The following is a 219,211-nucleotide window of genomic DNA, read 5'->3' as shown; positions in this document are numbered from 1 at the left end:
GCTCAGTGACATGTAGTCTCTATTATTAACAAAGCAGCTATAAAAGTGGAATTGACGTAAGCTTTTTTATCTGAAAGAGGAGACATTTATTTTATGGTTTTTGCGTAGGAAAGTTGCACAATTTGAGGAGAATTTTTTTCATTATTCCAAACTCTCTTTGCCCAAAACTAAGTATTGATTTCCATTATTAATTCCAGTATTTATTAGTTATCATTTGAGCACTAAACAGTGTTGTCATAATATAATGAAAGTTAAAAACAACAAAAAATCAGTGCAAAAGTGCATTACTTTGTGCTGCTTTTATCTGTCCTGGTGAATAAACCCCAAAAGCAAATCTATGAATTTACTTAACTGTCTGTGTTTATGCTTTTATTTGCATGTGCAGCAGATGAGGAGCTATCATTAGTTGGGTGTTATTTTACTTTACTGTCTTTGTTTTCTTTTTTATAGCATGCAAATCCTTTACACTAGGGTGTCAAAGTAATCGGATGGTTAAGAAAAACTAACATTTACATCAGAAATAAGTGGATTTATCCCATTTACCTGATTACCTATTTCAAAAATTGGAACAGGTCACCAAACTGTTATACATTGAAACATCATATTTTTCAGGATTTTTAAAACAATCAACCATGCACTTATGGTTTCTTGTGGCATGAAACTTCTAGAAAGTAGGATATTTAATTCTACCATAGATGGCAAAAAATGCATAATTTTGTAAGAAAATGGAGGGACTTATTAAAGGCCATGTTATGCAGTATCACTTTGAAGTTACCCTTCTGTGCTGCTCATTACACAGTGCCTCTGTCTCCAGGCTGCAAGGCGATAGACCAGAAACCTGCTCTTATGTTGCAGCCCTTTTTCATTCTCGGGAGCTCACAGTTGCAACAGTAACAACTACTGTTCTTCTGATTGTATAAAAAACGTCTTGCTCCATGAGATTATCCAGGACAATCAGAAACTTATTTTGTTTGTGTGTGTGTATACCTGACTAGGCCTCAGAGTGGGGACTATTTTTCCAATTTCACCATCAAATTGAGGACCAGTTGTTGTTAAGTGAGAACATTTTGCCAGTCCTCACATGCTATTTTGCTAATGGTTAGGTTTAGGGCTAAGGTGCCAATTTGGGTTAGAGTTAGGGTGAGGTATGCATTGGTAATGGTTAGGTTTAGGGTTAGTTTCAGGGTTAGGGCATAGAAAGGGGTGAAAATGACTGAAAATCAATTGAAGTCAATGGGAGTAAACACATGGTCCTCACTACGACAGAACGAGTGTGTGGGTGTGTGTGTGTGTGTGTGTGTGTGTGTGTGTGTGTGTGTGTGTGGAAAAAACCCCAAACAAAACCTTTATAATTAATAAAATCCTGGAGCTATTAGAGATACAGCGTCCTGTGATTTATTTCAATTAATTCTACAAGTATGAACTTAAATTTAATTCAGTGGGAATAAAAAAATCACATGGTTTAAAATGATTTCAAAGATAAAAACTGAAAAATGTGGCATGCATTTTTTTCAGAACCAGACTTTACCTTATCCCTGCTCCTGCATCTTCCTATATCTCGACGACACAGCATGATGCTGCCACCACTATTTTTCATCCTGGTGATTGTGTGTTCATAGCCGTGTGCAGTGTTTGCAGTCTACTAAAACCAGTGCTTTTTTTATGTATAGCAGAAGTTCAATTGTGATGTCAGATAACTAGAACAACTGCTTTTACATATTTTCAATGTGGTATACTATGAAATGTTTGTTGTTTCTTCTTGTCAGTGTTTTCAAAAGGCTAAATTTGACGTGGGAATAACAAATATTTGCCTTGATGGTTAACAGTTTTTCCTACCTCATTCGGACCCCGGAAGCCTCTCCTGAGGTGAATGACCCCTTGGTGGGTTTGAAGTAGTGCCTTGTGCTTTGAAAATTTCCAGATGATAGTCTTAGCAGTCTGTGAAATCATCGGCGCAGGACCATTGTTTAATAACCTAACCATGCTTTAAACTTCACCGCTACAGTGTTTCTGACCTGCCTGGAGTGTTTCTTTAGTCTCCATGATGTTGCATTCTCTTTCAAACGACCGAGGTCAAATAACAGCAGGAATTATTCTGAGATTTTGCTTAAAAAAAGTAATTGGTGAGCAGTTAGTAGAAGCAGATTTTATTTGGCTATTTGTGTAGAGATTAAACACACTTTTCTTATATTTCATTTAGAGAACGCTTGTGAAACCCTGCATTCTTATTCCCTTGACTTCATTTGAGACCCAATTTAAATACATTGCAGTTTATTGTTGGAATTCGACTGTTAATTTGACCAACAGATTAAATCTCTGTGTTATAATTAAACATTTGTTTAAATCTGTGTGCATGTAGGACACACCATCCAATGATCATGTCATAGTTTGTAGCTACTAAACACTGTGTTTCTGTTTAATCTTAACAGTGAACCTGTCTATTAAAACAGACAGTTCTGACATTAAGATAGCATTAGTTGGAGAACGTGAATATCTTTCTGGTTTTGTGTGTTTTCCACTGAAGGGAGAAAGTGGCATCTTCGGCATTGCATTTTCTGGTGGTGATAAGCTGTGTCTGGTTCATAAAAGGTCACTGATCCCTTTTTTTCTTTTGTCTTCCACCTGGATTCAAACTAGATTATCTGATATGAGCTGTACTTTGCTTTGTCTTTAAAACGCGTTTATTTCTTATGATTAGAGATTATACCTTTCAAGGATTGTTCTTTATATGCATTCATTTCTAGATTTTAGCAATGCAAGACTGCTTGCATTTTATTATTCCCATACTAGAATGCATAAATGCTTCTGCACCTCTTTTCATTGGTTTGAGTGGTTACAATTAGATATCTCAATTTTTAACAAATGCCAAATTCAGTGTAACTGAAACTAAGAGAATAATCAGATAATGTTATGTTTCTTAATACCTTTTCCTTTACCCGCAGGATCTTGGGGGTTTCTAATGTATTCTAAATCCCTGGATTATCAAATTCTGAAAAAAAGTAACAAGTTTCCCTCTTTTTGATAAGAAAAGCATAAAATGTGCAGTTATTTCTGTTTTATTTTTAATTTTTTTGTTATAACCCTGACAGACATTGATTACTATAGGTTTTAAATGATACACACTTTATCAGTGACATGACTATAATGTCTGATCTCAGTATCTCATTTGTCACAGCTGATCATCTATTACTGACTGTTATCATTAGTACTATTAGTTCAGATCTTGCTGACAGACTGGGTATAATTCAAAATTTGCTGAAAATAAATTTAAGTAAAAAAGTTTTCATTTGGAATTCCTCAAGGCTTACTTTTCAGGCCATGAAAAAATTCAATTCAATTGCTTAAAATTTTTAATATACTTCCTCTGACTCTGAAGTAGATAAATTATACAAAGCACATACAACCTAGTGGTATCTACTACTACTATGTAAAAAAAAAATCTTTAGAATAAAGTGTCTACTTAAAAAGGGATTTTTCTGATTTTTGAGAAGCTGCAGCTTATCCAAGATACTGCTCCCCTAATCCTGCCTGATATTAAAAAATATATATCATATAAGGTGCATCTAATTAAGTTATAATATTATTCAACCCTTTATTTTCACTAAAAGGGTGAAAATATTCAATAATTTAAATACCCATAATATTTCCAGGCAAATGTTTCCATCATTATGACGATTTTCTAGATTAACCTACCGGTAATCACATTTTTTTTTCTTAGATGATTAGAATTCTACATCTGATCAATAAAACACATTTTCAGTGCAGATGCGGTCTTAACGAAATGTATGTTTAAGATCTGCTTAAATATTGTTATTTTTAAAAGATACCTTTAATCTGACAAATAAGCTAAAATGAAAGATATCTATTCAGGATATATTTTTATAACTCTCTGCACCAGCTGCCCATATGTTAAACATTTAATTAAAAATGTTTAACATATGGGCAGAAGTTTTGGTCCATTCCTTATTCATGTATTTCTTATCTTTAATGGGGGTTTTTTAACCATTGTTCCCCTACAAATAAAATAAATTAATCAAAAGTACACTTGCCTTTATTATATGCAATCATTTTTTATTCAACATCACTTAATGTTGTAACACAGCTCCTTATTACATCCTTCTTTATACTCAAACTAAGACACATTTACATGATATTGTTCAACAATGAATGCCAGCATGAAGGGAACAGTTCTGCCATAGGTTGATGATGCACTTTACTTTCACATTTAACATTTTAACATTATATCAGAACATCAAACAGCAAAACACATCAAAGCCTTAATGTAGACATGCACAAAATGTTGTTTTTTTGTTGCTTCAGTAATCTTTATTTATCAGCCATGCATGAGTCCATTCCTGATGGCTGTGTGTTATAAACGGGACCCTTAGAAAGCTCCTACTTTTAATGTTTCAAAGGAAGCAGGCATATTACTGAATACACATTTGATGATTCTCAATTAAGATCTGTTCAGTTTGCATGGGTGGTTCTAGACAGGGACCAACGGGGGCCAGTGCTCCTGTAGCTCATGTCCTGGCCCCTGTACTAAAGACATAATTCTCAAAGAAATTCTAATGATGCTATGCGCTGGAACATACATGGTTACTGATAGCTTCTTTGGATCTACTTCATTCTATTTCTTTACAAATTCTGTTTTACTTATTATTTAAAAACAATAAGCTGATAGCTTGAGTGGGATTGAGATAGGATCCCAGTTTTCATCTCCTAAATGTTTTTTTCAAAACTAATAGCTCTAATTTTTACGCCTAAATGTATCTGTTTTTCTTGAGTTCTAATTCAGATTTTATAGAAAATGGTCATTTTACTAAATTTAAGTCAAAAATATATAAAATTCCTCAATTCCAAATGTATGTTGACCTAAAAAGACACAGGATTTTAATTAAACTTAATTAAGTAGAAATTTCACTTCATGCAGCTATCTTAATATATTTGAATCCCTTTCCCTGTTCTTTTTATTTCATGCTTTTCTGTACCCCCAAGAAAACACTCTGGCCCCCTGGTATATTTGGTCTAGAACCGCCACTGTCAGTTTGGAAATATTTAACTCAGAGTTGACATTTCTAGATGTTTTAAATGCTTAAGTAGACCCTATCAAATACAGTCCAAATACCTTCAGAAGCAGTAACTGTTGATGTAATGTCACAGAGCTGTTCTGACTATGTGCTGTTTTGCGGCAGGTCGCGTCGGTCGTTGTAGATCACAGCCCCCGGAGGAAAGAAGACCACCTCGGCCACGCCTGGCCCATTGCCAGGAACCAACGGCTGCCCTTGTTCGTTCATCTCTGGCTTTGTGGTGGCTGTGATCGGTCTGATGGTGGTCATAGTCGGAGAGGTCATGCGCCAGAAGAGGTTTTTGAGCGCTTTCCTGAACTCTCTACGCATCAAACAGTACAGGATGGGGTTCAGGCAGCTGTTGGAGTGCGCCAGGCACACTGACACAGGGAAAACGTACACCTGCATGGTGTAGTACTCATAAGTAAAGTGAACAACGTTGAGTTTTATTAGGATGCCCCAGGCTGTGATCGCCTGGTTGGGCAGCCAGCAGAGGAAAAATGACAGAACTACGATGGTGACTGATCTTGTAACCTTTGCGCGTCGTTTGGCGCTGGAGGTGTTGATGTTTTTAGAGGTGATAAAGCGCAAAAGTAGAAGGTAGCAAGCTGTGATGATTCCAAGGGGCACCAAAAAGCCCAGCAGCACTTTCTGAGATTGATAGAGTCCCAGCCAAAACTGCGCTGAACCGTTCGTCTCCGGGAATTTCACTAGACACAAATCCTCGTTGGACACGGTGGCGGTTGTTGAGAAAACCGCGTGGGGAAGAGCGGCGGAGACCGCGGCGAACCAGATGAAGACCGAGACGCAGCGGGCTGGGCAGCAGCGTGTGCGCCGCCGTCTGCCTTTCAGCGCAGAGGCGAGGGAACAGTACCTTGCTACGCTCATGGCCGTCAGGAAAAACACGCTGGCGTACATGTTCATGGCCGTGACATAGGATACTATCTTACACATGGCTTTTCCGAAGGGCCAGGTGAAGTCCAGCGCGTTCTCCACAGCCCAGAAGGGCAAAGTCAGGACGAACTGGAAGTCAGTCACGGCCAAACTAGTAACAAACAGGTTGATGGAGGATTTCTTCCACACTTGTTTGGACTTCATTAGGTACAAAACCAATAAGTTTCCGACCAAACCCAGCGCACAAACCAGAGAGTATATCACAGAGATGATAATCCTAACAAAAGCGGCACCGTCTCCGATGAAATCGGTTTTGGTAAAGTCCGACATTTGAAATTCAGCCTGTGAGCAGTTGGAAGTATTGGAAACACAGGTAAAGTTAGGAGACAAAGAGTGGACAGTCCCGACAGAGCCTTCATTATTGTTGTCGGTTAATTCTCCAGACATTTTACTTTGTATTTCCGTGGATCTTCAAAAAAGTCATTCCCTGATGCAAATTATCTGTGACTTGGAAAAAAATTAAGTCCTCCGCCTGAGCTTCATGCGTCACTCCATACTGGCTACATATCTACACTTAAAAAATCATAAAGAGACGGACTGATAACTAAATAGAGATAAAAGTTTTCCCATCAGACCGCTGAGCTCATCGTCAGGATCAGGCTGAGCTGTTGCTCTAAGCTCTCCAAAAGGAAAAGGGACCCTGACGCAGCGCTCCGGTAAAATCAGGTGCTGTCCTTGATGCTGATTAGAGTCCACAAGGGAAAGACTCTTCTGCCTTAAATCTCATAATATACTCATAAGTATGTAATAAAATACAGCGATATAATAGCAAGGTATTTCCAGATAGCTCATGAGCTACTGTTGGAATCAAAATCACCCCCCACCCTCACCTGTCTCTCTCTCTTTTCTCTGATGGACAGGGGAACAGAGGCGGAAAGAAGCATACTCAGTTATATTATGTAAGAAACAGGTGTATTCCTGTAGTAACTTTTATGGCATATCTGAACTGCTGTAAATTGACACCAAATTTGATCAAATAGATCATTGTTGCTTGGTAGTTATTACAAATAATCAACTGCACTTAAAGAGGATAGGCTATATTATTGCTTAAAATATTTAACATTTGTGGAGAAATTCATAAGCACTCAAATCATAAATCTGACGTGCTGTTACATCCCTTTTTAGTGTTCCAGGGTCTGCAGCAAACTACTGCTGCTCCACTTACATTTGGATGCATCTGTTGTCTGGAGAGGTTGATGCCTCCATCCTCAAGACAGCTTAATATTTAACACACCCTTTCAGGTGCTTTTCGTGCTTGTTTTTCTTTTCTTTTCTTTTTTAGAGTGGGAGGATGTTGGGCATGGCTTTAAGACAAAGATGCACCTTTTTTGCTAAGAGGTACAGCGGTAATGCCACATAAGAAATTAACTGTATAACAATATCTGCATAAATATGTGTGTATACATTGTGGGGGATTGCAGGTACTTGTGGGGACAAGTTGGCTCTGTAGATTGCATGTTGTTTAAGGCGTGGAAAGTTTATGATTTTTATTTTATTTTATCTGACCAAAAGTTGTGTTGGGATTTATTGATTTTGCACAGACAGCTTAGTGGTATTGAGTCCCATCAAGAAATTAGTAGTTTATTTCTGTCTTTATAATAAAATAAATAATAATTTTCTTTGAAACTGCTGTGGCAAAACCCAAGTTTCACTGTGTTTCATTAACCAGTGTTAGATCTCCGATGTAGCACACAAAGAGCTGGAGTGACTGGAATGGTCTGACCCTATAGCTGATGAATGCATGAATCTTCTTTAGAAAGTGGTTATTATTCATAAGGCAGAAAAGGAACTGTGGAGATGAAAGTGCAATACATACACTACATATGCTAATATCTGAAGCTACAGCTGCCTGACAGCTGTAGATAAAATCTATTTAAATTTTCTTTTTTAAACCAACCCTAAAAGAGGCTAGTGGACACTGGGCAGATGTTATTCCATAAGCATGAGCAGAAGTTGCTGCTAACTAAAAACTGAAGTATGATATTTTTCTCCCAAGCTTTGAATGGTTGAGTCAAACCATTCAAAAGAGAATGGTTGAACTCAACATTCTGCTTCTTTGACAGAACACGCTCTGCTTCTTTGACATTTTTTTTATCATTTAAAATCACATGAAGCATGTAGGTCCTCATTGTGTTTATCTTAAAAAAGTAGTTTAGATGGCATGGTAAAGACTAGTTGAACCCTTCTAAAAAATACAGCCACAAGCACATGTTGCCATCGTACATTCACTGAGTTACTGTTATTTAAGTGACTTTTAATTATATTATATATATATATATATATATATATATATATATATATATATATATATATATATATATATATATATATATATATATATATATATATATATATATATATATATATATCATGAATGAGTCTGTGGTCAATTCTAACGCTGACTAATGAATCGACAAATTGTAAGCAGCATTTCCCTAGCTTTAAGTTCATGAAACTGTCTGGAAATATAATTTGGTCTTATTTCTATGAAAGAAGAAAGCACAATGCACTTCATCAATCATTCATATTTCAACCATCTTAAATGTTGCTGTGTGGGAGAGTTGCAGAGGCAGTCTGCTCTTAATCTTTCTCTTGCACAGGCTCTGATAACCCCGGCTTAAGGCATCATGGTGTCTGCTGAAGTCAGTGGTACAGACTGAAAGCTCAGTGGCACTACTCTTTAACACACATAATTTGGGAGTGAAAGTCCCTCATCTCAAAAAAATTTTTAAATATTTTTTTTTTTTTTTGTTTGGTAGTTTTTTTGTTAATTTTTTTGCTATTTCAAGCAGACCTAAAAGTTTTGGAATACAACAAGATCCCAAAAGGCCAATTTTTCTGTTTCCACAGAGGTTATGATCTTTTGTGCAGCATATCTTTTTTTTTCCGGAAGCAGCAAAAAAGAAGATTTTTAAAGTGATTCTTGTCTTTTTTTTTCTCCCTTGTCTCCTTTTATCTCCATATTTCAGGGCTTGGCTCATTTATTTCTGTGTTGCAGCTTTGAAGGAAAAGTTTCCTGTCGAAGGTCAGGGTGGGTAGAGCACCCAAATGTTTTACTTAAAATACAGGTAGTAGTGCTTTATCAGATTTGAACTCAAGTAAAAGTAAAAAGTAGTCTTTGAAGAAATTACTCATGTAAGAGTAAAAAAGGATCTGGTAAAAAGGCTACCTAAGTAACTTATCTAGATACTTCCCATGGTCTTTCAATTCAATTCAATCAATCCCAAAAGGAAAATTAATTAAGCAACCAATTTAATATTTTATAAAATTATGTAATATTCACATTCCGGTGTTTCAAAGAATAAGATAAAAATAAACATATAACATACAGTAATTACATATACAATACAAATAGTTGTAATGAACACTCTTCAAAAAAATGTTTAGAGTTATAAAACTTGTAAATACTTACTATATTACAATATTTTTACTAAACTTCCAAATGACATGGTAGACTCAGCAGATGGAAAATAACATTTAAACAATAAGAACAAAACACAAATAACAAAACATAAATGTGTCTCTTGATGGTGCATTTTTGTTTAAAACAAGCTTGTTTTTAGTAATCTAAAGTACTCATAATGGATACCAAAAATTTTACTCAAGTAAGAGTAGTGATATTTTATAATAGTTTTACTCAAGTGAAATTAATAAGGGCAATGCCATAGAACTAATCTTAAAAGTATCTTATTAAGTTACCTATGTGTAACTGAGTAAATGTAACTAGTTACCACTCACCTCTGGTGAAGGTATGTCTATTCAATTACACAAATCTGTCGGGATGGTCTCATCTCATCAGAGCAACACGTTTGCTTTGTCCCCTATATACTTGTGATGAAGTTTGACTTTTTTTTTTATCTCTTTCTTTTGGCATGTCTTTGTCAGTTTGCATTTGTGCAATACTCCTGCAACTTTTGGATGATGAATGTAAGTGGTCCATGACAGGTTACGCACTCTGTATTTAATGAAATAAACCTCATCCAGCTTCAAACTTCTCATACATTATTCTTGGTATGATTGGTCTCTTTCTCCTAAGTTCCCAAAGCTTTAAGACCAACACAAAACGGCTATAATAATACTGATATAAAAGGACTCTATATGATAGACTGACCTCTGAATGCAATTGAATATAAAAGTTGAGAATACCCATTCATTCATTTCACTTTTTTGATAAAAATAATATAAAAACCACAAATCATTTCCTTCCCCTTTATACTAGCTTTTGTTGATCTGTCACATATATATTGAACCTATGGTTACAATGTGAAAAAGGTGAATGTGTTAAAGCTGTTATATGTTTTTCTAGTACTCTAAGGCTGGGCATCATCTACATTAAGCAAAATGGAAATTATAAATGTATCTTTTTATTATGCTGAATATTGAAATCATTTTCCTAGTTTTCAGACATAAAAAAACAACTTTTGTTGATTGGATCAAGGCTGCTTGCATAAAGACTATGTTCTAATTTTACAATAGCTGTCCCTCATTCTGAATAGTGTTCTGTAGTTATGCATCCTAGGTTATGAATCATCTTACTGTTTTTCTCAAGAAGTCACCATCCTGTTCTTTAGCATAAGTGTACATAATACTGTTTCCGGCTTCATAAAAATGTAGCAAGCTTACATAAAAGATAAACCTGTTAGAATAAAATGTGAAATTCTTTTACAGAAGCTAACACATCTAACTTGTAGGAAGTAATACTGTCATGCTTGCAGCTCCGGTAGCTGATCTGATTACTCACTTTATTCACCTGCCGTTCCCTCTCCATTCTCTAATTATCATTAATCATGTTCACCTGCTCTGCTATATATACGGTTCAGGCCAACTATTGGGGCATGATCATTATTTGTGTATTTGTTGTGTATTTGTCTATTCATGTATTCTTAGTTTGTTCATGTTGTGTTGTTGTGTTAGTTATTCATGTTTGTTTCATGAGAGTTAAGTTCCTGGTGCATGTCCTGACTCTTGGAGGCCAGTGGATTGAGAGGATTTTGTGTTTGTCTCCTGTCTCCTGATCGTGTCCTAGCTCTTCTCCGCTGAGCCCTCAGGGTTTTGATTCGGTGTGCAGGGGGAATGTGGGTTCTGATCCTTCTCCGTGGAGCCCTTAGGGCCTTGGCTCGTAACACGGGGGATGTCAGTTTTAATTCCCATAAACCTGGCTCCAAGGTGGAGACCAGTTTAAAGTTTGGCATTTATCCTGGTACCATGTCTTGTCTATGTTCCCTTCTACCACTGAGCCTGCCTGTCTCCATCTGAGCATGTATGTTGGAGCATTCTGCTGGACTCATAGAACTCTGAAACCATCTTCACGCTCTGAGGATTCCTGGAACCCTGGATCTGTTTGTTCCGTTTGGATCAGAACCCCTTGTCAGACTAGAGACTCCTGGATCTCGGAACTGTCTGATTCTGAGCTGTTTCTCTGACCTGGATTGGATTCCTGCCTGCTCACTGGGGTTGCTGCATCGGAGACACTTTGGATGGCTCTGAGCTGCAGTTCGTTTGGTCTCGCCTTTCTCAGAGGATTGGACTGAACTGTTACACCAGGTAAGTGACTCACTCGGATAATCATCTCCTGTCAGATGATAGTGGTCACTTACCTGTGTTTCTTCCACAACCTGAAAGCCACTGATGGGTTGCGCCCCACCCCCTTCAGTCGCTGCAGTCCGCTTGGGGTCCACCTGACTCCAGTTTGTCTCAGTAGCTGAATTGAGTTGGCGAATGCTCACATTTGCTGCTGTCTGGCCCATTGTAGAGGTTTTCTCCTCACGGATAAATCTTTTTTACACTGTTCAGGGCAGATGGTTGATAGCCTGTGTGCCGTCGTTTGGGTGAGTGGTCTTCATTGTCATTGTTGTGGATCAAGTGGCCCATGGTGGCCGTGGGTTTATCGTATGGGCATGCATTTTTTAAATATGTTATTATTATTTTATTTTATTGATGGAATTTTTAAAGGTCAGAGATACCGTGATGAGATCCTGAGGCCCATTGTTGTGCCTTACATCCAAGAACATCACCTTGTTTTGCAGCAGGATAATGTAAGTTGCTAGCATCTGTACACAATTGTTGGAAGCAGAAAACACGTTGAAACTCCCTCCAAAAAAGAAACCCAAAAAACAAAAACAAAACTGCACTTTTCAGAGTGGCCTTTTATTGTGGGCAATCTAAGGCACCCCTGTGCACTAATCATGGTGTCTAATCAGCATCATGATATGGCTCACCTGTGAGGTGGAATGGATTATCTCAGAAAAGGAGGGCTCACTTTGACAGGTTTAGACTGGCTTGTGAACAATATTTGAGCGAAATGGTGATATTTTGCATGTGGAAAAAGTTTTTGATCTTTGAGTTCATCTCATAAAAAGTGGGAGCAAAACCAAAAGTGTTGTATTTTTGGTTTTGTTGAATGTGCAAAGCACACATCTTTGTGTGCTTTGCACATTCAACAAACAAGTTTTCCAGCATTAACCAAAATCTTCTACTCTTCCTCCTTGGTGTTTTTTCTAACACTTTTTGTATGGGTAGTAAGAAACTACAAGCTCAAGTAACATCCCCATAAATTATAATTTTATCACTGCCTTAGACGATAATTCATCCTCACAGCGTAAGGCGAATTCACAATATTCATTAGTAAAGGCCGGATGATGAAAGTCCTAAAGCTTTTATTCAGTTCAACTTGCCTTAACAACAAAAGCGTGGCAGCCCCTAAAGCAACTGACTCATGCTCCTGAAATTAACTGCAAACACGGTGAGGCTTATAATGACATTTCAGTTCAAGTGAAAGGGAAGGTTCAGGTAACATTCTCATCTGAGTCTAAAGAAAAGCAGCATTTATCATAACAGACTAAGAGTTAAGTTTGAGGTCTTACAGGTCACAGCAGCTTGGACAACTTGAGGAAATATGACTTTCTTGGAAATGCTCTGTGATTGTAAGAGTACATCAGAACCTGAGATTCTCAGTCAATATTTGCTTTTTTGTCATTATTTCGAATGGGCGACAGATTTTTAATTTCGGGTTAATATTGGGGCCATTGGGTAGCCTGTCTGTTTGGGACCATTGTAATTTAGCCATCTTGCTCTTCATGGAGACTTTTATTGGTTTCAGCAGTTTACAGCAGACTTACCGGTACGCTTTGTCAGTTCTGGTCTTCTTTTTAAACATCCTGATCAGTTTTCTTTTAACAGGATAAAACATTTCGAGTCCGATAGTTGAACATATTTTTAATGTAACAGCTGCTCAATGATCCCAAGTACTAGGTAAGGCAGGTATCTGTCCCCAAAACCTGGCTCTCAATTCAATTACTATTTCTTCTGAAATATAGTTTCAGCAAGGGGACTCCACAACTTCACTGTATTATAAGCTCAACAACATAAAGTAGATTACCTCTACTGCATTCTACTGCAAATGCATTATCAAATGTTACCTTGTTCAGAGGATAGTGAATAATGTTTTTAACTTATTTGCATTTGTTTATTTCGTTCTGGTAAACTGATGGAATTTCCAGTGACCCTGTCATTAAACTCATACTGCTAAAAGAAGAGTTAGTATGTTGTGTGCCTTTGTTTTGTCAGTAAATAAGTTTGTTTTTTTTCTTTTATCATTGTATGATTAAACCTGATTAGAAATCATGATAAAGTAAAAAAAAAAAAGCAGTTCCTATGTGGGAAGTAGTAATAAAACTGGAGGGTTGTTTATGTATATTAATTATCAGAGATGCAATCAAAGAAGAAAATCTTTTTTTATGGAAATTATGTTTTATAAGTTCTTAGACAATGTTAATAAAGGAGGTTTTCTGCATTACAAATACAGTATGAGATAAAGATTGAAAAGAAACAGGGGCATTAAAGCCTTTGCATCACAAGTAAAATCCAGAAGGCAAAATCTTTCTATTTTCTGGGGATCAAAGTAGAAGAAATGAAAATCAGAGTCAACAGGTTATTGTTCCTTAACCACACATTTGCCCTTTTCTTCTTTTCTTGAGAGCACTCTCCAGGAATTACCATGGCAGACTCTCTGCCATGCTGAAGAGGAAAGCTGGGAAAAAGCTCTGTGACAGGAAATACCTCTGCAATATCACTGCCATCGGTTCCAGCCACAGATACCTGCTCACAAGGTAATTGTTTTCTGATCCTTCTACTTTCTTCGGTTTTCTTCAAAGGGTGGAGGGATCAGTTTGAAGAGGAAGACTAATAGTTGCTGCATCTTTATAGAATACAGATCAGATTTATAAAAAAAAAAAGGAAGGATTTAGGTTGCACATTTCCCATGGCGATTTCTGGTAAAAATAACACTAGAACTGTCACAATTGCCCTGGATATACAAACATTTAAAATAGAGAGGCAATGACTCATAATATCAAAAGTGATATTAAGCTTATATAAAGTTAATGCCCCCAAAGCGCTTGTTTGATACTTAGTTTTGGAAAGAGTTAACAGAAGCATATAAGTCCTGAACCAATTATTCTGCTGTGAAATTATTTTACTTCATATTTTCTAATGAATTTATATGACATATTCAGATTAATATGAAACTACAGGCATCGAGAGGCAGCTTGATGTTGCAGTGGCTGATTTTGCTACTTGACTGTGAGAAAGTCCTGAGGGGAAATTTCTATCATGAATTTCCTGGTTAATATTTGCATTTTTTACAATTTCATTAGTTCTGGCTTTTTTCCCAAGCACTCAATAAACAAATTAGATTTATCTGAGATTATTTATGCCTCCTTTAGGTATCAGTGTGGCTGCAAATGGTTGCATATGTCTATGGTGGACTAGTGACCTATACCTGGGGTTTTATAGACCCTTTATTGACACATGAAAGAAGTATCTATGTTCATGTTCAGCATAACTATGCACAGCAAATGGAAAGATTGATCCAGCAGAAAAATCCAGCTTTAACAACACATATCTGAATAGAATTTTCTTTTTATAATGCTAAAAAAAGAGGCTATTTAATATATTTCAATGCATATTATATGCAGTGAAATTTTTAATAAAAACACTTTTCAGTTCAAGCACAAGCAGCCCGATCTTCTATGCTCCTTTGCTCTTGTTTTTTTAACCAAGACACATCCCTTAACATGTTATTTTGTCCATTCCATAAAACTTGGGAAAGTGAATAAGTGAAGAACCAAAAGAAGTCGTCATTAACATAATTAAACCAGTTTATTTCATGTTTATATATAAATTATTCAACTAAGTGGGAAAAATGTACGACAGAAATTCAACACACCGCAACCTGCTGACCGACAAGTTTCAAAAGAAAATTTCAGGCCAACACTTCAGGAATAACCTCCTATACTTTTTATTGTACAAGAACCTATGTAATACATTAACATTGAATATTTTGGGATTGAAATTACATAGTTTTTTTTTTTTTTTCAGATTTAGCTGGATGAGTAACAGTATTCATTTTACTGTTGTATGAAATGGTGCATACCCAGCATCATGTCATATGTCTATGTCAAATCAAGATGACAGTACTGACATTTGGATGTCTCAATAAAAGGATTAGGATGTACTGGAATGTAGTGATAGATGTGCTCAGGATGCAGAGGAAGCTGAGCAAACGCCAAACAATGGAGCTCAAGGAGAGAAACTAAATGAAAGTATCAGATACCCAGAGGCTAAAAAGCAAGTAATCTCACTGTGGGAGCCTTCCTGTGTTTCTTATGACTGATTTGTGACTGATTTTTGTTTATCAATGAGTTCCCTGATGCCTGTCTTTCCTTGTTGTCTAGCAGCATTAATCTCTTTTATGTTTTTTTGTTTGAGTTTAGAGAAAAGCAGATCTCAATGAAGGAGGGATGATACAGTTTAACAATCTCCATGCAGCAAGGAAGCACATCAGTGGGTATTTCTACATCCAACTATTTGTTACATACTTATGTTATGGCTTAAACATGTGTTGGAAAATGTGTTTTGACCTAGATGTTGAGGTTTTATTTTAAGAACTAGCATAATCTTTTATACCTGTAGATAACTGAAAAATAGGACTGTGATAGTTTATACCTCAAATTAGTATTAGACTTGTAAAAGAAAGAAAAATGAACATTTTGTCTTGGGGCCAGGTTCTGTTACGGGTCAAAATATCCAATTATGCAATTAAACATTTGCTAATCTGTTTAAAAGGTTCACATTGCATCATGCCTTGAGAAAGGCATCCAAATTAAAGTGAAAGTCAAACAGCAGCTAACATCCAAAGAAAAACAACAAAAAGCTCTTTAGAAAGCCAGAAGAACTGTTCATCATTGTGGCTTAAATAAGATGAATCCTGAAAAACCAAGAATATAAAAAAATTGTGATTACTAAAGACATTGGTAAATAACAGTGTTTGTTAAAAAAAAAAAGATTTATGTTTCTTTTGTTCCTTATATATAAGCAATACCTAAGACAATTTAATCTTACATTTATAAAAAGGTATAGAATATATAAAAAAACAGCTGGTAATATGTCTAGGTAACATACTTGTTTTGGTTTAAATGTGAAACTGATGAAAGCAAAGCAAGTATAGTTTAATCTGGTTAAACTCATACTTCAGAGGTGAGCTTTTGCAGCGCTATTATTGCTGAGAACTTTAAATGGCTGTGGTGTACTGCTGACCTCCAGTGGCCTTTACATAAACTACACAAAACAAACTAAAAGCTTAAAATACTTCCTTTATGACTCACTTACTATTTTGGTTTACAGTGTCCACCTGTGATTTGGAGCCTTCTCTGTGCTGACATATCACTCAACTATTTGTTAATCTCTGCACAGTTGTCAGAGCAAAGCTCAGCCTGCACACATGTCAGGAGGGAACAGGTGAAGCTGTTTCCATCCAGTGTCAAACCTGGCTTCGGTTGATTCAAATGTCACATTTGTAGGCATGCTATTTCAAAACATGCATGGAGAATATTAGAAAAACTTTGTGATTGAATCCAACTTGAACCTGCTTGGTCCTGTCAAATGTAACCAGGGGACTCTGGTCTAACTCAGCAGTCACATGATTAAGGGCGGGATACATCCAGTGGATAGGCCGTAAGCCCATCACAGCTCTGGATCAAACATCTACAACAATTTAGCCGTTATCTATCCTCTTATCAGTTTTGTTTTCCTCTGACCCGCCCTTCACATAGAAACTACAGCATACCACGGATGTCTTTGAAAACAGTTTCACTGATATCACAGGGAAACATTCAAAGTTAATAATAAACATTATTGCAGACTTTTTTAAAGTCTCCATTGGTATTGTTCACTTCTAATATTCAGAAATAAAAAAAAAATCATTGCATACTATGGAGTTTTGCAAAACACTAAAAAAAGGACTATTTCTCAAAACTTTCTAACTGTTAAATCAGATTTGATCTGATCCCAGATGAACTTGGGGGGCGGCTTCTTTTAAATTCACAAGAAGTGAATTAAGACAGTTATGACCGAGGACAATTAGGACTTACTGTACAGTCACAGGTGTACCGTGCAGAGTCTAGCCGGTGTTACTGCACCATGGCAACACAACACTGTAAAACTATGAGGATTGATCGTCTTAATCACAGTATGTGTTGTTTGTTTCATTACAAACAAAGTTAGCATTAGGTGAATATAAACCAGCCTATACGATATAAAGCATTTTGTTATCTAGTGATACGTGGTCTAATGATCTGGGAAGGAGAAAGAAGAATGTAAATCATTTGCCTTTTTAATGACTGGGGTTCAGTTGTTATCAGCAGACAGTATAGCAGAAAAAACCATCAGAGCTTTCTTGAACTGGAAGAATAATTATTATTTTCCTGTTTCACTTGTTATTTAGCACCAGTCTCTCTTTCGATTTCTAGTTACATTTAATTTAGTAGTATGTGTTTCTCATGAATTATCACAGGCAATTGATCACTTTTAATGCAGCTTTAAAAAGACTTCAAATTTAGTTTTCATTTTAAGTATAGATCAGCATCTGCATGAATCTTTATTTCCAATTCTAATAAAATGGCAGTTTCTTTTATCGACTTTTGTCAATTTCCTTTTGTTTCTATACTTTTGTTTTATATTCTATGTTAAGTTCAATTTATTCCCTTTATTATGTTTTAAGCTCTTACTGTAACCCTTTCCCCCAGTGAATATCAGTCAAATCTTAAAAGGCTTCGGTACACAGTAAACAGTACTCTTAAAGCTAAGACTAATTCCTGCACAAAGAAACACTAAATAAACCTGGTACAAATTCAGCAGTCATATTCCCTAACTGCAAACCTCCTTTAGTATTTCTAACTCCTGGATCCCATTTCATTTTAGTTCTCTCTCTGAATTCTGTTAATAACATATTGTTTGTTTTGGTATGAGTTAGAGTGACTAGAAATTACCCTACTTAAAGATTTAACTTGGCTCAAAGGCTAAAGCTCCAACCTGGGAATTACTGTAGTTTACAGTCAAGTGGAGCACTTAGTTACATAGCTGAAAACCTGTGGGATCTGCCATTGCTTAAGTTGCTGAATACTGGTAGCACTACAACTTGAAGATGTGTTTCTCTAGGGTTTATGTATTTAAATACTAAGGAAACATGTTTAGAAATAGTCCAGTGGTCTAAGTGTCGTATGTCGGAATGTATTCTCATGATATACAAACTGTATACCTATAAATGAGACATTTAAGTTTGTTTTTTTCCAGCAACTTTCATACAAGTAGCAGCCTTGGATTTACATCTTAACGTCAAACTTAAACTTCACCAGGCGTTCAGTTTAATTTTTAGCATGAAGTTGAGAAATTCCAACATGGCTGTGTTAATTAAAGTCAGGCTGATAAGAGTTAGATAACAAAAAGTCTGTTAACCACGTTACCTTTAGTTCCTCACAATATCAACCACTTTAGCTGGATAAAAGATCATAAGGTTAGAGATACTCCAATCCAATCCTTTGGACTCCGAACAAAAGAATCAGATTAGGGTTTCCAATTAAGTTTGTTTCTAATGACCAGAGTAAAAGTTTATGTCCAAGATCCTCTCCTAATATCTGCTGTTTCTAATTTTATGTCAGTGAAACCAAACACTTTATTTTAGCCGGAGAACAATGTCAATTTTATTTACTTAAAAATCCTCTTTTTCTTTTTTTTTTTCTTTTTTTGCAGGGATTTCAGAATTGTAAAGTAGGCATTAAACACAACTTTTACTGGACTAATGATTTTGCTTTTCCTGAACAGTCCTGATGTACTTCACCCAACAGAGAGACAGTAATGGCTGCTGCATCTTTTGTGTCATGAAGCAAAACACATCTGATCTGCTTACATTAGCCTAGCACTTCAACAACAAACTGAGAGATATGAGTCTATAATCACTCTCCAAAATAGGTTGTTTGTACTGCCTCTTCTCAGGAACTTCTTGTAGAAATAAACTTTTTTTTTTTTAGAGACAAACTGTGAAGTAAACATATTCTTCGTTTATATGTAAAAAATATTTTAAAAAGTACAACTACACCACAGCATGTTTATTGATGGCTAATTTAAATGGCTGAGGCAGATTTACTTGACTCTGATACATGTTGAAACCCCAGTGAAAGTTTGGCAGCTCTAAAACTGTCTTCAACAGGGGAGCCCTGTCAGGTCGAGCACACAGACTCAGCTGTTCTGTAGCCTACAGGCTGCTCACCTCCAAATACAGATTTTTTTTTTAAACCCTCCAGCATAATATCTACTTATCCTCTGCAGGCCTTTCAGTTAATGTAGCTCCTTCCTTACTGTCTCTTTTCTTGCACTGATGTTGGACATCAGTAACAACACTGTTTACAAGCTTAATGAACACACGGATCTGTAGTGATGCATTTAAAGTCATAGCTAAACATTATGTGGTGCAGATAATGAAACAGTGACATTACACAAAAGCCAAAGAAGCAGCAAACAAACCTGGGGCTGTAGTTGTAAGATATGGTGTTACACTCTGTTTAAAGGCTAATGTATGTTGCTCAGACTCCCTAAAAGGACAGTCGTTTTCCTCTCCTCTGACGGTATACGGTATAAATTTGTCTTCCACACTTGACAGTTCCAGAACAACCTTACTGGCTGTTATCATTGGCTGCCAGTTGGTCTCACAGCTTTTTCCAACATAGCAACAATTTATTTAGTGCTGTGTGACCAGCAACACTCGGTGACAGGCCGCAGCTTTTAAAACAAAAGCCTTCCTCTCCAGCACTAAGGCAGCTGAACACTCCCCCATCATATATTTATCATCAATCCAGGAGGGCATCTCCCTCTTCTTCCACAAGCCTGTTTAATGTTTGAAACAAAGCTGATCTCTAAAAGGAGAAAGGGAGCTCCTTAGGTTCTATCCCAGGATGACACATTTCCTTGTGAATTGGTATTCCTCATGGTCCTCGGTGCTGTTCAGAGAGCATATGAAGCGACCTGTTTTCACAGCAACGCTGCATTCAGCAGCTCTCCCACGTGTATACATGTAATGCCTACAGGCTTGCAATTGGCTCTGAGGGAGTCCTCATACTGAGTTGGTATGTATCTCTGGGTCTGCTGTTATTGATGCACTCGTATCCAACATGGTGTCCTTCTCTGTCAAGTTCTTTGGCTCTCCAGGCTGTCTTCTTCTCTGTCCACACAATCTGAACCTGCGACTGAAAAGAAGATAAACAAGGTACATAATGGAGGGCAATAACTCAAACGACTGCAAAAACAGCTTTTTTTTTCAAAGATACAGCTGGTGCAAAGTTTTTTTTTTTCCATCAAAAAATGGTGCCTCTTCAATCCGGAGGCTTAGGAAATGGCTATGTAACATCTTTGTGTAATCATCACCTTTTTTTATGATGTAATTGTTTATAAATCTAAAAATAATTTGTTTTTAGAGAAGTTTCTTAAGCATAGGGGGAGAAATCTGAGCACCCTTTAAACCAAACGGCAACTTTATCTGGGGCTCTGGCTCCTGGTTGGGTCTTCTATGGCAATATGGCCTCAGAGGATGGGGTCGCACTAAAACCGATTCTGTGATAATGATGAAAAGCAAATTATATAGGGAGGGGGGGTTATTTAAAATGGATTTAAGGACTGAGATACATGTTTCGGACCACATGCACATAAATTCAACACAGTTTGGGACGAATGTTGGGTTTTGGTCCCAGATAAGCTAGGTGGCAGGTGAAAGAGTGGGCTAAATCCAGATGTTACAGCCTGATTTTTGGGATATGAAATGTCACCAGGCTGGCAGGTAAGGAGCTCCAGCTGGTAATCCAGCAAGTTACATTAGGACTAACATTGCAGCTGGGTCTTAGGGGCCCAGCTATGGGCGAGGACGTGAACTGTATTCCTAGCAGAGATACTGCGGGAAAGAGGAGTTGGGATACTGACAAGCCCTCAGCTAATGGGTATGAGCATCCTTCCAGATGAGAGAAAGGATTCCTTCTTTCCAACCTCAGGATGCAGGAATTACATTTCTGACTGGTGTGGAGTTTGTGCATAGAACTGCAGTTTTTTGAGGATCTGCTTTATGTACAGGTGGAATTTTATGGTTTCCCTTTGGGGACCTCAGAGCCCAAATGGACTATGATATTGTTACCTAGAGGGGATTAGTAAAAAAAAAAAAAACAAACAAAAAAAAAAAAACATTTAATTGTGAAGGCCCGTACTTTTTTTTTTTGTTATTGGATATTTGTGCTATAGGCATGGGCTGTCCAGAACAAATACCTTATTTGAAACAAGAGTGATAATTGGTATACTTGGTACCAGGCCACCTTGAGTCAACGGCTGATGAAAGATTTTAAATTCATATCATGAGATCTGCTTGGTGACATTCTGACCACACAGGTAAAGAAAGGCAGAAATTACTATATTATCTTAGACTTTTATGACTGCTCGTGGATATTTGAATACTTATAGATCACCAAGTCAGAAGGAATACTCACAACTTAATGCTTGGTCTGAGGAGGCAAAACTATCTTTAAGGAAAAGTATATATAGTGTAAGAAAAGAATTAGTCTTACTGTGAACAGATGCAGATGGAAAGGACGAGGATCATCAGGATCAGAAGAACGGTAATGGAGCATCCAATAATGATATTTCTGTTCTTTTTCCACGGTTCTGAAATGTTCACATATTCACACCTGGCACCCATGTAATCACTCTGGCACCTGACAAAAATTTTTAAATTTAAATTATTATATTTTTTTTTTTTTTTTCATAAAAAAAGAAAATTAATTTTCTATGCATCTAAAAACTATTTTTTCATCAAATACTTTATGACAAAACCTCCCAATTATCCTCTTTCTATAAGTCTATTCATTCACATTTTTCTCAAACTATTACTCACTTGCAGGATGGGGTTTCCTGGTCCTTAATGTAACGGCACTCTCCGTGGATACAATAATGTTTTAGCTCCTCTGGACATTTCGAGAAGTGGCCATTCCACTCTTCTATATCATTTTCTGCTGGCGAAATTAAATAGTAAACAAAAGTTTAAATTTGGATCAAATTTAAAACATTTATCTAATTTGTGACCTTATGCTGCATTATCAAGCAAACTTGCAAAGCCAATAAAGGTGCCCAGCTTCAAGCTCCTTTTTCTTATAAGGCTAAAAGACTAATTTCATTCATAAAATAATGACAGGACAGCATCCTTTGCATCAGATAGCTTCTGCATGTGACGTGCATAAACATTTGAAATGTGTGGGCTACTTCAGTTTGTCCTACAGATCTCTACGTTATTTCTAAATCATTAGATCCCACTTTGATCAAAAGCACAAAAAAAATGTTTTCCTGTAAAATCTATCTCTGTGACTTTACCACATACTGTCAGCTTGCAACTATGACGTACATTCTGACTCTCTGACCTAATTTATTAATAGACTGGCTGCAATATGATCCAGTGAAGGCCTAGAGTCATCAAGGACTCATTTTCCATGTGGCTCAATTAGCATGATCTTTGTTAATTGAAACATGAAAGTTGGAATCTCCATTCCCTTAATAAACAGGTGTTTATTTTAGCTTGCTAACTTCACACCCTCAAACAGCTGTTGAACTTCTGACCACCACTTTTCACGTAGCACTTCTTGAAAAGCTGCCGCTATCTTTACAATCCGGTTCAGTGAAATTACCACACACAAAAAATGAGCTTGTAAAAGCATAGTGCCCTCCAGGTGACATCAATGAATGTGCTCCGTTTGTTAGCTGAAACATGAGAAATGGATTGGAACCATGGACCTCAGAGCTGAAAGGAAACCTCTAGAGTATGCAGTCAGGCAGTACCTGTAGATGGTTAGAAAAGATGACGAGAACAGTGTTTTTTGGTGACAGGTAAGCTAGAAGAGCAAATAGCAACATCTTTTTAAGAGCTGGGTTAATATTAAAAGTGGTTTTTACATTAGAAAGCAAATCTAACAACTTGTAAAATAATTATTTTGTTTAGCTTAGAGGTCAAAGCCAAATGTCTAAAAGCAGGCAATTAAAAAAGGGAATCTTTCAATGTATTAATATTGTATTATTTTTATGAAAATGACTAATTATCTAACTAACTAACTGTTGAACTATTAGATTTCAATGAGATGTTAAAAATGTTTTTGTCTTCTGTCCTGTCTTTAGTCAGTTTGTTAGTTTTGCCCACACGAGAGCAAGAAGGAGACATTTTCAGTTAATAGAGATGACACCTTGATTTATTACATTTTCTTAAAAAAAATAAAATAAATAAAGAACAGTACAAACTGTCATAACAGCCAAATTGAATTCCTCACAATTAAATAAGAGGCAAGCAGATATTTCTCAAAATCTCTTAAAACACTTTAAGGAGTCTTTGTCAGTAGGGTGCTAAATATTTTTAGAGAAACTGAGAGAAAGTCCGTCTGCCTCTGAGTGAAGTGTGTTTTGTGGTTGCCATGACCATGATGACTGAGATTGGATCAGGTAAAAGGACTGAGATCTCACCAGTTATTGGTTTTGTTTGTAAGGTTTTTATGTTTTGGTAGGTTTAATAATGTATATTTATAATAAATATACGAAATATATAATAAATATACTAAATATACGATCACAAACATTATTAAACCTACCAAAATGACACTTAGTGTAACACTTGCACATAAACAGACAGACAGACAGACAGACAGACAGACAGATGATAGATTTATTTTACTATTAAAAAATCATAAGCAAAACAAATATAATCGAAAATCTTAGTAGCATCTAAACTGAACTAGAGACCTGTTTAACTTTGTCTTGTGGGATCTCCAAAATAAGCAAATCTCTCTTTCTTTTTTTTTATTAAACACCTTATGATTACATGTTCTCCATTATAAATCTAAGTTTGTGTGTTCTAGACAAATCGAAGGCAGCAAGTTTCTTTTTTTCTTCTTTTGGGATGCAACATTTCATCATCCATTTTCATGCAAATAATCCTGCCAAAGATGAATAGAAGGAGGTGGAACGTCAACAAGCCACAAAAGCCATAATCCAGTCACAGATTACCGGGACTATTTACCTAGACTGCTTTGACCAGTTTAGTGTCTGCTTTGATGACCTCAAAGCTTTCAGCCATTGATGACATCAATAAGGGATTGTACCGTATTCACCTGTGCAATTGTCCATCTTGCCATGAAGATGGCAGGTGGATGATCCATCGGTTGTGTTCCATTCTGCCAGGCAATGTTTCCACAAGGCTAGAGCTTCAGATAGAAAACCAATTTAAAAAAAATAGTCACACACAGACACACATTTAAATATATTCATTGGGAAAGTGTGCAAACACATTGTCCAATTTTTGCCTACATTTGACACTGCAGAAGGAGTTCCTCTCCCATCCTAGCTTTACTTACTTTCTAGTGAATCGCAGAATGTTTCAAACTATAGCCAGGATTATTTCAAATGTCATGATTAGTGTAGAGTTAGATAATATATTGTTGATTTATAGGATCTCCACTGAAATATTAACCAACTCTGAAGCTTCTTTAAAGATATTAGTAGGAAAATGCTCTTAGACTTCACAACTAAACAAAAATATTGAAAAACAGCCTTCCAATAAAATATTCATCTACAATTTTTACTGTGTTATACAAATCTTATCAAGTTTTGAAACCTTCATGTAATAAAGCAGTAAATAAAGTTGACCCCTCATTCTAACATAAGCAATAGGAAAGTGATTCTTACCTGTTAGTAGCGCAACATAGAGTCTGTTCATCTTTGCCATCTCCTTACTTGACAGAGATTGTCATTAGTCTTCTGAGAATTCACACATATAAGCAAAAAGAATTCCAAGAGGTTAAAATCCTTTCCAGGGGTCAGTGGTGTTAGAAAGAGGTGTGGACAGTTTGTGGAAATTTCCAAACGCTGTGTCCTATCAGGGCTCTTCATTGATGGTAACTATATTCATATAAGCCAGAAAGAGAGCAAAACAAAATATGGGGCTTTAAGAGGCTTTAAGAAGGGGACGGAGGCACTAAGATCAGAGCAGCTCTGAGGACTGTAGCTCCACCAAGCTGAGTCTGGAGTGGGAAGGCTCAGTGAAACCTGACTCTGTCTTTTTACTCTCCGCCCACACCTTTAAAGGAAGGACAATCCACTAGACGCATTCAGGTTGTTTCCTTTCTAAAGTCCTGTCTCTTTACCTTACAAGAATTAAATGATAGGTGGAGTAGTTATTGTCAGTCAAGGGAAACCTGTTTACCAGACTAACATTTGATTCTATTTATAATGTGTGTTGCATTGTGCTTTAGGGCTGTGCATGGTAACTAAACTAACAGTGTAAAAAGGAGGGCAGAATGACATATTAACTGACTGTTACATTTTGTTGTTCAGGAGAAACTCTGCCAAAGAAGAAGTTAATAAAAGTTTCAATGTCAAAGGCTATCAGTTAAATTGTATGTTTTTCTTTATTTGTTTAAGGATCAACGTGTTTACAACAGATGATTTTGCGATGAATCATTTTGCGATTGATCATACTAATTATTTCAATAATCCCTTTTCATATACTACTAATGACAGAAAATATTTTTCCGCTACTTTCAGCTGTAAATGACAGCATTTCACCATAATTTGTTCACTTGAACACCAGATGGCATAGTTTGACAGAGCTTCATAGCTGAGCAATTGCTAGAAATATAAAGAACATTTTAAAAAGATGCTCCATTATAGACAATATTTTTCATTTTCTTAATGAAAAAGTTTCACAACCAGGGTGTAGGAGGAAAAGCTGATAGCATCCTAACCTGATAACTGGTTTTGCAACTTAACTGCCATCAGAAAGTTGCAACAAATTGGGGCAAATCATTTTGGAGGAATGCTTCAGCAGCAATAAAAGGGTATCTGAGCATAAATGATCTGTTTAAGGTCAAGCCACAACTGATAACCTATGTTTTGCTTTTATTTAGGATATTTAGTAATGTAATTGTCGCCTTACTTTAGATTACTGCTGTGCAGCAAAACCCATTGATGCATTAGCCTAAGGTCAGAAGCTTTGACATTCAGGATTTTCTGATGTATAGGTAAATTTTTATGCTTCATTGCCTGAGCCATGTCATTCAGATTTGGAAGCAAAAAGGCAGCTTCATATAATTATGCAACCACCGCCATTTTTTTCTTTTTTTAGACAGTGTCCTGTCTGGCAATGTGGCAATAAGAATAATTGTCTTGATGCCAAAAAAGGGCCCAACAGATTTTGCTTTCACAAGTGGAGCAGTACTGGTATCGCCATAGTGTTCCGCTTGATTTATGCATATAAAAAGCTTTATTAAAATTATGCAGGGAGTGTTACAGATTGTATGGACACTGCAATGTAAATAAAACAGGAAAATGGAGAACAGATGAAAGAAAGAGGAATTAAAAGAGAGACAACAATAAAACGTCTTCAGTCTGCTTCATCACCTGCAAGGAGATGTATAAAGAACAGCGCAACCAACAGATATAGTATAAGGATACACTAAAGTGGCACCTTGATACTATCGCTGAAGTATAAGTTGAATTATTTAATCTGACATGTATACTGTGGTAGCTGAAGGTCAGAATATGTGCTTCTGTATGGGAGTGAATCTCTAAGTACCTGAAGCCAAGCACCTGTAGTTGTTTGTGAGAGTGCACCTGTGCATGTAAAGTTTATCCAAAGGGAAAATGCTCAACAGTGGTTGTGGAGACCCAAAGACCAATCCGCCCAGAGCACCGAGGCAAGTGCTGGGGGACCCCAAAACCCCAGATGCCCAAAGGCATCCCCGCCACCCACCATCACCACCACTGAGGGAAGAGGAGAGACCCCAGGAAATTCCTCATCCACCGCAATGCCAGAGCCTCCAGGAGCCAAGGGGACGAGTCCAGGGGCTCCTCCGGCAGCCAGCCACCCCAAAGTGGAACCGGCCATGGGCCCCCCCCCCGGCTAGAGCCCTAACCGCACCACCATGTTTTACTTTATGTTTTTGTTTTGTTTTTTATGTTACAATTGTTTGCCTTTCAAAGAAAATTTAATAATCACATTTTTGTTTTGCTATTCTGCAGAGATTCTGATATGAGGATGAGTCTTCTGGTGAAAAAAGAAGATGAGTGTTTTGGCTATGGAGTTCTATCAAAATGCTCAGACTTTTTCTTATTGACGGGGCATTAGAAACAACACTGAGCATTCCGGTAAGCAGTTTCAGTTAAACATGGCCTTAACTGAGACAAGCGAGGCATACATTGGTCAGTTGTTGGCTTCCTTTGTCTGGATGGGCTTTCAGAGCACTCTTGAAACCAAAATGGCCTCTTACCCTAGTTCACTGGAATCCCACAGCTTTAAGAATGTCTTTGCAGTCATGAAAAGCTCTTTGAACCTAGATCATGTAGTTAAACAGGTTCTACGAAAGGGAATCCAGTAATCTCGGTAATCAGACCTGGGTGTGACCAGTGAAACCAAAAATTGGGTTAATTCTGTTAAATTGATGGTAAAGTTAGGGCACCATGCTTTACATGACCCAGGTGGATTTGGATATCTCTTCCAACTATGAAAGAAATATTCCTTTTAAAACATCTTTTTTGTATTCTATTTTTGGTTGATATCTTTGTCCAATATAGAAATTTGTTTGATGAGCTGTTTAAGTGTGGCAAGAAAGCTAAAACTGAGGGCTCAGAACAGGAGGATCCAGTATTGGAGGCAGAAAGACAGATTTCCCAGAAAGGTGTTTATTAAGAGATAGTGGTTTTGCAGTAACAGCAAGGACGTCTAAGGCAGGAACCTCTGGAGCAGGAAAACTCAGATTAGTGACCATGTTAATCTGGCGGAGGATGATTACGAACGTGTGAGTCAATAACCTGGTTTTATAGTTCAGTCCGTGCCTAGAGAATGAGGTTGATTCCAGCCAGTCAACTGACAACAACATGCAGCGGGCACCACTCTTAGAGTCCCAGATGCTGTAGTACCAAAGGATGGAGAACAAGCAGGAGATCAGATCCGAGCAGAGGAAGGAAGGCAGGATAATCCAGAGGGCGAAGCCAAAGCCAGTGTCGAGGACATGCTCAGGATTCAGAATCAGGAGATCAGAAGTCCAAAGAGATTCCGACAGCAAATCCAGGTCGGTGACAGGAAACAGCTCCAAGTTCATCAAACAGGAAGAATCCAGCAGGAGTCCAATGATAGGTAAGGCAAGCAGATCAGATGGGAACAGGAAGGCTCACTGGTTGACAGGCAGAAACAGGTCAGGATCATGTAATCAAAAACATTAAGGTAATGCTAAAACACTCACACTGGCTCAAGAGATAATCTAGGCTGATGACAGGAAGCAGGCAGGTTAAGACAGATCAGACGGCAACAGGCAGGCTCAGTGGTTGAGGCAGAACAGGTAATCAGAAATATTAAGGTAACGCTGACATAATCTCATCAGTGGCTTGTGAATAATGAGCGTTGATGACTGGTAGCAGGCAGGTTAAATAGAAGCTAGAGCAGATGATCAGATGAGCAGTAATGAGAAACTGCTTAGAGTTAGACAGGTGAATGAAATGATTAATTAAGCCAATCATCAGCGCCAAGATCATGAAAAAAAAAAACAGAAAAACCTTAGAGGAAGAGCTAAATACTGGGAGAAAATACTTTATATTCACCTATAAGTGAATATTACATCTGTCTGTAATGAAATTGCAAAAATTACAATTTTACACACTTGTCTATATCTACAATAAAAAGAACAACTTAAGCAGAGGTGGACTGGATTGGGATCCACATTTGGCTTGCCAACCAGAACAGAGTATGGTAAAGGAGTAAAAACCAATAAAGAATCCTGGATAGGTGTCAAAATGTCCTTAAAAGAAGTGAGCAAAAATCCAGTTGTCTTAAATTTGAGCCTGTTTGGTGGATGCCAAGACCTGGAAGACTAAGGATTTGAACAGGCATACTCAAGTAAAGACTTTTTTCCTCATTAGATTATGTGAAATATGAACTTAATTCATTACTTATGTTTGTATTCAGTTTTTCTTATGTAACATTAGGGCTGCATGGTGGGGCAGCTGTTAACCATGTTGCCTTGCAGCTAGCGGGTGTGTGTGTGCATGCATTGTTGGTTGTTACTCTCTTTTTAAGAGGAACAAGAGAGCTAATCAGATTTGATATACGGTAAAAGACAGGTAGCACAAAATAACCAAAGAAAAGGATAGGAACCTTTCAGATGTCATAAAAGGCTTGAGAATGGGTCATTATTTAGTTACCAGCAGGACAATGACCCCATACACACAGCCAGAGCACAAATTAAGAGTTTATAACAAATAATATTCATTTGTTAGAATTGGTAAGTCAAATTCTTATTGAGAAAATAAGTTTAAGCTATTTTGTAATGAGTCTTGGGCAAACATTCAGCTTTTTAATGTGAAAAGTTGGTAGAGACATTTCAAAAAGACTTACAGGTGTAACTAAAGCAAAATGTCTGGTTCTACAAGTATAGATTATATATTAATAGAAAAACAATACAATTTTCTTAGATAGTTCAAGTGTACATGTCAATAACATCTCCAATAATTCACAGAGCAAGAAGCTATATTCACAGTAAATCATAAAAAATAATTTTGTTTATTTAGTTTGCTTGTTTCAACTCTAATAACACTTAATTTCAAAAATGCTAAATCTTAAATGGTGTCCCTTTGTAGATTCTTTAATTGAAACAATGAATATCTGGCTCCTAAAATATAACAGTTGAAGAAAAACTATAATTTTATTTTTTTTAAATCATCTGATTTCTGTAATACCTGCAATATGTGCTCTGATTTGATTGATTTTCTTATACCTTAGACAGATTAGAGCTCAACCAGAGAGAGCACTCAGAAGCTTTAGGTCAGTTTTGTTACTTTTAGGCCCCTCAGATCATTAAGTGTTGATTCATCTGAAGCTTTTGTGAATCTAGTAAGATATAAAAAACTCATTACAAAAAAATTTGTTGATGAAAAGCAGTTCTGTGAAACACCCCAGGCTTTGATGTTTTTTTATACAAGGAAAAAGCGTATCAGTTTGTTTGCCCTGAAACAAAACGGTAAACTCGACAGAAACTAACAAGCTCAGGCTTATCACTAACTGACACTGTTACTGGAGCTGTTCCACGGTAACATCACCCCTTTCTATAGATTAAAAGTAAATCCATGCAGTATGATATAAAATAAGCCCATTCTGGGTGGTGCATTTCTTGATATAGGATGAACAGCAGAGGCCTACAATTAAAAAACATTCTTCATTTAGATTTTTATGTAAAGATTATTAACAATTCTTGTTAAAGAAAAAAGAAAAGAAAAAAACTTTTCAGGAGCCAGAATAATAATCCAGGATTAGTCATCACTCATACAACTGATTTTCCACAGCATCAGAGTTGAACCACAGCCAAATAAAGAAACATACGTATTGTCTGGATTTACCCTGAACCTTTAGGTGAATCTTTGCTCACTTTTTTCCGCATTTTGTGACTTGTGGAACTGTCTATGTCTTTCAGTTAAGCCAGTTTTAACTCCTACATAATCGTGGTCTTTCGGACATCAGCGACAGTTGCAAGAAATGAGATAAACAAGTGTAACTTAGGAAAAATATACACATTTTTAATGTGTGCTGAATAGCAATGTGTTCTATTATTTCCATTTGCAATGTTTCAAGTCAATGTATCAAAGTCCCTTTGCTGGTAGTCGGTAGGAAATAAGTAAAACAAATTGTGAAATAGTGTAGATCGTATTAAGGTTTTAAACTACTAATGTTCGAATATTAAACAGAATATATGACCAGAGGCACAAATGGATTGCTTTTGTGTAAGAAAAAAGAGAGGTTCCCTGTTTGCGGTAAACTTTTTGAGCATCTCATTTAGTGTTACATACAGTATTTGATCTGAGTTTGAAAGGATTTTAGGTTTGTTTCACTGTTGAACCACTGTGTTAAAAAGTCAGAGGTAGTTGCTGTAGGAATTTAGGCTTCAATATGGTCTCATTTAATCACCCTCTGTCATAATTTCATGTGACTGTTGAAGTTTGCACTGCTGGAATACTTTTTAAAAACTGTTTCAGCTACAATTTGGAATGGAGTTTGGAATCATATAGAATTATATTCTAAATTATTTACTGTAAAAGATGAATCGGTAAAAGTTTAAAGGTAAATAAATTATATATGTGCTTTTGTTTATACATAGTGCAAATTTCTGTGAAATACATGGATGGATGGATGGATGGATGGATGGATGGATGGATGGATGGATGGATGGATGGATGGATGGATGGATGGATGGATGGATGGATGGATGGATGGATGGATGGATGGACGGACGGATGGATGGATGGATGGGTGGATGGACTCATAGATTAAAGAGATACAGTGAAGGAAAACCAAGACAGCTTAAGCTGCTTTTACTGCTTTGCATATATTTTAGACTCTTCTTCATTGCAACATAATATCAAACATTCAGCAAAGCTAAAAGGTCAGCTGTGCATTTCTATTTCAGACACAGAAATTCATGAAAAATGTTTTAGACCAATTGAAGGACAGATCAGTGGTAATGGTAGCACTATAGGGAAAACACTACAGACTTTTCCTTAAAGAGTGCCCGAAAAGGAAAAGGAGGTGATAAAAAGTTGTTGTCTCATGACCGGCTAGACATTATAGGTGCTGAACTTGACAGTTTTTGTAATAAACTTTATATAACTAAACCAAAGGGTCAGTTTGATACACGTACTAAAACTGTTTACAATCAAATATACAGGAATAGGTTTTGTTTAAATGAAATCACCTTCTTATAAAAGACAGGATTTTTCATTTTAAGTATATGAACTTTATTATTTATGCAAACACTGTTGTGTGATTTTCTCATAGCATGGCGTGATTTTACAAGCAAGTCAAGGAAAGCGACCAGCTTTCGGTTTATCTTTCATTGTGTCTTTGCAGTTTGGAACAGGAAGACTGGGTTTCCTCTCTCTGGCTGTGTTCCTAACTTAGACTGAGCATCAGGAAGTTCCAGCGCCATTAGATTCCAAAGTGTCATTTAAAGAACAGCTTTAATAGTCCTTTTTGTATAATTTGCAGAAAGCCACAACATCACTCTGCTTTTGTATATCACAGAGATCGATCTTAAAGAGAGAAAAAAGTCTGCCATTGAGTAAAACATTGCATTGTGCCAAAAAACATACAAGTAAATCAAAAAATAGTAAAAGACGTATATATAACAAAAGAACTTTTATTATGATCCATTTTCATATTTTTCATATTCATAAAAAAGTTCACAGTTTAGAAAAAAAAAAACATCTGGATAACAGCCAAAATGTTAAAATGTCCTTTTCTTTACAGGAGATGTGGCAGTTGGGTCCATCATGTCTTTGTACTCTGTAAAACGTGCAAAATCTCTTATTCTTTTTTTTTTTTAACTCAGCTGACATAATAGATATTCACTGATAAGCAGAGAACTTTGCAGAGTCTGACCTTCACACCACAGCGCAGGAGCGCGGCTCTCTGAAGGGGTTGCTCCCTGTAGGGACTCCGACCAGCAGGGCATCTTTTCCTGCATTCTGCAGACAGTATTGCTGCAGCTCTGCAGCTGCCTGGGACACCTTGAAAAAACAAACAATTAACATGAAAAGATTGAATCACCTTTTTGGCAAAAACATTATGTACTGTATCTTACTAACTGCAATTTTACCTATCAATTTTTTTACGCAAAAAAAAAAAAGTTTTTGCAACAAACCTGAACTGGTAAACTACTCAGATTCTTTTTATAATACACTTCAGTTATGTTAAATATTGCAATGCTAACATATTTTTGCCTGAGTAAAAAAAAAAAACATGTTTAAAGCTTTTTGCAAATAATCATCATAACAAATCTGTTATAAAAATTTACAATTCTATTAAAGTATTTAATCATTTAACTTGAAAAGGACTAATTTTACGGATGATCTTTTAGCTAAATTATGACACTGGAACAGTAAAAGTAGCCTAATATTTTGTAGAAAGCCATAATATTGACATACAACAGTGTGTTGTCAATGCTGACAAGTGGGAAAGCCAAAACAAACAAGATGAGCAGGCTTTAACAGTAACACCTAGGTTCCTACCTTAATTCTTTCCACGCTGGCCTCAAGTTTTAGTTGTTCCACCAGCCGTCGCATGTTGGATAAATTGGAATTAGAGGTCATGTTGTTAAAAGAGGGAAAATAATGTATGAAAACACAAAGTAAAAATCTCTTCTTGCTCTTTAGACACAGACTGCTTGAATCTGCTGATGGGAGGCAAATGCTGGACAAGAAAAGAATGGCTGGCTTTCTTTCAAAATGACCTCTGCTCTCTGCTGAGGAGGCAGGGAAACTGTAACACACTGACCTCTATGTGCATTTTACCAACATTACATGGAAGACTTTTTAAGGCTGAAAAGATAAGTAAAAGCATTTATTTTATCTGGATTTAGTTTAACAATAAATAAATGTGATAGTCCTCCAAGAAATAGACGTAAACTGAAAAAATGAATAAAAAGATGTAAATAACCATAAAACAAATAACAAACATGAAGTATTGAATGATTCAAGCCTACAACAGTGGGGATGTGTGTTTGTGCATTAGAAATAGCATTAAATTTAAAGAAAATATGCAATACACCCCCCCCCCAAACTTATATGAATTTGTTATATCATTTGTTTCTACTAATCCTTCCGTTGTCTATACTCAATTATTCGTGGAGGGTTGCTGAGGAGCTGGTGTCCATCTCCAGCAGTTATTGGGCAAGAGGCACGGTACATTCCTTGACAGGTCACTATTAAAACCCTATAGTCTTGACTAATTTATGAGGAAATCAAACAAACAAAACATAATGAAATAGTAAAGATAGAAATTTGATCTGCCAATATGGTTCTTTGCATTTCAATGTTTGGATGCAATGCTTGCTGTTGTTTTAAGATAAAAAAAAAAAAATCAGATTGACATTTTTCTAAATCCATCCAATCTCCTGCTTATTCTGTCAGGGTTGGGGTGTGGCCGGTGCTTATCTCCGGGGGCCTCAATGGGCGAGAGGCTAGGTACAGCTTGGACAGGTCACCAGTTTATTGCAGGGCAACACAGAGTCACACAAAGACATACAACCATGCTCACACACACACATACTCACACCTAAGGAAGATTTAGAGAAGCCAACTAACATAACAGTCATGTTTTTGGACTGTGGGATGGAGTCCGAGTACCCGGAGAGAACCCACACATGCACAGGGAAAACATACAAACTCTATCCAGAAAGACCCCGAGCCGGGAATCAAACCCAGAACCTTCTTGCTGAAAGGCAACAGTGCTACAAATTGAACCACCATGCATCCAATTACATACAAATTACTTTTAAAAAGTGTTCAGCTAATGCTCATAAAGCAGTCCTGGTTTTGTCATGTGACTCTGGGAAGATAAATAATTGCCCATCCCATAAGTATAATTAGCTTTGTGTATTGTTTTCTGTAATATTTTAGGTGTTTTATTTTTTTTTATGTCTTTTTTCGTATACCTACGGTGGCCCAGGGGTGTCAACACTAATACAAAAGCCACAACACAAATACAAAAGCCACAACACAAATAAAAAAGACGCAACACAAATACAAAGTTTTTTTGTGTTGCGGCTTTTGTATTTTGTTGTGGCTTTTATATTTTGTTGTGGCTTTTGTATTTGTTTTGCAGCTTTTGCATTTGTGTTTCGGCTTTTATATTTTTGTTGTGGCTTTTGTATTTTTGTTGCAGCTTTTGTATTTGCGTTGCAGCTTTTGTATTTATATTGCAGCTTTTGTATTTGCATTGCAGCTTTTGTATTAGTGTTGGCCCCTCTGGGCCACCGTATTAACCTGTATTAAGCAATATTTAGTCCATAATAAAATGTGATTTAATTACCAAACTTCAAGTCTGACATCAAAAATGCCGCAAACAGCTGTAAAAAGCCGTGCAGGCTATGCCACTTTGTATCATAGCAACCACATGCCGTTGCAAAGTGACCGTAAACGCGTCACAGCTTTCTCACCATCTGATTGGTCGAAAGGTGATTTATGGGGATTGGCTGTAAGGAGCTTTTGCGGAAAAGAAGTTAAACATATAACAAATAGACAGTTAAACAGAACAACTATGAGCTAAAGCGGGTCTACACCGTAAAGGTCTCGGACTCGGTGTGTTTAGGTGTATGAGAGTTTGGCAGACATGGTGGAGGTATTTTCTGGTCGGACTCTCCTGAATAAAGACGGGGAGTTCGTGGACCCGGAGGAAGCTCTGCGGAACAAGGTGGTGGGGATCTACTTCTCAGGTGCATGGTGCCCACCGTGTCGGGACTTCACGCCCATTCTGTGTGATTTTTACACAGAGCTGGTGGAAGAGAGCGAGCCTCCTGCTCAGTTTGAGATCGTTTTTATCTCCTCTGACAAGTCTCCTGATGACATGGTCGAATATTATCATGACATGCACGGAAACTGGCTGGCTTTACCCTGGAATGATGATTACAAGCAGTAAGTCGCTGCTGACTGTGAACAAGTGCTTAAACTAGTGAATTTTTATTTAACTAGATAAAATATTACAGTCTATACCGCTCTTTTGAGCTGTAGCTTATGTAAACTACTTAGAGGGTCACCCTGCCGAGGATTAGGTTTAAATGCAGGGCAGACTGATTGTGTCCTGACCTTTATAATGGGTGTTTATAACTATAATCATTTTATTAGAAAGAAATGTATGAACAGACTTTATATCTATATGTATTTCCCTAATTATAAGTGTGTAAAAATTATACATTTATTTAGTGCTTTCTATGTAGACAACTGTACCACATTGTGCTTTATAGCAGATAAAGCAAAGAGTTTATAAGCCCAAGTAAACCTCTGTAATAATAAGTGATTAAAAGAAAAAGCTGTTGTAGTTGAAAAGGGAACTGGGGAAACACCTATAGATATAAATATGCATAAATTCTAGAAACTTAAAATGAAAAATACATAGATAAGGTTATTTATGAGAACCTCCAAAATAATTGCAAATATATCCGTAAATAGATATTAGTAGGGTCGAAACAGTTAATCCGATTAATCATGAGTAATTGATTATTGAAATAATCGTCAAGTAATTTAGTAATCGATTATTCTTTAAACAGAATATAGAGACGGTAAAAAACGCCTTTAGCTGACAGAACAATCCAATTAGAGCAGTATTTATATCAAAATTGTAAAATATATATACATATAAATATTAAAAAAAAAATTTTTGAAGGTTGAAAATAAATTGTCTGTCACTATGTTCTATCCCGAACTCCTCAAGTGAAAAAGTTTGAGTCTATCTGGTTTATTTTCATAAAAATGTATTCTTTAAGGGTCCTTTGGCTATCCAATTATTAAATGATTAATCGAAAAAATAGTTGACAGATTAATTGATTTGCAAAATAATCATTAGTTTTAGCCCTAGTTATTAGTATTAACTGTAACACAGACTGAAAAGATGAAGAACATGCTATTTGTAAAACAAGAGTTTGGGTTAAATAAACTTGCAACAGATTCTGTTCCTCTTATTGTTCTTAATTTAACTCTTGTTAAATATGAATGAGAAAATATTAGCCAGAATCAGTTTTTTTAAACAGATAATAAGAAAAAAAGGAGAACAAAACGAATTAAACCCTTGCTTTGAGCTTTGATGATAGTATACACGTTATTACTGAGTTAGTAACTTGTTTTTGTTTGTTTGTTCTTGTTTCTTCTAGTGAGTTAAAGCAGCGCTACAAGATCACAGCCGTCCCCAAACTGGTGATCGTGAAGGAGAACGGAGATGTGATCACCGATAAAGGAAGGAAGCAAATCCGAGAACGAGGCCTGGACTGCTTCAGGTCCTGGTTGGATGCTGCTGAGATCTTTCAGAACTTCAAGGGTTAAGGAGAAGCATAAACCAAAAGTCAATTACGAAAATATTCAGCAGAATAAATTAAAAAAGTGACAATGAAAAAAAACAAAAGGAAACAAAAAAACATTTACCCAAAAAATCTCTCACTTGTTACTGATGGTATTTTTCAACCTTATAACACTGTGATTGAGCTTCTTTGATAACAGCTTTGCAAACATGCAGTGAAATACTGCTCTAGTACAGACCTTCCTATGCATTTAAGATTCATCTCAGGCTCAGCTGTAAGGGAAACTGTATGATTCACAGCTGCTGTAGATCTCAGGTTACATTAAATCATCCTTCTGCAACAGTTAGGATTTCTACTACATCTTCCTCCTAATAAGGAGACTTTTAATACATTACTTTGGCTATATATTTTTAAGCAGCTCATAATTTTGTTCATTTTATGTTTTTTATATGTAATTGGTAATAAAATGTACATCTTATGATCTCTAATGCTGTTTTCAGTTCCCTACCACTCAGCTTGTTTAAAAAAGAAAAACAAACTTGATTCCCTTTTGCCTCATTAAATGTCAGAAATCCCAGAGGGTCTGTTTCCAGCATGCTTGCACCTTTGCCACCAAGAAACCTAATTGCATGTTTCCTCTGTGTGTGCTGATTCAGTAGCTATCAATTTGTGAAAATACATCCAATAGCATGACGTCACGATTCTCAGAGCGCAGGCTGATCCCTGTAGGTTCATTTTCTTTGAAACTCCTTCAAAGTGTTCACGGTATCTAATTATCTGCACTGTCAAGAAGTTAACTGCTCCCTTCCTGAATCACGGCATTGTTTTTTTTTTCTTTATGTCTTAATAACAGTAATATCTTGAGAGGGCGGCAAACTTTTCATTTTTTACAAGTAAAAATTATGCAACCTGATCTGAAATGAAACGACAGAGACAATTTGGTGTGATGGAAGGAAGGCCATCAAAGCTGCAGTCCTCTGCACCACATCAAAGTGGATGGTGGTGTCATGACATCTAGAAATGTATTGATCTTGTTTGCATCATTTATTTTTTTTCCCATTAGAGGTTAGGATTTTTCAAGCCGCCACAAGATGTCATTGTTGCCTCTATAAAAATGGTAACTTAACCTCTGCTGCACCCACTGAGATATATACAATTCATAGAATATACCACAAGATTACAGTGTAATAGAAGCATCTGCAGGGTGTATTCTTTGCATGCATTGTTCCTATGTATGACCATTATTTAACATTTATCTGTTGTCAGAGTATCTACCTATTTCAAGAAAATTATAGATTCTAGGTGGTTTCAAAATGAAGCCTAAATTAGCACTTTACCGTGGATTTCTATTGTGGTCTGTTAACTACTGTGGGAAAGGAGACACAAGATCCAGAACTTTCAAGGATTTTATTAAATATAGATTCATCATTAATTGTGTTTGTATAACTAATCAACTAATTGAGTGCATAAACATGCAGTTTTGGTCAGATGTTTAAATTGTACTTTTATTAGCATGAATTTCATACTAACTGGGGCCTTTTAATCATTTTATTTCTTTATTAATTCAGTTTAAGTTTATTTATATCTCAATAATTCACAACACATGTTATCTCAAGGCAATTTACAGACAATTCAACCAGATCATAGGGAATAGGATAGGTAAAAGTGACTAATTTACTCGAGAGCAATCGCTCACACCAAGCATGCATGTAGCGACAGTGGAGAGAAAAACTTCCTTTTAACAGGAAGAAACCTCCAGCAGAACCAGGCTCAGTGTGAGCGGCCATCTGCCAAGGCCGACTGGGGTTCAAGGAAACAGAAGCAGAATATTGTTATTAGAATATTGTTAAACCACCCACGGTTTGAATATACGTACAAACATGCGCAGTTCCACTACATTTCTTTTAGTAGCCACACATTTTGTATCCATCAACAAGATCTTTAAAAAAAATCTACTAATATTAGTCAGCTCTTTATAGTAGAGCTTAATTGGTTGGTTTTGCAGCAAGAAATCCAACTTTTCAGCCAAGTCTACACATTTTCAAAAATTCTGAGAAATTATAAATTTAGGAAGCTTTACAGTGTGTTTTATTTATTACAAAACAAGTTTGTAAGTGAGCGGGAGGTTATCAGTCCAGTAGACGATTTGAGTCTGTATTTATTCCATCTAGTGATCTTTTTGAAATGAGAATGTGGAATCCATCATACATACTTTTTTCCCCCTATAAGTAACAGAGGTAACACTTGCAAAACAAACCCTAAAAATGATTGTCACCACAACAATCCATGAGAGTAAAGTGTTCTTAGTAGAAATAAAATCTTAAATTGTCTTCTCTTAACTTATTGTCATTAAAGTCAAATAGTTTACTCTTTGTTTAGCCTTGAATACAGAACTGTGGGCAGCTGTGAACCCTAATCAAGACAAAAGATTGATTCTTGGAGCAGTTTACTCTTTCTAGGTTTTCAGCAAGATAAAAATCCCCAAACTAGTTATAGAAAAAATGGCCTCCACAAAGACCTAACCTTAAACCTTTTATAAGGCGGTGCCCTATATGGTTAGAACTGGCTTTAGGCAAAAAAGCAATTATTAGCAATTATTTTTTTAGTTCTACAATATCCGATATATAGAGAGTCAAACTTCCAGCCAGAATAACATGAGAGGCTTAGAGATTATTCAAAACACAATAATTTCCTACGAGCAAGCATACAATTTTATTTCTATCAAGAAAATAGAAAATAAACAAAAATAAACATATCCAGAAAATTTTTTCTTTTTTAAAGCAGTTCAGTGGAAAGTGACACAATCATTCCAGCCCAGAAATCCTTATATGCCTAATATTAAAAAGATATTCACTGTTATGACAGCAGTCTGAAGTTAGAAATGTGCCAGATGGAAGGATAAAAACAGTAATGTTTTCCAGGTTTTGCACATTATCGCTTTAAAATTTAGGCAGAAATGTGAGGTATTTTCTGATATTTATAAGTCACAAAGGTAGGGGGACAAATGTGCTTTGCATCAACATGAAAAAACTCCACAAAATGAAACTTTTCTCTTCAAAAGTCAAATTTTAATATATCATTGTATAAATTATAATATACTATGGGCTCATGGGGTTAAAAAAAAAAAGATTTTTCCAAGCCTGGCCTCTTTTTGGAAAAAATTACTGAATAAATAAATCACGCAGCAAATTTCTACTCTTTTGAGCCCCAGGTGATACCAGCAGATATGAGAAAGTGGCACAGTTCTAATACAATGCCTGATTGAGAGCCCCCTCCTCACCATCTACTCAGTAACTTAGGATGTGGACTTCACATTTAGACTTGATGTTGGCTTTTAGAAGTGAATGGCAGCAGTGTTTCCTTCTGCTGGAAGCAGATCTTGGCTAAGGCACCAACAAGGCTGGCTTTATGCGGGAACAGGGAGGGAAGGAGGGGGCGGAGAGCTGCGTGGACTGAGGGACCAGCAATGGATATGAATATCACTTGATTAAGGAAAGGGAACTACCGGTGGATAGTTTCAAAATAAGAGTGGAAATTATTAAATATTTCACCAAAAAATAAAAATTAAAACTGGTAAAAAGAGTGAAAAAAATATGCCTTGCGAAGGCAGTTATACCTTTTCGCCAAATTACAACCAAGAATTCCATTGTTATTTGTAATCTTTTATTGGGCCAATATTTTATTTTAAAAGTACAAATGTCTAATTTTCACAAATATTAAGCTGAAATGGTGGTATTGGTATCGGTATCGACAGCCAAAGTTTTATTTAACTTTTGCTACCCATTCCAGGTAAGCAATAAAAAGTTCTACTGGATTCACTTTGTATTAGTCTTTTTCTTGCTTCACAGGGGTAGGCAGCAGCTTGACAAAGCCATGATGGCAATTATTTTACATCCAAGTAGTATGCAGTTCTTCATATATAAACACACACATCGATTTCAAACGGATGGTATCGATATTAGCCGATACTGTACAGCCATGTATCGGGTATCGGGGCCAAAAAATGGCATCGGCACAATGCTAGTGAAGATATTCTTTCTGATAAAACAGCATCATTCAGTTTAAGGAAAACACCAGAGAGGTCAATGTTGTGTAAACTTTGGGATAGTGCTGTTACCACTCTAAAAATATGGCTTTCATGTGGGAGTTGCACCAAAAAGAAAAGCTGAAATAAAGCATTAAGAGGTTCTGTTTGTGGAAGATTATGATCTGGTCAGTTTTGGTTAGACCAGAACTGAACTTTTTATGCGAACACGCAAGCAGAAGTAGGACAATAAAAAACATGCTGAACAACATCAACCCCAATATGACACATGGTCAGATTTTTCTCTGTTAAAAAAATACGGACTGCTATGTACCACTTCCCATATGTCAGGAAATTTGTTTTGATTTATCACAGAAAGTACTAAATGCGGTCAAGCAGGAGCTTCTATTCCTCTAAAAACATTTGTGCTCCCTCTGACTACAGCTGTGTACTGTGGAAATTCTGGCCTGCACGCACAGATAAAAGTGTATTGTCAATTTGCTGAGCAACATTTCACAGACAACAAAAATCCTTATAAAAATAGACTAAAAACAAAAAACATTGACCCAATAACGCAGCAAACTATATGCCGGTGTTTTTGTGCAAAACATTTTACACAACTTTGAACCCACAAAGATTTACAGTTATCTAAACAAAAGTCTGGCTAGTATGGTCATAAAAAAATCATGCATACTTATGATAAATAAATAACAAATAAATAAGAAAATCTAACAAGATTTTTTTTTTTTAATTATTGAACTTAATCCTTTTGATGTCTTCACTGTTAAATTTTGGAGACTACTGGTTTATCACATCAAATATAAATAAAAATAATATTTATTTAATTTTATTTATTTATATAGCACCAATTCACAACACGTCATCTCAAGGCACTTTACAATTCAACAAGATCATACAGTCAATTTGATTCAAAGTTTTCTATTTAAGGAAAACCAGTTGATTGCATTGACTCATTGATTCAAAGGCAATTCCTCACACTAAGCATGCTTGTAGCGACAGTAGATAGGAAAAGCTCCCTTTTAACAGGAAGAAACCTCCAGCAGAAGCGGTGTGAGGGGGTATCAGCGGAGGCCGACTGGGGTTCAAGGAGACAGAAGCTGAGATACAGAAAAATGCAAAGATGCAAAACGCAACTGTCCACAGGCGGCTCCATCCATGAGTCATGCAGCCAGGCAGACGAGCTCCGAGCCAGCTCCCATGTCAGAGGAAGAAGAGAGCACATCCAGCCAGTCACAGTCAGAGAAACAGGACTACACTAAAAAAACAGGCCAATCTCAAACAACTATAAACCAAGGTGTTGATGGCAGCAGCACAGCTGATGTTTATTTTCAGGATGGTGTCACAGCCAAACAGCAACAGACCAGATGAAGCTACTGTGAGAAAAAGCAGAGAGAGCATAAAGTTGGAGACAAATTCTGCAGAGTGGGAGAATAGAGATAGAATGAGGCTTCATACACTGGGATTTGAGGTTTGAGGTGAAAATAAGCCATGATACTATTAAGTATATGTAAATTTAGTTTGTTCATTAGAAATTATATTTATTCAGCTAACAAGAAGTAAAATATTTTCAGCTAGTTAGAAACCTGAGAACAAGATCATTTTAAGTCAAAGTTTTATTCCTTTATTTTATTGGGCTCGCCTAGCGACGTGGTTGTTTGTTTCCAGAATTTGGCTTTATTTTGAAGGGCGGAGCTGTCAACTTCCGGTGTTTCTGCGGCTTCACCAGTCACCGCGGTAGAAACGCTCGCGCTGTAGTTCTACCGCTGGATTATTGCTGCTGAAGGCTGCAGGACGGATCAGCCGCAACGGGACGATACAGTCAGGACGGTCCTCAACGCAACTGGAGCTAAAGGTGAGTCAGGTGCTGAAGCCTTTCAATGCTGACACTTTACCGTTTATAGCAATAGGAATTGTTTAAGGTGCAATATATTTTCTACTTTTTGCAAGTAAACTCCTTCTGCAACTCTAATTTGCTAGGGGGGCATAAAAGGTAAAATTATTTCACCTTTTTAATTCCTTTTTCACCTTTATTATAAATGTCAAACGCTTAAAAATCTTCTTTTTGTTTGATTTTCTACTCTCAGATCAGATAGTGTAATTAAAATACTACACTCATCAGTTTCTCCAGAGCCTGCTATTAAAATTATATATATTCTGTTTATATTAATGCTTCTGTTTAGCTGTTATTTGGCAAACCAAAGGGGTGTATATACAGGAGATATCTACATACAGCATTATGAGAATGCCATTCTGTTTTTGGTTTTATTTATGCTGTATTTTCTTTTAGTCCCCTCTCTAACAGGCACCTAAAGGAGCCTGAAATATTTAGTGTGCAGTGTGGCAGAGTTTCTCTGTTGCTGGAAAAAAACAGAGCTGGAGATTATCCAGCTTCTGTCTCCTTGAACCCCATTCGGCCTCGGCTGATGGTCGCTCACACTGAGCCTGGTTCTGCTGGAGGTTTCTTCCTGTTAAAAGGGAGTTTTTCCTCTCCACTATCGCTACAAGCATGCTTAGTGTGAGGGATTGCATCCGAGTCAATGAGTTGATGCAATCAACTGGTTTTCCTTAAATAGAAAACTTTGAAACAGTTTGGCTGTACGATCTGGTGAACTGTAAAGTGCCTTGAGATGCAATGTGTTGTGAATTGGCGCAATATAAATAAACTGAATTGAAACTGAATTGACGGTGGTGTATCAGATAGGGATCTAAAAAGCTGCAGCTGAATTGTTAAATCAAGTAGCTGTACGTGTAAAAAATAAAGGCTGATGTAATATGTTATGACATGTGTGTTTTTCTGTGCCCTAAATATTTAGGTTACCATCTTCTTTGTTTTGTGTTTGTTTGTTTGTTTTTTTTTTGGCCTGGGAATAACCGTCATCTCGCTTTCACTTGCCTTGCAGACTGCCTGCATTCTGGTGTGTCATATCAGATTAAACTGAAGTGCAAAGCTTTCATTCTGTGACATTCTACAGGTACTTCAATGACATTCCTGCATAAAAAAAAAAAACTTTAATGTTTTACTTGCATGTTCAGATAAAGATAGTTTATTGAAATTTGTGAATTAAACAGAGAAATGTGTCAATTGTAAACCTGACACTTGGTGTTGTGTGACGATTGCACTTTTATTATATGCCTAACCAAAGAAAATTCTCGGTTCTGCAGAAAATACCAAAGTTCAAGTGAGGCTGAAATGTATGTGCCTGTGTGTGCAAACCTGCTAGGTTAAGGAAATGCTAAATATGAACTAAACAAATAAAGACAATTGTTAAAGTGAATAATTCATCTGCATGTTTGCACTGTTAGGAGTCAGAATAGTCATTGGTTACAGGCTTAAATGCATCAGCAGATTATTTGACGTAGGTTAATTTATTTGTTTTGCTTTTCTCTTCATTGTTTGCTCCCTTGCCATGTCTATTGTCAGTTATTCCTAGCATTTGATTTGACCCGCAACTGTAAAGCAGATGACATACAGGGAGTGTTGCTAAGTACAAACTAAGATTTATCACATAACTATTCAGAGATTTAACAGCTGTGGTTTTCATTGTGTTCTTATTTGTTCTGTTTATTTCTTCATTGTGCGATGTGTATTTTTACAGCATGTTGTAGATCAAGGTGATGTTGTGTTTTCATTATTGATCTGTGGAACCAGATCGACGTTCGGGCGGGGGCCATGAATAGATGCTTTAACCCTCGAGGCTCTGGAATCAATGTTTGTGTTCACGTTTGAAACAAAAAGATGAAAGTGGCTTATTTAGGTTTTATTACAAACCCTGTTTTATGTCCAAAACTGAGCAGAAAATTAATGAAGTAGATGCTAGTAAGTGACTGTAGGACAGGTGCCACTGGACATGAAGCGAAACAAGAAACAGTTTTAGAGAAAAGAAGACAGGCTTCACTCGGATCAGGCATTACATTAAGACCCCATGGGTCGACAGAGGGAATAAACAATTTGTCTTCCTGTTAGTTGGTGGAAAATGATGCAATAACTTAACATTTTCTCTCTGGAGGCTTAAGCGAGCTGGACATTATTTAAACTCTAATACCCAAACTGAGTCAGAACATCTTCAACTGTCTTTTTTTCTGAATTCTTCTAGCATTCTATACGATTTATAAATCTAGGGACTGTAATCTGTGTTAGGTGTGGGCTTCTGCTGCATTAAGACTCTAACCAATAGGCTGAATGTAGCAAGGACATGCCAAGAGTAAACTCACGACACTGGGAATACATTAGAGATACACCAATCCAGTTTTTTCCGATCCATTCTGATACCGGTACCTGGCCATACCGGTACCTGGCCTGAGAGTATCTGCTGATATCCAATACTGATCCGATTCATGTAAGTAAAGACTTCAGTCTTGACATAAACATTGTTAAAAAAAGGGAACTAATTAGCACATAGATAAATGTACTTTATATTATTTCTTAACAAATAAGTAGCAAAAAAAGAGATAACAGTACCATTCAAAGTACACTGTATGGATAACTTATATTCAATATTAAATCCCCAATATCTGATCCGGCTAATTAGTCAATATTGGAGCTAATATCAGATCCAGGTATTGGATTGGTGTATCTCTACATACATTACACATTTTCTATTCAATAATTGCAATATTAATTTTGCACACAGATACTGCCAAGATGCTGTAGCTTCAATCAGTTTTTGCAGCTATTGAGAGAAGCTGTTAATATGGATCGAAGGATGGAATAATAAGGAACCCTTAACAGGATTATGAGGAACCAAGTCTCCATGGAGGGAAGTTAAAGCAGAAATTCGCCATAGTACAGTACACAGTTCTTCCGGTTTGTTGTTGTGGATTTGTAGTTGCAGATTAGTCAGATTACCCATGCTGAGCCGTGACCAACACAGGAAGCGGCAACAATCAAAGCTAGACCCAGGTCTGCATTACTGCTGATGTAGGGACCACATACTAGAATGCATTTATGGAATGCTGAGATGATTTATGGGATAGCAATGTTCCATCATCAAGGATAATGTATTTTCCATTACATTATCCTTTAGAACAGTTTCATAAGAAAAACATGCAATTCAAGATGTAATTTTGGTTTTAGTTTAATAAACTGTCTAACTCTCCAGTACATGGAGGTCCTGCTTGGACTGGAATAGCACAATGTCAGGAGTCCAGCTTCAGCAAAGTTCACTGACATGAAATAAAGTCATAGTTCTACTTCTGCAAATCTTTAAATGAAATAAAAAAAACTATTTTTACGAAGGAACCTGGGATATTATACAGACTCTCACATCATGATCATTTTATTGAATAAAAGAAAGGCTTTTGTTCCAATATTCTTTCATCTTCCAGCTACAAACTTCATGTAACAGGGCAAGATGAAGGAGTGAAAATGTGTGAATGGAGTAGCTGTGATTACTAAAAAATCCAGTGCAACAAATTCTTGTGAAAAGCCCCTTACAGTTTTCTTTTTGTTACATTGTTTATAAGGTTCCTTAACAGTTTCCCAGTTAGCGCAACATCACTGAAAATGCCCCCCCCAAAAGAGTTAATTCATTCATTTTCCTCATATTTGTTTACTTTCTACAAACAATGGAATAGCAATTATAAATGTAATGAGCTGCCTGGTGTTCCATATTGATAACCGTTCCTAAATATTAACTCTGTGTCCCTTTTAGACACAGAAGATGCATATTTCCTCATTGCGAGCTTCTTGGAGAATATCTCCCAAAAGCAGAAAGTAGATTTGTTTGTTTTGCAGGACCTTTTGCAGCTCTGTTATTTATAGAGTTGCACAAGTACTACATACTGATATTAGCTGTTTAGCTGGGCTATATGCTCTGGTACAACCTGCAGTCAGCTGTTTCATAGATCTGTCACTTTGCCAGCTGTAGTTTTAGATCAAGGCTGCCTTTTAGAACGGTGATGAGTGGAGCTCATTTAGCTTTAGCACCATGAATGCCCCACTGTACATCTGGGGAAAACTCATATAGTCCCTCCAGCTGTTTCACATACATTCTATGATGGAAAAAGTTTGCAGTTTTTACTTCCTTTAACCTCAGCATAGCTTCTTTCAAGGGAATAAGTAGCCACCAAATGTTATACACCACTAAACTTTCTAATATTTTAAAGAATGCTAAAGTAACTTAACTGTTCCTCCGGGAACATTAAAGTTTCCCCTTTCTACTCTGGCTTTGAAGAGGCTCAAAGCAAGAAGGACTGTCAGTAGAAGGAAGGGTAGAAGTCCTTTCCAGATGTCGCTCTGATGGGGAGGTTCTGGGGAAGCCATCCTATAATGAATGAGAGAGAGAATCACCTGAGGGGACCAGAGACATCAAACAAAACCTTTCTCTCACTTTCTTCTGTACCTTTTACTCACTTAAGACTCACTTCTCTTCACTCCTCATTCCATGGATCTCATCTCCCTCAAGTTATCTGTGGATAAATGGACTTCGTACCAGCCTCCTTTTCCTCCCTTTTTTTTTTTTTTATTTATCTTAATTGATCTCTCTGCTTCCGTCCTGCATGGTGGTTGTTTTTATATTTTACTGAGCTCCAGCCAGAGGGCATGTTCTGAAAAATTCGTCTGTGGAGAGAAACCCTGACATTCACTGACACAAACATGCACATGAACAAATTAACTTCCCTGACCTGAAACAAATACTCAAAACATTGTGGTCAGCAGGGACAAAGCAGGCTCGAACATGAATGATCACTTGTTTTAATCAGCTGCTTGTTTTTTGTTTGTTTTTTCTTGGATGCAAATTGCCCTATTACACAGAGGGAAAGCATATTTTGCATCTTATTGGCCTAAAAGGACTTAAGACCTCTTTTCTGGAATTTCCATCTGCATGTAAATGTGTTAGTCTCAGTTAGAAGCTGCTATGACAGTCAGAATAAAAGGAAAACATTATATATAGTTCAACATCCGATAAAATTCAAACTGTGGAGGAACCACAGTGGTGGTATTATTGGACCGCAGTGCAGCATTTGATATTGTTGATCATTTGATTTTATCAGCATGTTTGGAAAACTGGGTCGGCCTTACTGGTGCCTTGCTGGACTGGTTTAAATCCTACCTAAAGGACTTATGTTACAGTGGGGAACGTTATGGCTAAAATCCTGGTGTTATGATGGGATCAGAAAGGCAAATAAAGGCAGTTACTAAGTCAGACTTTTATCACCTGAGGAACATCTCTAGGATTAAAGGACTAATGTCCAAGTATGGTGTAGAAAAACTTATACATGCATTTTTTTAAGTATTTATTACCTCAACAGTGTCTTCATAGGTTTGCCTAAAAAGTGCATCAGACAGCTGCAGCTGATCAAAAACTCTGCTGGCTGTGTTCTCACTAGCACTAAAAAGGTAGAACACATCAGTCTAGTTCTGAAGTCCTTACACTGGCTCCCTGCAGCTCAGAGAATAGACTTTAAAATCCTTGTGTTAGTCTATAAATCAATAAATGGATCTGCACCTCAATACATAACAGACTTGTTGTCAATGTATCAACCTCCCAGAACCTTCAGGTCTTCTAGTTCCAGCCTGCTCTGAACACCCAGAACTAGAAACAAACATGGAGCATTTAGCTTCTATGCTCCACTTAATTGGAACAAACTCAGCAGACTGTTAAAACACCGATAGCCGGAGTTCTTTAAGACAAAGTTAAAAACCCAATAGTTTAAAGCTGCCTTTGGCTGTTGAAGTTAAACTGTTAACAGTGGTAATATTAGTTTAAAGTTGTGGTCTTATTTGTTTTACTACCTGCTAGGGATGAAAAAATTAATGGGATTAATCGTGATTAACATCGGCGTCGCCAGACCCCATTTACTGGGGCACGTGCCCCAGTATAAATGAGCTGTGCCCCAGTATAAATCTCATGAATATTTGCAACAGTATTACATTTTTTTAATGCATCAATTTAGATAATTCCAACGGAAGGAGACGTATATTTCTACTCAAATGCGCAGCAAGTGTGTTGGTAACTCCAAATTGAGGATGTATTAGCGCCCCCACGTCAGCGCATGTCACTGCATGAACTGCAGGTAAACTAACGCGCTGCTCTCAACTGAGTTGGATGGGACACTGTGCGGCCACAACGCATTTTTAGTTCTGGTAACGTTTCTTACCTGTCAATTTTATTATTTTCCCAGTGAAACCACATGATTTATAGACTACTAACTGAAAATGACTGCATTGGTTTGTAGATGGATATCAGGAAATTCCTCACACGAAGCAGAGACAGGGAAGCAGTAAAACAAGATGAGAGAGAGGGAGGTAAGGTCCCGTAATGAATTAGTGATTTAAGCTAAGCAGTTACATTAGGGACGTTATAATCAATATGATAGATTTTTACATAATTATAAATTTAGGTTTTTTATTGTTTGCTGTGGAGAATGAGAATGCAGGTGCTGGAGTAGGAAAGGGAGGAGGAGGCGAGACTGACAGGCAAGAGGCAGGTGAAGGACAGGAGAGACAGGACCATGAAGGTGATGAGGGAGCAACAACCAGCTTCCACAAACAAGAAGGGGACATTAGTGACTTAGGGGGAAAGCATGATGGTCCTAAACAAGTGAAGTTGTCCCACCATCCCCAGCGCAAATTTGGAGTAAAAAAACGTTCATTTAATTCAAAATGGTTTGAAAGCTTTTCCTGGTTAAAAAAGAAAGCCTTGTCATCAAGGATATGCAGTGTGTTTTCAACTTGCTTGATAACATCATATTCCCAACACTAACGCAGGTCATCCAGATCTCCCTCACCATCCCAGTCTACAGCTGGAGTTGTGAAAGGTCATTCAGTGTGTTGAGAAGGCTCCACACTTGGCTGAGGTGCACAATGGGACAAGACAGGCTCCATCATGATGCTATTTTATCAGTTGAAAAGGAAGAACTTTCTAAGCTGAGTCACAAGTGATTGACCACTTTGCAAAAATGATAAATAGGAGGTACACTTTAATGCTCAAAAAATAAAAGGAAATCTTAGCTCAGGATGAGTTAAAATTTCCCACGAACTAAAACTCTGTAACCTAGGAATTAATGATTACTTCAGAATGTGTATAAGGAAACTTTTTATTTGTCAAAGTTGTTGATGTCTTATTTATTATAGCTGCAATGTTGAAAATGTTCATGTTTGTTAAAACAAATATGCTCTTATACTCATTAATATCTCAACTGGTAATTTTGGTAGGAATGTATCAGGGTGGGGCAGTGTGCTTGTCTGTATTTATGTACGGAAGGAGGGGCATATGCACTAGGGGGGCAGTGCCCCAGTAAAGCTTTGTGCCTAGCAACGCCCCTGGTGATTAATCAATTAGTGAAATAATCATTAACTAATTTAGTAATTGATGAATCTTTAACTGGAGTATAGAGACTCTAAAACATGCCCTTAGTTGACAGAGCAACCCACTTAGAGCAGTAATTATACCAAAGTTGTTTAAAAAAAAAAAATTTAACATTTTGCATTTAAGATTTCATCTGTCCGTATGCTCTATCCAGAAAAAGTTTAATTTCACCTGGTTTAATTTCGGCAAATTCCTTCTTTAAAGAATCTTTTGCTATCCGATTATTAATCAAAAAAAAATAATCAACAGATTAATTTATTTGGAAAATATTTCATTAGTTGCAGCCTTACTACCTGATTTTATCATGTCTTTATTTGCTTTTATTCAGCTTTCATTTTTCTCCCATTTTTTTGTTTAATAAATATAAAGCACTTTAAATTGTCCTAGTTCTGGATTGTGCAATACAGATAAACTTGCCTTTTTAAATATATGATGCAATCTTGATTTAAATCAAACAATTTCATTGCCCTCTGTGTAATTCTTTTCATTTGCTAATCCCAGTCACTCTAAAATTGCTGCTAAGTGCTCAAAGAAGGAACTTATCGAGACCTTAACTATCTTCAGAAATGGTAGTTAAGCCAAATACTAACATGTACCATCTGGTTTTAATAGGGGTAAATAGCTAATCCTCTATAAAGGAAAAAAAGCAACAAAAGTACAGCCCAGAGCTTTCAGGAAGTTTCCACAGATCATTATGTAATTAGGAAATGGCAGTTAACCGCTAAATCCAGAGCTACAGAACAACATGCATGCTAGACAATCACTCATGAACATTTAGGCAAGCTTTACGTATAACGGAAGCAGCTATTTTCACATATGAAGTCAAATTAAAGTAACATTTAAACAAAGAATCAACTTTATTGGCCCAGTTTCACAGAGAAACAAGCTGATTTCAGATTCTGTCACTCACATGGTATTATGATGCCTAAGTCTTTATCCACTTGTTCATATTCACCCCTTAATAGATTGGACTTGTTTGTATGCCAGACAAACTGAAGCTGAAAGCTGAAGCTGAGACAAGCTGAACATGGTCTGGCAACTAGGTCTGGGCAATTAATGCAAAAATGTATTTGCATTGTAATTTCAATTTAACAAATGCAATTTTTCAAATGACAGAGGCATTTCATTTTGGTCATATGACATTTAACAAGAGTAAGACAATACATGTATTTCTGCAGCTCTTTGGATGGAGGTAATAAGATAAAGTGTGTTTGCCACCATACAGGAAGGAAGAGTTAAAGCTGGCATGTAGATGCGTGCATGCAGATATATGTAAGTACTTCTTCATATAAAGGGCTACAGTAAAGTGTAACAATTGACTGTACAAGGAAGCTTTCATGGTCATAAAAAAAATCTGGGAGGAGGACATCTACACACCTGTGGTTAATGCAAAGGAAATCAAAATAGAATCAGGTTTGGTTATAGAAAATAATTGCAATTTGATTTTTGTTAAAATTAATCAGTTCTGCTGGCAACAGCGGTTATAAGGCAAAGTCAGCGTGTGTCAAAGAGCCTTGTGTCTGTTTACTCATTATAGGTAATAGATGAAAAATCAATAGGAAGGCATATAGATACACTAAAACAACTGAGCTATCTGCACCTTCTTTAGCGTGCACTATTCTAACTGAAACGGAGAATAATTATGATATCCATCAATACGCTATGCATGAAGCTGTTGAAGAACTGGAGAGCTCCTTCAGTGACAGACTGCTGCACCCTAAATGCACCAGGGAGCATTATCACAGATCCTTCCTCCCAGCAGCAGTAAGACTCTATAACCACCACTGTTTCCAACAACCCCAATAAGTTGTTACATTCATGCTGATTTTGCAGTTTCTACCTCAGTCAGTTAAATAACAAGCTGCTGTTATTCTGCACACCTCTGATGTTGCTGCTATTTTTAAATATCCATTATTGTAAAAATGTCCATAGCTGTAAATTTGGTTATTTATCTTCCAGGTGCACAGTTTTTATGTTGTAAAAACACTTTACAGTACAGTATTTGATTTGTTTATTTTTAAATCTTCGCCATTATGTTATTCTTATACACTTTTCTACGGTCCACATTTGTATGACCATTTTTCTATTCTATTCTATTCTATTTTAGAAAGATCATTGTATTTCTAAAACATAAACAGATTTCCTCAAAGCAGATGTGCAATATCCCCTCTGCAGTTTCCTCTTGCATTTTTGGAAAATTCCTGCCCTTGATCACACCCCAAGAACATTTTTGTTTTGACTATATACATACAAAAAATAATTTAACTCAATTTATTGAATAACAGCAGAATTCAAAAGCTAGGCTTTTTTAATCTAGTTGTTGGTCCAAGTCAATTCAGAAGGTCAAAGCTTGCTTGTCAGTTGCCTAAAACTTTCAAAGGTAGCTTTGTGCAACAAAGACAGGCATACATATCAAAGATAACCTGTCACCTATGCTGGATTTCTGCTGTGCTGGTGTTACTGTCAAACAGAAGTGGGATAGAGGACTGTCTGTGTTTTCTGCCAGCAGACCCCTATAGCACTTGCCCTTGATTCAGCACTCACCTCCTTCTCTTTATGACAAATTTTCTGAAAGATATGCAAATGTATTTGAATATAAAAAGTTGCTTGGTTAATATATTTTCTGGAAATATATCTGTTTACAAAAATCTGCAGGTACCCTGTTGGTAGGAAGCTCCAGCATAAACCTAAAGCTAAAAACAAAACCCGTCACCAAAATACTAAATTATTCTTATAACGTCCTGTTATTTTTTTTTTATCTGGGAACATCCTCCACAGCAGCCCTGCATCTGTGCTTCTATTTCCTGCATGAAAAATGAAATATATATGATAAGAGGGGAAAAAACACATTCATCACCTGAGCCATTTCATTTGTTATTAAACAAACTCGTGTTGAATAGGATGCAGGTTTATTGGTTTGGGTATACAGTGACGAAAATATCAAATATAGCTCCATTACGTTTATACAGGCTTTTGAAGTAGCACTGAAACATCAGACGTTAATCCGACTCAGAGCAGGCTGCTAGAAGGGGAAGTCACTGCTCTACAAAGAGAGAAAACAGGAAGTGTTGCGTATAAAGCCGAATATTACATTAGTTTAAGGTGAAATAGTGTCTAGATAGTGTTGGGGCACCCAGAGAAGCAGATTTGGGGCTATATACAAGTAAAATTCAATTCTGTGTTATTTATTTCAAATCTCTGTTTTTTTGTTTTTTTTTTTGTCTATGCAATTATACTTGAAAAAACTGTTCAAATCACACAATGAAAATATTTTGCTGGTGGAAAACGCAAAATGATTAGGCAACAGCATCGCTGCATCACAGTATGTAAACACTATGACAACACATAGATATACCATACTAAAAATATTAATTTAAACATCCAAAGATGTTTAGTCCTTTATAAATGTAGTTCTAATTTAAGTCTAAATATTTTAGCACTTCTAATGTTGGTGAAGGTCATAATTCTGTAAGATTGTGATGAACATATGAGCATATGAAGATGAACATAAGAGCGTATTATGATTTAACTGCTGTTACTAGTTAGGATCTTCACATAGTAGTAGTGTAATGAAATAAACTGAACAACAAGAACAACAGTAAGCGGGATTTTAACTGTGTTTGTAGAAATCAACCATCCTTTTTCCTTGTTCTTACGAGTACTTGAATAAGTAAATACTGTTAAATCATTCTGTCTTTGATTGATGTGTTTTTAGGTTTTGTAGTATAGACTTAGTACCAAAAAAACAAAAGAAATATACCTTTTTATAATTGGACTTGTTAAATAATGGTTCCATTCATAACCATGCAGGGTCTAATCAAAGTATTTTGAGATTTTGAGTTAATCCTACTAGTTATATCATGATAACATAACTAATTGCATCTAGAATTTCTTCCTCTTTGAGATTTAAATCAAAAGAAAAGAATATTAGGATCACTAAACATGGAAAATAACATATATCTGAGACTCATAAAAGCTTAGACTTATTTCAGTAGATAAAGCAACAGTATAGCTACACACAAGACAGATTTTACTCTAACAGGAAAAATATTGGCTTTTTACAATAAAAGCATCTTTTCATATTCATTTAAACCTGAGATGTCCTCATGCATCTTCATATGAAGCAAGAACTGGATTCACTCATTTAAGCTGATGCAGCAGTGTGGTACACTTGAAAGACTGGGATTATAAAAAGAGAATGCCTTTAATCTGTAAACATTACTCATTTAGCACTAAATCAATACGATGTGCAATCAAACTGAAACCAAATTTAAAAAGCAAACAGATTCAGCATATCTAACATTGGGGGGAAAAAGACCCTAATTGAATCTTACTGTATTTGACAATGATAAAAACTAATATGGCCTTTAGTGCAATTTAAAAATTTATTATCCAACATGTATAAAAATTAAAGCAATACATAAAAAAAAAAAAAATTATAAACTCAGTTTGCATTGTTAGAGTGCACTAAGTGGGCAGAAGTAGGGGCATGATGGGAGCAAGTCACAAAAGCCTGAGAAAGCACCAATAAAAATCCAGCAATATTATTTAGCAGCCAGCATCTCTATGCCACAGCTATCCTCATTGAGAATCAAATAACCGGAGCTGAATCTGCTTATTTTATTTTTTTTTCTATTTGGCTTAAAGTTGAGTCTCTGCTTATAAATCTCAATCTCAATAGCCTTCCCTCTAGAGAGGAATCTCTTTCTTATAGCTTTACAGAACTGCCTGATTGGAAGACAATTACTCACTGGCTGTAACAAGATTAAATGGTGGGAAAAGCCTTTATGCGCAGAGATAAATCATTTGCTGGGTGCTGTTTCATTGTTAGTTCTAACTTAGCGGAATGTGACCTGGCTTAATCTCGTCAATCTTAAACAAGTGCATCTAATGTCATTCTTAAATTTGGAAATTACAGCAGTAATTAGTAGTTTCAAACCAGATTGCATGTCTCATATCCAGGCTTGACGTCATTGCACATTTAACGATTTATTGCTTTTTAATATCATAAGCTGTTTCCTGTAATTGAGGATGACTGAGTGTCTTAGAAGGCTCTGTCACTCTCCACCGCTGACTCACCCGGTTTTTCCTCATCAACCTCTCCTCAAACATTTTGGAATCAGCAGTGGAGGTCCTATTAGAGAGACACCCCGTGTCTTGTGATCCCTCCATGTCTTGGAGCACAGTTCAGTATTCACCTCCACCACATACTAATCCTTTCATTTGCTTCAGCTTCAGGCAGTTGGGTCAAAGGGCTGACAAAGGGCTGACTGTGTAAGCAGTCTACAGGGACAGAGACTGATACAGAGATGCATTTACTGATGTTTACAGTAGCTCAAATACTGAAACACCTTTTAACAAAAATAAGTTTATGCAAAGTTTATCCACAGCCATATGATGACCTCAAATTCACATAGAAAATCATTTATGGTTACAGCTGGTAGAGATTGCTCATCAAATTTTGAGTTTTTTTAATGTTTTTATGTATTGCTTAAATTTTGATATATCTTCTTTTGATAATGAATCCTAAATCATAGTAAAGACCAGATTTGTTTTTAATGTCACCTGGTACATTCAGATACAACATGTTTAGCTTTTTAAAACTGTTACACACGCTGACTCTGCTTGCTCTTAAAATTTTGTTTCAGTTTGATTACAAATTAAATCTATTTTGAGCTAAATATCCAAAGTCTTTAAAGTGTAGCACTCTGCCGCAGACGCTCATATATTAAGAGATCCAGGTCTTGCTTAATATATCACTTCAGCTCTCAAATGTTATTGTATGAGTATGCTTTCAGAAATAATTATGTGTAAGCAGATGTTCATATTACCCATGGCTTGGTTTGCTAATGCGCATGCCGACCATCCAAATGGCTCTTGAATTTTAACACTGATTGGAAAAAAAAAAACACACTATCCACATTCACTCCCTCCTTTATAATTTCAGATAAGGATGAATTATTTTTCATTTTAATTGTCTATACTCTTTGTCCCATCTTGTAGCACACTGACAATTTCTGACAGAATTCTATTTAAATACCGTATTTTCATGACCATAAGGCGCACTGTACTAAAAGGCGCCGTCTCAGTTATGTGTGCCATTTCTGTATTTAACACACACATAAGGCGCACCGGACTATAGGGCGTGGGTTTTATATACCGGTACATATCCTCTACTACGTTTAAATACCTCTACTGCGTATTTAAAAATAGAGCGGGAGCAAAACTGAGTATGATTGTGCTTTATTCATGTATTTATTACAAAGTATTAATCAAACCTGGGAGCTGGCCGTGAGACAAACACATCGCTGATGACACAGAGCGCTGTGATCACTCCTCTGAAACAGTTTATTGAGGCATAAATTAACTTAAAATGCAGAAATCTGCCGGCAGAATATGTTCGCTTTTATTATCCTGGTGCCTGCAGTTTAGATTATTTAGATGAAAAACACCTACCAGCTGCCGCGGTCAACCGCGAGGAGGAGACCCGGCCAGAGGCTGCTGTTGAATGAGATTCCTACTGACAGCGCACTGCTGGTATCTTGGGATCTGAGCGGCACCGACAGAAATAATATGGGAAGGTGGGATTGTAATCTGGATGAACTGACTGCAATGATTAAGTTTTCAGGTGGACTTTCCCACTTAAAGACATATTAAAGGCACACTATGCAACATTTTTCAGTTAATTAATGTGTTCCATAACGTTTTGGATGATTAAATGAGTCATTTCAGGTTGAACAAAGGTATTCTCGGCCGCCCTGGTGGTCTGTGGGGGAAATACTGCACTTGCAATTGCAGGAGCACCGACCCGCATCCACAGGCTCAGAAGTCTCGTGAGAGTCAGTCTTGCTTTACGGCCGAGAACTGCTACACCCCCCAGTTAAAAGCATTCTCGTTGCTAGCACAGTGGCGATCCTTGTGCAGTTATGCTACGTTCACGCAGCAAAAGCAGCAAAATCGTGTCTGCTGCTTCATTTTTGCTGCTTGAACCAGTTAGTTCTGACGCTCTGGCTGTGCGGTGCAAAAGTGTGTCTGACGCGCGTTGGGCGGAGCTTCACTATCCTTTCTCTGCCTTGCAGCTATATTTGCTGTGATCATTTGGAATAAAGTAGTTTTAATATGTGTTTAAATGAGAAAATACACCTGAAAATGTAATCAGTGCCGTCAGTTCATTCAGATGATTATCCTGCCTTCAATATTTTTTCTGTCGGAGCCGCTCAGACCCCCACATACCAGCGGTGCGCCGACAGAAGGAACCCCTTCATCAGCAGCCTCTGGCCAGGTCACGTCCTCGCGGTTCACCGCGGCAGCTGGTAGGTGTTTTTCATCTAAATAATCCAAACTGCATATTCTGCCGGCAGATTTCTGCATTTTAAGTTAATTTAGGCGTCAATAAACTGTTTAAGAGGAGAGATCATAGCCTCTGATCATCAGCGCTGTGTCTCTCTCCCTGCTTCAGCTGCTCAGACGCGCTGGGCCTGCTGCTCCTTTGCTGCGCCTTGACGCGCGTCAACCATTGACTTTGCATGTAAACTCGCTGCTTCTGTCGCGCCAGCTGCGGTGTGAACGCAGCATTAGTCATTCGTTGCGTTAGCCTGTCTGCTAAGCTCAAAACAACCGCGCCTGGCTTGACGGAGAAACCAGGAGAACAGCTGTGCATATTTACGACAGTGCACTTTTACTTTCGCCCTCTGGGGGGAGTCTCGCTGGAAAATCAACACCGGTTGCATAGTGTACCTTTAAAACTACTTTATTCCCACTGATCACAGCAAATATAGCTGCAAGGCAAAGAAAGGATAGAGTAGCTCTGCCCAACGCGCGTCAGACACACTTTTGCACCGCGCAGCCAGAGCTGCAAAGCTGCTTCAGCTACGCGTCAGAACTAACTGGTACAAGCAGCAAAAATGAAGCAACAGACGCGTGAACGTAGCATTACTTTGAACGGCCGGTTCACACCGATGTCGAGCGGTTGAAGTTCCTTTGTCAGACCTCCCGGAATAACAGCAAGCACAGCGTTCATTTGTTTCACCATGTTTTTCACATCAGCTGTGAGATGGGCACGCATGGAGTCACAGATTAACAGCGATGGTGATGAGTGGAAAAAACCACCTGGTCTCCTTACATTCACCTCCCTCAGCCACTCTTTCATCATCTCCTCAATGATGATGCTATATGCGCCTTATAGTTGTGAAAATTTGATTCTGACAAGTTATTTTTAAACTTATAGGTGACCATCAACTGTGAAGTCTTTAGTTATTGTATAGATTTATTTTCTTAATATAATGTGCTTGGATGTCTAGCCTTATGGCTGATCCGTTATAGTTATTTTTTCGTCAACCTGTAATGACTCAGGACAGAGGGACCCAGTATTCAGGCAAGGCAGACTGTGGGATAACTTAAAAAGCGTTTATTTAAAACGACGGGCTGCGGATCTGCGGTATCAGCAGATAGCGCGTCTAAGGCAGGAACGCTGCTAGAGAGTTCCAGACATGAAGCCTGAAAGGCTGCAAACCTGGCAGGAGGTCAGACCCAGTAGATGAAGGGAAGGCAGGATAATCCCGGTCGAACTCAGGAGGCAGATCCAGGTTCAGTCCACAGGAAGAATCTGGCAGATGTCCGAAGACAGGTCAGGCCAACAGATCAGAACATGGGATAGGCAAGCTCAAAGGCCCGAATACAGAAACGGGTCAGAATCAGGCAATCAGAACACTATTAGTAACACTGGTAAACTCTCAACACCAAAGGCTGAAGAATAATCTGTCACTGATGGCTGGGAACAAGCAGCTTAAATAAAGGCAGGAGCGGGTGGATCAGATGAGCAGTAATGAGAAACCGGGCAGAGTTAGACAGGTGAAAGAAATTCATACTGTAATTAAGCCAGTCATCACTGCCAAGATCGTGACAGATTTTGTGGGATGTAATCAAAAAGAAATAAAAATGTATAATTGTAAATAGTAATAAAAACAGTTTTTTTTTTTTTTTTAGAAAAAATAAAGTATAGATTAAAATTACCCTTTAAATTTTTCTTGAAACGGGATGCATAATAATAATTGTGTCATATATACCATTTACTGAATTAAATAAGTATGTATGTATATGACTACATGTAACAATATGAATATATGTATGCACGTATGTTTGAATGTATGCATCTGTTGAAAATGTATTTTGTGTAGATATAACCAAGAAAAAGATAAATAAATGTATTTGTCACAATCATATATGAGTTATATGAACAGACGGTGGGAGTAAATAAGTTCCTAGTCATCCCACTCTATTTCAAGCTTGATTGTCTCATGCCATTAAGAGCAAACATGAAATGTATATTGTGATTAATATGGGTTGTGCACACTGGAAAAGATTATCTCATTTAACTGTATTTTCTGATGTAAATTATGTGTTTTATCCCCCCAAACACCAGTCGTCATTTGGACATTGGTTTTTAGGATAAATCTGGTCGTTCCATCATAGTCTTGATTTAGTCCAGGGGTCTGGGCCTGGGGTTCGGGGTTCATCAGTAACTACCTGGTCTTAGATGTCACCTCAGGGGGAAGGAGTCTTTGCTTCCAGAATAGGTTGATATTACCTGTTAAAAATAGTTTAGCTCACCTCCATACACAGCCTGAGCTCTGGAACCCAGCTTGTTGAGATAAGCTGCACTCTAGAACGGCTATCCCCACTGTAAACAAAGAATGTTTACAAAGGGGATGGGAAACTGCTGACCTTGACTTGACTGAAGATATTGCTGGATAGTGGAATGAATACTTTAAGGATCTCCTCAACTTGTCTGTCCTGCCCACTCCCCTGGTGGAAGCACAGTCTGAGTTATCTGAGCTGGACTTGTTCATTTCAACCTGTTCACTCGAATAACTTATGTAGATAAGTTAGTCCAATAGGATAGTAAACTTGGTCAGAGAGCCTGGTGGCACCAGTGTACGGCAGCGTCTCTTCTGTCAGTGAGCCCCTGGGCAGCTGTGGCTACAATGTAGCTTGCCACCATCAGTGTGTTAGTGTGTTTCACTGAATGTGAGAATGACCGAATGTTGTGTAAAGCACTTTTGTCAAGTCACTTGAAGTGACAAAGCACTATATAAGTACAGGCTATTTACCATAACCATATCCCTTGTTGCGCCATGGGCAATCTAGGAGTATGGATTCAAGCCTTTTTTATAGGGTAGTTCTGGTGGGTCCCTCCAGTCATGACCTACAGCATGCACTGGGAGTGTTAACAGGAGGGTTAGCATCAGTTCCCCCTAATCAGAGCCCATGGTTCTCTACCATAAGAGGGTGGATCACCATATAAAGGTTTAGGGGAGTTTCTGCCTCAAGTGGATGAGTTAAAATATCCCTGGGTCACAAGTAAGAGCGGGAACAGATTAGGAGATCGACAGATGGAACAGGATGGTTGCCTCTAAAATGCAGATACTGCACTGGTCTGATGTAGTGAGGAAAGAGCTGAGACAAAAGGCAAAGCTCTCGATTTACTGCTCAGTGTACATTCATACCCTCAGATATGGTCATGAAATCCGGGATATGACTAAAAGAATCAGTCATCTGGATCTTGGATAGTAGTTTGGAGTTGAGCTGCTACCCCTCCATATCAAGAAGAGTGACTCAGACATCTGTTTCAGATGCTTTCTGGTCCCACTGGTAGGAGGCCTGGATATGCTGGAGGGCCTGGATAGCCTTGGTTTTTCCCCAGAAAAGCTGAATGAGGTTTCTGGAAGAGAAAAATCTGCTGCGCTTGTGACCTATTCTTGGACAAAGCAGAAGACAGTCAGTACAGCTACAATAATAATATTTTAGAAATCATCTTATTTCTTTACATAAGTTTCAGCAGAACTACAAAATGATCATCTGCTAACTTTAGAGCATACAATGCAGACTGGACGTTTTGTGACTGTGCTTAAAGCTTAAGTCTGTGGACACGATCTTAAAATGATTCCAAACAAGGGGCCCTCATTTGCTTGAAAAGGAAAGACAAAAATAAGAACAAATTGAACATGCATTTAATGTGTCTAATTCTAGAAGACAGAGTTTACAATGATTAAAAGGCAGGACACACTCCATCATGTTTGAATCGGGAAGTGACAATAAAAGAAGGATGAAGTTCTAAGCCATTGAGTTGAATGTAAAAATGACAAGGAATTTAAAAAAAAAATGTTATAAAAGTGATGGTAATGGATGTTATTTATGATGCACTTAGGATAAAACTATTTCAAAGTGGTACAAACAAAAAGTAAAAAAAAAAGATATTATATATTAAAAGATTGAAAAAAATGAAGGTTAAATTTCATTCATAAAACCTAAAAAAGGTTGGTTTGTCACTTACCCCTTTCAAACAAAATTACATAAACCCTTGAGACATTTTCCAAACCTTACCAACATGTATTATTCATTTTGAAAATTGGCAATGATTTGTTTTTTATTCTAGGTTTTGAATTTTGTGATCCCTTATTTTGCACAGTGTTTAGAATGGAAGATCAGCTCGTGTACACCTCTCTCAACCAGCTTAATCCCACTGAATTCCATTATAAGCACTCATTTTTTTATATATAATAAGGCTCATATGGTAGGGTTTTATTTTTCAGGAAAAGCGAATAACATTTCAATCATTGAAATTAAGGGAACATGTTTTAGGTTTGCCTTAAAAAAAGAATTTGGTGTTATCTTGAGTTAAAATATTTCCGAACAACCTAAGACACAAACATCTGTAATGTCCTGTGGCTGTGGTAAGAGAACGCATATCTAGCAATATTCTTTCAACAAACTTGTGGTCATGAAAGAATCCAACGTTAGCATTTTGTAACACCCTGAAACCAATGTGCCAACGTGGCTGAGGAGGATTTTGATTTGTAGCATTTTGAATATATTCTGACTGTTTCTTTGTCCCTTGTGTCCTCTCTCAGGAAACCAAGAAGAAAACTCACTACTGACTGCAGAAAGGATTTACGCTCCCTCAAAACCATTGCATTTTTCTCTCCATGCATCCGCCTGCTTAACCCCAGCTCATGTAGTCGAATCTTGTGTCTTTCCCAGATGCAGACAAGAAAACGAAAATATAGATGGAGTGTGAGGGTCAGATTAAACGGAAACACATGAGTCACATATGAGTGATGGATGACGCGACGATGTCTGGACTGGAGTCCTGCAGACCATGAAGCAAAGTGGACTAGCCAGATGAGAGAGGGCTTTTCTTTCTGTAGAAGTATTGAGTCATTTATTTGTGTTGCCAATGAAAAAATAATTAACAGAAACCGGGGGCAGAGTGACCTCATTTAGAATAAATGACGTCAGGCTGATAAGTCGCCCACCTCCTTACTAAGTGATGGAACATCATGGAAAATGGATTGTTTTGATTGAGGCTGGAGTGTGTGAGGTTACATGAACATTTTAAGAGTGTGGGTTTTTGATGCTACATGCAGTTATGTTGAGGCGGGGACTTCTTACTTGGGTGTCTCGTGTTGGGGGTCTGCTGGTGCTCCTCTGTTGTTCCCTCTCACTCCTCTATCTGATGACCTGCAGCCCTCCACATTCCAACAACCCCCCACTTAGTCATGTATTGCCCCATGCTGGCTCAAACCGTCCAAGCCTTGGAGGTGCAGCGCCCGCAATTGGAGCTGCAGCAGGACCTAGTGACACAAAAGCAGCTGGAGATATTGCCCAAAGTGGGGGTCCACCAGCAGGTCCCTCCTATCAGATGCTGCTCCAAGAGCGTGAGGAGCAGCCCCGCCTCTACATTTCCTCCTTGAAGAAAGAGATTTCTCAGCTGAAGGAGGACTTACAGGAACGCAGTCTGCAGCTGAAAAAAGTGCAGGAGACCTTGAAAACAGCTTCAAATGGACCAGCAGAGAGGCAGGATTGGGGCACCGAAACACAAGGGGAGGGCTTTGGAGAGGTTCAGGGAGCAAAGAGTCAGCAGTCTGACCTACAAGAGTTCCTGAGAACCCAATTGTCAAAGGCTGAGGTAACTACTGGCACCAGGTTGCCCAATGAGTACGCTGTGGTCCCTTTTGAGAGCTTCACCCTGCAACGGGTGTACCAACTGGAAATGGGACTTACGCGTCATCCTGAGGAGAAGCCTGTGAGGAAAGATAAGAGAGATGAGCTTGGAGAGGTGCTCGAGATGGCTCTTCAAAGTCTCAACACACCCTCATCACAACAAGACAACAGAGTCCCACTAGAAAAGGCTCAAACAAGCAAAGTCTATACGCCATCTGACTTTGTAGAAGGTAAGAACAAAGCCACACTCTGCTTCTTGATTTATGTTTATATTCCCATACCAGAGAAAGCCCCCTTGACTTTTATTTACACTCAAATAACAGAAAATCCTGCATTAATTCCTTCACTTTTCTCAGATATGCATAGAAATCATGCATCATATGAATGCATACATGTAAAGTAAGATGAACATAATGCAGGATTTTTAAACTATTCTTCAAATATATTGTGAAAAGTATGGTGTGCATGGGTTAATCCCTCTTACAGGCAGAGCTGGATTAATGCAATTTATAAATGTCAGTTGATTTTGAAAAATGCTTACTGTAAAAATCCTAAACAGGAGCCCCATATTCTAAGCATTTTGTTAAGTTTACATTTCAACAAGCATATGTTTACATCTTTATATCGTCATTTCGTATGATCCAAAGGTCAACAGAGAACTTATTATATCTCCAAAATAGCTTGTGGTCTAGAATTAAATGAGATCTGTTACCTGGTATAAAAATAAAATTGAAGGCAGAACTAAAGGGGGTTTGAAAAAATAATTTGCAGTGTTTCAGAGCTCAGTATTTGCAAACCATATGAACCATTAGCCCACAAATGGCAAACTCTGCTGTTCTCATTTTGAACGAAGCTCTCTGTAAAATGCTGGTAAAATATATTTTCTCATCGTAAACTGCAGAATTATCAGGGTAATATGTCCATTCATTGCATCTTGCAAGGTGCAAACAATGGATAATAACAATGCAAAACATTATTGTTTGTAGTGCTCCTTTTCTCTGGTGCCCACTGTGCAGTGCAGCCACAAATGTAGTGTGAAGCATGCTCATCATGTTCAGCATGCACAGCTAGCCTAGGTTAGTCTTGTGATAACATGGTCAACAGAACCTAGGTTTCTGCTCATAGATAATCCATTAACGATTAGCTTTTTTTTTTTTAGGTTTACATTTTGAATCTCTTGTGCTCAGAGATTATACAGTCTCTCGAAATGTGCTCAGCTCCAAAACACATCATTACACTTAAAAACATAAATGATGCTTTAAGCAGGACGCAATTAATCCTGCAGGGTTTAGCTAAAAACAGCCGAACAAGAAAATTTGCCTTTAGATGTGCACAGACACATCGGCTGTAGGTATGTGAGATTACCATTGTCAATGAGTATTCTGATGAATGGTTCCTTTAGTAGTTTGTTACTAAATAAACCAAGCATATAATATATGTATCATATAATATATGATCCTACATTTTATTTCCCTTTTGGAATAATATATCCAATAATATATTTCATACTAAATGTAATGCTTTTTGGTGACCTAACATGGATCCTTGCTGAATAGGCATTTAGTTGAAGTGTAAACAAATGTAATGTTTCTTATTATACATTTCTGAAATATTTTTAGTCGTATTGTTAAGTCATCTTCATAATTTTTTGGGGTATCATTATGATAGTAATCCCCTCATATGAATTAATAGCCCTCACACATCTGAGAGCTCTGTTGCTGCACTTGCAGCTGCTTTTTTACTGCATGAATTAACATAACAGACAAGCAGGAAGTTTTTTGTCCATCATCTATCCTTTGAGTTTTGATGGTCCTTTTTGTCCAAACAAAAACGTCCTTGTGAAACCCCAGCAGCATGAATGCAGTCAGGTCAGGGGAAGTAGGGGGTCTTTTATCGTGTCCCTGGGTGGATTGGCATTCACTTTGTAAGAACACGGCTCAAGTGCTCCGGGACAAGCTAAGTAGGAACTGAATACATCCTCTGTCCAACCTGAGGGCTCTCACATAGGTACAAAAGGAAAAACTTGCATCTGTTGTTTGATATCAGATCACACGGGATGCATTTTTGTACTATCACTACCCTTTTCCATTTCCCCCCTAAAAAGCACTGTATATTCCTGGAAGGTCATAAATCTGAGTGTGTTTGTGCAGAAACACTGCCAGGATATCCCCTCGGTTTGTTCAGCTCAACTCTGATCAAAACCACAGGAAATGAGCACAGCTGCTCTTCTTTCAAACTGGAAGTGTGTAACTACGTGTGTGTTGGTATGTATGTATGTATGCAAGCAGTTGGTGTTATACCGCTATGGCTTAAAAAGGTAACTAAAAGTAAGCTATATTTACTTGAAATTCAAGTATTTGCACTTCATTCTAGAAGCTAAAATGGTCTGCAAATGGAATTAGATGTAAGCATTTAGAACAAAAACAAATCTCTATTTTATTATTTCAACCGCTGAATATGAAATTATATTTTTTTTGGGAAATTCGATTAATTTTAGAAATGTTTATTTACATTTGCATTCAATACAATTACTTCAAGGCTCATAAAGTATTAGTTATATTACAATTTCATCATATATTGCTTTGATTGACTTTGAAAGGCTTAAAAAAAGTATGATTATAGAACATTTAACCATGGCTAGCCTGAGGACCATTATTCCTATCAGTGCAAATTGAAGTAAATTTTCAGCTAAAATAAATTTACATTTTAGTTCTTTCAATTATAAAGTGCTAGAATGTCAAGAGTGACCCATTCTGTTGCTCAGGGGCTAAACATGCATGCACAGTACCCTGAAAGTCAGAGTCAGTACTAAACAATATCCACTTTCAGTACCATGGTAATGTCATATTAAAAGCGAGACTAATTAACCTGAAGCAGAAGAAGCTCTCCTCTTCTGTCCTCAATATCAATTTTGTATATTCTGTGTTTTTGTTTAAGCCTCACTGTTTTCCCACAATCATCACAGGTCATCTTTTGAATCTTTTAAATAACTGTAGTATCAAAATTTTAATTGAAAAATCCATTTTGGAGCCTGAAGTTCTGGAATCTGAGGTATCTATATGTTAGTATTGATTTGCAGATCACAGTATGTGCATGCATTTGTTTGAAGAGCAAGAATTCAATGAATGAAATTCATGTGTCACTCTGTCAATGACTGAGAGTTTAGATCCCTGATGAGGCAATGATTGGTCATTTTAAATGCATGTTTATGGATTCCTTGTTTCCACTTAATTCTAATTGTTTGCATTAACAGCATTTCACTGTTAATTAAAATTAAACGTATGCACAAACCGTTAATATTTATTGTATTAGCTTTTCTTTTTTTTTGACATTTAATTATTTTCAAAGATATCTCAAAATAACACTGAATTTATGTTTTTTTTATTTTCTGTCTTCTTTTACCATAAAAAAAACAAACAAACAAAAAACAGTCGGCTACCCTAGTAACACCCACCACCTGTCTTACTGTAACCAGTTTCTAGGAGAAACCCTGGATTGCATACTTGTAGGTATATTCAGTCAGTACGTATAAAAGTACAGAATTTATAATCCAAATGCATTTTTATTTTCCTTAAATCCAAATCATTTTTAGCTACTTACATTTTCCTTACTTCTTCTGAGTTGTTTTTTAATCGCCTTAATGATTCTGGTAATTGCTGATTGAAGTTTCCTCAATCATAACTCCCACACTGAAGAGTGTTGCTAGCATGTGCTCACTGACGAGAAAGACACAAAGTCCTTAAATTCTTGTCAACAGCCTATCTGCATCTGTGAGAGAAGAACAACGCAGCCTGCTCCTTATGATTTGTTATTTCTCGGCTATTTTAACTGTCCGCAAAGCCCATTAATTGCATTACAACTTGAACAAGCAGTGATGATCAAAATTCAAGCCAGCCAATATGAAGAGACTGCCAACAGTATTTTCCAGAGATTTAACGCTGCTTTAACAAACCATTGAGGGAAAGCTAAACACAAGCAATTAAGGTCTACCAGATGAGACATCCAGCTACCAAGTACAGGAAGTAAAAGCTTTTAGCCTAAACTTTTCATCAAATGTGCTAAATAAAAGCTCATAATATCCCTCTAGAAATATAGGCCCTCTATCAACGGAAGCGCACCCATTTATCACTATTTAATCCAGGTTGCTATCAACCTGTCAATCTAGCCCATAGACCTCCTACCCCCCCCCCCCCCCCCCCCCCCCCTTTAATTTATAGCTCTTTTTGGTCATCATCCTCAAATAGTGCCCTGTTTGTTACTGGTACCGTTTAATTCTCTAAAGATCTCATATTCTTTTTTGCTCTGTTACACTCTCACTTCCTCTCTGAGTCATTTTAGTCTGGTTCCACTTCTTTTTTCTCTTTATTAGGTTTCTTTTTTTTTTCTCTTTTTATTCAGTGACCTCATTGGGTCTGCTGGCCAGTAAAAAATATTATTAATTGAAAAAAAGAAAAAAAAACCTCTTGGGGAAGCAGCTGACGTAAAGCTTGCAACAAGAATGTTAGTATACATGACAAAAATAGCCTATCTCTGAACGGGCCTGTGTTGTGCATGTTGTTATGGCTTTTGGACTAAATGAGAAGAGGGGATAGAAAATATCTCATATGTCCTTATCAGGCTTCTGTTTTTTGGGGAAAAAAAGAGGTCAATATACCATCATGTCACTAATATTTTTACCCAAAATCCTTTCTTTTTTTGGCCATTATTTTTAGCAATAAAACATACTTTTTCAAAAACCTGTGTGTTTTTCCTTAAATGGTGCCACATTTGTTAGGAAATGCATTTGTGGCTTGAGCAGCACAGTAGTATGTGAATTGCACCCATAAAAAAACTTGCAAATTATTGCTTACATATATTGACATATATGGTCAATATTCCTAAATGCATAGAACTGTCTTGTTCAGACTCTGAAATAAGTAGCAATTCATTAGAACTAGTCTGTGGGACTAAAAAAACTTCATTCCTGATACCAGCATTGAACACTTCTTAAATCTGCTTTGCTCCAACTAGGCTTAGGTCAGTATGAAATTGTGATACGATAACCTTAAAGGTATAGTGGAGGCTGTTCTTTTTCCGGGTGGATCATCAAAATAAGTGGTCTTCCTAATTGTCAATCATTATGGTGATGTTTCTGCAAGGTCGTCCTACATGCTCATCCCAATTTTCACTTACCGGTGGTGAGTCTGACATAGTGGAAAAATTGCAAATCTTCTTTTGGAAAGTAAGCTTGTATGAGCCATGCAAACAGCAACTTTTAAACAGAGCGTGAACGAGGAGAAATGGGCTTGTGCACGCTCTCACACACGTTTAATAGGCATTCCCTCTCAGGAGCGGGCACAGGGTTGTGCATGTGTGTTTTCTTTTTTTAAAGTGGAGAGGGCAGGTCTTTTCAAAATTCACAAAAATCCTCCACTAGACCTTTAAGTAAAAAGATCTGGGTTCACAGTATGACCACATTATGAAAACCACTCTACATTGTGTTATTTTTGATTTTTTTTAAAAATGTAGGAAAAAAAAAGAAAAGTTTGCTGAATTGTGGCTCGATCTTTAGCATAATCTCATAGCTGACTGTTACATTGTTAGTGGAAGCTGTTTTTATATCACTTTTAGAAGCAACATAAATTTCAAGTATGAAGAAATAAATTTACACAAAATCTATAGACAGAATCAGTGCTTTCGCTAATTACTTAAACCTAGATCAAACCTAATCAAATTCACAATCCAACAACTCCAAAGTGCTATGGATGATACCTTATTAGCTCAATCACCAAGCTGTCTGCCTCAGTAACTCAGTGGTAATTTGTTTCACAAACGCTTACGGTAGCTTTTTTATTTCAGTAAGGCATAAACTTTACCTTGAATTTCCAAATAGCATAGTTTAACGTTGACCAGGAGTCCCATTACCCCACGAAATATGATTATTGATTTTGTGTTATGTAACATTAAATTGGAACAAATAGGTGGGTTTTTTGAGTACTTCATTGAAGTTTTGTTTGGACATTTTTGGCAGCAGAAGGACTGGCCATCCTGTCTGGGGAAAGAAAGTTTAAACATTAAGGTCAATTATTTGTCCTTATTTTCTGTTTATGTTCAGTCAAAGTACTTTCCTCTTCCTTGTCTGGCTCCCCAGCAGGGTGTGGCTAAAACGGTAGAAGTGCTTCAGCGCCTGAAATGCACTTGGAGCAAACCAAAATTATCAGGAGGGTAGTTTGGGATGAGTTTTGTTAAGTTTGATGGGTTTTTGTGATTAACTTTAGATTTTTTTAATTGTATTGATTTCTATGTATGCAAATATTACTTTGGGTGCATAGTTTATTGTTTTGGTGTAGGTTTGTATGTATATTAATTTAGCATCTTTTTCTTAATAATCCCTTTTCATGGTTCCTTCCTTCATGTCACCTGAACTGAGTTTGGTATAACATGCTGTTTGTTCTTTTTAGAGTAAGGTGTATATGTGCACAAGCTAGAGTTCAATAAAGCCACCAAAACATCAGTTTTGTCTTGCCTCTCCATTAAATATTGGGCTTCCGCCAGTCAAGCTGACACGTAGACTGATGCTCCGACATACGCACTACCATATTGGCTGTATTGCCTCATCTGTAGTGGTTTTAAATTGCAACTTTTGCATGATGGTATACCGGCAAGCATCCCTCCTATAGCAAAAATGTGTTGCTCATCTGTTGTTCAATCTCTTGAGATCGGTTTTAGCTTCTCATAGTCATATAATTTTGTGATAATTTGTTTCTGAGTTACTTCTCTACCTTAAGAGCAAGAGATAAGTTAAAAAGAGAAAAGACATAAGGAGGTTGAGTGGAGAAAACCATTGAAGCAGGATTTCAGAAGTAAGATTAGGAAAAGAGATATCACAATGGTAAATGGCCTCCTTAGTTTTAACAACAATCTATCTGACTTAACACAAAATGTGGTCTAGCAGTGGGATACTGGCCCACGTTAGTTTGTGCCCAAGTGAGTGAGCAGAATGTGAGGAGCTATGTCTTGTGGTTGTGTATTTTACTTCTACCCTCTATTTTGACCCCTGTTGGGTAGCATTTATAAAAAGTGTACATCTTGTTCATGCAATAGTCAATCATCTATTCTAAATAATCTGTTAATAGTTGCAAATCTTTTTGAGTCATAGAGATAAATGGTCATAGAAATGCAAAAATCTCACATATTCTTAAATTGTGCCACATTCTTCACAGCATTACAGCAAGAAAAGCCTTCTTATGATTGCCTATCAGAGTTTACCATCTTTCTATTTGTAGTTTTATTTATATATATAGCCTGTTTATGCCAGTCTTGCTTTTATCAGTGTGCCCAAGGCAGCTGTGGCTGTAGCTTATCACTATCAGTGTGTGAATGACTGAATTAGTGTGTTTGATGTGACCCAACTCCAAAAAGCTATTTAGCATTGTGCTAAACTAAATATTTTAATAACAGGTAATCAAAATAAGATTCTTTGTTTCAGCCCTAATTGAGGAAAAGAATAGTAATGGTATGGAAATCTTTTTATACCCTGCCTAGATAGTTAAAGTCAGAGGATGTGTAATATTATTGCGTTTATTATTGTTTGGTCATAAGTATCTTTCATTCCATAGGTATCACTCGGACAGAGAGGGACAAAGGGACGCTGTACGAGCTGACCTTCAGAGGTGAGGCAAGTCATGAATTCAGACGTCTAGTCCTCTTCCGACCCTTCGGACCCCTCCTAAAGGTCAAAAATGAAAGGATGGACACGACTAATATTCTGATTAATTTCATCGTCCCACTGTCAAGACGAGCGGATAAGTTCAAACAGTTCATGCACAACTTCAGGTAAGTAAACCGTTTTATTGAGAACTTTGTATCTCAAAGTCAGCTGAAAAATACCATAAATTATTTGCAAGAGATTTCACCTTCTATAGTGAGGAAAATGGGACAAAGAGGATGTACTTGGACACTATAGCCCCATTTACACTACCCTCTTTAAACTGTGCCGAGAATGGTCCAAGCACGGTAAGCAAGATAACCTAAAGGTAAATGGAACGCAATTGAAGCAGATCATGCCAGACACAACCGAACCGCGCTAAATCAAGTACTAGTTCAACAGTAGGGCTCGGCCCAGTTCAGTTGTTGCTCGGCAAAAGTCCCATTTACACTACTCTTTTGAAACCGTGCCGAGATCAGTCCAAGCACGGAAGGCTAGATAACTGTTGACTTTAAATGGCATGCAATACTGAACCGGACTGTGCCTGACACAACCGAGCCCCTAAACTAGTTCTAATGCAACCGTAGGGCTCGGTGCGGTTCAGTTGTGGCTCAGAGATAACAGAGAGCTTATGAGCAGTGTCATCTCCTATTTACAGTCAGCTTCCAGTAGTTGGCGGTAATGCACATCAATAGGTTGCTTGCCAACTGCCACAAAACAGAAAAAGAGGAATTGTAAACAACAATCGAAATCTTCTAAACTGTATACTTTTCAAAATGGATTCAAAAGAGCATCGTGTAACCTGGGATGATGCTGAGACTGAGGCTCTTATCGCAATTTGGGCGGAGGACACTATCTAGGCGATGTTAGACGGAACAAAACAATAAAGTTTTCCTACCAGAGAGCAATAGTACCATAGATTGTCACTAGGAGGCGAAGAACTGTGCTAGCATGATGTATAAACGGTCATAAGGAACCTAGCTAGGCACGGTTAACTGATCCAAGCTCGATCGGAATTTGGCACAGATCAGTTTTCAGACGTTAGTGTAAATGGAGCTATAGAGCGCGTGAGCAAACTGCTTCATCTCCTATTTACTGTCAGCTGTCTCATTACGCAGGTTTTCCGCCGTTTTGGGGTTTGTAATTCACAGAAATCTCTTCAACTGTTCGTAACACGGACTTTCTCTTAGCCTATTAACAATAAATGGCATCAAAAGAGCGTGGTGCTACCTGGTATTATGCTGAGACCGAGGCTCTCATTGAAATTTGGGCGTAGGATGCTATCCAGACCAATAAGCCCCTGAATGTTATAGGTGCCGCCATTTTTGTTTGCGTAATTCCTGCCATGAGAGCTATCGTGGACCGTAGATTGGAGGCGAGGCAACCCTGCTAGCGTGATGTGTAAATGGTCATAAGAACCAAGCTCGGCACAGTTAACTGATCAAAGCTTGGTCTGAACTTGGCACGGGTTGGTTTTAGATAGTTAGTCTAAATGGGGCAAATGACTGCATCCACACAGAAGAGTTTGGGTGGTAAAACTGAACAAAGCCATGAGAGCTGTGATAGGAATTGTTTTATGGAGGTGTGATTAGACTTTAAAAAGAAATCTGGTGTTTTAGTTGGTTAATTATATAAAGCTTACATATATAATATAATTTACAAGACTATTGAGAAAGCTGTTAATACATACATGTTTATTAAAGCTTAGATAAAGAAAGAGCACAGAGCCATTTTAGCGTTTAACATTTTATTTCGCTTAAAGCTAGTATGCATTTAAATGTTTTAAAACTAATCATAAAGAGATCTTGGTGTGTCTGCTTTTAAGAAAAATACATAAATTTGATCAAATGACAAGAAGCACTGCTGACCAAGTAAAACAGCTAAACTTGTTTCTTTTGCACTGCAGCTCAGTAGAGGAAATGTTCCTATTATCTATGATTTATTGTGCTGCTGCTGCTGCTTATCACATCACATTTTACATGGTAAATCCTGCTTAGTAGAATAGTTGCAGCCTATTAAAATGCCCCCCCGGGCAGACCTACAGTGGTTGATATACAGCATGGCAAAAATGTACTTACTTGAAAGGCTTGCTGTAGCTGAGCAAACGTTTTTCCCTCATAAAAGTGCTGTAGGGGAGGCAGCCTGTGTCACAGCATGTGTGCATGTTTGGAAAAATCAAAAAGGTATTTATTGGTATGCTTAGGAGAGGATTGAGGGTGGAGTCATTGCACTGAGAGCCACTACACACAGGCAAGTCTTATACCAGGGCTACAAATGTCACAATATTTTTTTTGCAGTAACACTAGGACCAGAGATAATGGAGGCATCTTTGTGCAAAATGTACAAGTTCAACTCAAATAACTTGAAATATTATGAAAATCCCCCCCTGCACTTTTGGTCTGCAGGTCTGTCCACAAGAGTAAAGCCATCAGATACCTACAAAAAAAAATAAAAAAATAGATACAAATACTCATAAAGATTGAAAAGCATTATAACTCTTTAAACTGGAAATAAAATGTTATCTATGTGAGGTTTATGAGAATTTATTTTCCATATATGCTTCTGGGGAGTTTTTGTGAGCCCACCTGGATGCCTTGTAGGAAAGCTGAATGATCTGCAGCTTGATGTGTTATTTTTAACTTGTATTCATCAGATACCTGCAGGCACCTCCACCAAATCTCTTTTGGCTTATATTTTGTCTTTGTGTATATCAGAGGAAAGCCTGGAACACTGTATAAATTAATATTTTTAAAGTAGTAGGAAATGTTTCATTAGCCTAAAATATACCAAAAAAATTATAATTATCTGATATTTATTAAATGTGAGGGTTCCTAATTTGAGTATTTTAGTTGTGAACCTCTGGCTTTGTATACCATCATTTCTAACAGATTACAGTTTCTCCTTAAGATCCATAATTAACAAATCTCATTTCATATTCATTGATTATTTTTTATTCATAGCAGAAGTGACATCTCATCATGTGAGAAAGTGATTGTGCTAGAACAGGGGTTTGCAGTTAAAAAGAGGCAACATTAATTATTTCCAGCATCTTACAGTATATTGGAATGAGTTCAGATTTCTGAGTGCAACACTTCACTGGTACTGAAAACAGCTCAATTATCCCTACCTTAATGAGAACTTCCACAAAGAATTAGTGGTGCAACCTGTAAGTGACTTACACATTAGGGGTGTGATGAGATCTTGCAAAATTAAACCAAATGAACCCTGTCGGTGCATTAAAAATAATGCAAATGTTTTTGGCATTTAATTAATCATATTTAGTTACTTTAACACAATTAAAAACAATTCTGTTAAAGTAACTAAATATGATTAAGTAAATGTCAAAATTGGTTGCATTATTTTTTTTAGTGTGTGAATTCTGTATTGTGACGTGCTATTCAGTGGTAGCTAAAACTGAAAAGCTGGTTTACAGTTTTTAAGTCAGACAGCATTTAAAACAGTTAGGTTCAAAATCAAAAACATAGATATCCCTTAAACCTTAATTCATTTTCGATCCTTTAAAATTTTAACGTTGGAAACACGCATAAGAATTTAAACATTTGGGCATGTTTGGTTTGACATATTGTAGACCGCTGCACATTATTTGACATCGGTTTGTATTAAAGCTTTGTTTGTAATTGAGTTTTTCCCACACAGATTTATCATCCATCCCTATTTGGTATGGGCTTTTTTAATGGTCTGGAATTTCTTATATGTATATATATAAGAAATATATATATTTCTGAATGAATGAAATTATTTAAGAAAATGATTTCTAAATATAAAAGACACTCCCTGGAAGAGTAACTACCAACCATTTTGAGTTACCACCCATACTTTTTGAAATGGTTGTAATTGTTGTTGGGTTTTTTTCTCATACACCATGCATGCTATCACTTCCAAACCACACTAAAGTCCTGAGCATAAACTAGTCATTCTCCTAATTCTATTACTGCATCTCCTTTTTTCGATTTTTGTTGAGTATTTCTGACAATCTTGCCGATAAACGTTTGTCAATTAGTTCAATCTTAAAAACTCAAATGAAGAGAAAAGACAATTAGGAGAAATTTATTGATACAATTACTTTGTCTTTGGCGCTCAGACCTCGGCAGGAAACATAGTGCTTAATTTTGATAGATTTGCATGAACGGGAGCAAAGAATATAGCTGTTACCCCCCAGGTCTGAAACTGGTAGTGGAGTGTAGATAGATGAAGTTGGTCAGTCTGTAGACTGCTGGTTAGCGAGACGGTATGCTGAGCTTTATGGGGAGATCCAGTGGACTGTGTGAGCTGATACTAGAGCTTCACTCAGGGACCTGGAAGATGGAAGTCAAGTTTGGATAGCACAGGTTGAGAGAACCTGTCCATGATAAGCAAGCATGAAGCAACAGTGGAGAGGAAAAACTCCCCGTTGAGAAGAAACCTCTGGCAGAACCAGGCTCAACATGGCAGTCTTCTGCCGGACCATTTGAAATGAGACAGGGAACGCAGTAAAGGTCCAGGAGGAATGACACTCTGATGAAGCTTTAGCTACGACGTAGGAGGAGGGGCTGGAGGTGGGTTAAAATTGTGTCATCTGAATAAAGTCACACAGTGAATCCACTGCCTGCACACAGGAGCAGACAAGAGCATATCGGGGGCCTTTTAAGATGAACTTTGGATGCCGATTGGCTTTCGTGGAGGTGTGGTTCAAAGCTGATTGGCTGTGTTGCAGGTGGATGTAGGAGACAATGGGTTTCTTTAGTTGAACTTCCACCTAGGCTCCATTTTATAAAGTTAGAAATAAAAAAGTCAGGTGACTTTTTATTAAGATGCATATCATTTTGTAGCTAGCAGGCTCCATAAACAGACAGCATGGTACTATATCATCAATCTCCATTCCTTCATGGCTTTGACCTTAAGTCTAAACAATGTTAACAATTTCTCTATATAGTTTAACTTGCAAAATATATTTGATTGATTTCAAATTTATTTTTTTCATGTATATCAGCTATGAGATTACTGTTTAGGACATTCCTCCATTTTAATCTTGGGAGTGCCATTGTAGATTTATCATTGAAGGCTGTGAGGTCTTCCTTCCCACTTCCTGGAGCCAGTCTGAAACAGATGAGTTGCTTTTTTTACCGTCTGCTTTCTTATTTAGAGGCTTAATGCGCATGAGATGTTAAATGTTGCATCAAACATGCTCAGATGGCAGCGAATTTCCCTCTGCCTGCGTGTTGTGCATTAAATCTGCTGGAGCTAGGATAATGGCTGTGTGCATATCAGTCATCAAATTAACAGTAGAGTTAGGAACTGGCTTGACTTTCTGCACACAGATTCAATGTAATAGTGCAGAGACCTTACATAATGTGTGTGTGTGAACTGGTCATCAAATAAATGTGGGTAGCCTGGTGTTGCATTATAGCATTTTCTGGGAACGCTGGTCTCATCTGGCTTAGTCCAGATATTTTCTCAATGTTTCCTAACAGTCCCTACTGCTAACAGAAACCAAAGCGTTATGAAGTATTAATAGTCCTTTTATTTTATTAATATGCTTAAGCTGCTGTGAGATTCTCCCAGTTTGTAAAACTTCTGTTAAAACAATTTATTTTACTCAGAATATCAAAACAAAACAATTAAATATGATTTTTTTTTTTGCTCTACATGAAACAAAAAAGATGAACAATATTGTTAGTGATACTAAACTACCACAAAATAAATTTGAAAAATACTAAAACGATGTTATAAATTGTGATAAGTACTTTTGAAATAGTTTTTGCACTGATTATTTAAGCCATTTTTGCTCTTCTGCAATAGTTAAAGTAACACAAGAATAACTTCTTAGTTGTGGTTTTCTCTCAGGGAGAGAGAGAAAGTCATTTTAAAGTCGTATCACTGTAGAGAAAGTACTGAATAGGGGTTCTTCTGTATCTGCACATAAATGTCTGTGTTTTTTTTAAGTAAACAGAGATATTTAGTAGTTTTATGAAAGGGGTACCAGCATTTATTTAGTCAAATGACTGGTAGCATGCAGCAGCATCAAGCAGGGGAAGGACAGAGCTGTGTTAGGCTTCAAACAGCCTGAGAATATTCTAGAAATGTGACTTTTTCTCTGGCCTAAATAAAAAAAAACATACACTTGTAGGAGGAATATAGACAGATAACCATGTAAAGTCTTGCTATACCTCAATGCTGAATCCCCTGCCTGACTGCAGCACAGTACAGAGGCTGGTTTAGTACTGTTTTCCTGGCAGCAATAAAAACTTGAGGCTTCGTATAAAAACTGTTGTGCCACCCTGGTTCTCTTCCTTTCTGTCACCCCGTTCCCTTTTTATCCTTAATGTCCCATCCTTTGTGTGCAGGGAAGTCTGTGTGCGTCAGGACGGCCGCGTACATCTGACAGTGGTGTATTTTGGGAAAGAACAGATGAGTGAAGTTCGAAGCACTCTGGAGAACATATCTCGGTGAGTCTTTGAATTACATGAAAGGTTTGAAAAGGTGTTTTTTTTTTTTGTGGCAATTTTCACACATGTAACCAGAATCATCTCCTCTTCACTCTCTGTAATCTTTCTTCCTGTCATGACACACACATTCAAAAACATACACACCCCTCCTGGCTCCGCTCCTGCTACAGCCACTTGTGTATCCAATGAGTAATGGAACAGCGTGCCACCCGTTCAGGAAGGCTGGAGAGATTCCAGCCAGCACTGATAATTTACAACATGCCTGCGATCATCCTTCAATCACTCAGTCCTCTTTGCACTGAATTACACAGACACACACGCACCACCCTAGTAGACAGTTGGTGTTGGCTGATCAGGAGTCAGGTCTACTGTGAGTTGAAGTAACAGTGTTTCTATGGTGATCATGGCGATTTTCACTGCCACTGTTGGTTTGTGGCCTTGAAGCAGTCGGACCATCTCCAGTATTACACAAAGTCTTATTGTTTCCCTGTCTGTGATTTATAAAAGCGGTTAGAGTTGCACATTTTATCATGACCAAAAGAAAACCCTTGCATAAAATGTTGAAGCGCTCTCTGAAAAGTTGTTTTAAATCAAGTACTGAGACCCAAATAGAGGAAGCGTTCTGCTCTGTAGGTGTTTAGGATTCCTTTGGAGTATAATTTGACTCAGGAGGGTGTGAGTCTCGCCATGTAATCAACTCTTTCCTGTTTTCCTTTAACGTGGCTTAACCATTCTAAAATAAATCATAATTATTTCTAGAGGTTTAATCCACTTTTGGTTTTTGTCTTCTGCTAAACAGAAGCGTGGAATACATTCACAGACTGCAAAGGAGTTTCTTAAGAAACAGCATGTGAATCGGTTAACACACAGCTACGACACTTTTTAATCAATTATTGTTTAAAACAGCTGAATTAACTTCAACATTTTGTTCTTTTGTTGCAGGTTGTTGAATTAATTGTTTTTTTCTCTAATGCAAATGTGTGCAAGTGTCCAATTGGAACCTTTTGTAAAGAAAAAATCCACATTTTCTTTAACAAAAAAATCCTATAAGATTCTTTTAAATGCTTATTTTAAATCTAATCGTTTTACTGACTTTACTGATTGTTTCTATTCTTTAGGGTTTTAATTAAAAATCAGCCAAAGCATTATGCAAAATACCCTAAAAAGATATATGGGTTGTGTTCCTAATATTCAAGCTAACCCTGCTTTCAAGTTTCACTGCTAGAAAGTTTTCCAAAAGATGTTTTTATTTTTTTTAAATGATGACAAAAGGTTAAAGGGTAGAAAATGTTGCGCTTTTTTTGGGAAATAAAGCAAAAGAGAAATGAAAATGATATCGTACGAAATTAGCACTTTTGCATTTTTTTCTTTCACATTTAAGCAGAATTTCTTAAAAATCCTTTGAGATGAATAAAACAACTTCAAATATAAATGCATGAACAAAACTTCTTTCCCCAAGATCATTGTATCTGCAGCTTTTTAACATCGTTAGAGATAGAGATCAGTTTCTGCAAAGCTTTTCCATAGTATTCTACTCAGCTTAAACCGCTTTTGGGTTTTCCTTTTTACAAATATCATTGAGCAAGCTGGATTTTTACCCAATAAAAATCACCAGTGTCCTTTGTCTCAATTCAAAAATGCAACTCTAAACATCAAGAAATCTCATGTGAACCTAATATAAGTTTGATTCTCTCTTTCTAACCTTTTGCTGCCAGACACTAGGGATGCGTTTTATAATTAGCCTAGATCTGAAGCTGTATTTTTCAAATAAAACGCTTTGAAATCCACACTTCAAAGACTCAAACCCATTCACTGGGGGTCCTCTGAGTTTATGCACCCTAAGTGGATTAGAATAGAGATATAAAATGGTATAAAAGTAAGGTTGAAAAGGCAATGAGATGGCATGGAAAGGAGTGAGAACTGAGAATGATCTAATCTAACTAGATACGGGTCAATACATATAAATAATTTCAGTGTTTTAGACACAAAGAAGAGCTGACGGGGGGGGGGGGGTGTAAAAGGAGCTTAGATGAGATAAGACTGGAGAGCATAGCTAACATGGATGAAAAAAACATGAATTGCAAAGGATGAAAAATATAAAAATAAGGATTTATTCATAAAAAAAATGTGGGAAGCTTGATGTCATCACATGGTGACTTATTTTATCTGAAAATTTCTATAATTTTGTCCCCTTTAACAATTTGCCCTTTATCAAGTGTGGCATTTCATTCAGTCTCAGATGCATTAAAAAGACCCAAAGAACAAATTAACATGTTAAACCGGATGTACTAACAGGATCCCAATGAAAGCATTTCATTGCATACAAATCAGAGCTGCACAGTTTTTATGCTCCTTCTCAGTTCTTTTGCAGATGCACTGAACAAATTACTTGCCATCTTTACCTAGAGTAGCTTTTTTGCCTAAGGCCTCAGCCAGCTTGCATTTACCCCTCCATTACATGTGTGGACTGCTGATTATCTAGCTTTCAAAAGTGCCAGGTAATTTGGTCTTTTTACATAACTGTTCAGAGGAAGAGCACCTACACAAAAGAGTAGACAAACAATAAAACCTGAATAATTTTATATCCATGGTGATGCAGGGGGAGATGACATCAGTCATCACATGGTGATTAAAGAATTTGCAGACTTTTCTGCACAAACATATCCACAGCTAAGCCTTATGGTTATATGTTGTTAAAAGTTAAAAGTGCAATAAAAAGAGTAACAAAAATTGTAACTTCAATGACATAATCTAGGTAACGTTGGGGAGCGTTATCGCTCTTTTATTAATGAAGAATAATTCACAGAGTCCCCACTTAGAAGGTGAGCAGACAGAAATTATAAATTATTTATGGTTGTATACTTTCAACTAATGAAAAAGGGACATTTGAATATAGAGTGTAGAATATTGCATCAGAAAACAGGCTAAGTTACCAATTATTTTACACATGCCTTAATGTGGTTATTTTTACTCTGAATCTGATAAAGTAGCCTCACCAGAATGCATGTTTTGAATTTTTTTTAGATTTGACAATATGTACAATGGTTTATAAATTTGACCTCCAAATGGTAGGCCTACATAAGGCTCAGCAGATATAAAGTAAAGGATCAGGAACAGGAATCCCGCTTTTTCACAAAGCGTGTGGGTGTGTGTTATGTCTGGTGCAATACTGGTTGAAACATGCTTCTCCTTTATTCCCTTAAATATCCAGAACTGCATAGAGTAGTGAGGAATGTGTGGCTACAAAATATTATATCTAATTAAAAGTAGAAATATGTTGCAGTAAAGCTATTCCTATAAATGTATCCTTTTCAGAAAGTTGCTGGAGTAAACTCACCTCTTTGTTGCTGTCTGTTTTTGTTTTTTTTGTTTTTTTTTTGCATTTCACCTGCTCCGCCACTACATTACTGATAGTGTGAGAGTGCACAGATCCTCCTCTGTGCCGTTAATTCACCCGTCACATAATTATCACTTTCATGACCCCTTTTTTTGTGTATAAAATAATAAGCATTGAAGACTTGAATGGTTGATTTCCTCATTTTGGTCACTAGCTGAATGCTAAAGCATTGATTGTAAAAAGATTTGAGGTATGAAATAAAAAAGATGATGGACTCAATAGTTATTAAACTTTTTTTTTTTTTTTTTACTTTTGCCAAATAGATTCCAACTGAGATTCCAATTTAAAAAGATACCACTATCTATATACGTTACTAGAAATGATGCAGGCTTCTTGGTTTCTAACAGAGGTGAACAGAAACAGAAGCCATAGATTTGGGGATTACATTAGACTGTTGATTCAACAAGCATCGTAGTTAGCAGACAGTATCCTTCTCCGTTCTAAGCACCGCTAACAGGATCAAACCTGCAGCTGACACACATTTGGGTAGGCTTTTAAAAGGCTTCATAAGGACACAGACTCATCTGCATCTAGTTACAGACCATCCTGCTTGCAGTAATTAAAAGGAATATTTTGGACCAAGAAGAGGGGTGTGGTGATGTGTGTGGGTGACAAAAGATCAAACCACTGAAAGCAACCCCCCCAAAAAATAGGATTTTAGAGGCGTATCACTGACTTCCTGTTCACTCAACATTTTTTTATTATATATTCTGCTTAAATATAGCTTCCAACACCTAGTTTATAAATGCAATGGATTTTTCAGTCTTATTCAAAAAGGGAAAGACTATCATTGACTATGAACTGTAAATATGGATAGGAAACTATTATTTTTGCTTGGTGTAAAGCTTGTTAGGGTGGAGTCGTCCAAAGTCCCAAAACTTTTTATCTTTTTAAGCTACTTGATGCATTTTGTGCTTGCTTAGACTGTTTGCAAACTGATTTATGGTGAAAGTATTTATGAAGGAGGTACATCTTTATGATTCAGTGGATTAATTGTCACGTCTGTCCCTCTTGCATCATAACTATATTTATATGCGAACGATAGGTGAAAACCAAAGGGGGAAAAAAGTAAATCAGAGCGTCAGAGCCATTGTTTGAAGAATATTCTTTCTAAAGCACGAATAAACCCCCACACACCTCCGGATGACATTATGCAAATCTCCAAATATGCCGTTCCCAGTGTTGAGACAAAAAGCTGAAGGGAGGCAGTGGTTTGACCTGAATGCTTCTTTATTGTTCTCACCCTTGTAGACGGGTAATGTACACCCACAGCCCTAATGTTATGATCCTAAAATATGAGTAACACATGCACAAGTTCTCCTAATAATAATTAGGAGAATCTTGATGGATTAAGATAAATGGAAGAAAACATGACAGAAGCTTCAGAAGTCTGAGGTAAAGGTTCACCATTCAGTAGCTGAATGATCATATGCACTATTTTGTGTTGTTTAATCAAAAGTTTTTGGTTACTAATTGTGAAAAAGTTCAGGCAATATAAATACTATTACAATGGACCACAATCCTGCCAAATCCTCTAATGTGTTTCTCCTAAATAGTTTACAGGTTTAGTTGATCTCTTAGTTCCTGAAACATTAAACCTGAAACCGAATCAACACTTGAGCGTAGCTGGTGTTCATTAAAGCTGCTTCAAACAAGCAGAGTGGTTGTTCTGCCTCTGCCATCTGTGGACGGTTTAGTGGCAGCTGCCCAGACTTCCTCTCTTTGGACTCTGCAGACACTCAGATTGTTTGGATTCGTGCTCCGCTGACAGACAAGGACGCTGCTCTCTGTGCTTCGACAGCTTTGCCTGACTGCACAAAACCACACACAGACATGTAGTTACATGTGGAGATCACGCGTCTTTAACTTCGAAGTCATGAGATATTTTTGGAATGTGACAAAGGTGTTTTTACCAGCCTTCGTTGAAACTGTTGCTCTGAGTCAAACAAGGTGCTTTTATTTTCAATATGTGGTTCATTTAGACTCAGAGGCATTTTCTATCAGAAGGTTTCACTGGTGTTTTTATGTAAGAGGCTGAACAGATTAGAGTGAGTCAAAGGTGTTTATACATTAGGGTGAGGAAAACAAACGCTAATACGCATCATTCACAGACCTTAAAGCCTGTGCTTATCAGAGGGTTGACACTCAGCAAGTGAGTCAAGTTGCCTGAAGGAAGGAAACTACTTGTCAAACTGAATTCCTCCAAATAATCACAGTAGCTGCTTCTTGCTACTTTTCTTCCATGTGTTTTATTTGCTAGTTGTATCAAAAAATCATGTTTTTTCTGTTTGTTTGAAACAGACATGGAAGCCTCAGTCCCTCTTATGTGAAAACGATTTGTTCCTGAGTGGTCTGCTGTGTGGGCGCACGTTTGAGCAAAGGATTAGTGACTAACAGTGTGAAATGTTATGATCAAAGCAAAGAGCCAAAGCTGTGCACATCTGGATCCAGCTGTTTCTCTTTACATGCAATGAAAACCCACAGAGACAAGAAGTGATGTTTTCCTGTTGTCTGAGTTTGTGACTCCTCTTAAGTTGTCTTGGTCTAAACCTGGGAGATAACTCTCTAGGTTGTTTTTTTTTTTTTTTTTGTTAACTTGTGGAAGATTTTCTTCTTTTTTTACATTTGTTGTATATATACTATCTAAGGTTGTATTTAAATATTTGTTCCATTTGAGTTCTTTTTCTTTTTAGGTTATCATAGATACAGATAAAGAAAGTTTTGTGTTTAGTTGCAGTTTAAATCAAGATCTAGCTCTATGGGAAAATGTGTCCCTCTCTAACGGCCTGCATGCTCTGTGTACATTTAAAGGGAGGTCAATTTCAAGAACTACACACTGCTGCAGCTGGACGAGGAATTTTCCCGGGGACGGGGTTTGGACGTTGGGGCCAGGGCTTGGAAGGGAGGCAACGTGCTGCTTTTTTTCTGCGACGTGGACATCTACTTCACAGCTGACTTCCTCAACACCTGTCGACTCAACGCGCAGCCTGGTGAGACATCGCGCAAACTCTGCAATAGGCTACTTGCACATTGGTGAACTGGCTGCATGTTGATGTATTTGATTACCTAAAAATAACCATTTTTGGACTTTACTTTTTTCTAACTGTAGTTTAAAATAATTCAGTAAAAGGTGGATGTAAAACACTGATGATGTATGAGAAAATAGAAAGACTGTATTACAGCAGAAAACTATAGAAAAAAAAAAAAAAAACAACCTTATACTTGAATGGCCCATTGAATAACAGACATTCTACCTTACTTTATAGAAGGCATAAGGTGCTTTTTACTTTCTAAACCCTTATTTTTTGAAATTTGAAATAAGTAAAATGCAACTACACCTGACTAAACAGCTCAAAGAAGTTATCAGTTTTTTTAGTTAGCTTGGGGAGCATAGAATAGAATTATGTAACTTGGATCTGATCTGGGTTTGGTGTAGGGATTCACTCTGGGCCTGAGGGGGTGTTTTAAAACAGGCTAACCAAGCTGCAGATATCTTAAAAAAAAAAAAAGAAAAAAAAAGTGTTGTAGGGTTTTAAATTAAAGTTCCCAGTATTCCCAGTACTAATAAAGGATCTATTGGCACATAAAGTTGGATTTCCATCGACCAATACAAGTACTTCCTACTTTAACCAAAAACACTGGTAGTTTCTTCCAGTAAAATGATTGCTGAGACTCTAAGTCTTTCAATTATCATTAAGATCACTAAGTGTCAAATACTGCTTTTTCCCTGCAGGTAAAAAGGTCTTCTACCCTGTGCTATTCAGCCAGTACAACCCCACCCTGATTTATGGAAGTCCTGAGCACATCCCTCCTGTGGAGCAGCAATTGGTAAAACTTGGCAACCTGATCCATAGTTTTGCATTTATCTGACAATTTAAAAAACAAAACATTTACCCTCATGTACAGGTGCTGGTCATAAAATTAGAATATCATGAAAAAGTAGATTGATTTCAGTAATTCCATTTAAAAAGTGAAACTTGTATATTATATTCATACATTACATACAAACTCATATATTTCAGATGTTTATTTTGTTTAATTTTGATGATTACAAATGACAACAAATGAAAATCTCAAATTCATCATATCAGAAAATTAGAATATTGTGAAAAGGTTCAAAATTGATGGCCCCTGGTGCCACACTCTAATCAGCTAATTAACTCAAACCACCTGCAAAAGCCTTTAAATGGTCTTTCAGTCTAGTTCTATAGGCTACACAATCATGGGGAAGACTGCTGACTTGACAGTTGTCCAAAAGACGACCATCGACACCTTGCACAAGGAGGGCAAGACACAAAAGGTCATCGCTAAAGAGGCTGGCTGTTCACAGAGCTCAGTGTCCAAGCACATTAATAGAGAGGCGAAGGGAAGGAAAAGATGTGGTCGAAAAAAGTGTACAAGCAAGAGAGATAACCGCACCCTGGAGAGGATTGTGAAACAAAACCCCTTCAAAAATGTGGGGGAGATTCACAAAGAGTGGACTGCAGCTGGAGTGAGTGCTTCAAGAACCACCACACACAGACGTATGAAAGACATGGGTTTCTGCTGTCGCATTCCTTGTGTCAAGCCACTCTTGAACCACAGACAGCGTCAGAAGCGTCTTGCCTGGGCTAAAGAGAAACAGGACTGGACTGCTGGTGAGTGGTCCAAAGTCATGTTCTCTGATGAAAGTAAATTTTGCATTTCCTTTGGAAATCAAGGTCCCAGAGTCTGGAGGAAAAGAAGAGAGGCACTTCATCCACGTTGCTTGAAGTCCAGTGTAAAGTTTCCACAGTCAGTGATGGTTTGGGGTGCCATGTCATCTGCTGGTGTTGGTCCATTGTGTTTTCTGAGGTCCAGGGTCAACGCAGCCATACCAGGAAGTTTTAGAGCACTTCATGCTTCCTGCAGCTGACCAACTTTTTGGAGATGCAGATTTCATTTTCCAACAGGACTTGGCACCTGCACACAGTGCCAAAGCTACCAGTACCTGGTTGAAGGACCATGGTATCCCTGTTCTTAATTGGCCAGCAAACTCTCCTGACCTTAACCCCATAGAAAATCTATGGGGTATTGTGAAGAAGAAGATGCAATACACCAGACCCAACAATTCAGAAGAGCTAAAAGCCACTATTAGAGCAACCTGGGCTATCATAACACCGGAGCAGTGCCACAGACTGATCGACTCCATGCCACGCCGCATTGCTGCAGTAATACAGGCCAAAGGAGGCCCAACTAAATACTGAGTGCTGTACATGCTCATACTTTTCATGTTCATACTTTTCAGTTGGCCAACATTTCTATAAATCCTTTGTTTTTATTGGTCTTCAGTAATATTCTAATTTTCTGATATGATGAATTTGAGATTTTCATTTGTTGTCATTTGTAATCATCAAAATTAAACAAAATAAACATCTGAAATATATGAGTTTGTATGTAATGTATGAATATAATATACAAGTTTCACTTTTTAAATGGAATTACTGAAATCAATCTACTTTTTCATGATATTCTAATTTTATGACCAGCACCTGTAGATAGATCTAAAAATCCGACTATGTGTGTGTGGATATTTCAGTATATTTTTGCTCTTCTTACTGTAGGTGATGAAGAAAGACACAGGCTTCTGGAGGGATTTCGGTTTCGGTATGACCTGTCAATACAGGTCTGACTTCATCAACATCGGTGAGGTTTGCACAAGAGAATTTATACTGAAGTCGTGCCATATTCACAATGACTCCAGGAATTTATAATCAGTTTCTCCTCAGGGTTTGATTTTCTTTGTGGAGGCGTGACATAAAAACGGCCTCATCAGATGCAGAAGTAATATCCTCTCTGGTGTCCTAATGGGGCCGATGCATAACAGACATGGAAAACAGAAGAACTAAGATTGCATTACTATTCACTACAGGGTGAAGGCTTTATTCTATTACCCTGCAAGATATAACTGAGCAGCAATAATCTCTCCATATCCACTAATGTAGCCCTATATGTATATAGATTAGGCCAACAGTAACAGCTCTACTTAATTGTTCATGTGGATCTTCTGAACTTAGAATCAAATTAAAGTCAGTAAAATGAACTCATGTATAGATTGATTAAATAAAGAGTGGACATGTGCTTTCAATGATTTTGGTTTAAATTTAATTAAAACAGCTTTCTTAGGCATAAATAGACACACGAATAAACACAAATAGGCATGCAACACATTCTTTCTTCACACTTTTAGACTGCAAAGCACAGCTCCTTAAATGCCTTCATCAGAGAAAAGTTCCCTGTGAAATACAGGAGGTTCCAACTGAGCCGTTAAGGTAAACTACATTATTCACATTGTTCAGTAATTGTAGAGTAATATCTATACAGATGTTCACTCATCAAGCCATGATAACCTAAAATGCCTTTTGCAGAAAGCAGTCAGGCATCCTTTCATCAAAACTGTTGAAGCTCTGTGAAAACTCTTATTTCTAGCTACAGCAGGCAGAATCCTCTCTTGTTCAGCTGTAAAAAAGGAAAAATATGATATCCTCACCTTGAGCTGAAATCATGACATTTTTATTCATTCACACGTTTAATACTTTATATTAAAGTTTTCAATTTCTCCCTAAAACTCCAAAAGATGTCCAGATCCTGAAAGGTAAACCCTGTCTACTTGATATTTAATTACTATATTTATTCTTCTTCATGTAATTATGTTCTAAGTAATTACTTACTTAGTACATAATTACATGAAGAAGAATTTGAATTATTAACAGTGCTCAAATTTCTAAGGGTTTTTTGTAACAATTTCCTTGTAGTATTTCTTTAATAAAGATGAAGCTAAAATAGAAATTTTAAAACTTGTTTCTGGGGAAACTATATTTGCGTTTGGATCCCAGCCATGTGATTTTGCTTGGAGTTAGCATTTTCTCCCTATGCATTTGTTTTGTGTCTGATAGTATTCCCGTGTCTTACTATAGTCAGGATCACTTTGGGTAATAATTCTAAATGTGTGAATCATCCTGGTTGTTTGCCTTGTGATGGACTGGAAACCTGTTCAGAGGGTACCCTACCTGTTACCACAGGAGATAGGCACAATCACCCCTCAGTTAGCTTCATTTGTAAAGACAATTGATAGACAGACGGACAGATAGATGGACAGAGAGAAGGGCAGATAGAGTTTTATTGAACATGTACCTTCTGACAACCTGGATTGTTTAGCCTTTAGCTGATATGATTAAGGGGGCTCATTGCTGAGGCAGTGACTGGAGGAAACCCAGGTACTACGGCTCTAAAATAAGCCCACATCTTCACCCCTCTAGCACTCTGTTTGACAGTCAGTTTGAGGTGTTGGTGCTGATATACCAAGACTTCTTCAGTCTCATCTCTAAATTGTATTATTTCACAGGTCTTGCAGGATACAAATTGCTGCAAACTCGTTTTTACTAGCAATAGGTTTTGTTCCTAGCATGACTTCAAATAAGCAATACATTACAGGCATGTTTCTACAATTTAATATACAATATGCCTGTTAAGTCTGAGATGTTTTTGGAGTTTTGTTCTTGTTCTCTTTGAGTTGTCTAACATGGAGGTGAATTTAAATATTAACTCTTGGGTTTTTGCTTTTAAATGACCTTCCTCAGTGTAGAATTAAGTAGCTCTGATCACTTAGAAAAAGATTAATAAACAACAAACGCTTCTGTAAAGTCAGTTCTGTTTTCTTTCCACACTGGCATTTTATTTAACACACCTTTATGCTCCAGACCGGGTGGCTACACTTTATAATGAATTATTCATTATCATTTTACAGGCAATGGTATCTATTGTTCCTCTTGAATCTTCTACAAGAACCAATGGTCTATACAGCTTTATGATCATGCTTTTCAATGGGTATCCTTTTTTGCCTTGAAAATGATAATCATATAATTCCGTAAAAATTCAAAAAATATCCACTGGACTTGGTTTTCAAGATTTGAAGACGTTTCGCCACCTCTCCAGGAAGCTTTCTCAATTCAAATGTCTGGATCCGCAGTGAGTTTGAGTCTTATATAGGCAACGCCTTGTGTCGCTTGGAAACATGCAATGGTAACCGATGAATGGGTCGTTAGTTCCATCGTTAGCCTGTAATATCTGAACCTGTCTATGATTCTAGGGGTCGGTCGTTAAAGGGGGGATTGCCATTAAGGGGGGGGGAATTGTCTCCTGTAATACCTGAAACCTGTCTATGATTGTTAAGGGTTGGTCGTTAAGGAGGTATTGTTCACCGGCTGGGGCGGGTAGGTCCCTCGTTCCTCTGTGATGGGGTGGGGGGTTTGGTGATATCTGGAAGGGATCATGTCTATGATGAATTGTATGTTTTTGGAAGCTGGAATCTGAGTCCACCACCTCTGTTTAAAGTTGTTTTTTCTCTAAACATAGATGGCTTCCTTCACGATGGCTTCCTTCACGCCCCTGTCAAACCACCTATTTTCTTTATCCAGAATATAGACATTCTGGTCCTCAAAAGAATGTCCTTTGTCCACAAGGTGTAGGTGTACTGCGGAGTCTTGTCCAGAGGCGGCCGCTCTTCTGTGTTGGGCCATGCGTCTGTGGAGAGGTTGTTTTGTTTCGCCGACATAAAGATCAGAGCATTCCTCGCTGCACTGAACAGCATATACCACTCCGCTCATATTCGGTCTGGGGGTTTTATCTTTAGGATGCACTAGCCTCTGTTTAAGGGTTTGGTTTGGCTTGAAATGTACTGGGATCTTGTGTTTGGAGAAAATCCTCTTGAGCTTTTCAGACACTCCAGCAACATAAGGGATTGTGATGTTTTTGCGTTTAATTTTCCCATCGCTGTCTTCTGTTGCGTGTCTTTTGGATTTCCTTGCTGATTTGATAAAAGCCCAGTTTGGATATCCACAGTTTCGGAGAGCATCTTTGATGTGTTTCTGTTCTTTTTGCTTGCCATCTGTTTTAGTAGGGACATGTTCTGCCCGGTGTTGTAAGGTTCTGATGACTGAGAGTTTGTGTTCCAGTGGGTGGTGTGAGTCAAAAAGAAGATACTGGTCTGTGTGAGTAGGTTTCCTATACACTTCAATGTTTAGGCTTCCATCTCCTTCCATGCTCACCAGACAGTCCAGAAAGGGTAGTTTGTTGTCCTTGGCATCCTCTCTGGTGAATTTGATGTTACGGTCAACAGAGTTGATGTGTTTGGTGAAAGCTTCCACTTCCTCTAGTTGGATTTTGACGAAAGTGTCATCCACGTATCTAAACCAGTGGCTTGGTGGTATTCCATTGAAAGTGTCTAAAGCTCTCTTTTCCATTTCTTCCATGTAAAGATTGGCTACAATTGGTGATACTGGAGATCCCATTGCGCAGCCATGCTTCTGTCTGTAAAAATTACCTCTGAATTTGAAATAGGTTGTGGAAAGACAAAGGCCCAGTAGTGTGCAGATCTGGTCCGGAGTGAAATTAGTCCTGTTGTGTAAATCACTATCTTGTTCAAGACGTGTCCTGACTGTTTCCACTGCCTCTGTTATAGGTATGCATGTGAAAAGTGAAGTAACATCAAACGATACCAGGGTTTCTCCTGGAGCCATCCTTAAATGTTTGGCTTTGTTGGCAAAATCTTTGGAGTTTTCTATGTGATGTGGTGTGTTCCCCACCAAGGGAGCTAAGATATTAGTAAGCTGTTTAGCAATGTTGTATGTTACTGAGTTAATGCTGCTGACGATGGGCCTGAGTGGTGCCCCTTCTTTGTGAATTTTTGGAACTCCATATAAGCATGGAATTTCCTCCCCTGGATATAATCTGAAATAGGCTGTGCTGTTAATTACCTTGTCTTTTTCAAGTTGTTTGAGATAGTCTATTATTTTCTTTTTGTAGCCGCTGGTTGGATCTCTTTTCAAGGATTCATACGTATTAGTGTCCTTCAGGAGAGTGATAATTTTGTCTTGGTAGTCTGAGGTGTTGAGGACTACGGTGCATCTTCCTTTGTCTGCTGGTAATATGGTGATGCTTTGGTCCTGGCTCAGGGATGTTATGACTTTCTTTTCCTGGGGTGTGAGGTTGGAAGGAGGTGGTTTGGCGCTGGACAGGGTGGCTGTTACCTTCATTCTGAGTTGCTCTGCCTCCGTTTCAGCCAAGTTGTTGTTCCTGATGGCCGATTCAGTGGCCGTGATCAGTTCCACAATGGGTACTTCTTGTGGAGCAATGGCAAAATTCAGGCCTTTACTCAGTACATCCATCTCTGGTTTTGTCAGTGGTCTGCTAGATAGGTTTTTTACCCACTTGTCTTCAACCTTGATGTTATCCTCCTGAGTCAAGTTGCTCTCTTGTTTAATTGCTGCTTTCTGTTGTAATCTTTTGAATTTGGCTTTTTGTCTTTCTTTTGTTTTATGATGTTGTGAAAGCTTGGCTTTATTGACCAAAATAGCAACTTCTTCAAACAAGGTTTCGGGGAGAAGTTTGGATAGCTTCTGCCTTATCTGATCTATTTTGTGCGAGATAGCTTCAATTGTGAAGTGAGTCTGTCTAATCCTCTCACTAAGCAGCTTTTTGTGCGCATTCCTAAGAATCTCTTCTGCCCTGTGTCCTTTGATAGTAGACTTCAGTCTTAGACTGTTGGGAATGAGACCTTGCTGTCTACATCTTAAATTGAAACGTAGATGATTCCTATAATCTGCAAGTTTCCTAAGCAATTTCTCGTACTCACGCGTTATTCCGAGGGTGTCTTTCCCAAAATAATCATATAAGATTGATTATTTTATTTACGCTTTTCTGGGGGGGTAGGGTCACATTTAAAATGAAATCTAAATATTGGTAATGATTCTAGATAAAAATATTTGTTTATATATCAAGATATGTAAAAATGTGGCAAGAAAATCAACCCTGTATGGTTCATCAGTCCATCACACATAACACAATTCAATTCAGTTTATGTATATAGCTCCAATTCACAACACATGTCATCTCAATGCACTTTACAGAGGCAATTCAACCAGATGATGCAGTCTGATTGGTTCAAAGCTGATTGCATCGACTCATTGACTCGACAGCAATCCCTCACACCAAGCATGCTTGTAGAGACAACACAGATAAGCAACATGCAATCGTACATTAATATCTCAGGGTGATTTAGAGAGAACACTTAACCAAACAGTCATGTCTTTTGACTGTGTGAGGAAGCTGGAGTACCTGGGGAGAACCCACGCATGGAAGGGGATAACATGTAACATTTTTTGCAAAAAGACCACCAGTCAGAGTTTCAACCAAGAACCTCCTTACATGTTTTAAATTAACTCAACCAAACAGAGTTAAAGGTGTTTATTATGCTGATTTGTACATTTAGACAAATGTTTTCCGCTGTGACCTTAACATCCCGGAAAGGTGCTTGCAATACAACCCTTGGTCTGCTAGGAATATTTATTAGTGATATTTATTTTTCTCTTTGGCTGTAATTTGATCTGTGTTTATTTCAGGACGCTATAGCATCAATGTCAGTGTTTATGGATATTTTTTTAATAGAATTTGAGATTTTCTTCTAATCAAACACTTGAAACATGTTCTCTGTTTTGAGCCCACAACGAGCGAAAACTAGGCAAACAAATAATTCTTCAGATTTGATTTTTCTCTTTTCTTTTTTGTTTATCCCTGAAGCCTGAATTTGAAAAGGTAGATGTAGACAGATATTACAATCAAAACTGAACCAAAGGAGGTTAATGACCATGAAAGCTGCAGGTTTAGACGAGCCTCATCAGTCAGTTCAACATACCCTTCCTGTCAGCCTACATAACAAATCTAACGATAAAGATTTTACCAAACTGCAACATTCTGATTTTTAGGTAGCGAATAAGACACTTAAACTGTGAGCCATGCTACAAAAACTTTAGCATCATGAAAAGACGTGCTGTCTGACAACCGTGTCTGTTTTGTCAGGAGGATTTGACATTGACATCAAAGGCTGGGGTGGGGAAGACGTCCACCTCTACAGAAAGTATCTCCACAGCAGCCTTTTGGTCGTCAGAGCACCGTCGCGCGGCTTGTTCCACCTGTGGCACGAGAAGCACTGTGCTGACGAGCTGCCTCCTGACCAATATCGAATGTGCATGCAGTCCAAGGCCATGAATGAGGCCTCGCATGGCCAGCTGGGGATGCTCTTCTTCAGGCATGAGATCGAAGCTCACCTCCGCAAGCAGAAACAGCAAAACCCTAAGAAGACATGAATTTAAATTACTGACAGGCGAACTCAGCTCATCGTAGCTTTTTATAATCCTAATAGAACCTTGGTAAGGGTGCATAATGGGCTGTCTTTCTGTGAACCGGACACAAGGCTAAGTTTTATCTCTGCAGAAAGTCAAGGTTACAAGGGAGACATTGCAAGACGAAGAATGCAACCAAGTGTTAAGCTAAAATTATTATTATTATTTTTTTTTTTGCAATTCCTTGACTGGGTTTTGGCAAATATAGTTAATTGATGTCAACCCTTTAATCTGAAACACTGCTACAAAAATAAAGTTTATAACGTGTCATTCCAATTTAATATAAGAATATATTTAATAGTCTTGTTTCTTTAGAAGGAAGTAAAAATCTTTTTGAAACATGCATCTATGGGTCCATTTAACATAGCATTCATTCCATTTTTAATTTGAATGTATTTTTAGTTGTGGCCTACTAATACAATCTGCAACTAAAATATCTTTAAAAAAAACACAAATATGTGCAAGTTTGAATTTTTGGGGCATTTTCTCCAATCTATTAATGGTTATAAATAGACATGCAGCTCTTTGGATTATTTTCTGAACGCCTGTTAACAAGTTACACTTCAGGCACACAAGATTTTGTAGCCATTATCGAGCTTCTGGAATAAGTTTGGCTAGTTATCAGAAATTGGTAGATTTTATTTAAATATTTAGTTTTGTTTATGGTGTGGACCCAGCTTTTAATCATCATTGACTTGTGGGAACAGGACTGGTCCTTTATTCTACCCACAATATACACCCGCGGCCTGATAATGTACCACCAACCAATATCCTTGACCGTTTTTTTTTTTTTTTTTTTTTTTTTACACCATGATTATGTCTGAAAACATCATGTCATCATGGCCAAACAACTTTTTTATCCATTCTGACTATAAAACCCTTCCATAGAAGGCATTTGGTGGTCTGTTTTGATGAAACAGTTGAATATTGGAAATAATTAGGTGTCGTTGCAGAGCTGTGATCCCAAAAGCACCTCCAAAACTAGTTTTGAAGCTGGTTTAAAGTAAGCCCCTGGATTGGCCCCAACTTTATAAAAAACAAAAAGGTACCAGAAAAATAACCAATTTAAACAAGCTGAAAAGCTTCTGAAGAAAAGAGATGTTTTATATTCAGTAGAGTTATACCAAAATATTTCTAACGTCTGCAAAAGCATATAGTATCTGCAGATTAGAAATTGACATAATCAAAATGCCAGTAGTATATGTATGTATTCAAGTCCTTAAGCAAATGTTTGATAAGATACAAGTTCACTGTGAACTCAAGCTTTGCACCCAGCTCTAGTTTTAAATCATTAATGCTTTATATTCTGGAAAAGAATCATCAAAGCCCCCAATGAACATGAATGCCCATAATGAGTGTATATAAGCAGCTGTAAACAACTGAATTAGATATTCTCTAGCAGATGTCTGTGTTTGTCTGAGAACCATTTTCAGCTGTTTGAACATTTAAAAAATCTGAAATATGTGCCTTATGTGACTAATGCCTGTTGTTGGTGAACAGTTGAGGGTTAAGCTCCATATGTGTGTGAGCAGAGCCACCTAGTGGAATGAAACTGTATTGCATGCTGTTGAACAATCAGCGACAGACTTTTAAAGTCTTGTCAAAATTCTTGTAAAATTTACAGTGTTTTTTTCAACTACTTTTATTTATTTATGTTCTGTAAATGTAAAGTTTTAGATGTTATTTCTTGTTCATTATTTTTAATCTTATTTGTGGCAAACTTGGAGTGTGTTAAATCTGGGTTTATAATCTAGGCCTTTCAGTTGAATTGAGTTTTATTTTCACCCGTTGGGTGATGTGTAAAAAGCTTATTATTAAAAGATTATGTTATTGGAGCTGTTTAACGGCAATGCATTTATGTAAAACCCTAGCTTTAATGTGAGATATTATTGAGTGGTGGAAAACCAACTTTAAGATCAACCGTTTTTAGAACAACCCCCACCACCATCAGCACATTTCACAATGAAAAACAGCAGTTTTTGTAAAGACATTGATTTTTTGGGGGGGACACCAGTAGGTTTGGCTGTCAGGTATTACATTTAATTCAAGATTAAGACAAATAAATTAAAACTCTCTGTTTGTGACATTAACGTATATGTAAAAACCTTTACAGGGGTGTCTTTAACGACGACTTGATAAGTCAGAACAAGTTCTTTTTAATTTAATTTTGATCAAATGGATTTTCTGTGCAATACTGAGGTAAATTATAATTAAAACTAGTAAGCATTTTTTAAATATGTTTGCCTTGAAATATATTTTTGAGTGGCCGTCTAGCACTTGTTCAATAGAATAAGGGTCGAGGATCAAAATGCTCAGCATTTGTTTACCTTTTTGCAGTGATTCTTTTACTTTTAATTAACCATAAGGTTATTTATCGTGTGATTATCTTGTGATTTTATGTACATTTGTTAAATGAACAGATATATGCATTGTGAAAGCATTTTCTTATGCAATTTACAACTGATTGATATTTTTCCAAGGACAAGTTTGTGTTATTCTGATCTGTAATAACATTAAATAAAGCTGAATTTTCAATTTTTTTCTTCTGATAATATAGTAATTTGTGTTATGTCTGTTTGATTCAAAAATACTTTAAAATACAAAATACTTAAGTGTTAAATAATATTTTAATAAAACATATTATAAGCTATTTATTATGCAGTTAATGTATGAGACCTGTTAGACTAGCAAACAATTAAATAGTACAGCATTATGTTAAACTAATTTGAATCTGACTTATTAAGAGCTTCAGTGTTTCTCCAAAATCAAAGAGGAAATAAAGATATATGTCACCTTTTCGGTGAACGATGGCCTAGTGGTTAGGGCAAAGAGCTTGGAATCCTCAGGTTCTCGGTCCAAGCCCCACTCCCATAGATTGCCACGCTGGGTCCCTGAGCAAGACCCTAAACCCCACACTGTTCCCTGGGCGTCCCACGATGTTCAGCCCACTGCTTCCCAAAGGGATGGATTAAATGCAGAGGTAAATTTCTCCAATGTGAGATCAATAAAGTTCAATTATTATTATTATTTGTGGATGTGATACACTGTGGAAATATTTTGAATTCACACGAGTTATGTATGCCAAAACATAAAAGCTGCAGTCTACTGATTTTTCTCATTATTTTAAAAGGAAGTGTCCCACTATGGAAAGTTTTACTCAAACTCCAACTTATTAAAGATGAGTCACTTGTATTTTTAATCTTAACCAGGTTTTTGGATAAATGCGTAAGCTCAGCCACTCTTGTAGCTTTACTTCTAGGGCTCTAGATGGGGTTATTGAGCTAATGATTATGTTTGGTAGACAACTCCCCTGTCTGTTGAACAATCTGCTGTCACAGACAATTAGATTTAAGTGGATGATAAGATTAATACAATGTTTAAAATGTAATGCTTTACTACATTGTCTTACAAAGGTGTTCTAATGACTTGATTTTTTTTTTAGCTTGACCTTAACAGTCAAACTCAAACTATTAATAATTGTATAAATTCATTTTTAGAACCAAATTTCAATGCAAATGCAGCTGAAAACATGTTAGGATGTGCTTCTTCATGCTTTGCTTTTTTTTTATTTAGCAAAACATTTTAAGCTCAACCAGCGAGTTGACTCTAGCACGTCAATTTCAAGACTTGCTAAAGATTTTCCGTTCAGTTTAGACCCAGACTTTGACTGGGTTATTGTAGCACATGAATATCCTTTTCTCTAAACCTTTTCTTTGTAGTTCTGGCTAAAGGCTTAGGATAAATGTTCTGAAAACTGATTTATGTTTAACCGATTCAGGTTTTTTGAACTTTAGAATAATAAAGTTTCTGGAACACTTAAATTATGGTATGACCAGATTTTTAAAAAGTTTTATTCATGGCACAAAGGTAATTTGTGTCCTCATTTTTCTTTCCTTTACACGCTTTATTGGAAATAGTTTTATTAAGATTTTTTGCAAGTCACCCTGACATACTGGTTATCAACTTAAAGGCCAGATCCAGACATATTTTTGTGTTATTCATGCCTACCCCACAAGTTGATGTCCACTTCATTATCACTGTTGTCTTTTAACATATACTCTACCATGCTGGAGAGATTAGTTTTGTGCATGGATTATTTCAATCCAATGCTCCTGGAGAATATTTGTCCCTACTCTTTATTCCTGTCAGGCGTCTTACATAGAATGGTGAATAAAACCAATCCATTTAATTGAGTACTAAACATTATTCAGTGGCCACACAGAACGTTTTTCTGTTGTTTTTTTTTATATGTCTCTAACTTGAGAGAAAATAACTTTCAACATTCTGTGTACTTCAGGCAGAATTTCAAAGGTTCTTAATGTTCTTCTTTGGACAGAAGTCAACCAGTCTCATGGTTAAAGTACAAGGAATAAAGTCCTCACATTTCCCCAGGGACTCTTCAGAATAAAGCTACATCGGAATGTAAACATATAATTTAGATTGCCTGATATAAATCAGCTCATCTGATGGCTATTATTTGGTATCTCTACAATCTTTGGCTCACATAAAAATGTTTATCATTTTGAATTTGTAAGAGGATACAATTGAGAGAAACATGTTGAAAATGGAAGTTAGTACCAAAATAAATGATAAATTCCCTATCCCTGTAAATAGCAAACCCCGTCCTCTCAACCTTGGGGTCCATTCCCAGCTGTTTCTGCAGAGAACAATCTAATTTACTCACAAAGGTTAATCAATGGCCTAAAGTTAATCACAAGGAAATAAAAAGAATATTGCCAGAAGTTGATATTTGGAGTAGCTACTGTCCCACCCATAAATGCTAATTGCAACGAGGAGCCTTGATGAAAATAAACCTTAAAAATCATTATTTCATTTGATGGTGGAAACATTTAAAAATGGTTTCATACACTACATTTATGTACCTGTTTACAACTCTGACACAATATTAGTGTATATATTTATTTTATTTTTAAAGAAGACATAATGAAAACCATAGACTGTTTTGGGGGTGGGTTACGCCAGCATTTCATATTAGAATCGTGGAGTAACCTGTTTTTATCACAACTCTACCGACGCGTCGTGGACGCATCAGGCGCTCCTTATTTACGACCTAATCCCCGGTACTTGAACGCAGCGCCACGGCCTGCTGCAGTCTCTGACGTATTCGACAGTTTTCGGATCGTATTTCACCTGCAGCAGAAGCCAAACAGGGGACAGGTGTTCTACTAAATGACCGGGTCCTCCATGAGAGCGAGTTGTTTTATTTAAAATCAGTCAGCAGCTGTAAAACCACCATGAGGCTCATGTTCAGCCGTTGGCAGAACAAGAAGAGCGACAGCTGCGGCTGGCGGCTCCAGCGGCAGACGCTTCACATGTAAGCTGCTCTCTCTCCTCCGGAGCTGGTTCGTTTTATTTTTTTACTCCCTTGTTGTGATATTTTAACTGCCGTTTACCGCTGGGTACCTTTTTTTAAATCTTCATGGACTGAGTGTAAAAACAGCAACAGCCGGAGCTTTAACAGAGGAGGAGCGTTCATCTCTACGGTTTATTAAGGCTCAGCAGAGACAGGGACTCTACACCCAGACGGACAGGAGTCAACATGTTTGAGGGCAAAGGAATCCCCTTTGTTGTGCTCGATATAGCCTGTCTGGTTCTAGGTATGTGTGTTTACACCTTTAATTCTCTGCTGTGGACTCTTTGTTCCCTTGGTAACCATATAAGCTGCTTTGTGTTCGGGTTTAATCTTCATTCTGGGCTTTTTAAACAGCTTACCATCACGTGAAGGGAGTGAGACACCTCCAGGACTGTGTGCTTACTATCAAGTAACATGTTTCATGTTCTATATTATAGTTTCAAGATTGTTTGAAGCTTTTATACTGTCTCTCTTTTTTTTTAATGACATAATAATTAGACGCAGAATGACAGCAGCCAATAGCCCGAGGCATGAGTGAACTTTGCGTCCAACAAATTTCGATCAGAGGGCGTTGAGAACATGTTTTTTTTTTCTTGGACAAAATAACCATGTGAATATAGACCTATTATAAACTACAGTAAATAAAAATAGTAATAGCAATTCTGCATCCAGGGTCTGTAACACAAAAACATTAGTAATCACATCAATTATTAATTAGTTCTCAGGTGAATATATGTACTATTTTTTAAATTTCATAATAAAAAAAAAACGTTAATTGGCCTTACGGCAATTTGAAAAGCCACTGTTCTGTCAGACCAGCATACCTATAGTCAGTACGCATTAGGGGTGTAAATCACACCCATCATGGCGATTTGATTATTTTCGATACTCAAGAATACACCACGATACGATTTGATTTGATTAATTGGTTCATTTTTTATTTTTTTTTTACCTTACAGGCTAGACAATGTTTCAAATTTGAAATAAAAAATGAAAGCTGTAATATCGTTATGCATTTATTTTAGAAACAACAGCAAATAACAGAAGTAGAAAAGTTGCAGTCCAGCTAGGCCTATTAAAACCTCATTCACTGAAAAATAATAATGCCCTTGCGCTGTAGATTCTGAAAGGCCTTGCATCAAAAAATACTGCACAAAATCAGTGCAATGCAATACCTCGCCGCCCCCTCCGCAGACGCTCCGCCGCACCTCTCCCAAATTGTAGCTGTCCTGTGCCGCAGGCAGGAGGTCGGCTTGTTTTGTTTTTATGACCGAAATTGTGGAAAACGACTCGTGAGGTTTCACCCGCTAGAAGAGCGAGGTGCGTGAGAACGCTGGGACCCTTTTTCCACCTGGATCCCCGCTCTTTTTGGCCCTCATGTCCCTCCGTTGTCGGACTACTCGCCCCCACTTCCTCACCGCCTCGGCCGTAAGACCCACAGCGTATAGCGCAGACCATGCTTCAATATTGGGCATAAATCAAAAATGTCTGTGTCAAGCTCACTGTGAGACACTGCTGCAGGAGTTTAACCAGGAAGCGAGGTAGGAGGGCAAAATAGGTTTAGCACCACCGCAGCACGGGAGGGAGAATTACGCCCAGGAGCAAATGGATTTAAAAAAGAAAAAAAAAAATACATGAATAGATACTCTTGCAGACGTGTTGATGCATCGGATTGTCGGCTGTTGGATCGATACAAAACGATTATTATTTACACCCCTGCTACGCAAGACGTCAGATTTGCATAAGCGTATGCTAGTCCCGTTTATCCCTCTAATTTTGTACGAAAAATACACTTTAAAATTAGCCTAGTAAACTAGCCCCACCCACCAGCGGCCAAAATAATTTTTGCTTGCGAGTCTAGCCTTAATCAATGCTCCAGGGCCTGGAACTGGCAGTCCCATCACAACGCAGAGATGTGTTTTGAATTTCTGGATGCCAAGTGGGCGGGGTTTGAGGACGTGACGACAAAGCTGCACAACGCTGGAGAAAGCACAACAAGGAAGATGGCAACAACTATTGAACATTTTTCGTTTGACTCAGCTTTGGAATCAGTTTTGGAAGGATTAGACTTGGGGTTTTCGTTAAAACATAAGCAGGAAGAGACTCTACGCTCATTCATTTTTGAGAAGGACGTATTTGCAGTTTTACCAACAGGCTGTTTGTTTACACTCCCCCACCAGCTTTCTGTCGCGCTTACTACGTCACAGTCAGTTGCGCTCATTGCTCAGAGCGTTGGCCAATAGGAACAGACATGATTTGAAAAACAATGGGCTGTTCTCATCAACAATTTTACGATTTCTCATTCATCGGGACCAGACTAAATTACACATTTAACCTCACATTTAGTCTGGAGATCTGACCTTAATTTTTTTTGTATATGACTTAAAGGGATACACCCCTGTTGAGGTAGCTTAAAGTGTATTTTTCATACAAAACCAAAGGGATAAACAGGGATAAAGTAAAACTAAAGGGATTAACAGGTATTGACTATGGGTATGCCGGTCTGACGGGGTATGCTGATGTGACAGAACACCTGCATTCACGAAGGGGTTTTCTTCAATTTGTTTCTAGGAAGGACTTTTTTCTGACTTCATAGTAGTACAATAAGACAAGTCAAAATAATTTCCAAAAATATTCATTAGAAATGTAAAAATTGTGCAATTTATTTTTAATACATTTTTAAAAACCCCGCCTCTCGCCTCTAGGGGGTGCTACAGTGTCCCCACTTCCTGCGGCTATGCAAATATATTTTAACAGATTGATAGCCTTGTATCTTTATTAATTCTGCCAAAACTTTCATCATAATACTGTTTAATATCTTTTCGTTTTAATTGTACACTTAGCATGTGTGCTGTGTGTAGCTCCCTGAGCAGATAGCTGGACTAATTAACCAGCTGTTGAAGTCAAAACCAGTCTCATGCTATGTTTACAGTTGTGATAATATTTGTTCTCATTTTTTGTCTTGGGTAGAAGAAATCAGCTTATATTAAATACTATTTTTGTTTATACTCAAGGTGACTATACCAGCTGATCCTCACCCCAGAATGTGCCTATAACAAAGTCCTACCGGTAATTTAGAGCTAATTGATTGTTTTCTGATTGGTAATCATTGTATGTTCACTGAAAGGGTTTGGAGAACGATCAGGGAGTGTTTTACTTTTTTTCCCTGCCTTTATTTTCTAAACTCAAAACTCAGATTATCTGGGGTTGTCATTTATGGAATTCCAACAACAAAAGTCTAATAGTTATTAGACTTAGTTATTAGGCATTAAATTGTAAAAAAAAAAAAAAAAAAAAAAAGTATTAGTTGACAGTGAGATTGTTCTTCTTATGCTTATATTTTTCTCATAGTAGTCAGAAAAAAAATACCCATACTGGTGTGAGCTGCAGAAAAAAATATCACCTGACCTAGAAATTCCTTTCATTCTTTATTTAGATAAAGGACAATCTATATCCTTTATCTTTTTCTCTATCCACCCTGTATCTGTATCATTTGGCATGTTTAAAAGCAATCATTTCCCAAAGTTTAACAAATGGTGTCTGATGTGTTTGTCAATCTTTTTTTACACTGTTTGCTCACTAGTTACTTGTGAAACATCTAAAGATGTTGGACCTTGGACCAGCTCTTGACTACAACATTGTTTGTTTTATCATTAAGTGTTACCATTTCCTGATGTTTGCACTCACATGAGGAATTTCTGGGTCTCTGTAGAGCATGATCTTACTTTTTTTAAAGCGCTCGTGGGAATTCCCTGACATTAAGAGAACATGAGGCTTAGATTTGCTTCGAATCATTTCACCAACTCGGTTTGCTTTTTTTTTTCCCTCAAACCGAACCACAAAGTCTGTAACATGAAGCAAAACAACCGAAGATAGGTGTGTGCGAATCTAGTTTTAATGTAGATGCTGAAGTGCTGTGTTACATTATCTGCAATGGCTGATATTGAGTCATTATATATACTTAACTGAAGTGCTTAGAGTGCTGATCTGTCTCTATAAAGGGCCGATTCACTGTTAGACTCTGAACTAAGCAATTAACCCCTTTTCTTCTTCTTGATTTGAAACTATTTGCTGGTTCTTAATGTGACCAAAAAGGAGTAGTCAACACAAGACCCTAAAACAGAAAACCAATCTTTTTTGTTGTTGTTTTAAGCTAATAAAATAGTAAAAGATATTTATTAACTATGAGTTTTCTTTTGGTCATTTATTGATGCATGGTGAGTAAGAGGAAAAATTGTGTGCTTACAGTCAGTATGTTTATAATCTGAGTCAGCTATCTTATGACGGGGATTTATCGGTCTTTTCCAAGGTTTAAACTGCTTCACTCACAAACACTGAGCTAGAATTTAAACCTGGCAGCACTAAAGGCTGTCAGAGATCATCAAATGGGCCACAACTCAGAGACGCCTTTTCTAAACTTTCCAAACAGTCCTGAATAGTGCAGTTATGTCTTTTTCAGCCAGCTGAGTGGTCGTGTTCAGCAGCAAGTTAGAGACCAACTCCAGTGCTGCAAATATATAAAACTCTATAATGTGATATTTTATGTGAAAGTATTATTTAAACCTTGTTATTACCAGTTTATGCCTGTGCAGCAGGGGTGTTATAAGTTTTTTGTTTTACTCCAAGCTGATTTTAATGTTAAGAAAGTTTTCCAGCTCAATGAGTGACAAGTGTGTCCCAAACTCACTCTACAAAATAAATCTTATTATTAAAATATAACTGGGGATCTTTGGCAATTTGTCTCCAGGTTTGGGGGTCACGCTTTACTGCATAGATGTGTAATAAACTATTAAAATGAATACATAGGAACAACGGGCCTGCACATTATGCCCCCAAATAGAAATATATAAAAGGGCTTAAAATGTATTCATTCTTCCTAAAACAAGACATTTTATTAGTAAGATTACTCCAATGAATGCTGTTCTTTATTAGTGCAATGAAACAAATATAAGTGGTGGATTTTTATCATTTAGATTTTACTGTTTTATGTTGATTTTTATTTTTTTCTCTTGAATAGATGTTGTAATTTGACTCAGAGGCCTCTTTTCAAAATAGGAATCACAAGAGGAGATGCTGTTCAAGCAAGGCAGATGTTTTTGCACACCCGAGGTGCAAATCATTTTGAGTGCGCTCTAAATGAAATTGGGATGAGGATGATTTTAATAAGTTTGTTTCACAGAGAGCTGAGAAGACAGCACTGGCCCTGTTGAGCTGACATAGCTGAAATAATCAGCTTAATGAAGTTACTGCTGGCTGCCCGGCCACTGACACCACAGTTAAATAAACCAGTGTTTGTGGATGATGAGAAAAACCTGATATGTGGGATTAAAAGACTGATGTTAAACTAGTTGTCTTAGTGTCCCTGTCCCACCTGCTTTATGATGCCCGTCTGCTTGTAGTTCATTAGTAGTTGTTGCAACTCAGCTATTGACTTGGCCTCCGCTTGGATGATGATGAAGTCTCTTTACTGGAGCTCAATGGGTTAAATAGGACAGAGAGATGACAGCAGCTTTGCCAGCAGACTTTGAACTGTCAAATCCAATTAGCTGGATCTTTTATCTTTATGGTATTTTATCTGTAGGGAGTGTTGTGCTATGCAGCTATTTGATTTTGAACAATAGCCTCTCAGTACTTTAATAAAGAAGAATAAAGAAAGCTGGTTTCTGCAGTCCGTACAATACGGTTTGTTTTTTTCCCTTTGACTCATAAAACTGCTGATTGAAGACAATAATGCATACATTTTGTGGTTTCTGACTATAAAAGTATTTATTCTCATTGGTAATAAACTAAGCATCCATTAGTTGATCCTGTAGATTTTGGGTTTCCAAAGCCTGCTCCTCTCTAGAGAACATAATATTCTTATCACACTTTATCACCGAGGGTGTGTGTTTTTGGCATAAAATCATCCCTAAAATCTGTTCCTTAAACCCAGCTGGTGTGTGAATACCAGAAGGCTTTGTGGATTTTAAATGTAGATTTTTTTTTTTTTTTTAACAGTTGGATTCAATTTCAACAAAATGGTGCTAATCCAGTAGCCATACTGCTACTGGATTTAAAAAAAGAAAAGCACGTGGGTTAAGGAAAAAGGATCGTGAATACAAATAATCTGATTAATCGATTGTTTAAATAATCGTCAACTAGAGACTCTAAAACGTGCCTTTCGCTGAAAGAGCGACCCATGTAGAGCAGCAATTATATCAAGATTGTTAAAAAAAAAAGTCAACATTATACATTTAAGAAAATAACTTTTATGTCTGTCATTACGTTTATCTAGAACTCAATTGAAAAAGGTTTTAGTTTCACCTGGTTTAATCTTGTACAAAGTCTTCTTTAAAGGTAAAGTGGAGAATGTTCTTTTTCGAGGTGGATGATCAAAATAAGTGGTCCTCCTAATTGTCAATCATTCTGGTGACATGTTTACATAAGGCCGTCCTACGTGCTCGTCCCCATTTTCACTTAGCGGTGGTGAGTCTGACAGTGGAAAAACTGCAAATCTTTTTTTGGAAATTAAGCTTATATGAGCGATGCAAACAGCAACTTTTAAACAGAGCGTGCTCAAGGAGAAATGGGCTCTTATATGCATTTTATAGGTGTTCCCTCTTGGGAGCAGGTACAGGGTGGTGCATGTGCATTTTCTTTTTTTTTTTTAAATAGAGAGGGTGGGTCTTTTTTGGAAAATGTGCTATAATCTTCTATACCTTCAAGTAAACTTTTGCTATCCAATTATTAATAAAAAATTAATCAACAGATTAATCGATTTGCAAAATAATTGTTAGTTGTGTCCACACTCTTCATTAAAACAGGTCTTTATCACATTTTCACAAAATAACTTAAGGTTTGACAAATTCCAAACAGGTTTTAATATAGACTCCTATGAGCATAGAGCTGGGGTCTCCAACCCTGTTCCCGTTAGTTTTTAGAAGCATCCCTTCTTGAACACAGCTGAATCAAATGAATGGCTCGTTACCAGACCCAAATATGATGGCATTCTGAAAAGGTAATACAGTCTACCTTAACTGGGCCCTTTGAGCTCTGTCAAAAGAAGGAGGCTAGAAGAGTTTTGGCTTTGGATTCAAACGGGTCCAGCCTTCACCGCCCGTACGCTCTGTCGCCTAGCAACTGCAACAGTTGACACACAAAGCAGGCGAAGAATGGATACCATACTACTGTTCTGAGTGCTACTAACATTTTCGAGGAGCTTCAGCAGCGGTACCATCATTGCAAATATCAGACTTACTGTCACCAAACTGCAGAGATATTGGAATCTGTGTTTAAATGTCAGCCAAACCCATTTGCACAGGGACAGATAAAACCTTTCAACAAACCATTACTGACCACATATCTGACTCGCTAACCATTTAAAGGAAATATTTTCATTAATTTCAGAAGAAACTATTCACATACTTGTATTATATTAAACTGCATTTCACATGACAAGGAGTTTTCCAATCTAGACAGAAGGGGTGTGGGGGAAGAAATACATTTCACAATATATCATAATTTTTCAGTAGTCCAATATAGTATCAATCTTTCAGGTTCTTAATATCATTAAAATAAAAACATGTTTACCTAAAACAATGAGGGAAAATAGGCAACAAGCTACTTCTGCACCACTACGGTAGATGGCCCTGTGGAGCTCTTACGCTGTGCGGCGCAGCGCCATAACTGTAGTTGAGGCAGTCACAGTGGACGTGAACTGACTCAAACCCCAAACAACATAGAGACAAAAACACCTAAACGATCAATATGATCTGATGAAAATCTTTTGCCTTTTTTCTATACTTTTAATTTTGATAGCTGGGAAAAATATCGGAATATATAGTGATATTGCAATATGTGATATCGTATTGTCAGCCAAGTATCGTGACACATATCGTATAGCAAGACCAATGTCGATACTCAGCCCTACCGAACAGGCCTCGGCACCAAACTATGACTGAATCGGCCTCCGAATCGGGCCTCCTGAGGACGGAGCCGCTGGACTCAGCAAAAATAATTTAAATTAGCTTTGTTGGAGCAGGGATTCATCTAAAATCTGTAGGATGGTAAATCTTGAGGACCAGGACTGGAGACCCTAGGTTATTCTAGAATAATACAATGCAGGTTGGTGGAGTCTAATTATATTTTGATCTTTTGCTAGAGTGGATTACAGATGACTAAGGTGGTGAAGGAAGTGGTGGAATAGTCCTCTGGACGTTTTCAAATTCAAAAGCTGCATTCAACTTCAGCTTGGTGTGTCTATTCTAGTGGATGATTAGTTAAAACATGCTATCCAATGCTAACACCAGGCTATCTGTGCTAATGAACAGCAGAGGAAGTAGGTAATCGGGTTAGAGGCCAGGCTCTCCAAAGCTCCAGCCTATCAATAATCAGAATAGTAGCTGGCATCAGAATGGATGTAACGTCCTGCTCTGAGGAAATGGGCGCCACTGGGTTCACATTAGTGCTCATTTTGGCACTAATACTGCATCATACATTTCCTGTGCTGCATCACTGTCACATGACCAGCCCCCTCAGAAACACAAACAGCAACAAGATGTAAATAAACATGGTTATTAATATTGACTCAGCTCTTCCCCATCACACTCATACTTGTTCGCTGAAAACCATGAGCCAGTACTTTTGTTGATGCCGATTACTCATTTATCCCTAAATAGCACTGCAGGCTTCTGTTTTGACATAATCTCTATACTCAAATAACATGTTATGTTTGCAGCCTTTATTTTGTAAACCGCTAACTTCATCCTGTGGTAACCCGTCCCGATCTCTCCTCCACAGGGGGTCTACCTCTGGCAATCTTTAACCTGGGTAAGATCCGTCCTTACCAAATGGGCTTTTTCTGTAGCGATGACAGCATCAAGTACCCTTTCCACCACAGCACAATCCCCTCCACTGTGCTCTACACTGTGGGCCTCGGCCTGCCTATTAGCTCTGTAAGTAGTAGTCACTCCTGGCAGCCTGTCTCAGAGTGCGTATGTTGACTTGTCAAACACCAGCGTAACACATGTGCTCCAAGGAGTGCCGAGGCCATTGCCCCAGGTCAAACGTCGCTAATTCGTTTAGTTATTGGCTACACTTAACTTTTTCCTGGTTTGGCAAGTCAAAAGACCTACTTAGAGGCTTTTCTGAGATGATAAAGCTGCACTATAGTGAAAACTTCTCAGATAATAATGCTCTGTATATTCTGATAGCTAAGTGTGGTTTAAAAAAAAAAAGCTGAGAGCGAAGGAGGATGTCCACTTAAAAAAATCAAGGAATGCAATAAATTAAAAAAGGATTTAAAAATCAGTAAAGTCAACTATTTGTTGAAGAAGCAAAGGATGTGTGTCTGGACATGGAGGACACACAGCAGGCTTTATGCTCAACGGCTGCTGTTAATCACAACGACAGACACACAGGCAGCCGTACGCCGGGTTCTGGAGTCTATAACGGAAGTTGGACGGACTGCTGGCTTGTTTTTCTTTGTTTTAGTTTTCTGTAGTCAGCTCCGTTTCCCTAATTTACTTCGGTTTTATCTGTGGGTTCTTACTGGTTTGGTTTTTCAGGAACTGAAGGTGCGTTTCGACTCTGAACCTTTTCCCTCTGCAACTTAATATCACTAAACCTCTTGTTTTACCTGGGCTGTTATAGAGAAAACAAGATATAAAATTAGAGTTGTCAATGCAATATGAAGGTGGGAAATATCACAGTCAGAAAGAACTGCTTGGATTGTAATATTTGCCAAGAAATTATAACTCATGGATAATAATTCTATTTTACTGGATGCAGAGACTAACTGCCTTTATGCCTACCGGTAAGTTATATTTATGGTAATAATGATGCAGTTGGACCATAAGGATCAAAGGTTAATGGTGAACCAATTTATTATATAACACTATAACAACGTTTCTTGATATGGAGTCCTAATTACAATCTTTGCTAAAAGCTTTTAATGAAAGTGGAAAAACAGCTTTTAAAATTTCAGAAAACTGATGACGACCTTAAATATATATTTTTTTGTAAACCAGTTGAACCGGTTGAACTGCATTAGCCGCTCACACATAGACAGTTGCATGGTATGTGTCTTTAAAGTTAAGATTTGCCACTGAAACAGATCTTTCCTGGTTTAAGGTTGTCTAACACGGACATATTTCGATTATTGTTTGCCTGGAAACACTATTTGGGGGAGGGAGACTCAGAAAATGTTCCCTGGTTTCTGGAAAAGTCGAAACGCACCTTTAAGTTGTTGTTTTTATGTGTAAAAGTGCATCTTGCATCTTCTATGATCAGTTCCAAGGGAGAGGAGAGTTCCAAACAAACAAACAAACAGAGTAGAGGTGATTTCAGGTAAACATGGATGGTTTGGTCTGAATCATGTTTGGAAACTCTATCCCTGCTGCTCAGATGGGAAAGTAATCCTCTCTAACCCCATGAGACTTTCCATTAATGTGTTTTTCTCTTTTGACTGTTTGAATTAACCTTCACTCTTTACCAGCATGTGACTCCTAACCATTAACATTGTTGTTGAAAAGCTGGAAAACTACCTGGAGGGGTTGCTTCGTTCCTTTGGACCTTCTCAGCAGGCTGCTGACTTCAGCTTTCCTAAGGGACACACTGCGGCATGATGAGAGGATGTTTGGACTCCTCTTTTAACCCATATATTCTTTCTCTCTCATTGCCTCTCTGTTAGTGGGACTCCCATTTGCAATACTCAATTTGAAGCACAGGCCTTTCCGCCGAGGCTTTTACTGTAATGACGAAACGATCAAGTACCCCTTTAAAGAGGAGACCATATCCTATCAGTTGTTAGGAGCAGTTATGATTCCCACCACAGTTATCATTGTAAGTGCATTTTTTGTCTACTAACAGTTTCCTTTTCTATCTCTTCTAACAGCTGCTTTTGCCACTTGAATCAGTTTTAACCCTTTTCCATTTTTAAACCACTGCAGATTTAACCATTTTGACTAAAAACTGCATCTATTTTTTATATATATACATAAATATGAAACAGCAGGAGAGCAATGTTTTTATTCTAAGATGCATTTTCACTAAATGAATCTGAAGTTACCGGTTTAAATAATGTAGATGGAAAGTCTTCCTTTGCAGTTAAAGGGAGACTTTAGATTCCATTTTAATTTAGATCTAAAACCATTTTTTCAACATGGTATTGAAGCCAAAAATAATGGCATCACATGGTTCAGCTTCGCTTTGTAGTTTTATCAGATCAGTACTTTGCAGAATGGGGCGTTTGGTCTGGGCTATTTATAAGCTTTCTCTGATATAAAACTCAAACATGTATTATACTGCATCCACGCATTATAGGAACTCAACATAAAGGAAAGATTTATCTGATTTCAACATTATTATTATACATTATAATTTATATCATGTGGGAACAACATAAAAAAATAATATAAGCAAAAAGTAAAGATTGAAGCCTTTCATTTATCTATATTGTAGCATATTGTTTGTTATTTTTAAATTAAAGAATCATGTAACGTCTGAATACCAATTCATTATTTCCTGTTTTCCTGCCAGATAACTATGATGTGACGCAGAGGCTCTTCTCTCTTTGGGAGAAAGGCAGGAAAACATGATTCAGTTAAAATAAATGTGGTATAGTAAAAAAGCAATTTAATCAACAACAAAAATGATGATAAAGGAGACAAAAAAAATCTCCAAATGGTAAAGAACTGCTGCAGTTATCACATATGATCAAATTAATGCAAAAAAAAAAAGAGGATATTTTTCTAACACATCTCTGACAGTTATTACATGTATTGTTTGATTAAGATGCAAATTAAGATAAGGAATAAACTTCCTAAAATGTTAAGTGGACATCTTCCTTGGATTAGATTGCTTTTTCTCCTTCTGAAAACTCTGGTTACATTTAGTGTACCTTATCGAACAGACAGGGAAACAAAACAAAAAAACCAGCTGGTTCTGTCCAGAGTTAGGAAGACATGCTTAATTAGTGTTGATTTTAATTTAGAAACTTTATAAATATTTAGATTTGTAGCATGTCATGCTCTGTCTGTTTGCTTGGCTTTTCACAACTGCATTGATGTAAATATTCTGATTTGAAAATAACGATTCTCCAATAATCTAAGTTTAAAGCATATCTATCTGTCATTTGATCAACTATTTGAAATCCTAATAATGTGAAATATTTGTATTAATAAATAAGAAATTATTTTCCTTGATTTCTTAAAATGAGTTATTTTCTGTTTTGCATTTTTCCTAAATGATTTTTATCCCTTCCTTTGCAGATGATCTTAGGCGAGTGCCTTTTAGTTTATCTAAACCGCCTTAAATCCAAGTCTACGTTTGGCAGCTATGTTGCCTGTGTTTACAAAGCTGTTGGTACCTTTCTCTTCGGTGCCGCCATGAGCCAGTCCCTGACAGACATCGCCAAGTATTCAATCGGCCGGCTCAGGCCGCACTTCCTGGATGTGTGCAAACCCAACTGGGATCTCATCAACTGCTCTGCAGGGTTATACATTGAAAACTTCACCTGCACTGGAGACACAAAGATGGTCAACGAGGGCAGGTATGTGCCTCCAGACATGCGCTGTTTTCCTTTGTTGGATGGAGTTTAGTCACAACATCCAGGGTGTAGTTTCTGTTCAGGGAATAATAAATAAAAAAACAAAAAAAACAATAGTGTGTCTCTTAAAAGGGGAATTGTCTTTTGGTTAACTAAAGCCACAGTCCTAATGTTAAACCAGTTTGGACTAGAAAAGAGGAAAATATAATTTCTCTTTATATTGAAAAAGGGAAACTGCATTGTTGGAGAAAGGAAACATTCTCCTTGTGGTTTAACATCCTACACTGAGATAGGAAATAAATGCCGGAGAGTACAAATATGAATAAAACATCTATTAAATATAATTATTCTTCTCTTTTCCTTTGTTAATCTTTCTTGTTCGGGAACAGATTTTGCATTTTTGACAGTTATAGATATTTGATGGGAGTGAAATAAATCCTCCTAAAGTCTTCTGCTCGTATTGGTTTTAGAAGTGCAAAGGTTACACGGTCACTTGCAGATCTTCAGGTTTTCTGCATAACAGGCCAGGCTGCATGTTCTAAACAAGTCTTAACAGATACAGGAGCTAAAGAAATTCTCTATGCTGCTCAGATTAGCAAGATTTTAATCTATAATCCATATATGTTAAGAATGCCCTGATGCAACCTTACTTTCTGATACTTCTGATATTACAGTTTTGAGTAATGACCAGTACTAATAAGGACATCATACATATATAATCATACATACTTTAATACTAATTTTGTAGTTTTTGATTTGAAAAGGTTTGAGTGATATTTCTGAAAAAAACTGAGACAAATTCAACATCAGGCATTAAAAACTGGCCCATTTATTATTAACTAACTGGTTAGATGAACTTTAAACCAAAGCAGATTGAAGCAGAGTGCTTTTGTCAGCTTGCTTATGTCAGAGATTACAAATGCAGAAAGATGTAGTCCAATATTTAGATTTGTTTTTGGGGTTTTTTTTGGCTTAAATTGTAGTTTTCCTACAATTATATCAAATCTGGAAATCTCTACATGTTACACATTATCAGCAAAAACTACATCCCACTTATGGGTTTTGTTTTTATCAAAGATAAAAAAAAATGTAGTTCATTTTTAAAAGCGGATATCATGTAAAGGGGAAACCAGTGTAACCACATATGATGTTAGATAGGCTGAGTAACACCACAGGAATGTAAAAGCTTGTTTTATTAAGTTTTTCCGTGTCTGTTATCAGCTCAGAGCAGCGGGAAGAACGTTGGGAGGAGAGGATTTCCTCTTCTCATTCAGCACAGAGGAGCACTGAGGGTGGAGAGACGAGGCGCATTATGTCCCCCTTTATTACTCGGGCACCTTTGTACTTTTTAGGCTGCCCTTTTGTTTCCTTTACCAGCGCAAAGCTTCAGCCTCTGTGTCCTTTAGCTGCTTTTGTCTGTTCTCCCCCACTGCTCAGTTTTCACTGTTACCCACTGTATATTTACACGGGTGTGGTGCATCTTTGTTGATATTCCCATTCCTTATCTGCTTTCTGCCTTTTTACTAAATGTAGTGTGACCGCAGTCCCAGAGAGGGATCCAGGGATTCCGGCTGTGTTTGGACGCAGATTTCTAGCTGCTTTATTTGGCGTGTTTAGGGTGCTGCAGATCAGAACAAGAGAGTCCAGGTCAGAGTGGCCTGCTCTGCATCAGCTTACAGTAACATGACTCTAGATGCCCAGGAGAGACAAAGCCTCAGGTTAGAGCAGAGTTTGTCTTTCTAGAGTGCAGACAGACATTTGTTTATAAGATGCATATATTAAAGGAACACTAATACATTTGGATCACTGCTCCGTTTACTCATAGTTATTTTGAAGAACCTTCCAGTGACGTTCAGAAAGTGGTACTAAAACCAACATCCCACTGTTGGTGATTAAACTAGGGCCTGAGATGTATTTTCACAAATAGAAAATTGTTAACCCGGGGCGAGAAAAAAAACTAAGCTACATCCCAGTGCCTTCAGATGGCCTTTATTCTGTTTAATCCACCACTAAAGTATATGGAACCATTGCAAATCTGCCAGGAAACAGTCATAAACTGACAGGGTGGGCAAAAATAACTAACTACTCACTTGGGAGGAGCTGTAGACTCTGATAGCTCAGGTGGGAGAATCGTTCAGTGACTCCACAAATATCCCCTTTCCTGTCCTCAGTTAGTCAAACATTACATAGGCGACACGTCGCTATTGAAGATTTTGGAATAAAATCCAAAACTTTGTCTCCAGCACTTTTTATTCACCTAATTAAAGCATTTGTGTTTCAGAAAAATTGCAATGGACAGTTAGGGAGAGCAGAGTTTGACCTAGAACATTAAATAAACTAACAAACCAGTCTGTAGATGAGCCTGTCTTGTCAGCTGTCTGTATTATTAGGAGTGACAGCTGTAGCCTGCTTTTTATTCACCTAATTAAAGCATTTGTGTTTCAGAAAGATTGCAAAGGACAGTTGGGGAGAGCAGACCCTTTCAGCCTCTCCTCTCCTTTGTTTAATCTAAGCCACAACAGGTCTTCGCTGGGCTACTCTATAAAGCTTGAATGCTAATCCAGACATTTTGAATTGAGAAGGCTTCTTGGATGGGAATCGAAACGTCTCCAAACTTGGAAAACAAAGTCCAGTGGTTTTTACTTTTTTGAAAAAATTTTAATGTTCCTGAGCCATGGTTTCTGTCTTTCTGTTGCAGATTGTCTTTTTATTCTGGTCACTCGTCATTCTCCATGTACTGCATGCTGTTCCTCGCTGTAAGTATAAAAAGTGTTGAATTTATTGCAAAAGATACATAAAAGAAACTGAGCATCAACACCGATACGGAAAACTGGTTAGAATAACCAGACCCTGACTGTAGATCATTAAAAGCTTAAATGGAAATATCTTGATTTTCGAGATAACATCCTTTTAGGTTTACGTATTAATAGAACCTAACGAATAATGCGTTGCCGCTGGAAGTCGGACTAATTGTACTCTTCAGTGTGACTTATATTAACTTTGAAAACAGTTAACATGATGAGATCTTTATTATTGAACTAATCATGCTGTTCTTTTGCAACTTCTTTTAGTCAACAGGAAATATCCCTGACATACGGTGAAAGAATTATGAAACATTACTGGAAAAACAGATCTTTTAAAAAATGTTGCTAATCACATATGCTGCTTTAGAGCGTAGTTATTCCTGAAATGATCTGTTTGAATAGCTGTACCTGAACAGTTTTATATGTATTGTCCAAACATTACATGCATCAATAGCTGCTTGGTGTGGTCTGCCTCTGGCTAGGTGGCAAAGTCAAAGTCATGACAGCATTGCTCAATAACTTCCTCTTGATTTCTAAAGTCTGATAAAATGAGCTGTTAGATTAAAGATGCCTCAGTGCATGTAGATCCTCCTATTATAGCACTTGCACAGTAAACTTAACTCAAAATCTGATTTACACGTTCAAACTGTAAATGGTTTAGTTGTTTTATAGTGAATACCGTATTTTCACGACTATTAAGGCGCACTTAAACGTCTTTTTTTCCCCCTCAAAATGTGCGGTGCGCCCTTTGGTGCGGTGCGCCTTATGTGTGTTGTAACTGCGACTTTTGAGACCACCTCATTGAGGAGATGATGAAAGAGTGGCTGAATGTAAGGAGACCAGGTGTTTTTTTTCCACTCATCACCATCGCTGTCAATATGTAACTCCATGCGTGCCCATCTCACAGCTGATGTGAAAAACATGGGGAAACAAATTAACCCTGTGCTTGCTGTTCAACCGCTGGACATCGGTGTGAACCGGACCCAGCAGGTGCAGCAGAAGCAGCGAGTTTACATGCAAAGTCAATGGTTGACGCGCGTATAGGCGCAGCAAAGGGTCCTGCAGCGCGTTTTGAGCTGCAGGTGCAGCGCGTCGGGAGCGCGCCGCCAACGCGCTGCTGCTGCTCGAGATGGAAAAATTGAAGTTTTGCTGCTGGACGCGCCGCATCAACCAATCAGAGAAGCTGATCTGGGAGCTGACAGCGAGACAGACACAGCGCTCTAATGACATATGATATTAACGCAAATGAAACGGGCTGGGGAGATTATGAAAGGCAGGTGTAAGTGAGGAGACCAGGTGCTTTTTTCCACGCATCACCATCGCTGCGTGCCCATCTCACAGCCGATGTGAAAAAAAGGTGAATCAAATGAACGCTGTGCTCGCCGTTATCCCGGGGGGTCTGACAAAGGAACTTCAACCGCTCGACATCGGTGTGAAAGCGGCCGTTCAAAGTAAGGCTGCGAGCGGCGTGGGAGCGATGGATGACAGACGGAGACCACAGTTTCAAGATAAGTGGAAGGCAGCGCCGGGCAAGTTACGCCACCGTTTGCGGATGGATTGTAGATGCTTGGACTAATGTGTCTGCTGGCTCTGTTGTTCAAGCTTTCGCAAAAGCCGGCATTATTTCTGAGGAGCCGCGCTGCACGGAAAGTGACTCTGACAGCGAAGAATGGGAAATTGGCATGTCTGATTTAGCGCAGCTGTTTAATTCAGAAACAGAGGATGATGACTTTGATGGGTTTGATTAATACTTTGTAATAAATACATGAATAAAGCACAAACATACTCAGTTTTGCTCCCGCTCTATTTTTCTCCCTGAAAACTTAATTCAACAGCAGCCTCTGGGCGGGTCTCCTCCTCTTCACCGCGGTGGCTGGCAGGTGTTTTTTCATCTAAATAATCTAAATCTTGCAGCTATATTTGCTGTGATCAGTGGGAATAAAGTAGTTTTAATATGTTTTTAAGTGAGAAAGGCCACCTGAAAACTTAATTGCAGTCAGTTCATCCAGATTATCTATTTCTGTCGGAGGCGCTCAGACCCCACATACCAGCGGTACACCGACAGTAGAAATCCCTTCAACAGCAGCCTCACCGCGGCGGCTGGCAGGTGTTTTTCATCTAAATAATTTACAGTGCAGGCACCAGGATACCGGCAATAAAAGCGAACATATTCCGTCGGCAGGTTTCAGGATTTTAAGTTAATTTAGGAGTAATCACAGCGCTGTGTCATCTGCGATGTGTCTGTCTCATGGCCAGCACGCAGGTTTGATTAATTTGTAATACATGAATAAAGCACAGTCATACTCAGTTTTGGGCCCGCTGTATTTTTAAAATACGCAGTAGAGCTATTTAAAGGTAGTAGAGGACATGTACCTGTATATAAAAAAATGCGCCCTATAGTCCGGTGCGCCTTATGTGTGTGTTAAATACAGAAATGGCACACATAACTGAGACTGCGCCTTTTAGTACGGTGCGCCTTATGGTCGTGAAAATACGGTACATATATATACATATATTTTTAACATGGCAAAGGCCTGCCGTCACTGCCGACCTTCAAACTCAAAGGAATTTTTTTTTCCTAACCTTTATACTGAACAGGGGTGGGTTTTTATTTTTATTGTGACATATTTCTAGTCATGTTAAAAAATTTGATTCTTAATTTAAACAATATATTAGAATTAGTGATGATTAAGAACAAAAATTTTGAAAATAGGTGAATTGTGAATTTTATCTTTCACTCTTTTATTGGAAGCATTGGCAAATTTGAAGACTATTACTATGGGATGTTTAATTATATAAATTACACTTCTTTATATAACTTGTGTCCTGAAAAGCCCATTTTAAATCTTTATATTTTTTTCAGATTAATGTTTGTGATTGTGGGGCTCTGCCTTTGATACGCACACAGCTATACAGTTAGCATTATAATTATCACGATAGTACCACAAAATATGAGATTTTGAGCAATAATTAGTAATTCCCTAAAAAACTCCAGTATAAGAGAGAAACCTTTTAGCTGAGTTTATTGGTATATGGTTAGATGGGAGGATCTTTGCTAATTTGAACCCTTTTTTTTTTCCAAGCTGCAGCTAGATGTTATTTGCCAATGGATTTCATAAATATGTTGGGATCCATTCAGTCTCTGACACACGTTCAGGACAAACAGGATCCATTACTTGGTGTCTGCATTAAACAAGCTTTTTATGACGTGGATAAACATGTCTGCTGTCATTGTTTCCTGCTGGAGTTTCACCCAAATGGGCTCAGTGTTGGATTTAATTTACCGGTAGCTTTAGTTTCACCCTATGGTACCATATGATCAGTACCCGTAGAGCTAAAGTTGTTCAGAGCTGGTTTTACTGCAAAGCCCCTGATCAACTTTATGAGCTGCTGATTCATTCAATGCTTGGATAGAAATAGAGCAGGGGACAAAGTCTCAGCATTTATGCATTAAGCTCCTTTCTTCTGTATCGGGCGGAAGCTCACTTATGGAAAGCAGTTTTTTTTTTTCCTCAGCATTTGCGTCACAAAAGTGCAGCAGGAAGAAAATAAAGGCAGAGCTGGACAAAGGTTAAACTTGTTTGTCCTTGGAACAAAACCATAAATAATAGGACGGCACATAAACGGGATCATCTCAGTAGAACAAGTTTGGCAAACATTCTGCTACAGATGTGAGGCATTTACCACAAAGACTGATGTAAAAATACTAATTTGGCCAGTCACACCTTTTAGCTTTACTGTTGACATGTTTTGATTGTTGATGTATTTAGTTTACGTTAAGAGTCACCTTTAAATTATACTCCTGAAATCTGCTCATTATGGTTCAAGGTGAAAATAACCTGGCCGTGTTCCACAGCTCTACCTGCAGGCTCGGCTTCAGGTCCAGTGGGCGCGGCTGCTCAGACCAACCCTTCAGTTCTTCCTGATCGCTGCCTCGGTGTACACCGGCTTGTCCAGGGTGTCGGATTACAAACATCACTGGAGTGACGTACTGACAGGACTACTGCAGGGGGCCATCATGGCTCTGCTGGTGGTATGTTCTAATCTGTTATCTACCATTTCAATATTTAATCTCCAGTTGCATCTAGGTTGTCATTTAAACGTATTCATACTTCTGAGTTTTTTATTTTTACCACATTAGCCACACACTGAAAATTAACGTTTAGCTGCATACAAAATGCTTTGTAAGCCAAAAAAAAAAAGAATGTACCAACCCACCCTAAATAAATGATGGCAGCATCATGATGGTGGGGTGGTTGTTTGGGGGCAGGGACAGAATGTCTGACTGAATCAAGCAGCAGCCATGTCTGGTTGAAAATCAGACTTGGAACTAAAGCAGAGGTTCAGTATGTAAGATCTACAGTAGAATGGTTCGGATGAATGCATGTTGTACATTTCTGAAGCAGACATTTTTGTCTTTACATGTGTATAGAAACACATGATCTACAATGAATGATCCCTTTAGGATTAATTCAAACGCAGGCTATTTTTACAGGAAATTTGTTTTGTCTTGTTAGAACACATTTTTTTTTTTTTTTTTTTTTTAGGCCCATTACTTTAATAAAAAAATTTGGTCGGTGCAGCAATTATAAAACAATGTATTTTTTTTTCCTGATTCTTTCAGGTCTTCTTCGTGTCCGACTTTTTCAAATCAGCAGAGTCCCGTAAGGAGATAGACATCCCTCATACGACGCTCCAGGAAACTCCAACAAATGGGAACCACTTTGAGAGTCCAAACTAAGCTCAGTGGGAATGGGAGACCTTTCCTTCCATCGCAGCCAGAAATTCCAGCAATGAAGGCTTTAATCCCACTTAAATCCCCCATCCAGTACACTGCATGGAAGTCCAGTTCAAACTACCTGATCCTCTGAACCACATATGGCCTTGTTAAATTTCACATTTTCTACTAATTTATGCTCGTTTATCAACACTTAATATGGACCCTACCCCCCAAAATAACTGATGCAGATTTAAATCAGACGCTGGAGCTGATCTACTGAGGCGAAGGAAAACTTTGCATGCACACACCTAAAGGGTCTGACCACTGCTAAGGAGGGGTGTTGGAAACCTGTGAATGTAATCCTGCTTATTGCTTCTCCTGAACTGCAGTCAGTGTGTTTAAGAGTTTGATTTAGGGTTAGCTTTATGTCTCCAGCACTCAGAATTAAGTAGATGAAAAGTTTTAAAGGCAATCAGTGACTCACTGGAGGATGAGGCTGACTCTAAACCAAAGAACTGAGACCTGCTGCACATCCAGGCTGCTGCTGTCTAACCTCATATTCTAATCAAAGTGTTGACTTGTCGTTTTGGGTCAGCTTGATGCAGAGCAGACTGATTCGTCCTGTGATGCCTTGTACTGGACTGCTGTGGCTGCTTTTACAGCTTCCTGTGTATCTCATGTAAAACAAATACAGAACATTGTGCTTTTGTATGTGAAAGAAAATCAACATACAGACTTTTTATTGAAAAAGTTACAATTATGTACAAATGTTTAAAATAAGGAAAAATAAAGCCATCTTAGTCATGAAGACTGACTCGATGTTATCTGTTTGACGTATGAACCAGTTTGAGCAAAAAGCCCAATATAAGCTAAACTCTTCTGTTTTCTGACTAGTTTGGTGCTTTCAATCCAAAATAAATTTGTAGTGAGGATGTGATGGAGAAAACAAATAAAAAAAATGGGGTAAAATGATTCAGATAACAGGGTGGAAGACGTCATGGGACCTCCTCTCTATAAATAGAGACTGGCAGCAAAGACTATGTCTCTCTTAATCTTCGTTATTCCTGCAAAAATAAAAACAAGAAAGGTTCAGTTTTAAGGAATGTGTACCCGTATAATATTTTGATTATGTTTAATACAGATTCCATCAACATTTAACTGTTTAGATTGCTGATCCTCCCTCACATGGAGCTGCACACTGCTCATCAGCCGGCTGAGAGGGGAAAATGCAGTGTATTCCAACTAAAGTTAAAACTTTTCTGTTTGGAGGTCATTCTGAACTTCAAAGGTGTAGAAACTAAAAACAAACTAACAACAAAATCTAGCAATATTTAAGACTGATATCTTTATGTACTGAAAGGGGGAAATAGCTATGATTTTTTTTAAACTTCAGTTTGCCAGATGTTAGCATTTTTGTTTAGGCCACTATATAAAAATGAAAGTGTTTTTTGTTTTGTAAGATCCTCATTGGCTTTATATTGTGCTTTAATAATAGCTGCAGCTGAAACAATCCCTGTCCATCGGGGATAAATAAGAATTAAAAAAGCAAACTGAACAGTTTCATGGTTAATTTGGTTAAAAGTACTATTTTTATTCCCAGAAAGCTTTTACATTTCATTTTTCAACAAAGGGCCAAATATATCTTCAGTAAAGAGTATGTGGTTTTATGAGCATCAAGAGAAATGTATTCAGTCCCCCCGAAATAACAACCAAAATTTCTAAATCAGAAAATTATTGAATATAAAAGAACAAAAAATTCTGAACCAAACAAGAAGAAACCCTGAGCATCTTACCTTCTGCAAACTTGTTCTCCAATTCAGTGTTACCAATGGCTTTGGCTGCAGAGCACATCTGTCGCAGCACCTCTTCCAGACGCCGCATGCAACGAATTATGCTTCCTACAGAAAAACAATATTTAAAGATAGAATGAGGCACTTGCACAGAAATCTAAGAAAAACACAGCAGAGGTCATTTTAAAGTTAAATTAACACACAGCTGAATAATTGCAGAAATTTCCTAAGTTCGATTTTAGCTGCCAAAAAATACACAAGACCTTATGAAATCCTCCCTGGAGTTTCTCAACACAGATTCATATTTCTTTTATGGTTCCATCCCATGTTTTATCCATGAGATCACTTTTAGCAAATAATGAAACTTCTGGGAAAAATGAGCCACATGATTCATCCTGTTTTACACCCCTAAAAGGCAACATTAAAAAAGGAACAGTGAGAGGAAAAAACAAACCCTCAAAGACGTCAGTCATCTTGCAGATCTGAGCGAATGTGGCCCCGTTGGCCCAAGCAAAGACTACATCCATCAAGTGGGGTTTGAACTGGTTCAGGTAAGTCTCCTCATCAACCTCCAGCTTGGCGTCTGCAGACACTTTGGCGATGCGCTTTGCACACTCCTAAAAGGTATAAGGTAGTGTTCACATCTCCACTTTAGCTAGAAGTCAGTCTGTGCACCTAAAGGTCTCACCTGCATTTGTCTGAGTGGTGCAGCCAGCTGTTCGGTTAGTTTTGGCATCTCACTGGCCTGCAGGGCGAAATAACCTCATCAATGGTCAGAAAACAAAACAAAAAAGCTATTTCCACCTTATATAAGCCTGCCTAAGAAGAAACAGAGAAACGAGGAAGCCTTGAAACCGAGATTATTTAAATAACTATTATCCAAAATTCAATTCAAGCTTTAGGGACTTATTTTGACAAGCTGAAAACCGTTTATGCAGGATAAAAGCCAGAGAAGAGCTCTACTCAATAATCTCACTCTAAACCACCTCGTTGTTTAAACAGGCTTCATTAGACAAGACAAACAAATCAACCTGTAGTTTGCTTTGCTAGCAGAGCAGTGAAATAGGCCAAGAACGCAAACTTGATCTGGACTCTGCCAGAAAGGGATTCTGATTGTGCTAGGAATGTTTGTGCAGAGAATTAGAGGAATTATGGGAGTTTTGTTCATACGTTCTCTTGGAAGACGAAGCAGGACAGCAGGGCAGTGGCTTGCTCCACAGTCAGGTCGTTGAATAGGCCATTAAACACCATCTCTGTCAGCAGGAGCTCATCAGCGCTGCACAAGTCGACACTCAGGATTAGCACTTTGTAAAGCAGGATCACTAATGTGCTTTTCTTGTTTTATTACACAATAGCTGAGAGGAAATGTGTTGAAGGTTAGAGTGAACGCTGGAATTTAAGATAGATCTTACAATTTAAACATTAAGAGTTTCTAAATGATAAACTAAATAAAAATCCAGAACTTTAAGCCAAAGATGACAAACTGAGGTAAAATTACACTGTTAGGAATGGGTAGAAATATTTTTGCCAATAAAAATAACAGTTTCAGAATTTTCCATATAAACAGCACAGCCATCTGCCATGTTCAACATTTTCTAAATGTTTTGGCTTCTGACTGAAATTACTCTTTAAATTACATTACTGTGAAATCAGATCATTTTGATTCCACTTTCATGGCTAGCAGACAAAGTAAACAAATCCATTTTCTGCACCGAACAGAGTTCAACAGTGGAAAATAACCCGAAAATATCCAACCTATTGTATGAATGGCCAGTGGCATGTAAATGCTGCAATAAAAATAACTACAGTTTGGATTACAAGGATGCTTTTAGTTTTCTCCTTACCTGCTGATTTCACAGGCGACTCTGCCTTTCATTTCAATGACGTCAGAGGGGCTGGCGAAGCCTAACCTTCGAAGAACTCTCTTTCGGCACTTCAGCTCGTCCATCTGCAGGACGGTCCGAGCTTTCTTCAGCTCCCGTTTGGCAGTTCGAACCTCAGTCGCAATCTGCAAAACAAAAAAAACAAACAAAAATTGTTATTCTTTTACTATTATTTAATTTTCCTTTGGGATCAAGCAGAACTTTGAGCTGAATTGAATTCTGATTACAATCCATTTTTTAAAGCTTTTATAGAACAAGCAATTAAAAAGGGGTGAAAATATATTTTAAAACTACACATTTTATCAGCAAGAAACAAGACAAGAGCTGTTGCTTCATGTAACTGAACTCACAGATATGCCTGCTGATAAAGAATTGTTAGAGAAGCAGAAAACAAACCGAAAAAAGAATTTCTGGTCCTATTTAGCAATATTTAAAAAACATATTCATTTCAGAAAACCAGGTTGTATCGTTTCAGTGGAAATGGGATTCATATGAAGGACTTCTCTGTTATGATGCAGCTTCCAAGCTGGGACAACTTTACCTGTTTTTCTAAGCAAATTATGTAAACAAATAAGGTGAGCGCTGTAGTTTCAGCTATAATTGGATCACAGGAGGGAAATGAAAGAGCACCTGATGCTCACTTTGCTCAGCACAGGGGGTTACTATCACACAAGATGGTAAATGTGTTGCCGGGAAGATCAAACACTAAAGAAAATTTATACTTCTGAATTTTTTAACACTATAGAGAGATGTAAATAGTGGGGAAACTGAAAAATTGGATTTAGCAGACCAACTCCGACTCAACTTAGGCAACTTGTGATTACAGAGTTTCACCAAAAAGACATTGCTTTTTAATACGTCACTTATTTAAGACAGATTTAACTAATCAATGTTCTCGCTCATGTAAGCACATCGTGCTGCTGATCATGGAGTTTATTGAAAACACCAAGACAAACGTGAATGTGCACAGCAGAAATTTAACTGAAAAATAAAAATAAAAGTACTGTTACCATTAATAAAGTCAGGGAGAGGGAAGGAGGGCATTAATGAGAGATTAAATGTCACATTTTTCATCATATAGAATATCTAGAGAAAATTCCAACTCCACCACTTCCTCGACTCCAGCCAGCTCCTTTCTTTCCTGTCTTTATTCCCGGACAGACTGATTAATCCAGGTGTGTCTGACCTCAGTAACCATGACAACATTGGGCGGACACACCTGGACTAATCAGTCTGTCCAGGAATAAAGACAGGATACAAAGGAAGTAGTGGAGTTGTAAATATGGCCCATTTAATGCAATATTCAACTAGTGTCAATTTTTTTTAAAAACATTAAAATAAGTTTTAATCTTCTTAAAAAGCATAGAAAGATTTTAAATTTAGTCAGGAGGGCGTGCTTGGGTGGTGGCATGTATGGAGGCCTTAGTCTGGGTTCCAATCCAGCCTGTGGTCCTTTCCCGCACGTCTCTCCCCCTCTCTCATATCCCCTTTCCTGTCAGCCTACTGTCCGTAAAAAAGATCCACTAGTGCCGTAAAAGATAAAAAAAATAAAAAGGTCTTAATTGAAACGGTAAGCTCTGATTGACACACTGTTTATTTCAACAAAGAACAAAAGATTCAGGCTCTGAAATCCAGACCAGATTTTCATGTTCAAATAATTGTATTTATATTTTTATATTAATTGAACAAAAGTGTGAAGTGTTGAAGTGAAATTCCTTTGGTGATATTTAGCTTAAAACTGTAACCATTTTTAATGGCACCATCCATTTGGGACAAACAAAGGGCTCAATAGCCTTTCTGTTACTCACTGTGTCCCTTGCTGCTGGATTCAACAAAGACACATACCTTAAACTTAGATTGCTCTAAACCGGGTCCTGACCATGCTAATATTACTCTATTGCCATAGTAACTGAGGCAGACTTACAGCAGGCCAGCTTTATGAAACCCAAAAGCAAAATAAGCCTGATTTGCATACCAATCCATTTGAATAAACACCTCTCTGGTCTCAACGGACTCGTGAAACCCGTCAGATTTGTGTCCATAACAACCAGATCAAAGAGGAGGAGGGCCTAATGTAACACAGTAGAGATGCAAGGTTACCGTTTCATTAAAGTGATACTCTATAACTTTCTCCTTCCAAAGGCTGATAACCAATGAAATACCTGGAGATTAGATCATTTTCCTGATTTTGTAGGTCATCTACTGTTCCATCTGCCCTTTTTAAATCTCCCATCTTTGGCATCCCACCTTGGATTCCACCTTCAACTTTAATCCTTACATAAATCCATCCACCTTCTTCCCTTTTAAGTCACACCAAGAAACTGACTATCCCTCCATGAATGTATGGGAGAAACCCTGATACTCTGACAGACTCCTGCTACTTTTTTAAGTAAGGACATCTTGAAAGACCCCTTTATGCTTTAGCCAAAGCATTTGCATTAAACCTTGGTTCGTCTCGTTATCAGCTGTTAACACGCCAACAGCTTCATATATCCTCATCTACTTCCATCTGATTTTAACCATCTTGATGTCAAATCCTCTGAGTGCCACACAGTCAACATTTTACTAATCTTCATCAGGTAATCCTCACAGTACCACAATACTTTATTTCTTTAACCAAACACTTCTACAAAAAAATTAATAAATAAATAAAAAATCTGCTGGCATCCACACCACACATGGACAGGATTGTTGCTTTTCTGTGGCTCTAATAGGAAATAGTTTCATGTTTGCATTGAAAATGTTTTATACCTATCGGCTTTTATTGTTACTAGTAAAACAGAACTACTACAGTTCAAAATAAAATATCTACAGGATTGAGATGGTATGGTGGTAAAACACTTTGAATTCAGTAGGAACTCTTCTGCTACTATTGATTGGAAATGGAGTATCTTCTAGTTGGCCATCTAAACATTGCCTCCTGGATAAAATAGTGAGTACCATGGAAAATGTAAAACACACTAATAAGCTGCAGAGTATTTACCGTTTATAGATAGCAGCTTAGCCCTTTAAGATCTGCTGAATCCCAATTACATGTTTCAATCTTTCTAGTAGAAGTCCCAGAATCTCTATGTTGGCAGATTGTGAGAACGGTTTGTTATTTAACTACGGGGGAAAACAATGCTTAGGACTTGGAGGTCTGGGCCGACTGTTGTTTTAGTAAAAATAAAACAGATCTGATAAGGTGGCATTCCCGATTAAAAGTGTTCAGTTTGTTTTTAAAATGACCTTTGAAAAGAAAAAAAAAAATGTTGGAATATTGCTGCTTTCTTCCTGCGTCTGTCAAAAACTAAAGACAAAGAAAGATTGTCGGTTGTTTTCAGCTATAGTTACCTTCTCAAAATAAATACTGAATCATTTTATAAGAATAGCAGCTATTACAATCCATTGTTTAACTGTTAACATTTACCCAGGTTTCCTAAGACTTGACATTTAACTTGATAGCACACAAACACATCCCTACCTGTGCTTTCCTCTCACAGAGGGAGTAGACTGATTCTAAGTTCGGGTCACTGTGGAGTGGGTGTGTGTACATCCGGTGTTCAAAGGCCTCCACTTTCTGAATCACTTTCTTCAGGGCCGGGTCTTTGATACCCATGTCATCTATGGGGTCGAGTAAAGGAACGCCATCTGGGAATCGTTTCTGCACCTCCTGGAAACAAAACGAATAAACGGAAGTTTCAATGTTTGGATATCGATTTTTTAATTGGTTTTCCATTATTCAAAGTTGAAAACAGTTTGTACCTGTATGGACTTAAGCATGAGTTGTCTGTTGTCAAAAGGCCTGAGATCTTTGGGGATGTAAAGACGAACCGAGCTGATTGAAGTGAGGAGATGGAGCATCACTGGAACCACCTGGAAATTAAAACAGACTGAAATGTGAGTGCTGTCTATATTATACTGGAAAAAGTTCAGGGCTTTTCTGATAATTTCACCAACCTGCATCTCTCCAGTCTCCCCTGGAGCAGCAGGCTTGGCCGCCTCAGTTGCAGAGTCTTTCACACTTTCCTTACTACAGTGAAGCAAAACCTCCACCACATAAAGCGGCTCAGAGTCTGCGAGGGCCTAAACCAGGAAAAGCACATCAAAATAGAGAGTTACACATTAATCTGCAAGGAAAGTTACACAAAAAAAGTGCATAACTATGGAGGGGAATAAAAAGGGATTCTGGTAGTTTCCGATAAAAAAAAAAAAAAAAAATCTAAAAAAATGATCATTGCAATTAGAGTTTTTTCATTCCATTTGTTTTTTATTTAAGGTCAAAATAAGTCCAAGTGAGTAAAGTTAACCAGTCAGGTAGATTAAGTAGGGTTGGGTTTTAAACTAGTATCACAGACTTTGGACCTTCAGAGGACAGAAGTCCATCTGGCTTTTTGCTTAAAGGAATGCATGGCAAACCTGTGGAAGACGCTGCCCTGGTCACGGGAGCTTTAAACTAAGCTCAACAAGAAAAATGCTACGGTAGAAAACTAACACTACACATATCTCTGAACAGAACCCCCACACAGATAACCATGGTGGCATCATGCTGCATGGTCTATCTTAAAAGAACACTGGTAACATTTGGCAGGGAAAGACTGACAGAGATAAATAGGAGAGAAAAAAAACTTTTAAAGGTTGTAAAATATCTGTGACTTGGGTTAAGAGTCCCTTTAAGTGAACATCTTTAACAAACAGCAAGGTTTTCAATAAAAGGGCTTAATTATTATTATTATTATGCCTTATTTTGTATTGATTATTTTATTTCCAAAAAAACATAAAAGCATCAGTGACGTTAATGTGTGGCTTACCTTTGTATTTGTTTTCTTGCTGAAGTTTACAACCACTCCCCAGCCAAAATCAGCATCCTCGTTTTTCACCTGTGCAATCAGTAGAATAAGAGCAGTTTTCAATGAAACGTGAAAGTCTAGAAATATTCCCAGATGATAAGTGAGAAAAGACGAACCTTCACAAGTCGCCCAGGCTGTAAGAAGGGCAGGCAGTATTTGGGTTTGTGGATGAATTCCTGTATCTCTTTTCCCAGCTTGGCCAGCTGCTGCCTGATCTTAAAGTAAGTCACCACACTCTCCTCATTGGGAATATCAATGGTGTGGTACTGCTCCTCTAACTTCTTAATTTCTGCAAAAAACACAAGCAGCAGTTTAATTTAACCTTTCTACATTTCTACAACTAACATCTGGCAGGGTTACAGTTAAAACGGTCAATGCTCACTCTCAACCACGCCAGGCAAAGCCCTGTAGTGCTGAAACTGGTAGAATGACTTCTCGAGCATATACTCTGGGTTGATCTCCTCTACACGCAGCAGGTTCAGCACCATATTGTAGGTTAGATGGAAGGCACTGTTCAAAGGGTCTGCTGAGCCCTGCAAAGCAAGTCACAACAAAACTGTACAAATTAATAACAGAAAACAGTTGGAATAAACTAAGCCACGCAAAAGCAATCAATGCAATTGCGCTGATGTTGACTCCAACACCTGGCAGATATTTTATCAGAGCCTTTATGAGCAAACATTTACAGATTAGTATCGACTTCAAAAGGCTCACAGCAGTATTTATAACAATAGGCCAATAAATGTGTCAGACTAATGGAAAATGATAAAGATCTCTCTCAAGACAATCAACTTAGTCAGCCATATTGAGATCAAAGATTATTTATAGCATCCAGATTTACGGTACCTTCAGTAGCTGTTTGCCCACAGCTGGACTCATCTTCTCATCCACCATGAAAATAACTATTCCTCTGTCATCCATTCCTCTCCTTCCAGCCCGACCAGACATCTGGATGTACTCACCTGATGTAATCTGGGAAAAGAAATAAATAGGTTGTTAGGCTACAGGAGTAACTACCAGTCTGTATGTCCTAGATAAACATAATCATGTATATAGTTTGAAATATAGTCTTTTTTTCTGGTCCTCAAACAAAGCTGATAAAACTCAATTTGTTTTGCAAACAAAATTAAAGGACTTCAATTTGACCTGATCTCATCCTATCATAACTTTGCATGGATAGGGAAGAAAAGCAAAGTGTTTTTGACGAGAGTGCCTGCGTGGAGCTTTGGCACAATCAGAGGCACCAGATGTTCTTCATGAAGTACTTGGATAGGAGAGATGTTTCCCCCGGTGCTTACGATCCTTAGTGCGTTTCTGTTTCTATGTCTGCAGCTTCACACACGGCCCCCAGCTCTTATAAACAATACGTGGCTGTTTATGTGGCAAAGCAGCCTGCTCTGTTTGAAGACCTTATAAAGACTTCAGAGCAACAGGCTGTGTAAAAACTGAACACTAAACACAGGCCAGAGCTGTTTTAAAGAGGCAGCCATGTTTACAGGATGCCTTCTTTATTTTCACTGACCACTCTCTGAAGAGAAACAGTCAGCTTTCCTTTTGTGTGTTTGACTTTTCCAAGGAAATATTTACATCACCTGCAGTTTCTGCCAACCTCACTGCTTATATAAGGCCACACAAATCAACTTCTGGAGAGGTGACCATTGAAAGGGCCCAAATAAAAGCAATCGCTTTTAGAACAAAATGATTCTTAGAAAGATTCAATAGGGAAAAACAGTTGCATTGAGAGTTCTTACAAAGCGATGACTCTTGCCATCGAACTTGCGAGCGCTGGTGAAGAGCACGGTGCGAGCTGGCATGTTGATGCCCATAGCGAAAGTCTCTGTAGCAAACAAGGCCTGGAAAAAGAAGACAAATCAATAATATTACCGTATTTTCACGACTATAAGGCGCATATAAACGTCTTTTTTCCCCCCTCAAAATGTGCGGCGCACCCTATAGTGCGGTGCGCCCTATGTGTGTTGTTACTGCAGACGTTTGAGACCACCATGAGAACGTTAAAGGGGGAAGTGTGGGCGTGGATTGTGTATAAAAGAACAGGTATGTGCTTTATACAAAACTCATCTCCTCATTGAGGAGATGATGAAATAGTGGCTGAGGGAGGTGTATGTAAGGAGACCAAGTGGTTTTTTCCACTTATCACCATCGCTGTTAATCTGTGACTCCATGCGTGCCCATCTCACAGCCGATGTGAAAAACATGGTGAAACAAATGAACGCTGTGCTTGCTGTTATTGCGGGAGGTCTGACAAAGGAACTTCAAGTAATGCTGCTTTCACATGGGACGCAGCAGGTTCAGCAGAAGCAGCGAGTTTACATGCAAAGTCAATGGTTGACGCACGTCAAGGCACAGCAAAAGGTCCCGCAGCGAGATGGAAAAATTGAAGTTTTGCTGCTTGATGCACCGCATCAACCAATCAGAGAAGCTGATCTGGGAGCTGACAGTGAGACAGACACATCGCTGATGATACAGAGCGCTGTGATCGCTCCTCTGAAACAGTTTATTAACGCCTAAATTAACTTAAAATGCTGATGGATTATTTTGATGAAAAACACCTACCAGCCGCCGTGGTGAACCGCGAGGAGGAGACCCGGCCAGAGGCTGCTGTTGAATTAAGTTTTCAGGTGGATTTTCTCACTTAGAAACATATTAAAACTACTTTTTTCCCACTGATCACAGCAAATATAGCTGCAAGGCAAAGAAAGGATAGAGTAGCTCCGCCCAACGCGCGTCAGACACACTTTTGCACCGTGCAGCGAGAGCAGCAAAGCTGCTTCAGCCGCGCGTCAGAACTAACTGGTACAATCTAAACTGCAGGCACCAGGATAATAAAAGCGAACATATTCTGCCGGCAGACTTCTGCATTTTAAGTTATTTTACGCCTCAATAAACTGTTTCAGAGTAGTGATCACAGCGCTCTGTGTCATCAGCGATGTGTCTGTCTCACGGCCAGCTCCCAGGTTTGATTCATACTTTGTAATAAATACATGAATAAAGCACAAACATACTCAGTTTTGCTCCTGCTCTATTTTTAAATACGCAGTAGAGGTATTAAAACGTAGTAGAGGATAAGTACCGGTATATAAAACCCACGCCCTTTCATCAAAACCACCTAAAAACCTTTTAACAGCACTTCAGCATCTTTTTCCCCCCTCTATCTCTATTTTTCATTTTATTTTCTCCTTTCATTTTGATTATAAAAAGGTCATCTTTGATACCTCCTATACTAAAACAGTGGTCAATTCATGATACTTCCTTATCTCCTAATTTTGATACTTAATAATACAATGTGTTTGTACATGAGACAGAATGTATTTATGGGTTTGATGCTGTGAAATAATATCTTGATATCCAACAAAATTATTTGATTCTTTCAGAATTTTAAAAGTAATGAATTTATATTCAAGCCCCCTTTTTACATTCATTGTCTAAAAAGGCACATGGTACCTAGATTCAATATAAAAAAATAAATAAAAAAAAAAGGGGATATAGTCAGGTGAAAATAAATGTAAAAATCCTACAGCTCTCATTCATACTAAACACAGCATCTCTACTCTTCATACTAATATGATGATCACTGTCTGCAGGACAACCGCCTTAAAAAAAACAGCAGCGAGCTCCACAGAATGGGTTAGATCAAAACATGTTTATCTGTCCTCGCCCAGAGAAAAGGCTTTGTGATCTATTTCAGTCAAAGAGACGAAAGAGACAAAGAGTATTGGGAGATACTTCACCTGAGAGGCAGATGAACAGAAATGGAAAATAGATGTTGATCAGCGCTTATGCAAGCTGTGACACATAGTGTCTATAAAGTCAGATAGCTATACAATTCTCTGATGTGAAAGAGCAATATAAAACATTGAGTAATGCTTCCATATCTATAGCAACAAATAATCACTCATCCTGGGTGGTGCAAGATAAAAGCCGGGTCACACCAGTTGCATGTGACTTTTTGATCTCTGATCCGATTTTTCTCCATGTCACACTGACTGCGCATATAGAGGCTCCAACTAGCAGAGTGAGCAGATCTGTGCAGATTATTTTTACTTATTTCTCTGTGCAACACACATTAGAAGAATTTGCCACATTTTGCTTCGACAGATTATCAAAAATTGTTAAAATGAACAAATAAAAACAAAACAACCAGCGCAGCTATATAGCAAAGCCCCACTTAAGGAGTAGGGATGGGACGATTTATGAAAACCGCCCGAATCGTTCGGTTCGACTGTCTCGGTTCGGTTTGCATGTGTTTCGTTCGGTTCATGCGCTGCTCCTTTTTCTCATAGGCGAAGCGTGTACACTCCAGAGCAGAAGGTGGCGGTACTGCGACTAAAGCCAACCAACAGTAGTAAACAAGAAGGTGTAGCAGGGAAAAAAATCAGTTGTTGTGGAGAATTGTGTCGGAATGGCGAGTGGGAAAGAACAGAAGTTGGAAGACGCGCCAGCAGCACTTTATAGGTCTGCTGTATGGGAGCGCTTTGCATTTAGAGTGACCTACGATGACGGCGGAAAGAAAGTTGTGGATAAAAGTGCAACGGTGTGCAAGCATTGTGCAACATGTTTTTTTTATGCTAACAGCAACATGTAATGCTAACCGCGAAATCCCTCATACTCCGTCAGCAACCCCCGCTGCGCTCCAGACCGGCTGCTCAAAGCAAAGCCTACAGCCTCCACTGTGGCTCCCGTCCGCTCCCCTCCCCCTTGGAGATGATTAAATTCAAAGCAGCCAAACATACGGAAATTATCCAGGGTTTCCGTGAATCATTTAAAATAATTACAATCCATTATTTTTTAGGGGATTTTTTCATTAATTTCATATATTTTTATGGGATTTCGGTGTAACAATCAACATATACCGAATCGAACCGTGACCACGAAACCGTGAATCGAACCGAACCGTGGATTTTGTGAACCGTTCCACCCCTATTAAGGAGTGTGTGCTGCATCTAAAACCACAACAGATAGAGAATTTATCTAGGCCTCTATTAAAAAACATAATGGGAACTTCCTGTTAAGAAAAGGTCTTTGAAGTTTTGTTTTGCTTTCTTTTCATAAAGAGGGGAGAATCATAAGCTTCCTTGCACATTGTTTTTTTTTTTTTGTGTGTGTGTGTGATGCTCAAAGTGGATCATTATGTAACTATATCCGTTTTCTGTCCTCCTAAAGATTTGAGGTGTGATAAGCTGCCTTTTTTGCTGTCCCTCATTTTTGCAAACCTCAAAGAGGATCACTACTTTATCTTTTTCTGTCCTGAACTCCTATCATGGCTATTCTATTTTTTTATGTTTCATAGATCATTTATGCACGAGTCTGTCCTGCCTGATTTACGTAGGCCGCGCGACTCCAGACCTGACCATTTCCCTGCGCGATTAACAGATATTTTGTATTTTCCCCCAATGCGGATGTGTTTGACTATGTGGCCGTGTCTCTTCCTGTCAGACCCATGAAGTTGCCAATGAATTGCTGACTAAAATATCGTCTATCTCAAACGAAGCCACGCAAGCCCTCTTGAAGAAAATTGTGTCAGATGGGATCATTCCCATTGACTTTCAATTATCTCAAAACGCAACGACCTGGTTCGACACAAAGACGGATGGGACACAAAATCAGATTCAGAGTGTTCTGGGCTTAATCTGTTTAAAATCAGCTTTATATTGTCGATCTATCACATAAATCCTAATAAAGATGTTTTTGTGTTGTACTTCTTTAAAGGAAAAAAAATAAAACAGCACTAAAAAGGGTATCCTTTCAGAGATCGACGTACCTTTAACAGACCCTCAGAAAAAAGGATCTCGATGGTCTCTTTCAGGATGGGCAATAGGCCTCCATGATGGATGCCTATTCCTCTCTTTAACAGTGGCAACACATGCTCCACCTGTGGGATACCAGAAAATCCCAATCATTAAATGTAGCGATGAAGAACAAGGATGGAAATGTTGGGCCTGTGTTGGTGTGACATGGCTGTTACTAATGCTGTGCTACAGAAACAAGGCTGGATTTAATAAAGTAGCTTTTTTTCATTAAGCTGGGTAACTGGAGGAAACTGAGGGTTTTGGAAGGTTTTACAAGGTGTCAACATTAAGTTGCAAAACCTGAGATATTAGAGGAAAAAACACATTAGAGGTTGTGTGCCAACTGTATGAAAGAAAATGTGCAACACTCCACCCTTGCTTACCTGAGGCAATTTCTTGTCCTCATCTGAAAGACAGTCCACTGCGTTGTTAAACACTTCTTCAACCAGACGCTTCTCATCATCTGCAACAAACCAAATTTGCGTCACATTTTTTTAGCCACTTGATCTCAAAAACATTAATGGTATCAAATAATATTTTTCACTGTCTTTTGGCGGTTATTCTAAGTGTTTCCCCATTTCCTTCAGGGAAACTTAAGGATTGCGTTATTTTAATCAATGTTTCAACAAAACGTTCAGCCCAGTGACCTTCATTTGACAGTGGCTTTTTTTTTTACTGGTAAGGTTTTTAAACCTGGGCCGGTGGAATGAAGAATACAAAGTCTGTGAGGAGCTTGTTCATTTATCTACTGAATGAGCAAATCTTAAGGACGATAGCTGCTTATTTTCAATTTATCAAGAGTTAAAACTGATCCAACTAGTAGTGCTGGGTATAATAATGAGGATGCAGTTTTGTCTGGAATATATTTGAGAGTTTTATTTAAACTTTTAGAAGTTGATGAATTCATGAAAACTTCTGGGTTATTTGATGCATAAATTAATAAACTGCAGAAAAAAAAATCCACCCTTTGCAAAAAAAGAAAGAGAAGGTACAGGCAGTGAGAAACAGCAGGTTAGAAAAAGGAAAACTAGCAATGGGCTAGTTAACTCGGGCTTACACTGTGCGATTTTTTGCCCCTTTTGGGGCGACTTTCTAGTCGTGCGAGAATTTTCCGATCGGCCTGACTTTCAGCCTGATCATGTGTCGTGTAGTGTCCAGGGGGTAACAAGGGGGGGATCAGCCTCTCACGACCACCTCTTGATCAGGAATTGTGAGGGCGGGAGAAAATAAAAAATGTTTTATTTTCCAATGTGGTTTTTAGACGTACAGTGTGAGCAGGTAGATGACATCAGAGCGTCGTGCTGCATGATGTGAGAACATACATCGTGAGCCGTGAACTCACACTGTACGCCAAAACCCTGCGGTTTTGGCGTACAGTGTGAGCTGTAGCTGTTTGCAACGATTGAAAAAAAAAATAAAACGCACAGTGTACGCCCGGCTTTAGCACAGCCTCTTTATTGTTACCTATCAGACACATAGATTAACATTACTCCTGGGGAATACAAGAGTCTTATATATGGTTTTACCTTTTTGCAAAAACAAATGTCAAACATAAATGAAAAAAATAACAAGTAGCGGAAATTTTAAATGCAGCTGTTCAGCTCCTTCTTAGCTTAACACTTCTAAACTTTAAAAAAAACTTTAGTTTGATTCAATTTCCTCCTTAAAGAAAGCATTTAGTGAGTTCACAAAATAAAAAAATAAAAAACTTTTAGCATAATTTCAAAACACAAATTTCCAGGATATCTGAATTTTCTTTGACAGAGTTTATTAAAGTTTTTTTGTGCTGTGTTGATTAAAAGCTGACAGCGTTAACAGAATAAAAAGCCTCTGGTGCTTTTTATTGGAGGAGTGCAGGATTACACAAACATCATTCATAATACCTTCACAATCCAGGGAAAACTATTCAAGACGAGGATGGAAACTGTTCCACAATATAACTTTAGATGAATGCGTTACTTCATGGCAAAACAAGAGCAGCAGGAGGATGGGAGCCAGAAATCTCTTTAAGCTCCATTTTTTTTTCTATACGATTTGTTTGTTCATGAAGGAAATTCTCATCTTATTCAGCTCCATAACCATAAAATACTTATGGTGACACTGCTGGACTAAAGAAGTTTCAGGCAGCATCACCTGCCAGCAAGTGATTTTTTTTTAAGTTATGAGTCTTAATTTCTGAATTTAATTTATACCCAGGGTTTATTTTTAGAGTTAGTCATTTTTCCCCCCCCATACTTGAAAGGAATCAGTTCACTGAACAGATACAACAGCAAACCTATGGAACTAATTATGCATGGTCATGATATGTGAATGTAATCAGATTATAGATTCCAAGAATAAAGATCAACAAAAGGATTAAAATTGTTTTTTTTTTTTTTTTATGCCATGATGACCAAAAACGCCTGTTTGTGAAACCCAAAACTCCTTGATCTGCTTTAAATCAACCAGCCTAACAGAACAGGTCTTTTTGCAAGATGTACAACATAGCCTGAGCATTCCACCATTTGAACTCCACCGATACACTAAATGCAAGAGGTAGAAAGGTAAATTGTATGCAAAACTTTCCACAATGGCACATACCGTTATTAAAATCCAGCTTTGACACCTGCAGGGCGTAGGCCTCACAGTCTTTCTTACTGAAGCTGAAAATGATCACTGGCTGGAAGTTCCTCTCCATGATCATTTTCACTATCTTAAAAACACTGGATGGTCCTAAACAAAGCATTATTTTATATTAATTGATCATTCAAAGTTATTTTTTGGGTTCGTTAAGACTTCAACCCACATACCCTTAGTGCCTCCCTTTCGTCCTCGATCCCACTTGCCACCTCCACTTCCACCCCCAGAGTCTCCTGCATCTCTAAGAACCTGCATCGCTGTGTTAAAGTTATCTTCCCTGAAGTCGCCCTGAGGAGAGGTATACATGCAAATACAGTATCTGTAAAATATCTTATACCAACTAATCACTCTACTTTGGTAGAGTGATTGGTTACTCTACAGGAGTACTTACGTTCTCATCGACTACCAAGTGGAGTCCATCGCCCCCTGCTGGAAAAATATAATGTTGCAACGGAGTAGGACGGTAGTCGGTATAAACTACATGACAAGGCTGCAGGAAAACAAGAGATACAGACTTTTATTAACAATACAAATGAAAGAAACTATAGAATGAGCATCAAGATTTCTGGTGTAAATAAATTTGTTTTGCTGCTGCTGCCTTGCTGCTAATGTAACATGGCTGTTACATTACTTATTTAACTAGCAGGTTTACTGCATCACAATAGTAAATCACAGAATTCAAAAACTATCAGTGAAGCCTTAGTGATCCTGCTATGGGTTTATTGCAAACAAACAAAACATAGAATCTGTAATTACTGACCCAACTTAACACCAATGTTCCCAGTCTGGAAAGGCTCAGACTCTACTGTAAATTACTGGAGGTGGGAGTTTACACTTCCACCAGAATTACCCATAATGTAACTGAGATTTTCTGTAACCATAAGGTCAAGATTGCAGCAGCAACAGCATAATGTCTTAATTATACTCTTTAAGTACTGAATGAGCTAACTCCAACAACTGGCTTCTGTGAGAGCTTTTCTTTTTGTTTAAACAAAGGTGTTTTTGTAACGCATCATAATTATCTGATTGGTTGTGGCTTCTTTCTGCTGTTCCTGCTTCTTTCTAAATCGAGGCGCCATGTATACGGAGTGTGTCAGTCGGTTTGGCCAGGCTAAGAATTATGTGCATTGGGCCCACCTGCTTGTGTAAATGGCAGATCCATTCAGCAAACTGTTTGGCGTTCGGGATGGTAGCCGACAGGAATACATAATGCACATTATCAGGAAGAAGGATGATGGTTTCTTCCCAAACAACCCCACGCTCTGGAACAAAGCAGAAGCTCTTGTCAATACAAAAACATTATCTGCTGTGAAAACGGAGCAGCCAACAAGCTTTGAACCTCCTTAAGAATCCAAGCCGATAAAGTTAGAATATAACTCTCTAAGCCAGGTCAACTTATAGCCATACAGCAGTGCTGCAAGAATTAAAAAAGCCTAAATTCTTATCACTGTATCACTGACTACAAGTTCTAACTAATTAATTAGTTTACTAATCTGTCTGATATCTTAGTAAAAGGTATAGTGGAGGATTTTTGCAAATTTTTTAAAAAGACCCGCCCTCTCCACCTAAAATAATGCACATGACATAAGCTTAGTTTACAAAACAAGATTTGCAATTTTAGCACTATGTCAGACTCACCACTGGTAAGTGAAAATGGGGGCGAGCATGTAAGACAACCTTACGTAACAATATCACCAGAATGATTGACAATTAGAAGGATCCCTTATTTTGATAATCCACCCGGAAAAAGAACACCCTCCACTATACCTTTAAATAACAAAATCTAAAGCCAGGAAAGCAAAAATAATTGTGTCAAAAAAAATTGTCTCTTTTAACTAGAGCTCCTATTTGTATTAATCCACAGTCGAGAAATATTTACTCATATTAAATCTGTAGTAGAATGGAAATTGAACCACGGTCTGAATTTATATCAGTGACCATTTTCAAAACCATAAAAAGTGGAAGATTTCCATCCTGTCCAATGCTGGTTTTCTGAAACTGATTTGCTATATCAGATGTTAACAATTACCCAACAATAGGTCGAAATAATATCCATCTTTTAAATGGGATATGCTCAATAAAAGAGATTAAAGAACCACCTTTTCATCCTATTCCCCTAAGATTAACACCAAAGGCAGCTTTGAACAGCTGCACCAAAGAAAACAGCATCTTTCTATAAAAAGGGAGGTTTTAATCAGCCTTGTTTGACTTGAGATATAGATCAGCTGTACCTATTTTGTTTTGTTGTTCTTATCCAACTTCTAGTTACAAAAAAGGCGTTATTTTGGACTGTTCTTAAAATTAAAAGTTACTAAAAGCGTTCAAAAAAAGATAGGACAGGGCCTTGTGATAGACATGCAGTATAAAGGTTTGCGTTTGGATGTTTTTTTGTTTTGTTTTTTTTTACAACTTTCTAGCCAACATGAAAAGCATTTAAAGCATAAAATTATAACCTACTGACTTAAGTGACTTATTAACCATAATGTAAAACATGTTTGAATCCCACCAGCCTGAATTCCAATGACACTTGTTTTCTGGACACACCTGCATCTCTCATGTAATGGATCTCATCAAAGATGACCCATGCCACCTCCCTCATGATCTCCGATCCTCGATACAGCATGCTCCTTAGAATCTAGACAAAGAGAAAACATATTCATGTCAAAAGAAAGCCAAAACCTTAGTCTCCACCTATTTTTCAGAAAAGGCGATATGAAGCCCAGTGGCTGTAATGGGGTGATGCGAGATGCTTGTTGCAGACTAGTGTGTATGATTAGAACTCTGAAATTAAGAAGAGGGTCTCACCTCTGTTGTCATGACAAGACAGGAGGCGGTAGGGTTGATGGTAACGTCACCAGTCATCAATCCCACGTCCTGGAACTCTTCATACATCTCTCTGTATTTCTGGTTAGAGAGGGCTTTGATGGGGCTGGTGAAGATGACCCTCTGCTTCTCTCTAAGAGCCAGAGCGATGGCATACCTACAGGAGGGGAAAATAAATTAGACACATCCCACAAAAATTTGATCCCTGATTTTTTCATGCATGGGCACAGATCCAATTTTCTTCCTCTGATTAAAAAAAATAATAAAGGACCCTCATGATGAAATACACTGAATTCACTTTTTCTAATTAGCAATACTTTTTGAATGATCAAGCTATTCAAAGCTTGCTTAACTTAATCTCACTCTTACAGGGAAGTATGTCTTTACTCAACATCACTACATAAAACACTCACTAACTGTTAAACACTCGCTGTTAATAGCAAGAGAAAACCATTAGAATGGTGAAATTTGTTAGCCTGAAAAAACATGAGTGAAGTGATTTCAGACAGAATCCCTTTGCTATTTATTCAGGATACGTACTCTGCACAAACTGTTTTCCCTGCTGAGGTGTGTGCAGACACAAGAACAGACTGGTTGTTGTCGATACACAGGATAGCCTCACGCTGGAAGGGATCTAGTATGAAAGGGTACTCCTGCAGAACAAGGAAAACATACGTGGGGGGGAAAAAAGCAATATTAGTTATTGCAAACCAATGAGGCAGTTCACACTACATCTGCAAAGCATATGTAGAGTGCAGTAACCGTTGGCTTATATATGCAAACTTGCATTTTAGAAGCTTATGTCATATTCAGCATGTTGGGTAAAAGCTCACAGCAGGAGATCCTCACACAGGACACAAATGAAAACTGATATGGTCGATATTTACTGTTATCATCACAACACAAGGTTTTCTGTAATCATGAAGCCCAATTCACCCATAAGCCTATAAAATACCACAGTGCTCTATGGTATTTAATAGACTAGCCTATTTATGCAGAGTAGGGCTGCAACAACGAATCGATAAAATCAATAAAAATCGACTTTTAAAAGCGTTGGCAACGAATTTCATCATCGATTAGTTGTGTCACGCGATTAATGCGTCATCCGCCGCCACCGTCATCACATCCACTTGACTGAAACGGGGGAAGAAAAAAAATACGACAGAGCGAGCCAGCGCTGCAGGTGCAGTGTTGCCAACTCAGCGACTTTTCAGACCCCTCCAGCGACTATTTTTCAAAAAAGTGACTAGCGACAAATCTGGTGACTTCTGGCGGCTTTTGGAGACTCTTACGTGAAAGCATGTATCGTTCCTACTCTGCCGTGGGGCGCCTGCCCCATCCCAACCCCGTTCTCCCGCTCCCGCAGGAGTCCCTCTCAGCGCTGCAGTCAGAGCCGCAGGATGTTTACCCTCAGCTTCTAGACTGCAAATGAAGCGTGCATGCGCCGGGATTGACGGCGCAAATTGATCACAATAATTAAAATAGCCTGCGCTTTGTAAAGTGAAAAAAGTCGTAACATGCAACTTTTGTAAAAACAAATTAACATGGCACGGAACCACCATGTTTGTTTCATTTTAAAGTTGGGGAACGTAACGTTAGTTTCTCAGGTAGCTCATCTGATGCTTTCCTTACCGTGTTAGTAGGTTACAGACAGTGATAAGGTTGGCTACTTATTTTACTTTTAATTTCATTTGAATTAGCTCAAGCAGCGTTTATATTTACTTTATAAATAAATTAACTTGCAAATTATGAGGGCAAGGCTTTTAAAGTTTAAATCTTCTGGCAAAGATAAACTAAAGAAGATCCTGCAATTTATGGAAGTAAAGCAGAATAAAATCCAGCAAGATCAGTAATATGTCAATTAATTATATGCCACATTCCCATGTAAATTGGAGTCTTTGGAGGATGTGTTTTTTAGCACCCCTAGTTCTCTCATTTTTATTCCAAATACAATTTATAATTTGAATCACAGGGCTATTTTTATCTCTATGGTTCAGTATTTTCTCAAGTAGCAACTTTAACTGCTATACTTTCCTGTCTTAAAAGGCAGAACTCTTCTAGTCTAAAAAAAACTAATTTGTTGAAATGGGGGGGCCTATTGTTTGAACCCCTTAGGGGCTTTTAAAAACAAAAATGCCTGTCTTTTTTTGAGCTTTATGAAACAAAGTACCCTATATCTTGTGGATGTACAGCTACATTTCTCATGTAAGTTTGCGTAGTTTTAACACAAACATTTATTTTTCATATTGCACCAGTACAGTTAATGAGCAACCTGTACTTGTGTGCTTGTTTGTTCTGTCTAAAATGTTTATTTTGGAATAAAGAGGTTAATATAAAAAATATTTTTTGTCCGATTCATCGATTAATCGGAAAAATAATCGTCCGATTCATCAATTTTTAAAATAATCGTTAGTTGCAGCCCTAATGGAGAGTTAAATACCTTACTGCTAAACACCATCACAATTGAGAAGTGTTGCTTTAAAACGGTATTGTAAGTCTAATCAAAAAACAAAACTTAACTATAATACCTTAGCTGCTTTTCCCACTCTTGGTTTGAGAGGTTTATATTCTTCATCAGCAGGCAGAGCAACCTGTTGGTTACAGACAACATTTAGAACAATGAAGCTGTCAAACCAAAGTTTAAGCTTTTATTTGATTCTGTTACCTCATGTGAGCATCCTTCCACTGTTTCCACCTGGTCCACCTTCACTTGAGGCATAAATTCTGAAAGACTGAAATAAAACATATATATATATATTCTAAGAGGCAGTGATGGAATTTATCAATACTTTTCATTCCCATACACATATTAACATTAACTCAATCGTTTAAATAGGAAACGTAAAAGTTATAACCGTTATATTAATTAACAGCATCAAGCAAAAAGCCTATAATGTGAATCTGGATTGGAAATATTTTGTTCTCACTTTTACTGGGTGAAAACATAAATTACATACAATTTAATTGGGAAATGTGGCCTCACAGACTCCATAACATGTACCTAATAGAAATTAGGCCATTAAAAAAAAAAAAAGAAAAACAATTAATGGGGTAAAAGAAATACAAGCTAGTAACATGCATCTTTCACTTAGCTAGACCTCTTTAAAAAAAACAACAATAAAACAAGTTAACTCTTACTGGTATCATTTCAGACTGATACTGAAGCAATTTCTTCCAAAAACACCAACCATGTTATAATGATTGATTGCTACCTTCCTTTCATTTAATATTGATGTGTGATATTTTAGAATAGAAAATCTCTTTATTGTCGCACAATGAGGAAATTCTGGTGTTACAGCAGCAAAAAGATTATAGAAAAAATTGTCACACAAATCTGGACTGTAGAAAAGTGTATAGAAATAACATAATAGTGAAGAGTTAAAAAAAAAAACAACAACAAAAACCAACTACAATACTGTACTGCAAAGTGTTTTAACAATATAAATACAGTGCACCTGGATAAACAATATACAGCTGTGTATATAATTTCTATCCTGGTGACTTGTTTTTGACATCTAGTCTTCAAAAGCATCCCCTTTTTCATTATATTGTGTTTGAATTTTAATGCTTTTATTTAGTAAATATTTATGTAAACAAAAACCAAACATACAAAACATTTAAATTAAGCACTGTTTTTAAATATTTGGGCTCTAAAAACTTAAGGTTGCTCAGTTAATATTGATTGACTAATAACATTAGATGCGATTAAAAAAAACACTGGGGATATCCAAATAAAACCTTTTGATTTTGTTTATTAAACATATATTGAACCTTTAAGAATTGACCATTACCAACCTAATAAGTATGAATAACACATACTTTTATTACCTATTTTTAGTGTGGGCTGTTATAAAAGGTTTCCTCCATTGATACAACTCAAAAAGAGAACAATGGTCAAAGACAAACGGTATAAGAATAACTGACCCATTGAATATCAAGCAATGGGTTACATAAACTGTAGATAAAAACGTGTTTATTTTCAGGTACAGGTCAAAATAATTCAATATTATTTTTTTTGTTCATAATTTCTTTTGCCCGATATCGATCTAATATCAGATTGGGAGATCCCTAACAAATACTTCCCTTACACCTCTTTTTACAGCAACTTCCAACAGCTTTTTTAATAACTGTAACAAGGATTGGTAACTGGTAACGTTTTATGAGACTAGAAATATTTCAAAAAGTGCATTTCTTTTTCTTTAAAGTGTGAAGAAAAAAGGAACCTGTTTTCAGCAAGCTAAGTGAAAGCATGCAGCAAAGGGGGAGAGTGGGGGAAGTCTGGTATTCCACACTTCAGCCAGCTATAAAAAATCCGAGTCACTGGCAGTTCTTCTGGAGATCATGTTAAAATGTAATGACCAAACATTAAATAGTTCAAACCCCTTTGTGTAATTGATACAGGTTACTGGGCTGTAAAATGCACAAAACAAGAGAACACAACAAATATACTACAAAATACTTGGTGGAATCCATAGATAGAATGAAGTAGAAAATTTTACATTTCAATATGAGTGTCAACACTCATATCGACTTAATTTTTGGCCCTGATAAAAAATATCTAAATCAGTTTTGAAATAAAGTAAGGGGTTAAAGGTGAGTGTTAGGGCTGCAACAACGAATCGATAAAATCGATAAAAATCAACTTTTAAAAGCGTTGGCAACGAATTTAATCATCGATTAGTTGTGTCGCGCGATTAATGCGTCATCGGCCGCCGCCATCATCCGGGGGAAGAAAAAAAAATATGGCGGAGCGAGTCAGCGCCGCAGTTGCAGTGTTGCCAACTCAGCGACTTTTCAGACCCCTCCAGCGACTATTTTTCAAAAAAGCGACTAGCGACAAATCTGCCGACTTTTCACGGTGTCACTGGCGGCTTTTGCCTGCCGTGGGGCGCCTCCCCCATCCCAACCCCTTTCTCCCTCTCCCACAGGAATCCCTCTCAGCGCTGCAGTCAGAGCCGCAGGATATTAGTAAGGAGTTTACCCTCAGCGTCCAGACTGCAAATGAAGCGCGCATGCGCCGGGATTGACGGCGCAAATTGATCACAATAATTAAAATAGGCTGCGCTTTGTAAAGTAAAAAAAGTCGTAACATGCAACTTTTGTAAAAACAAATGAACATGGCACGGAAGTACCACTGTTATAAACCTGAAAAGAAAACACGTTGGAGCCTTCAATGGCAGTGAAGAGAGCTGATCAGCAGGGTGAACTACCATGTTTGTTTGGTTTTAAAGTGGGGAAACATACCGTATTTTCACGACCATAAGGCGCACCGGACTAAAAGGCGCACTCTCAGTTATGTGTCCCATTTCTGTATTTAACACACACATAAGGCGCACCGGACTATAGGGCGCGTTTTTTATATACAGGTACAAGTCCTCTACTACCTTTAAATACCTCTACTGCGTATTTAAAAATACAGCGGGGGCAAAACTGAGTATGACTGTGCTTTATTCATGTATTTATTACAAAGTATTAATCAAACCTGGCAGCTGGCCGTGAGACAGATGACACAGCGCTGTGATCACTCCTAAATTAACTTAAAATCCTGAAACCTGCTGACGGAATATGTTCGCTTTTATTGCCGGTATCCTGGTGCCTGCAGCTAAAATTATTTAGATGAAAAACACCTGCCAGCAGCCGCGGTGAACCCCAGGCTGCCCAGCCTACAGGCTGCTGATGAAGAGATTTCTGCTGTCAGCGCACCGCTGGTATGTGGGGGTCTGAGCGCCTCCGACAGAAATAGATAATCTGGATGAACTGACTGCAATTATTAAGTTTTCAGGTGGACTTTCTCACTTAAAAACATATTAAAACTACTTTATTCCCACTGATCACAGCAAATATAGCTGCAAGATTTAGATTATTTAGATGAAAAACACCTGCCAGCAGCCGCGGTGAACGAAAGGATTTCTCCTGTCGGCGCTCCGCTGGTATGTGGGGGTCTGAGCGCCTCCGACAGAAATAGATAATCTGGATGAACTGACTGCAATTATTAAGTTTTCAGGTGGACTTTCTCACTTAAAAACATATTAAAACTACTTTATTCCCACTGATCACAGCAAATATAGCTGCAAGATTTAGATTATTTAGATGAAAAACACCTGCCAGCAGCCGCGGTGAACGAAAGGATTTCTCCTGTCGGCGCTCCGCTGGTATGTGGGGGTCTGAGCGCCTCCGACAGAAATAGATAATCTGGATGAACTGACTGCAATTATTAAGTTTTCAGGTGGCCTTTCTCACTTAAAAACATATTTATACTTATTTATTCCCACTGATCACAGCAAATATAGCTGCAAGATTTAGATTATTTAGATGAAAAAACACCTGCCAGCCACCGCGGTGAAGCGGAGGAGACGCGCTCAGAGGCTGCCATTGAATTAAGCTTTCAGGGAGAAAAATAGAGCGGGAGCAAAACTGAGTATGATTGTGCTTTATTCATGTATTTATTACAAAGTATTAATCAAACCCATCAAAGTCATCATCCTCTGTTATCCTCAGCATTCCTCTGAATAAAACAGCTGCGCTAAATCAGACATGCCAGTTTCCCCTTCTTCGCTGTCAGAGTCACTTTCCGTGCAGCGCAGCTCCTCAGAAATAATGCCGGCTTTTGCGAAAGCTTGAACAACAGAGCCAGCAGACACAGTCCATCTACAATCCATCCGCAAACTGTGGCGTAACTTGCCCTGCGCTGCCTTCCACTTATCCTGAAACTGTGGTCTCCGTCTGTCATCCATCGCTCCCACGCCGCTCGCAGCCTTTCTTTGAACGGCCGCTTCAAACCGATGTCGAGCGGTGGAAGTTCCTTTGTCAGACCCCCGGGATAACGGCGAGCACAGCGTTCACCCAGCCTTTTCATTTGCGTTAATATCATATGTCATCAGAGCGCTGTCTGTCTCGCTGTCAGCTCCCAGATCAGCTTCTCTGATTGGTTGATGCGGCGCGTCCAGCAGCAAAACTTAAATTTTTCCATCTGAGCAGCAGCAGCGCGTTGGCGGTGCATCAGATGCTTAAACGCTCCCGACGTGCTGCACCAAAACGCGCTGCGGGACCTTTTGCTGCGTCTATACGCTCGTCAACCGTTGACTTTGCATGTAAACTCGCTGCTTCTGCTGCACCTGCTGGGTCCGGTTCACACCGATGTCGAGCGGTTGAACAGCGAGCACAGCGTTAATTTGTTTCCCCATGTTTTTCACATCAGCTGTGAGATGGGCACGCATGGAGTCACAGATTAATGGTGATGAGTGGAAAAAAAACACCTGGTCTCCTTACATTCAGCCACTCTTTCATCATCTCCTCAATGAGGTGGTCTCAAAAGTCGCAGTTACAACACACATAGGGCGCACCGCACCAAAGGGCGCACCGCACATTTTGAGGGAAAAAAAAGACGTTTAAGTGCGCCTTATAGTCGTGAAAATACGGTAACGTTCGTTTCTCAGGTAGCTCATCTGATGCTTTCCTTAGCTTGTTAGTAGGTTACAGACAGTGATAAAGTTGGCTACTTATTTTACTTTTAATTTCATTTGAATTAGCTTAAGCAGCGTTTATATTTTCTTTATAAATAAATTAACTTGCAAATTATGAGGGCAAGGCTTTTAAAGTTTAAATCTGCTGGCAAAGATAAAGTAAAGATGGTCCTGCAATTTATGGAAGTAAAGCAGAATAAAATCCAGCAAGATCAGTAATATGTCAATTAATTATATGCCACATTCCCATGTAAATATCTGTCTTTGGAGGATGTGTTTTTTAGCACCCCTAGTTCTCTCATTTTTATTCCAAATACAATTGATAATTTGAATCACAGGGCTATTTTTATCTCTATGGTTCAGTATTTTCTCAAGCAGCAACTTTAACTGCTATACTTTACTGTCCTAAAAGGCAGAACTCTTCTAGTCTAAAAAAACTCATTTGTTGAAATGGGGGGGCCTATTGTTTGAACCCATTAAGGGCTTTAAAAAACAAAAATTTATGAAACAAAGTAGCCTATATTTTGTGAATGTACAGCTACATTTCTCATGTAAGTTTGCGTAGTTTTAACACAAACATTTATTTTTCATATTGCACCAGTACAGTTAATGAGCAACCTGTACTTGTGTGCTTGTTTGTTCTGTCTAAAATGTTTATTTTGGAACAAAGAGGTTAATATAAAAAAAATGTTTTGTCCGATTTATCGATTAATCGAAAAAATAATCGGCCGATTCATCGATTTTTAAAATAATCGTTAGTTGCAGCCCTAGTGAGTATAATTCACCATTTATAGCTGACATTAAGAGCACCTGTTATACTATAGCCTAACAAATGTTTACATGTTTCTTTTTAAGATATTTTTTGTGCACCTTGACTTCTAGGAGCCAAACATGATTATAGATATTGTGAAAGACACGTGGATGGATGCATAAAGAAAAAGACTGTATAGAAATATAGACATATTGTTTGATTGGGTGGATTCATCTTTCACACAATCTGGATATAAACATTTATCTCCAACCTCTTTCTTTCCAATTCTTACTTTCTGACACTGTTTTTAAAAAAAGACGTAAAGCACGCATCTTTCAACAAAAAAAACTATGTCCAATCTTACTTCAGGTCACTGGATGAGATCGTCTCCTGGCGGGGTTTTTTCCCAAACACCACCTCTTCTCCGCAGTCATTGTCCGCATTCCTCTTGACCCGAACAGATGGACCGACATCCCCTTCATTACCGTGTTTATCTGCAGACCTCCTAAAAGGCAGAAGAATTCACAAAAAAAGTAGGAAAGTTTGGCAGTTTTCATTGAAGTCAGACAGTTAAATAGCACCTGGTCTCGCCAGAAATATGTTAAAAGCCAGTTTAAAATATCATCATTATGTGGATAAATAAAAAAAGTCTATATTTTGATAATTAAGTTAACCCTTTATAGTGCACTCAGTTAAATCCTTTGAAAATCCAAATTTCAAGCCAATTGTGTTATTGGAATCCAGGACAAGACTTTCCTACCTTTTTAACATTAAAAAATATGGACACTTTGATGGTAGAAATTAATGTCAATGCCCATCCATCCATCCACTATGCCCGAATATATTAAGAAAAATAAAAAAGTGCTTCTATAAGAAATTCATGAAAAACACAGAGTGAAAGAGACATTTTTTTTTGTACATCACAACCTTAGAGGCACTTACATTTATTAGTTTATAAACTTTAATATAATTATTAACAAGGCTTATTAACTTTTTATCTTTTCAATTAGCTTTTTAACATTTTCTTCACTTTTTTACTCTTTTTTCAACTTAATTTGTAGTAGTTAATATATCATTCAAGGGCTCATCTAATTGGTCAAATGCAGAAATAAGATATACAGCCATGAAGCAGCATCTTAGCTGAGTTGCTGGATATAGATCTTGAGCTTCTAGACCTCACTGAGGGACGGAGGGGAGACTCTATTTGTAAGGGGTATGTATGCAAGTGATGAAAACGGTAACTTACCCTAAAAGGGGTTAATGAACATACATGCTAGCTATGTTAGCCGGGTAAAAACCGATGACACGAGCCGTGAAATTCTACCTAATTTTTTACGCCACAAAGGAAAAGTGACCTAAAAGTAAAAACACGAGACTTTTTTTCGAAATGAAAACATCTTACCCCGTTTCTGTAGACACGCTCGTGGGTGTCTTTTTGCTAGAAGAGCTTTGTTGCTCATCGTCAAACACGCTGAACAGTCCTTCACCAAAAGGGTCCGCCATGTTGGAAACGGTGCAACAACTTCCTCCGGTACAACATGAGGCTGTCGACAGTTCCGCTACGGAAGCCGTGTGGAACAAAACGTAAACGAATGACACACGTCTCTACAACGCCGTCTGTGCTCTTCTCGTAATACCTAACGCCCAGCTGATGTATCTAACGCGTGTTTTAGCGTAAAATAACCCAACTGGATTGTTGATGTGATGGGTGGAAAGAAGAAAAAATCAGCGGCTCAGTGCGCTCCAGCAGCAGCGGTGGCCAGCTCCGCTTCTACCCCAGCAATCGGTGTTACCGGTGCGGCTGAGGACCAAAAGAAACACGCACCCAGCGGGAAAGGTGGCAAACCAACTAAAGAGGCTAAATCAAAAGGTGCTTTTTTAATATCTAGCAAGACATTACACATAATCAAGTTGGTTCTTTTCTCACAATGTATATTTAGAGCATCAGAATGTGTCTCTGTGACATAGGGGTTCAAGGTAAATACTTTATATCAAATAATCAGTCTTTTTCCTTTATATTATTTGCTTTACTAGGTATATAATATATGTATATTAATGTTGTTACTGCAGGAAGTTAACAATGCTATAAGGGTTTCTAGGTCATCATATCTAAGATTTTCTTTATAGTAAATGTCAGAATATTAAACCTTGGCTACCATTCAATATATATGATATGCTGGTTTGTTTTGTTCTTCCCTCAGCACCTAAGACATACAGTCTGGCCAACACAGCTCAGGTCGACACCAGTGGGGTCTCAGACAAGTCCATTCTTAAGGTAAGTATGCTTGCTTAAAGTGCCCTAAGATGTGTACACCTTGAACTCATCTTCGTTTTTTTTTTTTTCTACAATTATTACAAGTTGGTGTGCATCTTTTTTATGGGCCTTGATGCCTATTTGAACTCTGAATGAGATGCAACCAATGGTGTAACTATCTGTAAGCAGAGATTGCAGTTGCTTAGGGGCCCCCGGCCTCTTGGGTCCTCGCCTCTGACAACTAGTTAGCCCCCTATGCAATTGTGGACTAGGACATCTCTTTGCAGATGTAATGCTGAGAAAAATTCTTCTTAAACCCACCTGATACTAGATCGACTGACCAGACCTTATTTATACCCCAAACACATGGCACCTTTCAACATAATGGTGAACCATTTAAACCCGACACCAGTAGCAAAGCAGACAGTGGTATTTTTAATTACTATGTTAATAACTGTGTATAGTTCATTAGACGGTTGGTAAAAAATACACTCATATAATATGTTTCAAACCACAATAAAGATCTTAAAAGAACAACGTATTTGAGTATTTCAATTTTTACACTAATACTTGGAATTATGGGTAAAAAAAAAAAAAAAGAGGTACTTAAGCGGATTCTAGAAAAGAAAAAGGAAAGAAGTGATGCTGGAAGAATGGAAAAAACTTCCCAAAATAAACACGTTCTTTCAAAGAACCACAGAGGCTGCTACAGGGAGTAAAGAATGCAACATGGAGATGAATGGAGAGAGTGTGGGTGAAGAGGGGGGCTGTGAAACTCAAGGCAGCCCGATAAGACTCATTTTACCGCAGAATATACTAAAGTATACCGATGTCTATTGAAGGTAACGAATGATGAAGTGTGTATGTATGGGGCACATTTCGGGTCGGTTAGATTCGGCGGTTGTACTTCATATGGGGCCCACCCAGATAATGTTGCTTACAGGCCTATTGTTGTGTCGTTACGCCATTGGATGCAACGATCCATGGCTCTGAAGCTGGACAACCATTAGTGGTATACTCCACAAATATTTTCCATATGGAATAGTGTCAAAGAAGCCAACTATTTAGGTTTCCGTCATAATTCAGCCTATAAAGGTTTTAAGTATTGACTTTCAGGGTGCTGAATGCAAAAATAAACACTTTGAAAGCCTTTTCCTTGCACATAAGAGTTATCCAGTGCTCTGTACTGGTCTGTCACATCAAATTCCTTTTAATACATCCATTTTTTTTTTAAGTTTTGCAAAACCAGGTAGAGATTAGAAGTAATTTCTTTCCGATGTGAGAAGTTTTTTATATTCATACATTTTCCTCTTTTGTACAAAGGTTTCTATCCAAGCTGAGCTGGAGAAGAAAATCATCAAGCTGATCAATGATTTCCGACAGGAGAACGGAGACAAAGGGGCGATTTCTGGCAGACTTACAACCAAGAAGCTGTTGGTAGGAAGGAACCCTGCCTTCTCACCATCGTCTACACATGTGCTGCTTCTATGTTTAAATTAACTGTTGTATTTAAGGACCTGTACACAGCTCTGGAGAGATTCAGCTTTAAAAGAGAACACATTGAAGAGGCGATGAAGAGCAGTGTCCTGCATGGGGGCGACCTCCACTCTGCTCTTGACTGGCTCTGTCTTAACCTTAACGACGGTAAAGGAGCATAAGCGTTTATGACCGTGTAAATATAGCTGCACGTTATTATTTTAACAGACTTTTCATCAATTTTACTAGATGAGTTACCGGATGGTTTCAGCCAGCAGTTGCAGGAGGAGAGCCAAAAGAGCCGGCCTAAATTCCAGCCTCCTCCACAGCAGAAACTTGCTGAAATAAAACCCAGCGCATCAAACGACGCCCGCAGAGATGCCAACAAGGTTTCTGTGTTTCTAGATTTTTCTTTACTTGTTTTAAAAGTGTTTTCCTGCTCAGCATGTGAGCTTTATTCTGTCGTGTGCAAGGTTTCAGACAAGGACGAAGCTGCAAGCATGAAAGACTGGATTTTGAGGTACGCAGAGCAAAGCAGTGAGGAGGAAGAGGAGGAGGAGGAAGAAGGAAATAAGAAGTCACGCAATCCAGAATTGGATGAAAAATTTGATCCCGTAGGTTAAACTGAATAATCTTTGCGGGGATGTTGGATGTTTTGTTAAAAAAAATCTTTAAGAAACCCTGTGTGGGAGCTTTCAGTCTTAGTGTCATTCTATGTTGTTGGCAGAATGACAGGTATTTGATCCTCACTGCTCAACTGTATGATGCTAAAGAAATGGCAGCTGATTCCAAGTCTAAAGGTGACAAAACGGGCCAGAGGACGGCACAGGACAGGATTCGGGTCATACAGCAAGGTGGGATTGTTTATAAATTTACAAGGATTCAGCCAATGCTAGTCACTTTCTAACCAATCGGTATCAGTCCCAAAAGGTAAATGGGAAGTGTAAACACAGCAAACAAAATGTCATTAATGAAGCCTATGAATCTGAGCATGCAGAGAAGAAGTCGAGAGCGCGTTGTCAGAGTTGAGCGTTTGGCAGACCGATTTTGAGTGAAGGTGTGCAAGTTTAAATGATGCACATTGTTCTCACTGCACGCTCAGTTCGGTGGCACCAAAATGACACCGTAGATGTTGAGCAAAGGAACACGAAATGCAAAGTTTGTCTGACAAAGGATCTACGTGAAAAATGCTCCAATACCTTTGTGCAAAATGGTTTGCAAGAGATGTAATATTTTTCTCCTCTTTAGTGAAACATAGTTAAATGTTTAAACCTGACAGGGTACAAGACTTTAATATTTAATTGAAAGTAATATGTAATGTTATTTATTCAATAAATAAGTTATAAATAGAGGAGTTGCTTTTCCTGCACATGCCTTTATTTCTGATAGAGTAGCCGGAGCATTTATTGTGAAAACTGCCCAATTTATCGTGATACTGATTTTAAGTCATATCACCCCATATCACCTACTCATGTGTTTGTGTGTTTATGGGTCACTTTAATACTAAGTTATACTCATGAAAAAAGATAAATTAACAAAGCTTCCATTAAGGAAAAAAAGGCGAGAACAGATTTGAAATGTTTAATTTCTGCCCTTTTTCTCTCTTATTTAGAAATGAAACAGCTGGAGTCTCATCCCATGTTCAATCCTGCCATAAAGGTAGTAGATGCCCCTCAGAAGGAGAAGAAGACTCCTCCTGTGGTTGACGATAAGGATGACCTCGCCTTCAGTCTGTTTGAACAGGCAGAGAAAGTACCTCCAGCAGAAAAAGGTTCATGACATTAACTAACCTTTTTACATTCATTTCTTCACTGGTGGAATATGGCTATTTCCAGACACACCTCTTGCACTACTTTGAACTGTTGCCTTTAGTTTACCTAAAGATCTTTATTTGCATCTTTTGGATAAGACATCACGATTGCAATAAGTGTCAGGTTGTGCTAATATGTGAAAGCTATCTGTTTTGTGTGTGTATGGAGGAGATGTCCCTTGCAGTTAACCATCATTATAAAAAAAGGAGTAGAGCAAACCAGAAGGATTTGCTTGACAACTTTGGGAAATGTTTGCAATTAACACATGAAACACAGCAGTGATCATGAACCAGTGTCTCTTTTTTCTTTTGCAGCTGTGAAGAAAAAGAATGAACCAAAAGATATTCGTAACTTAGACTACACGGCTCGCAGTTGGACAGGAAAGTCTCCCAAGCAGTTTCTCATCGATTGGGTCAGAAAGAATCTGCCCAAAAGTCCACCTCCAGCTTTCCACAAGGTTGCTGCTGGCAGATACTGGAGATGCAGGTATGCAAGTTTGGGTGCATCCCCATGACAAAGGGCCAGATGGAAAAATAACTATGATAAGTGATGGTGATTGAAAAACTGACTTCATAATGACATTCTGAATAAATAAAAAAGCAGATTTGATTTTTCGTAGAAGCTTTATTTATATGATGTTTGTGCACCATCAGGGTGCGAGTCCAAAGAACAGATGATGTCCTGGAGGTTTGTCCTACCATCCTGACTGAGGACAGCATGCAGGCTCAGCATCTGGGTGCAACATTGGCGCTCTACAACCTGGTTAAAGGACAGGTAACTGGTTTAACAGTCCAGACTGTAGTGATTGCATTATTTCGATGTCTAGAAACAGCAGTAAGTTGTTCTCTTATCCTGTGCGATGCAATTCATTAAAGTAAGTTTCACCAAACTGATTACTTTTATTGTTCTTTCTTTTGGGGGGACCCCTGGTGCACATAACTTCATCGTCTATCTTTATCCAAGATGTCTGAACTTAAGTTTAACAACCATCCATCGTTAATGCTATGTTTACAGTTTGATCACTCATTAAATATCTGCAGTAATCAATTTTTATCATAACATATTAAAAAATAATACTATCTCAAAATTTGTATCCATTAGGAATCCCTACTACTGATTGTCTGATTGGCTACTTTCTTCATAACAGCTAAATCTGCTACTAGAGAGGTGTTTACCTGCATGGTACTGCATGTCATTCAGCATGTGTCAGCGTCAGTGCAGAAAGCTGCAGAGCAACCACATGCATACATACAGACACAGCTTTGTGATGATAGGCCAATAGATTTATATGAAATTAACCATGAACACGGCATGTATGATTGACTACATGCGTTGTTGAGGGGATGGGTGGTCTGGTTGGCAGGGGGGAGATTGCCTTGGATAATGGCTTTGTATTATCAGTTCTACAAATAAGTGCTTGGACATCAATAAATATTTCCATATTAATAGTATAATTATTTGATATGAATGTATTAATAACACAAAAAATCAGAAGAGCAGATCTTCTTGTAAAGTCACTGAGAGGCTATTGAAATGCGACTAAGTTGTATCAGCCGTTGGTAAATGCAAGTTTTTCTTTAAATCCATATGGTTAAAATGGACTTTATTGTCGATATTTAAATGGAAATTATGATATTAGGGGGTTTATATTTGCAACAAACTCAAAACAGAAAGACATCAGCACGTAATAGTAGTTTACTTATGGCATTTATGTGCTGCATTCTCCGACATAATGATATAATTCTTTTGCACCTATTTGTTTAGAAAAATGTAACTACTTGAAATCTGAGTCAGATAAATTTACTTAATTTAAAAGAAAAATGTTTAAAAAAATGAAAATAATACTTTTTTTTCATTGGTTTTCAGTTCTGTGCATGTTTGGGTCTCAGGTGAACGGATTTATCTCCTCTCTGCATCTTTTTCACAGTCTGTGCACCAGCTTCTACCTCCTACCTACAGAGATGTGTGGCTGGAGTGGAGAGACAGCGAGCAGCAGCAGCAAGAAGCGAGCCGTACCGCTGCCAACAAACCCAGAGACCAGTTCATATCACGGCTCTTGACCAGACTCAAGCAGCAGCAGAACCAGAGTAACGCCCAGCAGCCTACATATCAAGACGGGCCGGGCTTCAACAACTCAGGAGAAGAGGAGCCAGAAGATTCTTGGGAGAACTTGGCGAACCTTAACATTGAGGAAAAAGAGAACAAAGCTGAAGAAAAGAGTAAGAAAAGTAGGGAATGGGATGGAGGACTTAAAGCAGCCAGAGAGCTTTTACTAAAGCTGAAAGAATCTCCAATCGCCAAGAAGCTGCAAGTAAAAACACTCTCTATGTTGTTTCACAGCGTATTTCATGTAATGAAATGCCAGCATATTTATCAAGTGTTTAACCTTTAAGGCAGAGAGAGAGCAGCTTCCAGTCTTTCAACACAGACATCGCATCCTTGAGGCTCTGCAGCGCCACCGTGTGGTGGTAGTTGCTGGTGAGACCGGCAGTGGGAAGAGTACTCAGATCCCTCAGTTCCTGCTGGATGAGTTGTTGACGGGCGCCAAAGCTGCTCAGCCCTGCAACATCGTGGTGACTCAACCTCGCAGGATATCAGCCATGAGCCTGGCCTGCAGAGTCAGCCAGGAGCTGGGCTGTGAGGATGGACCAGGCTCAAAGGTGATCTTTTTGTGCACCAATGTAAGCAGATCAGATGCATTTTCAGCTGCTTTAATGGCCATCTTTTGGGTTGCTTTCAGTCGTCGCTGTGTGGATACCAGATCAGGATGGAGAACCTGTCTGGGGACTGGACTCGCCTTTTGTACTGCACCACTGGAGTTCTCCTCAGGAAGCTCCAGCATGATAACTCCCTCAGTTCCCTGACCCATATCATTGTAGATGAGGTAGCAACAAGCCTTTATCAAGCACATAATACACAGATTTATCTTTCCTACCTTTAGGCCGAAGTAATAAGCTCTTTCCTTTCACCCGACCCATTTTCCCTTAGGTCCATGAGCGAAGTGTCCAGTCCGATTTCCTTCTAACTATCCTGAAAGATGTTGTAATGAAGAGATCTGACCTGCACCTTATCCTCATGAGTGCTACTGTGGACTGTGACAAGTTTTCCAACTACTTCAACCGCTGCCCTGTGATCAGCATTCCAGGCAGGACCTTCCCAGTTGAAGTAAGTTTGGCTTTGATTTGACTGAGTGCAGTTTGGAAAAGAAGCACCCTTGGAGCAGTCTGAAGTCTAAAGGCAACAGTCTTGCCCACAATATCATCGAGTCCTTCTCCCGCCTCTGACATAAAGAAAGACAGGACAGATATTTTAACCATTTCCAACCAGACATCTTTAGCAAGATGAATCCTGCCTCTTCAAATAGAGATTATTTAGCGAGGATCATCAATATCTCAAATTTTCGTTTAATTGAGCTACCATAAGAAGTGCTTGCATGGATGCTGTTTTCTCCCAGGTTTATCATTTGGAAGATATAGTTGAGCAAACAGGATACGTCCTGGAAAAGGATTCGGAATACTGCCAGAAGATCTTAGAGGAAGAAGAGGAGGTTTCCATTTCCATTACACAGAAAGGAGGCAAGACTTTGCAGCATCAGGTAACCTTGACTTTCTGGACTTACCCCCAGACACCCCCAAAGCACTGACTTAGTTATGGACAAGTTTGTGTTTTGTCAGGAGGTTTTAGTGAGGGACTCCTCCTCTGGCTGGGATCTGGGTCCGGAGCTCGACCATTTCAGTAGCAGGACTCGGCAGGTGCTCCAGTTCATGAACCCTAATAAAATCAATGTGGACTTGCTCGTAGACCTCCTGGACTATTTGGGTATAAAACCATCCTCACATCATGAAGTACTTCTTGATCTTCCTTCTTTGACCCCTTGTTGTCTCTCTCTTAGATAAATCCCCACAGTTTGCAGATGTGGATGGAGCTGTGCTGGTGTTTCTCCCGGGCCTGGCTCACATCCAGCAGCTCTATGATGTCCTCTCCTCAGACAAGAGGTTCAGAGAGAAACACAGGTATTTCTACAAAATTTAAACCACAAAAATTAGTGAAAGAAAATCAACAAACTAACATGTTATTTCGGCGTTGGAACCATGCTTCAGATATAAGATTGTCGCCCTCCACTCAACTCTTTCATCCAAGGACCAGGCTGCAGCTTTCACAGTGCCCCCTGCTGGAGTTAGAAAGGTAGTTAAATAACTACAACAGATGACTGATGTGATCCTTCATGGATTGGTACCTTTGTCTCCAGCTTCTTTTCTTGGGTTGCTTTGTTTTAGATTGTGTTATCAACCAACATAGCTGAGACCGGTGTGACAATTCCTGATGTTGTTTTTGTCATTGACACTGGAAAAACCAAAGAAAACAAGTAAGTATTTTACGTAACACATCTTTATTGGTTCATAGCTTCGATCAACCTTGCTTTAAAAGTTTAAGCATCCATGAATTAAAATGGATACACTTCTCAACATTACAGGAGTACACTTATGATGCACTATAAATAGATTATACAACCTACAAAAGAGATTAAATTGTTGCAATAATTCCATAATCATTCTTGCAAAAAAAAAAAAAAAAAGAAAAAGAATTATTTTAGCACTGCTGGATAGTTTTCTGTTGAGGATACTCTTTAGATAAACTCTGTTTAATCGTTTATTTCCAGCGAAGGCCTTTTGCCATAAACTTCCAGTATAAATACTTATACTTATTCAAGACTTTAGATGGAAAAATTATATTTTTAAATGTTGCTTGAGATTTTAAATAAACTCTGTATTGGTAGACAAAGTTAACCTAACAACCTTTCATCACTCAGCATAAAACCGTCACCCGGATCTATAAAATCTTACCGTAAATATAGTGCTGTATGAATGGTTATAATCTTGTATTTAATTTTCTTTTAATATATTAATTGAATGTATCAATTTAATTAAATTGATCAATTTGATAACTATGTTTTTGCTCAGCCATTTTCTTTACACAATGTTTTTTTTTTTCAGTATCGATAAATAGTGTCTATATTCAGAGATCATTGCTAGAGTACAACCTGTAGAGGTCATCAGTCCAGATCAACTGAGATCAACTGAGATCAACTGCAGACACACAGGACCAACAAACAAAGCACACAAATATGCAAATCCAAGGGTAATTTTGAGAAACCATTTACCTTTACAGTCAGGTTTTGACTGCTATAAAAAACTGCAGTACATGGAGAGAAACACACATGTAGAGCATGCAAAATCCATGCAGAAAAACCATAGACATCCCAACAAATTTACTTTAGTAAGTGGAGCGCAATACAGATTTCAATATAATGCTCCACCCGGGATATTCTACAATTGCAATGCTCAATGCTGCATGTCGAAATAGCTCTGCTGGTTTTAATAAAATATTCCTTTTACTAACATTTTAGGCCATAAAAGCCCTAGCAAGGTTCCAGCCAGAGTGTTTGGATTGCAGTATTATGTGTTTCCCTGAAACATGGCTGCAGGATCATATCCCCATCTCCAGCATCTCTCTGTCAGGCTGACAGATTAGCAGATGAAGGTTTAAAAAAAGGTTTGCAAATAAAAAAGTCATGTTGCTATGAAATCTTTATCTCTCTATCCAAGATATTCCTTTTGAATGATCTCCCTGTGCAGGGGCAGTCCATGTTTAGGTAGGAAGTTGGACATGAGCTGGACTGTGACAGGTTTTTTAACCAACCAGTTAAGGCTGTAATAAAAAGCTTTTGATGAGGTCTAAGGAGTTCCAATTCTAGATATTCCCTTATGCTACTCAGAGAACCAAGGTTATGGAAGGTTTGCTCGGTCTCCATTTTATTTTCCAGATATTTTTTTTATATCTGCTAGTCTAAGTTATTTGTTTTTATCTTCAGGTACCATGAGAGCAGCCAGATGAGTTCTTTGGTGGAGACATTTGTCTCCAAAGCCAGCGCCCTTCAGAGACAGGGGAGAGCAGGACGTGTCCGGAATGGCTTCTGTTTCCGACTTTACCCTAAATACAGGTTTGGAGCTTGTCATTCATTGTTTGCAAGCAGATAGCAATTAAACACCAAATGATCCTTTATGAAAAGTAATTTTATTAACAAAAAAAACATGTTTTCCTTTTGTAAGGCACATGTTTCAATTTTATATAAGCCTGTTTAACTCCTTTTCACATCAGGTTTGATTCTTTTATGGATTACTCCATCCCAGAAATTCTGCGAGTCCCACTGGAGGAGCTCTGCCTTCACATAATGGTAATTAGCCCCTTCTTTTTTTGTTACTTAGAAATAAAAAGTAACAAAAAGTAAAATAAAAATGTCCCTCCTCTGGTAGAAATGTCAGTATGGGTCCCCAGAAGACTTCCTGAGCCGAGCCCTGGATGCTCCTCAGCCTCAGTCTGTCAGTAACGCTGTTAACCTGCTGAGGAAGATTGGTGCATGTCAACCCAATAACCACATCCTCACGCCTCTGGGACACCATTTGGCAAGTCTGCCGGTCAATGTAAAGATTGGGAAGATGCTCATTTATGGAGCCATCCTTGGCTGCCTTGAGCCCATAGTAAGTCCTGTTAAGTTTTCATATTACATTTGATTGTCTGCTTAAGTTTTATATGTTAAAAAAAAAAAAATCCTTTTTTTTTTTTTTTGCTACCAGTATTACATTTCACATTCCTACAAATTATAAAGGCAGTTTATTGATTTAGACTATATTTAGGGGACATGGTTAAAATGGCTAAAAAAACAGACGGATGCCGCACGTTTCAGATTTTTTTTGTGCAAACATATGTTTGTTTTGATTCCACTTCAATAATGTGCTTCTTTGTGTTTGTCTATTTTATTCTTAAACCCCAATGAAAAAACTGTTTTAGTTGCAATAAAGAAAGAAATATTCAAAGGAGATTTACACATTTGCAAAACACTTTTCTTTCTATCATAATTAAGTATTAAGTATAGGTAAGTATTTTTAATTTACCTGATATTTTAAGAAGCGTTCACAAAATCTTTGTTTTAGGCGACCATCGCTGCAGCCATCTCTGAGAAGTCTCCTTTTTCCACACCGATGAATAGAAAGGAGGAAGCTAACCTGGCCAAAGCTGCTCTATCCACGGCCAACTCTGATCACCTGACCATATATACTGCATATCTAGGGTATGAACCAGTTGGATTGATTAAATTTTTATAATTTTCAATTCTGGCCTAATGATTAAAATCTAAAATGCATTCAGCAAGTGTTGAAAACTATTGATTAAGAAAACCATAAAAAGTTGTAAGAAAGGCTTACTACTTGGAAGAAACACAAAACTAAATTCTGAGCACTTTACAATTTTTGAGCAATACTTTAATTTTATTAAATTAATAATGGCTGAATCAATTAATGGGATTAATCGATTATTGAAAAAAAAATGCCACCGCCATAAAGACTCTAACGTGCCTTTAGTTGACAGAGCGAGCCACTTAGAGCAGCAATAATATCAAAGTTCTAAAAAAATATGTAAACATTTTGAATTTTTAATCAGGTTTTATTATTACTGTGGACAAAAGATTGTTACGTGTTTCTGCTCTGTACTTATTTCCATAATATAATTTTTTTCAGTTCAGATGTCAGGTCTGTTAAGATCAGGAAGTTTTGCATAAAAGAATATAAGGAAACACAGGAAATAGCTTTCTGACGGTTCATTACCTCAGGTTTTGATTGTTACCCGACCCTCCTGACTACATGACAAGCTGCTCTCCAAAGCCTTCATTCTTCCTATGAGCACAGAAAGCATTTTAAGAAATATTTACCTATTTATTAAAAATATGCTTGTATGATAGATACACAATGAAGGTAGATATGTCTTTATTTTTCAATAAAAAAAAGGTTGCTTCAATCAAAAAATCTAATAATAAAGACACAAATCCACCAATACGTCACCATTTTAAAATAACTGTCTGAAAATATACCAATCTTAGTTGGAAAACCTCTTTAAATACTCCGTTTTGATCTATTTTATGTTTCTGAGAACCACTTTGGGATGTGAGACTCAAAAACGATGCTGCAAGTTGTTCTTTTGGTAATGAGGGTTCTGCACAGCTTTATCAACACATTAACTGCTGGCTTTAATCTGGTTCATGTCTAGAAAATCCTAAGTGAAATAGACCTAAATCATTTTCTGCTGCTTTCCACTAAATGATTGGTTCCTCATGAGAATCATTGTTGAGATCTACTGGGAAGTAACCTGTTAAGATTCAAGCATTTCGTTGTTAGTTCTGTTTACTCGTCTAACTGATCTTCTGTTAATCATTGACTGTAAGTAATGTCAGAAATGCATTTATTTGCATTGTATAATGTAAACTTGCCTTATTTCCTACCATGGTAGTATGTCTGGGTTTCCTGATTGCAATTTGAGGGGGAAAAAAATTGGGATAGGTTAAGAAAAAAACTGATAATCTAAGAACAGCTTTTTTCTTTTAGATGGAAAACCTCTCAGACTGAGGGACCAAGAGCTGAGATGTCCTACTGTAGGAAACACTTCCTTAATCGGACGGCTTTAATCACAATAGAGGTAGCTGTTGTATGTTTTCTCTTCACTTTTTTTCCACAAATCTTTTCCTCCATCTGTAATATTCATTGTGTTTTGCATCCAGGATGTGAAGCATGAGCTGATGAAGATGATGGAGCAGGCAGGCTTCTGGTCCTCTCGCTCTTCCTCCTCTCGATCCAGGCAGCTGACGGCTTCACTGTCCAAGCAGCAGATCTCCGTCCTAAACGCTGCGCTGACAGCAGGGCTCTATGACAGCGTGGCGCGGGTACTGTGCAACCCGCCTGTGGACGGGCTGGAGCGGGTGGCCTGCACGGTGGAGACTCCTCAAGGCAAAGCTCAGGTCCATCCGTCATCTGTAAACCGGAACCTGCAGGTTCACGGCTGGCTGCTGTATCAGGAGAAGGTGCTGATGATGATGTAGTGTTTTCTGTCTGCCTGTTTCTCTGCACACAGCTGTTTTTAATGAATGTTCTTCCTTAGGTTAAATACACTAAGATCTACCTGAGAGACACCACCCTGATCTCTCCTTTTCCCATGCTACTGTTTGGAGGCGACATTGACATACAGCACAGAGAGAAGCTCATCACTTTAGACGGATGGATTCATTTCCAGGTCAGAGCTTCAGTTTTGGAATGTTTCTTAAATATATGCTTGATATAATCAGACAAAATGGCTATTTAGTTTTTGTAAAGTAAGCTTTGATGCTTTAAATTAGGGCTGAAACAATCAGATTAATCGTAATAAATTCTTTATTGAAATACAGTGGAATCCGCTTATAGTCATCACGTTGCAAGTTTAATTACAGTATACTGCGCTGTGCATAGACATAACTCTGGTAGCCTACGCAACTTATTATGTGCTGTGCGTCGGCTCTGCTGTGCCGCCGGTGCTTTTTTTTTTTAACAAGTTTGAAAATAAAGTTTGGAATTAATGCTTAATCACAGCACAGTACTGCGCATAGCCTACAGTAGGCCTATGTAACTTATTCTGTGCGTCGCCTCTGCTGTGCTGCTGTTGCATTTTTTAAATATGTATGAAAATAAAGTTAGAAACAAACGGTTTCATAGAACAACAACAAAGAAGATAACTGCATCGGCTACAGAAAATTAAAGCTAGCCTACCTCTGTTTTGTGTTGCGAATCTGCTGCGCTGCATTAAAAAAATCACTTCACATATCTATCCATGGTTCCCTGGATCAGAGCGTGTATCACTGGTACAAGCACCAAAGCGCTCTGGTACTTCTGCGATGATGTCATCATCATCCCTCACAACTCTGACACCAGAGTGCTGTCATCACTTTCGATCCACTTTTTAATTATTTTTACACATGTTTACATTCATAAAATAGCCAAAAATTAACACTTTAAGAGGATTTCTTGATTGCTATAAAGAAATTATTTAAACAGCATTTGTATAGAAATTATTCTGTCCAAAGCCTTTTGATCTATATGAGCGGTTGATTACTATATCCGTGACCACTATAAGTGGATTCCACTGTAATCATCGACTAATTTAGTGAGTCGTTAACTGGAGTACAGAGACCCTAAAAAAGGGGTCACCAACGTGTTGCCTGCTGGCACCAAGGGGCCCCCAAGGACCACATGTGGGGCCCTCAGCATCTTCTGAAAACAGAAAAACTTACCGCTGGGTTCAGTTTGAAAATGTATTTAATTTGTTGCTCCTTTTTTCTAAGTGATTAATATAGAATTTCTTCATATTAATCAGATAGAGCATCTAAGCATTTATAGAGATTTCAAAATTGCAATCTAAAAGAATGTTAGAAATAAAAAAAACTATAAAAATATGTACATTATGTGTGAAGTTTAGGCGAACGCTGATCCCTCCAGTTCATAGGTCAGCATTAGTAGCCATTCCTATGACTCAGTGCCCATGAAGAAGCTCTAAGCCTTAAAATAGACCACAGAGCAGTAATTATACCAAAACTTTAAAATACCATATAAATATTTAGCATTTAAGATCAAAACAAACATTTTTATCTGTCAATATGCTCAATCCAGAACACCTCAAGTTGGAAAGTTTTAGTTTCACCTGTTTTATTTCTGTAAAAAATCTTTTTTAAGGAACCTTTTGCTAACTGATTATTAATCGATTAACAAAATGATAATTAATTACAGCCCTATTTTACATGTCTAAACCAAATCCTCCTGAGAACTTGTCTCCTCTGACCTTCTGTCCTTCTACGATCAATAAATAAAACTTTTCTTTTTCCATTTTTAAGGCTCCGGTCCGGATTGGCGTGATTTTCAAACACCTGAGGAAACTGATGGATTATTTGCTTGAAAGGAAGTTGGAGAATCCCAGAATGAATCTGGAAGGTAAATTATAGAAAAAAATACGATCTCATCTAACTTGATTACCCTTTAACCCTTAACATTTGCTAACTCCTTTGGTCGTCTGAGTTTAAAGTGTAGGAAAAAAAAACTGTCGATCAGCTTCATTTCTCTTTCCATCATAGGCGATGCAACCATTCAGCTTATTCTGGATCTGATCAGTTCTGAGCATGCCGCATAACATCAGTCCACCACAGGAGAACATCTTTCCTGGTGCCATCAAGTCTCCCTCTTGGTGCCCCAACATTTGTTTGACTTCGGGAGAGCATTTTACTCACATTGAGGAGGAATGTATATGGAATTAATGAAAAAACTGAAATTTGAACAAAATGTCAGCCAAATATAACCTAACCCTAAAGCTGTGTATGTTTTAGTCGAGATGATTGTAGTATCATGACTGACCAACATAAGACAATTTCAACAATTGAATGTAAAGAAAAAGAACATTTAAAGCCTTGATAATATTTTGGGGATTTTATTAAAGCAACTCAAGGAATAAATCTTTATCCTCTTTCATTTCCAGATCCTGTGTCAGGACTATTGTGTGTTTAAAGCATGACATGCTAGATCATTCTCATTAAAACCTCTAATTTCTAAAATATTTCAATGTAGCGTCATCCTTTAAAGACCCGAGATCTACCTACAGCTTTCACAGTCATAGTAGTGGATACCGATAACAACAGTAATTCAATTTGCTTGCAACTGACATTTCTTTCCCAATCAGGGGAAATAAATTTTAATAACTGTATACCACCGAGCCTTCTTCTTAGTAACATTTTGCAAAAAGGTGAAATATGTTGCATGCTGAAAAAGGTGCCTGAAAGAAGTATTGTTTCTTTAAAAACGTTGAAACCAAAAAGATTTTCTTTATAATATGCAGCAACACTTTAGATAAAGCAAGAAAAATCTAAATAAGCAGCCCAGCTATTTTCTGGGTCTACAGCTCTTTGCCAAAGATGTAATGCTCTTTGTATTAAGCAATACAATATATTAAAATGGAACAAAACCAATTCTGTATTACAAATTATTTTAAGAAAAAGTTGTGACATTAAATTAATCTCCTCTGAGTCATGTTGTAGATCCACGTTCTGCAGTTGTTACACCATCGAGTTCTTTATAAATTACTTCACCTTTTTTTTTTTTTTTTTTTTTTTTGCATGCATTTCTGCAAATTAGCTGAAACTTAGCTGGTAAATACACCTGAAAATCAAATTTTAGCAGTTTTAAGTTTCCAGATTGCTGCGTTTGCCATACAGTCGAACTTTTTCCAATAAGTCATTATTTTTACACATTTTCCTCTGAATTGTTATCAATAGGAGATGGATACAAATGCACGCCACACTTTCCTGTTCATGCTTCTATAAAAAATATAGAAAAACCGCATATTGCACTCCTATTTCACAACTATGCACTTATTTGTTTTGGTGTAAGACATTGTGAAATCTTAAACAGTTTGGGGTTGTAACGTGACAATGTGGGAAGATTCATGGGTTATGAAATTCACTTAAGAAGGGAAGAAAGGATCAAAATGCAAGGAGATAACACATTTCCTCTTTGCTGCCTTAAACTCAACATAAATGAACAGCATCCTTAATAGGAGGCAGTTTTTTCAACAGTTTGTAAAAATTGAATAGCTTTAACAGTTTTAATTAGATCTTTTTTATATTTCTACTGTAGAACCTTGGGTTTAAATTTTTATTTTTTTTTTTTGTCCCATTGTATTAAACCATTTGTTCAAGTGAAAGCTTTTGGATGATAATTTTATTTTTCTACTGAAAAAGCATGAGAAAATGGTTGTTCTAAAGTGCTGCCAATTATGTGACAGCGGTCAGTTACTTTCACATCAACAAGGAAATGAAAACTGGTAAACAAATGGCACGTTTAAATAAGGAAAAGTCTCAAGTGGAGAAAAAAAAAACGTTTAAAGTATTAAAAACACATAAAGAAAAATGGTTGATTACGGCTTATTTTATTTCATATATTATCTTTTACAATTTACCTTTAACCTGATCAAAGTACATTCATACCATGAAACAAGCTAAAGTGAAACAGTCTGTACAGAGTTATGACACTAATTTTCCATTTAACACGATTTACAGGAAGCCTAAAAAGAGGAAGTAATGAGCTATAATGGGTAAGTCTGAAACTGCTGGAGATGCATGTGCTAATACTGGATCACACTGTAGTCTCCATCCAGCAACACAGAGTGGTGTGCATCATCTGCAATGGAATAAACACATTTCATTCAATAATAATTGGCAAAAGCTGTAATAAAGTTAAAAGCCAACATATTTTAATGCCATTAATCACATCTAACTATGGTTCAAAAAAGATTTATGACAAGGCGTACCTCTATTGCTTTGTATTGGTTCAGGTAATGGTCCCCTCCTGCAAATTCACCCAAAAAAAAACAACAACAAATAACAGCCTTTTATCGATGCATCTACAGATAAACATAAAAAGAAAGCTGCACTCCTTTGGTTTACCTGATGACTGGTGGAGGCAGCCGAGAGGGTGGCGGTCCAGGAGACCTCTGACCCGTGTAGAAGTTCTCATAAACAACTGGAGCTGTTGCATGCAAACACAAAACCTGATCACTTACTGGCAGCCAGTGACTGATAACTACTTCCTTCACTTTACAGCACTAATTAAGCGTCTCTGGGAGTTCGTGGTGCAGATATACCTGGGGGTTTATCTCCAGTCCGTCTGAGGTTTACAAAATGTTCGATATCTTCCTGGATGTCGCATTGTTCCAGTGACCTCCTCACTTCCTCATACAGCTTGGCACACATACGTAAAACAGTAGTAAATTAAGTCAATGTCCAGTTATTGTTTTTATGCTGATAAATACAGGAAAATGTTTATCAAATGAAGACAAATGGCAGTAACCGTAACAACAGTAACAATAGGGCAGAAAATTTTGAATATAAGCTGAGTTAAAAAGGAAAAACATGGCAGATTATATTTATTCCCAATCTTTTTGTGTCTTTAGCAACAAGGATCTGCCTCCCTCTTGCTTTATTTTGTCAACTTAAAAAAATAGGCTGATACTACTACTTTAGTAAAAGTAAATAAATGTGTGTTACCTATTTGCAATTGAATAAAAAAAAAAAAAAAAGAAATTTCGATTTCCAAGGGTTGAAATTTTTCTTTCTGTATTGTTTTTTAAAGGGGAACTTGCCCTGTATTTTTATTTATTTTTTTTTTTTTAATATCTGCATCAGCCACCCTATCTGGTAAAATCTCTTGAATCATGATCAAGTGCCACCTAAGAAAAAAAAAAAACGCCTTGGACACCCCTGCTTTAGGTGTTTGGACCATCTGGGTATGTTTCCACATTTTCAGTGTCTACATCACCAAGAAGTACAGAGACATAATCCAAAAAACACTTGTCTAGACTCATAGGATTTTTTTATTTATTAAAATGTTAAAAGCTTTCCTTGCACCTTACATTTATGTCCAACTTTGTCTTGTTTCATTCCATAAGACACCAATTAAATATTCTACTGTAAGTTTGTGTCTGTAACCCTGTTTAGGTTTAGGAGCACATTTGCCAGCCACAGTATGAGCAACACTGATTAGCAGTTCAGACCAACGTCTATTTTCTGTTGCCTGGTGATGTCTGCCTCCTAAGCTGCTGAGTGCTTAGCTGACGTCTGCAGGTAGCTGTTAAATGCCTGCCTGCTGTTTGGTTTGAGCGCAGTGGATTAGAATTATGCAGTCAGCCCTTTTTCACTAAAAACACCTACTTGTGATAACTGTCACCAAAAAGCAACACTTAAGGAGCTCTGAATCCAAAACAAAAACCTTTGAGAAACTTTAAGATTATCCTATTAATAAATAAATAAAAAAAAACAATTATTTACTTTAGCTCATTTAAAGTGCCTATAATGTCTTGGTCTATATGTTAATGTAGTAAAATACAAAAATATAAATCCATTTTATGCTGCTGCAGCACAGTTTGTCAACTTGTACTGACACTAAATGCATTCTTAAAACTCTTTGTCCCTGTGCTTTGATTGGTGAGTTATGTGCAAATATAACAGCCTAAAGGTAAAAGATTATTCATTTTTTGAGAAATGTTAAAAATTTTCTTCTCTGAGTTTCAGTGTGATCTAGATCAGAACCAGACGAAAAAAATCTATAAACAAGTAAGGGTCTTTAGGAGATTTACTGTACCTCATCGCTGGTGACACATTGCTGGGAAAGCTGGTTGAGATGAGTCCACACTGTGTTCCTCAGGAAGTTTATACGTTCTATCGACTGTTTTTCAAATATCTGGGAGTTAAACAAAATGTTTAGTGTTAAACGTGACGTTTTTCTGTGGTTCAGCTATTGATAGACAGAGGAAGTCATCCTCAGCCTTACCTCACAGGCATTTATGTGCTCCTTCAGCCAGTCATCTCTAATTTTTCCCAGAGTTGTAACATGCTGTTGGTATAATCTGTCTGCCAATGAAACAAACACCATAAACATTCAAATTTGTTACACACTATGTGCTGATTTCTACTATTATAACAAAAGGGTCTGGTAAGCAGTTTTATGAGGGAAACTTTTCTTACATTTTAAAGGAAATAAACAAACTATAGAAACAACTCAGGGATGTTCATTTTTTTTACAATAATATAATTAATCAGCATATACAGAAAATTAAGCCTTTTAAGCGTACAAATCCCTGCTAAAAAGGTCAAATTTTTGCATCTCCTTTGATGCGGGAAGTTTCAGGCAAAATTAATTTCTTAAATAGGTACATCACCAAAATATGGAAGTGTTTGCACTTTTTATTTTAATGCTGCATGTATTACAAAATATATTTCTTACATTAATATCCACCAGTCATGACATAATCTATGAATGGATGACCTAAAGTTTTTAATTAATTTGAGAAACAACAACTAAATGAGGTATGAGGAGAAAGAAAATCTGTCAGGGTAACTTCCTATTTCTTTTATGCAGACAAATATATATATTTAGAACATCGCATGCTATATCATTTTTAGCAGAAGCTCATTTGCAATGCTCATCCCCAGAAGGCGCTTTTACAAAAAAATTAAAAAATCAAGCAAAGGTAAAAAAAAATCATACAAAGGTCAAACACAATCAATAAAAAGCATAAATAAATTTCACATGAATTAATGTATTCCACAACAGACCTCTTTTTAACACACATTTAGGGTCATATCTAGATTTATACAGTGTGAATTCCGCTTGAGTAGCTCTAAGCGTTATCTTGGAGCGTTGGACAGGAAATGTTAAAAGATGTTTTCATCAGTGTCACTTTAAGGCTTTCACTGGTGCTCTGACTGGAACTACGAGCTCACTAAAAACATGATGGGCTTGTTTGTACAGAGGTTTACTTTAAATTACAGAACTTTATAAAATGTACAAAGCAAGAAATCAATCAACCTTGGTGTCTTCTACTCAGAGGTGTGTAGACTTTTAGATTCACTGTCATTCAGATGATCTAATAATGTTCTAAAGTGACATAAGGATGTTCATTAACAGACTCATTCTGAACCGTCTACACCCGGTCAGCAGCCATGGGAGTGTTTTCAGTTTGCATGATTTCTTTTAAAACACCCTAATACAGGGGTGCCCAACCTTTTTTTAAACCAAGATTTACTTTTGAAGTTGATGGCATGCGGAGATCTACCAAGCCAAACACAAGGGATGGGCAGTATTTGTTTTTTATTTGCACAGGTGGAGAATAAACAGTAAGTCCAACAAACAAGGAAGTCGTCAATTGTGTCAAAAAATAGGTTGCAAAAACAGAACATACTTTTTATTTTTCATTTTATTATTATGAAAATATACATTGGCCCCTCATGATCAATGATTTGTTAGTGTTTTTTAAAACTTTTTTTTGTCATAGCCATAAATAGGTCTACGTTGTAAAACTTCTCGCGATCGACTGAAACTCTTGACTGGTTGGGCACCCCGCCCTGATAAATGAAATAATGATTTTTTTTTTTTAAGTTACATCAAAATTTCAAAGGTTGTCATATGCACTTTCATCATTTGCTTGCAAGATTAAGGCATTTTCATTTGGTTGGATAAAGCCATATTTTTAAGGTAGTCCATTCAGTTCATTCTGATATTACTGGTTAACTTACCTGCTTCTTCCGCGTTCTGTTTTGCCTGTTGAGCTTTTGTGTGGAGCTGGAAGATTTATTAAGAAAAAGTCAAGACAGAAAGTTTAGTTCATGCCACGTAATGCCCATTTTCCATCAAATACTTCAGTTATTAAACTGCATGGAGAACTGATGTGAATTTTAAAGGCTTCGGGAAGCAAATCAGAAACACGTTCCAAAAGCTTAGGATTCTCCCCATAAATGAGGTATATCCTCATGTTTCCCTTTTTCAATACAATGTAATGTGAATGATACAGGTAACCCTTTAACTGGGGTTTAGTTATAACGCAATCATTTACTCAGGCACCTTGAGTTTTAGGAAGTTGAGAGGTTCGGACTCAGATTTGTACTTCATCTTTTTTCAGTGCCACTAGGACAGTGTGTCTGCTTACCTTCTCTACGAGCTTGGTGTTGTTGGTGTTGGTGTTTCGGTTCATGTTCTGATCTGCTTCTTCTTTATCGCGACACTTCTGCTCATATGTTTTCTTGGACTGGGCACAAAACCACAGCAGTTAGGAAGTGTCATCCTTCTCAAAATCTTGTAGGCGATTAAACAACATTTATTAAACGTGTTAGTTCTTCTTTTGTTACATGCCTTCTGAATTTGCATGTTTTTTGTTTTTTAATCCTTCAGGCAGTTGTTTTTTTTTAATGGCGCAATTCATTTCTCATGTTACAAAAAACAAACAACTTCCCCCATTCATGTGGAAGAATACTAAAGGGAATTAGAGTGGCAGCTTTTCACACGACTCCAACTGTTGTGACATGATCCAGATCTACATGTTCTATTTAGTTTGATACTTCCAGTTTTCATTTTACATGAGACAATGCACCAGGACGTGTATATTCCACTTTTTTCCACTTTTTTTTCATCATTTCAACTATTTTATCTTTCAAATAGATAAGCAACAAAAAAGTCATTGCTTTTTCCTCTAAGTGACCCTTATACTTTTAAATTACTTTTTTTTTATTGTTAAAAAAAAGAAAAGTACATTCTCTCAGTTTTCTTCAGCTTGTACCTATCAGAAATTCAATAGTATCCTTTGAGATTACCGTAAAGAAATTAAACCATTTTCTCTGGTTAATCTATATTGATTTAGGTATGTCTTTTGAGTCATTATTCTGCTGACACATCCAGTGATAAAATGATCTAAAAACTTATAGTATTTAAAAAATGTTGTGATCCCACGAATGGTAAAACATCAATTGCCATGTATAGAAAAAAAGAAAAAGAAAAAAAAAACACCATCAGGATCATGCCTCCTCCATTACAATCTGCATGAGCTGCTTTAAAAAAAAATAAAAAAAAACAATTTAACAAATCTGGAGAGGAAAGAATCTATGGCTTCTTATGGACCCTTAATTCTGCAACTATTTGCTGCAGTTCTCTTAAAGTTAGTTTTTAAAATGTTTCGTTTTTTGGGGATTTTTTTTTAAACAGCTTTGGATTCTTCCTTTAGCACTTTGACTGTAAATATGATCATGTGTAGCCTTGAAGCTAATTTCATTGCAGCCATTTATGAAGTTTTTCACACCTCTGCTTTGGGTCAATTACATGTTTTTCCGTAAAAATTCAAAAAATATCCACTGGACTTGGTTTCCAAGATTTGAAGACGTTTCGCCACCTCTCCAGGAAGCTTTCTCAATTCAAATGTCTGGATCCGCAGTGAGTTTGTGTCTTATATCGCTTGGAAACATGCAAATGGTAACCGATGAGTGGGTCGTTTGGTTCCATCGTTAGCCTGTAATATCTGAAACCTGTCTATGATTCTGAGGGTCGGTCGTTAAAGGGGGGGGGATTGTCGTTAAGGGGGGGGATTGTCTCCTGTAATACCTGAAACCTGTCTATGATTGTTAAGAATCGGTCGTTAAGGAGGTATTGTTCACCAGCTGGAGCGGGTAGGTCCCTCGTTTCTTTGTGATGGGATGGGGGGTTTGGTGATATCTGGAAGGGATCATGTCTATGATTGAATTGTATGTTTTTGGAATTACATTTTTCAGTTACATGTTTTCTTGGTTTTCACATTTATAGGAGTGACTGAATGGAACATCTCTCTGCATCATTTCATTATTTCCCATGGACACATTAAGCTCTAAACTTCTAATTAAAATTTGCAAATTTATTTTCACACTTTAAAATCTAAAAATAAAGTATAAATTAAATATAATTCTTTATTTTATATCGATTTGTTGGGTTGCTAATAACTATGGCACCGGGGGTTTTGTAAGAAATAAAATATTTAAATACATATTTGTATCTCTGCGGTAGATGGCTGCTCACACTGAGCCTGGTTCTACTGGAGGTTTCTTCCTGTTAAAAGGGAGTTTTTCTTCTCCACTGTCGCTTCATGCATGCTCAATGCGAGGGATTGCTTTTAAGTCAATGATTCAATGCAATCAGCTAGCTTTCCTTAGATAGAAAACTTTGAATCGATTTGACTGTATGATCTGGTAGAATTGTAAAGTGCCTTGAGATGACGTGTTATGAATTGGCGCTACATAAATAAACCAAATTGAATTGAATCATCTGATTGAATGCATTTACTCAAATTGCTCAAGGTTGCTGAAGGTTCCAATGTGAGAATCAGATACTATAGATTTGACAAAATACTGAAGTATGTTAAAGCTTCTTACACATGTAAGTGTGAAGGCCATTTCCCTCTATACTTACATCCATCGTCTTCTTAAACTGGGAGGACTTCTGTTTGTGGAGGGCATCCATCTGTTGTTCTATCTAAAAAACAAACAAACAAGAAAGGTAGGTTTCAATTAAATGCAGGGGACCTAAATACACCACAGCATCGCTAAGAGCTCCAACCTTTTTTCTTGCATCTTTCTGTCTTTCTCTGAAATCCTCCAGTTTTTTTGCCTCCTCCCTCATGTTCTGTGCCAGTTGCAAGTGAGACAGACTAACATGTTCAGTCTCTTGAAACAGGAAGGGAAACATGATTCAACATAGAAAGCAAGCACAGAAATAGTCATTATGGCATACATGGCAAAGCACTTACGCAGTTTAAACACGTCCAAGGATCTTTTCAATGTGCTTGAAATAAAAAGATAAAACAGGAAAACGATTAAACCGCACATATATATATATATATATATATATATATATATATATATATATATATATATATATATATATATATATATATATATATATATATATGTATATATATATATATATATATATATATATATATATATATATATATATGTATATATATATATATATATATGTATTATGGCAGTTAGAGCAGGTTAAAATGGCATCTGGATTCACAGGTTTACTTACTTCATCTCATTGTGTCCACAAACCTTCTTGGACAAACCAAGCAGATCTTTGGCATACCTCTCTTCAATTGAAGCCCTGAAAGACATCCAAATAACAGCAAGTCCTTTAAGGAGGCACATGTATGTGTATCTATATCTATTCTATCTATCTATAAATCTCTCCCCTTAATAAAAAAAAAACTGAAGTTTTGCATAGATTTATGTAAAGTAGTTCGTAGTATTTTTTTTTACTGCTGCTGAAAAACTTCAGCTTTGCACACATGAATATGGAATTGTTTTACTTAAAAAAAATGCTCATACTCAGAGAGGAAAGGGGAATTCTGCAAAGGGCGATGGACATTTTAACATATAAAGTTAATTGTAAATCTGCCTGTGTATTTAGGGTCATTGTTTGGCTACAAGGTTAACCTTTGCTCTGGTTTGATGTTTTTTGCGATTGAGTTTTTGTAACCATTTAAAAAGTTTGATTAACTTTCACCATGAGCTCTCCTATCCCTGCTTCAGAGAAGAGTCTCCAGACCATGATGCCAAGTACTGCCATAATATTATACATGCAAGCATAGGTGTTATCCTGGTCTTTCTTGGGTTCCTTCTAACAGAAACACTTTCTTTCACACATTTTTTGATAAACAACTCAACTATTGTAAAACTACAACATTCTTATTTATTTCTGTTTTTTTCTACTTTTCTATAAAGAGAAAAAACTGCATTGAAGGAATAGTAGTTTTTACTTTCAAAATATTCTGCCACAATCTGAGTATTCAATCCTCCACTTGACTCTCAATTTAATGGTACAGCCATTTTTATTTAAAATTATGCAACAGAAACATCACATCATACACTCATTTATACATAATATTTCTACACTGCAAAAACGATCTTGAAATAAGTAAAAAATTTCTTAAATTGAGTGTATTCACCCTTAATTTGAGCAGGTAAATGAGACAGTTTGCCAATGGAATGAGTAATTTTACTCTTAAAATAAGATAATTAGATAAAATGCACTTGAAATAAGACAATGCAATTGTGTTTTCTTATTTTAAGTGTAAATTGTCTTGTTCCACTGGCAAAATGTCTCTTTTACCTCCTCAATCCAAGAACAAATGCACTTATTTTGATAAAAAATGACTTATCTAGATTCAGATTTTTTGCAGTGTAGATATACACACCACTCATCTCATTGTGAATACATTTTCAAAAAAAATTCAAAATCAATATCCAATTTTACCAAATTATCATTTATTATTAGTACTTTCTTCTGGTTTGTCTTTTTTAAATTACTAATGTGAATCTATTATTGTCTTTTATGGGAAGGTATGTAAACTTTCAAGCACAACTCTGTCTGCAACCTGCTGCAGTAATGCATTATATCCACTAAATATTTGGTCTTTCTTATCGGAGAACAGTCATTTTAGAGATAAATGTTGTAAATTTGCAGAAAAAAATGCTCATTTGACTGATTCAATAGAACCACTATTATTATTATTTTTTAAATAAACATACATAATAGACTTACATTTGGCACTTTTATCATTTGAAGAGCTGAATGTGCCTCAAAGAATGTCCCACAGTTCAATAAACTATTTTTAAAGATAAACAAATGAATTGACTGTTAAGGTTTATCAAACCAAAACCAAATTCATACCATTTACATAGTGATCGATCTTGTGAACAAATACAGCACATTGATAGAAAAGCAGGAAACAGCTACACAGACCTATTTTCACCCTAACAACTTTTAAATAGCTCACTTTACTGATCCTGACATGAAAAAGGAGACATGCAAGATGTACATGAACACAAGCAACATTTCTATAAACACAAGCCTGTATTTCTTTGCACGTTTACCATGAAAGCTGCATTTTTGGGTATTTTAGCTTAGGAATGTCTCTTCACAGTGACAGACCTGCTTAAATATCTCACTTCTTGTTATTTTTGTGAGCCAATTTAGTCTACGAAATGCTTTCCTTTCTTAATTTAGGGAACTCTCAGTTATGAAATTATGCATCATGTCTCCACTTTTATTTCCATAGTTTCCAGCCATATATGACCATGACATGAATGGTGTTCTGTTTCCTGAATCATAAAAGGCATTAGTCATTTACATAATACAGTTCCATAGTGTATGACATTGGCAGAAAAGTGTTGATGTGTGTGTTTTTGACAATAGAGGGAGTAGAGATTAATTATTATAGGAGGAAGTAAGAATTTAAAATCAAACACATCACTTCATATGACTCTAAAATTGATTGAGCCTAAAATGCTTCCCACACACACACACCCATACATACACACCTTCCAAGCAAATGAAAGACAAATCAGTTTAGATTAGTCCTACGTCAATGGTCAGGGAATGTTATGGATTAAACTTAAATAGCTACCTACCACAAGAACACAACAAAGTATACAGGTTCTTTCACTTCAGCTTTCAGTTTTACCACCTTTTTTTCTTCCATTACTGACCTTTAGTTCATTTTTTGAGGTTGGATCCTGATTCACTGAGTAAAATCAATAAAAAGAAAAAAAAGGTCCTTACCTGGCTTTCATGAAGTCCTCCACCTCCTTGCATGTTCTCTTTCCATCATTGAGATACTGAATGATGGCATCGTAGCCAACAGTGGAAGTCAGATCTGAGTACTGCAAGAAAAACAAAAATACACTCTTGATTTCTTCATTAAAAACAAAATAAAAAAATGTTTCTCTATTAGCATCCATTAAGTGCTCCCCTAGTTTAAAAAAAACAAAACAGCAATTCCACTGACCTCTATAATTTGCACACAATATATGTGGATATTTTAAGATTTGGATTTGAGCTGAGGGAATCAACCTACAGTGATTGTCTCTATCTACACCTACTTTATGTGATATAAAAGTAATAATAATTTTATTTGGTTAAAAGTAACAACCAATATTATAATTATTACACACATAAAATGTGCCTTTATGAGCATTTCCTTTTTATGGTGTCAGTGAAAGATTAAAGCACTCTACTGATTTCCTTCCTTAATTTTCTTAAAAGAACATAGGGTATAAATAGCCATTAAGAAGTTAAGATCTGACTAACTTGTCAATATATGTTTCAAGTTTAAGTTGTTGATTGAAAATGTGCAAAAAAAGGTGTTTAAACTTTAATATATATTATTACTTAAAAATTAAAGCATAAATAACATCCCTCACCCAGAAGAAATCCTTGAAATGCAGGTTCCTCATGACTGAAGCACAGCAAAAAGCAAAGAGGCAGATTCAACTATAGTCTCCAGGTGAGTACATTCCCTCTGCAGAAAAGCAGCCTGTCAAGAGTGAGCTACAGGCAGGCACTGGCCAGAGCTTCCAATGCCCAGAGATGATATTGCCAAAAAAATGGGTGGGTAATTGCTTTAATGGAAGTATTTTGAGTATGCTGCCATCTTCTGACTGCAGATAGAAATTACAAATGATATAAATATAGGTCTTGTTAAAAAGATAAAGCATAAACTAGAATTTATATATATATATATATATATATATATATATATATATATATATATATATATATATATATATATATATATATATATATATATATATATGGGTAATATCTAAACATGGCAGTGACAGAGATACCAGTCAGAGTTGATGAGAAGTGGGAAAGTTAAAATTAAAAAGCATGCCTGATAGACTGCAAAAACATTCTTCTTCCAGCAGGACAGCTGGAATATTTAATTGTGTTCCAGCCATGATGACAGTATAATATTAAATATGTAAAATTTTATTTAACAAAAAAAACAAACAAAAGCAATAACATAGAAATAAAATAAATGGATGTATAGACTTGGTAAAGAATCCGGTCTCTATTTTTTAAACAATATTATGAAATAGTTATTTTTTTCATGAACACAGGGAGAGGGATAAATTAATTCTTAGCTTGCAATTCTTTTTAACTTTGGATTCACTTCAATGGATATTAACTTTTTTGATTTTACGTTTCTAAGTTCCTTTGACCATTAAAACAATAGAGATAAATGCATTTTAACCTTTTTTGGTTGGACAAAAGGCATTTGGTAACAGTGATTAAATGCTCTACCCTTTTTTTAATTCATAGACTAAACATGTTCATAGTTTGACCTGAAACCTCCCTTAAAGATGATTAAATAGAGGTTCAGTTACCTCTGAAGAAGAAGAACAAATACTACAGTATATATCCCTTAATTGGCCCATATTGGGGATATCTGTCCTCCTCTTTAAAGCCCCTCCTGAGGGAGCAGGGGGCTGTACACAGAGGCGACCAGGGAGCTTGTAGGAGTTAAGTGTCGCGCTTTGGGACATAGTTTGTTAAAGTGGTGTACGAGTTTGGCCCTATGAAGATACAGGTTGCCATATTTTACATCAGCATTACAAATCATGCAAATTTCAATATCTACAGTATGACAATGTTCCCTTTCCTCAGTATATCTAATTTACATGATTTTCTTTTTTTTTCCCAATGCAGGATCAACGTTATCCCTGTATTCTACTCTTATTAATAATTCACTCATTTGCTGTCCGCCTGTTTATGGCTTTATATTCTGGCCATATTTTGCAGTTCTTGCATTTCCTTCCTGGACGTCCTTTAGGCCAAATTGCTCAATAAATTCCTTTTCTTTTCTCACACTGGACTTCCTTCTTTGAAGCTCCTCTGTTTATTGTCTCACCAGCTTCATTATAGTTCAAACTGACATAACAGGTCAATTAATCTGCATAGTCCAGAGGAGTCACACTGCTGACAGAATTGATAAAAAAAAAGGTAGTTAGTGTGAGATACTTTAAACAAGCAGAATTGATGATAGTGTACAGAAACGCTATGGCAATAATTAAAACTATACTTACAAAGAACAGGAAAATTATTAAGTCATGTAGTCTGCAGAAAAGCCCCATATTTTATTTACCTTTCAACTTATTTACTTTTGTTTATCTCACTAAAACGTGTCGTTCTGAGACTTTTAGTTCTAGTCAAAGTAACCTTTGATTCCTGTAAACCATATCTTACAACATTCAAAGCATGTACACAGTATGACTTTTGATAGGTATTATACCCTCTGTTAAGATGATTGCTTGTGTATAAATATAACTTTGATGCACTTTTAGAAAGAAGCAGCCGTCCCTCTGCTTCAGCTATATATAGTATAGTTTTACATATTGATCTCCAATGAAGTAATGCCCCCTTTCCATCTATACATGTACAGGGTACACCTTGGAGAGATTTCCAGTCCATCACCAGGCGAGACAGAGACACAGACATACAACCATGCACATACACATTGGCAATTAAGGATAATTTAGTTTTTTGGACTGTGGAAGGAAACCAGAGTACCCGGAGAGAATCCACGCATGCAACCGCAGAACATGCAACAGTGCTAAAATGCAGCACCATGCAGCCCTCAATCCAGTCTTACTCTGACACCCACCCCTCACATGCATGTAAAGACAGTGGAGAGGAAAACCTCCCTTTTAACAGGAAGAAAGCTCCAGTAGAACCAGGCTCTGTGTGATTGGCCATCTGCCAAGGCCGACTGGGGTTCAAGGAATTAGAAGCAGAGATACAAAAGGCAACTGTTAACTAAATCCACAAGTGGGAGCCCAGCAGAAATTTCAATCCAGGATGGTGTCACAGTCAAACTGGAACAGAGCAGATGAAGCAACTATGACAAGAAAAAAGCACAGAGAGCATAAAGTTATTGGTGGAACTAACATATACCGCAGAATGGGAGAATAAAGATCGGATGAAGCAGAATGATGAAAAGTATCCCCTTTATCCTCCAGAAGTCTACAGTAAGCTTATAGCAGCAAAATGTAGAAAATAGTTAGATGAGGTATGAGAAAGGTAGTTTAGCCTATTTTTTGTTTGTTTTACTTTATAGTTTATCATTAGCAGAGGAGTGAAGTAAAGAAGTAGAAATACTTTGTTACTGTACTTAAGTACACTTTTTAGGTATCTATACTTTACTCCATTACTTATTTTTCCTCCTACTTCTGACTTCTACTCATTACATTTTCACACCCGTAGCTGTACATTCTATTCCTTACATTTTTAAAACAAACATTCCTCGTTATTCTTGGCTTTGGTTTAATGTTTATAAATATTTATTTAACGTCATATGTTCCATCCAATGCAGATGAATGGCGCCATCCACATCTAGTGAAAACTAGTGTAATTGGATGAGTCACATTATGCAAACACTCATTGCTTAGCTATTTGACAAATTTGTGCTGATGCCAAAGAAAATAATCAGAAGCAAGCAGGTGTTCTTCAAACTGCAAACGTGAATTGTCTATGCCATGCTACAATGTCGGATTCAGAAAAAGATGTTGAAATGTCTGAAAGGTCGGACACAGGCGAGAGCTTATCGGGAGACGGAGACCAACAAGACCTCCCTCATCCTTGGCCCTATCTCACAGAAGTTTTCAAAAAGTTGAAAAATTGAGCTTTCAGTTCGTATAGTGGCATCTAGCTGTTTTTTTGTTTTGTTTTTGTTTTTTAAGGTTACTTTATTACTTTTATAAATTGAGTAGTTTTTGGAGCACATACTCTTTCACTTTTACTTGAGTAAAGAGGTCAAATTGATACTTCAACTTTTACCAGAGTGTTTTTAAACTGCAGTATCTGTACTTCTACTTAAGTAACAAATATAGTACTTTTGACACCACTGGTCATTAGAGATCATGTTAAAATGTAAGCTCTAAAAACATATTCTTCTGGTTCCCAAAATCAACCTCTTTGAACTCCAAACAGTTTAGATAAAACATTTTCAATACCTGTTTAGTTATTTTAACAATCTACCTTAAATCTGTAGCAGCAGAGTTAAATTAGCGTAGTATCTTTTTTTTTGTTATGCCTTTTTAAAGTCAATTAAATAAAGAGAAAAATCATTAATCAAAATGTTGATAGTATTACCACATGAACTCACATCTGTAGTTTCCAGCCTTTAGAAACTAAGAAAGGTTTATGACCGTTCCAATCCAGCTAAATATGACTGAGAATTAAAGCTTTGCTGGAATTTCCAATCAGTAAGTGTTTTGCTGGACCCATTAATTTATAAGCATGTTCTGAGTAGCTTAAACTGTTAAAACAGCATCAGCGTCAGCACTGTGATCACAGCTTGCTCAAGCACATTCTATAGTACTATTATGAACTGCATAGGGCACGCCTTCCCAAGCCACGTGACCAGTTTGTCATGTGGAAATTACAACGTGGAAGAAGTCAGACAAGAGGAAGAGTCACTCACTCAATTAGAAAGTAACATTTTGCAGATTTTTCAAGGTCACTTGAAATAACAGCACTCTATAATAACACATATACTCATAGTGTTGTTCACATTTCAAACAATAAATGAGCATTTCTACCAATTTACCAACGCATACCTTAGATCCTTTGGGTTTATAATGCTGTGAACTATTTTACAAATATCTTCCTGTTTTTGCTTCATGTCACACTTAGATGTTTTATCATCAAACTTAAATATAATTTCTGAAAAGGAACATTTGAGTCTCCAAATTATTATGTTTTTTTTTTTTTAATTCACTGAAAGAAAACCTTTTCCAGCCAACCTTGACTTGAATATTGCCTTGGTGGAAACAACTGCCATCAGGCGTTTGCAATACAGACGTTTAATTTCTTATATTACTATGGAAGAAGTTGGACACATTCTTTTTTGCAGAATTGGAACAATTTAGTCTAGAGAGAGGTTTTCTGAACAAGAATGTCATGTCTGACGTCATGAAACAGCCTTTCATCTGGACTTACAGTCGGAATTAAACTGTTAAAGGGGTTTTGAGTTATTTATGGATAGACTTGCTGGTTTGTTTCATCACTCCAGGTTGGTTTGAAGAGCTAATATGATATCAAATTCATTGAATTATTTAAAACACATCATCTGAAGATAAAAAATAAATGTACATGTTTTTTTTATACAAGTGTAGTATGTCTCTGCTAGGTCAGAATGCACAATGCTTAAGAAATAAAAATACAGGAGCCTCTTCTGTTAGAATTAGGGCTGTAACTAATGATTATTTTGCAAATAGATTAATCAGTCAATTATTTATTTTTTTTACTAACAATTTCATAGAAAAAGGTTACTTACAAATACTTTTTACAAAATGAAACCAGGTTAAACTAAAACTTTTCAATTTGAGGAGTTCCGGATAGAGCATACTGATAGATAAAACTTTTTTTTTTTTTACCTTAAGTTCAAAATGTTGATATATTTTCTACAATCTTGATATAATTACTGCTCTAAGTGGGTCTCTCTGTCAGCTAAAGGCATGTTTTAGAGTCTCTATACTCCAGGTAGCGATTACTTGATTACTAAATTAGTTGACGATTATTTAAATAATCGATTAGTCACGACTAATCCGATGAATAGTTTTGGCCCTAGTTAGAATGTTAAAACATGTCATCTCAAAAACAGCTATACTCGACAAACCTTGAATAAGAATAACTCGTGTACAAGGATGTACATAAGGTTGCCAACGCCCCCTAAAAAAAGGGAACTGTTCCATATCGGGAAACGAAATTGGGCGTCTAATTTAACTCAGGTTTAAAGTAAAGCTTACAAAATGAGTTCACACACAATAAAAGGCAAAAATAAATTCATAATATCAGTAGGAAGGAAGACAATGCCAAGAAGTCTACATTATTTAATTTCCCCAGAGTTGGCAACCCTTATATCAAACGTTTAGAGGGCATAATTCATTTTAGGTGCCAGTGACTAAAGATGTACCCAGAAAAACACATCACAAAAAAACAAAAAAACAATTGCAATCTAAACTCACTGTAGGGTAGTGAAACTTAAAAAAAGACACAATGTCACTTCTGTAGGAACGAACTGCCAAATAAGGTCATATTGTTTTAACATAACCAACAGGCCTCCGATAGCATTGGAAACGCAGTGGAAACTACAATAACAAGCTCTGACATGTTCAGGTTCCTTGTGCAGTAGCTACTTTTTGTTTCACTTAGCCCATCCCATGTTACACCTTATGTCGCAGTATTCTCTGTTTTTCTGCTTAAATTGGTTTTAAAAGGACGGTAGTGTTCGGAATCCTCGTGTGAACTGTCTAATTTGTCCAACTAGATTCACTATTCTTGATAGATACTATAATATAAAGGTGATTATTTTACATATAGTAAAACATGGGGTTTGAAATGATGTCACCTGCCATCATGTGACTGTTGCTGTTTACTTTGCGCTGTGACCTCATTAACTATTCAAGCTTTTAACCTGTTAATACATTTGTTTGTTTCCTAGTACTTTTATTCATTACATATGTGTTAGAAAGAGAGCATATATAAAAAAATACGTGCCATATAATACAAGCAAGGCAAGAGATGTTTTGAACAACATCATAAACATAAGGTTTATAGTGGGAGGACTTTGGCTCTGACAGAAGGGGATTCCTCAGTCTACGTCATATTTATTCTTCGGTACTTAAGCCTGACTTCCTATGTATAGCTGGAACCTGTTCTTCCTTGTCAAAACAGCACGGCAGGCGTTTTAAAAGCTCCGCGTTCAAGAGACACTGTACGTTTAAAACTCTCTCGGTGAAGATGACAGTCAAGGTTGAAAACCCCGGTGAGTTCAAGAGGATTTATTTAAACTTGTTTGAGTTGTGTGAGCTTTTCTTTAGGTCTTAACTTTTGTGAACCTAAATGTGACTATTTTTCCTCCCCCAACAGATCTTTCCGCCGCCGTTAAACTCTGCGGACTAGAGTTGCGGGAAGTTGGAGATAGATTCTACTGGAGATACAAACTGCTGGAACTACTGGTCAAGAACTATGAGACGGTCACCAGACGTCAAAATGATACCAGCTGGAAGGAATCATGAGGAAGAGGGACGTTGTCCTGAAATCAAAACGAAACAAATTCTTGGATTTGAACCCATTACTGGTTGATGACACGGTGAAACTCGGGACGGATGTCCAATGTTGACAGATCTCCCAGGAGTCGCCGGCACGGACTGTGGACTGGCACAAGATGGGATACAGAAATGGCATTTGGAAGGCAGCTGATGATACGGCCGTGTGGACCAAAGAAGAACATCTGGATGGTGGTGACCAACCGAGGATTGTGGAATTCAAACACACAAATGCTCTAAATCATTACAGCATGTTTGTTTGTTCACAGTTGTTGCAACGACATAAGTTACGTTACAAAATTGTTTAAAAAAAAGGTTACCAATGAAACAAATACATTCATATAATGTTTTTTGTGGATTGTTAATGTAAGATTTACATTTAAGTTACTGGAACTATATTTGTTTAATGGGATACAATTAATTTATCTACAGTTTCTATTATTGTTTTTTTATGGTTATTCTATTTATGACTTTTTGTTATTGTTACTTACAAGTTCCAATTTCTTTAGATATGAAAATATCCTGACATTAAATGGATCTGTCATCTTTGAAATCTTTGTTCAGTTGTTGGGTATAGCATATCTGAATGGATATTTTTACTGTAAGATTATTCTTTATAGTCTTAATCCGGAAGAAGGTGTATTTAATGCTGTTATACTAGCACTTTGTTCTTGAAAATAAATTATTCTGTTAAACCATGGCTCTGAACCACCTGCATTTTTTTAACATGGATTATAGTTGTCGTTGTTTTGAAAGGAAAACTAAGAGCTTCTATATATCACTACTTTAAATATATATAAGTATTACTTTACATATTAAAAGGACATATTTATCAATAGGTGTCCAAAGGTCCCAAATATTTTGTGTTATTTGCGATGAAAGGCTGAACGTAGTCAGATTATATCTCAGTATGTATATAGGTTAAAATCCTAACTTTTCATAGAATAGCACCAGTAATTTAATGTTGCCCGTGTTTAATATGTAAATTAGGTTAAAAAATGTTCATAATTAAGTTTATACATAATAAACTAAGAAAAAACAAAAGCTAAAAGATATATTTTACAAATCCAATTAAAAAGTTTATAAAAACTAAAAATGTAAGTTACTCTATCAGCATTAATGTTCTGAGGGTTATAACAAAAACCCGTTTCTTTCTCTATGTAAGTATATTTCACTATTTTCTCACTGATTTGGATTTTTTTTTTTTAGATATTCAGGTTAAGTGATTGTTTTAAGTAATTAAGTTGACCTTGATTCTTGTCATGAAAATACTTTTGTTTTAATGTTAAAAGAAGTAGGTGTTGCTGTAAAAATGTCTTGTTCTGTCCCCTCATCCATTTGCCAACACTGCCCCCAAGTGGAAATAATATGGAAACACATGTTTTTGAAAGCCACAGCAATAGAATATAAAGCATGTTGGATGCTTAACCCTTTATATGGCACTCAGTGAAAGACTTTAAATCTTTTTATCTAAATTAAGTAATTTTCTCTTAAATGCTTTTTTTCATGAATGAGCAGGCAAATGAGACACTTTGCAAATGTAAAAAGAAAATGTACATCTAAAATAAGGGGGAAAAGTGCAGTCTCCTATTTCAAGAGCATAATATCATCAAATAATCTGATTTAAAGGATAAAAATGCCTCTTCCACTGGGAGATTTACTTATTTACCTACTCACATTAAGGGTAAATACACTTATTTTAAGACATTTTCACATTTTTGTAGTGTGTTATTGGAATCGGGGATGAGACCTTATTATCTTTGTAACATTAAAAAAATATGGATATTTTGATGGCAAAAATTAATTTCAATGTAATAACAATAAACGGCAACTTGCATTAATATATTAAGAAAATAACAAAAGTGCTTCTATAAGAAATTCATGAAAAACAGTGAATGAAACCAACGTTTTTTAGATACAACATAACTTTAGAGGCATATTAACCCTTTAGCTTTACCTTCTAACTTTTCAATCAGCTTTTTACCTTTTTTCTTGACCTGTTATTCTTTTTTCCCCAACTTAATTTACAGTAGGTAATATCATTCAAGGGCTCAGCTAATTGGTGAAATGCCAAAATAAGATGTACAACCAAAAAGCAGCATCTTTGCTGAATTGATGGATGTACGTAGATCTTGTGCTTCTAGACCTGCTGAATGGATGGATATATGTAGATCTTGTGCTTCTAGACTTCACTAAGGGACAGGGGGACTCCATTTCTAAGGGGTATACAAGTGATCAAAAGTGGTAACTTTCCCTATAAAGGGTTAAGAATCTTCTGAGCTGTACTCATATTTCATTTAAATGATGAACTGGTGGCTTCAGTTATCCAATTATTTTGTAAATGAGTATCAGAAAAAGGGAATTTAGTAACAGTTTAAAAACAATGGATTTGCTTCATTACATTTATAAAATCTATAGTTCACTGCAGCCTTCAGAAAATACATTAAAAACCAACACCAGTAGGTAACAATGCATCCCAGTTCATCAGTGATGGAAGTAAATTCCCACTCGAATTGAAGCAATGTGGATTCTGTCCCTCTCCACTCTCCTCCAAGGTTGTGGAACTTGACTTCAAAGTGAAATGCCAACATTATTTTTGTCTGAAAGGGGGACTTTGTACTACTGAGGAACATTACATCTTTTGTTTCGGGTGTCTCTGATTGAGGAGTGGTTTGACAGGAGAAATGCACCATCTGACTGTAACCATTGTTTACCATGTGTCTGTTTATAGTGGCTCTTAGTGTAAAGACTTGAGCCTTATTTCATTCTTTTTGCAACTACCCAACTTAAAATGGATGGTGCTCAGTCATATTTCCTTACAAAGTGTTTTCCTTGCACTTAACGTTTTCTTTGAACAAGCAGCTTCTTAGCAGTTCTTGTGGAAGGAGTCAGCAGTCTGCCCCATGATTGTTAAGATCACTAACCTTAGACACTAGTACAGACTCAGGAGACCTTTGTGGGTATTTTTGAGTTAATTAGCTGACACCATGAGTTTTGTTTAACTATTTGAGCAATATTCAAATTTTCTCAGACATCTGGGTTTTCATTATCTGATCATGATGAAAATTATAAGAAATATTCCATGGCGTGAGTAATGAATCTATAAGAGTTTCAGTTTCTGACATACTTTTTCATGAGATCTGTGTGCTACTTTGTGCTAAATTTATGTAAATTCTAAACATATCCATTTGTGGTTTTGTGACATGATGTGAAACATCAGTTAATATAGTTTTCATGGGGAAAATTCTCTAATACATGTTCAACTAGATCTGATTAGGGTTAGCTTTTGATATGCAAAAAGTTATTTTTTATGTAAGGAAAATCCTCTGTTTCCACTCATGAGAATCTGAAGCAAAAGCAAATAAAACAAAACAAGAAAAGCACAGAATATATCTAAAATTAAGAAACCAAGACTTAAGAATAAAAACCCTGTGAGACATGTGGGTGCAAATTATTTATGGAAAACAATGGAATCAATTAGCTTTAAAAAAAAAAAAAGACAAAAACAACATCAAAACAGTGTGAATTCAGGCACTTAAAGGATCCTTACTTTATTTTCTGTGGTAATACAAAAAAAGCATACAGAATTATAGAGGATAGATTAGATCCCTTTCATTAAATTCCATTAGATCGTACACTTAAAAGGACAAATAGTTACATACAAGCCTGTTCTCTGTAGCTACATCCGTTAAGTAACCCGGCCCCTCCACCGATAGCATGCATGGTCTCTGCTGTAAACGCATTGGAACAGTTCTTCACACCCCTCCGTATTTTGCATGAAGAAATTAAAACCAAACAGAAAGAAAATGTTTATGCCATCAAACAAAAAACAAATCTCATATTATACAAAGATTACATCGACTAGAACTGAATTATGTGTAATGTAATCACGTATTTGATTGTAAAAATAAAAAGGTTTAAGCTGACTGGCTCTAAATTGTGTTAGTTTTGTTCCAGTCAACTGCATTTTTCATTCATCTGGATTGATTTAGGCTCAAATAACCACTCCGCCTACTTTTAAGGAAAAACAAAACAATGCTGTTTGTTTCTCTTTACAAAAACTGTGATTTATGACTAGATGTATAAAAAAAAAAAGCAAGATGATAGATGGAGCCTTTAGAAGCCACCATCTACATAAAAAATATACTTTTTTATGGTTTTACTGTATTTTCCGACGTGATTTCCTTTGCGAGCAGAAAACGGTTTAGTCGAGTTTGTGGATCAGCCAAGTCGGAGATGAGGCCGCTGAAAATTTCCAAGCTGATTTGAACAGTTGCTCCACATGAACAAGACTCTTACATCCTCAAGTGTGTAAACACACCAGTATTCAGTGGGAAAAAGGTGACATGAGACTACATCGAAACAAAACAGTCCTGCAGAAAGATTCCTAGCCTATTTCTGTAGCCATCCACGCATTTCATACCATGGGAGACCCCAATCTGAGATTAGTTTCTGCCCACAACTTTAGGTGTTATTTCACACTCAAAAGGGAAAGCAGAAGCTCATACATATGGAGCTTTTATTTATCCTTTTCTCTTAAAGTTCATAGTTTTTATTTTTTATGCAACCCTGTAAAATACCTAGAAACACAATCCAGCCAACAAGGTAAAAGACTGAGCGTAATAGGTGATAAATGAAAGGCTAATTCAGGCATTAGCTAGCAACATAAACAGCAATGGTGAGACTTGCCATGTTCTATAAACATAAAATGGACCCTTGGCAAAAAGGAAAAACCAACAAATAATTTGTTTTTCTATTTAAATACAGTTGAGGATAAATTCTTCATTTAAGTTTAGTGGGTCAAATGAGCCAGCTTGCCGTCAAAAGTGGAAGGACTGAATTATGGGAGTTTGTCCTTCTGTTCTTCCTCAGGAACAAATGAGAAAGAAGGAAGGAAAATCAAAAAGCTTTGAAGGACAAAACAATGTGAGATCTGTAAAACATTCAGGTAGTCTGTTCTAACAGTAACGGTAAGCAATTTCTCCCCAACACAGTGGGAATGAGCTGGTGGAGGTGGGAGAGTTACGAGAGTGCAAAGAGCATCTAAAGCCATGGGATTTTCCATCTTTTAATCCTTTAATTAGCACGGTGGGGCACACGGAGACTAGTTTGCAGACCGTGAAGAGGTCTTGAAGCAATGTAGATGATGTTTTATTTTCTCTATTTGATGAGAAACTTCACCCTGGTCAGTTTCTTCCAATTCATCAGGACTACAATGGCTACCTGTTCTGCTCTCCGGTGTCATCCTGTGCAAGCAGAGGATCGTCCGCTCGTAGTGTTGATGTTTTCGAAAAGATCCACAGTCCACGGTGGCGTATCACTTACCTCATCTCTGTGAAAGCAGCCTGTTGTTTTCCATTCAGACACTCTTCCATCCAATCAACAGTTACTTGGTGAAGCCCACCACCAATAAGACTGCAAATTGTTAATATGGACTACCACCAAAAAAAACGTCATCCAGAATAGATGTATAAACAGGCTCCTCAACCAGAATAGATTGTCTTATTTACTTGAAGTCTGTCTCAATAAGTCCTTCAACCAATTAAATAAGCCAGCCCACAGCCAGATCTTTCCAGTCCCGACCATTTCGGTGTTTTCATTTAGTAAACGCAGCGACCACAGCCCACATGAGTTCATTGGCGTTGGGCTTTAGGCTCTCTTTCTCAGGCTCCAGCTCCAGCAGGGTGTGGACCCTCTTCATGCCGAGGTCATACTGGTCATCCTGGAGAGGGGCGAAGGCATTCTCCAGAACGTCGGATGAGTGAGCCAGAAGAATCAGGGAGAGCACCCGCTTGTCCATGCGATGAGGATCGTTGACCCATTTCTCCAGAACCGAATCCTGGACCTTCTTGACAAGGCGCTGGGGTGGATAAAAGAAATGCACAAGATCACCTAGAGAGCTCAATGAGCAGATATGATTGAGTTTATTAATGAAAATTAAGAAAAACAAAAAACGTTTTTTTTTTTGTTTTTTTTTTTTTTATCTATTAGAATAGTCTGTTGGTTTTTGGGTCCATGTGTTCTAACATAAAAAGGGGGTTCATACCTTCTTCTACACTTTTTCAGCTCACAGGACCTCATACTCACACAGTGTTGTAGAACAAACAGTTCTCATCCTAACAAAGCTGTTAAATCTACACAGCAGACCCATAAGATATTTTATAAGTTAAAATCATTCCAGTTGATATAAAATAAAGGACCTATCTGTACATATTTAAATCTTGTAACAATAATATCAAAAATCCTGTTTATAAATCTAAGGTGCATAAAGATAGGACCTCAATTACATCAAATGTCCCTGGTGATGCCAAATTCCTTCCACTACATAAGTTTACTTCTTACAGGAAAAGAGAGCTTGCTTTTTAAAGTGCAATTAATGCAAATAATAGCAAGTAAAAAATATGTTTAAAAAAAAAAGAAGAAAAAAATACTCTTCAGCAGCTTTTTGCATATCTCTGCTTACATTTGATGATTCATCTATAGCAATCAACATATTTCTGCAGCTTAAAAACAATTGAATGAAACAGTATAAAGCCCAACTAGTACAGGATTCAGCAGAGATCAGCTTGTTATACCTGTACTGCTCCTAATAGTAATCAAACTTAGGTTAAATTTGTTATAAAATTTCCACCTTCTCTTGCTGCTTTTGCAAAACAGTAAGATAATGTTCTATATTTTCTAAAATGAATTTAAAATTCTATTAAAAAATGGAAATGTAGGGATATAATTTTGGTCTGAAATAATAAATCATGTTAACTGAAGAACCGTTGGTTTATCCAGCGGTTATCAAATTGGTTATTATAAAACAACAATCAAGCCATCTGACCCACAAATGTTTCGACCTAATTATTTTTTTTTTGACCTAGGAACATAGCTAGAATACACACTTCCTACAGACAGATTTTAACAATGTAAAGGAAAAAATGGCTTTTAGCTCATAAGCCTGAAATCTGGTTTCAGGCTCACAGATAAAAAAAATACAGCAGTCAGAGAAAAAAATATTCATTTAAATAGAGATAAAGCGCAAGTTTGTGAGGTACTAAGCCTGAACTCTACATGTATAGCTACTGTACCTAATTTCAAACGTTGAGAGGATGATGTGTTTATTATTCTTTATCTCACATCTTGATGGCATAAGGAGCACTTTGGAAGTTTACAAATATTACTAAAATATTTAATTCTCAGTAAGACAGAAGAGCTAGAAGATCCAAAGACCTCCTCATTCTGGAGGAACCAGTATGATCAATCTGCACAACTTCAAATAAATTTAATTCATGTGGTCATTTTTGATTCAGTCACAGATGATAATCTTAAAAATTATACTTTCAAAACAAAATATTCTCATTCAGAATAATGCATAATATAGAATAGGAGGACAAGAAATAGTCCCATCCTCATGCAACATCTTATCACTTATCATTTAACCCTTTTTTTTCTACTACGTTTAGTCCAGGTTAAATACTGAATAAGTTGATAAAAGTGATCAAGTACTGCACACACAGTTGCCCCACAGTCACACAAACTGATGCAATACTGATGACTGCTCTAACCTGAAATCCCTGTGTCATTTCCTTTCAACATAGAAAACACTAAATGTTTGCTTTACTGTTTTAACATCCATTTTTCTATCATTTAGAAAATCTAATTTCACTGTAATAAAACTCGCAGCACCAGGAAGTGCATCTTTTCAACAGCAAAATTCCTCAACCTCCATCTGTTCTCAATTCTTGCTGCAGATTCTCTGCCAAAAATCAAACTTCAGCCCAAGTCCAAAGTCCCTTGCAGCTTATTTAGTTAGTTTAACCATTTCTGTTCAAGGAGGGCATCCCCACTTGATAATGCTGCCACCACTGTGTTTTTAAAAGGGGGGAGGCATGTTCACTGTAAGGGGCAATGTTTGTTTACTTCTTTTAAAAATATAATTCTGTCTGCCATGTGCAAGATAGATCTGGTGTGGTAAGATTCTAATTACTCAGAACTGGGCTCCATTTCTAAATGAGGTAACTTTGCAAGGCAACTGGTTGCACTGCAGTTTACTAAGTGGTATCAGAGCAAAGGAGGCTGAAAATTATGTGAATAAGATCAGGAGGCATAAATACTTCTGCAGGGTAAGAAGTCACAAAATCTGGCAACCATGGCTGAAACAATTAATCGGATTAATTGCGATTAATCGATTATTGAAATAACCGTCAACTAATTTAGTAATCAATTAATCGTTACCTGGAGTATAGAGACTCTAAAACATGCCTTCAGCTAGCAGAGCAACTCAGAGCAGTAATTATACCAAGATTGTAAATAAAATATAAAAACATTTTGCATTTAAAGTTTTTTAAAAAGTGTGCGTCAATATGATCTATCCAGAACTCCTCAAGAGGCAAAGTTTGAGTTTTCCCTGGTTTTATTTTGTAAAAAAAAAATCTTCTTCAAGGTATCTTTTGCTATCCCATTAATCATTTAAAAAAAAAAAAAAAAGAATCGACAGATTAATCAATTTGCAATGTAGTCGTTAGTTGTAGCACTAATGGCAACAAAAGAGAAATGTTGCATTTTAATAATCAAAGCAATTAAATGTAACTAAACTATGCAAGAGGTCAAACCAGTTGAAAAACTGGGCGTGAACACTATTCATACAATCGCTACTCGATGTTGTAGTGATCCAGAAACATTATATTTTAAGTCATAATCCTCCCAAGCATCCAAACCTGTAACCATTAATCCAGATAACAGCTTTTGATGAACCAAGGATGAATATTTCCTCATAATACCTGCTTAATGGTGCTGTTGGTGAGTGGATGTGTGGTCATATCAAAGAGCAGGAAGTTCTGTTTCTCTGTGGTGAGGACACCTTTCTCCACCAAGTTTTTAGCCAGGCGTTCTCTAACGTTTCGGAGCTGGTAGTGGAGCTTCAGGGGATTCCAGGTCTCTCCTGCAGGTCGACACAAAACCAAACTGTTAAGAACAGGTTGTTTTTTTTTGCATTTTTTTTAAATAAGCAATACTCTTTACGGCACCATGTTGCCTTCAGGTAACAGACCCTTTTTTTCCAGGTGACAACTTCAAGAGGGCAGAAATCAAACTCATACTTAAGCAAAGTGAAAGGATGAATAAGGTAATCAAAGTTTATTTATATAGCACTTCACAATAACACCAGGAAGACCAAAGTGCTTCAAAGCCAGATAAAAACATTGTAAAATCAAAAATGGTAAGCATTAATCAGTGTGTTCAAAGTATTGAAAAAATGGGGCAGATCTGTGAGAACATGCAGACTGTTTAGGTGAGGTAACCATAAAGGAACAATCGCCTCACTGTCCATAAGTAGTAAAGATCATAAGCTGAAGGAGTTCTTGGTTGGACTGACAATCTGATCTACCCCCATCTCCTTACAGGGGAGGAATCTATTCCATAAACTAATGGAGATATGTCAAAATTAAAAATGGTGCAGCAGTGCATAAGTGCTGCGGATTCGGACAGTGACCCTCTTAAGAGCAGAGCGCTTCTGCGTGGATTGGCTCAGTGCATCCCTGCACTGTGTCCTCGTGCTATAGTAGTTTACTTACAGGCTTTAAATACAACAATTAAGCAATACGTTGGTTATTTATTCAGTTCTACCTGTGCATCAAGTGGCTGTTCTTAATCTGGTCAACTTTTTAAAGTCAAAGCTCATATTTTCTTATGACTGCTGATTAACTGTATGAACAGAATTTATTATTACACCAACATCCAGGAAATGCAATCCAAAGTCTTCACCTTCCAGTCCACATCCAGTGGAATTGAATAGTATGAGGAGATTGTTTACAGTGTACAAATGACATTTTACTTACATGAAAATCTAATTGGCTTTAGCCAAATACTCCCCCACACCATTTTTTATTTATTTATTTCAGATCTCAAGTTGCGCTTATAAACATGCATTATGCAGAGATAAACAACTTATTCTCACAGAAAAAAATAAACATTCCGGTCCAACTTGGATTGTCGTCAAGTCAAACATAACAATTATTCCCCAAGTTTATAGTCTAAATGTTTCAACTAGTTTAAGAAAATAATGTATAGAGCTTATTGTGCAATGCTTTTACATTTAAAATTGAATGTATAACAATGTTCTAGTGGCTAAACATTTCACATACTTAAGAAATGGATATCAAAACTATACTTTTTTTTTAAACTGGTCATTTAGATGATTTTAAAAAGCAAATACTTCTGAGTTTATTTCCCTAAATGGTGTTATAAAGTGTATAATATAGTTTTCAATAGAACACATACTCATGTCCTTTGCAAGCCCAATATGGCTGAAAGATAAGAATCACATTAAACTGAAAACTAACCAGTACCTTAAGTTTATTATAATTATGTTTGCGTTTTTAGATTCTGTCATGAGTGTCTATTGCTTTTACCCTTATCAACCTTTACAGCTGTGTAGGGGGTTTTACATAAGCAACTCCGTTAGATATACACCCTGCCATGACAAAACTTGTAATTTGATTGTAGTTCCTGAAAAATAATTATATTACAGTGCATAAAAAAAAAAAAAGAACAACTATAGAATAAAGTGTTAAAGGAAGACAGATAAGACTTGTTTTAACCTCGCAGAAACCTTGAAACAACAAAGATCAAAAGAAAAACTACTTTAATAGTAGAGCAGACTCAATGGAAACAAGATAGTCAAACTAGAGCAGAATGTTCAGTATTATGATGATAGTAAGCTTTGGTTTGCAAAGTCAGTAGCTTATCTTACCGCTGAGGAGCTCGATCCAGCTCTGCACCGTCTCTGGAGGCTGAGTTTCTTTAATATGCTTCAAGGCCTCATCCAGCAGCACATCTCCTGTTGGAGCATCCGACTTGCAGATAACCTAGCAAAACATAATTGTTGATGGATGTCATTTTAACTTTAAACTGGATTTACATCTCACAGAAACAGGAAATACGAGACAGGCAAGGAAGGCTTCCTTAACTAGAATAATACAAAATGTTCCTTAAATCTCTGAAGCTTATTAGACTAGATTTCAAACTGGTATCAAAAGTACAACAGTTTAATAATACCTTTCTTGCCAGCAAGCTTTTCCTCCTCACACCGCAGGCCTCTAGCTGTATCCTTCCTCTGAGGGCAAGTTCTACCAGCATGCAGCCGCGGAGGCCGGAAGAAATACAGTCGTTCCAGAAAGACGTGTAGCCCTGGGCGGAGAAGAAGAAAAACACACACACGTTCGCTTAGCTGACGTGTTGAGTCAGTCATGGAGCAACACTTCCAGGTTCCACGGGACCCCACACACTGAGAACTGCTCAGGTAACGAGGGCCGTGGAAGCTACGTTGCTCGTTAAACAAAGAGGGTATGTTTAGACGTTGGAAGTGATGAACCGGAAGTGAGAGAACCGTACCAGCACACATATTAAACCTGAACGGCTATTAATAAGCACCTTGACAACTGACACGTTGCACGACGGTAAACAGAGTAAACCGAATTTACATCTTCACGGTTCAAATTGAATACAGAACAAATTCCGGGAACGTTAGCAACCGGGATAAAAAAGGCAAAAAAACAAACAGATGACATTTAGCTAGTGACGCAACGTAAACAGTAAATATGTTAAAGGATTACGGACAGCCCGCACCTCTCGGTCCTTGAGGCCCAGAAGTAGGACTTCTTCCATTAGCGTCAGTCTGGTTTCCTTCGAGTCTCCCTTTTCGTCCTCTTCTTCTTCTCCTCTGCGCGCCTCGTCCTCCTCTCCGCCAGAGTCCTTCTCCTTCTCGGCGGCGGCGGCGCTGCGAATGGCCTCGGTCCGCCGCTGGACGAGGCCCGAGGTTCTCTGCGTGAGAGAAGTCATAGCTGGGGCTGAGCAACGGTCGGATTCGAAGACAGGGGCCTACCTCGGTCAGATAGGAAGTCGTACTGCATGTAAAACGAATTTTAGAGGTCGGAAAATAAAGGAGGTGAAAGACGGGTCGATGTAAAACAGACGCCGTCTGTAGACGTTAAGCTCTGTTCGGTAGTCTTGAGAAGGCTCTGCCCACTTCCTGATCCAACATGGTGGCGGAGGCACTGACGTCGAATGAGGACATTTCTTGAGCAGGGTTCCGAACGCTTCGCCCGTGTTGCCTTCATTTTTATCGGGAAATCTCAATTAGTACTTAATAAACTCCTCGATTAATTATAAACTTTTGAATATTTGTCCGTTAACTGTATGTAGCTTGATTGGAATTATTTCAATAAATAAAAAAATTACATGTTATACAATAACACGAGAATCCTGCGTGTTAATGAAAAATAAAATGTGTAATATTCATAAGGAATTTATTAATGGGGCCGCGAACGCTTCACATGTGTTGCCTTCACTGCTATCGGGAAAACCAGCACACTGCTTTGCATTAAAATGTCTTATATCTAAATTGTCAAATTCATAGTTTTTAATTAAATTGTATTACATATTTCGTAACCCTGTTTAAATAATACATCACATTTGGAATTTATCATGTCAACAAAACATTTTTTGTAGTAATTTAACATTTAACAGCTTTTTATTGCCTGTGCTGAAGTAAGCCATGATTAAATATAAATTCTTAGAAGTATTTGTGAATTGAAGACTCATTTTATTTATTGACCTACACAGCAGAACTACAAAGACAAATAGAAAAAAAAACAATAACCATGAGTTGTAAGAGCATCAGTTCCAAGTGTTAGGGAACAGAAACTAGTCATATAATTCTTTTATAATTTAGCCATTCCTCCCCTAAGCTCATCTGGTGGATCTCAAGGCTGAATGGTACTGTGTTCCAGTTTTATTGAAAAAATAAACAAAAAACGGATTTGGTGCTTCAAAGATTTTTTAATCAATATTTGCTTTGCTTGTACAGTACTATACTTAAGTTACATTTTCTGTTTTTAACATAGATTCTCAATCAAAATTCTGTGCATAGTCCTCAAGTAATTTTTAATTTGCAAAACCAATACAGTTCGGTGTAGCATTTTAAAAGCGTTACACTTTGTACATAGAACTGAAAATAGTAATTTTACTTTTTTTTTTTCTTGGTTAAGTAAACTGTCCTAAGCTACACTACCAGAACGCTAAAAACCAACAATCAGAAAACCCTTTAATTTATATTTTACGGTCATTAGTCAACTCAAGTTAGGAGACATGGTTAAAGTGCCCTGCAGTCTCTAGGTCCACCAAGCCTCAAGGATTGCCACATTGCCACTCATACGAAAATAAACCCAGAGACAGAAAAACACACACAGATTTGAATTTCTATCCATATTAGGACTTTAATTTGACTTACCGTACATTGATTTTTGTTGGTGCATTTATGCCTAAACCTGACAAGTAGAGTTGAGCATAGTTTGAATTTGAACAATCCTGGTTCTGATTCTGATTCCTTGTTTTGATTTCAGTTTCTATCAATTCTCAATTCCAAATCTTTAAAAAACAATAACTACAAATTTTTACATATTAAAAGTGAGCTGGCTAAGCAGATATCTCTATATGAAATCTTTGAACTCTAATCTGAAACGTATGATTTACACTTTCACTTCGAGCTCTCTGTTTCATAACTAGATTGCAATGCATTTACATGTCTCTAATGTCTAATACTGCAGTACTTGTGCTGTATTTTCCTTATTCTATTTATCTGATTCTAACTGCAGTGCGGTTCTAGGTTGAGTGTTTTGGGCTGGAGGGAAAAAGTAGTGCAGCATGAAGGCATCAGCGTTTATAGCCTCACCCATTTTTTATGCATCTCAATTCCAAACAACTAGACATAACCCGTCTTTCAGTTAGTGGGGTTTATTATTTCATAAACTCCACATTGGTGCTCAACGACGATCACTTCATTTTTTTGTCGATATTGAATAAATATCTACCTGCCTATTGTTGCTCATTTTTACATTTTAAAGCTTTTGACCCATAATCGAATTCAGGAATACCATGCTATAAATGTTCTTCACAGAACTGTTAAAGTATTTTCATCATACAATTTATAAGTTTTAGGTGTTGACATAACCAGAGTGATAGTGAAACATCTCTACCCCTTCCCATACATTTTAGAATTGGGCTGTAAGATTTGTTCAGATTTTTTTAAGTGCCATTCCTCTTTTCTTCAGGAAAAAAAAAACTTTTTTGGTAGAGTACATTTGTTTTTGGAGTCTGAGCACTTTAAAGGATTTTTTTCTATTGTAGTAATGAATAACCATATGAGGTCTTTATGTTTTTCTTATTGTGAGAAGCTTATTAGCATCTCAAAAGCTTATACCTTGTGGATGCCCATCAGGATCAAAGAGGAGAGAGAGAAGGAGAATGCTGAAGCTCTCTGATCCCTTGCTCCCATGAACCAAATTTGAAAATTTGAATTCTCTGGCAGTCATCATGGATAAGTTTTAAGCCCTAAAACAGAGCAGGTAGAGCTTGTCGAAAAGTAGCAGAAGGTGGATAAGTAGTCCTTTTTACCAACAGGTCACTCACACATGCTCATGTATGGATGGTGGTAAGCTGCATTGTAGCCACAGTCGCATGGTAGCCACCGCTGCACTGTAGCCAACGCTGCACGGTAGCCACAGCTGTACTGTAGCCACCGCTGCACTGTAGCCACCGCTGCACTGTAGCCACCGCTGCACTGTAGCCACAGCTGCTCTGTAGCCACCGCTGCACTGTAGCCAACGCTGCACGGTAGCCACAGCTGCACGGTAGCCACCGCTGCACTGTAGCCACAGCTGCACTGTAGCCACAGCTGCACTGTAGCCACCGCTGCACTGTAGCCAACGCTGCACGGTAGCCACAGCTGCACGGTAGCCACCGCTGCACTGTAGCCACAGCTGCACTGTAGCCACCGCTGCACTGTAGCCACCGCTGCACTGTAGCCACAGCTGCACTGTAGCCACCGCTGCACTGTAGCCACAGCTGCACTGTAGCCACAGCTGCACTGTAGCCACCGCTGCACTGTAGCCAACGCTGCACGGTAGCCACAGCTGCACGGTATCCACCGCTGCACTGTAGCCACAGCTGCACTGTAGCCACCGCTGCACTGTAGCCACCGCTGCACTGTAGCCACAGCTGCACGGTAGCCACAGCTGCATTGTAGCCACCGCTGTCCTGGGGCACCCTGAGAGAAGCAAGGCTATGATACACAGATGCATCTGGGCCTGCTTGCCACCAGCAGTTGACAATGCAGGTGAAGTTTCTTGCCCAAGGACACAACAAATGAGACAGATGGAGCTTGGGGTTTGAACCAGCAACCCTGTGGTTGCAGGATCACCCCTGTCTTCTAGGGACAAGCTGAGTGGATTATAGATAAAGTGTAGGAAAATACAGCTCAAGTTTAGCTAAAAAATGATGGAAAAAAAAAGTTTAAACAAACTGAACCCCTAAATATGAAGCACTAAGAAATATATGTGATCTTCCATTTAGCCTTAAAGAGAGTTACGGTTATATTACCTAATTTGGTGTCATTTGTTTGGAGGATTGAGGAGAAAGCTTGAGTCCAAGAGCAAAATAAATCATATAACTAGGCACTAAAGCAAACTAAACTTTTACATCATTTTATGTAATATAGACTCAAAGTAGTCTCTGGGATTGAAGGGTGACCTGTACAGGGTGTATCCCACCTTTTGCCCATCGACTGGTGGACATAGGCACCAGCCCTGATGTGACCCTGACGGTTAAGTGGAAGAAGATGGATGGATGGATGGATTATATGCAAAAATAAAGCAAACATTTCCCTACATTAGACAAGCAGAAGTTGCTTTAATTTAAAATAAAATGACAAGTGCATATTGTGTGTTATTTAGGCTCTAGACACAAGGTGGCAGACTTAGGCTGGAAAACAGTTCCTCTTTATCGGCTTCCTCTAGCATTCTCTCTTAAATTCACAACTTTTTTTCCTACTCTCTATTGTAAATATAAATGCTATATAAATTAATTAATTTATTTTTAAAGATATTTAAGGTAAACTATTGAGGAAACTTTATTGGAGGAGTTTTTTATTAAAGTTGTTACTGCTGTCATCTCTCACCTTGGGGATTCACACTGTAAGCTTCTGATAATGAGAATTTTTAAGGGAACACCATGCCATCATTAAGTTCACTGATTGCAGATTAGGACCTTTGAAATATTTAGTATTCAACTATGGTCTAACATTTATGGCGGTTGCATAAAAAATTTGCTTCCACCTTAATCTGTGCTTTGAAACAGGAGAAAATAATGAACAAACTCCCCATTAGCAAGGTGGAACTTGATGTTTCCTGCATTTTTTTAATTTTATTTCACATATCGTCAAAAGGGCTACTAGTTACAGTAATAGACAAAACAAAATAAACAGTGTTCAGCATGCTGTGTTTTTGATCATACAAATATCAGATCTAAAATATCTTGTAACTCCTTTAAATCATATCTAATCTGGATGTATAATGCTAAGTTTTCCTAACATGGAAGCTCTAATTGCATTCCACCTCAATCGGATGATCATTGTTGGCAAAAACAGATCTATTCGGATGCTATTCTGAGGTAAAACCGAATAAAATAAAAAATAACTATACCAAGTCAGTCTTAATAAGATAAACATACATATAAAAGTAAAGAAGGTTAAAGTGAAGAAGGGTGCTTGCTTTGTTGTTAATGCAGTCTGGGATTATGTCATCAGCCGCTAAAAAGAGGACCTCAGCCAAAAGGCAAACCAACAGCTTAATAGTTTAGGTTTATGAGACCTAAATTCTTGCTCAGTAATAGTGGCAACGGTATTTAATTTTTTTAATTAAAAAAAGAACCAATAATAAGTTTCTTCCAAGCTGAGGACAATTCACTTCAAATAAACTGTGATTTAAAAAGGAATCTAGCATAAAATCTATTTAATTAACATTCCAGCTATACACTTTTTAAACTATAATATATATAAATATACATAAAATAAGAGCTTCATGTACATCAGCTTACATTTGAGTATCTTAGAAAAATAGCTTTATATGCCTTGTATTCTCTGCATTTCAAAAATATTGAACAACATTCCTTTATATGTATGCCAATGTTTCAGGAATATAAACCTTAAATTGTCTGCTATATATTCCTTCTGAATCCACAAGCCAATCACAAAAAGTGGAGTTTAGAAGCTGTTTTTACTCTGGTTAATTAAGGCAATATGTGGGTTCACTATAATAAAGCCACTAATGGACTTCATACTGGCCTCATTTCTGTGGTCTTTGGGTGGAGATATAGTCTATAATGAGAACCCACTGTATTGCTAAACACAAGGTAGGAAATAAAATAGATAGTACCTAAAGCGTGTTGCTTAATATATTTACTGTAATCGATTAAATGCTTTCTACCAAGTTAATGCTAAACAAGCCCTACCTGACTGTAATGACTATTAAATTTATTATGTGTATGTATAACAGACGATTATTGAATAAACCCTTTATTCATTTGACATCCAGTGTCTCCCAACTGTAATCATACTTTTAAGTTTTCACATCTTATTATAGTACAATACAACCTTTAGTATGCTTAATGGGCTTTATTATGATTGAATAAAGTAGAGCTTGATTATGTGGTGGAAGGAAAATTATCTACTGAAAGTCTTGAAAGTGTTAAGTGCATTTGTATTCAGCCCCCCCGATATACACAGACTGTCCTCCACAAAACCAAGTGTATCAAATGCCTTTAACTATCATCTATTTAGGTAATAGAGAAAATCTATGTCTAAAGAAATGGAAGATTTTCTTCAAAGGCCCCAGCTGTATATTACAGAATGAATAGTGAAAAAAGCACAATAAAAACATTGAGAAGCAAAACACACTGGTCAAGGAAGTTTAAGCGAACTGGATAACAGGAAAACTATTACTAAACCAATCAGCAATCATTTTCATAAATCCACTGTAAGTTACGGTTGCACTTGAAAGTTTACATACCCTTTAAAGACAGAAAAAAAATCAGCTGCAAGTAAAATAACTTGAAATTGACAAAATAGATAATACATAAAAAAAAGAAAAAATGGAAATCATGACATTGATTTTGATTATACAGCTGTTCTTGAAAGTTTACATACCCTCCCATTAAAGAAAACGATAAATTCACACCAGTAATTCAAATAACACAAAACTTAAAAGTAATAATTTCCTTTTTAAATTTTTTCATGATCACTTTGATCATTTTTTATTTATTTTACTGGCAACTGATTAATTTTTTTTTCAGTCTTTTAAGAGGGAATATCAATTTTCAAGCCCAACTGTATCTATATCTACATATGTATATATTAATTAATAAGACAAGTAAACAAGCCGGATGGAGCTCCTGAACTAAAATTTTGATTAGCAACACTTTGAGGCAATCGCTGAAATCAGGTGTTTTCTGTAATGTTCAGGAAATGATCAGTCAGACTTCTGCAACTGTTCACAGGTATGTTGGTTCACTGTTCACCAGCAAGGTACTTAAATTTTTCTGGAGCAGTTTTTTAGAATTATGTTTTAAAACAAAAATAAAAAAATGTACATTTTACTTTACAAAATCATCATTAAGTATTTTTGGTTATTTTATCATTACTTCATCCATTTTGTGTTATTTGAATTACTACTGTGCATTTCTGATTTTCTTTGATGGGAGGGTATGTAAACTTCCTTTGCTTTTAGCATTTTAACAAAGTGAAAATATGGAAGATGGTGCTCTGAGAAAGGCTTACATTAAACATCTTTGTAATTGTAAAAATGTAAAACATGGTACTAGCAGAATCATACTGAGGGGCTGCTTTGCTTGAGGAAAGACAGAGAGGTTGGATAGAGTTGATGGGCAGATTTAACTAAAGACAAGACAATACCAAAGGAAAACCTGTAGATGGAAGCAGATTTAGACTGGGGCAAAGGCTTAGCTTCAAGCAGGACAAGCACCCTAAATGTACTGCAAAGAAATGGTTTAAATCAAGGCATGTTACTGAGTTAAAAAGATCATGTTAAAGCTGAGACATAAATCTAACAGATGATCTATTGTAAAACTCAAAAATTAAATATCAATCATTCAGTTTCAATCTGGTCTAACAGATCTTGAGCTAATTTCCAGACCATTCATGTCCAAAGTCGGTTCTTGAGGCTGCTTTCCTACAGGTTTTCAATGTTTCTTGACTTCAGCACAGCAGATTTTGATTATTACAATTTAGAAAAAGCCTGTTAATAATCTATCATTGGAAATAAGCTGTGCTGAAGCAGGGATGCTTAAAAATTCTGCAGGACAGCGGCCCTGTAGGACAGACTTTGAACATGCCTGCCAAAGAAAAACATGTCCAAACATTTCAATGTCTATAAGCAGCGACTGACTAACTCAAGCAGACTTGCATAAATGCATGTCATGCTTTTTTATTTGTAAACTGTTTGCCAACAATGATCCTAGAGCTCCCCAAGACCCCAGCCCCTACAGCCGCACCACCAAAGGCACTTCCACACACTATTTAGTGCATTTCAGCTCTAAAAAAAAAAAAAAAAAAAATTTTTTTTTTTTTTTCATTGCATTGTGGTTGTAACATGATGCAATATAAAATTGCTATGGAAATAAACCTTATTTTGCTATAACCCGTCATGAGGAGACTGCAAAGTAACAACCAGCACTCTTTTATGACATGAAAGAGTGGCTCTAATATTCCTTGGAGGGATGGGATTTCCAGACGTTCGGAAATATGCTTCGTGTAAATAATAACCTCTACTTCCATCACAGCCAAGACAGTTGTTCAGCTCTGACCATCTATGTAGAATAGTTGCATACAGTCCAAGAGGAGAAGAAGCACAAGTGTTCAGGGATTAGGTTTGGAAAAAAAAGTCACATGGAAGACTCTTGTTAGAAGGTTTAAAGTGGAGTGATTATGTGTTAAAACAATAATGCTTAATGATTTAATTATAATAGAACTAAATTTGTTGATTAAACAGATTTATAAAAGTACATTTCAAAATGCAGCTTTTAAAACATTGATTTTAAATGAATACATTTTACATTAATGCATTCATTTTTTCTATACATTTTCCATTTTGTACTTTTTTAAAATCACCCAATATCTGCTGCCCCGCTGACAATGTTAATAAACCTGTGGGCCCCAAAGTGTCATCATCTCTTGATCTGGATTTTTGATCTGTTCAAGTTTTCACTTTGGGTTTCCAGTTACACTTTGCTTTAAGTTTAACTACGTTTTCTGGATATAGTTAATAACTGTTGTATTTCTTGGTTACTCTGTTGACCACTCTCCCTTTCCCTACTTTTGTCTAAACCTGCACCCAATTAGCAGATTACTCCATTCATTGTTCTGTTTGTCCTACAGTATATATTCCTCCTCTGCAGTTACCATTTAGTGGATTCATCATTCCCTCCTGAAGCCCTGTGTTCCCTGGTTAGTTACTTCTAGATTTATGCTTCTGTTGCCACCACTCTCATTATTAAATCTGCTAGAAACCCCCTTAGCCTCTGTCCTCTACAAACCTCCATGCATCTTGACACCAAGAGGCCTGACACAGAGCTAGGTTTGCAATATGAGGAACAAAACATCTGTATTTTTCACTTTGTCTATTTTGGCTCAATGATCTTGGAGTTCAGATCACTCCCAGGAGCCTTCAAGGAAGCCTCACTCAGTTCCATATTGGAGCCATTTCCTGTCTCTGGAGTGGGCAAAAGGGACGACCCTTGGTGACCCTCTGCTATAAACGTGCACGAGTGCGCTCCCATGCACACATATGGAGACGCTTTTAAGAGAACAGCCCCACAGTGAGAACAAGGGAAGTCGCTCACACTTGAACTGCAGTAAGTGAATTATTAAATCTCTCAGCTGTCTTTTGCACAGTACCTCACCAGAGAATACTAGCTGAGAAAATATAATTACATTTAATGGCTTGTGATATTGAAAAGCTTCAGTGTTTGTTTGAATTCTGAGCATATATAGGGACCTATTTTTGGGATCATATAGGGCTTGAAAACAAATATTCATCAATTTCCCCACAGTGTGTTGACACAGTTAGAAACCAGATAGGACAAAAAGCCTCAATGTATGGTAACAATTAAGGACTGAAGGTCACATATTTAGTTTTTTCAGTAAATCCTGTTGTTTTGAACTCAAACTGAAACAGAAGCACAGATGACAAGACAATAGTGCCTGAACTAAGGCTGTGGCTTTTAGACCCAATGGCTCATTTAAGTGCATAGAAAGAAAGTGGTGGGGAAAGAATAATGAGGTGACAGAGTTGAAAATGAAGGGGGGTAAATGGTTGTTTGAATAGTCTAGGTCCTGCTCGGCACAATGACGGGAAGTGCTGTGCCTTTGCTCCATTCACAGTGACACGAACAATAAACATAACACTGAGCTAATCTACAGCCTATGATGCAACTGACCAAAGGTTAACCTCAATGCACAGCACTGACTTGAATTTAGGCATATTGAAAGTCTTTGACCCTAGAAAGTTTTAGAGATTACAGCCAGATGAGTCAGAAATGCAGAACAAGACAGTTGACATAAGAATTTTAATTTGTTTAAATATTCTTTTTAGGCAGCTTTTATGCAGAAGACTAAAGAATAACACAGATTGTTTTATTAAAGCCTCTACAGGTTTACAAAAGTTTGGAGTGGGCCAACCAAGGTTTATTTACTTGAGCCCTACATCATACCTCTCTGCACTTGGATAGAGCTCTGGAAACTGAGTCCCGCCTTTTCCAATTGAACATACAGGACCATAAAGATGCATAATGAATAAAAATCAGGCAATTTTCTCTTACAACAATTATGTAATCATCCTTGACATTTTTGCAGACCAAAACTAAAGCCCAAGAAAACTGATTATAGCCTAATATTTGGTATACCCCTGGCTGATAAATGAGAGGGCCATCTCTCAAAAGTTAACAAAGCGATGTAAAAACATATTTTCTCTTTAAATCTAATTTTAAAAATGACTCTTTTTTTAATGTAGCTAAATAGCAAAAAGCTTTTTAGGACACTAACTGGCTAGTTTCTGGTTTTATTGATTTTAAGGATGGCGCTTTAATCTTGGTCAGTATCAACGTTCTGGTTTGAGATTTATATTATTTTAAAAAGAAATTAATTATATCTGTCCTATAATGTTGTCAAACACATTAACAACTCCATGTCAATGTTGTCATAGTTTTATTTCTAAAACTAAAACTGAAACTAAAAATTTTCTTTTCTTTCAGGTCAGCTTCCATTTTGCAGGATCCTCCCTTTTCCTTGCTTCACCAGCTCAGTTTCTGCGGGAAGTCTTAACAATAGGAAACCTCCAGGGTCTGTGAAACTTAGATGAAAAACAAACATGACCTCATTTACACATACATACAAAGAAAATACCGCATTCAGCTGCCCGCTTACTTGTACTTCAAAAGGACCCTTCCTTCTTTTTATGCGGAAAACGACGTCTTAAAAGGTGACTTGGTTCGTTTTGGCTAAGATTCAAGGGATAGGTGATATAAAAGCACAGCTGCACTCAGCATTTGGTAAATTTTTATAGTAAAATCAAAAGAGTAACAAAAGGAAACCCTGCCCAGTTGAGACGAAAACAACTTTTTGGAAAGAAACTGGAAGCAGGTTTTCCTAGAGGGGACAATTTAGGGGATTTTCTGTCATTTAAGTGTTTCATTATAATTAACACATTGCTGTTCAGCAAAAGCCTGCTAATCAGCTATCAATGGAAATCAGCTGTAGTGAAAAAGGGAAACCTCATAAACCTGCAGGAAATCAGCGCTTGAGGATCGATTTTGGACATGCTTGCTATAGAGGATGCCAGGTAATATTAAATGAACATTTATTTAATGAACCCACATATGTAACAAAGTTAAACGTAACAGCAGTAAAGATAAAAGTATGACAGAAAACAATAAAGAAGCAAAACAACAAAGGTCAAAAGAAAGGGAGGTCCATTGATTATTGAATTACTCCAGAGGAGGCAGTACCATACCATGAAGCTGAGTTAGCTGTTTCTGAAAAATGTATGCAGAATGTGCTGCTCATATCATCTATTCTCTTTCAGGAGTTTATTCAAATATTGTAATTTCTTAAAAGTAATATAAACACATAAGTGCAAAGACGCACTCACGGTCTCAAAGCTTCTAGTACAGCAAAAATACCAAAAAGGTATCTGAAATCACTGGATGAAGGTAGCAAGTAATCGTGACCAGATGACTTTTTGTGCTGCTCTTTAGTCGCGGTCAAAGGCCAAACAATGTTCTACCCGAAGCACGGGGTTGACAGCCGAAAAAGTCAAAGTGAAAGAGAACACGAAGAGGGGGCACTCAGATCTTATGATCCCAGTCATCATCTGGTCGCACAGTGGGAGGTCAGCAAGCCACGGTCAAACACAAAACACACACTTTAATAGTATACTCCCACTGAGGAGCATAGAATATACCTGTGGAGATGTGACCCCCCCCCCCCCCCCCCCCCCCAGAAGGGCCAGAAATACAGCGTTTCTGCACAGAGTTCATAACATCAGACATTTCTTTTTGCCCATGGCTAAGCATGTCAAAACTTAACTTTCACACAGTTATGACATCAAGATTAATATTTTGGAAACTGCGTCAAAGTCTTTTACTCCATACTCTGATTGTAACATAATAGTCCTCTCAGGCTTCTGCAGATTCTCTAGTTTTACTGATTCATGTTTGCTACCCTTGGTATCAAATTTCTGATGTAGGCGTATTCACCTTTGCCTCCTCTGACATTACACTAGTAAACAAACCTGTGGTTGTCAGTAAAAACTGAGCAGTTAAAATAACATGTAATAAAGTCAAAAGCAAATACAATGCCCTTTAACCCAAACTGTATAGTGAAATACTGAAATAATTAGAGGAAAAAAATGTAAATTCCCCTTAAAGAGTTACATCAGGAGAAGGAGGCATGCAATAACTATAACAACTTCTGCAAAAATCAGTCAACTAGTTGTTGAGACGGTAACAACATTATATGAATATTATTTAAGTAAAAAAATCAATCTTTGACCAGTAAACAAAGCGGTTTTGTAAAAATTACTACAGATGTTTTTCTGCTTCCATTTCAGCCTACCATGCACTATCATTTTGCCACAGTATACAGTAAAGTATGAACACACATAACTGGTAATTAAAAGCTTCAGTAATGTGGTATTCAATTCAAAAACAAAAAACACTGGATTAAATTTAACACTAATCGTTTGAATTGACTGGATAATCTTGAGTGAAATTGTGAACTGCAATTAAACTGAAATGTAGTTTAAAGACCTGAGCTCTGCTTGTATGAGTAACTTGGTCCTGAGGCCTAAAGCACAAGACCTTACAACAAAAACTGTAAATCATGGAAAACAAGAAAGGATTATTGTTTTTACTACACCTTCAAAAAAACTTTTCAAAAGCACATTTTTTTTAAACATAAATACTACATATCAGGTCTAACACCTAAAAACTGTAAAACAAGGAAAGAAAGGCACAGAGTCAGAATTCTTTTTACTTGCGAGGAGAGTAGGAAGAGACCGTGCAGGTACATCTACACCCCACACTGCCGGTCTTCAGCTTTCTCCTCGCTATTTATTAAAAACAGAGGGTGAGTCCCTAGTTACACAAGCTGAGGTTGCACAAAAGGAATAGGAAACAAGAAATACAATTCAATTTGCAGCCTCAGTGAACAGGTCAATTTGCATTTAAATGTCTTGCGGTCAAATGGTCCAAGAACCTCCTGGTTTCGTTAAGCTTGAGCAATACTTCCTGAGAGTTGACCTTTACTGCTTGTGCAACACGTCTCTGGAACAGTAATATGTCACACATTATACATCATAAGAACAAACATTAAGTATCTTAATTATAATTATTCCAACACTACACTGATACATAATGTATTTCTAAAACAAAAGGGAGTTTTTCCTCTCCACTGTCTCTGAATGCATGCTCAGTGTGAGGGATTGCTGCAGAGTCAATGAAATAATAGAAGCCAATATGCGCTGTTTCCAGGTGGACATCCAGGCTGAAAGTATCCTCAATTAAATTCTTTCTGTTAAGTTCCTTCAGATGATGTGTGTTGTGAATTGCTGCTATATAAATAAATTGAATTGAATCTATCCCTTCTTGCAGATCTATTGTATTCAATGCTGACACCTTCTGCCAGGGTCTCTGCTCAAATGACATATTTTTCTTTACGTCAATAAATCATTCTAATTGCTCCTTCCTCTGTGTGGTTTCTCCAGGTTGAAATGTCAGCTCAGTGGGTGGTGATAATAGTTCTTGGACAGCTGACGGTCCATTTGTTGTGCTGAGTTGAATAAACGCAGGGGAGAGGCCAAGTATTCTGATGTAATTACTGGTACATGTTCTCAACAGGTAAAATACTAAAAGACAAAGCTAAACAAAAACACAAAAATAAACATGTTAAACACACAATGATTTATGTTTGTGTCCTTAATTTAAAGTAATCACATTTAATTTGTCCAATATATTTTATAATGATTTTAAGTAGAAAGTTCTCATTTTAAGTGCAATAATCTTAGTACCTTTTGCTTATGGTTTGGCTGCTCTCCGTCTCTGTTAAAGTACTTGCACCCTGAAACGCAGAACAGATTTCTTTGTCTTAAATTGTGACCATAACTTAAACAGTCCCCTCCCTGCCAACACCCCCAGCCTCCAGTTGTTCATCCTGTTTTCATGTCAGAAGTCATGCCAATAAATGACCACACTCTGAGACTGAATATCATATCCCTCTGTCTTAATAGCCATGGGACATGCCAAGAATGCGGTGCTGGAAGCATGGGTGCACGTGCATTTTTGGGTATCTCCACAAAAAAAAAAGCCTTGTTAAGTTGCCTAAGTAACATTTGTTGTGAAATGATGCTTCATAAACATTTACAGTTTATTATGTCTGAGTCAACACTGGTGCATGGTTGTGCTAAAACAATGACCCTAACTCCACCTGGTGAGTTACTGTAAGACACAAATGAACAGAAGAGATGCACAACTCAAAGCTTGTTTCTCAAATGATGATTGTCGTAATCTACGTTGCTATGTTTCCTTTGTTGAACTGCCTGCAGAGAGGCACAGCAGCTCTGTTGTGCAACCCAGAAATCTGAAAACAAACCAATGAAGCCCCACCATTTTTCCTGTGGAGCGACAACAGGGACTGAAGACAAAATATGATAGAAATCTCATTCCTTATTATTGCTAAGCATACATAAAATAAGAAAGATAATCAGTTTACATTTTTGAATTTTAAAACAATTACACTTGTTATAACATTTCTCACTAATCATATAATGTAAGTCTTTGTGAAAAAAATAACATAGTCTGCAATGTTCAAGAAAATCTTGAGGAAGCGAGTGTGTACCAGTTCCTGCTTCTGCTTCTTGTCATTTCTAATCTTTCCTTACTTCCTTTTTTATTTTTATTTCTAGTTATAAATATAGCGATGCCTTGAAATGTCAGAAACAGATATTTTTTTGTCTAATCATTGTATGTAAAGAAAATGTCATTTATGGAGCACAAATATCTATTCATTATTTTCTCCTAATTTGGTTGGAGTTGCATCATAGTAGCACCCATTAGTTTTCAGTGTGAACCCTAAACCCATAAAGATAGCTCCATGTTGGCAACTGATCTTATGCCACTGTGGGTTTCTCGTCTTGGTGACCGTGTTTTCAGATAAGCCTTTGTAAAGAAGTGTCTATTTCAAAACAATAATTTACCAATTATATGTTTAAGAAAAGTTTATTTGCAGAAAAATATTCATTGGCACCACAGCAAAGGCTCAGCAGTGTTTTACATGTTTCCACTGTTTTATTGACAATTAATGTTTGATGCTGAGCTCCAAGTCTTTGAGGATGAAGGTCCTCCTTGCCATCACCATAATTCTTAGCTGCCTCACAGATTTTTTTTATTTTTTTATTATTAAGTTCTATGCTGAAATATTACTCTATATGGTTACTTTAAACCTAAATATCCTAGGTAGTGAATATTTTGGCTACATAATATCTCTGACCCAGATTGAAAGAGAGTTGAAACCAAATAATTTTTTTTTGTTTAAGTAAAAGATTTTTATGAGTAGTTTTTAGATTTGTTTAAAGGGGCATAAATATTATAAATATTGCTTTGTGTTTTATTTTCCTAGTCTGGTCTCTGTCTTCCTTTAAGATATTGACACAAGCCATTAATGTGTTTAAATTCTTTTTGTTTTTCCTTCATATAAAGGTATTTCTGGGCCTATCGACTCCTATGACTTTGGCACTGTTTACCTCCTGGTTGAAATCATTCACCACATAACTGGAAGTGAACTTTTATGCATTTTTTTTTTTTCTGCTTTTAGTCTTAAACAGTTCAGTACCCATTCAGTGTTTCTTTGTTTTCTGGTCTCAAGATGATCAGCTAAACTTTACAGAATAAACTGAATTGATTTAAATTCAGCTTAACCAAAGGATGTTATGTTTAATATGGAATGCATTCTATCCATTTGTCTTGAAAGATGCAATTTAAGAAATTTTCATTATGGACTGAAGCTATATAAATAAACTTAAGTGAACTGAGCTAAATAGACCTGGAGAGTGCTCTCTGCGTGAATGTTTTAGTAGATATCTGTCTCATAGATGACTACAACACTTTTTGTCATCACATCATTTAATAGTGAATGGTCAATTTAAATCAGGTTAAACCTGTTTCATAAAATATCTTTAGGGGGTGCTCAACTTTAAAAAAAAGCATATCAATACTTTTGACACCCCTTCAATTAAAAAAAGTGGTTGTTTTCACCTTCACTATGTTATTGTAGCTGGTAGCTGGGATTGTTGCATGTCTTTTTTTTTTTTTTTTTCTTACAATCTTTAATTCAATGGCTAGAATTTCTCCTTGTTTTCAGCCTCACTCAAAATGCCAGCAGCTCACATAGTTTACTCATGTAAATGGGGCTGAACCAGTTTGCATGATTTATCCATTGCACTTGTAATATGAGTTGCATAAATGCAATACTTTGACTTATTGCACTTTTTTTTTAAATCAAATTTATTGCTCCTTATTTGGTGCACTCAAAAGCACACATCCAAATCAATTTGAAAGTTTAAAGTTTTATGTAACTAATATATGACAGAGACACAATCAGCATCACAGCTACTGCTGAAAGTGATCCCAACATGTCTGTGACAGAGACAGAGAAGCAGTTATTGCAGTGGAACTGAACCTTCCTTGTTGTTGACAGAAGCAGGGGATCCTGACCTTATGTGTGAAGGTAAGCTCCCAGCCCCATCATACTCACAGTGAGAGGAGATTGAGGTGATCTCTGATTGATGCCCTCATTTGTCAGACTATTGTTTTTGTTCTTCCAGGGAGTTAACCTTGGGTCACTTTGAAGATACTTATATGATCCCATATGTGTGTCGGACGCAAAGACCTTTCAGATCAGATTTGTTCTCTGACATTTTGATCTTTTCGAGTGTTTCTGCTTCAGGTATTATTCATCTGAAAGATATATATATATATATATATATATATATATATATATATATATATATATATATATATATATATATATATATATATATATATATATATATATATATATATATATATATGTCAATGCTCAGATTAAGACAGTTAAAACTTTGCTGCCTGTTGCTTCTAAGCTAATTGTTATAAGATGATAAGATGGTAAGAATCTAATGGAGAGGATTTCAAAGTCAACCCTAAGCCCTTTTCCAAAAGTGTCTTCCAGATGGATTCAGCCACACTGGACTGTTTACTTTTTGCTACAATCACAACTTTCAATACATCTCAGGGGGATTTTATGTAATAACAAAACAAACAAAGCAAAAAACAAATATAAAAACGTCAAACAGTCGTTTGTTTGGACTGTGGGAGATTAACCAGAAGTCCTACCAACATTAACAGGGGAAACCATACAAATTCCATCCACATCCAAGAGGTCCATCAATGGTAATTGTGGAGGTTTTGTAAAGGTTCTATAGTGCGGACTATTATACCTGTAACATTATCAATGACCCCTCACACCTTCACCATGGACTGTTCCTCTTGCCAGCTTCTGGGAAGAGGATTTTCAGCATTCGTAGCAGGTCCAACAGATTCTGAAACAGCTTCTTCCCCACCAACATTAGACAACTGAACTGTTGAGAAAACTCTAAATCATGTCACAGACTCGGCATCACACAGACAACACCAAACTAAAACACTGCATAATTGCACCATATATATTGAATGCTCTGAACTTCCAAATCAATGCAGTTTTTTTTTTTCTTTTTCGGGGGAGGGGGGGGGTTGCACCATTTTTTTTCTCCCACATTTACATTTGATCACTGCTTCACTGTAAGAAATGGAAATGTCATGAAATCTGTAAAAAAAGAAATTTTGTTTTGCATAACGATAAGTCTTAGTCTCTAAGTTAAGTAGTTGTATGCTCCATGAGTTACCAAAGAAAGCCATTTATGTCCAAAATCCATAAAAAAAATCGCTTTTACAGTTGTCCACAAACAATGTTGGTGTTTATGTACAGATGGGATTTTGGTCAGACAAAACATTATGTAATGGGAAAGGTTATTTTCAACAGGTACAAGGAAGCTGATTATTTGTTTGTTAGTTGTTCAAAAGATGGATGGCACTACATACAAAACAGTCCTAGAAGAAAATCAGATAATAGTAAAAAAAAAAAAAAAAAATGCTGATTGGAGAAAATCGTAACCTTCAAGCAGTATAAAGACCTACTACATACTGTACACCAAGAGCTATGGTGGAATTGGAAAAAACATATTCATAAGGTACAATTGTACAATAAGAAAAGACAGCTGATATGTAATACTCACAGAGGCTCCCTGTCTAATCTGAGGGAATTTGAGCTATTTGAACAACAGCAAAATGTTCAGCCTGTAGAGAAATAAACCTGAAAAGCTTGCAGCTTATTAGGCGTTTCAGAAAACCTAATTCAATTCTACATTTTTCAAAGTTTTGTCAAGCGTCAAACTAATTCTTTCCATTCTACTTTATATGTATGGCATACCTTATCAGTCTTTAGCGTATAATCTCAATAGATTATGTTGATGGCTGGCGGTTGCTATAAAAAAGGCAATTAACTGTTTATAATATCACTTGATTTAGACATGGCTGAACAATAAATTGCTATTTACCAAATGGGATATGATATGGGGAATAAAACAAGGCTTGACAGTGAACATGAAAGAGAAAAAAATATTGAGATAAAACATTATTTCCATTTGCTCATCTCCATCTGGTTAGTGTCAGAGTTCAGAAGAAAGTCAAAAGCGGGTTCTCATCAAAGAGTAATCAGAACTAATGGGTCTGCTTTTTTTCACTTTAAGCTGTCACTTGACATAATTCTTTTTCTGAAGTTTATCCTTTGGTGGTATAGCAAAGCCATGCCTCTATAACCCACTGTGCTTTTAGTACAGGAAGCTCACATTGCTGCAACCATAGGGAATTCATCTTATATATCTCTTGCTTTATAATTTGCTGTGTTATTTATTATTTAGCCACAAGTAAGTAAAAGCCACTACTCTTCCCTGCAACAGCACAGAACCAACATATCCGTATATAGTTATGACAGAACCCCACTGGAAGGCAGAGCAGCTGTTTCCTCTCTGACTCTAAAAGTGCTTTTTAGTATTTTTGTTTACTGTGCAGTATGTGGATTTATAGTCATTTGGCAAAAGATTTAAAATTTCTTAGCATTTTCTGTGTGCAAAAATATATGTAAATAACAACAAGGAAGACAATATGTTACAAAGTGGATTTTATGTATTTTAGGAGTCTTAGCTAAAATGAGAAATACTAGTAATTGCTACACAGTGCTTTTTATTTAAGGGAACTTGAATCTGCAACAGAAATGTGTTATCTGAGACATCATCTACTTTAATATAGTTTACGTTTTTTTCTAACCACACTTCTACCTGAGTAGAACATTGCTACTTATCTCTAATAAAAGACAGTATAAATTAATATAATAGTGATTTGCTTTCTGCATGTGAAATCTGAGTTAATTCCTATAGTGAACATTGCATTAAAATATACTAAAAGTAAAGCATAAAAAATTTTTTTGATAATAAATTGACAGTGATTTGAACTTTATTTCATGTAAAATCTGCAAGCTTTGATGTGTTTTATTAGAATGTTGTGTGATAGAGAAACGCAAAGTGGGGCCTCAGAAAATAGGGAGAAAATTAGAAAAAAATTTGAATATTATATATTTTGGAATCATTATTTTAGAGCATAGCTTTTAATGATACTTAGAGTTAAAACTGAACTTTGAGCCTTCCTGTCTGACTGCATATAAAAAGGACTACCCCAGCTGGCAGGTGGTTAAAAATGCCTTTCTCTTTTGGAATACTTATGTGCGACTTTTTTTTATCTTTAAAGGTACTCAAAATGTATTTGTTCACAGTAACATGCGTATAGCACTGACAGATGTTAAGCTTAGCTCTCCCACTATATATGCATACATTTCATTTCTCTTGTTTTACTATCATCAACAATGTGTAGAAAAATTTGTTATTCAGTGGAAATAAGGCAGAGAAATGTGCTATTAGATATTCGTAGGATAATCTAAAACAGCATCATGCTAGAAGCAAAGTGGTAGCCAATGTTGTTTGGGGAAGGGGGGAAGAAAAAGTTTGGCCACCACTATTTTAGAAACAATCACATAGAAACAATCAGTAATTTTAATTCAATTCAGTTCAGTTTATTTATATAGTGCCAATTCACAACACACTTCATCTCAAGCCCCTTCACAGAGACAAATCAACCAAATCATTCTGTCAGATTGATTCAATGTTTTCTATCAAGGGAAAACCAGCTGATTGTATTGACTCATTGACTTGAAAGCAATCCCTCACACTAAGCATGCTTGTAGCGACAATGGAGAGGAACAACTCCCCTTTAACAGGAAGAAACCTCCAGCAGAACCAGGCTCATTGTGAATGGCCATCTGCCGAGGCCGACTTGGGTTCAAGGAGACAGAAGCAGACATACAGGAAGAAGCAAAGATACAAAGGCGGCACGGTCCGGGAAACACACAGGCAGGCAGAAGAGCTCTGAGCCAGCTCCCATGTCAGAGGATAAACAAGAGCACATACAGTTAGACGCAGTCAGAGAAACAGGACTAAACTGAAAAACAACACTCCAACAGTGATATCAAGTGACCTACAATCATGCCCCACTTCCATAATCCAGATTTTCTGGCCTGTAGAATCACTTTTTTTTTCCTATTTACATGTTTCTTCAGTAATGTTGGACTGTCATGTCTTGTTAGGTTTTGCAGTTGTACAATATTCTTTCCCCTTTTAAGCCATGCATTTAAAATTGTTGCATGAGAAGTCCTAGGCGTTGGATATAACCATTTCTACAAGCCCTTAAGAAAGTGGCTAAAGCAGCAGTAGTTATACTTGTTTTAAATCACTCATTTTGACCTCTAGCTTGGGGATTTTTCAAGGCATTTTGTTGCAGTGAATTTTTATAAGGAAAAGAAAATATAAAGAGAGAGGGATGCCAGGCTCAGAACAAAAGAACCCAGTTTTTGAGGCAGAGAGACAATTTTCACAAAGTGTTTATTTAAGATTGAACTGCAGAGAACAGCATCGGCATCTACGGCAGGAACCTCTAAAGGAGAAGGATACAGATGGTGACCCCGTCTATCTGAAGGAGGATGATGATGAACGTGTGAGTCACTAACCCGGTCTTAGATTTCAGCCCAAGCCCAGAGGATGAGGTTGATTCCAGCCGGTCAGCTGGCAACAAGAAATGGCCGGCGCTGCCCAGAGAGTCCCAGATGCTGAAGTCCCGGAGGTCAGAGAACAGGCAGGAGATCAGATCTGAGCAGACGAAAGAAGGCAGGATCAAGAGGGCGAGGCCAAAGCCAGTGTTGAGAAGGTGCTCAGGAGTCAGAGCAAGAAGATCAGAGATCCGAAAAGGTACAGAAGGGAAATCCAGGACAGTGTCAGGAATCAGTTCTAAGTTTGGTCCAGAGACAGGCAGAATCCAGCAGGAGCCCGAGGACAGGTCAGGCAAACAGATCAGAACAGGGACAGGCAGGCTCAGAGGTCTAGGGGCAGAACGGGTCAGGATCAGGAAGACACACATCAAAAACACTCAGGAAAGCTAGAGAACTCTCTCCAAAGGCTTGAATAATCTGGCACTGATGACTGGCTGAAGGCTTGTTAAATAGAGGCTGAAGCAGGTGGATCAGATGAGCGGTAATGAGAACTGGTCGGAGCTTGGCAGGTGAATGAAATAAGTAATCTGGCCAGTCATCAGGGCGAGATCATGACAATGGATACAGTTTGATGGTTCAATCTGAAAAACTCACACGAAGAGAAAAGACAATTAGAAGAAATTGATTGATAGAATTACTGAGTCTTTGGCGCTGAGACCTCTGCAGGAATCACAGTGGTGAATTTTGATAGATATGTATGAACAGGAGTAAAGAACAGGGCTGTTTCCCCCCAAGGCCTGAAACTGGTGGTGGAGTGGAGATAGAGGTTCACTCAGGGACCTGGAAGATGGAAGTCCAGTTAGATAACACAGGCTGAGAGAACCTGTCCATGATGAGCAAGCATGAAGCAACAGTGGAGAGGAAAAACTCCCCATTTGGAAGAAACCTCTGGCAGAACCAGGCTCAACATGGCGGTCTTCTGCTGGACCAGTTGAAATGAGATGCGGAATGCAGTAAGATTCCGGGAATAATGAAACTCTGATGAAGTTTTAGCTACAATGGTGGAGGAGGAGCTGGAGGAGGGTTGCAAGGGGGTTATCTGAATGAAGTCACACAGCGCAACCATCACCTGCGCACTAACTAGCGGACGAGCTGCGGATCGGAGGGCTTTTAAGCTGAACTTTGGATGCCAATTGGCTTTCGTGGAGGTGTGGTTCAAAGCTGATTGGCTGTGTCGCCGGTAAATGTAGGCAAGCCATCAGTTTCTTCAGTTAAACTTTAACCTAGGCTCCATTTTTCCATAAGAAACATGGAAAACCACATACAATGTTTTTTTTTCATCTCACAAATCAAGCCCAGCATTACGTAGGTCTATCACATTAAATCCAATGGAAAAATGTTGTTAATTCTGTTTGTTTGATGAAAATATGTAAATGTTTAAAGGGCATGAATGCCTCTGCAAGAATGTTGTTCTATAACTTTGACATGAACCAGTAAAGTTCTTCTTTAAGGGGAAAAACGTGTGAAGATATGCAGCTAAACAGGCTTTAAATTTCCTAGTTATCAGTCACGCATCAGACAAGATACCAGTGGATACCAAACATAGCATATATTTACTGTGAACTGTCACTTTCACAGCTGCACTGCTCTCCTGTATACATTACAGACTCCTCAGATCATCTCTGTATATGGCTTGCACTAAAACAGAAGCTTTGTCGCTACAACAAGATTAACTTTAGCACCATTCCAAGATTTAATACAATGTCTTAGATTCTAGTTTATTTTGTCTGGTAAACACAGTTTGTTTTGATAAGCTGAAGCGATAAAAGAGGCTGCACTAAGCATAATTGCCTGATATTAACATTCTTGCTTCTTTTCTATTTAAAGAAAGCAGAGCTGAAATTGAAAGAAGAAACTTTAGAGGCCTGTATCGTTGCAGACTTAATGCTCTCTTCCTGTCTGTATGTATAAAGGAAGTTAAGAGATACAGAGAAGAAAAACACATTAGCAGACTCCCACTGCTCATAGCAGCATGCAACCAGTCAAAAATGAAAGGCAGGGCACCAAGGAGGGGAAGTTGTGTAGGTGGTAAAAATGAAAACATTGATTATCATTGAGAGGTGTTCCATACATTGTTACCAGAAAAGAAAATCAAATGAGTAAGCTGAGGAGTGTAAAGGGATGAGGAAATGGGGCGGGTGGATGGGTGTGTAGGGGCAGTGAAACCAATCAAAGTCTTCCTGAGTCACAGTCAGGGATGTCTGAGGGGGGCTGACAGGAAAGACTCTTGTAAACTGTCTAATTTGTTGGGTGTTCCTGAAATCCTGTCTCAGACGTGCTTCTTTGTTTACATAAAGAAATATAGGCACATTCCGTGTTTGTTGTTTACACCTGATGAGTCTTATAATATCCATCTGTTGTAGCATCTTGCAACATCAGAAAATTGATCAGAAAAATCAAAACATTTAGACAGAGATTACTAAAAATTGTTAGGATTCCAGTTTGTGTGGGTTGTTTTTTGTGTTTTCCTCTCTCCACCACTAGGCAGTCCCCTGTCCTCATTGAGCCTGCCTGCACACCTGCGGCTCATTGGGTCATTACCAGAGGAGTACTTGAGCAGCGGGCTGTCACCACCTCAACGCCAGAGTGCTTCCCAGTATTGGGTACTCTAGCCAAACTTAGATTAGCAGAGTCTAACCTTAACATTGTTTCTCTGAGTCTGAACTTGTTTTTTGTCTTTGTTCTTTGGCAGAAAGACTTCCTGTGTTACTGGAAAAGCCTGGACCTTCTACCCCTGGAAGGATTTACTGAGTCTCACTGACCAAGGGGAAAACCTCCACATGATCCGTTCAATTCCACTCCTAGAAAACCAAGTGACCGTCCGCTCCTTTACTCCTCTGGGTCCAACGTACACTATATTGCCAAAAGTATTTGCTCACCCATCCAAATTATTGGAATCAGGTGTTCCAATCACTTCCATGGCCACAGGTGTATAAATTCAAGCACCTAGGCATGCAGACTGTTTTTACAAACATTTGTGAAAGAATGGGTCGCTCTCAGGAGCTCAGTGAATTCCAGCGTGGAACTGTGATAGGATGCCACCTGTGCAACAAATCCAGTCGTGAAATTTCCTCGCTCCTAAATATTCCACAGTCAACTGTCAGCTGTATTATAAGAAAATGGAAGTGTTTGGGAACGACAGCAACTCAGCCACGAAGTGGTAGGCCACGTAAACTGACGGAGCGGGGTCAGCGGATGCTGACGCGCATAGTGCGAAGAGGTCGCCAACTTTCTGCAGAGTCAATCACTACAGACCTCCAAACTTCATGTGGCCTTCAGATTAGCTCAAGAACAGTGCGCAGAGAGCTTCATGGAATGGGTTTCCATGGTCGAGCAGCTGCATCCAAGCCATACATCACCAAGTGCAATGCAAAGCGTCGGATGCGGTGGTGTAAAGCACGCCGCCACTGGACTCTAGAGCAGTGGAGACGCGTTCTCTGGAGTGACGAATCGCGCTTCTCCATCTGGCAATCTGATGGACGGGTCTGGGTTTGGCGGTTGCCAGGAGAACGGTACTTGTCTGACTGCATTGTGCCAAGTGTAAAGTTTGGTGGAGGGGGGATTATGGTGTGGGGTTGTTTTTCAGGAGCTGGGCTTGGCCCCTTAGTTCCAGTGAAAGGAACTCTGAATGCTTCAGCATACCAAGACATTTTGGACAATTCCATGCTCCCAACTTTGTGGGAACAGTTTGGAGCTGGCCCCTTCCTCTTCCAACATGACTGTGCACCAGTGCACAAAGCAAGGTCCATAAAGACATGGATGACAGAGTCTGGTGTGGATGAACTTGACTGGCCTGCACAGAGTCCTGACCTCAACCCGATAGAACACCTTTGGGATGAATTAGAGCGGAGACTGAGAGCCAGGCCTTCTCGTCCAACATCAGTGTGCGACCTCACAAATGCGCTTCTGGAAGAATGGTCAAAAATTCCCATAAACACACTCCTAAACCTTGTGGACAGCCTTCCCAGAAGAGTTGAAGCTGTTCTAGCTGCAAAGGGTGGACCGACGTCATATTGAACCCTATGGATTAGGAACGGGATGTCACTTAAGCTCATATGTGAGTCAAGGCAGGTGAGCAAATACTTTTGGCAATATAGTGTATGTCTGCCTGTCCGCTCT

At 37.5% G+C, this 219,211-nt stretch overlaps 10 protein-coding genes and 3 long non-coding RNA genes across 16 annotated transcripts; 7 read left to right on the top strand and 6 right to left on the bottom strand.

The window, feature by feature from the left end:
- Nucleotides 1–4,883: 4,883 nt before the first annotated feature.
- rxfp3 (relaxin family peptide receptor 3) lies at nucleotides 4,884–6,839 on the bottom strand. The gene has a single exon (XM_038274974.1). The coding sequence runs from the start codon at nucleotides 6,408–6,410 to the stop codon at nucleotides 5,175–5,177; it is 1,236 nt and encodes a 411-aa protein (XP_038130902.1). The 5' UTR covers nucleotides 6,411–6,839; the 3' UTR covers nucleotides 4,884–5,174.
- An 8,324-nt stretch (nucleotides 6,840–15,163) lies between these two features.
- Nucleotides 15,164–25,378, bottom strand: btc (betacellulin, epidermal growth factor family member). Of its 2 annotated transcripts, none has more exons than XM_038275090.1 (5): nucleotides 25,110–25,378; nucleotides 24,536–24,628; nucleotides 22,285–22,402; nucleotides 21,959–22,105; nucleotides 15,164–20,599 (listed from the first exon to the last, which is right to left on the bottom strand). In XM_038275090.1, exons 1-5 carry the CDS (start codon nucleotides 25,147–25,149, stop codon nucleotides 20,467–20,469), a joined length of 531 nt encoding a protein of 176 aa, XP_038131018.1. In that variant the 5' UTR covers nucleotides 25,150–25,378; the 3' UTR covers nucleotides 15,164–20,466. The 2 variants fall into 2 exon arrangements, with proteins under 2 accessions (XP_038131018.1, XP_038131019.1); XM_038275091.1 differs by having other exon boundaries at nucleotides 22,285–22,399.
- On the top strand, nucleotides 25,379–30,935 carry LOC119776597. Its single transcript, XR_005279798.1, has 3 exons — nucleotides 25,379–25,535; nucleotides 27,444–27,569; nucleotides 30,884–30,935. It is a non-coding gene; the product is annotated as an uncharacterized LOC119776597 (long non-coding RNA).
- A 1,310-nt stretch (nucleotides 30,936–32,245) lies between these two features.
- gng10 (guanine nucleotide binding protein (G protein), gamma 10) lies at nucleotides 32,246–33,672 on the bottom strand. The gene is made up of 2 exons (XM_038275047.1): nucleotides 33,474–33,672; nucleotides 32,246–32,972 (listed from the first exon to the last, which is right to left on the bottom strand). The coding sequence occupies exons 1-2, from the start codon at nucleotides 33,552–33,554 to the stop codon at nucleotides 32,847–32,849; spliced, it is 207 nt and encodes a 68-aa protein (XP_038130975.1). The 5' UTR covers nucleotides 33,555–33,672; the 3' UTR covers nucleotides 32,246–32,846.
- A 1,742-nt stretch (nucleotides 33,673–35,414) lies between these two features.
- On the top strand, nucleotides 35,415–37,740 carry nxnl2 (nucleoredoxin like 2). Its single transcript, XM_038274915.1, has 2 exons — nucleotides 35,415–35,876; nucleotides 37,109–37,740. The coding sequence occupies exons 1-2, from the start codon at nucleotides 35,575–35,577 to the stop codon at nucleotides 37,275–37,277; spliced, it is 471 nt and encodes a 156-aa protein (XP_038130843.1). The 5' UTR covers nucleotides 35,415–35,574; the 3' UTR covers nucleotides 37,278–37,740.
- A 5,288-nt stretch (nucleotides 37,741–43,028) lies between these two features.
- Nucleotides 43,029–93,454, top strand: csgalnact1a (chondroitin sulfate N-acetylgalactosaminyltransferase 1a). Of its 2 annotated transcripts, XM_038275051.1 has the most exons (9): nucleotides 43,059–43,149; nucleotides 44,198–44,269; nucleotides 62,518–63,840; nucleotides 71,209–71,425; nucleotides 77,642–77,743; nucleotides 83,952–84,130; nucleotides 84,874–84,968; nucleotides 86,723–86,804; nucleotides 93,015–93,454. In XM_038275051.1, exons 3-9 carry the CDS (start codon nucleotides 63,021–63,023, stop codon nucleotides 93,299–93,301), a joined length of 1,782 nt encoding a protein of 593 aa, XP_038130979.1. In that variant the 5' UTR covers nucleotides 43,059–43,149; nucleotides 44,198–44,269; nucleotides 62,518–63,020; the 3' UTR covers nucleotides 93,302–93,454. The 2 variants fall into 2 exon arrangements, with proteins under 2 accessions (XP_038130978.1, XP_038130979.1); XM_038275050.1 differs by lacking the exon at nucleotides 44,198–44,269 and having other exon boundaries at nucleotides 43,029–43,149.
- A 4,966-nt stretch (nucleotides 93,455–98,420) lies between these two features.
- Nucleotides 98,421–119,569, top strand: plpp1a (phospholipid phosphatase 1a). Of its 2 annotated transcripts, none has more exons than XM_038275006.1 (6): nucleotides 98,421–98,955; nucleotides 109,381–109,532; nucleotides 110,960–111,240; nucleotides 113,936–113,993; nucleotides 117,898–118,074; nucleotides 118,666–119,569. In XM_038275006.1, the coding sequence occupies exons 1-6, from the start codon at nucleotides 98,898–98,900 to the stop codon at nucleotides 118,780–118,782; spliced, it is 843 nt and encodes a 280-aa protein (XP_038130934.1). In that variant the 5' UTR covers nucleotides 98,421–98,897; the 3' UTR covers nucleotides 118,783–119,569. The 2 variants fall into 2 exon arrangements, with proteins under 2 accessions (XP_038130934.1, XP_038130933.1); XM_038275005.1 differs by lacking the exon at nucleotides 109,381–109,532 and adding an exon at nucleotides 107,490–107,644 and having other exon boundaries at nucleotides 98,423–98,955.
- Nucleotides 119,460–148,283, bottom strand: mtrex (Mtr4 exosome RNA helicase). The gene is made up of 27 exons (XM_038275004.1): nucleotides 148,129–148,283; nucleotides 147,091–147,231; nucleotides 141,178–141,244; nucleotides 141,041–141,103; nucleotides 139,053–139,165; nucleotides 138,495–138,669; nucleotides 138,234–138,324; nucleotides 136,827–136,951; nucleotides 136,081–136,179; nucleotides 135,860–135,977; nucleotides 135,651–135,782; nucleotides 133,454–133,533; nucleotides 133,043–133,153; nucleotides 129,015–129,116; nucleotides 128,110–128,235; nucleotides 127,646–127,796; nucleotides 127,380–127,552; nucleotides 127,225–127,293; nucleotides 126,374–126,499; nucleotides 126,179–126,289; nucleotides 125,898–126,086; nucleotides 122,396–122,559; nucleotides 121,722–121,827; nucleotides 121,240–121,296; nucleotides 121,006–121,168; nucleotides 120,555–120,659; nucleotides 119,460–119,825 (listed from the first exon to the last, which is right to left on the bottom strand). The coding sequence occupies exons 1-27, from the start codon at nucleotides 148,227–148,229 to the stop codon at nucleotides 119,773–119,775; spliced, it is 3,111 nt and encodes a 1,036-aa protein (XP_038130932.1). The 5' UTR covers nucleotides 148,230–148,283; the 3' UTR covers nucleotides 119,460–119,772.
- On the top strand, nucleotides 148,270–163,724 carry dhx29 (DEAH (Asp-Glu-Ala-His) box polypeptide 29). Its single transcript, XM_038275002.1, has 28 exons — nucleotides 148,270–148,596; nucleotides 148,928–149,001; nucleotides 150,304–150,417; nucleotides 150,495–150,624; nucleotides 150,706–150,845; nucleotides 150,930–151,070; nucleotides 151,184–151,310; nucleotides 152,069–152,227; nucleotides 152,582–152,753; nucleotides 152,921–153,041; nucleotides 154,195–154,578; nucleotides 154,661–154,927; nucleotides 155,008–155,151; nucleotides 155,256–155,432; nucleotides 155,722–155,862; nucleotides 155,942–156,086; nucleotides 156,160–156,280; nucleotides 156,368–156,452; nucleotides 156,545–156,633; nucleotides 158,140–158,268; nucleotides 158,427–158,502; nucleotides 158,582–158,806; nucleotides 159,260–159,396; nucleotides 160,703–160,793; nucleotides 160,876–161,175; nucleotides 161,253–161,384; nucleotides 163,012–163,108; nucleotides 163,249–163,724. Exons 1-28 carry the CDS (start codon nucleotides 148,431–148,433, stop codon nucleotides 163,302–163,304), a joined length of 4,140 nt encoding a protein of 1,379 aa, XP_038130930.1. The 5' UTR covers nucleotides 148,270–148,430; the 3' UTR covers nucleotides 163,305–163,724.
- Nucleotides 163,725–165,075: 1,351 nt separating this feature from the next.
- On the bottom strand, nucleotides 165,076–175,877 carry pstpip2 (proline-serine-threonine phosphatase interacting protein 2). The gene is made up of 14 exons (XM_038274954.1): nucleotides 175,726–175,877; nucleotides 175,085–175,185; nucleotides 172,550–172,624; nucleotides 172,263–172,297; nucleotides 172,073–172,179; nucleotides 171,926–171,988; nucleotides 169,647–169,745; nucleotides 169,237–169,282; nucleotides 167,492–167,571; nucleotides 167,303–167,401; nucleotides 165,807–165,903; nucleotides 165,610–165,691; nucleotides 165,474–165,511; nucleotides 165,076–165,343 (listed from the first exon to the last, which is right to left on the bottom strand). The coding sequence occupies exons 1-14, from the start codon at nucleotides 175,756–175,758 to the stop codon at nucleotides 165,288–165,290; spliced, it is 1,011 nt and encodes a 336-aa protein (XP_038130882.1). The 5' UTR covers nucleotides 175,759–175,877; the 3' UTR covers nucleotides 165,076–165,287.
- Nucleotides 175,878–181,973: 6,096 nt separating this feature from the next.
- Nucleotides 181,974–183,118, top strand: LOC119776574. The gene is made up of 2 exons (XR_005279796.1): nucleotides 181,974–182,135; nucleotides 182,240–183,118. It is a non-coding gene; the product is annotated as an uncharacterized LOC119776574 (long non-coding RNA).
- Nucleotides 183,119–185,940: 2,822 nt separating this feature from the next.
- On the bottom strand, nucleotides 185,941–194,466 carry LOC119776541 (Golgi phosphoprotein 3-like). Its single transcript, XM_038274996.1, has 5 exons — nucleotides 194,029–194,466; nucleotides 193,459–193,590; nucleotides 193,154–193,268; nucleotides 191,184–191,344; nucleotides 185,941–188,278 (listed from the first exon to the last, which is right to left on the bottom strand). The coding sequence occupies exons 1-5, from the start codon at nucleotides 194,239–194,241 to the stop codon at nucleotides 188,015–188,017; spliced, it is 885 nt and encodes a 294-aa protein (XP_038130924.1). The 5' UTR covers nucleotides 194,242–194,466; the 3' UTR covers nucleotides 185,941–188,014.
- On the top strand, nucleotides 193,518–217,937 carry LOC119776542. The gene is made up of 5 exons (XR_005279792.1): nucleotides 193,518–193,702; nucleotides 207,573–207,668; nucleotides 210,508–210,589; nucleotides 217,577–217,695; nucleotides 217,785–217,937. It is a non-coding gene; the product is annotated as an uncharacterized LOC119776542 (long non-coding RNA).
- The last annotated feature ends 1,274 nt before the right edge of the window (nucleotides 217,938–219,211 follow it).

This window comes from Cyprinodon tularosa, unplaced genomic scaffold (assembly GCF_016077235.1).
Source record: "Cyprinodon tularosa strain WSP-4 unplaced genomic scaffold, ASM1607723v1 ctg94, whole genome shotgun sequence".
In the NCBI taxonomy this organism is placed as follows: Eukaryota; Metazoa; Chordata; class Actinopteri; order Cyprinodontiformes; family Cyprinodontidae; genus Cyprinodon; species Cyprinodon tularosa.
The sequence above is the reverse complement of the archived record's forward strand: the minus strand, read 5'-3'. Positions and strand labels throughout refer to the sequence as shown.

Bases quoted from the DNA above. Each gene is read 5' to 3' on its own strand.
- rxfp3 (XM_038274974.1), bottom strand. From the start codon at position 6,410: ATGTCTGGAGAATTAACCGACAACAATAATGAAGGCTCTGTCGGGACT.
- btc (XM_038275090.1), bottom strand. From the start codon at position 25,149: ATGGCAAAGATGAACAGACTCTATGTTGCGCTACTAACAG. The intron at 24,629-25,109 runs GTAAGAATCACT...TTCTATCTGAAG, and splicing joins CTATGTTGCGCTACTAACAG to CTCTAGCCTTGTGGAAACAT. The intron at 20,600-21,958 runs GTAAGACTAATT...TCTTCTTTTCAG, and splicing joins TCCATCTGCATCTGTTCACA to TCGCAGGTTCAGATTGTGTG.
- gng10 (XM_038275047.1), bottom strand. From the start codon at position 33,554: ATGACCTCTAATTCCAATTTATCCAACATGCGACGGCTGGTGGAACAA. The intron at 32,973-33,473 runs GTAGGAACCTAG...TGTTTTTTCAAG, and splicing joins CCAGCGTGGAAAGAATTAAG to GTGTCCCAGGCAGCTGCAGA.
- nxnl2 (XM_038274915.1), top strand. From the start codon at position 35,575: ATGGTGGAGGTATTTTCTGGTCGGACTCTCCTGAATAAAGACGGGGAG. The intron at 35,877-37,108 runs GTAAGTCGCTGC...TGTTTCTTCTAG, and splicing joins TGGAATGATGATTACAAGCA to TGAGTTAAAGCAGCGCTACA.
- csgalnact1a (XM_038275050.1), top strand. From the start codon at position 63,021: ATGCTACATGCAGTTATGTTGAGGCGGGGACTTCTTACTTGGGTGTCT. The intron at 63,841-71,208 runs GTAAGAACAAAG...TTCATTCCATAG, and splicing joins GCCATCTGACTTTGTAGAAG to GTATCACTCGGACAGAGAGG. The intron at 84,131-84,873 runs GTGAGACATCGC...TTTTCCCTGCAG, and splicing joins TCGACTCAACGCGCAGCCTG to GTAAAAAGGTCTTCTACCCT.
- plpp1a (XM_038275005.1), top strand. From the start codon at position 98,898: ATGTTTGAGGGCAAAGGAATCCCCTTTGTTGTGCTCGATATAGCCTGT. The intron at 98,956-107,489 runs GTATGTGTGTTT...TCTCCTCCACAG, and splicing joins TATAGCCTGTCTGGTTCTAG to GGGGTCTACCTCTGGCAATC. The intron at 113,994-117,897 runs GTAAGTATAAAA...CGTGTTCCACAG, and splicing joins ACTGCATGCTGTTCCTCGCT to CTCTACCTGCAGGCTCGGCT.
- mtrex (XM_038275004.1), bottom strand. From the start codon at position 148,229: ATGGCGGACCCTTTTGGTGAAGGACTGTTCAGCGTGTTTGACGATGAG. The intron at 141,245-147,090 runs GTAAGATTGGAC...GTTTTATTTCAG, and splicing joins ATCTCATCCAGTGACCTGAA to TCTTTCAGAATTTATGCCTC. The intron at 127,553-127,645 runs GTGAGCATTGAC...TGTTTTTTGCAG, and splicing joins TTTGCCTGGCGTGGTTGAGA to AAATTAAGAAGTTAGAGGAG.
- dhx29 (XM_038275002.1), top strand. From the start codon at position 148,431: ATGGGTGGAAAGAAGAAAAAATCAGCGGCTCAGTGCGCTCCAGCAGCA. The intron at 151,311-152,068 runs GTGGGATTGTTT...TCTCTTATTTAG, and splicing joins GATTCGGGTCATACAGCAAG to AAATGAAACAGCTGGAGTCT. The intron at 158,807-159,259 runs GTAAGTCCTGTT...TCTTTGTTTTAG, and splicing joins TTGGCTGCCTTGAGCCCATA to GCGACCATCGCTGCAGCCAT.
- pstpip2 (XM_038274954.1), bottom strand. From the start codon at position 175,758: ATGAGGAACCTGCATTTCAAGGATTTCTTCTGG. The intron at 169,283-169,646 runs GTAAGCAGACAC...TAAATCTTCCAG, and splicing joins ACACCAAGCTCGTAGAGAAG to CTCCACACAAAAGCTCAACA. The intron at 165,904-167,302 runs GTACAGTAAATC...ATGTGTGCCAAG, and splicing joins AATGTGTCACCAGCGATGAG to CTGTATGAGGAAGTGAGGAG.
- LOC119776541 (XM_038274996.1), bottom strand. From the start codon at position 194,241: ATGACTTCTCTCACGCAGAGAACCTCGGGCCTCGTCCAGCGGCGGACC. The intron at 191,345-193,153 runs GTAAGATAAGCT...GTCGACCTGCAG, and splicing joins CTGGATCGAGCTCCTCAGCG to GAGAGACCTGGAATCCCCTG. The intron at 188,279-191,183 runs GTATTATGAGGA...TATCCACCCCAG, and splicing joins CCAACAGCACCATTAAGCAG to CGCCTTGTCAAGAAGGTCCA.